The 288,358-nt window shown below is 30.2% G+C and overlaps 8 protein-coding genes across 14 annotated transcripts; 3 read left to right on the plus strand and 5 right to left on the minus strand.

Moving 5' to 3' along the window:
• Positions 1-41,664: 41,664 nt before the first annotated feature.
• LOC148311974 (dipeptidase 1-like) lies at positions 41,665-163,206 on the minus strand. The gene is made up of 7 exons (XM_088278030.1): positions 162,980-163,206; positions 161,612-161,708; positions 134,194-134,326; positions 61,729-61,952; positions 54,499-54,760; positions 48,054-48,129; positions 41,665-41,902 (listed from the first exon to the last, which is right to left on the minus strand). Exons 1-7 carry the CDS (start codon positions 163,204-163,206, stop codon positions 41,665-41,667), a joined length of 1,257 nt encoding a protein of 418 aa, XP_088134156.1.
• Positions 163,207-204,084: 40,878 nt separating this feature from the next.
• Positions 204,085-206,664, minus strand: LOC148311975 (uncharacterized). 2 transcript variants are annotated; one of them, XM_088278005.1, is made up of 3 exons: positions 206,348-206,664; positions 206,092-206,232; positions 204,085-205,356 (listed from the first exon to the last, which is right to left on the minus strand). In XM_088278005.1, the coding sequence occupies exons 1-3, from the start codon at positions 206,504-206,506 to the stop codon at positions 204,130-204,132; spliced, it is 1,527 nt and encodes a 508-aa protein (XP_088134131.1). In that variant the 5' UTR covers positions 206,507-206,664; the 3' UTR covers positions 204,085-204,129. The 2 variants fall into 2 exon arrangements, with proteins under 2 accessions (XP_088134131.1, XP_088134132.1); XM_088278006.1 differs by having other exon boundaries at positions 204,104-205,356; positions 206,082-206,232; positions 206,348-206,488.
• Positions 206,665-207,766: 1,102 nt separating this feature from the next.
• LOC148311976 (uncharacterized) lies at positions 207,767-210,952 on the plus strand. The gene is made up of 3 exons (XM_088278007.1): positions 207,767-208,058; positions 208,209-208,358; positions 209,343-210,952. The coding sequence occupies exon 3, from the start codon at positions 209,343-209,345 to the stop codon at positions 210,741-210,743; it is 1,401 nt and encodes a 466-aa protein (XP_088134133.1). The 5' UTR covers positions 207,767-208,058; positions 208,209-208,358; the 3' UTR covers positions 210,744-210,952.
• Positions 210,953-216,939: 5,987 nt separating this feature from the next.
• Positions 216,940-230,840, plus strand: EndoB (SH3 domain containing GRB2 like, endophilin-B). 6 transcript variants are annotated; one of them, XM_088278008.1, is made up of 8 exons: positions 216,943-217,107; positions 217,322-217,558; positions 219,280-219,476; positions 219,799-219,862; positions 220,500-220,532; positions 223,286-223,476; positions 229,370-229,514; positions 230,487-230,724. In XM_088278008.1, the coding sequence occupies exons 1-8, from the start codon at positions 217,045-217,047 to the stop codon at positions 230,595-230,597; spliced, it is 1,041 nt and encodes a 346-aa protein (XP_088134134.1). In that variant the 5' UTR covers positions 216,943-217,044; the 3' UTR covers positions 230,598-230,724. The 6 variants fall into 6 exon arrangements, with proteins under 6 accessions (XP_088134137.1, XP_088134134.1, XP_088134136.1 ...); XM_088278010.1 differs by lacking the exons at positions 229,370-229,514; positions 230,487-230,724 and adding exons at positions 226,237-226,268; positions 227,114-227,788; XM_088278011.1 differs by lacking the exons at positions 220,500-220,532; positions 229,370-229,514; positions 230,487-230,724 and adding exons at positions 226,237-226,268; positions 227,114-227,788 and having other exon boundaries at positions 216,940-217,107.
• Positions 230,841-238,073: 7,233 nt separating this feature from the next.
• Positions 238,074-241,906, minus strand: RpS18 (ribosomal protein S18). The gene is made up of 4 exons (XM_088278016.1): positions 241,878-241,906; positions 241,339-241,524; positions 241,152-241,253; positions 238,074-238,291 (listed from the first exon to the last, which is right to left on the minus strand). The coding sequence occupies exons 1-4, from the start codon at positions 241,878-241,880 to the stop codon at positions 238,124-238,126; spliced, it is 459 nt and encodes a 152-aa protein (XP_088134142.1). The 5' UTR covers positions 241,881-241,906; the 3' UTR covers positions 238,074-238,123.
• A 910-nt stretch (positions 241,907-242,816) lies between these two features.
• On the plus strand, positions 242,817-246,043 carry Vps52 (vacuolar protein sorting 52). Its single transcript, XM_088278026.1, has 7 exons — positions 242,817-243,156; positions 243,255-243,400; positions 243,838-244,405; positions 244,553-244,708; positions 244,784-244,902; positions 245,097-245,220; positions 245,303-246,043. Exons 1-7 carry the CDS (start codon positions 242,902-242,904, stop codon positions 245,930-245,932), a joined length of 1,998 nt encoding a protein of 665 aa, XP_088134152.1. The 5' UTR covers positions 242,817-242,901; the 3' UTR covers positions 245,933-246,043.
• A 2,919-nt stretch (positions 246,044-248,962) lies between these two features.
• Positions 248,963-259,232, minus strand: LOC148311980 (uncharacterized). The gene is made up of 9 exons (XM_088278017.1): positions 259,051-259,232; positions 258,776-258,846; positions 258,529-258,667; positions 256,354-256,455; positions 253,053-255,453; positions 252,090-252,608; positions 251,663-251,833; positions 250,776-251,030; positions 248,963-249,895 (listed from the first exon to the last, which is right to left on the minus strand). Exons 1-9 carry the CDS (start codon positions 259,102-259,104, stop codon positions 249,651-249,653), a joined length of 3,957 nt encoding a protein of 1,318 aa, XP_088134143.1. The 5' UTR covers positions 259,105-259,232; the 3' UTR covers positions 248,963-249,650.
• Positions 259,233-260,988: 1,756 nt separating this feature from the next.
• On the minus strand, positions 260,989-283,825 carry LOC148311981 (uncharacterized). Its single transcript, XM_088278027.1, has 6 exons — positions 283,537-283,825; positions 266,001-268,619; positions 265,776-265,913; positions 265,353-265,560; positions 262,237-262,452; positions 260,989-261,394 (listed from the first exon to the last, which is right to left on the minus strand). Exons 1-6 carry the CDS (start codon positions 283,624-283,626, stop codon positions 261,306-261,308), a joined length of 3,360 nt encoding a protein of 1,119 aa, XP_088134153.1. The 5' UTR covers positions 283,627-283,825; the 3' UTR covers positions 260,989-261,305.
• Positions 283,826-288,358: the final 4,533 nt, after the last annotated feature.

The following is a 288,358-nucleotide window of genomic DNA, read 5'->3' on the forward strand; positions in this document are numbered from 1 at the left end:
TTCCCCGAGAATGTTCCTTGTTCGTACTTTGTCGTATATTTAACAAATTTATTATAAACTCTCAAGAACAATAAACTTTTGTAGGCAGTTCATGAAGGAATGTGATATACTAAATACTTTAATGATAAACGTAGGGAAGGGGTGTTTGTGCATACAGCTCGACGAAAGTTTGCGCAATAATATGAATATATTATTACCGTAGACGAGATTCGGCGTATAAGACTATTCCGGTATATTGTTTAAGAAGGACTTAGGCCATTTCATTAACTGGGAACATTTTATAACGTGAAAATATTTTTATTACCGTTCTACTTACACCTGCGAAGTAGTACATTTGTCAAGTAATGTAACACATGGGAGAATTTATATATTTAGTTATCAACATATAAAATAAAATACAATTAACTATTTTGTTACCGTTTCGGCACTCATTTTTAAACCATATCCAACGCGTATATTATACAAATAATAAATAAATTAAAATTCTCGATAACTCAAAATCAAAAATAGATACGTTTGCAAAAAGTGGTATAAATGAAAAATTGTGTGGGGAATGATAAAAATATAAAGGCCAGACCGCGAAAAAATTAAAGATAATAATTTAAAAAAAAAAAAAAAAACATACTAGCAGTCTTAAGTGGTATTTTTTGGAATTTGCAAGTCACAAATCATTCATTCAACTCAAATGAACTCAAATTATACACCAGTACCACACAAAGGCCAAATAAGATATAATTATCAAAATTAAGAAATTATGTACATAGTTTTATCCACATTTTTCGTGCAGACCAACAAAGAGATGGATTGACAGCTGGGAATCGACATCGCAGGAAGCTAATCCCTCTTAAGAACAGACCACAAGGCTTACACTTAGAAGAAGCAGAAAAGACCTATTCCATTTATATATATATATATATATATATATATATATATATATATATATATATATATATATATATATATATATATATATATATATATATATATATATATATATATATATATATATGTATTATCACCTGTCGACAAGTAATGGTTAATTTTCCTGAAAAATGTACAATTTCTTTTCCAATTATGTATCGGAACCAGACAAAGTGGATTTGTTAAACTTAACTTGAACAGATATCATCTAAAGCTATTTCTTCCCTCGATTATTTGATACATTGCCTCATTGAATGGTTTTAACGCTTCGGGGATTTTTATAGCACTTTATAGTCTTAATAGCAGCCTCTGGGGTTTGAAGATTAACTGTAATCCATACAAGTTAAACATTTAGTTAATAGAAAACACATATTTAGAGCTTAAATTACACTGTACCGTCAGGGGTCGATTTTAGATTTTTTCTTTGTATTTATGTTACGATTTGTATAATAATGGTAAATAATTTAGGCTAATATTTTATCAAATAGAATAAAAATTAAATATTGAATGTGGCAATGTATATCATTGGTAAGAAAAGGTTTCTAACTTAGGGAACATTATAAAGGTTACCATGTTTGTTGAATTAATTCAACCAATTTTATAAATTCAAAACCTCGTAACATAACTTTTTCAATATCATATAACACGCCAACATCACTTGAATTAGAATATTTTTTATAAATATTTATAAAATATTCTAATGAACTTTGTTAATGACGTTTTAATATTAAAAAATTAAAACCTCTACAAATAAGGCCACTAATTAAGTTTTATTTCACAGGCGACTAGTTTCGAAAACACTCAGTTAATTATGAAATGAAATCGAATCTATGAAACCAAATAATGTTTTTTGTTTTCATATAATTTAAGTATTATACATCCCTGATTTGTCCACCTCCATAGTGTAATGGTCAGCACGCTCGGCTACCGTTCTGGAAGTCCCGGGTTCGATTCCCAGGAGGGGTCAAATAAATATTAGTGATTTTTTCACTGTAATATTTATTCAATATTACCCTGGACTGGTACCTGAAACGAAGGGCTGATCACCTTTCCTTCATGTGTAAACGATCAAGATAACACTGCGTTTATATGAAACAGTGCCCTATGCACCATTGGGGTGCTAGTAAGGGTTTTATTATTATTATTATATCCCTGATAATGACTTAAAAGATTTAAGAAATGATAGTTACAGGGTGTTGAGTTTTGGCCGGCGATGTGCAGGGGCCGTGAGCGAGTTAGTGCAGTGACGCTGAACCTCCCTGGCTGGAGTCGGACCGCATCCTTAACATAATAAGGGCTCCAGCAATACCGCTGGCAGATTTCCAAAATGAGCTGGACGTCGGAGTGGAATCTGGAGAATACGTTTTACGTAATCATGACTATCTCTGCAAGTGTGTATTTGCATTAAGCAAGGTATTTTCCATCTACAAAGTGGCGGGAAAAATAATACTGTTAAGTTGTTATATTCATTTGTTTTTAACAATAGATTATTTTAATTTTTAAAAAGACTTGGCACGGTCAGATCAATCAGAACCTAAAATCTGGTGGTGTCAAAAGTCTGCGTAATCGAAGGACATGTATGACTAGATGTATGGATGTGAAAGAGGCAAGGAGTGTATGTTAGGACAGAAGAGTGTGGCGTTCCATCCTTTCTGCCTACCCCTGCAGAGAAACGGTGTGATGGTAGTAGTCATTTTTAGTAGTCATTTTTATTCACATACAATAGATTATTCACCACACTACTTATAAGGTATTCCATTATACAATATTAAATGTCATACCTAATATATTTATTTAGAATATTTGTCAACATATATCAACAAGTCGTTTTCATTGCACCCATTATACATGTACACATTTGACGCCAACGCCATAAATAAAACATTAACAAATAATAAAACGGCAGTGTCGTACACCTTTTATGACGTCAAAATTGGATCAAATCCAAGTCCCTGCAATCCTTCGTAAGTAATTAAACCTGAATTACTAACATCATGCACACATCCATTATGAATTTAACGCCCTACGTTCCTGAATATTACATCCCCTGACGCCTTCACTAACGCCCGTTAGCTTGTATATGCCCATGCACACTCACACACTCGCAAGTTCTGAGTATACTTCTAACTACAAACGAAAACACGTAAATAATTTATAAACCTAATTCAGTGAAAATATGCAAATAAAAACTGAAAAAACATACAAACATCTTTAAAAAAATAATATGAAAATAACTCCTGCAATTGGAGATAATCTAGATTTTGTGAACAAGTATTTGGACACACTCAAAATGTTGTAAATAAATTATCTGGTCAAATTAAAAGCTTAATAATAAAAATGAAAATGGTATTTTCTGGCGTTTCTCATGTGTGTGATTATAATCCAGGATTCGGATCTCACATACTAATATAAGAGTTTCTGCTTAATATAAAGCTTCTTTACATCTCACCAATAGATGTCTCTAGTAAAGTTCTGGTGATTCAAGAACAAGGTTTCTAAATTGGTTCATATATATAGAACTTCTAAGAATTTGAGTAGTGTGGTTGTCAACAATGGGTAGAATTGGTGAATGTTACACGTGTGTAAAGTGATCACTTAAACCAGCCTATGACGGTCGTCAGCCCCGTAAATGCCCAGACTTCCATATTCTTCTTCATCTTTGATGAGATGTCAAAAAATAAACATCTTTAAAACAATGCGTAACATTATAGATAAAACATAATTAAATCTGTACTTTCTCAGCATTTCTTCTCCATGTTATACGATCTCCATATAATGGATAAATTTAACGTTGTGTTTCACTCTCTCTCGCTGCTAGCTGAAAGTGTGTGAAGGAGACGTGTATTTACCAGTGCGAACTATTTGTTATTTTATTATTATTTTATGTTTAAGGCTTTTTGTTTCTCTATTAGTATATTCATTAGTGTATTTTTATAGAAGATACTGTAAATATGTATTATGTTAAAGGCATAAGTCGTTTAATAATTTAACTATGAGTTAAAAAATACTACACTTATGTCAGTCTATTCCAAGTACGGAATTATTGCTTCGGGTTGTTCAAGAAATGCATTATTGAGTAGTGTTATCGTTGCCCAAAAATCAAAAAGAAAAATAATACTTTAACTTACGAGACTCTCACAGAGAACATATTCAACAATTCACAACTTATGACAGTCAAATAACTACACACTAAAACAACCCTTACATAAGGAATTAAAATTACTCTCACATATTACAAGAAACATCTAACGAAAAAGCACACAAATCACAATCGACGTATTTTACGGACACTGAACGTACATAGAACCAACCATAAGATCCACAACATAGAACACTTCAAACAAAACCAACATAAAACTCTTTTGGTCAGTAGAGCTTTAATTATTATGCAATAACGTTGTACAACCTGCTTCCATCATCCATAGAATCATTAAATAACAGAAGCAAGTATATAAATAAAATGGAAGTCGGCAGATCTGAAAGAGATTATTTGATTGCATGTCAAAAACAATATATTTTTCGTATAATTAAAAATTGGAAAACCATGGTACGTCATAAAATTGATATTATAGCTCATTCCTTTCAACGTCATAAATAAATTTAAAAAAACTTGATTTTTCAGGAGATCGTTTTTAAAGTTTAAAAATATTATAAAATGTTTTAAAAATAATATCAAGCCACTTATTGAAATTTTTACTATGCAACATATCTTGTTAGGTAAAACTTTAATGTTTTTTCTCCATTTGAAAAATATTTAGTTTATTAAAAAAAAAAGAAATTACAATACGTTTTGTTCAAAATGCAAAAACAACACTTCTGCCCTGTAGCAGGTAAATATTGAGTTTAAAATATGCCACTTTTGCTGAGATATAGTACATTTTTTGGCCATACCGAAAATATGTACAACTGAAAATTGACGATTTTTTAATTTATAAGAGGTTGTTGAAAGGAGTGAGCGTTGTACGAGTTTGTATGCTTTCCAAAATTTGAGTAGTGTAGTAGGTAGTCAATCATGGGTAGAATGGTGAATTTTACACATGTGTAAAGTAATCATTTACCCAGTCTATTACAGGTTAAAAGCCCAGTAAATACCCAGATTTCCATATTCATATTAATTTTTGTTGAAAGATATCAAAAAGTAAAAAGTTGGGATTATTGGTATAAACAATATTTCCCAACTGATCAAAAACGGATTGATGTGAATAAAACGAGTAAGAAAGAAAAAAAATACTCACCAAAATATCCATGCTATATTTTACTTTATTTTATTAATTTTGGCAAGATAATCAAATTAAAAGCAGTAAAAAAATAAACATTGTTGAGTAGCTAGACTCATAAAAGGTGATTGGTACCAGGAGAAAATGATTGATTACGGTGTATTTTCAGGAAAATGTTTTAATATTCTTTACAAACAATAAACTTGGGTATCATCTCATGTTTCTAAATTGGATGTCGATCGATCGTTTCCGCGTTTTTCCATTCAGTGTATTAATCTTCGGAGTTTCTTATTTTTACTCCTGTTATGGCATTACAAATCCTTTCAAATCGCCATTCGGTCAGCCTCAAAACAACTTCTACCAATCAATCATTTTTTATGTAATTCAAGCGATGAATCGTGTTTTGGCTTCTGAATTCACCTTTATGTAGCAGGCATTGTTAAATTTATATTTGAATAAGGTAGTATTTTTATTTATTAAAAAAATACAAATTAATATTTTTCTTGAATGTTTTTCACAGATACTTTGTGGCACATTTTATTAACTTTATTAAATAAAATAACTTTGTTTTAACCACTTAATGTTACAAATTAATATCGCCAAATCAGACTTTTTATTTTTTTATACATCGAAAGCTTTGTTAAAGTGGTATTACATAAAGTGAATGATAAGGAGAGTGTAAGACTTATTATACTTGGGATTCTGAAACGTCTAACTTAGGTTTTTGACATTTGTTTATCTTTCATCCTTCTTTTGCCAAATCTATTGAAATTCATCAGAACTCAAAATCAATTATACTTTTACCTTACTTATTTAGATCACAAATAGTTACCATATTAAAGATACCATTAGATAAATTTACTATAAAAATTGGAAAGAAAACCGAATTTATAATTTTTTATTGATATCTCAACAAAAAAAAGAGTATGGAAGTCTAGGCATTTTCAGGGCGTACGACCTATCATAATCTGGTTTAAGTGATCACTTTATACACGTGTAACATTCACTATTCTACCCATGATTTACACTTTATATGATAACACTTCTCAAATTTCGAAAACTGTATTTTTTTCTTGTCTAAAATAATAACATTTAACTTCATACCATATTATAAATTCTAATTCATAACATAAATCCACATGCAGGTTTTTTTATGAGAAAATTTGTATAAATAATGTGTTGATACATTATTATTTAATAATTCCAAACCAAATACTTCAATAAACTTGCATCGGATATTAAAAAATAAGAGCATTATAATGTTTAAAAAAATCAGTAATTTGAATACAATTCATGTTTATCCGAGAAGAAAAATATAAAAAAAAATTATAATATACAAAATAAAATTAATCACCGCAAATATAAATAACAAATAATAACTGTAAGTCACCAAACACAAGAGCTTATTTTTTTTGGAAAGAACAGCGTAATTAATATTAATATCGTAAAGTAGAAATGTCTAGAAAATTAATTCAATTATGAAAAAACTCTTGAAACGATATTAAACAAATGAAAAATGTTGTTGATATACCGATATATATATATATATATATATATATATATATATATATATATATATATATATATATATATATATATATATATATATATATATATATATATATATATATATATATATATATATATATATATATATATATATATATATATATATATATATATATATATATATATATATATATATATATATATATATATATATATATATATATATATATATATATATATATATATATATATATATATTTATATACAAGCTGTATCTGAAAATAAGTTAGAAATTCAAGTTAGTTTCATGTCCAGAAATATATGGTTAACACAATACCTATCCTATATGTATCCTGTATAAGCTTTATCTGTTTTCTCCAATTTAGATGAGCTTATCATAGGATACTATAGGTACAGAGAAGGCGGGCATAGTTACTGATACCTCAAGACAAGTTTTATCTCGGTGACAGCGTACAAATGTGTTGAACCCACGCTCAGCTGTCGCGGAATGATAAAACTTCGCCAGTATCGTCGCAGTGTCATTAAGTACCGCAATGTTTGCTGACATATCTGCTTTATGTCGCCACAAATCGCTTGGCCCAACACTTTATTGTCCAACAACACGTAGCGTAAAACAAAAACTGTTTTGGTTACAATCTTGGGTTTTAAGGCCAGCTTCCACTTCCCTTATTTCAATTCCCGTTACAATTTTTCCTGTTACTTATTTTAGTTTTCTTTTATGTTGATTTCATATTTTCTTTAATTTCATTACTTTTAACAGTTTTAATGTTTTCTATTTCCTCTTATTTTCCTGTTACACTTAAATATTTTGTTCACTGTTTTTTTATCGATTTTTCAGCTATTTTTTTGAGCAAAAGGAGACTTAGTATTTTGTTCAAACGAACAAAAAAATTTTTTATTGATATCTCAACATAGATAAAGAAGTACTTATGAATAAACTCTATTGATTGAAAATTAATTCCTTAAAGTATAAAGCAGTCATACAAATAATAAACTAACTAACTTACCGACACTAAACTTTCAAGAACTGGCGCTGAGAGGCCACCAATGGGCTCTGGGCTCAGATGCGGACTAACAAGATCCCATGAGTTCATCTTCGTCATGCCGCAGGAGTAGACAGAAAGAATAGAACGCCACACCAATCAATCTTAGCAAGCAATCTTTGCCTATTCTATTTCATGCATCTCCTCGTACATACCCGCCGGTTATTACGACCAAACTTTCAAGTATTCAGAGTACTTGATCATGTTTACAAACATTTCATGAAGGTTTTTGCTAATATAAGTTACTTATTTCAACCTTAGATCAACCAACCAATATTGTTAACCGAACTAAATCAATTAAGAGCATTGTTAATGAAAAGCGAATTATTTATATCATGTAACTAAATAATATATAAACAAACGATGTGATCAATTTCAGATCTATCTAATGACATTATCCAATGATAAATACCTCTTTCATACATAGTAACATTATTAAATTACTTGATGAATATTTGAAGCAGGTTATGCAACTTTATTGCGCAATATTTAAAGTTCCTTTAACCAAACCAAGTACCTATCCTTGATGTGTTTATATGTTTTGGATCTTGTGATCCTATGTATGTTTCCATAAAATGGTCAATTATTTGCTTTGCTGGGAGGTGCTTTCTTATCATAGAAAGCAATAAAATGTTCATCAAATACCGTTATAAATATTAAATGATTCAATAATTTTTGAAATAGGTTTAAAATATTCAGTTTTTTTTTAAATTATTTACTAAATAATCGTTTTTAACGAGAACCAAAATAAATAGGAAAATTGCTTAAATCATGCATGTTGTATTGCAAAACATGATTCGATTAAAAAAAGTAATAAAAATCCGTGATTTTCAAATTTTCTTACAATAAAATTGTCGTCAAATTAATGGGCAAAGTTGATCCAGACCTTTAGAATGTATTTTCGGGTTACCGCTTGAATAAAGCGGTATAAATTACGAAGCTAAATTTTCATTTCATTCCACAAGTTTCCAACGTAACGATTGTGCGACGTAAATAAAACACCCCATATTGTCCCTTATCTCAGTCTGCCATCTTGTTTCAAGAGTTTAACGTTCTGCTGGTCTGATAATAAAATGATTGTCGGTATGGTAGGTAATCAAAAGGAATTTATTAAGTGAGGAAGGGTTGAAAATGGGAGGAAATTATATGATGTTCCGTATTACACCTTGCTTGGTCGCATTTTTGCCTCAAGGGTTCCACACACATATCGCTCACTCCTTTCAACAAGGCCACGTAGCAAAAATCATCAATTTTCAGTTATGCATGTTTTCGGAATGCCTAAAAATGTACTATATCCCAGAAAAAGCGGCATATTTTTAACCTAATATCTACCCGCTACAGGGCAGAATGTGTTGTTTTTGCATTTCGAAGAAAAGGTATCTTTTAATTATTTTTTTAATTATACTAAATATTTTTCAAATGGAGAAAAAACATTCAGGTTTTACCTAAAAAGATCTATTGCACAGTAAAAAGTTCATATCGGCTTTATATTTATTTTAAATACATTTTATTATATTTTTAAACATTAAAAACGATCTATTGAAATATCAAGTTTTTTGAAATATGACGTTGTTGAAAGGAGTGAACGATATGTACTATGAGCAGACGTATGCAACCAAGAATGATTTAGCAACTTCTGTTATTCTCTTTTTTGTCTACTTTTATTTACCTCCTTTTTTATGAATTTTTATTTCTATTTAGCAGTAATGTCTCGCAGTAAGATTTATTACTTACTTGCTCCATCCATATTTCATCAATTAACCTTAAACATAAAAAAAACAATATTTATTTTACTAATGATAATAAAAGTCATATATGATGTAAATATGGAAGTCTGGACATTGTAGACTGCTAATTGGCGGGTTTAAGCAATCATTTTATCCACTATTTTGTACTCAAAATATAAAAATATATATATTCTGCTTACTGATTTCTAGAAACATTGTTATTTACCGAGTAAAACTTTAATTTAAAAGGTTAATACTCGTATAACTCTGAACCAATAATACGTTCGATAATAATACGATCAATTTACCCTTGCATAATTACGAATCAAAAGAAAACTTCGTCTTGGTAAAATGATTTCCTCTGCACCTTTGGGCAAGAATAAGGTTAAAATAAGAAAAATTGTTGAGAATTTTGAAGGATACATAATATTGATTTTTTTAAAAGAAATAACCCGCAAAGCATATATTTTACGAGCCTTGTCTGCAGGTAGGACAGTAAAAATAGGTAATGCAAATGTGAAAAAAACATCACAAACACCCAGACCAATTGAAAATAAATCTTTCTTGAACTATTAAATATTTCATTTATTAAATATTTTATGAATTTATAAAAAACTTAAGACAACATTTGGATAATTTTTTGAAACTTAGATTTAAGGAAAAAAATTAATCTCAAGCATTTTTCCATTCTTTTTTTCCAATAAAAAAATTACTTGTTAAATAACAAGAGGGATTTCTATTAAAAATGTAAGAAAGTTATAAAAATACATCACGAATACCCAAACTCAAAATTATTTTTTCTTGAACTTATTTTGCAATTGGCGGAAATCGAACCCGCAACGCCAGTTTCGTAGTCAATCGTCTACCCAACTACGCCTGACATGTTTATAGTTGATAAATGTTTATTGTAAGGAGGTCAAGTTATGATCTCACATATTATATTTTCAGTAACTACCTACTTCAAGCCTTAGGACCTTTGAATAAACGAAGGTTTAGAGAATGGCCAAGACTCTGACCCCGGCCGGCGGGTCATGGCGTAATTAATGAGGGAAACTTTGATACGCAGATTATTTATGGCGTTTGGTTCGAGAAATGTTCGGTTACGGGTAATTTGGCCATCCGATCTCCTGCAAAATGTTTGCGAAACCTTTTTTGGTGTCCGTCGTTTGTTATTCAGCCGTTTGTGCTACGGTCTCGCTCGACCCGCATGCGGCGAATTTGCGTTGTAATGTTTTCCAGACTGTGTTCTCCGGTGAGGTGGTCTTTTTATATCAAGGACATTGTATTTTATAATTGCAAAATTATAAAAAAAATATTTGAAATAATATATAAAATATTGATAAAAATAGAGTTGGCTATATGAACTCATCCCTAAACTCGAGAGGTTACCCGTTATTTAAAAAACGCGTCTAATATTATATTGCATGTGTCATACATTCAATAAATTTATCTTTTTTTAAGTGGAAGCATTGGTTTTGTGACTTACTTTCATATAATATATCGGCATAGTACGTAATAAGTGATTTACTGATGAATGTTGACAAATACAAAACCAAGGTTTTTGAAAGAGATGAATATAGATCCAGGTGTAAAATAGTAGTGAATGGTAAAATAATGGAACAGGTAGACAATTCGTCAATTTGGGAAGTATATTTTAAGAAATGAAAAGATTGATAAAGATATAGACAACAGTATGAATGCTAAGAATGTAGTAAATAGTGAACTGAAATCAGTTAAAGCAAATAAAAGTCTGACAGCTGAAGCTAAACTGGCAGTCCACAACGGAGTTCTGATATCAACCTTACTGCATAAAAGTGAAGCATTGTCATAGTTTGCTATCTCAAATATAAAGATGAGAGTAGACTGAACACTGACGAATATGTGTCAAAACGATGTATGGAAGAATGATTAAAGAAAACACATGTTTTTTACCACTTGAGTTTTATTATTGACTACATGTTTCGGAAGTTAAACTTCCATCATTCAGGTCTGTATAATTTCAGTTATTATACAGACCTGAATGATAAAAGTTTAACTTCTGAAACATGTAGTCTATAATAAAACTCAAGTGGTAAAAAACAAGTGTTTTCTTTAATCATTGTTACATGTCTTACCACAAAGTTAATGCCGAAACAACAAATAAAAAAAGTGAAATCTAGAAAAATTTCAGGGGTGAGATAAGCATTACTGATAAAATTAGGTAAGGTGTGTTGATATGGTTTGGATATGTATAACGAGTCAAAAAAACAGTAAAGATGGGATCGAAAACAAAAGAAGACAGAAGAAAACTTGACATGATCAAGAATTTCAAATATGTTATTAATGGTCATGTGAGGAGTATGCATGAGGATATTAATGAGGAAAGGTAAACACTGTTAAAAAAAAGGATGTAGCGTTATAGTCCTTCTGTCTTCTCCAATGAGGAAGCGTCGTGTTAGTTGGTTAGTAAGTTAGTTACGTGAGAAAAACTTTTACGTCGAACTTCATTCCTTATTTATTTTCAGCAGATAAGCAAGACATTGAAATTTATTAGTTTTAGGTTTGAAAACAAAAACTAAAAATCCACAAATCAGGGTAGGTACCTAATCTATAGGTTAACGATAAATATGGAAGTTGAACACTTCAACATAAATATTTCCTTTCATTTTTATTTGAAGGTGGTGGAGGTAAAAGGGGAAACTAAAATATAGAACAAAGAAAAAGTAAAGGAATTGATTAGCGATCAATAACTGAAATATAAATTATTGGAATATAGATTTTTCCATTCTGTTGTATTTACCATAAATGTTTTATTTTTATTGTAGTTTTACAAATAAGATCATAATTTAAAGCCTTCTTCCTTCGAGAATTTTTCGTCCTTCCTTTTTATTTATATAATGTGATATTTTGTGAAAATGGCACTATATTAATTAGTCAAATATTATTTAAATCATTGGTGGATCTTTTTAAAAAATCTTTTAATATTTAAAACAAAAGCGTTAAAACTAAACATAAAAAAAAATTCAGTCCGACAATCATTTTAACAATAAATCCACCATGTGAAGATTTTTTTATGGATGTAGGTACTCTTTTTTTTTCTTAAATGCTTTTGCAATCTTAAAAAAAATATATGTACTTAATTATTTTCTCCTTTTGAAATATTTTGTTACCTACTCAATTATTACTCAAAAAATTGTAAAATTGTTAAAAAAACCTTACAAATTTACCTTAAAAATTTTACAAGAAAATTATTATTAGTATTTTCCGTTTCTAAAATGCTAGATACATTAAAAAAATATGATTTATTATTTAATTAGTTAATCCATACTTTATAAACTACTTGCAATTTAATTATATAATTTCAGCGATAATAGGATAACCTATGGGTCCTTTAACATTTAAAAACAGGCGTCAAGTTTCAAATAAATTCTGATAAAATATATGTATATGCATTTAATAAATTTTTTATGTCTCAGCCTACCTACTGCAGTTATGTGCAAACAAGTACATTTACCCTCTTGTACTCGTACTATATTGAAATGTCAGAGTTTCATGCAGGTGTAATAAAAAAAGAATTTTATTGTTGTTCGCTGAACGAAAATTTTACGGTTCAAATATACAATACATTACCTGCATACATACAAACATTATTTTGTACAATTCATATGTATACCTACACATACTGTTTTGGAAACAAATAAGATGTACTGATACATTTTATGCTCGCCACGTAGAAACGTCGTTAGCTAGAAAAAAGTCAGAGTTTTCAAACTGGGTAACTTAAATAAATACTTCTAAAAATTCTCAACTGGTGGCACCACAATCAGCCATTCTTTCAAACCCATTGAAAATTGTGCCAGCATATGGAAGGTAATCAAGACCTTTGCATATATACAGGTTTCAAAAATTAATGCAATATGGACGTTCAATAATGTGTACAATGGTGAACGTTTCACAAATGTATGAACTGATCGCATATGCCAAGTCGTAAAACCTGGGATGCTCAAACTTCCATATTCTTTCATATAAAAGAGAGATAGATATTTCATATCAAGTTGCGACACCTATGTATAATATACAATAAGAATAAGTCATTTATTTTCTGAAATTATTTATTATATGTAAGTTTTCTTTGTAGTGTCACAAAAGAGCGTGTATTTGTAACTAACAATAATGTAAATATTACAACGAGGAACAAATGTGTCACCTACTTTCAAAATCCGCCAGATCCATGTAAGTCGATTTTACAAAAAAAATTCGAAATTCTCCGGATAACATTTATGTTTCAAAGATTTGTCTATCTTTAGATAAAATATTATGAAATAGAGGATTCTCGCATTTTTTTAGAATTTTTTTCGGTATTGAAAAAAACCACGAGACACAAGGCGATGATGACGTCATCTTAATGTTCGACCTATCCTCGCTCTCTGATTGGCCGATATGGGTCAGAATGCAAGTTTCATGAATATAGCGGAATTTGAAATACAAAGCTGTTTTTAAGTATTTTTTAGCAGGGTTTTTTTCAAGTACCTACATAAATATTTTAAGCAATAAAACCCACATTGGCATTTCGATAGAGTATTTATTTTAAAATCTTATAAAATTGGATGGCGAATTTTGAAAGCAGGCGATACAAATATTTTTCATTAGCTGTACGTAAACGGTTATAACTCGACTTCCAGTGATAGCAATCTTTCGGACATCACGGATAAACTAAATATTTTGAATCCCATAAAAAATATAGAGATTCAAAATTTTCAACTTTGTTTTACTCGAAAAAGCCTCATTAGAAATTGACTTACCATATTAAGTGTTCTATTTTACATAACACGTACTACAATAATGTCAATATTGGTATAATGTTGACGTCTTTTATTCATATTTCACTTTTTGCGTATTTACTGGTCTAACTGAACCGTGGTTCATCAGTATACGAGATATAAGAATAAAAAAGCATTCTTCGTCATTTATCGTTCACTTAAAAATGCTTATATCCAAAAGATAACTTTAATATAATTTGTAAATTTAAAAAAAACTAAATATGTAGTCGTACTGTAATTGATGACTATGTTATTTAAAAAAAAAACCTTCATCAAGTTTTAAGTAATTTACACAAACTTTCAAAACGTGGATATACTCGTATAAGTGGAAGTCATAAGAATGGATATAACACATGTATAGTAATCGGCTCGCAACAGGTGCGCTATGGAACCAATCAACAACACTGAAGCGGCGAGATGGTTAGTTATAACATTTTATACTTGTCCATCATGATTTTAGGGAACTTGGCTTATTAAAATAATTATTAAATTGATCACAAATATTAATCATATGTGTTAATTTCATTCTTTCCCATCAATATTATGCGTCTGCTTCTGATTCCAAGTATTGCGACTATCGATTGCCACAGAGTAGAGTAAAATCACTTTGATCCTTGCACTTCTGAAGTTAGTCCAGGTTGTATGTTTGCTGAAATTCTACGGTCTGTACTTGGCCAACTAAAACAATTTTCCTTTTACGTGATGCGACTTACGAAAGTCCAGTAACTTCACTTAAGGTTCTAGTTTACATACAATATGTAGCCTCGAAAGCCGGCGGGATAGCAATGCTCTTACGTGATAAAATATATTTAATACGATTCTGTTATACGTCTTTTGTGACCTGAAGCTTTTTCACGTAAACTTAGACAAGAGACCAATATTAGAATTCATGTGTCGCTCACTCCATTCAAGAACGCCATAAATAAAAAAAAATAAAAAAATAAAGAACATTTTTAAAGTTTAAAAATATATATCAAGCCACTTATTAAACTTTTTACTATGCAACAGATCTTTTTAGGTAAAACCTGAATGTTTTTTCTCCATTTGAAAAATATTAAGGATATTTGAAAATATAATTCAACAATACCTTTTCTTCAAAATGTAAATACAACACTTTCAGCCCTGTAGCGGGTAAATATGAAGTTAAAAATATGACTTTTTTGCTAAGATATAGTACATTTTCTGGGCATTCCGAAAACGTGCATGACTGAAAATTTACGATTTTTCATTTATGACGTTCGTGAAAGGAGTGAGCGATGTATCAAAATCAAATCAAAAATATAATTTGAGTAAAGGTTGTGCGTATTATTCCAAAGTAGTTACAGTTTTTTGGTTTGATTACCAGGTAGCCACAAAAATGTGATTTTTTATTCCAGTGTTCGTTGAGTAGACGTTCAACGGTGAAAATAGGGTCGCGGGTTCGATTCCCGCCAGTTGCAAAATGAATTAAAAAATATATTTGTATTTTCAGGTAGTCTGGCTGTTTATGGTGTATTTTTATTTCCAGTTATTTTATCCTTATTATATTATACATACACTACGTAAACAAACATTTTTGTTCTTAAAAATAAAACGTATCGTCCTCTATTCAAACATTTATCGAAATTATTTTTGCTAAAGAGACTTACATGGGGAATAAAACTTTTTCTTAAAATATTTTGTGACATGTGTTTCGATGTATTCCGCGTTATTTTAGTTTTATTTTAATCTTCAAATCAAAATGTTATTCTACAATGATAATGCCTAATCGATAAATAATATAAGTTATACCGTACAGTGTTTTTACGGTGTATTTACCAAGTACCGAAAACCTAAATTAAATATCGATGATTTTACCAAAACTTAACTGTTGAATCATTTAATAAAATCAAAAATGGATAGATATTACCTTCGTAGCCGTCTGGCCACGCCATTTGGTGTTGTCAGGTTGACAACACTGAATTATACTGCTACTGCCAAGTTGGCAACCCGGGCGGATTGAACAAAAACAGCCAACCGGAGCGCGCCAGCGAGAATCGCCTGCTATCGCTTAGTGACTAAAGGACGTATATTTAAGCTTCATATCTAATTCAAAATTCAATAATCAATTAGATAATTTATAATAAGTTAATATCAAATCGTAATCAAAGTGTAAGAATTTATTTCAATAAACAAACTGTAAGTACGCATTTCTTTTAAATATCCTGCTCTGGCATACCGACACCACCTACACGGGGTCCTCCAAACCTTAAAGTGACTTTTATTAAATTATTAAAGTTATCCAAGACGATAACAGAACATCTTTTAAAAAGTTTTTTTTTATTGGGAGTATAATGTTTTAAGTCTTTTTACATTGATGAAGAAAAAAAACACGATAAGTGAGATAAAGTAGTACATCCGGTTTGAAAAGTATTATATTTATGGTGTTTTTACAAAATTCAATTTCTCGTTTCCAATATTTGACATTAATCCGCCAAGCAATCTCCTGTGGGAGGTGTTCCCGAGGTGATACGGCGACGCCGACGCGTGACGTCTTCATACGCGACGCCGGAAGGCACGTGATGAGCTCTGTTTGATTACGCTTCGTAAAACACCATACGTGTACAGAAGGGTGACGTCACAAAAAGTGAGGATTTTCAATAAAGACACGGTATTACCTAATGTGTCATGAAATTGTGAATGTATAATGTGCTTTACGGCTGTAAGTGCACGGAAGGAAATGCTGTTATTATGTTTTGACAGATTTTGATACTTTATTCGCAATTTTTCGACAGGTTTAAAAAGAAGAAAACATTTACTGATATTAAGAAAATAAAAAAAAAATATGCATGGAAAAATGAACCATAAGAATTCATGTATGTACCATATTTTATATATGCATACGAGTATATTTTCATGGTTTACTTTTTTCTATATGTATACCTTTCTAGGCACAACCCGAATCATTTCATTTGATTTTTATGTCGTCATATATATAATTACAAATAATAATTAATATCGTTTTTTTTATTTAAATGGGATTTACGATTTATTTTTTAAAGTTGAAAAATGTTTTCCTTTTTTGTGGTAAAACAACCATCATGTGGATGTCTGTTTTTCTTTCGAATAATCGTATTTTTTCAAATAAAATATGTGCATACTATACAACGTAACCACATTTCACAGTTTATTTGGGTAGCTTTTATCGTAGGACGACGAGCAGAGATTTCTTTTTACATATTTTATATGGACGAAGCCAAATAAAGCTTTTTCGAGTAGTTTCACAGTATTCACTTGACACCCACGATATGCAGTCATTAAACCTCTCTCATAAATGTCCGCCTAGAATAGTCGAGAATGATTCTTTTAATTTATATTTGGAATAAATACATGTATTTGGTCAGTGTGTACATAATATCATTCAATATTAGTACTTTCTTTAGTTAATCTATTGGTAATGAATGATCTGAAAATAAACGAGCATGTTTCAAACATCGATCTCACTTTAGAAGAAAATGGCACTTATTCAATACAATAATTGATTCCTGCCAACCATTCTCTTATTCAAAATTTTATTCTGTAGAAATGAGTATATAGTACATCTAAAACATTTGATATCAAAGAAGGATTTTTTAAAATTTATCATTGTCAGTTATCAGGTAGTAAAAATAAATAATTTTACATAAATAATTTTAATAAAATTATTTTCTTCCGCCTTTTTTGTGTATTGGTTATAGAGTTCGTCTTTTGTGTTGAAGATCCCTAATTCGATTCGACTTTAGGTTAACCTTTTAAACGCGTTAACTTTTTTCCTAAGAGACGCTCGTGCGCGGCTGTATTTCGCCGTTTTTTAAATGATTACTTTTATCATGTATTTAGTTATGAAACGATTTATTTTCCTAAGCAAAAACGTTCAATGGGATTCATTGTGCCTTTTTGGTACTCTAAAAATAGACGTTAGTGATTTTTTACTCGAATATTTACCTTAAATGTACTACCGTAGAGTGACATATATCGCACAGAACAGATTACCTTCACTGATTTAACAAACGTACTTACCATCACGCCGCTTACCCGAAGGGGTAGGCAGAGAGAATTGGACGCCACACCATGTCTTTGCAAACCTCTTCCACATTCATGCATCTCCTCATACATACCTGACGATTTTGTCTTCTGTCTTCCAAATACATTCACCTCATACATTTGTTTAACCGTTCTTTCCTCACTCATACGTTCCACATGTACAAACCATCTCAACACACCTTTCTTAATTTTATCGATAATGCTTATCTCAGCCTTGCATTCATTCCTTATTTCATCATTCGAACATTTAACAAACATCGTTTTGCAACACATTCGTCTGAGGGATCGCATTTCAACTGCATTCAGTCTGCTTTCATCCTCATAAGCAGTGGATTTACGAAAAGGTTAAATAATACGCATGAAAAAATATTTTTATACAAAAACGTTTTATTTTCGTATTTCGCACAAATTGTACACAAATAACTTTAACAGACATTTATGACAAATACGTATATATAATATATTCTCTACACATTTAATTCCAGTTGCAATAACGTTATTTTATATAATTAAAATGTACTTTTCTATGATAAAGATAGCATCACATCTATTTAACTAGTTAAAAATAAAATGTAAAGCTTTGGCATAAATTATTTACACGATTCTTAATTTAAAGAAACCTAACGTAAAAATTGACACAATTTTACATACTTAAATATAATATTTCTAGTTTCACGATATAGTATTACATCAAACACATATATATTATTTCAAAGTACAGTACACTACATGTGCATGTAGTTAATTACAATAAAAATATCTTATTTATTCGATATAATATCTATAATAGTAATAGTATCATGAAATAATAAATAAATAGTCGTGACATAACTAAATTTTCATACCTTCCGAAATATTATACATATCAGTAATGACTAAATATGTATTTTTTTATCAGAAAAGGAATTAGCAAAACATATATTTATATTCATAGAAATGATGAAATTTTACAGGAAGCAAAAATAGAACAAAATATCATTCGAAACTATTTGTCACAAAACAAATTATTTACAAATGTAACGCTTATAACAGATAAAATAACATTGAATTATTTAGCACATTTCACAGTTTATAATTATTTTATGGTTTTATAAATTCTACATTTATGCCACACCAAGTTTTTGATACGTAAAATTAACCCTTATATTTACGTAACGAGTACACTGCGTCTTTCAGAAATCGATGTACCTATTTTTCTCTGTTTTCTGCCATATTTGAAAATAAGATTTTATCAAGAACGTTATTTTTTAATTTGGCAGAAAATGTGACGAATGTATGCAGTGTTTAAATAATAACGTAATAAATAATTCGTTATTTTTTATAACGGAATTACGTTTAAACCAATTAAGGAAACACGTTAATAATTCAAACAAAAAACATCTTTAAAATTTTACTAGTAGCTTCAAACCAGTCAACACATAATAAAATACTATGTTAATTTAACACTTCAATTTATTTTTATTTATCTATATTTATTAGTTACTATAAGTAAGTCGTACGAACCCCCATTAAGTGTAAGAAATGTAATTTTATCATACCTTTTTTTTTACACATATTCTTTAAACAAATATTTAATATTCTGAAGCGACACTTCGCGCATTGAAATGTACTTTGGTCCCATTTCCCTTCCTCTTGCTTTTCTTAAACATGCTTTTCGCCTTTCCTTCATTTATTATTTCGAATAATAATAATATGTTTTATTGAACCGGTTCTATACATTTTTTAATATTCACACTACAGCAAATTTTCCCGTAATAATGTACATTTATTTCATCTACATTTAATGTAAGCTCGGTATATATTTTTGCCTATACATTTTTCAAATTTAGTAAATTTTTTGTATTCAAAGTTATAATATTTATTTTTAGATTATTTGTTGAAAAAAGCTAAATTAATAAAATACATTAATGCAAATAATAATGAAACAACATTTTATGTTGAAAATATCGTCGGTGTTTAGTATTAAGGGTGAACACATATAATTATATTTCAGAATATAAGCGTTCTGAATTTACTCAAAATACTTTCAATAAATCTTTTAAGGACTACTATTTGCGTTTATCCTATGAAACTATTTGTTTTTAATAAATCGTGTCTTTTTTTAAAATCATCCTGTAAAAATTAATTTGTTATAAAATCCTTATAACAAAACACCCACGATAGATTTAATCCATTTACAACAGTAATATATGAAGAAAAAAAAGCTTTACAAAATATGATAGAAAAACTTCTATAATATCTCGGATATTATTTGTAAACAAGTATCATTATATTTATTCTACAATATTTTAGAACGTGAATTACGCCATTCTCAAACCATAATGTACACATAATTCTAGGAATAATTTTACATATATACATATAAGTATATACATTTTACTAATTTTATCGATTTTAAGTATTGTAAAATATATTTTGGAATACCATACTGTTAACTTTATTTAAAAGATACCGTACTGATATGTGATCTCGATATTAAATTCACAACGATTTTTAAGGATTCAATCCATAGCGTTTGCGAGCGGGTGACGCTCCGATACGAACGTTACTACGGAGCTCTCTGCTGTTGGAAACACGTCCGAGATATTGCAGATCGATGTTCGCAAGCAGTGGATGCAAAGCTTAAATCACATATTATTTCAATAAACTTATTTGTGAACCAGAAAAATATGAATTACCTTTATGTAATTGCGTTAACATAATTGATTGCATTTGAAATAATTTTTTAAATGTTTGAACTTCTTTTTTGTTAAATTTATTAATTTAATTTATGGTTATTAAGTATTTATTTATGACGGTCTCTGCTTCATAAAAAAAACTTACTCAACTTTTTCATAGATGGTGCCAAAAACTCGAATGTGAAATGAAACATCAATTGAATGATAAATGCAACTTTCGAAATCTGAGTAGTGTGGTTGTCAATCGTGGTTAGAACGGTTAATATTACACGTGTTTAAAGTGATCACTTTTATTAGCCTATGACAGATATTATATAGATAGAAATAATCGAATTTTACAGGAAGAAAAAATAGACATAAGAAACAAAATATCTATCGAAACTATTTTTTACACAAAATAAATTATTGACAAATATTATATTACGCTTATAACAGATAAAATAATATTGAATCATTTAGCACATTTTACACTTTATTATTAGTTTATAGTTTTATAAATTCTATATATATGACTCACCAAGTTTTTGATAGTGTGGTTGTCAATCATGGATAGAATGGTAAATGTTACACGTGTTTAAAGATCACATTTCGCTCACTCCTTTCAAGAACGTCATAAATCAAAAATTGCCAATTTTCAGTTGTGCATGTTTTCGGAATGCCAAGAAAATGTACTATATCCCAGCAAAAGCGGTATATTTTTGACTTAATATTTGCCTGCTACAGGGCAGAAAGAGTTGTTTTTGCATTTTGAAGAAAAGGTATTGTTTCATTTTTTTAAATAAATTAGTTATTTTTTAAATGGAGAAAAAACCTTCAGGTTTAACCTGAAAAGATCTGTTGCACAGTAAAAAGTTCAATAAGTGGCTTGATATTTATTTTTAATAAATTGTATTATATTTTTCAACTTTAAAAACGTTCTCCTGAAAAATCAAGTTTTTTTATTTATGACGTTCTTGAAAGGAGTGAGCGATTTATCAGCCTACAGACGTAAGCCCTGTAAATACTCAGACTTCAATATTATTAATCTGTTGAGATATCAATGTAAAAAATAAAAATGTAGCCTCTCATTGAATTTATACAATAATGTATACTTTGCACCATATACTCGTACATATAGCTTTTAGTTGTCCGTCTCCGTAGTGTAATGGTCAGCACGCTCAGCTACCGTTTTGGAGGTCCTGGGTTCGATTTTTTCACTTTTATATGTATTCAATATTACCCTGGACTGAAGCGGAGGGCTGATCATCTTTCCTTCGATGTTATCTATCAAGATACCACTGCGTTTATATAATGCAGTGCTCTATGCACCATAGGGGTGCGGATAAGGGTTTGAATTGAAATTGATTAGTTTTTATATATTTATATATAAATCCCATTTATGCATACGATTTAATTGCGTTTGTACTTTTAATATATATTTTTTTGCATGTAACGAAATATAAGAAACCAAAATTACAACAATATATTTCATTTATTGTGGTTGTTTATCGAAAATTTCCATTAGGAAAGCGATTTAGAAAGAAAATAATAAATATTATTACAGTGTAACATTTTTCCTGGGAAATCCATTATTCCGGTTCGGTTTTCTCTGTTATGGAAGGTCAATAAATAAGTCCGACTCTCTCAGCGACAGACGATATATCAGGACCCAGGTTTGTGTCCAATCATCGGACCCTCTTATCCCATCCAAAGCCAATACTTTTATTATTTATACTGCAATTTATTGAACAGTTCTAGTGCCAAATACGATAGGAAATGAAATGAAGTTTTGCAGGAGTCGATGTATCTTCAACTACCTTTAACTTTTGTCCGCCTGGTCAGCACGCTCGGCTACCGTTCTGGAGGTCCTGGGTTCGATTCCCAGGGGGGGGGGATAAATAAATATAAGTGTTTTTTTAACTATAATATTTTTACATTATTACCCTAGGCTGGTACCTGAAGCGGATAGCTGATCACCTTTCCTTCATGTGTTAAAGATGAAGATAATACTGCGTTTATATGATGCAGTGCCCTTTGCAACTTTGGGGTGCGGATAAGGGTTTGAAGAAGCGTAAGGAAAAAATAAAATTTAGAAAAACATTATATTAAAACAAATAACATTTTTTTATCTCACGCAATAAAAATTAAATATACATTTTTTTAATTATATTAAAACATAAAAATGAAAAGGAGAATAATGGCGTACTGATACTACTGTTTTTAAGAACAAAAAACTGGACGTTTTTCATCATTTTGTTTCCATGACATCAAAACGTTTTTCATCATTTTATTTTATTTTTTCCGCAAAGTCCGGTAGATCTTCTTCTGCCATTGTAACTGTTAATTACCAGCAATTTTGCAATAATGAGCAATCTGACGTCACAGAATATGACTCATCTAAAAGCCATTCAAAATTGTTATAAAACATCTAAGTATGTTTAATGTTAAAGATCACTTATGTACTTAAAGTAAGGATAAGAAGAAAAAAATACACAAAAAGAACAATGAATCAAAACAACAACAAAAATATTGTAAAAAGTTCAAAATAATACATTAAATTGAAATTAAGCTAGATAACACATACTTAGTCACCAAATCACTAATGTAACAAACTTATTTTACAAATCAGGTAAAAGTCTTCTCGTGTTCCTGTTTCGTTTTGATTTTTTTGAAAAATTGTCTTTTTTAAAAATCTCTAATGATATATTGCAGGTAAATGGAGATTCAATAATCTTATAAACTCACTAAATAAATGCTTCCATAAAAAAAAAACATTAAGAGCATATGTAATTATAATTGTTTACCTAAATATACAGCTCACATATCGCTCACTCCTTTCAAGAACGTCATAAATCAAAAATCGTCAATTTTCAGTTGAGCATATTTTCGGAATGCCCAAAAAATGTACTATATCCCAAAAAAGGAAGCATATTTTTAACTTAATATTTACCCGCTACAGGGCAGAAAGTGTTGTTTTTGCATTTTGAAGAAAAGGTATTGTTTAATTAGTTTTTTAAATATACTTAATATTTTTAAATGGAGAAAAAACCTTTAGGTTTCACCTAAAAAGATCTGTTTCACAGTAAAAAGTTCGATGAGGGCTTGATATTTATTTTTAATACATTGTATTATATTTTTAAACTTTAAAATCGTTCTCCTGGAAAATCAAGTTTTTTGATTTATGACGTTCTTGAAAGGAGTGAGCGATATGTGATTATATGAAATTTCCGGTACATATTAATTATTAACGTTCTTGCTTACATGTGATGGAACATTAATGGTTTAGATACTATAATCATCCCAGTCAATATCCTAACAGATTTTCCACATAGCAACCACGAATAATACTATAATTCCAATCAATTAATTTACCGATGGAATATGTTACCATATTGGAAGTTGTAATTATTTAAGGATATCGACAAGAATGTATTACAAAATTTAAAATAATTGCAGTGTTTTATTTTTTAACAAAGTTTATAATCCCTCCCTTTCAGGGAAATAATGTGCTATTAAATTTTTCATAACCTATATTTCCGATGTAATTATTACCTTTTTCCAACTGTATTTAAATATTACTTTGTGTGGAATTGTATGGTATTACGTGTATCATATCATGTATCATATACATCCCCCGCCCTTGAAATGGCATGACAGTGAGACAAAACAAATTCGAATAGAGAAAAATGAGCTTTTTATTTTTTCCGCTGGTATGTAATAAAAATTTCGGTTAAGCTATATATATAATAGTTACTTCTAGAACTGTAGTAATAAGTCGAAGGTAGACTGTTCATTTGCAAATAATAAAACAAAAGCGCCTTTTACCTTTAAAAATATTACAGCACAAAGACTTTTATGAGCATTCTTTTGTTGTAAAATATATATTTTAATATCAAAGGTTTTTTCATCTACTTTTTTATTGAAGTCATTCTTTGAATAAATTAATCGTGTAAATGTCGCCAACCAATTTGTAAATCTCCATTTGTCTATGGTGTAAGAATTGTTAAATGTTTTGTTATAATAATTACGTTTTTAATTTAAACGTATTAGTAGAATTCGTAAATCTCTTGTTTACATCCAATTAAGTTTTAATTACAACATTTGGAGTGTGTCCAAATACTTGTTCACAAAATCTGGATTATCTCCAATTACAGGAGTTATTTTCATATTATCTTTTGACATCTCATCAAAGATGAAGAAGAATATGGAAGTCTGGGCATTTACGGGGCTGACGACCGTCATAGGCTGGATCTCACATACTAATATAAAAGTTTCTGCTTACTAAAAAGCTTCGTTACATCTCACCAATAGATGTCTCTGGTGAAGTTCTGGTGATTCAAGAACAAGGTTTCTAAATTGGTTGATATATATAAAACTTCCAAGAATTTGAGTGGTGTGGTTGTCAATAATGGGTAGAATTGGTGAATGTTACACGTGTGTAAAGTGATCATTTAAACCAGCCTATGACGATCGTCAGCCCCGTAAATGCCCAGACTTCCATATTTTTCTTCATCTTTGATGAGATGTCAAAAGATAAGTTTTAATTATAAAAAAAACATGATTTGCTGTGTAGATTTTTACCTTCCGACTTAATATCAAATTGGAAAATATATCATATCAATCTTAAGTTTACTCCCCCCCCTTTGGAATCGAACCCGGGACCTCCAGAACGGTGGCCAAGCGTACTGACCTTTACACTACGGAGGCGAACAAAACCTTATACGAATCATAAAAGACACCTCCAAAGTGTAGTGTAACTATATAGCACATGAGGTTGCCATGCTGATGTCCCCGGTTCGATTCACAGAGATGTCAAAAAAATATAATTTTAGCTCTTTTATTTATTTAAATCCCAGGTTAAACCTTGTTTACAGCCAAATAAAACATTAACTACTCAATAAATTTTTTTTCAATCCAACAACGATAGCTGTTGTGAACTCATATGTACTGTGTCATGAAATTAATAATATTTCTAAAAGTTCCAAAAAATAGTAGTGGGGCTGTGCATCATGCGTAGAATAGAAAAGTTGCACGTATATATGTAAGTGATCACTTAACCAGCCAACGACAGGTTTTAAGCCCTGCAAATATCCAAACATCCACCTGAACTTCTGTATTCTTCTTAATCTATGAGTATATTGAGATGTCAACATCAAAAAACGGTTGTTTTTATTGACTGGTCAAAAATTGAAATACGCGGATTTAAACCGCTTTTAATTATAAATAATCTTTCTTTCTCAATGAATTCCCGAATATTAGACATTTTTTTGTTGACAATCTTCAAGAAACGTCTGAAATACTACTGTCCATCATATAGTCCTCAACATTTGAAGTATCCTTTTGGATAATATTCACATGATAGATTAATAAGTTTACTCATACCTAGATAATGTTTGAATGAAAAGAAAACAACAAAAAAATAAGGAAATTCTGCTTGACGAGATTTCTTTCCATTGTCTATGATTATCCGAGTTTAACCATTAAGCGGACTCCATATTTTCCCAAAGTACATAGCACAAGGCTACACACAATCTGTCCTAATCCCCATCACGTCTCAACCGAACACACATTATGTAGTTAGTAGTTTGGGCCCAACGAAGCGTACACTAAACGAAAGATTAGCGGTTAAGTGGTTCCACCACACAAAAAAGGTTCCAATAAAACACACTCCTATTCAACCAGATTCTACTTCTAAATGAAGCCTTTTTTCACTGGGCCCACCTAAGCCGGCGATTAAAAAAGTAAGCGCCGTATTTTTATTTATCCCAGCAAATTGACTGTTTCTTCCATCATTAATCTAGAACAAGGGATTATTTATTAATTGGGCGAAGAAGTAAACAAATTTGATTTTCACAATTTTTCGAGTGTCCGATTTTTTTTACAAATTAAGTACCTATTTTTTTCACATAGGAGTTATTTATATCAAGATTTTTTATCAATACATCAATACATAAAACAATGTTTTATACAGCACCCAAAGAGAAATACTTTTCTCTCTCTTTTAAAATTATGTTTTTGTGTAAATGTTAGACCGTAACAATCTACATTTGACCTGATGATGGAATGATTATTCCAAAACCGGTAGTCACGAGGTAGTGTTTTTTAAAGTGGTATTACGAAATGTGAATTATGAATAATACGGAAAGTGTTATATTACCATACTACAATGTTGATAATGCTCTTAATATACAAAAAAATGTTTTAAACACACTCAAAATATTGAGAATTAAAAAAACGGTCAAAAAAAGAACAAAAAGGTTCAGATTGTCGTTTAGTTAGTTAATAATTAGCGTGTTTAGCTTTTGTACTGGAGGTCCCAGGTTCGAATTCCAAGTGGGATGAAAAAAAATATATTTTAAAATAAAGTAATTTAAGACTCTAATATTTATTTAATATGTCTTTGACTCCAATGACTGGTCCCTGGAGTGCAGGAGTGATCCCCTTGGCTTTATGTAAGTAACGATCAAAATAAGACTGCTTCAATTCGATGCAGTGAATTATGCACAATTTAGTGCGGATAAGGGTTAGAAAAAGGAGTAAGTATATGGTAATATATTAAAGATAAGAGAAAAATATTATAATTATAACCGACAAATAATATGTGAAAATTCATGTTGATTTTATTTTACATGATTTCCTTATTGGTACAACACAAATTAAGCAATTATAACCCCTGCACGATATGGTCACACGAGTGGGCATATTGTCTGCCGTCCTGCATCAATTCGACAATATGTCCCTAACCCTGTACTAATTGATTTAACGTAACGGCCGTGGAAACATCAGCCGACTAGGGTTAAAAATTTGCACAGTGCTGGGAAAATTAACAAGGAAATATTTAGCAAGGGGTAGTTTGATTGGGACCTCAGAATCCCACATGCTTTCATTAAATGGGTGTAATAGGGGTTGCGTCATGTTAGTACAAGTAAATTATGTAAAACGATTATTAAACCTACCACCCGTCGCACAAAATTGTATCGTTCGAGAGATAGAAAACTGGAAATGGGGAAAACTTAATAGGGTAAAGATTAAAAAATTAAATCCTTTTTTTTACTGTTTTAGGAAAAAGGAATAAATGTAGAAACCTAGATTTGTGAACAAGAAAATACCCAAAAAACCTTGTTAAAATATTAAAATAATCTGGTCATATTTTACTCAGCATGAAAAATGAAAATCATGTTTCCATGGGACTCCCAGTAAGTAAAATAATCTTGTTAGGAGTTAGGAGCATACAATTTAATAAAAGGATCTCTGCTTAATAAAAGCTTTCTTAAACCTCCCATAAATTGATTCAGTGAACTCACGCATTAAGCGTTATGAGATTAATTATTTATGTAGGAGTTCCAAACATTTTAATGGTGTGGTTGTCGATCATGGGTAGAATGGTGAAGGTTTCATTAATGTAAAGTGATTACTTAACCAGTATATGACAGGTCATTGGCCCTGTTTATAACTAGACTTTTAATCTTTAACTGTGGTGAGATGTCACGATTTAAAATTAAGTGGAGACACCCAGATTGTGAACAGTAAATGTAAATAACATATTGATTTTTTGTTTATATACAATATTATAGCATGAGGGGTCAAAAGTCAAAAAAAAAATATTCGATGTTTGAAACATTTCATGAAAATTACTGATTATTTTTTTAAATATAAAAGTAAATTAACTCAACTCTACAATAGATGGTGCCGAGAACTCGCATGTGAAGGAAAATGTCAATCGAAGGATAAATACAGCTTTTGAATTTTGAGCACTATGTTGTCAATCAAGGTTAGAATGCTCAATGTCACACATGTATAAAGTGATCATTTAAACTAGCTTATGACAAATTGTAAGCCGTGTAAATATAAATACCAAGACTTGAATACACTTCATAATATTTGTTGAGCTATCTATAATACATATAAGAAAATAATTTGTCGTATGTAAAAACTTCGTATCAAATAAAGACGTAAACCAACATCGTATTTATGAAGAGAAGTTCATGACGTCCTGAAAGTAATGAAAATTCTATTAAATTCCATCAAAATTTTCTTTCGAGTTCTGTTTTTTCTTTCTGAGGAATCTGAAAATTAAATTACGTTGATTTCGTGTATGTAAATTTGATTAGGTTGTTGAACAAATATTTTCTTTAAAAATCATTTTGTTGAACATTTTACTGTTAATATTGAGAGAATCAAAGATAGAAATCACTCAGCCATGAGAACCTATTTAATCGAGTTTTACAATTGAAAGATGTAAATTATTTTGTAGAAATGATTTAGTAAATCTTTTTATCGGGATGGAAAGATACGAAAATACATACTGATATTTCAAATAAGGTGAAGAAGAATATGGAAGTCTAGGTATGTTCAGGGCTTACAACTTGACATTGGCTGGTTTAATGGATAACTTTGCACACATGTAATATTCACTTTTATTTCTATCATTGACAACCACACTTTTCAAATTTTATTATATTTACGCTTCAATAGACACAACTCCAGGGATTACTTGAGTGACGTGGCATTTGGCTGGCTTGAGTGATCACTTTATACACTTGTGTAACGTTCATAATTTACATTAATTGAAATATCGTCCGTTAGGTAAATATGGTAAATTGATAAAAAATGCTGATAAATAAAAATAATCCTGTGAACAAACTTCTTTGTATTTCAACCCAATACCACGTAAAGAATTTCTTTGAAACCTTTTTTGGGATTTTCGTTGTTTGAAAAAATCGTTGTGTAAAAATCGGATGTATTTTTTTTAATCGAGACCGTAAAAGAACCCTTGAATGGACTCTGATATAAATCTTCGGACCCCTACGTGACTGTAAATAGATTTTCCTAATTATGGTCCAGCTCGAACGCACGCTGATCGAAGGTGGTGTGTATTTTAAGGGAAAAAACCGGTAATAAACGTAAACACATATCAGTGGGTGATTATTGTATACCAAAAGCAGTTACTTTACCCACCATAGGTAAAAATTGTGAAATATTTCACAATTAAAATATTTTTTAAATAAGATAACCATCAAAATAAGATAAGATATTTGAAATATAAAAATAAAACAGTACTAAAATACCACTTTTGAATTTATTTACGTAAGCACGACTAGCTTTGAGAATTACACTCTATCGCATCGACAGGTTAAAATACCAACTATTTGTAAACAAACAGTTTATTTTAATATTTTTTACATTGAGTATGAATTTATGTTTGGATACAAACAATTTATTTTTATGTTTTAATTTTTTAAGAAGATGTCTTAAAGTTCTCAAAACTAGTCATGTTTACATAAATTAACTCAATAGTGGGCCATTGTAATTCTTTTATTCTTTATTGTATTTAAAACATTTTGCGTTTTTTTAATACTCCATTCCAATATTTATTTTATTCTCTGAATTTGAAATAAAAAAATATTACACGATTCCTATCTGTGGTGGATAGATGAGATTAATATTAATATCGAATAAATTATTAGAAGTGATATAGGTTTCTATTTACAATAATACTTTCAACTCATTCAGATTTATTTCTCTTAAATTATATAACTTGTAATAGTCAACTTGTATGTATAAGACTTTGACAATTTTATTTTATTTTATGTACGAGAGCTTTAAATTTATCCACAAAATTCAATTCCAAGTTTAATTTCACATTATTATGTTCAAAGCCAAGGCTTTTCACAATAATTTATTTTAGGATTTCAACAACGCCCTAAAGTTTTTAAACAACAACAAAAAAAGCTACAGGTGCGAATGCTGTCATGTTTTATTTTTTCGCTTGACAATTTCGCCGAAAGAATAATTAATGTTTTTTTAGTTGTTTTAAAGGAAAACCGTCCCAAAATATTACTTGATGATGACAAATTAAAATTTGCGCCTCGATAACAAATAACTGATTTTCAATAATCCCTTAAACGTAACAAAAATATTTTTATTTTGTCAAACTTATTGATCATAACATTATTTCGGATGTCTTATCAAATCATTTTTAATTTAAACCTTCGAACAGCAAAATTAGAGAATTAGAAATGTGTGGTTTAATATATTTTGAATATTATATTTTTTCAAAAACTAAGTCTACCAAGAACATTATGTAAACAAAGAACCACAAGATCTAAAGCATTGAAAAAATAACAAATATCACAAAAGGTTAAAGAAATTTCGAAAATGACGCAATATTTAATCTACTTCCATTTTCCATAAAGTCATTAAAAAATAAAATTTAAATGTAAAAGAGCTTTTAATAATTAAAAATATTATGATAGAGGTGGGAATCTATTCGTTTAACATGTCTAAAACATCTCAAAAATAATATTTTTAATTGATTTAGCATTAACTTTGTGGAATGACATGTCGAATATTCAAAATTAATCACTTGTATAAGACCACTTATTAATTTTATTGCACACGACTTATTAGAAAAACTACAGGTGTTTTCATCGGCCGGTGATTAAAAATACTAACGACAAAAAAACATCCAGGTATTGGTAGAGGTGGGTGGGGTCATACCCAGAGGGAAGGTAGGGGGGGTCAATAGTTCACCTGTCAATAAAAACATAAGTGATCTTCGCAACTAGTCGAGTGAAATGAAACAAAACAATACATGGTCTAATACACGTCTTGTTTTTTTTTAACTCAACAAAAGTTTACCAAGATCTGTAAAACATTTGTGAAATCTTTTTGAGAATTTTCATTTGTGATTAGATATATCGATATAATCGCGTCTATCGCTTTTAACTATCGGCAATAATTCTCCAGCATATGATAACTACGCAATATCAGTTAGAAAGTTAAATCAGGCCCTAGTGATAATTGGTTTTAGAACTCGAAACTTTTCTCTGCTCTAGATGTGGCTGATTAGATTTTACCCCTCGCTTCAATAAAATAAATTGCTTTTCTGTCTGATACGAACAATGTTTCGAGTACTTTTATCAAGAGTTTAGGTAGAAATTTAGATATACAATACATAAACTGGGATAATTTATTTGTCTAATTAATGTTAAACACAGGAGTGAATAAGAATTTAGTCACCAGATTGTTAGTATTTTTATAACAGAGCATTATATATAAAGTGATTGAAAAATTAATTTTTAATATTAAAAAATATATATAATAAATTCCGATGCATTATTTGAATAAACACTCAAAAATTCATTTCTAAAATAGAATCATACTTTGAATATCTTTACCATAACTTATTTTTTTTTATAATACACTACTTTAATTTATTCCATTTAATTTCATTAATTTTGTCAGAATTTTTTTTATAAAATCATGGTTTTCAACCCCTGCCTTGTCGTGTTTTTAATTTTTTTGTCTAGCTTCCCACCAGTTTAATAATGTCGGTAACGATAAAATCTGGTCACTGGTTAATTATATGTATGTAGAAAAAACTACGTAGTTGTTATTTAATTTTATATTTAAAAAAAAAGTTTTCAAAGATTACTTTATATTGAAGTTTTCAAAGCGAGATAAAGCCGTGGTCTAAATTACTTACGATACAATGGTCTTGCATTCATTTCATATGTAGGTATTTAATCCATAGATTTGGAAACATGGTTGATCGTAGCTGTGATAAATGCTAGATTGAGATGCTCAGACGATACATAGATGTTCATCTCAAGAGACGCGTATAATACCCATACATATACAAACTTTGAATTGAGAAGGTAGGCAATTTTGTATACTTATATTTTGTTCTTGTTTTTGTTGTTTTGTACACTTATATTTTATTCTTTTTTGTTGTTTTGTTTTTGTACAATCATATTTTGTTTTTGTTTTTAATTTTTTGTTTTTGTTCAGACGTAGCTGTGATAAATGCTAGGTTGAGATACTCACACGATAGATGTTCATCTCAAGAGACACGTAAAATACCCATAAATATACAAACGTTGAATTGAGAAAGTACGCATTTTTGTTTAATTATATTTTGTTCTTCCATTAGAACTGGACAAATAGTCACAAAATTTAAAACACCTTGAAATTAAAAGTTAAACAGGACCCAGGGAATCCTGAATATCTCTTTTTAAATTATTTTTGCGAGTCAGCTACCTCTTTAAACTTTTGTAAAACATTTCATTTCGAAATGAATTCCTTTGACAATTTACTCACACCTGGGAATTGATATTGTTTAAGAATTGCTTTGTATTTTGTTGAAAAATTGAGGACTTAAGTATTCGTTATCATTCAGATACAACCAGCAAATTAGTTATTTAGATCTTCACTCAGCTGTGCCTCCTTTCAAACCCTGTTGTTAGCGAAAATTAATATTTAATTTTGACTGAAATATCAATATTAAAGACATCTTAGTATTTCCATATTGAAATGTTTTAAACAAACTTCTGTTGATAAAAATTGAAAAAATCACGATATTTTATGTGACAGTTTTTTTTGTTTTTCTAACACTGGAAGCGGTACATTTTGACTTTATTTACATTTTTTTATAAATATATGAAGTAGTAATAAGTAAGTTGAGATAGAAATATGGAATTCTGAACATTAACAGGACTTTTTAATTTACAGGGCTACAGCCGGCTGGTTTAAGTGATCACTTTATTCACTGTGTAACTTTTACTATTCTGGTTAAAATAAGAGTTCTTAAGTTCATATTCGGATGAACGTTTTAAAAGCTATCTTATTCTTCTAAACTTTATCCACACCCAATGGTGCATAGGGCACTGCATCGCAATGACGCAGTGTCATCTTTATTAGTACTAAAATGAAAGCAAGGTGATCACTATTACGCTTCAGGGTCCAGGGTAATATTAAATAAATATTATAATGTAAGCATTTACCAATATTTATTTTCAACTTCCCCTGGAAATCGAACCCGAGACACTGAACCCGGGAACGGGATTACACCACGAAGGCAGACAAAATAGAAGCTCAACATGTGTATTAAATATTGTTGTATTTGTAACATGTATACAACAAATTCACCCTTTTAAAATTACGTTAATTGTAAATTTAATATTGTTGTTCAATGGTGTACTGGACAGTACGTTAAAATGCCAATTATAACAACACCCAAAATGCAGTTACATTTGAATTCTAGCACAATGCCCATTCATATTAAACCTCATGTGCATTCCTGTTTAACACTCCGGATAACATGAATGTGAAAAGGTATTTGCTTTGTATAGAAATGGCTAACAAGGAGTCAGTATTGTGTTAAAATACATCCTCCCTCTATACCGAATTTTGAATAAACAGGTAAATTCGTATACTTATATAATTTAACAAAATTAACTACCCATATTAATAATTAATATATTTAATAAAAAAGGGATATATATAATTGATTTTCGTACACACATACCAAAAAACAATATTTGAATTTATTATTTTATGACATCTCATCAAAGATGAAAAAGAATATGGAAGTCTGGGCATTTACGGGGCTGACGACCGTCATAGGCTGTTTTAAGTGATTACTATACACACGTGTAACATAAATTTATAACTATATTAGAAAATAGTAAAATAAAAATAAACAAAAATCAGGAATTAATAAAAAATGTACCGCATAAAATAAGATTGAGATTGTTAGTATGGTACACAACCTTCTCTAAAAAAAGATTGTCATATTTTAGAAACATAGTACATGTATTCGTCAAAATCAAATCACCCTTGATATAAAAATATTGACGTTTTTATTTGCGGGCTGGATTAATTAACAAAAAAGAATGGGTTTCGCTTTAGCACATCGTCACCCAATATTTATTATTTCCTCCCTCGTAAACAAGGCAAACTTATCGAAAACGCTCCGACATATTGCGAAAGCGTTATTTCCTTTGTCATAAATTCCCTTCCTAACTGAGAATATTTTACTCACGAAACATATTTTATATTTAATAATGAACGAAAGATGCAGTATATTGCTTGCATTATGTTAAACGTTAAAGAAAATTTTCGTGTAAAATCATGTTTTCACTTGCCTGATTTCAAGGTACTCTTACATCATAATGCTTATGAATGCACGCATACCTTTTCATACCATCCTTTTATGAATATATATATATATATATATATATATATATATATATATATATATATATATATATATATATATATATATATATATATATATATATATATATATAAATATATGTTTATATATATATATATATATATATATATATATATATATATATATATATATATATATATATATATATATATATATATATATATATATTTATATATATAGGGTCCGCCATCTAAAGTTTTTTTTTTAACTAGTGCTTATTTCGTGAATGGTAACATTTAGCTCATGTCTGATTTAACAGATAATTAGTTTTATCCTTCCGCTAAGCGAATATGGTTGTGTTTACGCTTGAACAACGCTGGGAAATATTGCGACATTACTTTGAAAATCAAGGGTCCGCCAAATAACTTTTTTTTTTTGAAAATGCTATAAAAAACATCGAGTGTAGCTTCGGCTGTGTGGCACGTAGCGCCGTCCTGTTGAAACCAAATGTTGCCAATATTTTCCTCTTCAATTTTTGTGAACAAAAATCCGTTCAACATATTTTATTGGTGCGGATTTTGGTCCAGAGGCATAATTGGGCCATTTTTCTTTGAAAATGAGCAAGGAGTGGCCGTTACAGTCAATGGCGATCGTTATCGGGCCATGTTGAACGGATTTTTGTTCACAAAAATTGAAGAGGAGGATATTGGCAACATTTGGTTTTAACAAGACGGCGCTACGTGCCACACAGCCGAAGCTACACTCGATGTTTTTTATAGCATTTTCAAAAAAAAAAAGTTATTTGGCGGACCCTTTATACATATATATATATATATATATATATATATATATATATATATATATATATATATATATATATATATATATATATATATATACATATATATATGTATATAGAAATCTACTATATCCCAGCAAAAGAGGCATATTTTTAACTTAATATTTACCCGTTATAGGGCAGAAAGTGTTATTTTTGCATTTTGAAGAAAATGTATTGTTTAATTATTTTTTTTAAATATACTTAAACATTAAAAACGTTCTCCTGAAAAATCAAGTTTTTTTATTTATGACGTTCTTGAAAGGAGTGAGCGATATAAAACTCGGTTATTACGAGCACGGTTATATCGATATCTTGGTTATAACGAGGAAACATCCGTTTACATTTTGGTTTCTGATTTTCTCCGTACATTTATTCACGGTTACAACGAGCTACATTTCGGCTAAAATCCGACCGGGCAACCAACTTGACCGATGCCGCCGGAATTAGATTAAGTTTACCTAATTGGTAGTTATTAAAAAAAAACATTTTCTAGGATATAACGAGTAATGGTTATTACGAGCAAATTCAGCCATTCCCTTTATCCTCGTTTTAACCGAGTTCGACTGTAAATATAAAATCATGTATATTTTTAATCATCTCTGTAACATCAACAAAAATGATTCTGTGGCACTCTCAGTATATTATCAGAATGAAAGGAAAGATGTATTTCGGTATTATCTTAAGTAGGGATATATAATATGATAGTGATAGGAACGGTTAAGGGTGAGTAAACAAAAGGATGGTCTCTTTCAATATGAGGATACCAAATATGTATTATATATGTATGGTATTTTATTTTGTAAATTAAAGGCCTTGTTAACTTTGTAGAATGGTAATATAACACTCTCCTTATCATTCAGCGTTCACTTTTGTGCATTTGTCATATTCGTATTAAAATATTTATTTTTGTATAAATGAGAGTAATATTTTTTATGACCTGATGATTGAATGATTATTTCGAAACCGGTAGTCACCAATTAGTGTTTATAAAAGTGGTATTACACAATGTGAATGATGAATGATAATGAGAGTGTGTTCAATGGTATTCCTTATCTGTATTCTTAGATACTCGGACTTTTCCATCTTCGTTCATATAAAACGTTTTGTCTCGGTTGAAATATCCATGATAAAAATTAAATTGTCAAATATTTATATTAAAATTGTATTCAACAGAAAAGATATAATGTAAAATATCATAATACGTGACAAGGTCCCATTAAAATTCTTATTTTTCCATAACGGCGTGACGTTATCCTATGCTACACGGAATATAAAGTACGTTCATCAATTTCCTCTTACGCTCTCAATATGGAAATTCAATATTCTTGTCCCCGCATTTTTATAATTTTCTTTTGACGACAGAATCACGAATGCTTCAGCAAACTTGCTCGCAATTACTTCACCTGATCGTCGTATTTGTAATCTGATCGTGTTTTTCTCCGAAGAAACCAATTCATTATGCTGTGTTGACGATTCGAGCCTTTGATATAACAGGCGTAATAATTGAAGGATTCAGAGGTCAATCAGTTTGGATTGAACTCAGAAAAAAAAACTCGATATTTATTCAGTGCAAGTTATCCGAAGCGGTAAATTGACAATATTCTTCTAGGCTTGGTTACCCCCCTCCCTTCCAAAATATCATAAGTTATTAAGTTCAAACTTTAAATCGGAGAAAATAAATTATTCGTTAGAAGTGATTGAAGTAAAAAATATCTTTCATAACATTGGAAGATGAAAGAAAAATTTACAGAAGTACATATAAAAAAAAAAATTGTATATATTTGTTTTATTGTATACTAGAAAAAAGACTAAATAATATTTTTTATAAAAAAAATAAATGACACGTTACGTGTGTGACTTTTTAATATTGCATTTAATTTCAGTTATTGTGCTTAATTCTCATTTAACCATATAATTAAATATGTTTTTTTTTATTTACTTTTTCAAACTCTTTAAATTGTTTAATTACTAAGACACATATATATATATATATATATATATATATATATATATATATATATATATATATATATATATATATATATATATATATATATATATATATATATATATATATATATATATATATATATATATATATATATATATATATATATATATATATATATATATATATATATATATATATATATATATATATATATATATATATATATATATATATATATATATATATATATATATATATATATATATATATAAGCAAAAGTCTAGTTACTTCTGTTTAGTCCTTTACGGACTTACACCGATTGATCGTTGTAGCCTTCGAATAGCACTTGCGGCATTTGACAAAAGATATAACCCAAATGTGACACAATAAAACAGTCTATGCAAAAGGGCTTTGTATTTTAATGTAGCATTGTAACGTTCTATACTAATAATTATAGCATTTTTAAGCAGTCAAAGCTTCCATCGACCCTGAGATGCCAAGTATTTTTTCTGAACACGTACCTTAAGTTGACTCTTTAAATATTCCCTCTCTGTATTATCAACAACTTTCTTTTGTAAGTCCGAGATTAAAAGACTACCTCGAAAGTGTAGTTCTTCTATACTTTTTCTCTTTTGTCAACCCTGTCACGATTCGTAAGTATTCTTTAACTTTGCTTTTTTATTTATTTATTTTTTATCAATATAAGAGTTGTTTCTTACAAAATAAAAGAAGCATAAAATCTTTTGCTTTTCATTCAATTCTTACCTAACTATTTTATAGTTCTTACGGAAAAAAGCGTATATTTCTGAATATAAAATTGACTTAAAGAATATATTACAAACGCTTATTTTATGTTTTCATTATTTAATGATAATATCATATAAATATCATTTCCCAATATTGTTCTAAAGTTAGTTAATTTTTAATTTAAAGTGTAACTTTGTTTTAAAATCACTATAAATATTTGTTAAAAAAAGTGATTTTACATGGTAATATTTATTTAATTATTGTTATTGAAGCGCAAGAGTGATCACTTTGCCTTCATGTAAGTAATGATCAAGATAACACCATTGCACCATATGCACCATTGGGTGTGGATAAGGGTTATAAGTAAGTAAATATAAATATTTTATTAAAACTTAATTATAATGTCAACCGGTTTCGAAGCTAACCGCTTCTTTATCAAGACTGATTAATACTAAAACACTATCTCCTTAACAAAATTCAAAATATTTTGACCGCTAGGCAAAGGAGCTTGGGTGAATCTCAAATGGCTTTATTTTTTTTCCTCCAAGCAGGCTCCTTTGCCTAGCCGTCAAAATATTTTTAGTTTTGTTTAGTATATAGTGTTTTAGTATTAATTAGTCTTGATAAAGAAGCGGTTAGCTTTGAAACTGGTAGACATTATAATTAAGTTCAAATAAAATATTTATAGTGATTTTAAAACAAAGTTACATTTTAATTATAAAATGGAAAATCACAAAGTAAGCGCTTCAAATATAAATTAGTTTTTTGCTTATCAACATATATTTTTATTACAATAGATTAGATTGTCATATGTGTAACAAAATGTACATAATTACATAAACTTCATTATTGATTTGCTAAATATGAGTTATTTACGTTCTAATACTATTCAACTATACATATTTACAATTTAAATTTTAATATTTATAATTCCAATAACACGATATATTTATAAAATTCACAAGAACACAAATGGTGCCTTATTCTAAAATATAATGTTATTTTTAGCATTTAGAACACCTGATTATCAACAAATCTATTTAAAATCAAACGTAATTTTTTAGACTCTGTTAATTAATTTCAATAATTTTTTCATAGTCACTGACAAGAAAATTTGCCAAAATAATTAATTTAAAAGTAATAAAAAAAATAAAATACGTGTAAATATTATTTTAGATATTTTTAATGATTTGACATTTAAAAAAAATATAATCCAGCCATGTTTCTTTATCGAAACAATAAGCTCTAGTATTTTATGTAACTGTATTTTTTTCAGATTGATAAACTAAAAACGACTCCATCAAGTGTTTTGTTATTAAGTTTCAATATCGGATAATATTCACAACACACGTCTTACATTGCATGGTGTATTTTATCCGTGTAATATTTTAAAGGAAATATTCAATTTATATGAAGGATTGAAGGAATATGCATTTATGTATCTTACTTAATATTGCTACATCAAGTATTCCTGTATTAAATCTCAATATTGAATATTATTCACAACAGACTTTCGATACTGCATGGTGTGATTTATTCGTGAAGTATTTTTAAAGAAATATGGAAGTAACATGATAGATTGAAAGAATAATAAAACAGTTTTCAATGTTTTATGATAATTATCGACTGTAATGATTCGCGAAACTATAAAAGGTTTAGTGAAAATAAAATACAGATAGCGAAAAAAAATTGAAAACCCCCTATCCAAGCACAAAAACTCAGTTACTTATTTGGAGAGGCTCAGAGCAAATAAAATGATAAGATTGTATTAAGCAGAAACGTATAGAAGTTGTATTCAATTTTATAAATATGTAATCGTATTTAATAAAAATAAAAATAAAATAAAACTTAACTCTTGCGTTTATTCGAACCTGTATATTTTCAATGAATTACCAGATCATTCCAATGAACAAGGAAGATTTTTTGTGAAACTTCAATTATTGCCAATACATGAGTTTATGCTTTAAAAAATATGATGTAGACCATTTACTGCTATGAAAACAGTTTAGCATCAGCCAATGTCAAAAGATGTACGTATTTTTGCACAATTGTATCACTGGAAGTCTTTGGGTTTTGTTTCTCATGTATTTCTTTATCGAACAAATAATGGTAGTTTTTTACACACCACTCTTATCAGCCACTTTCAAGGGATCGCATCTTTGTCCAAGGAACTATCGAACAAAAGCTGGAATAATTCTTTAATCGTGCAACCTCTAGTAGTCCCGAAGTTTCCAATGGCTGGCATTAAAGAAAGTTTTCGACTTATAAAAAAACTGATTTTAGTGAAACAAAAGTTTCAGCAAAATATTTCTTTTCAAATTGATCGGGTGCTTTAAATAACATTTAAGTCATGGTTTTTAGAACAATATAAACCTGGGTTAAGAAGTTATTCGGATTACAACCACATACCCCTGTCAGAACCTTAAGGGACTCGTTCAAATTAGCAGTGCATAAGATATTCAAGCTTTAAGGATGCGATAGTCCCTAGTCATAACTGTTTCTTTGTTCTTTATGGGAATAACCCTCAAAGCCTCTAATATAAGAGGCTTATCTGCAGATAAGGATAGTAAGAATACGAAAAATTTTATTGAAAAATAATTCACAGAAAAATTTGAAATAAATAGTTTTTTTTTATTAATTCTGAATTAGTGGGAATCTAATCATTGGCGTCAGTTTTATGGTCAAGCGTATACCCATCTTTTCAATGTCGCTTGCATATTCCTGTTTTATTAATTACTATTTTTTCTCCATATATCATTTATTTTAATCATTCTTATCTTTGCATTAATCACCAGTATTAGAAAGAAAAAAAATATATTCCTAAATTGAAAAAAAAAACATGAGCCAAAGATTGATCACCTGTCATTTATGTAATTAATGAACAAAACAATACATTGACTATCGATGCGGTACCCTATGTACCATCGTTTACTAGAGAAACAGTAAAAGAAATGATCACAATACTAAATCAACTACCCATAATGCATATTTTCCTACTAAAAAATATACACAAAAGTCAAAAATTGAACTGGAAGTACGAAGGAGAAAATTATTTGATTCTTCGTAATAAATATTATAAAACAACGTTATATTTTCTTCTACATTATTTATTTTATTTGGCCAGTTGACAACTGGTCAAATAAAATAAAAGTGGAAAATCTACAAGTTTGTTGGTTTACTATAATTAAGATATCTCAGTACAAAACTCAAATCTTAGTCAAAATAATACTTTAGAACAAATCTTGACTAGTGCAGTTGTAGCCGAGCCCTGGCCAGGGCTGCATGCTCTCCTCGTAGGGCGGCACGCCCGCCCCCGCCTGCTCGTCCCTCACCCTTTCTACCTCTTCGAATACCCTGAGGAAGTTCAGTCCAGCCAGCTTCTTCAGCTCCTCGGTAGACCAACCCGCTGCCAGGAGCTCAGCGAACAAAAGGGGATAGGTAGACACGTCTTCCAACCCCTTCGGTGTACTGAAACAAATGAGAAAAAAAGCAATTAAAACTCATTGATGGAATATATTTGAACAGAAGCAACTTGTATTAACAGTAACAGTTGAAAAAAACGAGTATGATTACGTATGATCTTTTATAAGATGGACTGAGTTAATGGGTCTTATTTATCACTGTTTAATATAGCTAAGCTTTTAATGGAAATGAATAAAGGTATTTTGTACATCTAGTATCTGGCATCCCACAACACCATAACAAGTTTTGAATAAAACAATAAAATAGTATTAAAAAAAACTTTTTTCTTTAAGAAACAAAAGTTCTTTTTCTAGAAAATCCTAATGTTTTAATAAATATTTAAAATATGAAGTATTTTCGTAACTATATGGTATTTTTTAATGTGTTTTGATGGCTTTGTGACCCTTTGTGACCCGAGCTTAATTAGCCAAATACGACAAATTTGACTAGGCAATCTGACGCTGTACCCAAAGAAAAGTTAACATTAAGCTTAACTTTTTTTAAACTTTATAAAATAAAACAACTTTTTTTAACCACTTTTTTTTATTGGTACACTTCTTCTTTAACCGGTTTCGACAAAAACCTTGTCATCATCAGGGGTTATGTACTAATTCTAAAACATTGAAATACTCATAGTTAGGTGAGTGGACGGGTTAAACCCTCCCCTTGAGTTTATAAAATGTGCCACAAAGTATCTGCGAAAAACATTCAAGAATTTTTTTATTTTATTTTATGTTCGTGAATAATCAATGCTTTATATAATATCACAACAAAGTGCCTTCAAGGTATTATTTTATGAAAATTTCGGTTTGTAAATTTACCCGGAATCATTTTATTTTTTTATAATTATTCATACGTAAGAATAAAGACAAAAAAGCTCCTTAATTGCCAATTTTTGGTTTAAATTTTTCATTATAAAAGGTCGCTGGCGTGTATTCAAATACAAATCTAAAAGCATATGTTATCAAATGTGAAAAGTAATTTAGCATACGAGCGGTATTCATTTTTCATTCTAGTCGAGAAAAGCCCAAAGCAGTTTTATATACACGAGGGATAAATTAACTACAAAGCGTTTGCTGATTAGAGAAATTGTTAGCAATAAACCAGCCAATCTGCATATTAATTACATATACACATATATGGTATGGTACAAAACAAACAACACAGCTTCAATTAGCAAAACATTTCATAAAATGCACCTAGGGCATTTGCGCGGAAACATTTCTGTGTACAATTCACGAAAGAGTAATCTAATTTTTCTCTCCGCCTCGTGTACGGATGTTAAAAGTGTTATCCAGAGAGAAACTTTTTGGAAAACAGATTCTTACTTATCGAAAACTTCGGGTAAAATCAAAAGTTTTATAAACTGATTTTATTTCTCTCCAATGGCATTTTTTAACTTAATTGTCTGTTTCATCGTTGCTGTTAGCTTGCTTTAAAATAAATAATTTTAATTTCCTTATCTGTATACAAAGTGACGACAGCTTATTTCAACGTGTGCTAAACATTTAGCTGAAACTGTTTTCTGTCTTTTTCACACGAATCATTTAGTTTTTTTTTTAAAGTAAAACATTGATGACGATACAGAATTATTTTCATGAAGATATAAACTATGAATCTTATTTAACATAAATTCATGTACTCCTGGAAACTATCACCATTTCTTACTACCTTTTTTTAACCCTCACAAGACATAAATCCACTATTCTTGTCATTATAATACACCTGTATTGATTATTTTATTAAAATTTAACAATTGAATATACCACTTTAATGAGTTTTATTTATATATACGACTAGTTTCGAAAACTTACAAATGTTTTCATCTTCTATTTTCAGGTTTAATTTGTACCAGAAGATGAAAACATCTGTAAGTTTACGAAACTAGTCGTATATATAAATAGAACTCATTAAAGTGGTGTATTCAAGTGTTTAATTTTAATAAAATAATCAGCATTCCACAAAGTTAATGCCGAGTTGATAAATAATACTCCTGTATTGCATCAATTTAAAAAATATATATATTCTTTTCGATTGTTAGATAAAATTTTGACAGATAGTGCTGCCAGCTAATTGACAGTTATACACATATGATGGACTCCGAAATATACGAGACTGAACGAGGGTTTGAACAGTTGTGTCGCTATTTAAGCTGTCCAAGACAAGGACACAACCTCTTAAGTGATAATCGATGTCAGAGGAATCTGACATGATACATGAAGAAGAAAAAATATTTAAAATAGACGCCCATACAATATACGAGAGTACGTGTTACTGTAAAATTTACGACATCGTAAAAATATTCATTGCATTTCTCGTTCGCTTTTTACGCTCGACAAATGTAAATAAAAAATCTTTTCATTTTATTTTTCATCCTAGATTCACGACACACGTGCCAATTACGCTTGTTCTGTTTGAAACAAAATCCAATTTTCCAAGAAAATTACTTCTGATGGTGATCTTCTCTTGGATATCAAAATAAACTTGAATTATTCTGAGTATTATGGAAATCGTCTCATTGGGTAAATGTTAGTAAAATAGACCACTTAGCGAAGTAACGTTGGTTATTAATTATCCGTTGGAGAGGTTTTTCGTGGGCGAGGGGCGGTTAAGATTGTACGAAGACGAGAATAAGACTCTCCTAATGTAGGGATAATTTATCAGATTGACCAAAAAACCTTAAGTCTTTGAAAAGTAAGTCTTAAGTCTTAAGAAACCATTTTTTTGCAAAACACCTCATTAATATTATTATCATTAATCTCCTGGAATTGCATACTAAAGCTTACTATGGTGGATCTTCATTTTTTAAACAATAATAAATATGCAGTTTTTTTATATCAACTCATTAATGACTATACATTATACGCAAATAATAATATTGCTACAATTTAATAACTGACAATGACAAAATAGTATTTTTGTTGTCTACGGTGATGTAGGTTGTAGGTTGACTTTTAGGTTAAAATACTATTATTAATACGTCAATAATCCCATATTTCAATGTTTCAGACGAAGGAAAAAAATATTGAGAAATTCATGGGTTAACCTTTTGTTATTCCCTAAATAATTACTGATAATTTTTTTTTTTTCAAAATTACATAGTTCTTTCAACAAAATGTACCCGGCCACGGATTACTGTGACTGATTCTGGTCAAATAGAAATAAAATAAAATAGAAACACATTTCTAATGTTTTATTTCACAATTACGCTTCTCGCAATTACTACAACAATGCAAGTGACACCAGCTGTCAGAAAGTACGCTATCCACCATGAGCAATGTTTAGTATAGCATGTGTTGTTTTTGCGTTCAAAAGATGTCACTGCCATTGCGGTCAAAAAACTTTTTTAAAACAAAGCATGTTTTTACCAGTGACACAAAAAGGTGCGAATTCGAAAATAAGGTTGTGCCAAAATTTCAAAGTAATCGGGAAAAATGTAGGAGATTTAAGATTTTGAACAAATAAACACTTTCATTTTATCAAACGTATTTCGCAGAATTATATCCGAGTGGGTACCCTAACTTTGCTGAAATATATCGCGTGGATAACACGCAAAAAAGCTTCATTTCTGTCGTACCCGATATTAAAAAATCTAATTAGCGACATTTTAATTTGGGTAGTAAAATGTTAAAATTAAACGAGTTTCATGACATCTTAGAATGGGGTAACACCCCCTAATTTAATCCGTAACCTCTTTATATTGCTACCCTGTTTGTTAGTTCAACCGCAGAGCAGTCATAAACCCGAAGGTTTATATATTGCGTAATCTGGAAGATTAACTCGCCTTTAAAAACATGTTAGCTTTAAGAAGGACGTTTTAATTGCATTTCTCCCTCATTAGGGGTAGTAAAGCATAGAACGTTTCAGTTATTAAATTAAGTTCGTCTTATTCGTTTAGTTAAAATTAAATTTCAAAATGCAATATGCGTGTAGTTTTTTTAAAACACACATCGCTCACTCCTTTCAAGAACGTCATAAATCAAAAAACTTGATTTTTCAGGAGAACGTTTTTAAAGTTACTAGTTTATTTTTAAAAAAATAATCAAACAATACCTTTTCTTCAAAATGCAAAAACAACACTTTCTGCCCTGTAGCGGGTAAATATTAGGCTAAAAATATGCCGCTTTTTCTGGGATACAGTAAATTTTCTGGGCATCCCGAAAATATGCACAACTGAAAATTGACGATTTTTGATTTGTGACGTTCTTGAAAGGAGTGAGCTACATTTACCTGGATGGGAAATTCAATATCAAAATTTCATGCAAAACATTTAATTTTGTATAAGATATTATTTACACTTGGCCACGCGTTGCTGTAGCTCAGTCTAATTAAAAAGAAAAGAAAGAAAAAAGAATACAGGCACTTTTTTGTGTAAAATTTCGACATGTTTGTTTTTCAAACACTTATCCGTACTCCAATGGTGCGTAGGGTACAGCATCGTATATACACAGTATAATCTTGATCGCTAACACATGAAAGAAAGGTGATCAGCCCTCCGCTTCGGGTACCAGTCCAGGGTAATATTGAATAAATATTAGAGTGAAAAAATCACTTATATTTATTTGACCCTCCCTGGGAATCGAACCCGGAACCTCCAGAACGGTAGCCGAGCGTACTTACCATTACAATACGGAGGCGGACATGCTTGTTAACCCATGAAAATATTAAAAATCTTTTAAATAACAGAGTAATCGAAAATATTGAAAATACCAAGTGACAGCAGGTGTCAAAAATCACGCTCTCCGTTATGAATAATGTTTAGTGCTGCTTGTGTTGATATTAAGATCAACAGAGGGCGTTGCTACTGCGGTAAATAAAAACATTTTTTCGTCTGTTACAGGTAAATATACAAGTCACAGGAGTAAAATTTGAAAGGAATTCGGGAGTTCCTTGAGGCGATTTATAATTTTGTCAAATGTAGGTACACTTAAAATTATTTAAACAGATGAGTAAAAACGTCTTTGAAAACATTGAATTTAGATGAAAATTACCGGAAATCAACTAATTTTACTAAAAACGTCTGTTTCATATGCGGGACCTATTCACAAACTGAAACAATGCAAAAAATAAGATCTTTTTTTTGTGGAAAGTCCGTTGAAAAGTGAATAGAGCGTTGTACAAGAGATGTGGGAGTATTCTTGAGGAGGGGGGAATTGCTTTATGAGAAGTGATATTACTTTCTGCAATTAGAGTCCATTGTTGTCCCTAATGATTCCTGTTTAATTTAGTTCTCCGCGTGAGTTGGACCATTGCGGTATCCTTCAGGACTCTAGTGGAAGTTTATTATTCCGTCTACGAGATGTAACAATAACGCAAATTACAAAATAATTTAAAAAATAACATTCAAATCTAATATTTAAAAAAATCTGTTTCCTAATTAAGTTGTGCTTACATGATTTTTATTTATATTTCAAAATATGCTAAAAAAGAAAAAAAAAAATAAATCTCAAAATAGATGAAAAAGAATAATAGTTAATTTTACAGTGTATAAAGCGATCGTTTAAGCCGGCCTATGGCAGGTCGTAGCGCTCTGTAAATACCGAGACTTCCATATTCTACTTCATCATTTTAAAATGGCAAAAAAACTGTTTTTAAATGTTTAAGCTAAATTTGTCATATCAGCATATGCATATGAGAATATTTTTATGGCAGCTGAATTAGCAGAATATAATGGAGTGCTAGTACCAATATCGATGTAAGGAAGTGAAACGTAGAATTGAAAAATAAGCCGGAAGCTTGTAGAAAACGATACCTTTGGTCAAATGGAATGAAAAATATTAATAAGGCTCTTTAAAGTTTTTGAACGTGTGGAGTGAATGATTGATGAGAATATGACTAAGAAAGATTATTTGGTAAATATAAATGAAAGGACACAACTCTAAAATTTACAATTAGCTTTACAAACGGTGTCTGAAAATTATGCGGAATGCATCGAAACACGTGTCACAACAGATTTAAAGAAATATGTAGAAGTATTTACAAAGTAAAACTTAGATTAAAAATTTATATAAAATTAGACAGTTAACGATAGCAATCTACAATTGAAATACATATTTTTCTATCTAATTTATTCTTCGGATTAATGTACGCGTTATTTGTATGTAGGTACGTTATTTTTTGTACGGCGCGTCGGTCCATAATACAGTGGTGTACTCACAAATTGATTCCGTCGTATCCCGCCCCGAGGCCGACGCTCTCGATGCCAGCTACATCCCTGATGTGATTGATGTGTGCTGCAGCCGGAACATGAAAACATAAACAAACGTCAAAAATTAGGCGGGAAATGGAAAAACAAGCAAACGTCGCAATTGGCGCCAAACGGTAGTTGTTTATAATCCACGTGATTAACGCTCCGGGAATATGTAATGAGTTGAACAAGTAGTATACATCACACGGATTGCCATAAAGTGAGTCGTAAAATTTTGTATTCATTCAACTATGAATATTGTAGCATTATTTACCAGTGTACAATTTGATGGAGTGCTGTGATGATTGCCTAGGTGGGTTTAAAAGTTTTATAACAACTAGCAATAACACACTTGTGAATTTGTGTACAATAATTTCCATTAATACTGTGATTCAAACGAGAGCCAAAGTTGACACAATCTGTGTATGAATATCGTAGGGAAAATGTGGGATGTAGTTTTTTTTGCTGTTGCATAAATGTGGCCTACACAGGTGCCTATTCGGTAGCTGTTACTTTTTCAGTTACTCGATTGGAATGACTTTCGTTACTTTTTCTGTTTTTTTTTAAAGTCGAATTGGCGAGATAGAAATACCCGATACGCAATCGAATTTTCGCACTGATAAGCATTGAATAAATAACCGATTCCTAAAACCGAATAATATAAAGATTTAATTGCTCTGAGAGTGGTTTATAAAGTAAGATATTTATCAGTATTTGAAACAAGAAATTGTTAGATGTGTGATTTTCCATTAAAAATTTATAAAATAACCTTAACATTAAAATCGTTATAAAGTGATTTTATAAAAACGCAATTTTTTTGAGTTACATTTTTTATAAATAAAATTGACGTTTTTCATTTGAGTTTTAATTAGTAAAAACTATTTTTTTTGAAAATCTATTATGATACGTATTTCGATGCATTCTGCATCATTTTTAAACACCGTACGGTGTTTGAATATGATCCAGAATGCATCAAAACATGTGTCACAAAAGATTTTTAGAAAAAGTTTTACTTACTGAGTAAAATTAAATTAAAAATGAATTAATTTTACCACAAAGTGATTGCCGAATCAATTTGAAAATAATATATATATTTTTTAAAGAGACGTATTTGTGTTTTAATTATTTGAAAAAACACTGGGTTCGTAAATAAATAGTGGGTTCGAGCCGGGAAAGCCTGATTTAAGAGTCCGCGACACTAACTACGGGACCACATGTCTCCAAATATCCAATAATCCACTAAAACAATCCAGATTTATGTTAAATTGGTAGTGATTTTGATTGTTTACATTTATTTTATTCAATTAAATAGCAAGCGAGTAAAAAAATTGCTTTTCAAATATTTTTCACGCCTTTTATTAGTTTAGGTAATATCTCCAAGTATTATTTTTAAGCCGTCATTCCCAAACAGATGCCATAAAAACGAATACTGAAGAAGAAAATAGAAAGCAAAAGAATGGTTTCAAATATAATGGAAACTTTATCTAAACACACAATAAATGTTCATTGGAATATAGTTGAATGATAATATTTTGTAAGCTGACCTCACCAACACGTACAATGCTTATCTGGGCTATTTTCCTGTTCCGCGTATCACTAAGGATCCAGCAAATCCTGAAGGGGTGTTATTGTTACAGTGTGTGTTCACCCTTTTGTATTTCTCTTGGTGTGATCTTAGAGATTACTATAAAAGCTGCCTGAATCCGGCAGGTGCTCACGTCAACTCGTCACTAACAAATTTAACTCCACGACTATCTTGCGTTTGTGATATATTTCATTTAAGACTAACTTTTGCTCAGTCTGATTAAAAAAATTAAAAAAATAAATAAGAAAGAACTTTGATGAATGTGAAATTTCACAATATTTATAAAACAATGAAATTATTTAAAAAAAAAAAAACAATAAAATAACAATACAATCGATAAATGTTACAGCTGCAGTTAAGAAGCACGCTGTCCCCCATGAAAAATGCCTATTGTCATTATTACTATCATTAACTATCGTTCCTGTTTCGCAGGCGGCGCTGGCATTGCTACCTACAAGAAGAAATTAAAAAAAAAAAAAAACTAGTTTTACCTGTCCGAAGTAAGAATACCTATCACAGGTATAAAGAAAAAATACGCACGTAATCGAATGCTCCGTTGTTAAAATTTCAAAAAAAATAAGTTTATAACTCAAGGAGATTCAATACTTTAAACAAAAGAAAATTTACATATACGCATATAAATATTTACAAACATACGCGTATTCAAATCCAACGTATTGTTAAATTTCAAAGCAATTGGTGAATAAATTTAAGAGATATAATATTTCGAAGAAATTCACATTCACATTTTTATATGACTAAATAGTCTAAATTAGCAAGTAATGAACCTTTTTCAAAAATATTAATTAAAATAACTAAACCCATAAGAAAATTACAAGAAATTTGAGTTTATTTTTTTATGATGCTTTTTAATGCCTCATAAAATTTTATGAATTATTTAATACGATGTTCGTACAAAGCAGTGAATCAGATAAAATCTTTTTAAAATATCGGATTAAAATTATTTCCCAGATAAGTGATTCCCCCATTTTTTAGGACCAATTTCACAAACCAAGGTCAGTTCCGCTAAATTATTATTCATTTCATTTATTTTATTTACCCGTATTTTAGTGAAATAAAATACTGAGGCGCTAAAATCCCAAAGGTAAAAGCTTCATACGTACATATAATATGCCTCAGGGGTTACTTAACGTCACGATGTGTTCTATGAAGCTCTTCAATTCTAGAGACCACTTTAGGTCGTATCACGAGGGAGATTTAACGTCTGGTTTGCAGCTTTCACAGAAATAGAATAGGAAATAGTACGATTCGAAAAAGCTTTACACATCATGTTCCGTTGGAAAAAAAAACATCAAGTTTCTCTTTTTGTAATATGCATATTTTAACTAATTTAAAATAAATCTATACCAACAAATCGTTTAATTTTTATTTTGCATATACAAATGACAACAGTGAATATTCCTTGTTTAAGCGGTCAATATCTTTTCTCCGTTTTTTGTTTTTTATTGTATTTTATTTTAGAATTTTAAGTATGAATCTAAAAATAATAGTTGAGATAAGCAACTTTCAGATATTATATTTAGCCATTCAAACAAAGTTTGAACTCGAACGAATAAGTCACGTTTTTATTACACGTGAGTAACATTTTCTTGTAATCAAAAAAATTGAACATTTTGAATTTCAAGGACCTTATCCATTGATTTAGGATTAAATTTGCAAAATAACATAATGATTTAAATATAAAATGAGACACTTGTATCAAACTAGGTAATTGAATGTTTATTATATTTATACTAAAAGACGATAGTTTATTTAAACATATGCATCTATGTATTAAGCTAAAACTATTATATTTTGCTACGTTTTTCACACGGGGTTTTTATAGTCTTTTTAACATTTATTTATTTACTTGCATTTATCTTGTGAAATAATATGATGATAAAAGTATAAAAGTTTATTAAAGTAGACACAACTAGTTTTGAGAACTACAGATGTTCTCATCAGTAAGTAAAATACAAATTGTTGTTGAAGGACCTTATAAATATCTTTATCACCGTTTTGTTTAAATATGGTATAATGCGTCGAATTTATTTTTTTATTTAATCACACACGCATAATTTTCTAACTAATTTTATTATTTTTGCACGAATAAAATAAGGAAAAATGGTTGATTATATCATCCGAGAACTTTCTAGCTTGTGGCTTTTTTAAGTCTTTCCAGCACCACTTGTCACTCTAGGGGCAGAAGACAATAACCCTCCGAAAGACCAAATTCCCTACCGCAGCGGTTCTCAATTAATGGGTAGCCAAATTGTCTAAAAAGCTAACGAGGACTTTCATTTTGGTGTTTTTATTTTGCGGAAAGCTCTAAAATAGGCGTAAGTAATATCTCATTGTGAACAACGAATAATTGTTCCTTGAATGTTTTTCGCAGATACTTTGTGGCACATTTTGTAAACTTTACTTGCATTTAAAGTTGTTTTTTTATAAAGTTAAACAAATAATTGATTGTCATTAAATGGATATTAAGAAGTCTGGGGTAACGAACTGTCCTCAACTAGTTTTGGTGATTATTGGATACACTGTTTAAACCCACAACTAACAAGTCAAAGTACTTGAGGTCACTACGAACTATTTCACATATAAGAAACGCCTAATAAACAATAAAAAAAAATGGTACAAATTAATTATGAAACAATGAATAAATGATTTGTTGTGTTATCAAAAGACATATAACTTCAAAGCACAATATAATTGGCTAGCTTAATTTTTTTTAAAAAAACTCGAAATCAATTGCAAACTCAACAGGATTCGTGATTTAAATTCTTAATTTCTTCTCAAAATTTTTAATTATTTTTTGACATGAAATTAACGTAAATCGCATAACCAATTTATTTTGGTTTTTGTAATCATTTATTTATTTATTACATAAAATCTGGGGTTACACTACAAGTAAGTAACCACCCCACACATCAAACCTTAAAATTTGATCTTTTTTACCTATATACCAATATATATATTTTTTGTGTATAATTGTTTGATATATTATGTTTTAATAATATAATATATGGATCCAAATTTTCAAAAAAGACATGTGGTGAAAAATACAGTTTGGGAAAACCTGCTCTAGCATTTCGAATACAAAGAAGAGAAAACAATTCATCATAACAGAAGAGATTTTATTAAAGGAAGCCCGGAAATCCTTTATTTCAGATGCTTGTCTGGAGATAGGATACTCTCTAAAGATAGAAAAAGTATATATGAAAAATACATCGCAAACACCTAGACCAATTGAAAATAAATATTGAGATTTGCAAAAGGCACCATTGTGCTGCTATGCCTGTTTTACAATCGATCGTCTACTATATACTATAGTGCCTGTCATGTTACATTACAAACCTTATAAATCAAAGAAACTTATCAAAAACAAAGAAAAAAATTGAGAACTAAACTAAAAATAGACTTACTAATAATAATATGGTAGAGGCGAAAATTGTTTGCAAAGACAGAGTGGTGTGGCGTTCTATTCTCATTAACTACTTCTACGGGGTAGCGGCGTGATGGTTAGTTAGTAAGTTAATTAACATTTGAATCATTTCATTATAAGGGTTTTTTTATTAATTCCATATATTTTTATTCCATTTTTTTAATTATTAATTCAATATTTTAGACACTGTTTAACCAACAATTTTTTTTTGTATTTGTCGATTTGAAATAAATATAAAAAATAAACATAAAATAAATATGATAAATGAAAAAAATGGGAAAGTTTTATTTCAAATTATTTTTAAGATTTCAAGCAATAAAAATATGGAGTAAATAGCTCTTATAATACTCGCTAAAAGTCGTTATCAAATTAAATAAATAAATGGGGAATTTGAATCCCCTAGGACTTCAATCGGCTGGGTTTAATAAGGTTTTGAATGGATGGCTCCGAATGGAAACCAAGAGATTCTATACCGGATCTAGGAATGTGGTTAGAGCTTTTAGAGATATTATTTTTTGACATCTCATCAAAGATGAAGAAGAATATAAAAGTCTGGGCATTTACGGGGTTGACGACCGTCATAGGCTGGTTTAAGTGATCACTTTACACATGTGTAACATTCACCAATTCTACCCATTATTGACAACCACCCTACTCAAAATCTTGAAGGTTCTATATATATGAACCAATTCAGAAACCTTGCTCTTGAATCACTAGAACTTCACTAGAGACATCTATTGGTGAGATGTAAAGAAGCTTTTATCAAGCAGAAACTCTTATATTAGTATGTGAGGTCCGAATCATGTGTGTAATTGTAATCCATCATGTGTGTGGTTGTAATCCAGGATTCGGACCTCACATACTAATATAAGAGCTTCTGCTTAGTAAAAAACTTCTTTAAATCTCACCAATAGATGTCTCTAGTGAAATTCTAGTGATTCAAGTACAAGGTTTCTATATTGGTTCATATACATATATATATATTTATATATATATATATATATATATATATATATATATATATATATATATATATATATATATATATATATGTATATATATATATATATATATATATGTATATATATATATATGTATATATATATATAGAACTTCCAAGAAATTGAGTGGGGTGGTTGTCAATAATGGGTAGAATTGGTGAATGTTACACAACCAGTCTATGACGGTCGTCAGCCCCGTAAATGCCCAGACTTCCATATTCTTCTTCATCTTTGATGAGATGTCAAAAAAATAATATGAAAATAACTCATGTAAATGGAAATAATCCAGATTTTGTGAACAAGTATTTGGACACACTCAAAATGTTGCTTTTAGAGATGTTTGATCTAATTTGGAGACATCTATAATTTTAAATATGTCACCTATGGCATCCGCCACCCCCGCCGTGTTCCTGCAGGCCAGGAACTGCGAGTAGAAGTTGACCATGACGAGCCCCCTGTTGGCGGCCACCATCCTGAGGATCTCGTCAGGCACGTTCCGGGAGGAGTTGCAGAGGGCGCGCGCCGAGGAGTGCGAGAACAGGACCGGCGCGGCCGTCACGTTGAGGGCGGCCCGCATCGTGCTCTGCGACACGTGGGACAGGTCCACCATCATACCGAGACGGTTCATCTCCTTGATTATCAACTGCAACAAAAACAAATAATCATTTTTAAAAAAATACTTTTATTATTCACCTCTAGATGAAAATATCTGTCATAAATTAAACCCTGAAGAGGGCAACAGGTTGTTGCCGAAACTGTTGGTTAATAAAAATGTGAGTGAATAAAAAAACAGTATTTTTATTTCTGAAAATAATATATCAATATGATCCACAAAGTTGATGCTTTCAATATTCAAAACAGAAAACATCTGTAGTTTTCAAAACTGGTCGTGTGTAATGAAATAAAATTCATTTAATGGTATTTAACAAGCATTTTTTTTAAATAATTAAAAGACAACAACTAAATCCTTTTTTTAATATATGAACGTCAATTATTTTAAATTAAAATAAATATAAATACGTGCATAAAAAATGTATACGTATAAATTTTTGAGGTTTCAACATAGATAAAGAAGAATACGGAGGATTGGGTATTTACAAGGCTTATGATCTGTTATAGACTAGAAAGATTTATTTTCAATTATTAGCAATAACTATTAACTTCCTTATCTATTCTACCTGCAGACAAGTCTTTAAAAGTAGAGGCTTGGCAGGTTATTCCTTTAAAAAATACAAATAATGTGATGATTCTACATGAAAAAAAAAGTTTAAAAAATAATTTATATCTCAACACAGATGAAGAATATAGATATCTGGGTATTTACAGAGCTTATGACCTGTCATAGGCTGGTTAAGTGATCACTGTACACACGTGTAACATTTACTATTCTACCTATGATTGACAACCACGCTTCTCAAAATTTTGGTTCTCCTACATGTATTTGAAATCTCATGTCGCTTTACATTGACACCCAAGCCATCTATGTATGGTTGGATTGGGACAGTTTTTATTTAGCTAAACCCTTTTATTTGGGTGTACCCAAAATAAAAACTGAATATTTTTTACATACTGGAAAATGCCTGATTTTTTTTTTTTCATTTTATGGAGCTTTTAATTTAACAAGTTATTATTACAACATTTTGAGTTTGTCCTAATATTTGGTCATAAATCTAGGTGTTCTCAACTTAATTGTTATTTTTACATTTTTTTTGCATCTTAACATAGATGAAGAAGACTATTGAAGAATAAACAAGATTAAAATTTTAAGAATATACAATAGAAGAATATAGAATATAGAACTTTATATTATTTGAGGATAAACGATAAAATCTACAGACATTCGGTCAAAACAATAAAAGAATTAAGAAACCGTAAAATATTCATTTGGAATTTTAAGAATATTATAAAATTAAGTCCATGGCACTGAAATACACTGAAAATATTAATCCGCAGACAAAAAAAAACTTTTCGAAGTTAATTGTAATGGAAAAACAATAATTTACTCAGAGAATGTAATCTCCCTTCTGCTTTTTTTTTCGTTTCACGAACCTTTTTATCTATCTACCTATTAAGGGTGGAAACGTCAGCTAAAAAAGAATATAAAGTTTTTCTGCCATGAACATTTCAATCAGGCTTTTTCATGACCATTTTTATTATTCTTTTCATATTACTCATAAAATTTCTTTGTCAATTTTTGTTTTCGAAAAAATAATCCGAATGAAAAAATAGTTGAGCTTTAATATATTCCAAAGAGCTCTTTAAAATTGTAAAAGTTTATTTTTGGATTTTGTTTACTATTTCTGTCGCGATAGTGCAACGGCGCATTTATTTTCTTTAAGAAAAGACTTGAGTTTTCAAGTTTGTTAAAAAATACGTTAAAAGTATTTTTAAATTTTATTTTTCCTTTTTTATATAAAAAAAAAATCGGATGTTATTTTCAGATTTTTTAACGTATTTTTTTTTAAACTGTTGAAAAAAATTATTGAAATTTTCTTTTTATTTTATCTAAATATTCTCGTGTATCTTACTTTTATGTATTCCACAGTTTTTAACAATATTTAAAATTATATTTTGTTTTCATCATTGTTTTATTCTTCGTACCTAATAATCAACATAAAAAATCGCAAATTAAAGCAATAAATACTTTTACAATTTTTACATCTTTTTCAACCAACCCTAAAATTAATACATGTTGAGGTCATCTAAATATTTTTTTTTTCTTCGTGGTTCAAGTAATATGCATAAACATTCTTCATCGAACCTTGTAGCGCACTAAATGGTGTATAGGGTACTGCTTAGTTTAGAAACAGTGTTCTCTTAATTAATTTTAAAAAGGAAAGGTTATTTTATATAAATATTACAGTAAAAAATCATTTTTTTCTATTCTCCTGGGATTTCAATTAAGGACGAATATCACATTGCTGGATCAAACAATTAAATAACTTTAAAAAAAATATATAGCAAACCTTAGGGTAATGTGCTAGCCCCTTATAGTATGTCGATTATTTAAAACAAATATAAAAGTAATGAGATCACGATATAAATTGAACATAAATAATAACAGATGTTCAGTATTTTTTAGGTGATATTACAATATTAAAATGAAAGCGATATTTTACATTTTTATGGCCATATTACCAAATTATCTATAATTTGTCATCAATACCGCCGAGTGACGAAAACAGCCATTAATCCAAAAATAATCCTAAATTTCACCTAAATCACGTTCATCAATTTTCATCACATTATCATCAATAAAACTTGATTTATCTCTACACTTCACCTGGGATTGAAAATTCGCATTTCGAGCAATTGAATAATGGGTGAACCCTTTCAAATGATATAATATGTATTTGCTGCCTGATTTGTACATACATTTCACCTTCCATCAAATCAATCTTTAAAGATAAACTCTGGGGATTTGTAGAATAAAATAAATTGTTAAAAATATCAAGTCTTTTAAATATATAATCACAGAACCGATTTCAAACACTGAAAACTGTGAAAGACGTATCCTGAAATATTAAAATGGTATTGGACAATGATCTTAGAGGTAAAAACACATATTCAGGAGTAGGTAACCAACATAAAAATGGTTTTCTTCGAAATGTGAAAAAGTCTCGTAAATGATTATCAAACCACGGGTTGGTATTTCTTCCCCAATCATATTTATGAGTCCTGATGGAATTTTGAGCTATAAGTAATATTATTATAATAAAACTGGTAAAAAAAAACGAAAGCAAGAAAGCAAAAAAGCACGAAAAAAATATATGAAAAAAAAAATACAGATGCAGAGAAAATTCTTTAAAATATAAAAATAAAGAGAAGTAATGAAAATATTTTTTTTACCTACGGATACCAAACGATATATTTAATTTCGACTTTTTATATTCTATACATAATATTTGACAAAAACATATATATTTTTTCAAAGATTTTTTTACCTAATAAAACTAGCTGTGTCCGGCCTCACTTTCGTACGGCTTAGTCTTTTTTATTTTTTTTTTAATTAAACACTAACCACTTAATGAATTAAGTGGTTTATTACAAGTGTTTCATTTTTTTTGAAATAATCAACAAGTCATTCCACAAAGTGATCCAATAAATAATAGGGGGTTGAATTAATTCTCGCCGTTTTTGTAGTATTTTGAATTGAAAATATATATTTTTTTTAAAGTAAGAATTTATTCAAAGTATTGCCCTTCTTTCTCGACTACTTTGGCCCATCTTTCAGGAAGAAGTCGTATTCCTCTATAAAAGAAAACCTTGTCTTATGAGGCAATTCAATTTTCAACCCATAACTCGACTTCTCGATAACTTTTGAAAATTTATCCCGATAATCCATGCTGCATGGTCCAAAACAGATGATAATCGGATGGTCCGATGCCAGAAGAGTAGGGCGGGTGTGACAGAACCTCCCAGCCGAAGGAGTTTATCTGTTCTTTTACCACTTTGGCAACATGAGGGCGCGCGTTGTCGTGCAGAATGAGAATCGACTCGTGCCTGGCTGCGTATTCTGGACGTTTTTCTTCAATTGCTGTTTTCAGTTTGATCATTTGCTGCTTGTAAACCTCTGCTGTGACTGTTTGGCCTGCTTTGAGAAGCTCGAAAAAAATTACTCCTTGCTGATCCCACCAAATGCAAAGCATCGTTTTTGAGCCGTGAATGTTGCGTTTTGCAATGCTGGCTTCAGCAGGGAGTGGCTGACCTGGCTGGCAGATGACGAAGAAGATTCACTTCTCATCGCTGGTGATGACGCGATGCAAAAAAACCTTTTCTGTGATGCCGTTGCAAGAGTGAATCACACATGCAATGTCGCCTTTCCATATCTCTCTCCTTCAGAGCATACGGGACCCAGTTTCCCTGCCGATGAACAAGGCCCATAACCTTAATTTTGAGGTGGTTTGAGGCGGTTGAAAGTGCCACGTGGGTGTTCGAGGCAGCGGGGGACAGGAAAACAAAATAAAACGAAAGGAATCAATTTAAATCACAGAGAAATATTAGATTTTTATAAACGGCGAGAACTAATTCAACCCCCTAATAATATGGCTTAGTCTTGTTACATGGAAAATTATAAAAAACAGAAACCATACAAAAAAATAGAAGTCGATAAGGCGATTTTCAGTTTGATTTTGAAATGGTTCATGCTTCAAAAAGATTTTTACATGAATAGGTTCTGGGCCGCACTTAAAAAGTCAAAAAGCCGCACGCGGCACCCAAGCCATACTTTGAAGACCTATGGCCTAACTTAAATATCAGCATAAAGTGAAAACAACTTCTTTCCTAATAATGTCGATTTTCGAGATTTTAACAAGACTAGAACATTTAGAAAAACTGCGAACTTGCTACGTCAGAAAACATACTATGGGCTTTTCTACCGTTCGGTCCATAGGACGTGGACGTAGAGATTTGGACAAAGTAAACTTGTGAAGTGGTCAATCACTAGCCGATTAGAGGGTCGATTTCTATTTTGACAAGTCAGCTTATCTGAGTGCGGTGTTATTTTAAAAATGAACACCGAAAGTCTGAGAGAGATTCTTTTATATTTTAGTTCGAAAAAGAAATTATCACCGAAGTTCTTTCAGAGAATATAATTACACGGAAGTGATAAAAGTTTTCCGAAATGAAATATTACATCCCTGCATTCAATTTTGTTCTTCAAAACAAAGGTCAAATGAGAAAATAATAATTAGATTATTTGTGTTTTTGTTAGAACTTTTAATCGTCGTTTTTCGGACAAAATTTATTCCTCTTTAGTGATACACGAAAATGGCAAATATTATATAAAAACAAAAATAAATTCTCATAAAATCACGGTTATCTATACCAGTGTTCCGCAATTTTTTTCTGTTCATGGTTCACCTGCTAAATCAAGAAATTTCAGAAGTACACCAATGAAAAAAAGCTAATTTAATATTGATTAATTATCAGAATAAATATAATGCGCAAACAAATTTAGCATGTGATGTTTAATGCGGAATGTGAGCTTGCTTAACTGACCACAAGCGATCAAAATTTGAAGCAATTGTGTTATCTTCACAAAACTAGACTTTTTTCCACGGCAAAAAAAACTAATCACCACGGTACTGCAGTATGCCGCGGCATACACTTTACGGAACAATGATTCATACAAAAAAGTCATAAATCTCTACGTCATTTTATTCATTTAAAAAAATACAAATAAGTCTCGATTAACAGATAATGAAGCAGTTTGTCATCGAGTTCATAAAGTAATCGTTCTATCAACGTATGTATACTCGTATACAACGTAATCAAAAAATATGTTACATTATACACATCGACATTGACATATATAAATACATCATACACATATACACACAGACACTTGGGATTTATTTGTAACGAGATGTTATCTAAACACAGATGAAGAAAAATATGGATTTCTGCATATTTACGAGTCTTACGACCTGTCATAGAATAACGATCAATATAATACTGCGTCGATGTGATGAAGTACTTTATGTATAAAAAACGATTTATCAATGTTTCAATAAACAAATAATAAAGAATTGATATGTCAACATAGATGAAGAAGAATATGGGAGTCTGGGCATTTACGGGGCTTACGACCGTAAGGCTGGTTTAAGTGACTTTACACACTTGTAACATTCACCAATTCTACCTATGATTGACAATCACACTACTCAAGTTCTTTGAACTTCTAAAAAGAGATAATCCAGATTTGTGAACAAGTATTTGGACACTCAAAATGTTGTTAATATAAAAAAAAACTTGTTGTTTTGACATTGATAGTTTCTGTAAACGTAACCGAGACGTCAAAAAATACAACAATAACACGGCACAAAACCTCTTTAAGTAATTAAATAATAGTCCATAAACTTCAGTGCAATTCTCGAGAAATACAATTAACGTTAATCCATTAAAGTTTATAAAGTTTTTGAATTTATTTCGAAGAGTTCGTAAAGTTATTTAAGTTGCTACAGAGTGATATATTTTTGTTCATGTCGAGTGATGGTCGCGTCATGATGTTGCCGCCTTTAAACTAGTGGGGAAGAGATTATAGGGGACTGTACGGTGATACAGACTAGAATAATTGATGACCCTTGACTCCGCTGGAAGCTCGCCAAACGACGTTACATTCTTTGCAACATTACGAATGGTAGTATTCTAATATTGGAAGGGATGAAAAAATAACAAATATCTATTCGTATAATATTACGGAAACTGAAAAAAATTGGGGCTCAAAGGACTCATATAGGACAGGCTAGTACGAATATGGTAATGCGTCCCCGAGTACCCAATACATCAGAAGTCTACAAAATAATATATTTGATAATATTATAACTTTCTTTTAGACTTTCGAAGTATTTTATTATCATATCCAGGTATTGAAGCAGGAAATTTATAGACTTGGTATTTTAAAAATAAATAGAAATGAGCCTCATCAGAAAAAAGGGATATTGTCAAAAGCGAGGGTTGTGGATTAAATTTACAAAAAGCCTATTTTCAAAAAGGTGCTTTAACCCTTTGTGGTAAGCGTAAGTTAATGGACTAAAGAGTCAAATAAATGGGTTTTAGAAATAACGGAAATGAAGTGACGATTCGTCAATTGAAATGATGAATAGTCACCTTTCCGAAGGGCGCCAGGCCCTCGTGGTCGGGGTCCGAGGCGCCCATGGCGTCCGCCAGCGCGCACTGCGCCCACGGCGTGTCGCACGTGGACGTGAGCGTGAGGTAGCGCACGCCCATCACGTGCAGCGCGCGCAGCACGCCCAGCGAGCCGCCCAGCGCGTGCCCACCCTCTACGCCCACGAGCGAGCACACGCGCCCCAACGCGTGCGACTTCTTGATATCTGTAATTAAAAATATATACCTCTTGAAAATGGATATTCTCGATTCGGAATCAATAGATACTTGGGTAAGGGCCATGAATTAAACCATTATTTTGTAGTATTGAAATACATTTTTTTGTTACATAGTTTTGTGTACATTTTCGATATTTATTTCGTGGTGTGTCCCAATTTAAAAATAATTTGTCTTGGACTTGGCTTTGATCTTTCCCTTTTCCCCTTTTCCTTCCTCCCGCCCCTCTTCCAGGTATTTATATTTAATGACATAATATGTGAAATTGTGTAAATGGAATGTTACAAATACCTTTTTTTTGTTACTCATTATTGTAAATTGTTCTGTTAAATTTCAAAGTATTTTTTTAAAAATTAAATTGAAATAAAATTACGAAATACAATTGCCATGATTAAAAATTAAATTGAAATAAAATTACGAAATACTTGTTTTTATACCACTTGAGTTTTATTAAAGACTACTTGTTTCAGAAACTAAACTTCCATCATTCAGGTCTGAATAATAACTGTGTTTCCTTTAATCATTGTAACATGTCTTACCACGAAGTTAATGCCGAAACAATGAATAAAATACAATTGCCATAATCATTGATTGTCTATTTCCATCTGTTTTTCAATTTTTCAATACCCCTTTCATAAAAATCTTGTGGTTTTGAGTTAAAACGTCGGATTAGGTTTTTTTTAAATAAAGCATATTTTAAAATTTCCTATCCACGCACACGCACATGCATATGTACACGCACATATAAATGCAGTAGTTGCTCCGTATAACAATATCCAAGGGACTGGGTATGGTGATTGATTGATATAGAAATAATTATAAAGAGGGACAACAATATATGGTGAAACAAAGGTATAAAAAAGTCAAATATGATATATCAGTTGCCTTTTACAATATACGCTTATAATGTCAAAAGAGAAAAAAAAGAGGAGCAAGTTCGGTAATTTCTTAATTTGAACCATGCGAACATTTTTTTAATATACAATAATATGTAATTACACAAGGACGAACTGAAAAAAATGTCTTACATGGCGTTGTTGTTTTCGTGTATAGCGAAGTATATTTTACATACAATGAAAACAGTCTAAGAAACCTTGCTAAGAAATTCATAAAGCTGTACGTTTTCTATTTCGCAAGTTTTTTCAAAAGCACAAATAGCTCACACTTTGTTATTCCGTTCCTTTAGTACACAGGAGAATTCCATCGTATTATTCCGTGTGATGGAAAAAGACGATTCTTTTTCAATTGTTAATGTCGTTTTTCTGTAGAGAGAAAAATATCGTGTTTCACAATATAGTCAATTCTCTCGGCTCAAAGTTGGGAAATGCAATTTCTTTACCAATGCAATCAGGAAAGGAACCGTGATGTGAAATGGTGGGAACTTACAAGATTGTGATTCTATGCTTAAGTTGAGAGAATTGATATACAAAATCAACGTGAAACTATAATTGTAATTTCTAAGTTTATTTTGTACGTTAAAAGCATTGATAACTTGAAATTGATATTTTTGGAAAAAGCATAGCTACAATAAAAAAAGAGGTTATTAGAAAGTTGTCATACTCTGTTTACTCTCCACCAATAACCTAGTTATGTTATGGGGGGGGGGGGTGAATGGTGCATGACAATTTTTTTTCTGTATATGTAAATGTATGTATATGTGTATATGTATGTATGTGTGTATGTATGTGTATGTATATATATATGTATGTATATTTATAAATATATTCTTATTTTTAAACTTCTTACCTAGAAAAAAAAATCCTTTAACCACCCTCATTAATTCCTCTCCTTTCCTTCTCCTTCCTGCTTAATCTATTTTTTATACCATACCCTTTATTTTAATCACTGAATGTTTTTTAATAGTTTTATAACATAAATGTGGAATTGTTTAATTAGCTTTTTTTAACGTAACCATTTTTGTTAATGTAATGTAATGTTTTTATTAATGTAACTATTGTTTACTATATTTTTTTATGTAAGCTGTATAGTTCCTGAACAAATAAAATGAAAATTAACTTTGTGTTATGGTAATAAATGAAATGCACTTTCAATAGTCCCAAATCAATGTTTTTTAAAGTGGTATTACACAAAGTAAACAATGGATGATAAGGAGAGTGTTTTATTTCTAAGTTTCTTTAACGAATACATTTAATTTATAGATGCAGTAAAACTTGTACCAACATTTAGTTATTGTTATTATGAGCTCTATCCGGTTACACATGGCTGATTCTGATCAAATACTAGAGAAAGAGAACAGAAAGCACATTTTTAATGTGTTAAATTTCACACTGCTTGTGATGCAATAAAAATCTGTGAAACTGCAATGAAATGTTTATTTTCAATTATTAAGTGTCAATAGCCGTCCACTCAGGAAATCTTTATTATTGTTACTGTTACGTTCAACAGTTGGCGTTGCCATAAAGGTCAAATAATGTGTTTTTTCAACAAAACGTGTTTTTACCTGTCACAGGTAAAAATATCTGTTAACACCCAGACATTCCTTTTCTTCTTCGTCTTCGTTAAGATATCAATATAAATAACTCTCAAGTGGACAAACTCAGATTTGTAAATTTTGGACACACTAAAAACGCAGTAAAAATATGTATGTAATTTATGTTTTAACTACTTGTGCTCATAATTAAAATTGAAGTGTTATTAAAATAAAATTTGACATATTTATTGATTGTAATGAAATGGAATTGCAATTTTTGGAAAAATTCATGTAAACACAGTTTTAAAATTTAAAAAAATCCTGGCTCATACATACTCATTGATAATTACAGAAGAAATATGTAGGACTTAAATTATTAAATTAAAACAGAAAAATAACGATATTTTCTAGAATAAATATTTTGATATAATATGTATCAAAATAATATAAATTGTAACTGAAAGGGATACCTACTAAATCCAACATTTACGACTCAAGACTCCAAAAAGAACAAAAATAGTGTAAAAAGTTGAAAGAGTATAAAAATAATAATCATTTGCTCTCGGGGAATACTTTCGCGTGCGTTGAAAGGAGGAGTTCGAAGCAGTAAAAATACAGTAAAATTTAATTTCAGGCACCTGAAGAAATACAGAAAAAAGATTAAATCCACCCGCGCCAAGATTAGTTTATAAGGCGGTGAGATGAAAGTTCTTAGATACAATAAGCTTCCCATATCTCCCAATTTGTGAATGTTCTCAGAGAAATTTAATATATATATTTCGTTCTTGGATATAAATGAACACGTTGAAATTACATTTCCTGCCCTCACGTTTTTTGGTTATTATTTTACGGAAAAATTTAACCGAGATTGTACGAATATGTAATATATTTTTTTTTGCTTTTAGTTTCTAATTTATGTGTTTTACGTAAATGTGAATTTTACATTCGGTACATATATTTTTGCACAATAATGCTACAATATGGTTGTGAGGAAATCACAATTACCTTTAATCCTGATTTTTGAAAAAATATTTTTCTTTTTACTCTCATTCGCACTCAATGTTGCATGAGGCACTGCGTCAAATATATGCAATATTTGGTTGATCGTTGATTATAGTTGATATTATATCTGTGTGTATATAAATTTCTCTAGTCTCATTGTATTTTGTTTTGAATATTGAAAGCATTAACTTTGTGGATCATATTGATATATTATTTCGAGAAATAAAAATACTTTGTGTTCTGATCCACTCACATTTTTATTTAACCAACTAGTTTCGGCAACAACCTGTTGCCCTCTTCAGGGTTGCATTTATTACTAGTAATAAAATAAAAATGTGAGTGGATCAGAACACAAAGTATTTTTTTTTCTCGAAATAATATATAATTGCATTTTGTTTTTAACTTTTTTTATTATTTCTCTTAATCTTTTCACACTACGCTATATAATGTATACCTTAACTTTAACCCTTATTCGCACCTAATGGTGCAAAGGGCATTACATCGTATATAAGTAGTATCATAGTATCGTTTTGAAGGAAATATATTAAACTTTGCGCTTGGAATACTATCCAAGGGTTATATTAAATAAATATAAGGTAAAAAAACCATTGAATAATAATAATAAATATATCATACACACGCCATGTAAATCTTAGAACCCTTTATTTCAATGTTTGAAATAAATAAAATAATCAATTATGGTACCCTATATCCAAGGCTGATCAACTAGTCATCTATAAAGATAACACAGCCTTAATCTGATGCCAATACACCATTATTTGCAATATGGCTAGAAGAAGAAAAGCATCACAGCATTTCATAAATGTATTTAGAAAACTCGATTGCTTTAAGTAAACCCTTCACCCATTCTAATCTTCTGAAAAGAAAATTGAGAGCTTATACGGTTTAGTTGGTATAGTAAAAATGACAATCCAGATATTATTAAATCTCTTGAACCAATATAAACTCAGAATGAAAATAATATTTATCCCATCTTGAGATGGTAGAAAACTACTTGGAAACGTTTCTGAACAATTCGGTATCCTTGCTCAGGCAGTTTATTGAAAGTTGGACGGGATCTTCAAACTAGAATGAGAATGTTTAAGAAAAGAAAAGATCTTAGAATATTTTACTAGTTTCGATACTTGAAACTTGAATATCGCTTTTCTAATGTATGCAAATTTATATAAAGTAAAAATAGGTCTTTAGAAAATACGTTTTCCGATATACTTAATGTGCTATGTTTATCCGTATTTTAAATTTAAAACAAAACTCATCAGTTTTATCTTTTCTCCAATACAGAGGAAGAATACATTGGCGGAGAAAAACTGAGGAACGGTTGGCATGATCAAGTGTTTCAAATACTTGAATGTTCTCAGGTCAGGAGTCGGTATAATTGACGGGTATATATAAAGACAAGTTTTGGAATACTTAGACTAAATTATTTATGTTCGAATAATTGCATAAAGAAATAATGCACGGCTGAGATAAGCATTATCAAAAAAATTGAGAAAGGTGTTATTGAGATGGTTTGAGCATGTGAATCGAATGAGAGAAAGAAGAACAGAAAATCAAATTTATGAGGCAAATGTAGTTGGCAATAGAAGTAGAGGAAGTCCGAGGAAAACTTGGCCTGATCAAGTATTTCAAATACTCAATCAATCAATCAATCAATGTTCAAGTAAAAAATATTTTTAATGTATTAAACACTTAGTTATAAATTCCATTTTGTTTTAAAATGATTATATTTTTTAATGGATTTTTCAGTTTCAGCCTTGCTGAATGATTTCGATTGAAAGCAGTTGATTTGAATGGTAAAAAATATAAAACATCCGAAAAAGTGGATGAAAATGGGAATCCGGAAATCTTACCTGTTGCTCAAATGAATAAGGAATGCCTCAAGGCATCAAAATATGAATAAAACATTAAAAGAGACGAAAAATATACTTTTTTCTCTTATATTTAAATTTCGAGGATTAGAAAATATTTTATTTTGTCATTTAATGTGAGGTATATTTGAGAAACAGAAGCACTAAACAATGTTAAAGCTCTGGTGAGATATCATGGGAAAACATTGGTGCTAGATAAGTTACATATTCACTCAAATTAATTTGCTATTTCAGTTGCAGCTAACCTCACGCAATTATACAGTACAACAACTCAAATAATTACATTCAAAGTATACATTATTATTTGGTCGCAAGTCATGAAACAGCGATTTAAGGAGGTTTCGCAACAATATAATTAGACACAATACAATATAATTAGGTTCTATTTTACCTTACTAATTAAATTTTCTCGTACACTCATTATTTAACATTGATGTAATTAAGGCAAAAAGATTACGCATTTGAAGTGTCTCCAAATTTTTTAAACATGCTGGATTTTCCACATAGGGTTTTTACTAAGGTTTTTTTATTGATATATAAATAAAAAGTAAGAAGTCATTGAAATACAAAATGGAAGTCGATGTATTAACAAGGTTTTGATTTAGACAGCCGATGACAGATCGTAAGCCAAGTAAAGACCCAGTCTTATAGAGACTGGGTATTAGACACATTCCCAACTTAATAATTTGAGATGAGAATTAAAGTAAAGGTTTTACTTTACGTGTATTTTTATAATATTGTCAGCGTTATAAAGAAACAGCAAATAAATATTTGTAATTATAATAACTGTAACCCTGCTTTAATAATCATATACATATACATATCAGATACTTGTATGTAGTACCTTAAAAATTAACATTATATTTAATTATAAAATAAAGTGATAATTTAGATATAAAAATAAACTACTTGTGTAAGACCACTTTTTAGTTTATAAATTAAACTTTTAGTTTCAAGAATTACAAATGGTATCGAAACTAGTCATGATTACATTAATAAACTCAAAAGTAGTTTTATATACGAATTTTTAATTTAATTTTGTGTTTAAAAATATACAATTTTCAGATTTGTAAAAGAGTGGCATTAAAAGACAAGCTTTAAGCATCAACATAAACCAATAAAATAAATTAATCGAACGGTAATATGATCCAATCCTTTTAGTGCAAATTTCGTGAACGATCACTTTTTTTTTTTAATTCACGATCCCTCTCAATTATTTAGACCCCTTACACGATGGGGGTGATGTTTACTTCCTGTTATCCCATATAAAATGCGAAAAACATAAAGAACTATAAAGCTTATTTACAAACAATATTCTTGAAGGTACCGTTTTCAGGTTTCTTTGTCCGTGAAGGATCATTACTGCAAGATATCTAGAAGGTAATAAAGATACAGAACTCTTCTGGCCTTGAGAACAAAAGACAGGATATATAAATATTTTAGAGAGCTTTGAAAAAATCAAGTGGGTTAGCTCTTCATGCGTGTATTGAAATGAATCACAAATGTAGTGATCAGTATTTTCCACATGAACAATTCAGAAAAAGTTACTTTTTACAAAATAATCATAAGATTAAATGAACTTTTATATTTTTTACATAGTAAAAATACATTTTTGAATATCTCAACATAGATGAAGTCTGGGTTGATACCTAGATAACCCAAAGTGTAATACCAAGGTGTAAATACAGGACTGACGACCTGTTAATCTGGTTAAGAATTCCATTCTTCATCTATGTTGAGAAAAAATGTAATTCATCTCTTACGGGAGAAACTATTGTGGAAAAAATATTTGTAGAAGTATTTGGACACTGTCAATGTTGTTGAAAAAACTCATTTCACCATTTAAACTTATGACGGTCTAGTGACTATACGCTTAAACAATTACACGTGCATTTAAAAATTACTCACTTAAATCACCAAATTCATCTCCTATCAAAACAATACACGATTCATCCTTAATAACTGAAACATACCTTATGAAAATATACAAAGACCCAAAAGATAAAAGCACAGAAACACATCAAACAAAATCAAACGTATACCTTGTTTGGTTACAAGAATTTTAAATACTACACAATAAAACTGTATAACCTACTTCCATTATCCATAAAGTCATGAAAAAAGTTTAAAAATGCTTTTTATAATTGGATAATGGAGGTGATTGAATTTTAAAATGATTGTATTATTCAGCTTTGTCGTCCATAATCTCATGAGAGACGAATTACTGATCAAATACCTTAATAAAAAGCACTCTAAAATGCTCCCTTGGCATGGAAAAACCCAGTTAGCACACATTTTTGTATATTTTAAATTAAATATTTGCTTGATTAAATACAAATAAATAATAAATGAATAAATAAAAATATTAATGACCTTACTTCCATATTCTTCTTCATCTATGTTGAGATGTCAATTTTTTAAATAACTCCTAATTGAAGATAATCCAAAAGTATTTGAACACACTCAGAATGTCGTAAATAAACTTACTGGTGAAATTATAAGCTAAAATTAAAAATCAAAAGGGTATTTTCTAGCGTTTCTTGAGTATGTGAATATAATCCTGGATTCGGACCTCACATACAAATTAAAGAGTTTCTGCTTTATAAAAACCTACTCTCATCTCATCATAGTTGTCCCCAGTAAAATTCTAGTTAATTCAAACAGTTCAAAATTGATCAGTATAATTAGTTAGTTTAATTCCAAGAATTTGAGTAGTGTGGTTAACTATCATGGGTAGAATTGATGAATGTTACTCGTGTGTAATGTGATCACTTAAACCAACCTATGACGGTCATAAGCCCCGTAAATGCCCAGATTTCCATGTTCGTCTTCATCTATGTTGTGATTTTAAAAAAAATAGCATCGGAGATTGCTTCACGTCCATCTTTATAACATTACTTTAACGTAATAAATTAATATATAATATTGTTTTCGAGATAACTTCACAAGGAAGATCGATTAGTTTCTAGGGATTGCTTTAAGAATAATATATTTAATAATAATGGAAAGTGATATATTAATACAGATTATTTTATTCAAAGGTTCAAATGATCAATACCCTGTTTATATGTTTATATACATATTAGGTTTGCTTTTATATCAATATCATCAATTACATGAGTTCTATATCGTAACTCATTTAAGCGTGCTGTTTATTTCGATTCATTCAATATATAATAATTTATTTTCATTAATCGCGGGGGAAATGATTAATATTACGCGTGTATAAAGTGATCACTTAAACCAGCCTATGGTAGGTCGTAAGATTTACGAATACCCAAACTTCCATTGTTTACTTCATCTTCTTTTAAGGCTGAAATCTCGACGAATTGAATCGAATGAATTAGACCCTTTTTTTAATTATATTGAAAAAATATATATTTATATTTTTTAATTCCTTGCTAATTAATATCTCTTTTTTCAAAAACATTATTTTATTTAAAGAAAAACTTATGCTTACAATTAAAAACGGTATTTTAAGAAAAATATCAATTACGTCACATGTTACCTGGGTTAAATAATATCAACTGCGCGGTGGCGTAGTTGGGTAGACGCTCGACTGCGAAACTGGCGTCGCGGGTTCGATTTCCGCCTATTGTAAAATGAATTCAAGAAAAAAAAAATTCGATTGGTCTTTGTGTTGGTCATTTTTCATATTTACCTTCCCCATCCTTACGTTCCTATCTGCAGACAAGCGTCTAAAAATAGAGGCTTTGCTGGTTATTCCTTTATTTTTAAAAATATATTAAGAAAGTATCGTTTATTGGGCCTTAAGATGTGAATATAATAACAATTTTATAAAAACAACTAAGTGGAGAAACCCAGATTTGTAAACAAGAATTTGGACACTCTTAAAATGTTGAAGTTAAATATTCTTTAAAAGTAATAAATAAAAATATGAAAAATTAATAAAACTGCTTCACGCTCGTAGAAATTTTTAAAGGGAGAAAATTGTTCAGTTTTTTATCAAGGCGAAATACCTTCCCCTATAAATACATGTACACAGTCGTATGTACCGATAAAGGAATTCAAAACATCCCCTAAGAAAATGTTAGAAATTCAATATAATCTTCTTATTCATGATCCCTTTCCTCCGACCTTTAAACCCCGTATTTTATTACCTATTACGTTACGTCATGCGTCAGTCCAATCGTTTATGGGAATTCGGGCATATCACCGAATTGGATTTTTTCCTAACCACGACCTTATTTCATCGATATATTTATTTGCATGCTCACAGCATATTCGAATATTTCAATTTTTATTATACTCTCTAATAAGAATAAATGTCTCGTGCCTTTAAAAATGTGTCATTATGGGCAATCGATCATAAGGGGATTACCACAAAGGAGAAATATTGGATATAACAAACTCTATATATACGGGTTTTTAAAAGATTCTCCTCCGCATTATAAAGAATCCAAAAAATAAATTACTTCATTCATCATTTTTGTTTTGAAAAAGACCATCAAAAAATAGCATTTTACAACATTGGTTACATATTATATTACATCACTACGCAATAAAGTGTTTTTTTTCTTATAACTTTGTACTAATGGTATTAAAATTAATGTATTTAATTTATGTTTAACATGTTAAATACCATTTTTGGTCAGGTCAGGAGTCGAAATAATTGGCGTGTCTGTATAAAAAAGTCTATGAATGTGGATGAAGAGAATATTGTGTTCAAAAACAGATTGGTGTGGCGTTCAATTCTCTCTGTTTACCCCTGCGGGGAAACGGCGTGATGGTTTTTAGTTAGGTAGTTAGATATTTGCCACGTAAAACTTAAATTAAAAATTGACAAAAATATCACGAAATGTCTGCCAAATCAATTGATAAAACCAATGAATTTATTTATTTTTCATCGTAAATATATCAACATTTTGATCTACTTTAACTGTATTTTCCCACGCTGAGGGTACATTTGCAATACTTATTTATAAAACTATATGAAAAGAAACGGGTTTATGACATGCAATCAAATACGACATGGCATGATGCGATCTATTTCAGATCTTCTTGCCTCCATTATCCATTTATGAATAGCTCTTTTATACTTTTTTAAACGACTTTGTGGATAATGGAAGCAGGTTGTACGACGTTTTTTCCATAATAATCAAAATTATTTTTACTAAAAGAGGTAGTGTAAAAAAGTTTTAATATGTTTCTGTTTCTATTGTACGTTTCCATAAAGTGTGTTAATTGTGATTCGTGTGCTTTGCTGGAAAGTGCCTTCTTGTATTACATGAGAATAATTCTGAAATGCAAAAGTCAGATTTGTTTTAGCATTTAGTTATTTGTGTGTTATGAATTGTAATTTGTTTAGTATTGGAGTCCATCTCGGAATGAAAGTTTAAAAGATTTCGACAGTTCCTCGCTCCCAGTTTGAAATACTTGAAACAGGGTCCACAATCTCCACTGTAAAGTTTTAAAGGCAACCACACAAGGTGAGTGGTTGTAGCTAGATTTGTACTAACGTCACATTTAGTTATGATAAAATGGTGGGAGTTTAAATGACAGAGAAATAATTGTTTTCAACGTTTCTTGTTAATTCTTCTTCACATAGTTAACTATCAATTTAACACAGCATCAATTTGCTATAGTCTAATTGCTAATTTGCCTAGACACCATTGAGCGAAAAGGGTCTACAGTCACAAAATAAATTAACACACCTCATTTTTTAGTTCCTACGGAATCTAAACAACATAAAGGTTTTTTTATTCACAAATAAAAATACCTTGAATTCCAACAATTTTTGCAGAGAAGAATTTTATACTGAGCCATATTCTTTACATGCAAATTCCATTGTGCAAAAAACTGACCGTGTGGGGTTCCCATAAAAACCGTTGTCGGCCTTCCTTTGTGTGAATTATACTCTTTATATCATTTTGTAGTTATGTTTCTCTGTTATAACCCAAATTAATTACCTTTATACATGAGTATGTATATTTATTTTGTCAAAAAAATAACTTGAATACAATATTTACATCGTCATTTTATAACATAGCCATACTCATAATTAGTTTTTTTTTAATGTTTTTTAAATGTAATTACATCTTTGTAGAACAGTTGGGAATTGTTATTTGAGAGTGATGTCAAACGACTATATTTTTGTTACTTTTTTTAATATTGGTAATTATTTGAGACTAAATAAAATACGAATATTTCAAGTACATTAAAAAATTCAAAATCTTTTTACAATACAAACGTTTAAAACTAAATACATTATTAAAAATTTCATTGGAGCAAATCCAATAATATTGCATCTTTAAAACGGTTTTTTTAACACATCCGTATAAATAAAAATAAAAATATTCGTATTATTTTTTGACATCTCATCAAAGACGAAGAGGAATATGGAGGTCTGGGTTACGGGGCTGACGACCGTCATAGGCTAGATTAAATGATCACTTTGCACACGTGTAACATTCAAAAAATAATATGTCAAAAAATAATATGAAAATAACTCTTAACTTGTAATTGGAAGATAATCCAGATTTTGTGAACAAATATTTGGACCCATTCAAAATGTTGTAAATAAAAATATTCGTTTATTAAAAACCATAAATCTCTTATAGTTATTCAATGATTGTTTTTTTCATTTTAACTCCTTCATGTGCCATGTCAGGTCCCCTCGACGTCGACCATCACTTGAGAGTAATTGTCACTGTAGTAGGCAGCTCTAAATAGCACCGCAATGATACTAATACCCGTCCAATCTCGCATATTCTGGAGCCTTGAGATCTATCTTCTGGCCACGCAAAATTTTGACACAACGTTTAATTCGAATACCTACGCGCTTATCTGACAGGTAAAATATTTTTAAAAACCTTTTTTATCACAATGGCAGCACCATCTGTGGAACGTAACAATAGCACATGCAAAATAAAATATTGCTCATAGTAGAAAGCGTGCTTTTTAATAGTGCTGTCATTTATCATTTTCAATGATTAGATTTTTTGTATTTTTATTGCTTCACAAGCGATTTGAAATGAAATTTGATAGAATTTTGTGTTACCTTTTTTATTTCTATTTACCCATACAAAGCCATAGCGTGGCTGGGTACCGCTATTTTAAATTAAAAATGTTGTTGTCAATCATAGGTATAAAGGTAAATTTTAAGTGTTAAAAGATCACTAAAACCAACCTTTGACAGGTTGTAAGCCCAGACTACCATATTCATCTTTATCTAGATTTAGATGTCAATAAGTATAACTTCTCAGTGGATAAACCAAGATTTATGAGCAAAGATATGGACAAATTCGAAATATTGTAAATAAAATATTCGTCTTAAATCTAAAAAAATGTTTATTTAAATGAAATGCCGAAGCCAGAAACCAATGAAAGCAAACAATAAAGCATAAGTTGAAATTTTTTTAAAATTTGTTATAAAAACACAACCAACAATGTTGCTAGAAGAAATATTCATATTCTCAGTACCCAATCCTCGTAAATATTAAGAATAATATACAACATTTTGAGTGTGTCCAAATACTTGTTCACAAAATCTGGATTATCTCCAATTACAGGAGTTATTTTCATATATTTTTTTTTGACATCTCATCAAAGATGAAGAAGAATATGGAAGTCTGGGCATTTACGGGGCTTTACACACGTGTAACATTCACCAATTCTACCCATTATTGACAACCACACTACTCAAATTCTTGGAAGTTCTATATATATGAACCAATTTAGAAACCTTGTTCATGAATCACTAGAACTTCACTAGAGACATCTATTGGTGAGATGTAAAAAAAATAATAATAATAATAAGAATAATATATCTTGTTATTTTTTTAAACATCGAGAAATAAGTTACAGAATAGCACCAGATGTCGGTAGGTCATTAAAATATCTACTTTTCATCATTTGTATCATCAAAAACAAATATCTTTTTTCGAAACAAACTTTTCAACAAGCCGTGGTGAAAAACCTGTCAACTTTGAAAATTTATAAGATGCCGGCAATAAATTTGAATAAATATTGACTTTAAATTGGAGAACTGATTTGATTACTCCATGGCTGAAGTTTATATTGATGTAAAATAAATTTTCCTTCTCACGAAAATCGAGATACAAATATCTGGTTTTAATTTTTAAAACAAACAAAATAAAATATTGAAAATCCATAATATCGTTATTTCACAAATGACATGTAGTATTTTACAAAGAACGCATAAATTTACCCATGAAACCATTTGAAGGTTTTTATGTTTACTGTTTTGCATATGGACAAATCTCCCGACTCCGTATTGTAATGGTTAGCACAATTGGCTACCATGCTAGAGGTCCCGGGTTCGATCCCCCGGGGGTTCAAAAATAGCATTAGTCTTTTCTCTCTTTAATATTTATTTGATACTACAAGGGACTGGTACCTGAAGCGCAAGAATGATCACGATATATTCAATAAACGATCAATGTAATTATGCTTCAATACGATGCAGTGTGTAGTTTTAGTTGGTTGGAAGATATTACTTTTTGTCAATAAGCCAGCCAATTAACTTATTTCCTTTCTGTACATGAAGTTAAAATAAATAAATAATATTGTATGTAGTCAGAAAAACTAATAGTGGTATTAACCGAATAAAACTTTAGTAAAAAATAAATAGATATTACTATAAAGTGACGGACCAATCAATGAATGGAAAAAATGGTCTTAAAAAAGTGTAATGAAAAAATGATGTTTTCAGGCATCTTCTATTATAATATTTGAAATATTTTTTTAACATATATTTCATGAAGGTTTCGGCTAATAAAAAGCTTACTTTTTTCAATCATGTGTGTCGCCGAAGAATTAACATGCGGTTGATATTTGTATGCTTTATACACTGTGTAACATTCACCCTTCTACTGCATTTACATGCAGTAGAAGAATGAATGTTATACAGTGTATAATGCGATCATTTTAACCAGACAATGATAGATCATAAGAGCTGTAAATATCTAGACTTCTATATTCCCACCCAAATTAAACGTGTTCAGTTATCTATGTGGCGAAATCGATTTAAAAAACAGGGTTTTTCGGTTACATGTAATAATAAAAGGGCAAATTTAGATTCAATATTAAAATACAACGTCCTACACAAATTATTGTGACCCTAATTTGAGAATATAGAGATTTTTATCTTTGGATACGAGCAGCTGTTAACTGCAGACATTGTCTAGATGGTTAATTTATGCATACATAGTCGGTGGAGACGAGCATGATTATCATATTTCTGTATTTAGGGAATTCTAGAGTTAATCTTCGCGCAATTCGGTTGAAGAAAACATCATCTTATTCAAAATCTCATTTCCGTAATTCATCCGACATGGAGCTCTTGAATGTAACTATGGACCAAACCTTTATTTTCATTAAGCTATGTAATAAATTATACTATTTATCACTGGTGTTTGTAATATTAGATATTATTTTTGGATTTTATTTTTTAATTTATAAGCATATTTTTTTCTCCTTTAATCTTTTTTTTTAAATCCGTGGGTAGGCTTTTAAATTTTTTAAATATTTATATTCTCTAATAAGAAAATTGTTTTTCTACATACAAACATATTTAAATATGAAATGAGCAGTAGTATAGTTCAGTTTATAAAAAAGAAACTACACAAAGCAAGTGTAGTGAAATTTGAAAAATAAATGTATTACAATTTTATTCCTTTTGATAGATATTACGAAAAAAATGTGAAGCGGATAAGTGAATAAAAAATACAAAAATAAATTTAAAACATAAATGTGGTTAGTAATAGAATCAGAAGACTATATTTAAATTATATTTAAAAATATTAAAAATGATATAAAAGTTACAAGTCGAAAATTTATTATTTTATTTAAAGTAGTATTTTGACTCCGGTTCTGATTATAAGAGTATTCAATATGTTTTATAACCAAAATACGGGTACGTTCATGATAACGTTTTACTTAATGTGAATTTTCACAATATTATAAAGAATTTTGCTATACAACCAGACGAATATAACGTAATAGAAAGACGAAGAGCCGATAAGGGCTTTTGTAAAAAAATCGGAAGGAAGAGAGGAAGAAGAGGTATTTTTATAGATTTCATCTCTAGATTACGGGAATTTGTATTGTCATTTTAGGTTTGACTGTGACGCTATCTCCGATTGACAAAAAGGTAAGAAAAATTCAAAGATGTTTTTTTTATAAATATAGAATAGAAATGAAATGTAATGAAATATTTATGTGTTGATGGATATTCAACGAAAAACGTTAAAGCACAACGTTTTAAATAAAAATATATTAACTCTTTTTGTTTCATTAATGTTTTTTGCAGATACTTTGTGCCACATTATATACAACTGTTTTTTTTTTTAAACTACAACTTTGTTTTTAACCACTTTAATTTTTGGTACTCTTTTCCGAGCGGTTTCGACAAGAACCTTGTTATCTTCATTTATTGAAACCGGTTAGAGAAAAAAAAAGAAAAAGTACCAACAATGAAAGTGATTATTAATTCCTAAGTATTAATTCCTTCTTCAAGATATACGAGTGAACATATGTTTATAATATAAAACATATTACCTGCCTCTTACTAAACGTATGTATTTTATTCCATTTTTATGTTTTCCACCAAACTAATATACTTTTAAATTTAAGTACTTCGAAACATTGAAACAGTTTTCAGTTATATGTCTCTCAGTGCACTCGAGAAAATTGTGGCTGTCTCGTATGAGAAAAACAGTGAAATGATACGCCGGGGAATTCTTTTCAAAGTGTTTTATCTACGTGGGGAAAAGGATTTTAAGGATAAATGGCAGTGTATTATATCACGATAGGTAAAGGAGAAGTTGGTCTTGTTTCTCGTGCATTTCAAAAAGAAATAAACACTTCACGTTATTATTTATGATCGCCAAAATATGAAGCATCGTGCAAGCATTTTCCTATCTTTTATTATAATATTTCACCTGTCAAAAGGTATAAGAAATTGGTGGATTTTGGTACTACATGAAAGTATTTCTTTTGCTTCTTCGCTGTCATTTATCTGCGTAGAGATCTGCATTAGACAGGCCAAATCATGTAACTTAAATCATATACCTAAATAACTTAATTGCTAGCTTAGAATTATTGAACTGTTTTTATTCATGCCTTTAGCGAGATATTTTTCACTAATGAATTACATGAAATTTAAGTTAATTTAAATATAAACAGTGCATCCATTTACGAGTAAATAAATGCTTTTAAATGTTTAAAGTTGAAGCTTTAGTAGAGCTATGATAAGCGGTGTTGCCTAAGTGTGAGGTAATTTTAAAAAAATCTTGAGATTGGTGTGATGATTTTGAAGCCACGTAAGGCCATATACTCTCTTACGGTGAAGAATGTTCTTAAGAGGTTTTTGAGGTTTCTCTTCCTGAGAGTATACGTGCATTATCCATAGCTCTTTCCAACTGAATTTCTCCAGGGAATGCTCAACAAGAAATGTTTATGTGATAAATCATGGTTTGGATTGTTGCGCGTCGTTGATCCTGAAAATAATAAACATAAGTTGTTTTTACGTTTCTTATAATTACCTATGACAACGTCAAAAATACTTTTTCACATTCCAATTATAAATAAACTTGCGGATTGTATTAGATTGGAGTTTTCAAAATTCAATATTTACTTATAAATATTGAAAAAGTAATCTCTTTAAACATTTTCCTTTTGGTATTTGATCGGCATAAAAACGACAATGTCGAATTCTACACCCCTATTTTAAAATGAATTATTAATAACAAATTGACCATTGAAGGATTGAACACTCTACTTATCATTCATCGTTAACTTTGTGTAATACCACTTAAATTTTAGTGAACGATGAATGATAAGGATAATGTTTAATTACCATACCACAAAGTTAACAATGCTTTTAATGTACAAAATATATTGAAGGATTGGTTTACCGTACTTTGTTTTATAAAAACATTATTTCTTTTGCCAGTTTAAAGTAATTTACAATATTTTGAGTGTGTCCAAATACTTATTCATAAAATCTGGATCATCTCCAATTACAGGAGTAATTTTATTATTATTTTTTTTTGATTCAGGAACAACATTTCGAAATTGGTTCATTTAAAATATATAGAACTTCCAAGAATTTTAATAGTTTGATTGTCAATAATGGGTTAAATTGGTGAACGTTATACGTGTGTAAAGTAATCACTTAAACCAGATTATAACGGTCATCAGCCCCGTAAATGCCCAGACTTCCATATTTTTCCTCATCTTTGATGAGATGTCAAAAAAAAATTAAGTAATTTATTTATATTCCAAAATTTCAAGGGTATCATGCAATAATGTAAGCAAAAATTAAACGTGATTTACTTTGATATATTGATATCTCAATATGGATTTCAGGTATCACCCAAAATTGGGTGCTTTGCCAATAAATTTAATCTCAATATGGATAGAGACGTTTATTGACGTCTGCCTCATATTCTAGTCTGAGTGATCACGCACATCCATTTTTACTTTTTATTAATGGCTAAAAATATGCTGTTAATTGAAAAAGTTTATATTTCTTAAATACTTACGTTTGTTTATGAAAGGTAATAAATAACATATTTGAGTCGTAAATTAGAAAGGTTCCTTTTTCTATTACGAGAAGTAATCATTAAGTTTGATAATTAGTTCAAATATTTTTACGGAGCCACGTGTTTAATTAAATACTTTTTTTAACTGCCAAAATTCGGTGAAAGTTTTTTAATTCATTTTCTTCACTTCAAACCGGTTTGTCCTTACGTAAATCACAGCCAGGAAGCAGAAATGATGTTGATTAGTTAGATTTTTTCAAAGAACTAGCCAGTTTGTGAAACCCACCCCAATAGCTTTCAACATTTGAAATTATAGGAAATTTCGATTACGATTTTTTTAAATTGAACAATGAACATTACAAAATTGGAATATACTTATTTTTGTACGCAAATTCCGACCACATCCATCTCATCTATTTATTTAACAGTTGTTTCTTCACTCATTCCATTCAAATTTAAAATTTTAATTAAAAATAAATACTTTTTAAAATAAAATAACTATGTTTTAACCACATTTTATCGATAAAATAAAAAATATGATTTAAAAATATGATTCATAAAAACTGCTAAATGTTGATTTTATTGTGCATTGCGTAAAAAAAAACAAAATTAAAAAATTTTAAATTGTATTTTCATATGGTGTACGGAATGCGTTTTTTTGGTAAGGGAAGGGTAATTAATTATGAGTATTTATATGTTTTAGAATTTAGTACATAAACCCTGATGATGACGAGGTTCTTGTCGAAACCGGTTGGATAAAGTGTACCAATAAAAAGTGCTTAAAACAAAGTTTTTTTTATAAAGTTTATAAAATGTGCCACTAACTACAATATATGCGAAAAACATTCATGAAATAAAAATAAATAAATTGAAAAAAAAACTACCTAACTTACTAACCACCACGCCGCTTCACCACAGGGATAGGCAGATAGAATAGTATGCCAAACCAACTGTCTTTGCACACAATCTTCGCCTCTTCTACATTTATAAATCTTCTCATATATACACGCCGATTATTCCAAATCGTGACCTCCACTTTCAATTTTTTTAAATACTTGATCATGCCTAATTTTCCTCGGTATTCCTCTGCTTCTATTACCAACCATAATTGATTCATATTTTTTTTTAATTATCCTTTCTTCACTCATTCAATTCACTTGCTCAAACCATCTCAAGACACCTTCCTAAATTTTGTCGCTAATGCTTTTCTCAGATTTGTATTTTTCTTTATGGCACCATTCGAACATCTTTGATACGTCTTGCCGCATATTCGTCTAAAAGAACGCATTTATAAAAATAAAAATATAAATTTCCGCCTACGTAGTGTGATGGTTAGCGTGTTAAGCAACCATGCTGAAAGTCCCGGGTTCACATCCCAGGGGGGTGAAAATAAATGTTGAGTGATTTTTACACTCTAATATTTATTTAATATAACACTGAACTGGTTCCTAAAACGGAGTGATAAACCTTGCCTTCACGTCATTAGTGATCAAGATAGCACTGCGTCAATACTATGCAGTGCCCTATGGACCATTGGGTGCAGATAAGGGTGAGAAGAAGAAGAAGAATTATAAATGAAAAAATAATGGTTTTCAAGACAAGAAAATTTAATTTCGCTGAATAATACTAGGTTTCCGGTCTACAAATTTGTTCAGGCATATCCGCTTCTAACTTCTATCTCGAACTAATTTCCGTATGCGCCGAACCGGTAAGTTGAATCGGAATGTAATTTCTGCAAATGGGTGACCATTATGCATTACGGGCGCGAACTGAGACCTATAAAACTAAAACTATAAAATCCGAGTCGCAACATATGCAAGTGGATTCTCCAACACAGCGAAGAATTGCAAAATAAAAGCAGACTGCATTTATGTGAGAGAGGTTTTACGACTTACTTTATAAAATTCAAAACTAAACAAATGGGTTGAGTCATGTTTTAAATTTAAAAAATCACCCTCCTTTATTTCAAACGGATGTACATATCAGCGGTCCAAACTCAAAACACAGTATGGGTCATTTTTTTAGTACGTTTTTTTTTGCATTTTAGGACTAAGTAGATGCTACTCAGTCCAAAAATGCAAAAAAAACTTACTACAAAAAAATGTCCCTTACTGTGTTTTAAATTTGGACAGCCGATATGATCATACATTTATTCTGTAAAGAAGGGTTTTTTTTTTCTTTTTTATAGAATAAAATAAGTATTTAGTGTTTTCCACATGAATTTTATTAGACCAGCGACTGGGTTTCTTCGTAACCGACATCATCACTAGTCTCATGATGTCGGTTACGACGAAACCCGGTCGCTGATCAAATTAATTTTATGTGGAAAAAACCATAAAGTTATTATTTTACTATATGAAATGCAGTTCCACCAACAAATGTCAGTATACAATTTATTTATTTACTATATAAATTAGAAATATCTAACAAAATATAGACTAAAAGTCCCGATAAACTGCCAATGAATATGTCTTTCATTGGGTTCTTGAAGTTATCGTTTAAAGTTCAAACAACGAAAAAAAATATGTCACATAATACTCTCTATTTATATATATATATATATATATATATATATATATATATATATATATATATATATATATATATATATATATATATATATATATATATATATATATATATATATATATATATATATATATATATATATATATATATATATATATATATATATATATATATATATATATATATATATATATATATATATATATATATATATATATATATATATATATATATATATATATATATATATATATATATATATATATATATATATATGTATATATATATTTATATATATATATATATATATATATATATATATATATATATATATATATATATATATATATATGTATATATATATATATATATATATATATATATATATATATATATGTATATATATATATACACATACGTATATATATATATATATATATATATATATATAAATATATATGGTGACTGCAGGGATTCAAATTGCAAAAACTTATGTTCTGTTTTATGTCCAAAAAAAGAAATAAAATATCTAGGTGTAATAATAGACCAACATTTGAAATACCATAGTCACATTAATGAACTAGTAAAACGAATAAGAAAATGCATATATATATTCATTAGAATCCGAAACATACTAACCATCGACAACCTAAAAAGAGTTTACTATGCTATCGTTCACTCACTACTACAGTATGGCATTATTGCATGGGGAGGCTCATACAACAACATACTGAACTCAGTGAAAATAGTACAGAAAACCATAATTAAAGTCATCTTGAAAAAAAAAACATATTTCCAACAAAATTATTATTTAAAAAATTTCAAGTCCCAAATATAGAATCCATTTATAAAAAAACCGCAGTTTTTCAAATACTAAAGGGTGACAACTATTTAAATTTAACAAAGAATTTATCATCGAGATTCTCAAACGATTTTTCTATTCCAAAATGCAACACCAAGCAATTTCAGCAAAACTTCAAATATTTGGCAATCAAACATTTCAATAAACTCCCTAAAGAAATAAAAAAAATAGATGATATAAAAATCCTCAAGAAAAAAATTAAAGCTCTATACATTTAAATCTTTAAAAAAATATATTAAAAAAACTATTATATCTTTTATTATATAACATTAAACCACGAGTGTAAGTCCCTTTCCAAGCACAAGAGCACAGACTCTTTTATGGAGAGGCACAGCGAATCGAAATATAAAAGTTCTACATATGTATAAATGATTCAAATGTTATTATGTTATAAATAAAAATGTAAATATATTAAATGAATAAAAAAAAAATATATATATATATATATATATATATATAATATATATATATATATATATATATATATATATATATATATATATATATATATATATATATATATATATATATATATATATATATATATATATATTCATAGGTCAAATACATACATATACATTTACTCGTATACATACATAATATATCTAATAAATATGAAATAATAATAATAAGAGCAATAAAAATATTAATATGAAAAAATATAATAAACATAAAAATGTAAACAGACTTCCATATTCTTTTCATCTTTGATGAGATGTCAAAAAATAATAAAAAAATAATATGTCATAAACATAAGTAACATATAAATAAATAAAAGTAACATCAATTAGCCCTTTAAATACCCGCACTTCTCTTTTCTTTCTTTACATACGAAATTTTATATTAATATTTTAGTAAAAATCAAATTAATCTGAAATATTTACATACTTAATAGAGGAATGTAATATTTCTATAAGATATAATACTATAACAACGCTTTTCTGCATTCTTTATTCCATTTTTAATATGTGTATGTCAAATTAAGAAAAAAAAGTTACGATTCTTTACGTAAACAGATTGACACTCACTTAACAACCTAAATGAAATCAGAGCTTACACATTACATATACAATCAAACGCCTTATTTTCATGATCCCTGAATGTAATAAAATCTTTCAGCATTTCAGGGGCTGTTTTATTTGTCGGATAATGAAATAACAGAGAATTACATACCCGTAACGAAGAATTGCTTTTTCATGGGGCTGTCAGAATATCGAACATACCCCGGCGCCGCGCGCCACCGGCGTCGGCGTCGCGTCACATTAGGACAGCTAAACGAAACTTTCGTTGAGAAATACAATACATTCGAGATATATTATTGAAACGTGAAACCAAATTTAAGCGTTTTTACTTATATAAAACAATAAGTTTGTTTTCAAAAAATATTTGTAAGAATTACAAAAAATGAGGTAAATGTTCTTATTTTTCTTCTGAGTCGATGTCTTCATTACTGAAGGTTGTGACCATTCTCTCTCCTTATCTTCAAATTTTTTTTACAGTTATCTTTCATATTTTATTATACACTTCCATTCATTTCGCTCCAACTACTGATGAACTTGTGGCAGCCTTGATTTCATCAGTTCATCTAATGGGAATCTTCCTCTTCTTGTACAACCCTTGATCTTTTCCCCCTCATGACGATTATCTTTTTAAAATTCACATTTTTTTTGTGTATTTAAATCTTGGTTAACATATATATATATAACTTAAAAACTTTGCTCCATAAAAAACTAGATGGTTCAATAGAGTACTTGCATATGAAAAAAGGTGTCAATTGAAAGTTAAATACAGCATCCGAAATTTGATTAGTGTGCTGTCAATTTGGCCAGTGCCTGTACACGACGGATTCTTCAGTTCTTTGGGCACGTTGCGCGTGGCAATGAAAATAGCCTGAAATGACTGGTTGTGATTGGTAGCTTAAAAGGTATTGCGTATGTATGCGTATGTATAAAAGATCACATTAACTTTTTTTTATTAACATAAATTGTATACATTTATTTAAATCACAATTAAACAATATTAAAAAAAAGTTGCAGAGACCCACCAAGCCACCTTGTGAGTCTTGTAAAACTTAAACTAGCCTTAGATAGGCCGTGAGCCCTGTAAATTCGCATTCTTCTATTTTCTTCATCTATGTAGCGATACGAATATATTTATAATAAACTATTATCTCGACAAAATCCAAATTTATGGAAAAAGATTTGGACACACTCACAAAATTGTAAAAATGATTAAGGAAACACTTGTTTTCATACCACTTGAGTTGATTAATGACTGCTAGTTTCGGAAGCTAATAATATATTGTTTTAAAATTCTTCACCTTTGCTTTCCATTTTTCGTTTGTTTTCAAACTCCGCCTATTGATTTACCCCCTTTATTTTATTTTATATTTTAGTTATTATTCAGACCTGACAATGGAAGTTTAGCTTTCGAAACTAATGGTCATTAATAAACTCAAGTGGTATAAAAACAAGTATTTCCTTAATCATTGTAACATGTCTTACTACAAAGTAAATGCCGAAACAATTAATAACATATTATAAGAGAATTTAGTCCAATAAATGTACTTCAAATTTCTATGAAATTGTATGATTATTTCTGCTGTCTGACGTGTCAGAAATAAGTTTTTATTAAAAGATCGTTTTTTCGATTTTATCCAATAAACCCATACTTGAAATGAATCGTGTAAAGGTACATCTCAAAATAATAATAAATATATTACATAACACCAGTGTGACGCAAAAGAAACTTATATTAGAGTTATTTCAGTTTACAAACAAAAATGTCACCCTTCACGTTGGATACGTACCAAATACTTTAGAAATCCTCTCATTTTTCCAGGACACATCTGTCAGATATCGAAATAAATAAATGCTGAAAATATGATATAAATTCGTGTTGCTGATTTGCTGAAAAAATATTTAGTTAACGTTTTTTTATTCTTATAAAACCGGATTGTTCACCCTACGGATGATGTGAACACCATTTATATTTACAATTATATAATCACAATTTAAACTTTACGATTTACTTTACGTCTTTACTTTACGATAAACTTTACGTCTTTACTTGTTTTTTTCGGAGCCGAGGGCATAATTAACTAAAAACATTAATATGCGTTTTTTTTTTTTAATCTATGGATATTTAATAATGGGTACAACTGGGACGTCACCCAAATGTAGGTAGTGAACATTTAAGCCAGACAAAAGCCAGGTCGTAAGCTCTGGAATGTTCAGACTTTTCTTTTCCTTCGTATAAAATGATAAACGCTTCATCTAAGTTCACCTATCATACATTTTAAAATTTGTTTTCTGTATGTGATAAATTTCTGTTAAATATTTATATATTTTTTAATATTTCTAGCCTCATCTGTTAAATACTGAACCCATGAAAATCCAATTTTACAAATTATTACATATGGGGCATTATTTCAAACTACCTTGAAACGAGTTATGTATGAAAACCGCAAATGAAATAAATACATTTTAATGGAGTTATGTATGAATTTAAAAATATTTATGCTTTGTGGCAAGAAAAAAAAATTTTTTTCATGATCATCAATTTATGTATGAATTTTCTAAATCTACAATATCTTACAGCAAATCACTTAAAATATTATTATAGAAACGACCAAAGTGCATCACATTTTAACATCTACAGAATATCATACACTAACAAGTTTATTATAAATATTGAGTTACAAAATTTAAAGTAGAAAATACAAAATATTACAAGTTGTATTTTCTTTCAAAATTATTATTTATGAATTTTCAACATCGTCATACTTGAGAGACGTTTATCGTAGCAGGGTTTTTTGTACATTTTGTATTATATTATTTAAACTGTGAGTCTGGATCGTAATCCCTTCGTGGCTGAGTGGGTGCAACACTTTTATTATCGATCCAAAGGTCGAGAGTTCAACACCGTACCAGTAACTTGTGGCTGAAAGGCAATATCTGTTTGTGGGAATGATAATATAATATGAAATTGCTACTGAGAAAATCGAAATACAATGCTCAGAGAATTATTCTTGGATTGGTTGGGTTTTCGTTTATCTGGAATGTTTATCGTGAGGACCACTTTAGTAATACCAATTTGGTTAATGATTTTAATAAACAACAGAAAGAATATTATGCCATAATAATACTAAAAATAATACAAAAAAAATACTACATTATTTTTTTTGAAGTTAAATTTGCTTTAGAAGTGCACAGAAAATGTGATAATAATATTATAGTAGCCTTAACTTGTGACTTAGCTTGGGACGAAGCATATATCATTTTTATACAAAAGAAGATAGATATCTAAATAATCCAAGGTTCATGACCTAGTATTTGACTGGCTTAAGTAATCACTTTATACTTTTGTGTAACGTTCACCATTGTGCCGTTTAAATAAATAAATTATAAATAAATAAATAATCATAAGCATACCTTTGTACTTTTAATGTTAACAGTCAAACATCATTAAACTTTTTCCGTCTTCATATTATTTTGTAAAATAAATCGGAAAGTTTTTTTTCATTTTAATGTTTTGTGTATTATTTCAACAGGTTTTATACCTGATTTTTTTTTTCAAATTTATATATTGTTTTTATTTCCAATACAAATATGATCTATGTAGATTGTGTCATTTTTTAACCTTTGGTTCTATAAACGATAGCCTCCCGGTACAACAAAAGAAAGTATTTCATACCAATAAAGGTCATTCCTTGGGGTAAACAGAATAAGCCCTTTTGCATTTTTTTTTTTTTTAGTTAATTTGGATTTATTAAAATTATTAAATCATTCATAGTTTTATATTTTTGAGTTTTGTTGCTTTTTTATTAAGTATCTACGGATATTTTGACAATAATAGCTCAGAATATGCGATTTTTTTTAAATTGACGTGTGTAGATAATGCGATTTTTAAATAGGTCTCGCAAACTGCCAAAGTTTAGGAAGTACTGATAAATCTAGACCGCTTTTCATATTAACACAACACATGACCAACAAAACATGAGGCCGTTGAAACACGGGAGCCCTAAACCAAATAAAGCCAGTTTCCTTAGAAGCTCCGAGATAATATCTACATCACACACATAAAATACAATGAATAAAGCATCGTGACATTAAGCACTTCTGAGTGTAATTGAGTGTATGATTAAGATACCAAGTTGGAATCAGCTGAACTGCGCTCAAATGTATTATGGTCATATATTATTCCTTTATATCGTGGAAGCCGAATTGTCTAATAATTTAATTGAGAAGAAAGAATACGCTTTATCATACAAGCGACCTGACATACTGTTTCAGATTTCATTCTATATCAAACGTGGTGTTAACTTTTTCACGGGGACTATAAAAAATTTATTTCATTTTATTTATTCAGAACAGTAACAAAAAATATTATAATTAAATTCATTAGCTACATATATTCACTTATAAAAAATCTTATACTTGTTACATTGTGCCTCTCCAAAAAGAGTCCAACCTTTTGTGCTTGAAAGGGCCTAATATTTATTAATTTTACTTAATTAAGGATGCCAAACATTATTTTTTCATTGTTTCAGTGTCATATACACATTTTAATTAGTTAATGTATTTATTGAACTTTTTCCTTCGTTATACAGCTATTTAAAATAAGTGGATGATAGTGATTGTACACATAAAAATACAAACAAATGATATGAGGAGTTACAGATTTCATGAATGAAAAATAAAAACATTATGTTTTGGTGAAATTGTAAATTTATGAATGAAATAAAGGTATGGGGAACAGGAGTTCACTATGAAAAGGAGATATTAATTTTTAAAAAATACTACACACAGACAACAAGGGATCCAAATATACATAGTAATGTCTTGAAAGTTGTAAGAGAAGGTGCATTTTTTACGAAAAAAACCTAATGAATTTCATTGTCTGGTTGTTTGGAGAGTGCAGGAATTACTCAAGAATGATTCATTATGTCGCGGAGTGTATAGTTTTCTCTCTCGAGTAGAGCAAAATACAATCTCAATTTAAAATTATAATTAATTGTAAAAATGGCCTATTTATAAAGCACCATTTGTTAATTTACTTTGTGGAATATTATGATCATTTAAATATTTTTAGAACCACTTATATATTGATGTTGCAACAAATATAAAACAATAAAATGTATTTTCTCTTGGTAGTATGATCCAATTCATTTAGTAAAAACTCAGTGAACGATCACATAATATGTGTTATTCTATAAAAGATATTATCTTTCAATAAACGATCAGGATCGACAGAATAAACGATCGACAAGGAGTAATAGTAAAGAACAAAGCTAACCTCCCGCATTGCACAATATTTTTTTCCTCATAAATAGATGATAGTGTTTTGAACTAACATAAGCAAGCTTTTGTTCATATTTTTATCAAAAAAATCACCTATCTTTTTTTTTTAATACGCGATGTCTCATAACATAAATATATTCAAAACCATTAAGACTTACAATTCTTTCATAAAAAATAATAGTCACCCCGTGTGAAAATCCAACCCATTTCTACCTTCCTGAATGATAATAAAAGCGGCCCCATAAAGGTCCTTTACTCACACTCGTAATGGTCCCGCTGAGGAACTTACCACGGAGTAAACAAATCGTCCCGTGACTTGTAATCGCTGCGTACGTGTTTACTTTTCCCTGCGGAATTGTATATCGTAGTAACACTGAGAATTAATCCGATTTGGTAACAGACCCTATTAACGATCAATGAAACGTCTATACAATCGTGCCTTTCATAAAATTTTCACAATAATTTGAAGCCGTGGGGGAAAAGCTCCACGAATTAGACGTTTAACGTGATGATGGTTATTATTTTTTTAATATTTGAGTTGAAAATATGTTGAAATTTATTATTGGGGAACACACAGAAAAAATTAAAAACCCTATTTTTCAAACTGCCAGGAAAACAGATGTTTTAATTGAAAATCATAATATTTGCAATATTTTGAGTGTGTCTAAATATTAAGTCACAAATTACGGATTGGCTAAGTAGGAATTATTTGTATCTAGATTTTTATTGACATCTCAACATAAATGAAGAAAAATATGGAAGTCCTGGAACTTAATGTAATGTACATTCTTGTAAATGTCCAGACATTCATCTATGTTGATTTATCTATAAAAGAATATATTTTTTTTTATTTTATTTTACATTAAGAGAAGGATTTTTTTACATTAATTGATTCGGCAGTCACTTTGTGGTAAAATCTAAACATTTTTAATTAATTTTTTACTTAGTAAATATCACAATTTCTTAAAATCTACTGTGACTATCTACTGTATGTTTGTGTTTGTTACGGTGTTTGAAAATGATGCGCAATGCATCGAAACACGTGTCACGGTAGATTTTAAGAAAAACGTGGTATTTACTAAGTAAAACATTAATTAAAAATGGAAGGATTTCTTTAACTCTTTATTAAGGAATATATGTTTTGTATAGTATATACTATATCACACCGTCGAATTATATAAACTAAAAGAGGAATGCGATTTGTTTATTAAAATTTAAATTTAATTTTTACGAAGATAAAGTGGTTTGGCATTTTTATCTTAGCTCACAGATGCGGGTTATAAAAATAAGTTTTTTTTTTTTTTTTTTTTTTTTTTTAATTTTATTTTTATAAATCACAATTTTTAACATATATTAAAAATAAAAATAAAAAGTTATTTTGCAGAGACCCACCAAGCCACCTTGTGTGTCTTGTCGGTGGAGTTCTTTTTGCATACATTTTTTTATTGTTTTTTAACCATTTTAACCTAATATATACACACAAAAAAGGAGAAAAATTAACAATATAATCTTTTTTACAATGTTCATAAAATTAACTCTTGATCATTTACCCATTCCTTTATTTTGCCTTTGTTCCATCTTTTATTTTGACCTCTAACATCCGTCGGCAACAAATTAAAAATGTTCGGAACGATATATTGCAGTGTTCGACTTCCATATTTATTGTTGATTCTTGGGACTATCAGACCTTCGTTTTGTGTAAATCGTGTATCATGGTTGTGTACTAGAAGATTTCGATATTTTTGTCTAGTTTGTTGCTCAACGATGATACTCATCCACAATATTCCACGTACCGGCAGTAATTTTAAATGTTTATATAACAAGATTGGATTGTCCCTTTGATTATATATATGACTGGGTACAATTTTTTTGATTATGGAATATTGCAGATTTTGAACCATTTTTAAATTTGTTTTCGTCGAATGTCCCCAAGACTTAATTCCAGTGGGGTGACGATTTGTTATTTTCTTTTAATTTTCAAAAATTGTATACCTGTTCTTGAAATAAGCATATCGAATTCATGCTAAATATGAATATCCAACATGGGGAAACCTTTTATTTAAATAAAATTTGAATACGCAAATTAAAACACGAAAATTCAATTTTAAATCATTAAATAAATTTGCATAATTTCTTGGATTAGTTAACTTTATAAAGTAACCTTAATTAAAATAAAAATGGCTTGAAATTTAAGATCTACATTTTTCAGATCATTATGACAACGTTAATAGGATCAGTTACCTTAAACTCCTTTGAGTTAAGTGAACGATATATGAGTTTCAGTAAGCATATTCTCTTCAGCAAATAAATAGTCTGTTCAATGGATATATACTGTAATATATATTACCTACGTATCTCGTTCGCTCTAGTATGAAGTGTAATATCAGAAGATAATATTCATATAGCAATCCCGCTCTTACTACATAAGATGTAACAATCTCTCGTTATCTTATAGCCATAACAAAACAATATGTTTGATAATATTGTGGCATTCTTTACGACTACCGAGGCATTATATTCTCATATCAGCGTACGTGAATAGGAAATAAATATTATTAAACACACAGGAAAAAGAAAAAAGGGTAATTTTATTTATGCTTGCGATTATTTTTTTATTAATGTACGACTTTACTAGTTTATTAATAAAATATTACTCTAGATATATGTGACTCTAGACTTGACTTTCAATAAAGGTTTAATGTAATGTTTTTTTACACTACCCCTCATTTTTATTTTAAAATTACAAATTAATTTAATCTAACTATACTAGTATTGTTTATTTTCATACCAGCCGCATTATTTTAAACATCAAATATTATAATCAACGAACAGACAAAAACTCAACATTCTAATAAAATTCAGCAAAAATAAATCATTTACATTGCAATATAACTGACGATATGCCGTCTAGTATTGTTTATTTTTGTACAAGCCGTATTATTTTTAATATCGAATGCAATGAATATTACAACTAACGAACAGACAAAAATTCAACATTCCAATGAAATTCAACAAAAATAATTCATTTACTAATGCCCTATAACTGTTCTCTGCTTAATGGTCTAATAATATTTATTTTCATACTAGCTGCATTTTCAATACCAAATGCAATGAATGTTATGATAACAGACAAAAACTCAACATTGTAATGAAATTCAACAAAAATATACCATTTACATTTCCATACTTCTTTTTACTGCATAAATGGGCTAGTATTATTTATTTTCATACTATCCGCATTATTTTGAATTTCAAATGCAATGAATATTATGATCAACGAACAGACAATGGAGTCGATGATCAATTGTGCAGGAAATTTATAATTCTGGTGGCATTTGTAGAGAAATTACTGGCCGATTTCTAAATGTCGCACTTCCATTGTTGGGAATTTCTATGCATTGTTCTATCAGCAGGGTGCACCTTTACAAAATCTACCCCGAGAGGGATAAAGGATTTATAACGTTTTTGCTCCGTTAGGCGTTAGTTTCCAGAACGCAAACACAGTAGCGGCTAGTGAGTTTCATGAATCACGAATCCAATTCATATAAAAGATAATGCCTATTTGTCTCAAAAATAAGGAAAAAATCGTGGTCATACAGGAGAAACTTACCAAGTGCATTGTTTTACAAAAACGTGATCATTGACTATTTGATATCTTACTAGCTTAATATTGCCCTGAAAAAATCCCAAAGGATTTTAAACTTGGAAGTATAATATACTGACTAGTTCGAAATGACTAACTGTATTTGGTGTTTATTTTCTTGCCAAGCAATAGTGACTTAAATGCCCCTCCTGAACATTTTACGTTGGTAGTTGGTCACTTTCTCCTGTACGACTACGAAATATATCTTCCACTGTCGCAGTGAAAAAGAATTTCAAACAAAACTAAGTATCACAAACACAGGTTTATCACTTCAAATAACAAATCAAATTCGATGTTTTAAAAATCAAATTGGACGTTTTACAAAACGAAGTAGTACTCATGATTAAAATCTCTATTGAAAATCTTGTCTGAAAACTTAAGTACACATTGCGCGCACAGACTATGCCAGCGCGCCGCGCAGGCTTACCAACTTGACGACTAACGCACTAGCTAGTCTTAAGACTAAAATATGCTGGCAGGTATTCACACTGACTGTTTATGTAGTACTAATATGAATATATTTTAAAATATTTCATATAAAATACAATTACATATAAAAAGTTCCATTTTATTTTGAGTGAGTAGATTATATTTTTTAAAAAATAGCAATCTTCAAAAGCGCAAACAAAAGTTGATTCCTTTTTGAAAGCAGGATTATCGAAAACAAGCGCGTCGATATCAAACAGAAATATCACTTGTCGACGAGTGTCCGAAGACAATAAATATCTTATTCTATTTATTATATCTTATTGTATTGATTATTATTGATACCTAAATACAGTGTTCATATATTTTTTCAAAAGTTTTTTGATTTATTGAAAACCTCTTTTTATATAATAGACTTTCGGTTACAACGAACCCCCCTCCCTCCAATAAGTTCGTTATATCAAAGTCACAAAAATTTTATGAAATTAATTTAATCAAATCTTTTACAACTGGAAGCAATTTTGACCCACCACTGTGACGTATCCCTAAATCCGTTAAATTTCTCCGGAGATTCGACTTGTAATTCCTGTGAAGCCTTGGCGGGTGAACTGCCCCAATACTGTGTCAGGGGATCTGTCATAAATTATGGACGATTAAGGAATACTGCCCTGCCCGGGGGATGATAACTCATTTGGTTAGATGACCGGCACCAGGAAAGGGTTAAAAGTGACACACGTCAACCGAGTATGAGTTATAAATGCGAATATTATCAATTTTACCCCAGAAAGCGAGGACCGTTAGGGTTTGAAATAAAAAATAGTGATATGTATTTTTCAAATATTTTAACTAAAAAGCACCTTTAATATATTATTAGATTAAAACCAATATTTTTAGCTTTTCCACTTTATTTTTATTTGACCAGCGACCGGGTTTCGTCGTTACCGACATCATCGGACTGGTGGGAGGCTATACAAATTGTTATGTTATATATAAAACAAGGCAGGAGTTGATAACCATGATTTGATTTATATATATATATATATATATATATAAAAAAATATATATATATATATATATATATATATATATATATATATATATATATATAATATATATATATATATATATATATATATATATATATATATATATATATATATATATATATATATATATATATATATGTATATATTTTATTCATTCCTTTTTTTATTTTATTTATTCCTGCCTTGTTTTATATATATCATAACAATTTGTATAGCCTCCCACCAGATATAATTTTATTGAGAAATTAATTTCTCAATAAAATTATATCAAATCATGGTTATCAACTCCTGCCTTGTTTTATATATAACATAACAATTTTTATAGCCTCCCATTAGTCTGATGATGTCGGTAACGATGAAACCCGGTCGCTGGTCAAATAAAAATAAAGTGGAAAAGCTAAAAATATTGGTTTTAATCTAATAATATATTTAAAATGCAATTCCATCACGAAGTGTCAGTGGATAATATAAATCTATTGAAAAACACCTTGTTACGATTTTATTTATTTATTTGGCAGTGACTTTGTATGATATTAAAAAGATATTAAAAAGTCACAAATTTTTCATATCAATATCTGAAATTAAAAATAGTTCTGTGAATCGTATTGTACGAGTTCATTTATATTATAAAATATTTAACTGATTAAAAAATAATCAAATTATGTGGGATGTTGTGAAACTCATTTTTCTGGAATATAATTTTATTTAAAAGTCGCTTTGCGTTTGTGCGAACTTTAAAATCAAATTAAGATCCCGATACAAAACGGGCATATGTTACATATTTATTAAATGTAAAATATTTCATCCCACACCCTTTTATAAATATTGTATCGTATGTCTATTAGACATTGTCTAATATTCCGAAAATTCTAAGTACAAAATATTAATAAAAACGATAAAATGTTATGATTAAAAATTCGTTACTTTCTTGTTCTACAAAAAAAACAATAATAATCAAATTGGTAGTTTTACTGAATTAATTATTAAAGTGAGAATATGTTTATTTTAAAAAAAAACAGCTTTCATGGCTGCAATGGCAGCGTCATCTGTCTCAACAGAAACATTACTCATGGCGGACTGCGTTCTTTTTGACACTGCTGGTCTTTAAATGTTAAATGTTTTCGATCACACTTTTTTTCATAGATTTTTATTTGGTTCACAAGCATTGTGAAATTTAACATAAAAGACACGTGTGCTTTCATTTTTTTTACTTTTTATTGCCAGGCATAGCTAACTGTAGAAACAATTATAATAAATTGATGTTACATTTTGATATTTCAACATAGATGAGGAATGATAAAGATGTCTGGGCATTTACAGGCCTTATGACCTGTTATAGGGTGGTAAGGTTATCACACATGCGTAACATTCACCGTTCTACCCATGATTGACAACCACACTACTCAAGTTTTTAAAACTCATAGTTATAAATGTATATATATATATATATATATATATATATATATATATATATATATATATATATATATATATATATATATATATATATATATATATATATATATATATATATATATATATATATATATATATATATATATATATATATATATATATATATATATATATATATATATATATATATATATATATATATATATATATATATATATATATATATATATATATATATATATATATATATATATATATATATATATATATATATACATTTATAACTATGAGTTTTATATATATATATATATATATATATATATATATATATATATATATATATAATTATATATATATATATATTTATGTACGTTTATATTTATCATAAATCTCATTTCATGTCATGTTTGAGTTCACGGCAACATCTATGATGGATTAGAGAGAGATTTTAGTTATAAGAGTTTTTTATTTTAGATATTTACAATGTGAACAGGGACTTGGACGAAAAAAAATATTTGCAAGAGAACTTCTTTCAGAAAGCCCAGATGCTTCTATATCAGGTCTGGGAATGCGGTGGGATAGCTTTCATTATTTACTCCAAATGTTATCTACATATATTCAAGTTATTTCGCAAATTTAAGCCTATCATAAAATATTTCACAAATTTCTCTCCTGATTTCTCGCTAATTTGTTAAGCTGTCACCTTTCCTCTCACCTATTATTTTTGTTTCACCCGCATTCTACTATTTTTGTCACGTTTCTAATCTTCATCAATCTTGCCACTTCTAAGGGAGAACTGGTCCAAAATCGTTTAGACCTTGTTCGCCCATTTTTGGCGTCATAACAGAAAAAATCACTGAAACGGTAAAACATTTTCTCAGCAACAAATATATTATATTTATGGCTGTTTCATTTGTAATTTTGTTTGATCGGGCCTTTGGGTATATTGATTTAAGAGGAAACGAGCTGTTTCCTTTCGACTGTATGTTTTAAGGGAGCAAAATTTTTGACAGCCTTAATCTTGTTAGCTAATTCAGAAAGGATCGTTTGAAACCTTTCAGTGGTTTTAATTTGCATAATGAGAAGAGAGATCTACCATCTTAATTAGTGAAAACATTTACGGTCAAGTGTGGTATGTATTTTCAGACACGAGAAAGACCAATTATATGATTTTGTGGGTTGGTTAATAGTCAATTAGAATACGTTTATCATATCAGTTTTGTCTCTATTCATTATTAATAAAGTCAGTAAATAAAGAAATTCATTATAAAACTTTTCTTGTTTGATTGCATGCCATAAACAATCTTTCATTTAATTAAATAAGCTTTGCAAAATGTGCCCTAGGAATGGGAAAACTATGTAGGTGTATGTTCATTGACGTAATTTGTAATTATGTGTATGATGACAAATTAGATATCAGATAAATAAATCAGATTAAAAAATACATCCGAAATATGTGTATGTAAAGTTGTTTATAGGTACAGATCAGGGTTAAGAAAAAAATTAACACAAGTATTTTTTCAATAAAAAATTAAAAGAGAACATTATTTCCAAAGACAATATTATAACACTCTACTTATCATTCATCGTTAACTTAGTTATTATACCACTTAATTTCAAGTTGTATAACACAAAGTAACGATGAATGATAAGGAGAGTATCAATAAAATGCAATCGAACACTGTAATATATCGTTCCGAACATTTTTAATATGTTGCCGACAGATGTTAGAGGTCAAAATAAAATATGGAACAAAGGCAAAATTAAGGAATAGGTAAATGATCAAGAGTTAATTTTAAGAAAATTGTAAAATTTATATATTCTTATTTTTTCTCTCTTTTTTGTGTATATATAGATTAAAATGGTTAAAAAATAAAAATTAAAATTAAAATTTATTCAAAAATAATTCCATTTCTCTTTATATTAGTATATGAGGTCCGAATAATGTTCGGACCTCACATACTAATATAAGAGTTTCTGCTTAGTAAAAAGCTTCTTTACATCTCACCTATAGATGTTTCTAGTGAAGTTCTAGTGATTCAAGAACAAGGTTTTTAAATTGGTTCATACATACAGAACTTCCAAGAATTTGAGTAGTGTGTCAATAATGGGTAGAATTGGTGAATGTTACACGTGTGCAAAGTGATCACTTAAACCAGCCTATGACGGTCGTCAGCCCCGTAAATGCCCAGACTTCCATATTCTTCTTCATCTTTGGTGAGATGTCAAAAAATAATATGAAAATAACTCCTGTAATTGGAGATAATCCAGATTTTGTGAACAAGTATTTGGACACACTCAAAATGTTGTAGAGTGATTTGATAATAACCCACAGTAAAACATTGTGATTATTCCATTAAGAATTGAACTAAATAAAGATCACGAATAGCTTTCCTCTAGAATAATTGATAATACAGTATTATTATATGGCTCGCTTATTCAAATATTTGAATGAAAAATTGGGGTAACGCTACTAGCCATGTTTGTTTTGATTCAGTGCCAAGTTTTTGTTGGAGCAGATGTGCTGAACCGAATAGTATTTTGACCTTTTCATCTCAATAAAAATTACGTTATTATTATTACGTAAGGCAGATTTTGTGGCTCTAGAGAGACTTTTATGAACTCGTTACGACAAAAAATGTATCCAATAAATGGTGCTTTTATGAAATCGTAAGGAGTATAATAAGAAGCAAAACACATGAAAAACAATATACATGTATAATATCCCGCAAGGATTGGCAGAGATAATATAACGCCACACTACTCTATCTTTTTAAGCATTATTCACCTCTTCCACATTCATGTATCTCCTCATACATAACCACCGAATATTTCGACTCTTGACCTGACCGCTTTCAAATAATTGACATACCTGATCATGCCAAGTTTTTTTCGGTCCTTGTCTGCTCTTTTTTCCAATTACATTCGCCTCATATATTTCGTTTGTCGTTATTTCCTCACTCATTCGTTCCACATATCCAAACTATCTCAACACACCTTTAATTTTATTAATTGCTTATCTCAGCTTTGCTAACTAATTCAGTTGTTTACAACATACAAAATCCCACAAAATGTCTGTAACATTTCAATATAATGGGGGGTATCGGAACAACAAATATATGTTAACCTTTCCTTTACGGTGCTAAAAACTTCCGCGTGCACCGTTGATATATATTTCATATGTATTTTATGTACCTTATGAAGATGTGATTTAAAAACGGGAAAATTTAAATATTCCTAAACGTCGCTTTTATTGAGCATAGTTGAAGTTGAAATCTGTCAATTTTGTAATGTTAGCTCTCATAAATATCTATAAAAAAAAAGAAAAAATACATAGCAAATAGCCGCCGTAGCGGCTAGCGCCCTAGCGTAGCGACACGATCACCCTGAACGACTACTTGTGCATAACTAAAATGAGATTGTCGGAAACAATATAAAGCCGCGTGCGCGTGTACGTAAAGTGAAGCACGCACGCATACTCTGAGAAACGTTTGTGTATTGGTGATTCTTTCCCCGATTTTTATTACAATTTATTTATTTCCATCGCTGCAAATGATTAACTTTATATTATAATACTTGTATGTAACACGTAAAGGTATTACGGAGGAATAAAAAAATTCTGAACACGTATCGATTAAATTTTATTTATTGATTTGGCGTTTAATTTGTAAAACTCCGTTTCAATTTATGTATTAATTTTAAATCAAATACAGATTTTTTAAGTCTACAAAGTTTTTTTTATTAACAAAAAACACATAAAAAATTATATTGTGACAATGTTTTCGCACTGTTGAAACAATTGTCACAATATAATTTTATATGTGTTTTTTGTTAATAAAATATAACTTAGTAGACTCAAAAAATCTGTTTTTGATTTAAAATTAATACATAGATTATATTTTATATTGATATTCTCATTTTAAAGTCAAGTTGTAGTAAATACATATAAACATATACACCGGGAGGGGAAGGTTAAATATGTTGTTCATCCCAATTTTAACAAAACTTCAGCGTCGTATTAATATTGATATAAAAATTTAATTTTCCAAACTTTCGCTTGTGGCGCGGACCTTTAGCAAGGGCTGAAAATTCCAGAGATCCGACTAACATTGTGTTTTCTCTATGAGCCAATTAAGGCCCAGGAGTATCGGGTACCTGGCCGGTTTAAAGGGGAATACATTTCAACTCTGCACTGGGCAGACGTCAAACATAGTTTGATCCAATTTATTCTGTCGATCTGGGAGGCCCAAATCCAATTTCAATGTTGGACGGACCGCCACTGTTTATTTTTTATCACGACCCTTTTTCGGGAGGTGTTCCAGATATATGAGACCATTCCAGTGAATTGAGGAAATCTATTTTGATTATCATGGCTTATTATTGGTCGTAGAATTAATGAGACCTAGATGATGACACTTGTGATAAAAATATATTACTGTACCTTCTCATACAGGAAAAATTATATGTTAAATGTATGTTAATAAAAATGTCCGCCTCTGTAGTGTAATGGTCATCACGCTCGTCTGCCGTTCTGGAGGTCCCAGGTTCGATGTCCAGGGGGGGGGGGGTTAAATATGTATCAGTTAGTTTTTCACTCCAATATTTATTGAGTTTTACCCTGGACTGGTTATCTTTACCTTTCCTTCATGTGGTATGCAGTACCCAATGCACCATTGGGGTGCAGATAAGAGGGTTGAAGGATGCACCATTGAGTGCGGATAAGAGTTGAAGAAAAAATAAAAATGTTAAAGTTTATTTGCTTAAAATCTTAAATCTTCAAAAACTATTTACACAGATTTAAAAAAAAATTATAGCGTTGCATCCAAATACAAGTGTGTTTTTATCAATATACAATACATAAATATAAAATGTAACTGTTTGTTCGCTCAAAATCAATCAGTCTTCCAGCGATTCCAACGATGCATTTTAATACGTGCGTTTTTAACAGGTAAAATAATATTTATTTAAACTTTTTTATCAATGACATCGCCATCTGTTGATCATAACAACAAAACACGCAATATTAAACATTGATCATAGCGTACAGCGAGCTTGTTGAAGGCTGATGTAACTTTAAAATGTTTTCGATAGAAGTGTTGTCTTATTGATTTTTAATAATTTTATCGCTTAAGTAACATTGTTAAATTAATATTAGTCATTTGTCCTTTTTTTCTTCATTTTTCATTTGACTTATTTAACTTAATTTAAAGTTATTCACCGATTGCAATTTTGACAAAAAGTTAAATGTAAAAACATATGTATGGATATTTTTAAATGAAAAAATACATGTTTGCTATTTATGTTAAATTTCTTTATATTTTTCATCTTTATTCGGGTAAACCAGTAAAAGATCATTCCAAAATCAGAGCATAAAAATAAATGAATATCTGATTTTTCTGTGGTTATAAATGATGTTAATTTTATGCTAAAAGCCAGAAAAAAACATGGAACTTCCATTAAAAAAATTGAGCTATGTATTTACATAAACATATGCATATTTTTTCAATATGGTTTATGCATATATTTAGTTATATAAAGTCTGTGCTCTTTTGTGACAACGCTGAAAGGGTGGCAGTTTTTTTTCTTCAGCACTTAGCACAAGTAAAGTTTCAGCAAAGAAAACCGTTTGATTTCCTAGTTATCACATAATAATATATTGGAGAATTTATTAAATCAATCTAATGAATATTCAGCTATTTTTACAACAACTTCATTTTTAATAATAAATAATAATAATAAAGCCCTTATCCGCACCCCAATGGTGCATAAGGCACTGCGTCATATAAACGCAGTGTTTTATCTTGATCGTTACACATGAAGGAAAGGTGATCAGCCCTCCGCTTCAGGTACCAGTCCAGGGTAATATTGAATAAATATGACAGTGAAAAAATCACTAATTTTTATTTTATCCCCCTTGGGAATCGAACCCGGGACCTCCAGAACGGTAGCCGAGCATGCTGACCATTACACTACGGAGGCGGACAAAAGTCTGCCACTTCATTTTTATATGAATTATATTTGTAACATCGGGGTAAGTTGATCAGTTTATTTTGTTCAGTTTGTTGTTTGGAAAATTTATCATTATTTACAAAGAGGGGTATAAAGTAACATGTAAATGTAAAATATATACTTTTTCGAATGAAAAATCGGCAAGGGAGTATAAATTTCAAGAAATAAACAGCGAACCCTCTATTTCAGAGGCTTTTCAGCAGGTAGAATGGGAAAGAAGATATGAAAAATACATTACAAACCCCTATATCAATTGATAATAATATTTCATAATTCCTTTTCCACTGGCTAAAATCGAAACCGTGAAACCCGTCTCGCAGTTAAAACTCTAGCTATGCAAATGTGTCTTTTAAAAGGTTATTTTATTCCACTTTTCATGTATTTTAATACCTGTTTATATTTTATTTTAATCATCAGTATTCCTTTGAGGTAGAATTTTACGAAATTGGCGCTATATAAATTGTCTAATTTTGATATTAGTATTGTGAAATTATCAAATCCGATTTTTTATAGGGTATGAATTTAGGAGCATGTTTATTATATTAAAAAAACTCTTAATGTATGTGAAAATCTAAAACATGGTGTGTTTTTTTTATGTTAAAGATGCCATTAAATTATGCACGTACTTTTAAATATGTATACCTTTTTTACCATCGCATATTTTTGCTAACGCTGACCCTTATCCTAATGTATTTAAGGCAGAGAGAACCCAATATCTCGGGTATTGTTTGGAAAACAATTAACAATCATTACTCCTAAAAGCAAGATGGGAAATCAAAACCACACAAATAAGGTGCTGGTAATCGGATCATGGGACAAATAGAAGCTGTGTATTGTATTCTCAATCGAATCGTAAATACAATAGAATAGAGAGAACGGAATCGGTAATAGGAGCTTCTGTGTCAACTATTGTACAAATACACATGTATTGTAAACAGTTATGAATTTTCAGTCACCAATACCTAGTATTATCATGTGTCTCAGTTTGACTTAGATTATGACGATTTATTTTATTTACCATTAAGGAAAACATTGAAAATAATTATTAAAATTATTATAAATAAATATTTATACATATTTATGTAAAGAAATGTATTCCTTTTATTATTATTTTTTATTTGAAAAGCGTTTCGAGAAAAAGTAGAATGGTGACGTTACGTACGTTTTTAGAATGATTTGATACACTGATGTGTCGTTTTTTTTCTTTTACAGAGCAATTCGAGTGACACTAGTCTTGAGTCTTGTATTATAAAACATTTTTTTAACCTTTTTTTTCTTGTAATATGAAACTAGGAAATAAAAGTAAAACTTCGATATAAGCCTGTGACTAAATTTCTAAACATGTGGTCCACAAGTAAAATTTGTAATTAACGATGTAAAACTGTTAACGATGAGGTTTTACTATGAGAGAATTAGTTTGGTAAATTTTGGCGCGGTAATTTACATAAAAAAGTGAAAAATAAAACTACTGAAACAAAATTGTAATAAACGACATTTAGGTTTTTCAAGTCTTTCTCAAAACCGACGTCACGTTGCCATCTTTGTTTTTCTCTGCCACACAACTGTTCTACTAATTTTTTAAAGTAAAAAATAAAGAATACATTTTTTTACAAAAATATTATTTCGCAGTTGAACCAACATAACGTTTAACGTACGGCAACTGTTCGTCAAGGAAGTACTGATTCACTTCTGGAATAAAATGGAAAAGGTTAGAACGCAACAAACTATTCGAACCCGGGCAGCATTAAATAAAAACTACATTGGCCCAGCCGTTAAAACAAGTTTTGCCCAAAAAAATTGTTCATTCCTTGCTCCAAAAATATTTAATTTGCTGCCCGAAACCATTAAGATTTCCAGGAGTGATCAGGTCTTTAAGAACAGTGTCCGTCGATGGTTACTTAACATTGGAAGGGACAAGGTGGAAAGTGAATTAATTAAAGTCCAGGTGTAATTATCACATTGAAAAACCTTAAAACATAAATTATTTTTGTATCTCCTGTATGTTATGTTTATAATCTAATCATTAAAAAAATATATATATTAAAAATTTTAAAAATATATATATATAAACTCTGTATTACTATGTAAGTATTTGGCTCAACACAGGCCATGCCTAAAGAGCCGTAATACGTATAATAAATGTGTATATGAAATGAATATGTATATTGAATGTATCTATGTATTATGAAAATAAATAAATAAATAAAAAAAATAAAAATAAAAATTTTTAGGTTTAATGCAGGGTCGTCTCAAAAAATGCCAATAAGAAGGCAGAAATATAGTTTTAAAATTTTAATCTCACTTCATAAAATAACACAGCGATATTTATTTTCATATGATATTTTATTTATTTATCGTGCATTCGTTTTCTTTAAAATCTATCACCTTTATAAAATATTTAAAATGAATATTGATAATGGTACGGATTTTCTACAAAACCATTACATCTGAGCATATTTTATTTCCATAATGTACAATAGAAATATTGTCTATACAACAAATAAAAAAAATCTTTGTATTTTCTGAAAAAAATGGTGGAGGCAAAATAAAGCAATCTGAATTTATGGTTACGAAAAAACGAAAACATACAGTTAAAAAGTAAGATTTATGTAGTAAGAGAAAATGAAGCAACGGAAATGAAACATAAGAATCACATGAATACATTGATTACATACTTTTTTTACTCAATATTCTTCTCCAAAAACAACGTAAAGTTACAAAATTTTACAAAAACAGTGAATCTTTAAGGAATATATTGAAGTATATTCCATTAAATAAGAAGAAATTATCTTTTTAAAAGAATGAAAGTTTTTTATTATAATCTTTACAAAATAATTCTATGAAATTTTTTATCCGAGAGCACGAATATTTTTATTAAAAACATATTACTTTCGGGTGAACAAAGTTTTTTCTTACAAAATAAATTTACCCCAATTACGTAAGGTTTACAATAAAAATGAAATTTATAAAATAAATAGAATACAGCAATATAATAAGACTAAGGTATAAGGATTGATTTGAATGAACGGAAAAAAGACGACAGATTAACATAATACATCATAATAATGAAATTAAAGTATAATAAAACTTTAAAAATAACCTATTTGTCCAGCTTCGTAGTGTGATGGCACATTTAACCACCTCTCTGGAAGCTCCAGGTTATATTCCCAGGGGGAGTCAAAATAAATATTAGTGATTTTTCGCTGTAATATTAATTATACAATATATTATCGTCTTTACTTAGACTATTGGTTTTAATGGTGATTTTAAGGAATTCTTATAAAAATATATTGCAAAACATAACCTATCTACCATTCAAAAATAAATAAACAAATAATAAACAGCTGACATGAAGTGTGGAAAAATATTTTTTTTTTACGAAAATGCTGTTAAAATCATACTTATTTTTCATCATTATTTTGATTAGACAATACTTGTATAAAAATAACATTTTTGTATGATTTAAACACCGTTTTTGTAAAAAAACGACTTTCAGTACATGTCAGCTGTGTTAATTACATTTGAGTTTAATGAATACTTAAAAACTTTTAATTACACTTTTAATTATAAAACCTACATTGAAATGAATTTTATTTTCACTTTTACATGCATTCCGGCGGATTCATGTATAAAATGCTACAAAATAGCTTCGTTGCGATTTATAAAGAAAAAAAGATTACTAAGTCACCTCCTGTACTCACGAGCGTCCCAATTCAGTCAGGGAAATAAAGCAACCCTACCAATATAGCATACGGATTTATAGCTATAATATAAGTTCGTATGTGTGTACGTGTATGCAACAGTTTGGGGGCAAACGTGTACGTATTAAATCAAAATTAACCCTTAGCTGATAGTCTCTAAACAAGAGTTATAAACGGAATAAAATAGCTTAAATGCTCTATAAATCTTAAATGTGCATGGATGCATGTTGCCGACTCCATGTTAATTTGATCATAATTATATGAAGTCCATATGATTAGTCCTTCGCTCTAGGTACTAGTCTAGGATGATAGTCAAAATTATTACGTTTTCTTTTCTTGAATGTTTTTCGCAGATACTTTGTAGCACATTTTATAAACTTTATAAAATTAGACAACTTTGTCTTAACCACTTTTTTATTATAAGTACACTTTAACCTACTGGTTTCGACAAGAACCTTGTCATCATCGGAGTTTATTAAATTTTAAAACATTAAAATCTTTAAAATACTCATAATTAATTACATTCCCTTACCAAAAACTTACACACTGGTGTGTAATAAACCCTGAAGATGACAAGGTTCTAGTCGACACCGGTAGGTTAAAGTGTACTTATATATTTTTTTAAATGGTTTCAACAAAGTTGTTTAATTTTATAAAGTTTATTATGTTTTATATTATTACTCCTTTATTTATTTTTAAATCAGACACTAGATTATTCACCCTACAAATGACATATCAATATAAATAGGTGTCCTTGAGATAAAGGATCTATCGTTTTTATATGAAAGAAGATGAATGTCAGCGTCCCAGGGGTTATGACCTTGTATTTTGTTCAAATTTCCATCTTCTTTCGTATAAAAAACAAAAGGTGCTTCACCTTACATTGACATATCTAATAAAATTATCATATTTATATAAACCCCCTATAGTGTTGTGGTTAGCGCGCTGGGCTACCATGCTGGAGGTCCCGGGTTCGATTCACAAGAGGGTCAAAATAAATATTAGTGATTTTTTAGTCTAAAATTTATTTAATATGACCCTGGACTGGTACCTGAAGCGGAAGATTGATCACCTTTCCTTAGTATATTTAACGATCAAGATAACACTGCTGCTATAGATGCAACTCTCTATGCACCATTGGGGTGCGATGAGGGTTAGAAGCGTACAAACCCCCTTTGAAATACAAACAGGGATACTTTTATTTTTTTATTTTTTTTATAAAATATTAGTAATTTTAGTATATAACCACTCACCGGTGAGTGCTTATATACGAACATTACTTATATTGTTGTTAAAATAAATATAAATGTGAAAATGACTTACCACAAATAAAATTCTATAAAAAATAAGAACATTGAGATTATAGGGACGCTTTAACTAAATTATGCATTTTTATATATTTTTATGGGTTTTATTCGCATTTGAAAGTATTAAATATATTATCCATATTAATTGTGAAATAACAGACGCAAAAAATTGTATCGTGATACATAATTTGTTTGTAACAATCTCCTAATCGAGGATTACCATCCAATTATCCTAATGGTAATACATGCTCAAACCAATTCCCTAATTTGCTTATGTTGTGTTGTACATACGGTGGATAAATTACATTATATGTGTGTTTAATTAATGAACGATGGTAACTTGTCACTCAAAATGGCACCTGATTCCCATAAACAATAATTCAATTATGTGTTCTAGTAAATGTTCATAAACAATTAGAAAATCTGTGAAAACGTGTTTGATATGAACGTACTCAATTGATCACACGGTATATGATTCGTTGAATATTCACAGTGTTTACTGTGTTTCGTAATACAAATCTTTGACCTGGCCAACAACTCCATTGCTCTAATGAGATACGATTGTTTTTACCTCTAGAAATTTTAACATCCGATATAAAGAGCATACAAGATGCCTTAATAATAATCATTATTCTAAATTTGCCAATCACTGAATAGAAAATAATCACTCATTTGATAAAAATAAAAGTCTAAATATATTACATACATGCAATGGATGACTTAAATTAGATTACTTAAAAATATTACATATTAAAAAGGCAATTAATCATAATAATAACTAATAAATACACAAGTAAATGATTTTGCTAAAAGTCCGTTATTAAATATGTTTCCAATCACTTATCATCCCAGATCCCTTTTGACTGTGACTGTCAATCAACAAAAAAATAAAGCCACATGAGATCTACCTAAGTTTCGTTCCCTAACTGTCAAAATATGTATTTTGAGTATTGTTTTAGATAGTGTTTTAGTGTTAATCAGTCTCGATAAAAAAGCGGTTAGCTTCGAAACCGGTAGACATTATAATTAAGTCACTATAAAATATTTAAAGTGATTTTAAAACAAAGTTACATATTATTTTTTGACATCTCATCAAAGATGAAGAAGAATATGGAAGTCTGGGCATTTACGGGGCTAACGACCGTCATAGGCTGGTTTAAGTGATCACTTTACACACGTGTAACATTCACCAATTCTACCCATTTTTGACAAACACACTACTCAAATTCTTGGAAGTTCTGTATATATGAACCGATTTAGAAACCTTGTTCTTGAATCACTAGAACTTCACTAGATTGGTGAGATGTAAAGAAGCTTTTTACTAAGCAGAAACTCTTATATAGTATGTGAGGTCCGAATCCTGGATTATAATCAAACACATGAGAAACGCCAGAAAATACCATTTTCCATTTCCATTTCCAAAATGATATGAAAATTACTCCTGTAATTGGAGATAATTCAGATTTTGTGAACAAGTATTTGGACACACTCAAAATGTTGTAAACAAAGTTACATTTTAATTATAAATTGTTTCTGCATTTGGATAAGTTTTACAGGAGAGTTTATTTGTTTGTAATCTCTGTTTTACTCATAAATTTCATCTTAAATGCAAATTAGGCACTCGTTTTTTTTCTTTAATTAGGTTATAGCATTTGTCTAGCATGCTGGGAGTTTCGATTTTCCGGATAAATCAAAATAAATAAAAGTAAATTTTCACTCTTATATTTATATAATATTTCCCTGGACTGGTATCTGAAGCGCGGGACTGATCACCTTGCCTTCGTGTAATTAACGATCAATGTAACATCAGTCGATGCAATGCAGTGCCCTTTAAACCATTTTGTGAGAGTAAAGGGAAAAAAGAGAGATATATAGATTACTATGTACCTGCTTGAAAATTTCCATTTTACTAAAAATATTTCTATAAAAATTGTTAATTTTCTACAAAAGTTATTAAAAATTCATTTGAAGGATTAATAAATATTTAAATATATATAAATTTGACATGATCAAGTCTTTCAAATACTTGATAGTAGTCAGGTCAGGAGTTGGAATAATGGGTGGGTATGATTAAGGAAATGCATGAATGTAGAAAAGGCGAAGATTATTTGCAAAATCAAATTGGTATGGCATTCTATTATCTCTGCCTACCCCTGCTTGAAGCGGCGAAATGGTTAGTTAGTAATGTAAAATTAGAAATTAAATGAATAAAATAATAATAAATATATGATTAGCAAAAAAAACTAATAATAAGATAAGTTTGTTTGCTTTTAATTTCCCATTTTACGGTTGAGGTTTTTCCAAAGCCGATTACTTTCACCAATATCGAAAATGAGATAATTAATTGATTATATCCTTGACCGATTTTATCACTGATCGAACATATCCATTACCCATTATTCGCATCACTAGTGTGTAATATTGAATTTCTTGATGTCGGCTAAATTTATTGGATTCGAGCAAAACCTAACTTATGATTTTGCTACACATTTTGATTTAAAAAAGAGTTACCAGATATTTAACTATGTAAAGTCAAATTATACAATTGGAACAAATACTTTTAATAGTATAATTTTTTTGTAAATAATAATAACTATTCTACACGGAGTATCCATAAATTTCATAAATTAAACATATTTAATTTGTTTGTACTAAAATCTATAATAAAATAATATGTTAATTTTGGTTTGATTAAAAATGTTTTTATACCAAAAATGGTTCATCATTTGCTTTGAAATTTGACACAACGTTGCACAATACATGTTAAAATATTGATAAAATTAAAGAGATTTTTTTAACGGTAATGGCAGCGTCATCTGTTGTCCTACCCTATCTTTATCCACAACTCACACAACTTTTAAATTTAAAATTAGCTTCACATATGGTGGATGCATCGAAACACGTGTTACAATAGATTTTCAGAAATAGTAGTATTTACCAAGTGAAATTTAAATGAATAAATATTACCATAAAAGTGACTGTCGAATCAATTAATTAACTCCTGTGTATTGGGAAGAATTCTACAAATGACAATCACATGGACAATATTGTATTTTACTAGGAGTCTCATACATTTTTTTGTCTTTTTATTTTTTAATTATGTTTTAATATTAGACTGTTTTTTTTATCTTTTAATTTTTTAATTATATTTTTATCATTAGACTGTCGGACTATGTACAGTCTAATGAACTTACTTTAGTTAGTTCATTATACTGTACATAGTCCGACGACATAGTCGCTGTGGGGGGTAAAAACTGTCTGCAAGCAGCAATCAAACGGAGAAAATGGAAAGAAGGTGAAGAGGCCTATATCCAGCAGTGAGGTCAGAGGGCTCATGAAAAAGAAGTAGAAGAAGAAGAAGAAGAATATTGTATTTTGACCAAATACCGAATTTTATATTTTTAAACTAACTAACTCGAACTATTATATTTTTAATTAATTTTGATTGCAAGTTTCCGTACATAATTCTAACATTGTACACGGGCTTACCATATGTAGCATTGTTTTACGTGTGTATGTATAACGAAAGCATAACTCATGTCGAGTAATGTTATTCTGCGTGCCTTTACATAGAATTTAATATGGGACTGACAAACGGCATCATAAAGCAGGCCCGTAATTATAGAGTACAGGTCAGAAGACTCAACAATTTACCCCTAATTTAACTAAATGTGTACATACGAACATTTCCACTTAAGTTTTACTTAAATACGTTTCTGTGGCTGTCAAAACCAACTATCCCTGTTTTGTTATTTGCTCACGCGAATAATTATGACATTCAAATATGGTACTTGATATTTCATTGAAAGTAATACATGAAGGTAACCAAGTTTTGAGTATTATAAATCTTGTTTTAATATTCAATATTAATATGGTGTGCTATATACTGAACAATTTGAAAAATATAAAAGTTTGCGTTAAAATGGAATCTATTTGATTAGTTTTGGGAAACTACACTTTATGACAGATATTTCCTTATGAAATCATCACTCAAATCCCATTTTCGGTATCAAAAGAAAATTACACACAATGAATATTTGGTATTAAAATAAACACCAATACATATCGCTCACTCCTTTCAAGAACGTCATAAATCAAAAAACTTGATTTTTCAGGAGAACGTTTTTAAAGTTTAAAAATATAATACAATGCATTAAAAATAAATATCAAGCCACTTATTGAAGTTTTTACTGTACAACATATCTTTTCAGATAAAACCTGAAGGTTTTTCCTCCATTTGAAAAATATTTAGTATATTTAAAAAAATAATTAAACAAAACCTTTTCTTCTAAATGCAAAAACAACACTTTCTGCCCTGTAGCGGGTAAATATTAAGTTTAAAATATGCCTCTTTTTCTGGGATATAGTACATTTTCTGGGCATTCCGAAAACATGCACAACTGAATATTGACGATTTTTGATTTATGACGTTCTTGAAAGGAGTGAGCGATATCAACTTGTGCTAAATTTAGTGTGGTATAAATAATTCTCATAATTTGTACTTCAAAAATATGCTCATTGTTTGAATGATAAACAATTTACCTCTTAAGTTATAATAAAAAAATATTATATTTTGAAATTATCATTCAATTTCCCCTTGCATAGTGTATCGGTAAGCACGTTTGGCTACCGTGTTGGAGGTCCCGGGCTCAGTACCCAGGGGGTGTAAATAAATTCAAATGATTTTCACTCTCATTTTTATTTTATAATACCCAAGACTGCTACAAGAAGCGCAAGATTGATCACATTTTCTTCATGCAATTAAAGAGTAAGAGAATACTGCGTAGGCATATATGATACGATGCATCATCAGATGAGGATAAGGGTTAGAAGGAGAAGAAGAATCATCATTAAAAAGCAAAAAGTAGATTTGTATAATGTGTGTCGGGTTGCAGTTCCGTAGTTAGTGTCGCGGACTCTTGAGTCAGAGTTTCTCGGTTCGAATCCACTCTACCACACTTTGATACCTATTTCTAATAATGAGTCGCTTAGGTCACATAAATAGTATGAAATTGAAGAATTTTCGTATATAATTAAAACACAAATATTTATTTTTTACAAAAAAAATATTTGTAAAAAGAACAACAAGCAAAACATATATTCCTTTTTTTGGTTAAAAGAAAGTAAATTTTTATGCAATAAAGTTGTACAATGTGCTTGTATTGTCTATAAAATATTTTAAAAACTAAGCAAATAAGAGCTATTTTTTAATGGATAAGATGAAGGTAGGATTAAGATTTCATTCGTTTATGTCGTATTTAATTGCCCGTCATAAACAAATTTCTTTTCATATAGTTTTATACATAAGTATTAAGAAACCTCAGTAAGGGAAAATTATTACAAAAGTTAATTTTTAATTACATGTGTGATGAAAAAAACATGTACGATTCAGATTGCGAGGTACATAAATTACTTAATATTCATTTATGTAGGTACGAATACGTTAAACTCACATTAAGTTTTTTAATCTCACATTATTTAAAACTAATGGTTTTTGCAGAGTAATTATTATTTTGTTTTTTTTTTACGTTTTCAAACAAGGCGTTGTTGTTGTATTTAAAAAAAAAAAGCGATTAAATAAACCCGCAATAAATAGTAGCTTCAGAGAGGAAGTGAATTGAAAGCGGGACGTATAAAATTTATCACAAGAGATGCCAGCCCAAATGTGATGATAAGGGGATGAAGGAGATATCTAACTAATTCAATTATGGTAAGAATTTGCATAACGGTCTGCCTAAGTGAAATTTTGTCTCCGAAAAAACACGAAATAAATATTAAGTTCCGCTGATCTTCTCGAAAATGCTGATAGTAATAAATTTTGATTTCTCGACATAACAAACGTAATTGAGTTTGCCTCTCGCAGTGATAAACTATGTAAATTTACGATTTTCCAACTACCTGGGGTGGGGGATGTTTCCTAAGTGTTATTCTGGAAAAGTGTCACGTGGCGTAAAACTTCGCGTCGTTAAATCTGAAAGAAAGCGTGAGTGACGTTTTTACAGCCGTCAAAGGACGCCATAAAGCACACGCTATGAATTCATTTGACGTATAACACGCGAGTTGAAGCGAATTGGATTAGGCGCCGACCATATTATAAAGTGTCATACTTGTATCATCATCCTGAATTGAGTATTTATAACATACAACAACGTATTTATTGTAACTGCAGACAGATGGTAGAATTCCATACTCTAGAGTGTTACCTTAATAAGACGAAATGCGCCACATATCATGTATGTAAATAAAGTAGAACTCAATCCAATAACCGTGTTTAATTTTGGATATATTACCCAGCAATAAAATAACGTGATAACTTTTCGGAATATCAATAAAAATATACACATTTTTGGAATCTCAAAAAAGACAAAGAAAAATATGGAAGTCTGGGTATTTACAGGGCTCACGACCGTCATGGCCTAGTTTAAATGATCACTTTAAACACGTGTAACATTCACCATTCTACCCATGATTGACAACCACACTACTAAATTTTTTGGAGCTCATACATATAGCAAAAACTTCATGTCACTTCATATTTGAGTTTGCGGCAGCATCTATAATTGATTTGAGAAAGCTTTTAATTATCAGAAACCCTTTTGTTCAAATGTATGCAAGATCCTAACCGAGTTATTATACATACATATTGGTTGTCAATCATGGGTAGAATGTTGAATGTTTCAAGTGTATAAAGTGATCACTTAACCAGTCTATGATAGATTAATAGCCCTCTAACAATCAAGATTTTCATATATGATTCATCTTTGTTAAGATGATAAAATGAAAAATGAAACTTTTTTTAAAGTTTCTTGGTGGAACTGTATTTTATTTACAATAATTAAAGAAAACACTTCGTTTTTTACCACTTGAGTTTTATTATAGACTACATGTTTCAGAAGCTAAACTTCCATCATTCAGGTCTGTATAATAACAAAAATATAAAATATAAAATTGTTCTATAAATAAGGAGAGGGGAAAGTAAGGGGAAGGGGTTAGTCAAGGAACGGAGTTTGAAAACAGAGGAAAAATTGAAAGCAATGGCGAAGAATTTTGAAACAATATATTATTTAATAAATTATTATTAGAATTCAGGTTTTTTTGTATTTCTAAATTTTCAAGATAATTCATAATTTGGCCTTTATATGGAACAAGGTGTAATAATTTTAATTTATGGGAGTGAAATGAGTGATTGTGTATTTTATTTAATAAAATTAAAACTATGTAATTTTTCCCACATAAATTTTATTCGACCAGTGACTTGGTGATGATGACGGTAACGACAAAACCCGCTCACAGGTGGAATTAAATTTATGTTGAAAAAACTACATACATAGGTTTATTTTTTATATAAAATTCAGTTCTACCAAGAAATGTCAGAATAAAAATTAGTACAATAATCACGATATCATCTCAATGAAAGTGAAAAAACTAAAAAACTGGGTATTTACAGGGCTTATGACCTATCAAAGGCAACTTCATAGTTATTTTTTTATTATGTAAAATTAAACGGTTTCTTTTAAATGCTCATTTCAAAATACATATATTTAAATATTTTAGGCACTATGAAAATATAAGCCGAATTTAAACTAGAGTGTTCGTATGCATGCTCATAAGGTATATTGTTAGTCTGGTCTGTGTTAGTCGAGTGTACTAGATTCGACCAACACTTGTTAATAATAGCATGAGCCACTTGTAAATAATAGCATGCATCCCCATTATTCTCATTCGTTCAAAGCTAAAGGGAAAAGCATTGTTTATTAAATATTCCACTTTCTACCCGTTGAGCGAGCACCAGCCCGGTCTCAAATTTTAATAACGGGACTCATATTCTAGAATATAAGGAGTATTTTAGTATTCCTGTATATTAAATAAAATCCACGTTTCCATTAAACATGTCGGATAAAATAACAGAATATCATTTCAGTTCCCTTTTTTCAAAATGAGGAAAAATGTCTAGGGGTGAGAAATTTATGTTTATTGCGTGTGCTTTTTACAATTTACCGTCTTCATACTGTGGTTACGGTGTTTAACTACTATGTTGTAAGTCCTGAGGTCGATTCCCTGGGGGGGGTAATTTTTTTTTGACTTCCCAACATTGGTAAAGAAGAATAGGGATGTCTGGGCACTTACAGGGCTTACGACCTACCATGGGCTAGTTAAGTGATTACTTTATATACATGTAATATTATAAAACTCTCACCGAGATTTTTGTGTACCCGTTTCATCGTCAGGACAACCACTACACCTGTCGCCACCCACTCCTTATAATATCCCGACATATTTTGACTAAGATGAAGAAACTGATACGTATCGAAACCGGTAGTCAAAAATCTGTGTGAGTGGTTACATACTTACATTTATGTAAAAAAAAAAGTAAAAATATAATAATAATTTACTTGTATATTTATTTTCTCCGGTTGGACTTCATATTCTTTGAAATATATTTTTCCTCATATACAGCCACATTACAATTACATACATACCTACATATAAACAGATATGTAAGTGTATTGTATATACAATGTACACGAGCGTGTCATATAAATTATTACCTTACTTATAAATTTGTGAAGGTACATAACGTTGTTTTCACCTGGGTACTTTAACTTTTAGCCACCAGAAGTTTAACTAAATCCAAAAGCTTCCTTGAGTCATACGAAACTTTACTTTTCAATTAACGTTATGAATATTTTTTCACATTACTCATCCGTTTTGAAACTGTAGTCAAGGAATTTATTCATCTGTCACACAATTATAGAATGAAATAACAACTATGTAATTTTTCCCACATGAATTTTATTTGACTAGCATTGATTTTCGTCGTAACCAACGTCGAACAATTGAAAATGATTACAAATACCAAGCTTGGTTAGTAAAATAATTTGTTTTCTGTTAAGATTATTATCGACGTCTCAACATAGATGAAGAAGAATATGAGAATCTGGAAGTTTGTAGGACTGACTACGGTCTGATGCTTTGAAGTATGTACCATCCGGGCGAGGATAGGCGGTAAACAAAGAAAAAACTATAATTGTTGAAATTTGACAGGCGCCGTGGTGCAGTTGGGGAGACACACATTTGCGAAACTGGTATCGTGGATTCGATTCTCCTCAATTGCAAACTAAATTATGAACAACTTTGTTTTAACCACTTTTTTATTATTAGTACACTTCACCTTTATACCTACCGGTTTCGACAAGAACCTTGCATCATCAGGGTTTATTAAATTTTAAAACATTAAAATACTCATAATTAATATCATTCCGTTACCAAAACCTTAATTCTAAAATTTGGAAGGGAACGTAATTAATTATGAGTATTTTAATGTTTTTAATGTTTAAGACTTTAGTAAACCCTGATTATGACAAGGTTCTTGTCGAAACCGTTAGGTCAAAGTGTACTTATAATAAAAAAGTGGTTACAACAAAGTTGTTTAGTTTTATAAAGTTCATAAAATGTGCCACAAAGTATCTGCGAAAAACATTCAAGAAATACTTATGTTTCTTTACATATAATATATACATAGATGATGAGGAATATTGAAGCTTGGGCATTTATAGGGCTTACATGATCACTTTGTACACTGCGTTACATTCACCATTCAACCCATAATTGACTACTACACTACTAAAACTTCGGAAGTTATATTTATGCTTCAATTGAAAAGATCTACCATATGTTACATCATTGGCAACAACTATTATTGAAATCAGTAAGTTTTTATTAACAGAATCCTTCATTACTGTGCTTAATTTCAAAAACCATTCACCAATTGATATTAAAACACCTTGCTGAAGTACCTCAAGTTTCATATTCTTCTTTTTCTTTGTTGAAATATCAATAAAATATAAATTACTTCTAAGTGGAGCAAATCCAAAGATTGTGTATAAAAATTTGGACATACTGAAAATATTATGAACGTAATCTTTAACCCCTTATATGTCGGGTTGTAATCCTGTGGTTAGGTGTCTGCTAAGTAGTTTTTTTCATATTTCTCTGCTAATAGGGTGCACGATGATAGTTACAGCCCGATTTTCTCGATATTGTCGCTACAACTTCTCCAATGGAAGGGTTTAGCATAAAACAATCTCAAAAACACGTATTCTGCAGTGTAGATTGCATTGTTCACATGTGTTTGCAGTCAGATTCAATTAGAATGGGTAACTGTTGATGGATCGCAAACCGTTACACCCTCGGATCATCCAGTAGGAGAAATCGTAGCGAGTGTTTTTGCCTAGCGTTATACATGAAGTTTTAGTAACTTTAAACATAAAGAGTAAATCCACTCACAAGTAGGTCTAGGCTATAAAACTTATAAAGTAGAAGCCTAAGTAGGGCCATGATAAGTGATGTTGCAAAAGCCGTAGCTAGATTTCTTGTTCGTAAAGCAGAACTTTCTCGCGAGCATAGTGGATAAGCAACTTTAAGCCAATCTCCATACTTGCATTTAACTTATAAAAATATAAATAAAAATTTCGGGTCATGGAGCATTTCGAGAATACCTCTTCCGTTTAAAATTAGACAACACTCTTTTTGTGAATGTGATGATTTTAGGATATGTCTAATTTTTAAAAAAGAAATATTTAAATGGGAAACAGAATGTGCGAAAAATGTTTGCAATTGACAAAAATTGATGAGGCAATAGGGAATAAAAATCTATCAGATTTAATCGTGCCTTATTTAGAAAATATGATAAGATGAATAAGACGAGTAAATGAACTATGTGGCAAATCTTGATTGATATAAGATGTTGAATCCATTGTATCTATCGTATTGTATTGTATCAATTGTATTGTTTTTGAGGATCAACCTGATTCATGTATTATTTACTATAAACTTAATTATTTTTAAGACATAACTGAATATGCTATAAATCCTTAGCAAGGAGAATTTTCTTAGGCACCTAATAATTTAAACTTTATAAAATAAAACAACTTTGTTATAACCACTTTTTACTGGTGCACTTTTTCCAACCGGTATCAACAAGAACTTTGTCATCATCAGGGTTTATGTACTAATTCTAAAACATTGAAATAATCATAGTAAGGTTATAGTTAATTAAAAAGTAATAACTATAAATAAAATAACTTTATTTTCCAACTTAAGCTTATAACTGCAAATAGTTATAAGCTTAAGTTGATATAAGTGTACCAATTAAAAGTGGTTAAAACAAAGTTGTTTTATTTAACAAAGTTTATAAAATGTGCCACAAAGTATCTGCGAAAAATATTCAAGAAACTTAATATTTTTTTTTAACTTACAGTCAAGAAAATGCCGAATTCTTCGGATAAAATGTACTTTGCACCAAGGATATATTAAAAGGTATTTTTACGATAAGTATTAGTCTTGAAGCACGATTACCATTTGAAAGGAATGAAGCCAAGCTTTGATCAGCAGATATTGGGTGGTGCGGCCTGAGTAGGTTAATATGACGACCGGCGACGGACGTCAAAAGCCGGTGCATTTAATTGAAATAGCATCAAAGGGTTGATGCACACTGCATACTGCGCACAATGGAAAACCCTTTAAAGCTAAATTTCCAGATCCGAGGCGAGATGGAAAATCGGAGCACAATTTGCTTTGTGGATTTTTTGCACTTTACATTCAAATCCAGATGTAGTCGATTCCCAATCAGTCCCATTCAATCAGTTTTTTTTTATCTCTGAATTATCATTCTATCAACCCCATGCCGTTTAACATCCGTTTCAGTATTTTTTTTTTGATAAACAATTATTTAAATATTCAAATTAAAGATTTCAGATACTGGGGTCAATATTTTTAATGCAAAACTTTTAAAATTGTAAATGAGAACACTTGTTTTTTATCACTTGAGTTAAATTTATTTTAACGACTAATCTGTCAGGAATTTGAGGGTCTGCCAGGAAGCCTAGATGCATCTGTATCAGATATATCTATATCAATCTGTATCTATATCTGTATCTATCTGTATCTATATCAATGCGGTTGGGAACTTTCAATAGAAAAAATACCTTACGATCGAAAATATATTTATGCTGGGACATTTTCCTCATCCTGATGGCAGATCTACGCCCTGATAATATCAGATGCCAAAAATGTACGTTATGCTTTTTAATGTTGGCCATACTGACGAGCTCAAAACGCCATGATAATATCAGATGTCAAAAGAATACGTTATGCTCTTTAATGTTGGCCATACTGACGACCTCAAAATACGCATTTGTGTTACGGGTTAACTACGACAATTAACATGTGTGTTCAGTCTTGATAGCTATATAGAGCTTCGTTATCTTCCTCTTTTCTTGTGACAGGAAAAGATGGAGAGAAATTACATACTCGAGATTGTAACGAGGTCGTAAGCCTCTGTTATGAGAAATACGAGTAAGAAAAATAAGAATATTCATATGAGAAACTAAACTGGTTTTAATTTTATCATAAATAAATAAGGTCGCGCGGTTCAGGACAACCACCGCTGACAGTATTTGTCGGTAGCTCTCGTCTGAACTTCGGGACGCGGACCTGAATTGGGAGGATGTAAGGGAGCTGGCAGCCGACTGAAGAGCCTAGAGACAATTTGTGGACTCCATATACTCCACATAAGAAGCGGATATGGTTAAAAAGAAGTTTTATTAATATAACATTCCATACACCTATTGCAAAACTATTCCCTTTTTAGCATACATATGTACTATGATAACGATTTACTGTTCGGAGTTCAAAACCTCTTTGTTTTCATTAATCAGGAAAACGTGTCAATGTTAGTTTGGGGAGAATAGAGATTAGGAACGAATCATCCAAACAAAGCCAGTCTCCAACCAAAGATTCCAATACAGCTGATGATACGCTTTCGTATTACCTACTTTTACATTAATCCTAACTCTATACTAACCCGGAGGTCGTCAAACTGCGGCTCGCCCCCCGCATGCGGCTCTTTGGCCCCTTGTGTGCGGCTCAGCCACAAATGTGTACGTCCGATAGCCTGTGCTGATATGGAAACATTGACGAAAAAGGCACGTGAGCTTTGTTTACAGCTCAAATGACCTGCTTTGTAAGATCTATGGAGGAAGACTTGATGACATGATGAATATCTAGAAAAGTATTCCTGATTCTTTTGATCAATATAAACATATAAGCAAACGCTTGATTTTTATCTTAGTTTTACATATTTATGCGAACATTTTTAAAGAACATGATCCTTCTCAAGAGTGGCTTGAAATTCTTTTTTTTTTATTTCATCGTACAAATTATTATAAATTACAATAATGTGTCCTCACTAGTATTCCCGTGGCGAGGGCACATTTTACGATATTAATTTATAATATTTTCATGAAAGATTATAAATTGTTTTATGACATGCAATCAAATACGATACGGCCGAATGTTGCGATCTGGTAATACCTTATGTAAAAAATCAGAGTAAAATTTCAAATCTACCCACTTCTTTTTTCTATTTACGAATAGCTCTTTTATTTAACATTTCTATTTTTAATGACTTTACAGTTAAATAAAGCAGGTTGTATAACTTTGTTGCAAGATTATCAAAGTTTTTTGACCCTAAGAGGTATGTCTTAACCTTTCCGGGAGTATGAAAATTGTTGTCGGACTTTCTCTGGGGAGTAGGTTCTTTTTACAAGAAAAAAATTTTTTTTTCATTAAATCGACTATAGTAAATATTATGAAGATACGATATACTTATGTTTTAAAAAAAAAAATTAAAAACATCTATTCGAAATTTCCTTACGTTCATTTACGTCCATACTCCCGGACAGGCGTAGTTTGTTTGATATGTTTTTTGTTTTTGTTTTTGTATCTTGTATTTCTATATAGGTTACCAAAGAGCATATCATTGTTAAAAATCTGGAAACGTATTTAAAAATAAAAACTACCACATTAAAACTTCACATTTTTTGTAGGAGATGCAAAGCATTATCTCGAATTAATTTTATAGATACCTTACGCACAATGTATTTATACCAATAAATTTATTTTTAATTAAAGTTTATTTTCAAGCATGATATCGGGTTTATTTAATGTATCCATAGGTAAATAAAAGGATTAAACTTTTATTAATTTAATTAACAGTATACCTACCGATATCGTTTTAAGTGTGAAAAAAACTGGTACTCAAAAAAAAACTCAATCGTTGTACTGTGAATGTAATATTTGTCGCTGTTGACTAATAATTTTTCCGACCACTGTTCTTACCTAATAAAAAACGGAAAACGTAAATCAAAAACAAACAACAACAAAATATAAAATTGAATATTCTGTGTATTTGAGTGAAAATAACAAACATGTTAAAATTTACCATTTTCATGGAAATTTCATACCAAAAATACATTTCCATCTAGAGAGCGGATCTTCATTTTGTATACTCTACCGTCAAATTACCGTCGCTCAGTACCTACCAATATACCCATACCATAATACTTCGTATACTACAAAACATAAACGTGTATCCTTTCAGTATGGTGGCTGATAACGATTCGTTTTACAACATATTGAGTGTGTCCACTCAATATATTTTTTAAACCTGTAAATAATATGAAAATAACTCATTGGAGATAATCCAGATTTGTGAACAAGTATTTGGACAAACTCAAAATGTGTAAATAAATTAACTGGTTAAATCATACGGCAAAATAATAAAATGAAAATAATATTTTGTGGCGTTTCTCATGTATGTGATTATAATCTAAGATTCAGAAAAAAAAATTGACATCTCATCAAAGATGAAGAAGAATATGGAAGTCTGGACATTGTATATATATATACATATGTACATATATTTATATACATAAAAAAAAAAAATATATATATATATATATATATATATATATATGTGTATATATATAAATATATATATATATATATATATATATATATATATATATATATATATATTTATATATATATATATATATATATATATATTTATATATATATATATATATATATATATATATATATATATATATATATATATATATATATATATATATATATATGATCCAATTTTGAAACATTGTGCTTGAATCACTAGAACTTCACTAGAGACATCTATGAAAGAAGCATTTTATTCAGCAGAAACACTTTTATTAGTATGTGAGGTCCGAATTTTGGATTATAGTCACATACATGAGAAACCCCAGAAAAAAAACATTTTCATTTTTATTATTTTAATTTATATTCTAATCGGTTAATTTATTTACAACATTTTGAGTGTATCCAAATACTGTGTTATTTTCTACCCAGTAAAGGAAATTCAGTTTTTTTTACCACTTGTGAATGTAAGTTCATTTTGTGAGTGAACCATTCATGGAATTATTGTTATTAATAAACGCTTCGAAAGCAAATGCACGAAACTCATCTAACCAAGCTGCGTTGACTAATAAAGGCTACCTGGGATAAGTTAATTTGAGATCCCAATACAGCCTCTCCCGTGGCTCAAAAGCTCGCGCAATGACCCGCCAAAGCGAGGGAGACTTTATGCCCCAACCCTTGTATGTAAATCATATTTGAAAAAAAAAATCAAACCGAAAAGAAAAAATATCATTTTTATTCACAACGCCTCTCCGTAATAATTTCATATTTAAATTTCAGACATACTTTTCGTACAAATTCAATATCCTTACTTTTATTGCATCTCTTTATAAAATGAAAAATGTAAGATTTAACAAGGATAAAGAAAACTGATTGTTCCTTTTATAAGATCAAAGATTTATATCAAATCTGCGTAATATTACTATGAACGATCGTTACATTTAAGGGAGATTATATGATGAGGGATAAGGGATGGTTTGCAAATTATGCGCGGAACGTGAACATCCATATATTTTTATACGTAAATTATTACACCTTGTTCCATATAAAGGCCAAATTATGAATTATCTTGAAAATTTAGAAATACAAAAAAACCTGAATTCTAATAATAATTTATTAAATAATATATTGTTTCAAAATTCTTCGCCATTGCTTTCAATTTTTCCTTTGTTTTCAAACTCCGTTCCTTGACTAACCCCTTCCCCTTACTTTCCCCCTATCCTTATTTATAGAACAATTTTATATTTTATATTTTAGTTATTATACAGACCTGAATGATGGAAGTTTAGCTTCTGAAACATGTAGTCTATAATTAAACTCAAGTGGTAAAAAACGAAGTGTTTTCTTTAATTATTGTAACATGTCTTACCACAAAGTTAATGCCGAAACAATAAATAAAATAAGTAAAAATATTCCATTACTTCTCGTAAAATATTGATATCTATTAATACAGCCTTTTTCAATAGTACGCCGATAAAATGAAAGGTTTATTTTTATTTTATACTACTTGTTTCCGGCTGCACGTCACTTTTACCCTGTCTGATTAATGGAAAATAAAGAATTTTATTAATTGATTCGGCAGTCACTTTGTGGTAAAATCTATCCATTTTTAATTAATGTTTTACTAATTAAATACCACTATTTCTTAAAATCTACTGTCATTTTCAAACACCGTATACGGTGTTTGAAAATGATGCGAAATGCATCGAAACACATGTCACAGTAGATTTTAAGAAATAGTGGTATTTACTAAGTAAAACATTAATTAAAAATGGAAAAAAAAGAAATGAGATAGCACGCATTTATAAAATGTTTAATTTCACAGCTGAGGGAATGCATTATTTTAGCATCAGTCAAGGTATAAGCTGTCCGTCATGATCAAAATTTGATTTTGCATGTTGCTGTAATTCTCAATAGATGTTTCTGTAATTATTGTAAATAGGGTGTAATTAATATAATATAATTGTTCAAATACCTGTAAGAGATATTTGAATGCAACATTATGTCGAAATTTCAAGGCAATTTCTTATAGTTAAGCAATAATTTTGCTAACTATAAAAAATATAAACAATGGAAGTCTATTTTTTTATTTATTTACCAATAAAAATGTTTAATCGCTACAATTCCAAAATATAATCCGAAATATAACTTTGTGTGATACAAATTATAAATATAATTTGTATTACACAAAGTGAACGATGAATGATAAGGAGAGTGTTACATTACCATACCACAAAGTTAACAATGCTTTAATTATACGAAATAAAATCATTTTAAAAAATTAAATATTTTATATATACAATTTTACATAAACCATTTTAACGTTGATTTAAATGAAGCGTTTGGCAAGAGCTTTACATATATTTTTTAATTATTATAATTCAACTTTTACGCGTATGTTACAAAAAGTCGCAAAAAACTTTTTTCCCTTTATTTTCCTTCTCCACAAACCCTTTTTTAACCCTTATTTAGACACATGGTCATTTTTGTAACCGACCACTGGGGTGAATCACAGCAAATTACAAATGATTCGTTCGACCGTAATTAATGTTAGGATGGGTCGCTCGAATCATTTGATAGCATCATAGATGTACTTCACATTACATTAAGAGCAGGTATTAAAGGGCTTAGCATTCGAGCACTTGAACAAATAACTCAGCTACAAATTTTTGAGACTATTTTTTCTGCCAAAATACCCTAAACTGGAAACCTTCCTTACAAGACGGGGGTTAACCCTTTAAGTGCCGTATGGTATTAGCATGGCTAATCTTGGTAGCCCATCGACTGTCAGCTGTCGTTCGAAGCTTTTAAGTTAATCTTTGTTAAATCCACAACATAGATAAATTGCAATCTTTATTTATTTATTTAAACTTCATGTACAGAAAATAAAAAAGAACATTGGGGGGCTTTTTGCTTAAAAGAAATATCTTCCAACCAACCAATCTTGTTTAAAACATTTTGACTGTGTCCAAATACTTGTTCATAAATCTGGATTATCCCGCTTAGGAGTTATTTTTTCATTTTTGACATCTCAACATAGGTGAAGAAGAATAAAGTCTCCATATTTACATGGCTTACGACCGTCATAAGCTTGGTTATGTGATCACTTTGCACAACCTTAACATTCACCAAATCTACCCATAATTAACAACCACACTACTCAAATTTTCGGTACTCGTTTTTTTTTCATATCTAGATATATTGATCAAACTCGTGACACGGAACATGTGAGACATGAGTTCATAACGGCCATCTATGTTGGAATAGGGAAAGCTTTTATTTGGCGAAGACTCTCACTTTATATCTTACTTTGTTTTAATAATAATAATAAAACCCTTATCCGCACCCCAATGGTGCATAGGGCACTGTGTCATATAAACGCAGTGTTATAATGATCGTTTATACATGAAGGAAGGGTGATCAGCCCTCCGCTTCAGGTACCAGTCCATGGTAATATTGAATAAATATTACAGTGAAAAAATCACTTATATTTATTTTACCCCTATTGGGAATCGAACCCGGGACCTCCAGAACGGTAGCCGAGCGTGCTGACCATTACACTACGGAGGCGGACAAAAGTCTGCCACTTCATTTTTATGTGAATTATATTTGTAACATCGGTTCTTCAAATTCTTCCTAATTTTTTTTTTTTAAAACAGACATAATCTAAAGCGAGTTTACTCGCTGATTTTGTATTTCTTGCCTTTTGAAAACGGCAACAGTGAGCGAGTAAATTCGCCCTAACCACCTAATAGGTTAATATGTTAATTAAATTCTCTCGATCTAACTATATTAAAATTAACAATAGTTGATAGCGTTTAAAATTTGTAAAGATTTAATTAAAATTAAATTAATCGATTATAGGAAAATAAAAAGCAAAAATTAATTGTTATTTTAAATAAAACAAGACCTACCCGGCCACGCGTTGTTTTGGCTCAGTCTGGGTAAATGAAAATGAAATAAAAATTATGTACACATTTCTAATATTTAATTTTACAATACTCGTGAAGCAGTGAAAATATTAAAAATTTATGAAACAACAATCCAATCAAAACATTTCAAACGTCAAGTGATCCGCTATGGGCAATGTTTTGTATTGCGTGAGTCGCTGTCGCTGCTGCAACAGATGACAGTCAAAAAAAGTTTTTTTTATATAAAACATGTCACACGTTAAAACCCCTATCACAGGTGTTTTTACGTAGGACATTTAAAAACACGCTCCTATTTAGATGCAACGTTGTATCAAAATTTCAAAGAAATCGGTGAATAACATAAGGAGATTAAAGACTTTGAACAAACGATTATTTCAAAACAATATTTTGAAAGTATCCAAATACTTGTTCACTAATACAATATATATATATATATATATATATATATATATATATATATATATATATATATATATATATATATATATATATATATATATATATATATATATATATATATATATATATATATATATATATATATATATATATATATATATATATATATATATATATATATATATATATATATATATATATATATATATATATATATATCTAGTGTGGTTGTCAAATGTGGTAGAATGGTAGAATGGTGAATGTTGCACGCGTGATCACTTAACCAGTCTATGACAGGTAAATACTCACACATTTTCTCTTTCATCTATGTAAAAAATCGTGAACATTTATATTTTCACGTATAAACGTAAATATTATTCAATATGCAATAACATAAGTAGTGTGCTTATTATACAACACAATTTCTAAGTTTACTTTTTTTTATTTTTAGTTAAAAGTCAAATCTTTAGTAACATAAATTGTTCGAATAAAAAAATATTTCCGAGTACTTTGAGATGAAAGTTTGCTTTGATACCGTGTTATTATTTCCTTTTTCAAAGTACTGCTTTCTTCTCAAAGCAATAAATAAAGTCCAGCTTTTGCTTTATTTACGGCTTTTACTAAATAATGTCAGCTTTATCCGCGGCAAGCATTACAGAGATTACCTGTATAACGGCCACTATGCTGTTTCTACTCTTCTACTCTTCTAATACCCTGATACCCTGGTCCATCATTTTAATCCAGACATGGCACCAACTCACTTATCGTCCTTTGCTTTGAAAAATTTCTACTAAAAATGTTATTGGAATTCTGCAATTCAGCTGTTTTTTTTGTAGATCACCATATTTTTTACAAAAAAAAATACACCATTTGATTAGAAAAACGTAGTATTTTTTGACATCTCATCAAAGATGAAGAAAAATATGGAAGTCCGGGCATTTACGGGGCTGACAACTGTCATAGGCTGGTTTAAGTGATCACTTTACACACGTATAACATTCATCAATTCTACCCATTATTGACAATCACACTACTCAAATTCTTGCAAGTTCTATATATATGAACCAATTTATAAACCTTGTTCTTAAATCACTAAAACTTCACTAGAGACATCTATTGGTGAGATGTAAAGAAGCTTTTTACTAAGCAGAAACTCTTATATTAGTATGTAATTATCTGGATTATCTCCTGTAATTGGAGATAATCCAGATTTTGTGAACAAGTATTTGGACACACTGAAAATGTTGTAAAAAAAACGTAGCTTTAAAGTCTTTAAGAGGATTTTTTTAAGAAATTCGAAAACCACTAAAATGTATTGAAAAATACAACTTTTATAGTAATGATTTTATAAATTATCGTAATTGAGGCCGGTTCACCATTTTTTATAAATCATTTCGAAAAGATAATGTACCGTACAAATACGCTCACATGTAAGTGTTTGAGCTACTTTGTCGGAGACTCGTTACTAACTGATCCGAAGAGTTTTTTTCTCGGATTCATATTTATTCATTCCGTTGAGAAATGTGTTCTGTCGGATTCTGGATGTGACGGAAATGACTCTTCAACATACATAATGGATTCTTTCAACATTTCCGTAAAGCGAGGGGGGTTCGGGACGCTTAGATACGCCCACAAAGGAAAAATGTCAATCCCTCTACACCACTTGCAGTGGCAACCCTTAAATAAATAACTATCTTACATTTAGCACATTATCTTCGTACTTCATTTCAGTTACGTACGTTTTATCTCATTTCTCTTATTTTGTGTACCAGCTCTTTCACAACCTACTTCACGTTGAATTTGTGAACTCAAATCACAAATCGCTCACTCCTTTCAAGAGCGTCATAAACCAAAAAACTTGATTTTTCAGGAGAACGTTTTTAAAGTTCAAAAATATAATAAAATGTATTAAAAATAAATATCAAGCCACTTATTGAACTTTTTACTGTGCAACAGATCTTTATAGGTAAAAACTGAAGGTTTTTTCTTCATTTGAAAAATAAACCTTTTCTTCAAAATGCAAAAAACAATACTTTCTGCCCTGTGACGAGTAAATATTAAGTTAAAAATATGCCGCTTTTGTTAAGATATAGTACATTTTCTGGGCATTCCGAAAACATGCACAACTGAAAATTTACGATTTTTTGTTTATGTTGATTTGTTCTTGAAAGCAGTGAGCAAAATGTAATGGGGCTTCTATGTACATACTATATCCTGTTGAGACATTTATAACTTGATAAGTCGACAACCCTTACATAAATTACTGTTTTATATTAAGCACATTATCGTTATTGCATATATTCATTATTGCGTTAATATACATACTTATGGCGTAAAAAAGACGTAAATATTTATAACAAAATTAAATTTCATGCGTTTTTTAACAATAAAATACAATTTAGTAGACACAAAAAAACATTGGTTGATTTTAAACATTTTATATATTTTTAAAAAATACACTCTTATAATTGCGTTAAAACGCATACTCGTAATTGCGTCGAAAAACATTATTCTGAATGTGTTGAAATGGGTATCCAAAATTACACACAAACATGTAATAAAATATAAAATAATAATAATAAAACATCGTATTTGCTTTAAAATAATAATATCTTAATACAGTACATATTTTGCATTTTTCAAACCCTTATCTGCACCCCAATGGTGCATAGGGGACCGCATGAACGAAGAGTTATCTTGATTGTTAACACACGAAGGAACGGCGATCAGCCCTCCGCTTCAGGTACCAGTCCAGGGTTATATTCAATAAATATTAGAGTGAAAAAATCACTTATATTTATTTGACTTATATTAATTTTATATTATCAGGGGTGATAATTGAACATGGGACCTCTAGAACGGTAGTCAAGCGTGCTGACCGTTACACTACGGAGGCGGACTATGCATTAAATATTGGTAATACATAATACATACTATATTGAGAACTCGTTCCATTCGGACAAAATGAAACATGAAGTGTAAAAAAATAATCACAAGGTCCGTAACTCTATAAGTCGATTTCTGTTCATGATTTGTTTTTCTTTCTTTTTTATAATTCAAGATGTTAAAATTCTGAAATTGCAAATATCGCACAATGAAGGTTATTTGAGCACGCAAATGGGTTTTCAGGATAAATAATAAAGAACCGTTGTAGGGTAGCTTGGACGTGAATAATAAATAACATCAATTAAAGCCAGTGTTATCATTGAGTACGGGGGATAGTGTGCATCCCAATTATACTGGCGGAAAATTGTGTTCCAATTTTTCAGGTAAAAAAAGAAACTAAATAAACTCTATTTTTTTCGCCAAAAAATCTGAAAACTTTGATTTAGACTCTCGAACATTCATAGTTGATTTTTATCTATATTTTTAATGATCTAATATTTATAAACCCACATTAACTGAAAACCTTACTTGGGAAAAGAGTTTAAAAATTTATTACAAATTTATTATTTATTAATTTGGGATTTACTTGCAACATTTTGAGTGTGTCCAATATATACATATATAGAACTTCCAAGAATTTGAGTAGTGTGGTTGTCAATAATGGGTAGAATTGGTGAATGTTACACTTGTGGTAAGTGATCACTTAAACCAGCCGTCAGCGTCATCAGATGCTCAGATGCCCAGACTTTTATATTCTTCTTCATCTTTGATGAGATGTCAAAAAATAATGTGGCATCAACTTTGTGGAATGACATGTTGATTATTTAAAATTGTAAGCAAATCACTTGTTTTTTTCCACTTGAGTTATATTTATTTTAATTACTTGTTTCAGAAGCTACAGATGCTTCCGAAATAAGTCGTTAAAATAAATATAGCTCGAGTGGTAAAAAACAAGTGTTTTCATTTACAATTTCATCATGTCTTACCACAAACTGAATGCCGAAACAATATTTTTTTTAATTGAAAACTTGTATTAGACCACTAATTGAGTTTTATTTCACACAACTAGTTTTAAAAAACACAGATGTTTTCATCGACAGGTATTTAAAAAAAACTAGATTTTAATTAGTGGTCTAGTCAAACAAGTGTTTAATTTTTTAATAATTATCAAAATTAGTTATAATGTGGATTTTGGTTTGTCTCACAATTCAGACGATTTTGTTATCTCCCCCTGACGTACTATATAAAACATTAAAATTAATGTGAAACGAGTATCATACCTTTAATCAAAAATAGTTTTTTTTTTAAAACTGCATTGAAAAAAATATAATACATAAAATTAGGTCGCAAAATATATCAAAAATCATCGTCATTGTTTTTGCGTAATTAGGGAAACACAAATTCAACAAATAATTAATGGGTATAGTTCTGTTGTCTCACCCTTACCTAACCACCGGGGGTTTCAAAGTTCTTATTGTCTTACACAAACCAACCCCTACTAGACCGATATAAATCTTAAACACAACTTTGGCTTTGAAGCCTACACACAGAAAATAATTATTCGATTAATCCATCCTCTCGAGATTTCTAAAAATCACATTTCAAAGTTTTTTGATGACGCCAGATATTATTTTCAATTCAGACTGTCAAATTGAAAAAAAATTACAAAAACCTCCATTTTTACTGTGAGTTTTATATGTTTTTTTATCCTTTTATTTCTAGCAAGTAATACTTAGTCCAGGAATATAAAGATTGGGTTATTATCTTTTGATTCGGCATTAACTTTGTGGAATGACATGTTGATTATTTTTTAACAATTAAACACTTAAATATACCCTTTATTTAATATATATATACGACTAGTTTCGAAAACTTACAGATGTTTTCATCTTCTGGTAAAAATTAAAACTCATTAAGTGGTATATTCAAGTGTTCAATGTTTAAAAAATAATGAAGATTTTGATCTTAAAAATAATTTCATTTGTTATTTTATAAGTTATTTGATTATTTATTCAAATGCTTGCAAATGCATTATAATTATGGCCTTTTAGTAAAACTACTAAAAATATCATTCTTTATAAGATTGAAATATTTCAGAAACCTCTCGTATCTATAAACGCAAATATATGTATAACCACCTCCATAGAGTAGTGGTAAATCCGTTGCCCATCAAGATGGAGGCCCCGGGTTCAATTCATAGGGAAGTCAAAATAAATATGGGTTATTTTCACACTCATATTTATTTAATATAATATACCCTAGACTTGTACAACGAGAGCAGGACTGATCACACTGCTTTCATGCAATTTATAATCAAGATAACACTTCATCGATACGATGCAGTGCCTTACTCGCCATTGGGTGCAAATAAGGAAAGAAAGAAGTGTAAGAAATTTACTAACACAATATTTTACTTAATACTATGTTTGGCTTTAAATCTAAATTGTCTTGCAGCTTTAAAGATAAATTTGAATCATTTCAAATTCCCTTTGAATCCTGTAACCATTTATATAACAGCCCCTTAATTTATTAGGGTGACTATTTTCTCAAATGAAATATAAATAAAACTGTTTAAGTTAATCCTTCACCTAATTGTCTCTTCAACCGCCCTTATCTTTATCTATTTGCATTTAAGCAAGCTACGCTTTGTTGATATAAGGTATTAATTTTGCCAGTGAAAACAGCCCTTTTAATTGTCTTGTTAATTAATAAAATTAATATCCATGGCTTAGCTCTTACATTAAGATAAAGAGATATAAGTGTTTCGTTAACTTTAAAATCCGTAAAATTATTATTTAAATGAAATTTAAACAGTACATGTATTCAAAAGATTAATTCTATGGGTCATAAAACTACTCTTGTAGTTATAATATGCGGTATTTTTTTAAAATAAAAAACACAAAAAACTTCTGATTTTTTTATTAGTGAATTAGCGATTCTTTAAAATAGCAACGTATTAATGTATTATTAAGATATGTACATTTATTATAGATATTGTTGATACCAAAAATACTAATGACCATACATAAATCGTGTGTGGTGGGAGGGTCCATTCATTTATTAATTTTTGCGAAATTTACTTATTTGTTTATTTTTATGAACATCGATAATTTTGAAAATTGTTCTTACATATTGATGGCAGTAAATAGGGACTCCACACATTTTTAAGAAAAATTGGCAATATTATAAGGACGTGTCATAAAAAGACCCGCCATTTATTATAGAAATAAATATTAAAAATGAGTAACTGTATATAAAATGAATATCTGGAACGAATCCAAATCCTTCGAGTTTTTTTTTAACACTGAATCGTTAATTTCTTTCAAATATATACGTGTATAGTACCTACGTTATTCCAGTTAAAAACTAACTAACTAACTTACCATCACGCCGCTTCTCCGCAGGGGTAGGCAGAGATAATAGAAGGCCACACCACTCTGTCCTTGCAAACATTCTTCGCCTCTTTCACGTTCATGCATCTCCTCATACATACCCGCCGATTGTTACGACGACTAACCTGTTAACTCCTAACCTGACCACTTTCAAGTATTTGGCATACCTGATCGTGCCATGTTTTTCTCGGTCTTTTTCTGCTTTTTTTCCCAATTACATTCACCTCATAAATTTGTTTTACCGTTCTTTCATCACTCAGTCGTTCTACATGTCCAAACCATCTCAACACACCTCTTGATTTTATCGATAATGCTTTTTTTCCGGTTTTTATGTGTTATTGTTCATCTTTAGAATATTTATTGATGTTATATCTTGTTGTGTACTAGCGTTTGACAGCAAATTAGTATTATTTGTCAAATGAAAAAAATAAACGAATTCTGTGCCAAGAGATCATCATTCATTCGAATTAAATTTCCGGAGCATATTCAAATGAAACTTGTAATGGAAAAGTTCAGTAACATTAAAAATAATGTAATAGTCTGTTAAAAAATATGATGTCTCGTAAAAAATAAACGAAAAGATCGTGATGAAAAATCATGTTGAAGATCTGTTGCTGACAGAGTTAAGATTTATAGCTTCCGGCTAACAAGTAATTGTTGAGCATTTGTATCTGAGATATTAAAGTAAGTTTAAACACAAATTATTTTTCTTTATTTCCATATATCAACGTACGAATAGTTAATTTACTACGACAAAAAATACGGAAAAACTTTCCATTTTTATTATATTTATTTCTCATTTTCTTTAGTTCATTATCTACTCGTACATTGTAAGATTGGCCATTGTTTTTCATATGAGGCATATAAATCATTAATAAATATAATAATAAAACCCTTACCGCATCCCAATGGTGCATAGGGCACTGCTTCATATAAACGCAGTGTTATCTCGATCGTTTACACATGAAGGAAAGGTGATCAGCCCTCCACTCCAGGTACCAGTCCAGTGTAATATTGAATAAATATTAGAGAGAGAAAAATCACTTTTATTTATTAAACCCCCCTGGGAATCGAACCCGGGACCTCTAGAACGGTAGCCGAGCATGCATATAAATCATTAACAAGTATAAACCGTGAACTTTTCTTTCAGACATTTTTGCTATCCGATTTCGTAATAACATCGTGAAAAAAAAATGAAAAAATCGACCAATATTCATTTAACTACGTTTAAGAACAATTCACAATAATCTATTGTACCTACATCCCTCGCAAATAATTACCACTCAGTATGCGCAGTGAGTTAAGCGGAAGGGGGTAAGGTGATTTTTTTAATGGATTTAATTTATAATGAGTGAAAATGAATTTTATTTTTAGATAATCTGATTTTTTCATAATGCAAGGAAACCCATTTACCCTACTTTTTATGCTAAATAGTACACCTTTTTTACGCATTTTTTACACGGTATCGCATAGAACGTATCAACCATGTAAATGAGGAGTTCAGTATATTTGATATTTAGCAAGGGATAAAAAAAATCGTTTTACTATATTTCAAATAAATATTAAAGACTATTGTATTAATATGATCAATAAACCGATATATTTGAAAAATTCTTCTAAAAAAACATTCTTTCATTTATTATTTCGCTACAAATTAAAAGAAATATCGTGTTTTTTTTTATTTCGAAATACTATAAACGAAATGAGAACAGAAAGCAACATATTTTTACCTTTCGGAGATGTACACAGGACCAATTCTGGGTGGTACCTCTCCGTCAGTCTTCTGATGACGTCAATCTGCTCCAACACCAGTTGCACAGCATCTCTATGCTGAGCAGCACATGGAACGTAGGCAGCCCAGAACTAAAAAAAATATGTTTTCATTATTACAGCTTTCAATATAAACAACTACTACTACCGTCACGCCGTTACCCGCAGGGGTAGGCAGAGAGGATGTAACGCCAGACTCTTCTGTCCTGACATACACTCCTCGCCTCCTTCACATCCATACATCTAGTCATACATGCCCTCCGATTACGCAAACTTTTGACACCGCCAGATTTTAGGTTCTGATTGATCTGATCGTGCCAAGTCTTTTTCGGTCGTCCTCGTTCTGTTTTCCCTCTCACATTTGCCACATATATTTTCTTAATCCTTCTCTCGTTATCCATTCGCTCCACATGTCCATACCACCGTAAAGAAGTCTTCCTTATCTTTTCAATTATTCCTCGTTCAATATAGGTATAACTGCATTTAAATTAACATTTTGATATCTCAACATACAAAGATGAAGAAGTCTGGGTATTTACAGGGCTTATGACAACTCTTTGTCCGCCTCCGTAGTGTAATGGTCAGCACGCTCGGCTACCGTTCTGGAGGTCCCGGGTTCGATTCCCAGGGGGGTCAAATAAATATAAGTGATTTTTTCACTGCAATATTTATTCAATATTACCCTGGACTGGTACCTGAAGCGGAGGGCTGATCACCTTTCCTTCGTGTGTAAACGATCAAGATAACACTGTGTTCATATGAAGCAGTGCCCTATGCATCATTGGGATGCGAATAAGGGTTTTATTATTATTATTATTATGACAACTCTTAGGCTGGTAAAGTATAATCATTTAACACATGTGTAACATTTACTATTCTACCCATGATGGACAACCACACTACCGTAGAATGGGGCTACTTGAACTTTGATGTGTTACTTGAGCCCAGTACAAAAAATATTAAGATCGTGGTATCGATCGAAGTATCGTGACAATAAGTGTCACCAGTCAGGGAAACAATGAATCGTGTCTATACGTTCATTATTGTAGACCAAATACAAATTTATTTATTTCTTTGTACTGGGCTCAAGTAACATATCAAAGTTCAAGTAGCCACGGTCTACGGTACTTTTTTGTATTTTAAGAGCTCATATATCGCTTTAAATGTAGAAACCCATATTTTTAAACAAGGATTTACTTACCCAAAATGTATTTTAATAAATTTAATTTGAATATTTCAGGTCAAAATTATTGAAGAGTACGTACATATTTTAAAAACTTTTTTCAAAAAACAATTTATAAATAAATCAAATGTTCTCAATTCAAGCTATTTTTTTTCCATATTAATGCCCAAATATATTAATTAAATAGGTACTTTAAAATGTAAGCGTTCAAAATACATTTCCATACATCAATATACAAACCAGAATAACCCTTTTCATTATAATCATCAAAAAGTTATGACAAGTCTTTCTCGGACTTCTTCTACTCCTATTTCCATTCACATCCGCCTCATAAATTTGGTAACCGTTCTTTCCTCACTCTTTCGTTCCACATATCCAATCTCAACAACACATTTTTTTTCGATAATCTCAAACTTGCATTCTTTCCTTTTTCACCATTCAATCTATCTAGCATTCATCGTTTAGCTACACATTTGTTTGAGGGATCGCATTCAGTCGACTTTTGTCCTTCTTTCGCCAACCCTATATTTCACTTCCATACATAAGAATTACCAGGTACCAGGACTCCGTTATGCGCTGCTAGTTTAGCTTTCGCCAATATGATTTCATTTGCTTGAATTGATTTGAGATCTTTTATTATTTATTTATTTTTTAAAACATATTATAAACACAAGTCACATATATATATATATATATATATATATATATATATATATATATATATATATATATATATATATATATATATATATATATATATATATATATATATATATATATATATATATATATATATATATATATATATATATATATATATATATATATATATATATATATATATATATATATATATATATATATATATATATATATATATATATATATATATATATATATATATATATATATATATATATATATATATATATATATATATATATATATATATATATATATATATATATATATATATATATATATATTTATATATATATAATATTCCCGATGAGTAATTTCTATTTCTCATTTTGGGACATAGGATTAAGGTTAACAAGACTGGAACACAAATAATAAAGTTATTTTTTCCTAAATAACCAAAACTAATACATGGAAAATAAGAAAACAATAAACAGGTATAAGAAGCATATTTAAAATAAACAAATGACAAATATAACAAATGAGAAAATATAAAAAAAACATAAGGTAAAAATAAAATAAGAAAATATGACTAAACACTACATTTGTATATTTGCATAAAGTATTTTTGTAGATCGTTTATTTATTTTATATTTTCAAAATTTCCAATCCCTAGAAAACATACAAAATTCAATGATATAATAAATAATTAATGATTTATCATGGAAAATAGTTTTGGATTTGGGTCCATTCATTTTCACTTTGGTTCGTTTATTCTATCTAAAATCACGCACCCAAAATGAATCCATTGAACCTTTTCCCCATCCATTATATTACTGATATCATTGTCCACAATTAATTCCACTATAATTTGTATTGTGTTTGTCCACACGAATTGCTTTGTATTGAGGGTGTTCCTTCAATATTGAGAACTTTCTGTTTTAATCAATTTGTACGATAACGGCATACAATATGTGTCCCATACAAATACACTTCCATTTCACAGTTATATCATGTATAAAATTCGTTAGGACATCTCTAATCGATATCGAATATCTTCCATTTAAAATATTAGATTCTTAAACTTGAGAAAAATAAACTTTTTTTGATAAAATATTGATATTAAGGTTACCAGGACCATTTGAGGGTATATAAATATATATACAGTGAAAACCCCTATAGCGTTAAGATATGTATGTCCCGCTCAAATAGGAGCGATTGTTATAGAGGGTAAATGTTATTGAATTGTATTTTATACTCACTCATTTTACTCATTTTCGCTGTTTGAAATCTAAAAAAAATTTTTAATGGTCCCGGGTTCACTCCGAGGGGGGGGAGTGCAAATAAAAATGAGTGATTTTGCAGTCTAATATTTATTTAGTATTACCCTGGACTGATCCATGAAGCGCAAGAGTGATTGCATCGCCTTTATGTAAGTAACGATCAAGATAACACTGCGTCAATATAACACAGTGCCCTATGCACCATTGGGTGCAGATAAGGGTTGGACGAAGAAATAAATAATATATTTTTATAGCAGTTCTATTATTTTACAGTTTTAACGAAATAGTTGAAAAGATGTATATTTTTTTACACTTTTTCATTAGGTGTTGTTTTATCGACAGAAAATTTGTATTTGTGGCAGCAGATTAGAGTTACAAAAATAGTTTCTTTACTAATTAGAATTTAATGATCTTTAATGTATTATACCTTATGCATACTTAATCAGAAACAAATATCATTTTATTAATTGATTCGGCAGTCACTTTGTTTTAAAATCTATCCATTTTTAATTATTTTTTTAATTAGTAAATACCACTATTTCTTAAAATCTACTGTGACACGTGTTTCGATGCATTCCGCATCATTTTCAAACACTGTATGTGAAAATGTGTTTGAAAATGATGCGGAATGCATCGAAACACATGTCATAGTAGATTTTAAGAAATAGTGGTATTTTCTAAGTAAAACATTGATTAAAAACAAATTATTATTTAAAGATTGTAGAGAATGACTTAAAATTTGATACAGTATTGCGAATTTTATAATTATTTCTGGGTTGTAATACTGAGTATTATAACCAGTCAAAATCACATTTTCGATGAAATGTTTTCTTTTTGCGAACCTTGTAACATATTTTCTGTTCTCCTTGAATATTATGAGAAGATAAAAGATTTTCCAGGATAAAGACCTTTTCTCTCCAACTGTGACTATTCTGCTATCCCACGACCGACTTTCTTTATTTAATATTTAACCTTTAATACTTTGTACCACCAGTCAGTGCTTAAAGGTCGTGAATTACACGAACGGAAACTCTTAGTTAAAATGACCCTTATAAAGTTACAATATATTTAAATTTAAAGGGATCGAGCGATAATCCTTTATAATTAAAGTTTAATAAACGTTTAACCTTTTGTTTATCGAAAACAAAAAAAATATTTTGAATTATTTAACAATCAAATTAATTGAAATATATTAGTTATGTATGTTGAATTAAGGAAATATTCATATCGATTTGAAAATATTACAATTATAGATTTAAAATAAAAAAAATTAAACGAAAATAGAAAAATTACTTTGAATTTTCTAACATTCAAATTAATTAAAAAATGTACTTGTATGTATTTTCGATTTGAAAATATAACAATTAAAGATTTAAAAGAGATTTATGGAAAATAAAATAGAAAAAAAGGTCGTGAATAACACGAACGTAAACATTTAGTTAAAACGACCCTTGTAAAGTTTAAATATATTTAAATTTAAAAGAGAACGAGTGATAATTCTTTGTAATCAAATATTTATGATTAACCCTTTGTTTTTCGGAAACAAAAAATAACTTTGAATTATTTAACATTAAAATTAATTGAATAATACAAAGTATGTTTATTTAAGGAAATATTTATATCGATTTGAAATAATCACATTCATTTAGATATGTCCGAGAAATTTTAAACGAAAATAGAATATTGCTTGTTTTATTTTTCAACATTAAAATTAAGTAGGAAGCACAAGAATTAAATTGACACGATATTCAAATAGGCTTAATTTTTCATAATAATATTATTTTAATAACTGAATAACTTTTTTATATTACATTTAAAAAATGGACAGTTGATATAAACATGTATTTTTTTCTATATCCAAGTATATTTTCATTTTGAACATTTATTAAAAGTATTTCATAAGTAAAACGTAAGTAACTAACTAACTAGCTAATCACACCACTTCCCACGCCACACCAATCTGTCTATGCAACAATCTTTGCTTCGTCCACATTCAGGCAATCTCATACAAACCCGTCGATTATTCCGAGTCCCGACCACGCCAAGTATTTGAAATACTTGAACATGCCAAAATCTCCTCGGTCTTCGTACTCTTCTATTACCAACTAAATTCAACTCATAAATTTGTTTAACTTTACTTTTCTCACATTTTTATATTTGAGTTAACAACAGCAACACATGTAAAACAAAACAGTTAAAAGATTTACATTAAACAAGCCAATTATAGTTAACCACAGAAACATGAAGATTAGTACCAAACATTTAGTGTAGATCTAGCAAATTAATGAATGCGTGTATGTGTGTTTGTGTGTTTGTGTGTATGTGTGTGTATGTGTATATGTGTGTAAGTGTGTGTGTGTGTGTGTGTGTGTGTGTGTGTGTGTGTGTGTGTGTGTGTGTGTGTGTGTGTGTGTGTGTGTGTGTGTGTGTGTGTGTGTGTGATGTTGATTCTAGTAGGGACATACATACAATGCAGAGAAGCATAGTTTTTAAAGATCCTGAAAAGACAATATGCTCACCATTCGACTTTTCAACACAGATTTTCCGCAAAACATGACTTGTACTCACTAGACATTCGAAACATAGGTGAACTCAACGCATAATTAGTTTGAAGGACAGGTACTCTGAATAAACATTGTTCTTATTCAATTGTGCTTATTCAATTCACATGTCCAAAACATCTCAACACAACTTTATCGATAAAACTTGCCATGTATTTATTCCTTATATCACCATTCAAACGTCTATCATATATCGTTTCCCCGCATATTTGTCTGAGAGATCGCATTTTGACTGCACTCAGTCTACTTTCATCCTTATTTTCCCAACTCCATGCTTTCTTTCCTCACATTAAGGTTGGAACCAGGACTCCACTGTCACTTCTAATTCAGGTTTTTTTAAAGGTTTTTATTTGTTCTAACTCATTTCAGTTCTACATTCACTTTATTTCCAGCATATTCCGTTTTTGAAGATGTAGTAATGTAATGTAAATATTATACAATTTACATTGAAAGCTTCCATTACAATCAGGCTATGCATTGTCTTAGAAAGCCAAACACATTTCTCTTCAATAATGTATTGAATTATGTCTGCAAAAGATAAATTTAAATTTATTCCATTTCTTATTCCTCCATTTTCTTTTTCTCTAAAGAGCCTCATAACAAGTTTATTCGAGACATCCTCTGTCTCGAAGTATTTGGTATATTACGATCAGGATATATTCGACATCCGACATACTTCTAAAAAACGGGAATCATAATGCGACCGTTGGTGTTCATATCTTATTCCCGCGTAATGCGAAAGAATTGAAATATAAGACCGAGTTCGTCCCTCAGCTCCGTGATCGAGAATACAAAACAAGTATGAGAGATCCTTCACCTGCAGTTTATGTCGGAGAAAGAGGGATGATATAATCCTCCCTAAAAGCTTTTAAGGCGGACGTGTTCGGGTGGTGAGCCTCTTATGATTGGGAGAAATTTCGCCCATCGCGGGCAATAAATTCTTGCAATCCGAACTGAGCGCGGATCATCTATTCCACTTGAACTATCAGGGTGGCCACCCGACACCAAATTGTGAAACAATTCGGTGCAATATTTACCCTATATTGTAATATTTTATTTATCTTTTAACCCTTATTCACATCGAAAAAACCCGATTTTTCACACAAATTTCAGTATTATCGTTTTTGCGCACATCTTCGTTTATATGTATATCATTGCAAACAAATGCCATCATACTTTGTAAAAAAAACACTGCTTATTTCTTATCAATTTCAGCAAGGTGGCTATTATGCCCTTCTATTATTATTCAATAAAACGCCTCAGCAACGGTAAATAAAATTGACACTTAAAATTTTCATCGTTCCATGTAAATCAAGTCACAAATGTTAATTGCTTCAATCGACTTAATAAACGATCAATTATTCACATGTTTGGCATAAGTAATGTAAAAAATTTAATTTTATAAGTTTGTTTCAACCTGAATTTTATTTCAAACTTTATAAAACCCCTTTTTAAGGTCAATTTTCTTTTTTTTTATTTATATGTTTGATAAAAATCTTTATTACCATATAATTCACAAAACGTAAAATTTTTATTACTGCCATACTATTTTTTTATTCAAAGAAACTTTTAAAATTAGATACACTTTTTTCTTTCTAAATGCACGTGGCAGATAAGAAATTTACTAAAATTAAAAAATACATGAATATTAACTTTTTTTCAACTTCAACATAAATTATTACATACTCGTATATGTTTATTCTATCAAAATGATATGAATCACAAACGTCACAATTCACAACATGTAAAATCGAATATTTCAAACTCAACCATTACAATGGACTGTTTAAAGCTATTATGAAAAAGATGTGCAAAAAATTATTGGATAAAAGAAAAAAATGTGTCCCACATTTAATTTTTTCACCGAGGAATTTATAATTCGTGTCAACCATCTAAGAATCCACTCTTAAGAATAAAATAAACTATACAACATATTTATAAGTATAAACATACTATACAAGGTCATTTAAGATAGGATTTATTTTAATTTAATTTTAAAAATTATGTACATATGAATATTTTAAAATATTAATATTGTCAGACTTAGGATGGAGACCTCCTAGGTTAGTCAAACAGTGCAATAAAAAAATATTTGTATCAAAAATCTACTCAAACTAGTAAAAGTATTTATGTGATTCATTGTTTATTTATTTAAAGTAAAAAAATAACTCCAAGAAAAAAATGCATATTAGCGATATTAAAATTCAGAAAAAACACAAAATACGTTCTTAAAAAAAAACCCTCTCAATAATAAAGATAAATCTATACTATAAAAATACAGAGATAATTTAATTAAAATCTGTGAAAATAGAAAAAAAACAAGGATTGTAAAAACTTTTGGTACTAAAAAATATATGTTAATAGTAAAAATAATAATACTTTCAGTTTTAATTTTCAATATTTTAATGAAGCTAAAACTTACAACAAAGATCTCATAAAGTAACATTTTACATTATTGATTCTTATTTTGAGAGTAAATTTAAATATCGATGTGCCTAAATTTATCTTTTGCCTCACGCAAATTTTACGTAATTACGAAATTCCAAGAAAATCGATTTACATTTGATGCGAAAAGTTTCAATTCACCCCGAGCAAACAGTATTTTCGTACGAATATATTCCACATTAGCAAATTACGCATCCACGAACTGAAAACCACCCTTAGTCTTACACGGAATAATATTATGATAATGTTATCACCATTTAACATTGTTACCCAGCCGATAACTCTAGGTAATGCAATATTAACAGTGCGTGGGGAAATGAGGATGGTAAAGGGTAATGGGCGATATCGAACCTGTTAATCTTTGTTTATTATGTGTTCAAATGAAATCGTAGTGCGGAAGTCTTATTATTTCAAGTTTAGTTCAACCAAGAGCATAGAAGTCTTATTATTTCAAGTTTAGTTCAACCAAGAGCATGGAAGTACTATTATTTTAAGTTTAGTTCTACTAAGAACATGGAGGTGTTATTACTTCAAGTTTAGTAATAAGCAAATTGAAAACATTACAAATGACAATCTCGTTTTAGTTTAAAATTCAAATGTCATAGTTTTTTATTTTTTTATTTCCACGTTATATTCATTTTCAAATAAACATTTTTTTAGTATTATTGAGTATTTTTTTTAAATTAAAATGTCAAATTTTCTAATGGCAATGGGAATGTTACAAAGTCAAAATTTACCAAAAAATTAAATTATTGGGAACAATCCAAAATTTATGTATGAACCGAATCGTGCGAAATCTTTTATTATATCAGTAACGACTTAAACATTAATTATTTAAATTAAATTATTTTAAAATTTAATAAATATTATGATTTTTATTTGAAGCATTAACTTTGTGATTTTCCATTTTATAATTAAAATGTTACTATGTTTTTAAATCACTCTTAATATTTTATTATAACTTAATTATAATGTCTACCGGTTTCGAAGCTAACCGCTTGTTTATCAAGACTGATTAATACTATAAGTATTAATCAGTCTTGATAAAGAAGCGGTTAGCTTCGAAACCTGTAGACATTATAATTAAGTTATAATAAAATATTTATAGCGATTTTAAAACAAAGTTACATTTTAATTATAAATAATTATTCTACATTTAAAAAAAATATCTTTCTTTTTCAAAATTGACAAAACAATAAGGAATTAAATCTTAAAAGAACTAGAACTATTAATATTCAATCTAATTATATTCAAGTGATACAAGATTATTGATGGTTCAGACGTGTGGATCGAATGAGTGAAGAAAGAACAGTAAAACCAAATTTATGGAGCAAATGTGGTTTAAAATAAGAGCAGAGGAAGACCGAGGAAAACTTGACCAAGTACATGTATCAAATAGTTGAAAGCAGTAAGAAAAACTTGGTATGATTAAGTATTTCCAATACTTAAACGTGATCAGGTCAGGAGTCTTAATAATTGGCGAGTATGCATAGGAGATGTATGAATATGGAAGGGGCGAAGATTGCTTTGCAAAGACAGAGTGGTGTGGCATTCTATTCTCTCTGCCTACCCCTGCAGTGTGATAGTTAGTAAGTAAGTAAAAAAAATTTAACATTTTGATAACATTAATGTATGATAAAATAGAAATTACCATATATTATAATAAGGATAGTACTATTATATTTGGCCTATCGGTATTATTTCTTCCCGATACTTATGTACTTTTACCTGTTTCTAGATCTTCCCTTAAAATCGGAAGATTTTGATTCGGGAACCCATTGAAACGGAACGCATTCATGGAGTAACTACAGAAAATGTAGCGGGAAGACTTGGAGTAGTCGTAAAAAAACATCCCTTTGTCCAGTTTCAGCTGTTGATCACAGAAGTGAGACGATTCCGGGAGTTATATTGTAACTTTACTCTCAAAATGTTAGAGACTTTTATCTGCCTTTTACTTAGTCGTCAACGCTCGGATGCTTTTAGAAGAATGAAGCTTTTCCCCCTTTTTTCTGGCTGCATTTGCTTACAAACGACTAAACGTGCGAATATAAACTAAGATTTTTCGTTTAAAGAAACTGCGTCGTTGAAAAAAAGATCGTTTTAAAATTACGAGATATAACTTACTAAGTAACCACCACTTCCCCGAAGGGGTATGCAGAGAGAATAGAACGCCACACCACTCTGTATTTGCTAACATTCTTCGCCTCTTCCGCGTTCACGTATGTTCTCATACATACCCGCCGATTATTTCAACTCCTAACCTGACCGCTTTCAATTATTTGACTTTGCCTGATAGTGCCAAGTTTTTCTCGGTCTTTCTCTGCTCCCTTTTCCAAAAACATTCCCCTCATAAATTCATTTTATTTTTTATAAGATATCAATATAAATTCATTTATTTTTAATTTCTCTAAGAAAATCTAACAATCACAGACCCTTGCATTTGGTAATACTATGAGGTCGTAATGTAAAGGGTGGGGATTGACCGGAGTCATTTTGTCGTAACGTAACACGTTACGATGCGAGCATTCGTATAGTCAGTACAGCGAGCCGAGTGCTCCATCAGAAGTCGGATGCTCGCCGCGAATGTTATGTTACGACGAAATGTGGAGGTCAGACCCAACCTTAAGGGTTGAACTGCACACCTCTGAAATAACTTATGCATAAAATCAAATACTTTGTTTTTACCTTATGTTTTTTATATTTTCTCATTTGTTATATTTTCTCATTTGTTATATTTTCTCATTTTTTATATTTCCTCATTTGTTTATTTTAAATATGCTTCTAACCTTATGTTTTTCTCATTTATTTATTTTAAATATCTTGTGCCTATTTATTATACCTGTTTATTGTTTTTATATTTTGTCAAGTTTTTGTTCCAAAATCAAATTTTATAAAAATGTGTCCTGTTTTATTAATATGAATATGCGTAGGTACCTATACCCCTTTACCTAGGTAGGTATAATGTATTGATTCGTTCATCAAACAAAACCATATATTGTTTTTTGAATTAGTATTAGTTTTGGTTAGTTAAAAAAATCTTTTTTGTTACTTTATTATTTGTATTCCAGTCTTGTTAACCTTAATCCCATGTCCCAAAATGAGAAATAGAAATTACTCATCGGGAATATTATATGTATATATGACTTATGTATGTTGTATGTTTTGAAATAATAATAAAAAATTCAAAAACCATTATGACAACATTAATATCATTTATTATATCAGATACTGGATTATTCACCTTACGGATGAGACGTTTTAAAAGCTTCGCTCAAGCCAGCCGATTGCCAGGTCGTAAGCTCTGGGATGCTTTATTTATTCATAAAAAAAGGAAGAATGATACATGTTGATCATTTTTCATATCAAGTTGAGACACCTTTAAAATTGACAATCATTTTGATTTTACTGATATCGTAAATCAATTTTATATATCATATTCCTGTTGTTATATATTTAATTTTATGATGTATTTAAATACAAAACTAATTGTTTTATCAAAAATTCATGTATACGAGTACATACAATAAAATAGATTTATGTATATTTGTATTATATGTTTATTTATATTCTATACTTTTTAGCTTAATGAAACTTACAAGAGTTATTGTGGTAACCACCCGTGGTGGTTTCGGTATAAAAATGTGTTCAAAAACGGGAACGGTTACAGATAAATGCGAAAAACTATTTTTCACATTATCACAGTTTTTTTACTCCATTTTACTATTTAGAAAAACTGAAAAATCTCAGAAGTTTTTTTTTTCCAAATTGATATTTTATAATTATGAGTCCTATTTCATAGATTTGATATGCGTATGGTACACCTATACCGCTAAACCTAGGTAGGTTTAAAAACAAACAGAATAAAATTGAATTTAACTGAAGTGAGATTCCACTGTTTTTTCAACTGTCAGTTTTCAATGGCAAATTAATAAAGTGGGCAAAATACTTTAGAAATGTGTGCTTTACATATTTTTTCTTTTCCGTTTAACCAGACTGATCCATGGCGATGCGTGGCCGGGTAGAGCTTGTGTGTAATGAAAATAACACGCTCCCATGCCTTATAATTTAGGCACACCAAAAAAGCTTATAAAAATCGTGATAAAATACCTTTGTACGGAAATGATAAAAGGAATTCAGCTGTTATTGCTAACCATTTTATAATAATAACCGAAATGTGACACAAAAAGGAAAAAAATTTTGAGATAATTCAAGCATTGTTTTATGCCTATTGTAGAACAAAGCTGGAAAATGCAATATCTACGTTTTGTATACACGCGTAGAATTGCTAATTCAGACCGATATAACTTCAAACGTTAATTATATTTTCGTTAGGTTAAAATGGAAAATGACACATGTTGTTCAATTAATACTTGACTTATCCATTTCATCTTTCCACCTCCGTGGTGAAATGGTTACTGTATTAAGCTACCGTACTAGAGATCCCGGGTTCAATTCTCAGGGGGGGTTGAAAATAAATGAGGCATTTACACCCTAATATGTATTTTATATTTCCCTGGACTGGTTCCTGAAACGCAAGAGTGATTACCTTGCGTTCACGTAAGTAACAATCAAGATAACACTGCGTTAATACTATGTAGTGCCCATCGAATGCGGATAAGGGTTAGAATATCCATCACGTCCAGCATCACAGCTTTATGTGATGGATATTCTGGTTTTGCAATTTTATTCATAATTTTTATTCAATTTTAATTTTGCAGTATCACACGACTTGCTGACATATACACTTCCACGGGGTTTTTAACACGGGATTTAGTAGGATAAATAGTTTGTATTATAAATATTTATGTATATATATATATATATATATATATATATATATATATATATATATATATATATATATATATATATAATAATATATTATAAATATTTATGTATGTATATATATATATATATATATATATATATATATATATATATATATATATATATATATATATATATATATATATATATATATATATATATATATATATATATATATATATATATATATATATATATATATATATATATATATATATATATATATATATATATATATATATTTATATATATATATATATAAATATATATATAAACAATATATTTATATATATATACTATATATATATATATATATACGTGCGGGTGCTATTTGAATAATTTTTAAATATATTGTCTGAGAAAATGTGTTCAAATCTGAAACCTTTATTTTACTTTTAAGAGTATAATAATATTTCTTATTCGTTTTTAAAAGTTTGTTTTTAAAACCATGTAAATTGACTGCCTTAAATACGGGATTAATCTGGAGCGGATAAAAAGGGACAACAAAGAGAATATTCCCGGCTTACGAAGAATTCCAACTCATTTGTCAGTTGGAAAATTTTAATCAAGTTTAAAAATTCATTCCGAAAATATGCATTAACATTAGCAAAAGCTGCCTTCTATAATAACAAACTTAATGAACTTTTTCAGCTTTGCGCTTATTTTTTCTCAGATTCTGAACAATAATATCAAGGTAAATTTAAACCTTTGCTTTGCAAATACCATAACGCAATTAAAAAAAGTTTGATTTTATTTTCTAACAAACATCTCTTCAAATACTTAGGCGGCATATTAAATTATTAACTTCGTTTTCAGCGGTAAGAGCTAAAATTTAGCATGAAAAGGTTTTAAATCTTCTTATTTTAATGGCAGCCTCGATTTTAACAACATTTTTTGCGTAGATTATCAAAATTTGTGTTTCATAAAACTCTGTTGGTTTGTTCACTGACGCGTGAAAATAAGAGTATTACGAAAAATTATTTTAGAGCTTTTTTCAACCAAAAAGTGACTTTTAAGAATATTGTATTATTGTTATATAAAATGTTTTTGTTTACAAGTTTAGAATTTCTACTTCTTTAGAAAATAATTGAAAGGACGTTACGGGAAGGATGATAGGTAGTACTGCTATTCACTGTTAAGAGTAACCTTTTATTATCCACGTTTCTCTCCCTATTTTACGCTGTCTTGGCTAAGAAAATTCCTCGGTGATAGCCTCACTCCAGTAGAGGCGATCATTCATCTAAAAATGAAGATTGCGCATTCATTTATTCTATGAGTTACTCTTTCAATTTCTACGACCTTTTCTCTTCCATGTTTCCCGGATACTGCTTTGTATTATTATGTCAATAGCTATATTATTCCAGTTCTTACGATCCCAGTTATGCCAGTAAATTCACTGAATCCAAATGAAAAGAAAAAATATTTTGAAATTCCCAATAATTCTTTTTCAGGTTTTTATAGCTTGGTGGGGGAGTAAGCTTGTTATTTATATTCAATATTGCTGAAAGCGTTCAAGGGTGATTAAAATTGAAACCGCTAACTTGGTCTTCCATTAATATTTTAGAGCACCTTTATTTTATTACGAAATATAAAACGCGCAAAGGGGAAGCTTCTAAGTGTGAGAAAGTTTTTTTGTCACAACGTTTAGTTTAAGCTGGCAAACGACAAGGCTTTGAGTGACTGGTGTATTATCGTTTGTAGCCTATTATCGGGCGTACGGTTTAGTGTTTGAATTTTCATTCAAAATTTCTATGTAAGGTTCGTTTTACTTCGGTCTTATCGGGCTACAATGGAGGATCAAAATGGATCAGTTTTACGAGGGTATGTGTAGAACTATGACAAAGCACATAAGACGTAATTCAATAACATAGGTATGTTGGCTTCTCGTAGACGCTTTGGAGATAAAGTAAATTATTTTTGTACGATACGAAAAACTTTTTTTTTATAGAATATACTAACAAAAAGTACAAAAATTCAATTAAGGTACTTAATATGTATTTCTACTTATGACATATCTTATACTAGGTACCCTATGCCTCTCCAAAAAAGAGACGAAGATCTTGTGCTTGGAGAGGGACTTACACTTTATGAATTGTACTTATGTTTATGGATTGTACTTAATTAATGATATAATAGACATATTTCTTTGTATATGATTAAGTTCTGTCATATATCCAGTATATTTTTAAATTCTGTCAAAATTTAACCTTGTAACAATAACCTTATATGTTATCTGCACCTCATTATTCAATTAAAACAGGAAATAATTTCCGCCACAAAATGTCAGTACAAAACTTAAATTTTGTATGCAAATCATATTGACGGAGAAACTCAAAAGGTGTGAAGCGACACTTAAAAATTAAAAACCCTAAAAAGTTTGAACACGCACACGAAAAATGCTCTTTGTCGAGTAATCATTTTAAAGAACTTGGTAGCAGAACACGGTTAGTTGGTTAACACCAACAGATGCGCACGCCATAATCAGAGGTGGAATTACTGTAAAAAAAAAAAGTAACAACTGAACTACGTAGCACAGACAATTTTAGTTTTGTTCTGGACTTTTATCCCTAGCAATTTTGTATTTTGAAGCAAATTGTCGATTAGTGTAGCTAGGAAGTTAATTATATAGAAAGGAAAATTAATAAATATTCATTATTACAAAATACAAGAAAAATGTTAACTTCCGCATATAATCCATGTGCAAGTGTATGAAAGTGCGAAAATATCTTATTCTTATTATTATATTTCTTCTAACCCTTATCTGCACCCAATTATGCATAGGGCATGTCATCGTTATAAGCAGTGTTATATGAATCGTAAAATACATGAAAGAAAATGTGATCCCATGTGAGCCCAGCGGTTAAGCTACTAGTAGGTACTGGATAATATTAAGGTAAAAAATAACTTAAAAATGTACCGAAAGATCCGTTTTTTTCTAAGTTCTAACTTTGCACCATACTGGTCATTAGTGAATACCTGAGTAACGTCTATTTCTCAACGTTGTTAATAATGAATAATATGAAATTCAGATAATTTATGAAGATAACGACATGTCATTGTGTTACGTTTACCATTACGCCTACTGTTGGAAATCCATAGTGCTTCGAATTTTGGAAGTTTTATATGTTATATTCATGTGATAGTTGAAACGTCATCTGCTGAAAACTTTATGAAGTGAATAGGTTTACTTTTTTTAAGCGAAAACTCTTTAAATTAATTTAGTTAATATTAATACTGAACAATGTTTTTAAAAAATCTGCATTAGCTAATCAAAAGTACCTTAGCTACATTCGATGCAATCATTTTGTAAAATATTTATTAGAAACTTAAAGTTTTTAAGTTGATTCTCAGCTTACTGTGTCAAGATGAAATCTGAACACCTAATATTCATGAAATTTGAATTTCTTATTCTCTCTCTCTAAAAAGTTTATTATATTTGCTAGGAAATACAAACCTCATGCAAAGGATTTCTCCTGAAAAGAGAATATAAAACTATTGGTTACCAAAATCAGAATTATTTCTTATAGTTCCATTTCATTTAAAAATTTCTAAAAAATAATTAAGATAAGATTTAGATAATTTTTTGAAACTTATAGATAAAGAAAAAAATTGAATCTCAAGCATTTTACCATTCTATTTTTCCAATAAATAAAATACTTGTTCAATGACAAGAGGGTTTTCTATTATAAATGTATGAAAGTGATAAAAATACATCACAAATACCCAAACACAAAATAAATATTTCTTGAATTTATTTTGTACTTGGCGGGAATCAAGCCCGCGACGTCAGTTTCGCAGTCGAGCATCTACCCAACTACGCCACGGCACCTGTCCGTGATATTTTTTTTTTATATTCGTTGATATTAGATATTAGTTTATATTTTATTTAATACATAAATATGAATAGTAAAAATAAATCAACAACCTTTTTTTTTATAAGAATAAAAGCATTTCTTAACGTTACTCATTTATATTTTTTCAATTTATTGCATTTAATAATATCTAGTAATTTTTAAGGTTGTATTCATTCGTTTTTCCAAAAATGTTGTATATGCAGTTTACTGAAAACGCGTTTATTGTTCCGCTGTTATTATGTAAATAAAATTTGATTTATCGACGCGAATTTATTTTAAAACGAGCAATTAAGAACGCTAATTGCCTTCTGCACACCTTCTCGTTCATGAAATAAGCTCTCGGTCCTCCCTTACGAGTAAAAGTTCCCCGCTAATCCTGTACAATGTTCACAGGTGAGGAGGGCGCTCGGGGAATCCTGGAGGTAATAAAAACCTCGGAATATATTAAACACCCCGCTGCAGGGCGCTCTCTTATCGGTTGAGCGTTACTACTACCCAGAGCCGAAGCGTTTGACCTTAATTTACGGATATTGTAGAAAGCGGTACTAACAAGTGGGGGAATGAGGAGGTAACCTGCATCTTTTAATTAAAACATTGTAATTAAAAAAAATCTTCGCAGAACTTTACTGTACTGTTATTTTATTAGAAGTAATAAAAGCGTGGTTATTAAAAATTAACGTTTGTATTTAACTACTAATTGAGTTTTATTTCACCTGACTAGTTTCAAAAACTACAGATGTTTGCGAACCTAATCCTGTGAAAAAAAAAACTCAAGTAGGGGTTTTATACAAGTTTTTATAATCAAAATATTATTACACAAAGTGATTGCAAAATCAAAAATAATATAACAGTAGGAATCACTTGATATAATAATATGCATTTTTACCTACATTAAAACTACTAAAGGCTACTAATATCAACGTTTATTTGCTCTAAGTACTAATGGAAAAATTTAAACCTATTTTTTTAATTTAATTTAAGCGTTCCCTACCATTATAATTTCAATTTATTTTACTATCTCACTCTGTAAAAGCTTTATGAAATATTTACTAATATTTTTAACGATTTTTGTTAGACTCACCCAGGCTGTCCCTAAGGCTGACTAGAGACAAGTCTCTAGTCAGCCTTGGGCCATGCCAAAGTGACGTCATTCAAACAACAACAAAAAAACTAAAATTTTAAAAGATGTTATCCTCAGGGTATTTATTTATTTACTTTTAAGCACTTTTTTAGGATTTTTGTTTGTTTGGAGAAAATTGAATATTTTTAAATATTCATAAAAAAGGAATGCCTTAAAAATATATATTAATTTAAATATCTAAGCACACTTTTATACACAGAAGATAATTAAAAATATTAAAAACAGCGAATGTTATTTTTAAAATTTTTAAAATATGTTATTTTTAGCACAGCATGGTCTTTCTTAAGCTAAATAACCTTAAATTGCCTATGCATAGCACACTCACTAAGTAAATTTAATTTAATACGCACTAAATTCTATTTTATTATTTTTGATTAATTTAAAACATAAATATTTATGAATACAAATAGTTGAATTTCACATTATTTTGGTGAGCCTAACGCCTAAATAGGTATCAAATTATAGAAGAGCAGGTTCGAACCCAGAAACTTTGACTCAGAATCTACGACACTAACCACGGAACCATAACCCTACACGAAAGTGAAGGTAATAATAATTAAATAAGACTATTAGTACGTAGGTAAGTAAGTGATTCATTGAGTATCAATTACTTCTATGAAATCATTAAACAAATTTATCTTATTTAAAATTCTTGTTTTATTGATATTACGCATCTAAATATGTACCTATTTTAAATAAAAATTATACCTTTGCTTTTTGTTATTTTTAAAACAGCTAATGTGAAATTGAGTTTAATTTTATTTACGAGTGTTTTTATACCATCCATAAAATTTTAAAATATGATAACCTTTCATTTTTTCAATTCATGTACACAACTTTAGTCGTAAGAGATATCTCAAACTTTTTATCTGGGAACTTTTGATGGATAAAAGGGTAGTCGTGTTTTTTATGATGTTAAAAATTCACAATTCACCTTAAAATATTTCAAAAGAACGCCACTTGATTTAATATTGCAACAAAAAAAATTCAACACTCAATTTAAAAAAAATATTTTACATCCTTATCTGATTCTTTTCGTGTGCAAGTTATTATTTTGATACATGGTGAATTTTGACTGAAGGTGCTGTCCTCAATTGAGAATCTGTGGGGTCAATAGCTTTTTCTAATTGGATATAGGGTCATAGGTGTGATTCATACAGATTTTCAACACATAAATTTTTTAAAGGAAAAAAAAACCTAAAATACCACTTTTATTTTAGATGCCTCTACAATATTTTGATATTGATTCCGATTCACTTTTTTCACTCTATGAACGATATATCTGTAAATTTATTACTCATTATGTAACGTAGTAGCAAATGAATGTGAGAGAAAATTGATTAGTTTATTTAGAAAAAAAGAAATATGTTATGTAAATTTATAATTTGAATTCTGTCGAATAAAACTTTGTTCACGTAATTGAAAGCAATCAAAAAACATCACCCTTAAAATTAATTAACTCCTTTCATTGAATGGGCCAATTGGCTAGAGCATTCGTGAAGGGTGAAAAACCATTAAATAAGACGAAGAAGAAGAAATAAACGAAAGCGTTTGTTAGATTCAAACCTCAAAATATAACCGGAAATTTGATTCCGGTGCAGAATTTGCGAAAGCTCTTCATCAACCACCTTTGAAAACCTGCATAAAATTACCCGCAAAGATTTTGTTTGCAAAGGAAGATCTCGAGTGGGGGACATCTCCCTAAAGTTAATCAAAAGCAAGTTTCAAATATAGAGAGGTTCGTAAAGGGAAATTCAGTATGCATTTCTGTCTGATCTGAACCGCCTCAGATATGCAAATGACGTTTTCATTATCGTTGGAGACCATAGAAAAATTCAAAGTCAGAAATAAGGGCTGACAACGGCAAAAAATAAGAATAGAACTATGCATCTCGAAAACGTACGAAATCACAATTATGAAAAATCACTTATATAAACAGATTTATATTGAAATAAAAAAAATATATACATTACTGTTATGTTATTTTTCTAGGGTAAAAAAGATCTTGACCTTTCGATAACCAAAATCCGATATATCGGCTTTTAGTACTCTAGCAAGAAATACAGGAACCCTCGAGTCTAACTTGATGATTTATAAAAGTATAAGATACATTTTGGACAGTATGTTAGGGATTCCTTCAAGGTTGTGAAAAATTTTTGATTCGCATTTGTTATTTATTTTCTTCAATAAGTTATTCATAAATATTAAGAATTAAATTATCATTTATAGCTTACAATTAAGGTTAATATGGATACCAAAAATTTAAGTTATAAAAATACTTTAATAAAGAGAAACACGAAAAACAAAGTAATGCAATAAACCTATTTTATTTCCACATAAAGTAAGATATGTAAAGCTGTGATATTCTTTAATTAGATACATTTGTACGTGTCAGCATTAATCAACAATATGTAATTATTTGATACAAGTATAACTAAAAAAAATATTCGTTTAATCTGATACCCCTAATTTTTTTGTCCGGTAAACCAGACAAACTTGACTTGCAGTGTTGCACGCATGGCGTACAAAGAAGGTGGACATTAAATGAGCAGCATTTAATTGTAAGTCGATTTTGTATAAGGTCGCATACATTTCGTAATTCCGTATCATAATTCCGGCTGTGAATTTTCCGTCTCGGCAGATGACGAATCTTAAAAATATATTTATTTCAACGATGGTACAGAATGTTTACAACTTATCGAACACATTTTTCTTCTGAATTATTTATGTTGAAATCGCAATATTTCTGGCAAAGTTACCCCAAAAATCTGGGAAGCCAAAGGACTAAGAGATTTTTTTTAAAAAACAAGTAACTTATTTTTTAAATAAGAACGTTTTTAACATAAACTCATCATATAATTGGATTCTTGACATAATAGCTTGTATTTCTTATGGAAAAAATCTATTTAGACGTATGTATTTTTTATCTTTTACAATTTGATTCCGGGGGTTGATATAACAAAAGAAAAATTCCATCTTTGCGCTCGTTAAAAATAATTAGCTTCTGAAAGGTTTTTTAGAGCTTTAAAGAGCCTCTCATAATACTCATAAGACTCACCTCTTCTGAATTATTCAGTAATATTAATGATAATAAAAAAATATTTATAAAATTCCAGGTAATGCTTAAAAATATCCAATATTATTTAGAATTTATTTGAAACACATTTCTAAGCTTCCATGTACAAGTATAATATTTTTAGTATTCACAAATTTATTTTGATGAAGTATAATATTTTTAGTATTCACAAATTTATTTTGACGCAAAACAGGATCAAAATTTATTTTGACATAAATATAGGATCAAGTCTTAAAGGGAATGTTTACATATACATATATATTTTTATGGATATCTCAACAGATCCAAAAAGTTTTTGGGAGGAGATGACGGATTTATTAGGAATGGAGTTACGACCGATAATTGACTGGTTTAAGTAAAGTAAAGTTAAGTCTAGTCTATTCATCATTTGACATTGATACTACATTGGTTTTTTAGCAACATGTATTTTTGGTTGCAAATAAAAAAAAGAGCCACATGCGATTATAAAGGACCAAGTCTTTTGAATTATTTCGCTTACTGGATACTTACTAAATAACCGCTTTTTCCTTAGTTTTGAGAAATATTTTCAGATATTTTATTAATTATTAAATAACTTCTATTTATTTATTTATTGAAAATCTTAAATTCCCTATAGTTATTCGCTGATTGATTTAAAATTTGACACAACGTTGCATTCAAATATGCGCAGATACAACAGTTTTTACCTATGACGGATACTTTTCGGAGAAATCTTTTCTTGACCATAATTAGAAACATTGCTCACAGCCGACGGCGTGTTTTTTTTTTAAATACGCTAAAATATTGCATACCCACCAACATTGTGAAATGAAATAAATAAAAAATGTTTGTTTTCTCTTTTCCACTTAACAAAGCTGCACCATAATAAAACTGGGTACAGCTAGTATACAAATATAAATATTGAAGGTTCAATAAGAAATATTACGAAAATCTCATTATTCGTTTAATATAAATATTTTCCTCCCCTCACACTAGATAAAATAATAAATCTGCGGACTAAAGAGAGGGTTGGCGACAGAAGGGGTTGATATTAGCCCCGTGTTGACGGATGGCTGAACACACAAGCCTGTTTTCCACGTCATGTTTTCAAAATCCGGGCTTTCCTTTTTGTCGGTGGAAAATTTAGTCGGATTTCGCTCGGAATCACACAACATATTGGCGGCCGCTAGTGGTAAGTGCAATTATTATTGTTCCGACGATTTTGATTCTGCGAACACGATTAATCCAGCGCTGGTCAATTATTTAAAGTACTTTCATTGATATTATTTGATTTAAATATTAGCTAAAATATCCAGCGTTGCTAGGTTTTTACTACTTTTTCCATACAAAAGAGGAGTATTTTTTGTTTGGGAAAAAATAAAACTAAAAAATGATTTTTTATTATTACTAATGATCAAACGACCCCGGCCTTAATAATCCGTAAAAATCCAAAATTATTTCATTGGGTACCTTAAAATAGGTAGGTATCTTATAATAAGTGGTTAGTTTTTATAACAGGTAGGTATTTTATAAAAGATAGGTACTTTATAATAAGTAAGTACTTTAACAATAGTGCTTCTATTTTTTTTTTTAATTCTACGACTTTATCATGACAGCAGAAATTTAAATGGCGAATGTACATAGAGAAACATCTTTGTAAAATTTTGCTTTGAGTAATGGAACAAGTTTTTAAAAATTTTCAAGTACACAGCTATTTTTTTTCGAGTTAGGGTCAAGTTGCAGATTTTCACTGCTTCTAGGTGAGTGATATAGTATCCTATATAGAACATATGTACGTACATACAAACAAAATTTAATTGGAAAAAACATATATATTTATTTATATATATATATATATATATATATATATATATATATATATATATATATATATATATATATATATATATATATATATATATATATATATATATATATATATATATATATATATATATATATATATATATATATATATATATATATATATATATATATATATATATATATATATATATATATATATATATATATATATATATATATATATATATGATAAACATACAATGTTTAATTGGTTGTTTAGTGTGGCATTTTGAATGGTTGACATTCTCTGGTTTTGTTTCAGTTGCAAACTAACTGTCGACTAGTGAAACAGATGAATAGCTCCGGGAATGAATGGGGCTATATTGGACCCCTATTGAAGCGATCAGTGTTTCCCCGTGAAACTCTATCATGTGCCATTTATTTGTGCTCTATTCGTGCGAGGCACCAATTATTATTACCCACCTCCCCCCTCCCCCTCCCCCAATGAATTCATCCCGTAATGCCTTCAATGTATGTAGATGTATTATAATTTTGGAACTGATATAAGAGGTCCTTTGATCGAAAGCTCGTTTATTATGTTTTCAATACATCAATTAAAACTCGATGTTTTAGTCGATGATGATTTATAACACAACACGATTATATAATTTATATCAAAACAAAAATTAATTGTAAAACGAACTCCCTCTCTGAACACAAGTATCTACTTTACTAGAGAAACGTCACATTTGAAATGTTTTGTATATTTACCAACTATTTTGTATAATTTAAATATGTATTTTGTAAAAAAAAAATCAATATATCGTAGTCGTACATGAGAAAGTGACCAACTAACAAATCCTAAAATGTTCAGGGGGGCCATTTGAGTCACCTTTGCTTGGCAAAGAAAATAAACATCAATGCAGGTCATTTTCAACAAGTCAATATATTATACTTCAAAGTTTAAAATTTTTTGGGATTTTAAGCGAGTAAGATATCAAATAATCAATGATCATGATTTTGTAAAAAATGCACTTGGTCACTTTCTCCTGTATGACTACAATATTAACGTCTCAACGTTTATGAAAATAATAAGGAAGTCTGGGTATTTTCAAGGCTAAAGACCTGTCGTAAGCTGGTTTTATTAATTAATTTATACATGTGTAACATTCACCATTCTGCATTTTCAATTCTGGATAGTTGTATATAGATACTTTAATAGACGCCTTCTTCCGCATATGCGTTCTCGAAACCTTCTATAGTTGAGTTCAGATATTTTTATTTAACAGAGATTATCCCAGAATTATTAATTCTATAATATTAATCTCCTAATATCAATTCATACTAGAAGATGCCTAAAACATGGTTTTCAATTTTTACCAAATTTATACTTTATCTATTTATTTTAATTACAATAGCAGTACACAATGGAGTTCTGGTTCCAACCCTTATGTATGGAAGCGAAGCATGGAGTTGGCAAAAGAAGGATGAAAGCAGACTGAATGCAGTCGAAATGCGATCCCTCAGACGAATGTGTGGCAAAACGATGTTTGATAGATGTTCAAATGATGAAATAAGGAAAGAATGTAAGGCTGAGATAAGCACTATCGATAAAATTAAGAAAGGTGTGTTGAGATGGTTTGGACATGTGGGGCGTATGAGTGAAGAAAGAACGGCTAAACAAATTTATGGAGCGAATGTAGTTGGAAAAAGAAGCAGAGGACGACCGAGGAAAACTTGGCACAATCAGGTATGTCAAATACTTGAAAGCGGCCGGGTCAGGAGTCGTAATAATCGTCGGGTATGTATGAGGAGATGCATGAATGTAGAAGAGGCAAAGAATGTTTGCAAAGACAGAGTGGTGTGGCGTTCGATTCTCTCTGCCTACCCCTGCGGGGAAGCGGCATGATGGTTAGTTAGTTTTTTTAGTTAGTTAATAGGCTGATTTAAATGATTACTTTATACGCGTGAAACATCCAATATTCTACACATGATTCATAACCATACTCAAAGTTGTATTTATGTTCCAAAATAATACATTCCTTCACTTCCAAGTTTTTGAAGGCATCTGTGTTTGAGTTCAATATTTTCTTTGATTAGCAGCGACCTTTATGAAATGTGGTTTGAAAGAAAGATTTTTCCCGAAATGTTTTACATTCTAGGAGACGCTTCAAAACATATTTTTTTACTACCCAGACTTCCATGTTTTTCATCTATGCAAATATGTCTTGTTTTTTTTAAAACTCCTTAGTGGACTAAACCCTGATTTGTGAACATACTCAAAATATTTTACAAAATTAAATGTTTTATTTATTACATATTTTGGTAGATTTTACAAACAAATCCCACTTTATAACAATTGACACATTTATTTTTATTTACTTGTAAATATTTTGATGGAATAGGTTTTTCAAATTATTTCATTTATTAATTTTGAGATAGAAAGATTAAGATAAAGAGATAGAAATGGACTCTTTTTTTTTAATTTTAATTTATAACATTATTCACTGTTTACCTTCATAATTATACTCATAAAAGAGAACTTTTGAAATAATACGTAAAAAAAATAATAAAAATTGACCTTTACTGTCAGTAGAGGGTTATTAAAAGCTCCTGAGTTCGGTATCAGATTTCAAATCTACCACAACTTTATTCCTATTTCGGAAAATAGAATTAAGCTTAAGGCGTCTTCAGCCAAGGTAAACTTGGTAAATTAATTTTTAATTTAGTGAAAATACGATATTTTTCATACTGTCGGGAATTCAAAGTGTAATTAAGTAGAGTTTTTTAACCTTGCATATACGTATAACATTTCTAATTAAAGTAGATGTTTTGAATTGAGCCACGATCTTATTTATTTACCAGGTTTCCTGATTAATTATACCAAGCGTGTTTATCTAATTCCGCTCTCATATTGTTAAATTTCTAAATATAATTCATTTATCTTTTTTAAGCGATGATATGAAAAATATTAAGTATAGCCCATACAGGCGAGCTTTTTGGTAATAAATATCATTGTTAATTTTGGACATATTTATTTTTGTACTAACACCTTTTCATTGTTTCATTATTTCACCATTCGAACATCTATCATTCATATTTTTTTTATATGTTTAATTAAAATGAATTTGGGATTAACTTGAAGTAATAATATATTATGCTATGACGGAGTACTCTGATAATCATTAAAATAATGCTTGTATATTCACACAAATGCATATGACTGACCAGTAGGTATTTTCAGAATTGCAACTTGGCGACCGTGGGCATAGTGAGAACTGCCGACCTGGCGACGTTACAAAAAGGCTGCTTCACCTTGAGCCGCCTCCATGACTTTTTAACCACAATAGCAAAAACATTAAGACATATAACAAAGAGACTGACATCCACCATATTAATTTAGGACTGGACACCCACATTGAACGGACGGCCGCAAAATCCATGGCTGACAGACAACACAATTGACAATGCCAAAAGTTAGAGACAAAACGGATCCTGCGCCATATGTTTTTGTGAAAATATTCACATGTCTATATGAGCTGTAACGTATCGATATATATCTAACTATCAATGTGTATGCTGCGTCCATTGTCATCATCCAATCACAAGTGAGTTGTCGAATCCAATGTTTATTGTACTTTTTATGCTTAAAACATATACATATATGCGACTGTGTATGTGTGTGTGTATGTGTGTGAGTGTGTGTGTGTGTATGTGTGTGTGTGTGTGTGTGTGTGTGTGTGTGTGTGTGTGTGTAGTGTGTGTGTGTGTGTGTGTGTGTGTGTGTGTGTGTGTGTGTGTGTGTGTGTGTGTGTGTGTGTGTGTGTGTGTGTGTGTGTGTGTGTGTGTGTGTCTGAGAGAGAGAGAGAAAAAGAGAGTATGTAATGTGGGTAAAATTAACATTTGATTTGAGAAAAAAACTTAAACTTCAATATAAATATATGTTTTGTAGGTACTGACATTTCTTTGTGGAACTGCATTTTTAGAATAAAATAACAACTAATTAGTTTTTCCATATTAATTTTATTTGGCCAGTAACCGGGTTTCGTCTTAACCGATATTATCAGACTGATGATGTCGATTACGACGCTGGTCAAATAAAATTTATATGAAAAAAACAACACAGTTGTTCTTTTATTTTATTCAATATAAATGCCTGACAAAATTAACGAACAAGTGGTTTTCGAAGAGATATTGTAACATATGATGTTAAACTGTTTTCGTGTGAGGTTTTACGCCGGGTGTATTCGTTATATATATATATGTGTGTGTGTGTGTGTGTGTGTGTGTGTGTGTGTGTGTGTGTGTGTGTGTGTGTGTGTGTGTGTGTGTTGTGTGTTGTGTGTGTGTGTGTGTGTGTGTGTGTGTGTATGTGTGTGTGTGTGTGTTTGTGTGTGGGTGTATTTTTTTAGTGAAAAATCATTAAAAATATAAAACATTAATTATTAAAATAAATCAATAATGACCTTTTAAGTTTTGCATGAATTCTCACAAATAAGCTCGATCTTAATCAATGAAATTTGGCTACTAAATACGGCTGCTAGCCAGTGCCGGCTCGTGAGAAATGGGCTGCAGGGTACCTACCTGAGCTGATACGAGACCCTTCTTAAGCCGAGGCAGATCTGTGTGACTCCAGGGACTTGTAGCCCACGGTGGTATATTGCGGAGGTCCTCGCTAAATCTGGAATAAATCATAAGATTATGGAATTACGCTCTCAAATAAATAGCATTTCCTGCTACACAATTTGCGATTTATTCGTATTGGCCGTATTACTCAAACCCTTTGACGGCGAACGGCGATGTCATTTTTGAAGCATGACACACTCAAACTAGTTTTATTCCATACAATAAAATAACAACCGTACAATTAAATAACCTTTACAATTCTAAGTCACAAAGAATTGTATAGCTACATAAGGACCGTCAGTTCATTTGATCTTCACATTCGTTTGAATACGCTATAATTGTTTTTGTTAATGAAATACAACTTAGTAGACTCAAAAAATCTATGTTTGATTTTAAAATTACTACATAAATTAAATTGGAGTTCTACAAATTAAACGCCAAATCAATAAATTATTTTTTTTCTTCATTTTTTACCGATTTAGTCCCGAAACATGATTGAAATAATATGGAAATGAAAGAAATAAGATGACACACATTTTAAATATATGTTTAATTTCACAAAACTTGTGGGTACACAATATTTTACATAGATATCGGTAAAAAACATGCTGTCCTCATAAGAAATGTTTAGTATTGCGTATGTTGCTGTTACGTTCAAAAGATGGCACTGCCAATGCGATCAAAAACATGATTATAATTTTCACAGGTAAAAAAAAACTAGCCCGCCTCCGTAGTGTAATGGTCAACACTTTCGGCTTCAGTTCTGGATGTTCCGGGTATCGAACCCGGAACTTGGAATCCGGGATCCCAGGGGGGGTCAAATAAATAAATGATTTTTTTCAATATTTTTTTTGTCCAAATACTTGTGTGGATTATCTCCAATCATAGGAGTTATTTTTCATAATATTTTTTAACATCTCAACAAAGATAAAGAAGAATATGGAAGTCAGAGCATTTATGGGGCTTACCACCGTCATAGGTTGGTTTAAGTAATAGCTTTACACACGTGTAACATTCACCAATTCGACTCATGATTGACAACCACCCTACTCAAATTCTCGGAAGTTCTTTATATATATATATGATCCAATTTCGAAACATTGTACAAGAATCACCAGATTTTTTACGAGAGACATCTATTGATGAAATGAAGATGCTTTTTTATTGAGCAGAAACTCTTATATTTGTATGTGTATTTGGTCGCAAGCTCCATAAATTCCCAGACCTGCATATCCTTCTTCATCTTTGCTGAGATGTTATAAAATAATAAAATAAAAAATAAAAAATAAAATTATATTTATACTTATTTTTATCTGTAAGTCTTACCTAAAATCTTTCAATTTATTGTGTAAGAATTTTCTAATATTCCACGGCAGGTCGTTGTGGCCGTCGACCAGCGGCGAGTCGGCGAGCAGCGCGGCCGCCAGCTCGAGGCGCTCGTCCAGCGAGGCGCCCGCGGAGACGCGTAGGGCCAGCGGCACCGCGACGCCGGCCGCCCCGGCTACCAACAGCACAGTGGCTATGGCGTACCAGTGCTTCTGGGCCAAGTCCATCTCTGTAACAATATGAAAAGAAGAGGATTTTATTCAGTGTAATTTGAATGCGTGATGTCATGTAGGAAATAGGGAGTTCGATAAAAATAATCAAAATTTTAAAATATATACAAATAAATCAATGTATGCACGGTGGTGCAGTATAAAAAAAACAGCTGCAGTGTAAAAACAAATTGATGAAACGGGTACCAACGTGTATCAAGGCTGGCGGCAGCCACTTGACACATATATATATATATATATATATATATATATATATATATATATATATATATATATATATATATATATATATATATATATATATATATATATATATATATATATATATATTATATATATATATACATATATATATATATATATATATATATTTATATATATATATATATATATATATATATATATATATATATATATATATATATATATATATATATATATATATATATATATATATATATATATATATATATATATATATATATATATATATATATATATATATATATATATATATATATATATATATATATATATATATATATATATATATATATATAAACAGGGTTGCACGAAATTAATCATCCAATTTTATTTTTAAATAACTTGGGGTGTATTATTTCGAGAAATAAAAATACTTTGTGTTCTGATCCACTCACATGTGAGTGGATCAGAACACAAAGTATTTTTATTTCTCGAAATAATATATCAATATGATCCACAAAGTTAATGCTTTCAATATTCAAAACTTTGGGTGTGTTCAAATACTTGTTCCCAAATCTGGATTATTTCCACTTAGGTTACTAGGAGCTCCAAGTGAGCAAGGAGATACTATTCTAGAATGCCGTTTGCCAGTCTGAGCAGGTATCAAGATGATAGCGGAATATTTTTCTCACCGCTATGCCGCAAAACATACCCACATTCATTACAAAGATGATTATCGAAGTCTGTTTATTTACAGCGCTTGCGACCTATTACGGGCTGGTTATGTGATCACTTTACACACGTCACCTTACCAATTCTACGCATGATTGACAACCGCACTACTTAAAATTTTGGAACTCCTAGATATATTGATGAATCTCGTGACACAGTACATATGAGTTCACTACAGCCATCTTTGTTAGAATGATGAAAGCTTTTATTAAGCAGAGATTATTTTTATTTGTTTGCAAGGTCCGAATCCCGGAATATATTCACATTCTTAAGACCCGCCTGAAGACGTGATTTTAAATTTTCATGTAGCTTTTAATTCGAACAGTTATTTTCAGAAAAATAATAAGTTTTAAATATTACAAGCTTCTTTATAAATAGTCTTCAAAAATTGGATATGGAGCTTATTCATATCGTAAATCAATTATTTTTCATAAACCTCGGAAACTCCAATTTCATAATATCTTTTTTCAAATTCTAAGAAAAAGATAAAAAGAAGTAATATTCTATAAAATATTTATAATTTACATTCAATTATGAGTTCCAAAATAATATACGTCAGATATATCCTGCCTTAGATCAACCTCAAAGTGGATTGAGATAAAATTATTTACCTTATATCTATAAAAACCCGAGACATCCAAATATCAAAAACAGCTATATAAAGGATTCAATGGTCAATCAGTGTAAGTCACTCTTCATATGTATATGTTGAGATGTCAAAAAATTTAGAAATAATTACATTGTTTTTTTTTTGATACAGGTGTGTTGTTACAAGATGTTAGTTTTCTTTTGCTGTAGTTATATTGAAAAATAGCACAATATGTTAAAATACGTATTTTTAACAAAATAAATATATTAAATGGTTTCAGAATTATTTATGCATTAATTCATTAGTACTCACGGTTTTCTTTGTCAATATTTATTTAAAATATAATGATTGAACTTTAAATTATATGAAATTTAGTTTTTTGTATAGTTCGTATATAGCATCTGATTACGATTCGTTGCGTTTAACGAAAATAATAAAGATACTTTTTAACAGTATTTACCATATTTATTTTTTTCAGTTATAACTCAATTTATTACAGTATTTAGTCTTCTTGGTTTTATGTAAATATTATCGTTACAGAGGTTTCAATTTATTTTTAAATTGACATTTATTCAAGAAACCGTCTCGTTCTAGAATTTAACTTTGCAAATGAGGTAATTGCTCTATGGTAAATAAATAAGATTAAAAAAAATCTTTCTAGCATTACACTGATTGAGCTCTGAGTCCTCGATACATAAATTAAATTGATTCCGGGATATAATATTATTGAAACGTATCCTTTGAAGGCGAATATTTTATTCGGCTTTGGTATGCTTTTTACTTCCTTTATAAAAAGTAATAGGAAAATCAGGAGAAAAACGATTTCTCTCATTGGCTTCTGTATATTTCCACTTGTATAAATGGCTTTATTTCTTGGCCAATATTTGCCATCTGGAACGCCACTATTTCGGGTAAAGCTACAAAATTTTTCACTTATTTAATTATTTTCTTACTTAGAACTCACGTAACTCAAAATGTCTAGTTAATAAATTGATCATCAAACCCTTTTCCGCACCCAATGCTCCATAGGGCACTGTTTCATATAAACGCAGTTGTTATCTTGATCGTTAACATATGAAGGAAAGGTGATTAGCCCTCCGCTTCAGGTACCAGTCCAGGGTAAGATTGAATAAATATTATAATGAAAAAAATAATTTGTATTTATTTGACCCCCCCTGGGAATCGAACCCGGGACCTCCAGTACGGTAGCCGAGCGTGCTGATCATTACTTTATAAATTGACTTAATAAATTAAGTGTAACAATTTTTGTTAAAAATGTTAAAACAATAAAAAATAAATATTATTGTTTCTTGCATTTACTTAGACATTTTTAAACTTACATCTTTATGCTTCCAGTTATTAACATCGTTTTTTATTTATTTTGTGTATCAATTTACTGCCATATAACAGTCAGCACTTGTTGACTTTATGAGGTACTAGGTGTCTATAGTTACATATGTGTGTTCCCACTAGGCATTACCGAGAGCTCTTTTAGCCTTTTAGTACATTTTTTTATTTTTTTTTAATATATGGTCTTTAGGTAAATTATTATTTTATAATAATCAACCCTTTTCAACCATTTATTTTTAATTATGTATCAATACAAAAAACAAAATGATGTCTTATAAGTTGCAAAGTATTATTTGTGTCTGTCAATTTTGAGATATAAATAATTCATAATATGTATATAGACCAAAGATAATAAACGAATCAAAGTGACAGTGGGATGCAGGTAACAAATATGACCAAAATTGGAAAAAATTAACAGTGTCACAATGGCACAGGGATTAATGTGACCATAGTAGTGATCATAGTGATCAAAGTTAGCGATAACACCAGTGACCAAAGTAAACCGTGTAACCAAAGTGACCAAACAAAACAAAGAGATTACAGTAATCATAGTGAACAAAATAACCAATGAGACTAAAGAGAACAATTCAACCAATATGACCATAGTGAACAATGTAACCAAAGTGAGAAAACATGACCAAAATAACCAAAGTGACTGTAGTAATCATAGTGAATAAAGTAACCAATGAGACCAAAGAGAAAAATTCAACCAAAGTGACCATAGTGAACAATGAAACCAAAGTGAGAAAACATGACCAAAATAACCAAAGTGACTATAGTAATCATAGTGAATAAAGTAACCAATGAGACCAAAGAGAATAATTCAACCAAAGTGACCATAGTGAAAATGAAACCAAAGTGAGAAAACATGACCAAAAAACCAAAGTGACTGTAGTAAGCATAGTGATTAAAGTAACCAATGAGACCAAAGATAACAATTCAACCAAAGTTTCCATAGTGACCATAGTGAACAATGTAACCAAAGTGAGAAAACATGACCAAAATAACCAAAGTGACCATAGTAATCATAGTGAATAAAGTAACCAATGAGACCAAAGATAACAATTCAACCAATGTGTCCATAGTGATGATAGTAAACGAAGTAACCCAAGAGACCAAAGAGAACTATTCAACCAACGTGACCATAGTGACCATACTGAACAATGTTATCAAAGATACCAATATGACAAAATGATCAAAGTGACCATAGTGGACAATAAGATGAAAATCAGCAAAGATATAAAAGTTAAGAATTTGACTGAGCTGGCCATAATGATCAGAATGTTTGAAAGACAAAAAATATAATAACTATGAAATTGTAAAACCTTTCTTGCTCATTTCAATCAGATTCTATTCTCTTATGTCAGTATTCCTCGTAAAGTTCCCGGATGAATTCATTGACCATTTATAAAAGTGAGTAAACTGAATCAAAAATACTCCAAGAATATTGTTTGTATAACACAGATCTTATTCATAAAAAACATTTTCATTCCATCTGTTATGCCCAGAAAAGAAATCTGAATATTTTTCATAAAGCGCGAACTAAACGCTATTTTCTTCTGTCTAAAGCGGAGATTTTCTACTTAATTATGTAAATTAGATTGAAGGGGGTGGAAACACCATATTTCTTGAGAAAAAATATTTTAAATACGTAAGTAGCTCTAGAACAGCTAAAGTATTTTGTTGTTTGTAACGAATATTTAATATCAATGTTTAGGAATATTTTAATAATAAAAATGCAAACAAAAATATGTACCTAATAAAGACTGCGTACATAGGAATGTATATTTGTGTAATAAATAAGATATTTCCTTCCGGGATCCTTCCTTTTTTCTGAATCCTTTCTAAATTACACTTTCATTAAATTTTTCCATATTCATCCTGAAATTTACAAGTGCTTTTCAATTTTTAATATAACACGTTAATCATTTCAAATTGGATGTTTTACAAATCGAATTGAACGTAAGATTGTATTTTATTTTAAAGTAATTACATTCAAAGTAGTACTCATGATTCGAAACAGTATTGAAAATTGTGTCTAAAAACATAAAAACGACTATGACAGCGCGCCCACAAACTATGGCAGCGCGCCGCTCAGGCTTACCAACATGACAGCTAACGTACTTGCCAGACTTAATAATAAAATATTTATCCTGGTATTCACACTGACAGTATTTGTAGCACTAACATGAATACATTTTTTTAAATTCTTACTTTTTATAAAATGCAATATAGCGCCCAATTTGTTTTGTAAAACGTCCAATTTGATTTGTAAGGCATTCATTTTGGTTTGCTAAAAATCAAATTTTAAGTGAAAAACCTGTTTTAGTGTTTTATACATTATATTTTTATTCTTTTATTTCATATTTTAGTTTGATTTATATTTTAAAGTAGTTTTTCATCTTTTGTTATGATATTACCTCTTTATGCTATAACAAAGTGATCATTAAAAATATCATTAATACCAAAAGAAATGTTCATATTTTTCAAGACGTCCTTTTTTTCCCTAATCTCTCTTCATCATATATAATTTCAGCACACAGTAGTATAAATATATGATACTTATTAAAAGTCATGTAAATTTTGTCCGCCTCCGTAGTGTAATGGTCAGCACGCTCTGCTACCGTTCTGTAGGTCCCGGGTTCGATTCCCAAGGGGGGTAAAACAAATATAAGTGATTTTTTCACTGTTTTATTTATTCAATATTACCCTGGACTGGTACCTGAAGCGGAGGGCTGATCACCTTTCCTGCATGCGTAAACGATAAAGATTACACTGCGTTTATATGACGCAGTGCCCTATGCACCATTGGGGTGCGGATAAGGGTTTTATTATTTTTATTAAATTATTGAATTTCGCTTATACCATAGATTTAACGCTCGTTGATTCATTCCTGATAAAAAATGCTTTACGGTTCAGTCAAATCGCTTGTTTATGTATGTAGTTTTTGCAAAAAGAAATCAGAATAAAAAATATAGATCAATGTGATAAGGGTAGTTTTGGAATAAATTTCCCGGTAAAATATTTTCTCTCGGAGGGATTTTTATGTTATGCGGAAATTTTAGAAAATACAACGGGAAAAAACGGATTTTTAAATAAGGGTGTTTGGATTTTATCGCATCGAAAACAATTTAATATTTTGAAAAAACATACATACCTTTCATAACGTGCAATATATATATATATATATATATATATATATATATATATATATATATATATATATATATATATATATATATATATATATATATATATATATATATATATATATATATATATATATATATATATATATATAATATATATATATGTATATATATATATATATATATATATATATATATATATATATATATATATATATATATATATATATATATATATATATATATATATATATGTATATATATATATATATAGATATATGTATATATATATATTTATATATATATATATATATATATATATATATATATATATATATATATATATATATATATATAGATATATATATGTATATATATATATATATATATATATATATATATATATATATATATATATATATATATATATATATATATATATATATATATATATATATATATATATATATATATATATATATATATATATATATATATATATATATGTATGTATGTATCTATATTTTTATTTTTATTTTATTATTATTATTTTTTCAAAACCTTATCCGCACTCCAATGGTACATAGGGCACTGCATCATATAAACGCAGTGTTGTCTTAATCGTTATTTACACATGAAGAAAGGTGATCAGCCCTCCGCTTCAGGTACCAGTCCAGGGTAAAAAATAATAAATATTAAAGTTAAAAAATCACTTTTATTAGTTTGACCCCCCCACCCCCCTGGGAATCGAACCCGTGACCTCCAGAACGGTGGCCGAGTGTGCTGACTATAACACTACGAAGGCGGAAAGTTTTTTTATACTATAAGATTTTCATTTCACCTATTTTCTTGACAGCTGCTGTCGTGCAGCATTTTTATTTGTTTTAGATTGCGTTATTGTTCTTTTTTTTTATCAATTTAAATACTTTATGGGCATTGTAAAATTTAACACGAAACGAAATATTTGCTTCTATTTTCTTTCTTTTCAATTTAACCATACAGAGCCAGAGCTAGTAGTAAATAAAATTCAAGACGCATCATGTGACAATTTCAATTAACTTTATATTTTTATTTTCTTCAATATATGTCTGTAAATTTTTTTTTAAGTATTTCAATTTTTGCCAGAGGTTATGTTTCAATATAAAAATACTTTAAGAATAGCATTTCCGTACAATACAAGTCAGTTCTAGACCAAAATTTCAAGAAAATATAATAAATTACTTTATTATTCAAGTTTCAAAGAATAGAGCCTTCCGTTTTATCATTTTTTCACCCTTATTTTCGAGAAATACCTAATACGGTGTCCTCAGAGTCCATACTACCGTTTTCAAAGGAGTTTTCCATTTATTTTCGTCATATTAAAATATACTTATATGTATAATGTGTACAAAACACGAATAATGCCCATTAATATTTCAAAATATTTAAAAAAGATTTACTGAAATAATTTATTTAAAAGAATTAATCATAATTGTGCTACCGTAATATTTGTGTCACCTACTTTTAAAATCCGCCAGATCCAGATTTACAAAAAATGCAAAATTCTCCGTCAATATTTATGTTTGAAAGAAATGTCTATTTTTAGATAAAATAGTGTGAAATAGAGAATTTTAACATTTTTTTAAGTAAACTTTTCAGTTATTAAAAAAAATACACCAGACACAAACCGATAATGACGTCATTTTAATTGTTGACCTATCCCCGCTCTCTGATTGGCATATGGGTCAGAGGGGAAGTTCCATGAATATAGCAGAATTTGAAATACAACGCTGTTTTTAAGTATTTTTAGCAGGTTTTTCAAGTATTTAAATACATATTTTAAACAATAAAACCCACATAAGCATTCCGATAGAGTATTAATTTTAAAATCTTATAAAATTGGATCTGGTGGATTTTGAAAGTACGCGACACATTTATCAGTTGATTTTCGGGTTGAGCTTTTCCCTTTGATAATATTTTATTGACTCTAAACATCTCTCACATAAACTGAAGTATTTGAACATCTGCGCGTTGACGTAAATCAATTTTATTGCGTTTTATTACCTAGCGAGTCCGTCTTAAATCTTCACGTAATTTATTAACGCCTTAGAGGCCTTAAATTCGAATGCGTTTAATGTAGGGCCTTCCTTATTTAGGGGTAAGTACGTACTAAAAGTGTAAGCTCTTTACCTGAAAGTGTAAGGCTTATCCATCCGAGTGTTACCTTAGTTAAACAGGACGCCCCGAAAGCAGAAAGGAAAATTTTAGATACATTAATAATACTTTGCACACATGTACTTTACAAACTACTTACTTAAGTATTTTAGTAAACAGCAAACTTTTCTTGATAAATTATACTTTATTTCTCTACCTTTGTATTTTCCTTTCTTTTTTCGGATTTTCAACAAATTTAAACTCTATCTAACCATATGTCTGTGCATTTACGGAGCTGATGACTTCATATTCTTCTTCACCTATTTTGAGATGTCAAAAAGTAATACAAAAAAATAACTTCTAATTGGAGATAATCCAGATTTGTAAACAAGTATTTGGACACACTCAAAATATTGTAAACTTTCTAACCGTGTTTCTGAAATCCAATTTTACTATATTTAAAAACATGTACCATTATATTTTTATAAATTATATTTAGCACCGACTCATGACAAAAAAGAAACCAAGTAAAATTTTCAAAAAACAATTTAAAATAAGTGCATTTGTTTATGTTTTTGATATAATTTTAATAAATACGTTAAGTAAAATAAGTAAAAATTTCAAACAGCAATTTTAAATAAGTGATTTTGTGTATGTTTGGGATATAATTCAAAATAAATACGTTTTGCTCAGTGTTACCGAGGTTATAAAATACGTACAAATAAACAGTGAAACGAATTTTACTCTTGACTCGTCGAAATGAGTGACTGAGATTGAATTCGAATCTTTGAGATGTTGAAAATCAATACGGTGTGCTTAGATGTTTATCAATGAAACGATTCCAATTACGTTTTTGATAGAGAATCTTTTACTCATTAAAGTTCGAAATTATAAATATATATATATATATATATATATATATATATATATATATATATATATATATATATATATATATATATATATATATATATATATATATATATATATATATATATATATATATATATATATATATATATATATATATATATATATATATATATATATATATATATATATATATATATATATATATATATATATATATATATATATATATATATATATATATATATATGCAAGTACTTAATTCTGTAGTATTTTACAAAAATTAATCATACTATCGTAGAAAATATTCATCAACTTATGATTAAGTGACGAAAAAAAAAACAGGATCCCATAACAGAAATTTGGTTTACTTTTGTCGTATATAAATTCTTTTGGATCTGGATATAAAAATAAAATACTTTTCAAACCACTCTTAAGTTTATAAACGTAATAAATAATAAACTCAATATATTTATGGTACTACCGACTACTTTTGACACTTTTTACTGCTGCAGATATTCTCCTCAACGGGTGAAAATACAAATTTAATTCAACTGATTTTTTTTATTTGTACCTACTGATAAGAACATGTGTAGTTACGTTTATATTCATAAATTCATAACTCGTCTTTTACAAGCGTTTTATTTCAAATACTGTTTTATAGTTAAATCATCAGTTTGTTCCACAAAGTAAATGCCAAATCAATAAAAAAAATAATTTGGATATATTCATTATCATACATATTATATAATAAATTTATCATTTAAATTACACAAAGGATGACCTATGGGAATTTGAATTGATTTCATAATCCTTAATCCTTTCCTTTGAATATGCCTACCTAAAGAAATAAAATCTAACTAAGAATATACATAAGAAAATTCTATATAGGGATTCTTGAATCTTGGACGTTTTTAGAACTTTTGGTCGCTTTGAAATTAGAAGTCTTTAATCCTGGAATCATTCAGGTTAGAATGAAATTTCTCATCCTTGTATCACAAATATTCAATTAAAATAATAAACAGTATGAAGATACAGTCACGATGAAGAAAGATATTTATGAAATAAGATATTCATCAATGAGAATATGTCATTTATGGAAATTAACACACTCCAAAAAAGAAAAAGTATTTGAATATTGTTTGTGGAAAATAGACCCCGCTTAGCGCTGATACGCTTAGCGCGCTATTTTGCTGACGCGGATTACCTGCGCTACGCAAGGTTTAACTGCATCTCAAATTAAAAATTTGTTTAAGTTTCCTCTCTTAGAAACTATACATGACTTTATTCTAGTTTATAGTTTTTTACCCGATAGTTCTGACTGTCGTGTGGCCTGCATGTTTTAATCGAGATATTTTTTATTTTTTTTATTTTATTTTAAGTAATGTTAAGGTGTATAACCACCCACCAAGACTTTCAAAGGTCCTTGTTAGAATAGGATTTATAATTCCGAATTCCTGGGATCGAAAAACTTCGGGATTGTATTCTCGAAGGACACACACGTCTTGTTCCGACCTCTGCTCACAGTTAATGAAAAATCGAATTATTTTCGAGAAATTAATTGAAAACTAATATTCAAATTCGTATGTCAAGTAACGTTTATTTATTTTTAAATAACAATCTGAATCAATTTACACTGATCAAAATAATCAAAAAGATTTTGAAATTTGTTTTCAGTTACAGCAAATAAAACCTTTCAGCGAAAGCTAAACTAGCAGTGCACAATGGAGTCCTAGTTCTATCCCGATTGCATGAAAGCGAAGCATGGAGTTAGCAAAATGAGGGTAAAAGTACACTGAATGCAGTCGAAATGAGATCTTTTAGATGTACGGCAAGACGTCTATGATAGATATCTAGAGTCAAGTGACTAAGTAGATGTTGGGTAAAAAAGACGCTAAATATCAAATTAAAATTCAGATTTCAATTTCGCTGGATTACATTGGTATGTATAATTTTCTTCTTTTTATTTGATGTTTTTTCACCTCTCAGTTTTCACCTAAGAGTTTTTTTAGGCGAGGAAGATAACGAATTAATTTAAAATAGGCTTAAATAAATCTCATGGATTAAAGTTCGTACGCCTTTTTACGAACAATCCGAACAAGGGAACAAACAACACATAAAAAGTAAAAATACTTTGTACGAAAGGAAATTACTTCCATAACATTAAAGCACTTGCTGTATTTCAAGCGTAATGTTCATTTACTAATATCTAGATATCACGCCAACAATGTATAAAAAAATTGTGTTTATATGTATATATATATATATATATATATATATATATATATATATATATATATATATATATATATACATATATATATATATATATATATATATATATATATATATAGTATATACATATATATATATATATATATATATATATATATATATATATATATATATATATATATATATATATATATATATATATATACATATGTGTGTGTGTGTGTGTAATACATATAACTCATGTTTTCGGGAATGACAACATATGCATTAGGAACTATGTCTCTTACAAAAAGAAATGTAGAAAGATCCATGCTTGGTATAAGCCTAAGAAATTAGGAAATTAGGAGCAGAACCAGAATTAAAGCGTGGATCGCGTAGCAAGACTGGAGTGGCAATGGGCAGGATATGGCGAAAAAAGACCTCAAAAAAAAGTCCGATGACAAAGCCACTTTGAGAGATAAAAATTGCCTGCGAGCAGTAACCCACCGAAAAATATGGAAAGATATCTAGCATTGGAAGACAAAAGGATGAAGAAAAACATATATACATGTGCTAGTATATATTGTTAATAAGGTTTAAGTAATCTTACATCTATATAAACTTACTGGTGAATAGAAGAACAGTATATTCTCATTTATACAACATTTCAGCATTACGCTTTTTCGTACAAATGGGAAATTCTATTGAATAAGTATGTATTGAAAGAAAATTAGTTATTGAATTGAAAAGCTTTCGAGAAAACTCATAAAAATCTTGGAAATATGACATGACAGTTGGTGACATAAATAGAAACGAAGAAAAATACCTTATTTCGTATATTTTTCCTTTACCAATATGTAATGAAAGATATCTGTAGCGCAATGTCGACTTTTAACTCTGTACATGACAGACAAAAATTCCAGATGCATTGTTTGAATTTAATGTAATTTTTAATTAATTTAAAAAGAAAGCTCTTTATTTTACCGCTTATTGATTTAACACACGATATTCATTTTCATTCCACAATGCTAAATCACCAAAATATATTTTTTTAACCCCCGTTGTTTTTGTGTCTTAAAACATTATTCAATTAAATTTTTACTTCGTTAATACAAATGTAAGTTCGTTTGTTTCAAAACCTTAAATCTCTTAAAATAATTGACCGATTGCCTTGAAATTTCGGCACAACGTTGCATTTAATTACGCGCGTTTTATCTTCTCTTCATATAAAAGGTATTTTTACCTTTGAAAAGGAAAGACATCAAATTGAGAATATTGGTCAAAATACTCAAAATTCTGAAACAGACTCCCACAAAGAAGGTATTTTACAAATTAAAATATACGGCAGTCTAACAACTATACTCTAAAACAATTCTTACATATTCATTTAAGCATTACTCTCACGTAACACAAGAAAATACCTTCTAGTAAAGCACACAAATCATAAAAAAAAACACGTTATAGAAATGTACATAGAACTACAAGATCCAAAACACAGAAACACATCTTAATAAAACCTCACCTCATTTGGTCAAAAGAACTTTGACTATCAATCAATGAAATTGTTCAACTTGATTCCATTATCCATAAAGTCAGTAATTAATGAAACTGATTATAAAAGATCTATTCACCAATTTATAATGGAGGTGGGTAGATCTGAAACAGATCGCATCATACGGGCATGTCGTAATTAATTGCATGTCATAAACAATTTTCTCTTATATAAATGAGTATTGATAAAATGTGCCCTCGGCACAGGAAAACTCGGTGAAGGTCCATTGACGTACGTAAAAAAATATACATATGTACAAAAAAAGTAATTATAAGGAAATGATTTTTTTCCCGCTAAATAATATTACAAGTAATTTCAAGTAATATGTACACATATGTTCTTGACATTAATACACAAATCATGTTTTCTCGTCTCGTCCCCATTTACTTTATTTGTTCTTGAAAAATATTAGTTATTTCACAAAACAGTCCCCAACAAAAACAATCGTGGACAGTAAAACAAGTTCTATTAATTATGGACACCGTTAAACAATACAAGTCCAAAAGGGATAACTTATTTCAGGAATAAACAAAATTATTTTAAGATCACCCGGTTAGGAGGCAGGTCCTTTTAAATATTCATTCAAACCCTTAACCGCACCCGATGGTGCATAGGGCACTGCATCATATAAACGCAGTGTGTTTTTATCGTTAACACAGAAAGGAAAGATAATCAGCCCTCCGCTTCAGGTACCAGTTTATGATAATATTGAATAAATATTTTATTTAAAAAATTATTTAAAAATTATTTGGGCCCCCTTAGGAATCAAACCCGGGACCTCCAGCACGGTGGCCAAGCGTGCTGACTATAACACCACGGAGGCGGATAAATATATTTTAAATGTAAAATACTGAAATAAAAATGTAAAAGAAAAAATAACATTAATGTTGTATTTGTACACATATATTATAAATGAAGAAGGGGATATGAAAATATATTGGTTGTTAAAAGGTTAATTTTAAATTTTTTTAATCATTATACATATATTTAAATTATTTTGAATTTCTCAGCCTAGCTCAAATAACTAAAATAAGACACGTTTCAGATCATTTTAGTTCCAAAAATTTGCGTTTATTATCATAAATAATACAATATGTTTTGTTAGCAGCACTGAGAAGGGTATCTTATCTAACTAATTAAATTAAAAGCAAACATGTTAGGTATTTTTAATCCTTTACTAACTAAGTATTTTGACTTGATCATATTTAGTCTAAGTAATGTCTAGAGATAATTTTTGTTTAACAATCGATGTTACAAAACATTATAAATATTTTGATTCTTAAAACAATAGAAAAACATGTGAATTGAAAAAAATATCAAAACTATTAAAAAAATAATAGAATTTACTCCAAATAGTATAAACTGATAGAACGAAACAATTTTGTGCAACAAGATAAGAAATTTAACAAAGCAATATTGTTCAATTCGACACAGTGGTAAAAAAATGTTGATTTGAATTTATTCATTCTGAAAAAGTATCGCAGATGTGAAAAAAAAAAATAAACCAAAAAATAAAAAAATCCAAGAGGTATAAATAGATAGAAAAATAGAATCTACTTCAATACTTCGTAAACCATGATAAAATAAAATAAAAATTAATGAGACACCGGCAAAAAAATCACTCAAAACTCTTCATTGCTCCTAATTTTTAATGTTGGCTCACTACTGTTTAACGCTGTCCAGTCCCTTGTTCACAGCTGGGACAAAAGTCCAGCCCAACAAAAAGGAAAATTTTCAATTCAAGCAGTCGCTAGTTCCACAAATTTTAATTCTTCTTACAACACTCAAAAGGAAACGTCCATTTGTCTCTGTCACTGGCGTACGTATCGTGAATTTCATTTCGCAAAATTTAATGTAAACATCGCTTGTTTTGCATTGGGATTAAAATGTATGGCCACTGTACACGTGTTCATTTTTCAAGGTAGCTCACAATTAGTGTAACATATGTTACAACAGATCGCACAGAATGAGAAAACCCAGGATATTTGTGTAAATTATAATATTACATACATTTTCCAAAGGTAATTTATTATTTAATTCAGAGGTTTTGAAAGTGTGCTGCGCAAAGTCCTAGAGCTCTGCAGGGTCTCTGCCGTGACAAACAGCAAAATACTTTATAATGCATTCAACTTTTTTCTATCACACCTGTCATTATACAGTTAAATGAAAAATTTAAAAAAATAAAAATTCCTCCCAACAAATAGAAAAAATTACATTTTTTGAAGAAGTTTATATATAAGTCTGGGAATTCACAGGGCTTACGACCTGTCATAAGCTGGTTAAGTAATCACTTTACATACATGTCACATTCAACTCATGATTAACAACTACACTACTAAAATTTTGGGATATGTTGTGTATCTAAAAATGTCATTCTTAAAACTTAAAAATAACTCCAAAGTGGAGAAAATCCATATTTGTGAAAAATTATTTGAACATACTCAAAATATTGTACATAATTATATCAATTTACAGTAGAATTAATACATTTGATTGTGTGTATTGCATTATTTTGTATACTTTTTTAGACGTCTGTAATGCATAATTACTATTTTTTTACCATTCTTATTACATGTTTTTAATCAAATTATGAAAATAAAACTAGATTTTGCTTATTTTAGAGCTTCTTAAAATAGTTAATTTCACAAATGTGTTATGGCACGAAAAAAGATTGAGAACAAGTAATTTAAACCATTAAGAAATACAGCTCTATATTTTTTTGAAGACTGGGTGTTTCACCCCCTAATCAATCTTTCTCTGAGGTAAGAACTATCTAACTATAGATCTATCGGAAAACCAAAGTTTAAATTTAATCATAGTGATTCACCACGTATTCTCAGATAAAATCTTCAAACATGGCCGCTTTGTAGTAAGCTATTTGTAAAATAAATGTTAAATTTGAATATGTAGCAAATAACTCAACAAGTGGGTACTTAAAGAACATTAGAGAAAATTCTAACCGATACACTAAAAGTAAAGCAGTTTGTGTAGAAATAAATTAAGAAAGTTTTGTTCTTACGCACAAAAGTTTTCTAATTTCCCACACGAAATCTAAATCTCAAGTGTTACACACACATACTTAATTGCATGTTGTTTCCCTATATATTATGCAAAACATACTTAAGTGAAAACATATATTCATTGTGTGATACCCATGTTGATATATTTAATCAATTTATTTTAGAACTGTGTAATAATATATTTCGTATTTTTGTAACCACGTATTTTTACAAACATCGGAAAAAAATTCAAGCTCATAGATTGTCAATATTTTAGCAAGGGTTGAAACATCAAATCCATTAATTTCGTAATCTACAACTTATGGTTATACATGTACATATATTAACGTTTACATGTAATTCGCAAAAACATACACTTGGCACACAGAAATTATGAGTTCACCGTTCTTGTCTACACAGATCAAACCATAATATCTTACGGTTTATCTGAACGTGACAGATTTACACGTTACCTTGTAAACTGAATCTAGAATGACCCCAAACTGATCCCTGACCAATTTCACAATCTACACAGTAAGGGATAATTTTGAGAGAAAATTATTATTTACCTTTACTCAACATCAGGCATAAAGTTATTTACATACATAATACACATGTATTATATATCTACTAGCTGAATTTATTTTTCGCCTACCTTCTGTCTAATGATATTAAAATAATTTCAATAATTGATTCGGCTGTCACTTTGTGGTAAAATCTTTCCATTTTTAATTATTTTTTTACTTTGTAATTACTTTAAATCTACTGTGATACGTGTTTTGATGCATTCCGCGTTTAAAAATGATGCGGAATGCATCGAAACACGTGTCACAGTAGATTTAAAGCAATAGTTGTATTTACTTAGTAAAACATTTAAAAAAATGATATCTAAATAGTTTGAAAAGTGGCGACCCAAGATTTTTTCCAATATTTTAATTTTATTCAATTCTTTTTTCAGAGATTCGTTTCTCACCCTACCGATGAAATATCAATACTATAAGTATCTAAACTAAAGATGAAGCATCTATAGTTTTTAGACGAAAGAAGATATCTGAGCATCCCAGGACTTATCATTTTATACACTTTTGAGCTTCATCTCAAGTAAGGATATCTATAAAAAGTACCGTGAAAAAAAATACCATAAAAAATCCTTTTTTGTCTTGGCAGAAACAATTTTTGTAATTTCCTAAAGATGTTCTTTTTAGGTTTTGGAACGTTACCGTGATACTTTAAAACTCGTAATAATGAATCTCGATATTTATGAAAGCAAATATTTAGAAATACCGTTAAAGTCGAATCAATTCAATTAGAGATAGATATTTAAAATGAGATTTTAATTCATATGAACGTTGTTTGCTGGGCCATATATTTCCAGGGATGTAATTTACTATCATGGGGATTATACTGCAGGTGTATTTACTAATATCTGTGTAATCGATTAAAACGATTTGTAGGCAACCTATGGTTCACAAACACATAAAAACAAAACATTTTTTTTTGAGTTTTAAAATCATCCTTTAAAATTAAATACAGTCTATATACATTTTAAAAATAACAAAATTCATTTTGCGTTACTTTTTTTAATTTGAAATACATAAATGCAACAATCACTGATTTTTTTTCTACTTTTGTAACAACAAAGTGGTAAAATAAAATAAATGATGTAAAAACTCAAAAAATTTGTTATATTATGAGAAATGTACTTCCATCAAGATAAGTCAGTAAAAAATTGAAATGATCAAATTTCTTGATAATATATTGAGCGTTTTAAAATCTTTGTTAATGAAGATCTCTGCTTCAACCAACTCAATTCAACCATATTTGGTGCCGAGAACTCACATGTAAAAGAAGGTGTCGATCAAAGAATATTTTTAACTTCCAAAATTCAATTTATGTGGTTTTCAATCATGGGTAAAATAGTGAATGTTACACGTGTATAAAATGATCGGTTAATCAGCCTTTGACAGATCATAAGGCCTATAAATATCAAAAATTCCATTTTTTTTATTTTTATTATTTTCATGTAATTTCAGAATTGTTTGATGATGGTGTTAAATACATCAAAACACGTGTAACGTTAGATTAATTAATATAAAGTGGTATTGTCGAACCTGGTCATAAGAGACCTGAGCATATGTAAATCCTCTTTAAAAGGTTTTTTTACTCCTCTATAATACAACGTATGAATAAAAGAGATATTTTTTTTATAAAACAAAATGTCCCGGTCTCCCATGAGCTCTCTCTTATATCGAGGTGTATTTAAAAGTGTATATTAAATGGAAAAATATTGCCTCAAAGTAGCTGCCAAATATTTATTTTTTAATTACTTATTCAAAAAAATAAAACATTAACTATTTTTAAAGTTTAAAAAAATGAAGAAGAAAGAATATGAAAACTTACGACCGTTATAGGCTGGATTAAGTGACCACTTTAACCAGCAGCATTATTGGTGAATGTTACGGGTCTAACACATTTCTCCCATTTTCAAAACTTCTAGATATATTGATCAAACTCCTAACCCTCCCATATTCTTTCTCTTCATCTATATTGAGATTTCAAAAAATAGGTCTTAATTGGAGATAATCCAGATTTGTAAGTATTTAGACACACTCAAAATAATAATTATTTAAATCACTCTTCAATGAAAACGTTACTGAAAATGAGTAGACTTTTTTTGTCCAGAAAATGAGTAGACTTTTTTTTTAAATGTCTATTTTATTGATCAAAAAGACATTTTTTATCAGTTCATAAGAGGCATTTCCATGATAATTAAAAAAAATAATTACTGTGTACGTAATTACATGTTGGTGGTGTGATTTTTAAGATTAAATTATTTTTTATTAAACAATATTTGAGAGCCTGTGATCATTCGCTTTAATTCCCATCGGTCCAATTTAAGCAGTGGAATGCATTCATGGGATTAGAGTATGTCCATCTGTCTTGCTGTCAATATTGCATTGAACTGCATCGAACAAAGCCTAATTAATGTTAATTTAGATGTAGAATTTATGTGAGAGGGAAATTGAAGTCTTTAGATATATCAAGTGATCACTTTATACAATTATGTAACGTTAACCATTCTCCCCATGCTTGAACATCCATACCACTTGATGTTTGGAACTTGCATATATTCAATATCCAAGCGCCCATTCACATTTATCAGGGGACATCTAGCGAAATTATCGTGACAACATCGCATACAATTAAAAGGTTTTCATTTTAAACATTTATTAGAGAATTCGGTTAAAAATGAAATTGACTGTAGATGCCCATCCATGCATTAGGGTTTATAAAATTATAAAATTCATAAAACAAAAACCGTTATTCAAACGGTTTCGAAAAGCGCCTTGTCTTCTTATGGAATGGATACGTACTTATCTATCCCTGAAGAAGACAAGGTACTTTTATTCATACCGGTTTGGGTACTATGATTCCAACCGGTTCTAACAAGCACCTTGTATTCTCGCTCCCTTCACATCCATACATCTAGTCATACCTGCCCTCCGATTACGCAGACTTTTGGCACCACCAGATTTTAGGTTCTGATTGATTTTATGTTCTCCTATTCACATTCGTCACATTTAAATTCCGCATTCGTAACATTTAAATGATTTTTAAGTGTTTCCTTACTGGATGATGTTCCGGTGGAGCTGGAAGTAAGGCTCGGGGGGCGCGCGGCGAGGGCGCGGGGCGGCGCCCCCGGCGGGAGGAGCCCCCCCTGTCTGCTCGAGGGTCGCAAGGACTCCTGAAAAATAAACAAAAATAATAATTACCGTTTTATTCATAATTCATTCCTCGCTTTTGATGTTTACTGCCAAACAATTATGTCTATTTTCTTTTAAAATTAATTTCAAACATCGCTCAAATACCAATGATATTTCAGGAATTTCATAAATTGCTGTTTTTATTCATAATCTATTCCTCACTTTAGATGTTTTTTAACGAATAATTATGCATATTTTATTTAAAAAAATTAATTTAAAACATCGCTCAAACACCGACGATTTTTCAGAAATTTCATTGATTCATGTTTTTATTCATAATTTATTCCTCACTTTCGATATTTACATATTGCAAAATAATTATGTATATACTTTTTTTTATTAATTTAAAACATCGCTTAAATGCCGACAATATTTCTGAAAATTCATATTGCTGTTTATATTTGTAATTTATTTCTCACTTTTGATGATTATTGCCAAACAATTATGTTTATTATCTTTGAATAAATTTCAAATATCGCTTCAATTTCAGGATTTTGTTCAGGAATTTCATTAATTGATCACGCACCCAAAATGAATCCATTTAACCTTTTCTCTGTCCATTATATTACTAATATCATTGTCCGCAATTAATTCCACTACAATTTGTATTGTGTATGTTCGCACGAATTGCTTTGTATTGAGAGTATTCCTTCAGTATTAAGAACTTTCAGTTTTAATTAATTTGTATGATTATGGTATACAATATGTATCCCATATAAATAAATTTATATTTCACAGTTATGTCATGTTAAAAAATCATTAGAATATGAATCGATATTAATTTTTTTCCATTTTTTTTATTAATTGATTCGGCAGTTACTTTGTGCTGATAAATATCCATTTTTAATACAATTTTTACTTGGTAAATACCACTATTTCTTAAAATCTATTGTGTCATATGTTTTGATGCATTCCGCATCATTTTCATACGGTGTTTGCAAAGTACTTCAGAGCTTGTGACTCTATCCATCTAATATATAACTTATCATAAACCCTTAAAAAACCCTGAAAAAAACAATCACACAAAACAAAAAAGTGGAAGTTTATAACTACCATATGTGTTCATATTTGCCATAAGCCTTAAGGATTAACTAACTGAAAGAAAGTAAATTCCAAAACTAAATGAGATGGAAAATTAACTCTTTAGAGATTCTGTTCAAAGAAATATCTTTTTTGATGTAATCAATGATTCAACATAATTTTATGAGAAAACTAACGAACCAATTGTTCAGTAAAAACTAGAAAGATTTTTCCTGCCATAATTCTGTATTACGACATGTATTATAACGTTTATGACTGATATACCATCGTAATACTAACTTTAATACGCTCTTTTATAAAATTGTGAAAATCCTAGGCGAAAATAAGATTTTTCTGGATTTCCTAGCGGAATTTTCAGCACCCAGTATCAAAGGATGAATTAAAATTTGCTGACGACTCTGACTGGTGAAGGACATTTAACATTTTAGAAAGGGTCTATTACTACGACACTTTTGGAAACGAACAACACTCTTAGAAATTTAAAATGTCTTTCTACCTGTTTAATCTGTCAAAATAAACATATTTATTTTATTATACAAAAAATAAATTTTAACTTTGCATTTAAGTATCTTTAATGAACACAATTTACATTTTATCATGAGAAAAAGTACTATTTAGAAAGGCAACAGTAAATATATTATCTGTTATGCAAAAATGAGTAAAAGACTTAATGATGTAGTAAAAGTAAGAAAATATTTTAAAACCGATTAATACCACTGTTTTTTTTTTACAAATGGTTTTTCAGGATTCAGTAAGATTTACATTAATAGGTCAGAGTTCTAGCATATAAAAAAAATTTAAAAAACATTACGATTCCTCAACAAACAGCCGAGTTTTCTTGGTTTCTTATAAACTGTGTGTTTAAAACGAACAGTTGAAACATAATAAAGTACATTGGCAGAAGCACCAAATCTCTGTTCCGAGCTGCAGCATCAAAATTGAAGATAGCCATGATGATCGCCGATCTTCGTTAGAAGTGGCACAGAAAGAAGAAGAAGAAAGTACATTTTTAAACTTGTAACAACAACAAAAAAACACAAATGTCTCAATTTTTTTTACGACATGACTTTTGGTATGCCGTAGAACGCTTATAAAAAAATACAAAAGTCCTCAAGAGGCCATTCCCATAAAGGAAAGTTTTCATCCCTGTAGAATTCTTGTGAGCATAAATTCTGACTTATTTAAAGCTGTAATCTACCTATGTATTTTACGTGAAAAATGGAATTTATCATACGAAATATTTTTGGCAGTTGGCACAAATTTCCAACAATTTGATAGGCGTATATTTCAACTTAACCCTTCCATTTTTATTTCTCCACAAACTGGTGTTCATATTATTCCTTGTATAAAGTTGCGGGAAATTTGGCAAAGCTCCTATTACCTACAAAGTTCAGATATCCTCACGCCGGTGTAATATCTAGGCGGTATAATATATCGCCTGTTAAGAACTGGGTTATTCTAACTCCATTTTTTTACTGTTCTGTTTTTTTATGTTAAAATGTATGCTTGTCCAATTACAATGAGTGTTCAATAGCGATCATTTTTAGTCTTAAGTTTTTTTTTTTAACTTTTTTATCATTGTCATTTTATCATTTGTTTTGTTGTAAAGATATCATTTTTGTAAATATATATTCTTATTTAATATTTCTTTAATTTTACTGAAATAAGGAAAGAATGCAAAGCTGAGATAAGCATCATCGATAAAATTAAAAAGGTGAGTTGAGATGGTTTGGACATGTGGAACGAATGAGTGAGGAAACGGTAAAATAAATAGATGAGGCGAATGTAGTTAGAAAAAAAACAGAAGAAGACCGAGGAAAATTTTGCACAATCAGGTATGTCCAATACTTGAAATCGGCCGGGTCAGGAGTCGAAATAATCGGCGGATATGTATGAAGAGATGCATGAATGTGGAAGAGGCGAAGAATGTTTGCAAAGACAGGGTGGTGTGGTATTCTATTCTCTCTGCTTACCCCTGTGGGGAAGCGGTGTGATGGTTAATTAGTTAATTAGGAAGTTAATTTTACCTCCAATAAAAAAATATACTCACTACACTGTAGCAAAATTTATTTTTTAAACTTAAAATTATTACTGGAAATACGAAAAATACATTCAGTAAATGTTTTTGTAATTTCATAATTCAGAAATATTTAATTAACTGAAAATTTTTTTTAATTTATTTTCCAGATAGCGTTTACTGAGTTATTGTCATATATCGTTTACACTACTTACTTACGTTTTGGATCGCATTGCACCGCCCATTTTTAAAACTGAAAAATATCGGTTCACTGCATAATACCCTAAGATAACTTTATATATATTTAAATATATCTCAAGGCCGTAAAAATCTAAAAAAAACTTAAGGACTGGCTTCATTTTGTTTCCATTTTGATAAAGTTCATAAAAAAGTATGATGTATCGCAATCTTTGAATCAAACACACTTACGTAGATTATCTCCGAACATAAAATTGTGTATTATAATAATATGGTTGTAAACAGGTAATATACCTAGACGTACGTTAACCGGGAATACCTTTTGGTTACGTTTCGCAGATAATCCTCATAAATTTGTTTATGACTTGGTTACAAATATTTTTACGTGTCAATAATGAATGCCAAACTTTTGCTTCTTTTTATAAAACCTTGAGTTAAATTGAAAGCCTACCCACGTAAAAAAACGTGTAGAAGTAACTTTGTGTATATTATATTCCTTGCCTCCGTAAAGCGCTTTCCCGCAATATTTTTCGTTCAGTATATTTTTGTCGTAAAATTTTAATATGGGCATTTCTATGGCATAAACTTGGCCCTTAAAAGAATTTACAAATAAACGTAGAAAGGAGAATATTTTCTTACACTCGTACGTGTATTTTTTTTATCCACAGAACAAAAATAAATGGCAAGGAAATCAAAAGAATGCATCTTTACCCTCCATAATATGAAGATATTATATAAATATAATTCTCACTGTTTTTTTTGTAATATAAATTTGATTATCAACAAACGAGGAATCGGATAATTTTACCAAGGCTAGAAGTATGAATTTTGAAACATAATGACTCTAATAAACCTAGAACAAAAAAAACTCTTTTTATGTTTAATATTGCATCAGAATAGTAAAACCTAGGGCAGGCGCACCATTGATGGACAAAGATACAATTATGGACGCACATAGTTTCTAGACCTAAGGTAAGCGCAACATTGGTGATCAAAGAACCAATCATGGACACACAAAGTTTGTAGACCTAGGGTAGGCGCACCATTGATGGTCAAAGAACCAATCGCGAACATTTAAAATTTCTAGCTGGAACTCAAATTATTTTGCTTGATCCGGCAGCGTTTAGAAGCGCCTAATTATGAAAAAGGAAAATATATCATTAATTGCACACTATTTAAAATTCTTAAAGTATAAGAAAAAGTCTTTGAAAATAATTCTTATTTATGACAAACGATCTGATAAAAATAATCATACTAAGGTTTTTCCGTATAACTTCAAACTGAAAAAACTGTTTAGTTAATTACAAAAATGGCGTTGAATAGTAATGCCGATATTAAAAAATGTATTTAATTAGAATAATATTATATTACTTACCTGAAAAAAAAATATGATTATATTAATAATAATTATTATTTACCCATCGATTAACATAAATGGACATTCTTCAACAATATATCATTAAATATGATTTGAAATATTTCCAAGAATTGAAATACAAAATAAATAGTACATCCACAATTATCATTTCAGCTGTACACATCAAGAACATTAATCCACCATATATCCATCACAAGTTATAAATATAAGGATGAATGCGTGTAAAACATATTTATTTTTATTTTAAATCTTCCTCTGACAATCTTAAAACCATAAAATATACAACTTTAGAATGTCAAAGTTCCAAATACTTTTTTTAAAGTTTTATTTAACACGCTCATTAAATATCCAAGAGTGCTAAACTTGCCCTACAAATTGTAGTTATTTAATTATAATTTCGTGCAGCGAAAGACAGCTACAAAAGAATAATATCTAGCGGTTGAAAACTTTGCTAGCGTGACTGCGGTTTCATTGATAACTAAAATGTATTAATTTTTATTCGTATTATTACTGCTTAAAGTTTTATTCTAAAAGTACCATTATTTCAATCCAATTCAATGAAAGAAGGAACTAACGCTTTTTGATGTAAAAGCGGATTGATTCTCCAAAAATAACTTATTTATTATATTCGCCCGGTAAACTATCGAAAATATATTTTTCCATAAAACAGCCTTTCCTCACTTAATATGTGTTCTCCTATCTTGTTCATTGACTTCTCAAATGTTATCCGTACAAGCATTATGATCCCCAGATATACCGATAAAACATCCTCTGCACCTTCAGTAGTGATGAGATCACAAAGTGTGCAATACTACGATGTAGCGCTACGTTATTTATGAAAATAGGCTCTATACATTTTTGTAGGATCAATCATTGCCCTTTACTACATTTATTTTATTTATTGAACACTCTACTGTCTAAAATATTGATTGTCGTTAGTGTTTTTCTTAGCCATTATCTCGGTTCGATAAAATTAACTGTGGTTTTAGTTTATTTTTTGTGGATCGTGTTAAAGTACAAGCAATTCAACATTTTCGTACTTCACACATGCAGGTATACTACAATTATAGTGTACATATATTATTATTTATTCAGATACCGGATAATTCCCCTACGGATGATATATAAATATTATATGTAGGTACCTCAATTTTAGACGAAATATCTATCGTTTTTTATACGAAAGAAGATGAAAAGAATCCAAGAACATTGCATATGTACATCTTTTAAAAATTAATACAATTTGGACGCTCAATAATGGGCGGTATTCTAAACGTTACACAAGTTTATAAGCCAGCCAAATGCTGGTCATAAATCCTGGAATGCATATATTTCCATATTTTTCCGCATTAAAAAACGATATATGTTTCATCTTAAAATGAGACACCGAATGCTACATTTTTTAGTTTGGTAATTTTCATCGCTACTATACAGGAACCATAAATTATCTGCGTCCCATGCATTGTCAGCGAGAAAGACACAATGATATTTACTTATAATCTTGAATACTACTGGTACTTATACTCAAAGTTAATATGTGTCGCGTGCTACATCTCCTATATTTAGTCAAAGGAGTTGTGATAGGACTATGCCAGTTTGCTGATAATGCCAGGGAGATAGAATAGGGTAGGAGTTGGTTTACATACTAATTAACTTTTTGACTGAGTTGTTGATACGGAATCCAGTCACTGATTGGCTTTGATAAAATGATCTAAATAATAAGCTTTGCTTACCTGGTGATGACAGTATCCTCCCGGGAAGCCAGCGTGGTCGCATCGCTCGCATTGGCAGCCACTAACATTGTACATCATGTCGAACGTGTCGTCCTGCTCACACCAATCCGGCACTATCACCCGTCTCCCTCCCAACCTCTCCCAGCTCTTCCTCGGCCTCATCTCTCCGTCTCCTCTGGACTCGGATCTCCTGCCGTCGTCACCGAAGTGAGGGGGCAGCGATCTCGCGCAAGCCTTGCCCACTTCATATTCGTCGAGGAAGTAATCATCGCACGCGCCCTCGCACTTGTTGAACATGTGCTGGGAATCGAAAGTATCTCGATCGAAGCTCGCGGAGAACCCTGTGAACTTGCGACACTGGGGCGCGTGGACTCTAGGCTGGTGCAACCCCCCGGAGTAGATGGAGTGAGCACATCTACTAGGGGAACATGCCTCCCGGTGGTGGATATTTCTGAACTGATAATCTTCCCCATCGAGAGACCGTTCTTTGCTGACGGGTAAAAAGTTCAATTCGAACTTCTGCTGAACTCGTCTGTCCCAAGTGCGCGCAGCTCTACTCTTTCTGTCATTCGACAATTGCGACTTGGATCTTTGTTTTCGATCGAGACTGCGCTGGTTGTTTATCAACTCCTCGCTAGATCTGTTTTCCACTACTCTGGAGGATATATTTTGATCGCTGAAGTAGAACGGGTCGTGGCGCTTCTCTCTGGGAAGAGTGTTGCTACTGTAATAGTAGTTGGGATGCACGCAGTTGCAAACCAGCTCGGGCTGGTGAGGGTAAGGATTGCCGTAAGCCCTCGATATGAGCTGCTCGTCGGAATACTTGGGAGGATCGTATCTATATAGAGGCGCCTCTTGTTCGTCATTTCCGAAGGAACTGTCCAGGGTACAGCTATTAATCAAGTACTCCTCGCTGGTGTTCCTGCTGTGTCCGTCACTGAAGGTCCGGCGCAGCCTGCGGTGGTGGCGCGGCTGGTGGTGGGGGTGGGGCAGAGGGAAGGGGGCGCCCCTGCCCCCGGGCGAGGGCCCCCTCCCCTCCCCGTACCCGCCCGCTAGAGAGACGGAAACTAATTCGGTGTCCACTTGGGTACATTTCGAAACACTTTTCTTGGCTGACATCAGACCAACTGTTATATCAGTTTTGTTTCATTCATTTTCAACATTTTAAAACACACTCTCGGACACTGTACTACATCTTTATTGATACTGAGAACAAGCGTTTTCTAAAAAACAATAAATATGCTAAACTCGTTTCAATTATTTTATACTTTTTAGTGAGTTTTGAATGATTGATGTAAAATAAATTATCAAAATATTGATTAAGTGTATTATATCTTGAGTCAAACATACATATGTTAGGTACGCATTGCATGTATATTTGTATGTAAGTATGTATTTTGTCTTCAATATCTCATTTTATGGTAATTTTATACAAATTATACGCTTTGCCCCGATTTGAATATTTTAAATGTAAGTGTTTTTTTTGTTGTTGAATTACAAGGGTGTGTTTATTCGGTCGTGCGAAACATTTTCCGTTAATCCAGCTGTTAACAATACCAGAAATAAGGGTATTTTCAGATTCTCAAAACAACGCGAAGGAAGCAACGAAACTTTTTAAATCAAGTGGAATATTTTAAATACCTTTGAGTTGTTAAATAAGTGTCTACTTTATTTTATTATTAATGAAATCAGACATCAAAATTATTTTGTTTTCAACCGATTCACCTAAAAAGTCATCCCATATTTTTTGGTACTTGTTATTTAGTTATGTATTGTATTAAGGATAAATTATAAGACAACGTTGAATAAAAAACAATCACTTATGACATGAAAGAATAATGGTTTGAAAATGGTTTTACCTGCTCTTTAAGTGAAAATCTTTGTCTATACTTGATGAGCATTTTTTTCGTTTTTTTTTATAAATATGTTAATTATTAAGATCTTTACTTTTTTCACTTTTTACACCCAAGATACTATTTTCAGTTTTGACAGTTTTCTTTCATTTATTTTCTCCACATAGATGCAGTAAAAAACAGAAGACTGGGTATCATATATTTCACAAGTCGCTTCATGTGGTTGTTTGCAGCACCATTTATGGTTGATTTGAGCATTTTTTTTTAAAGAGACTCATACTTTTAAATGTGTGCAAGATCCTACCCGAATTACATTACATACTGGGAGACACCTGAAAACTTAAAAATATAAATTTAAAAAAATTATCTTATAATTTGACTAATTATTATATTTACAACATTTTGAGTATTTCCATATCCTTGTTCACAAATCTGGGTTTTTCTGTTATTTTTACATTTGAAGGAATTATTTTTACAAATATTTCACTCCAATTCCAGTAAGTCATGACGAAATTGATATTATTGGGTTCGGCCCTGATATAACACATCATTTATCAACATTTTGGAAACTCCTAAGTGAAGAAACCCAGATCTGTGAACAAGGACTTGAACATATTCAAAATGTTGTGAAACTTCTCACTAATTTATTTTTGTTAATGTATAAAGATAGCAGATTTGTCAACAAGTATTCGGACACACTCAAAATGCTTTGATCAAATTAACTGGTTAAATAATAAGCTAAAATAATAAAATGAAAAGGATATTTTCTAGCGTTTCTCATGTGTGTGATTATAATCCAGGATTCGGACTTTACATACAAATGAAAAAGTTTTTACTCAATTAAAAGCTTCTTTTATCTCACCAATAGATGTTTTTAGTGAAATTCTAGTGATTCCAGCACTAAAATTCGAAATTGAACCATATATATAGTAGTTCCAAGAATTTGAGTAAAATGGTTGTCAATCATGGGTAGAATTAGTGAATGTTACACATGTCGCTCACTCCTTTCAAGAACGTCATAAATCAAAAAACTTGATTTTTCAGGAGAACGTTTTTTAAGTTTAAAAAGTTAATACAATGTATTAAAAATAAATATCAAGCCATTTATTGAACTTTTTACTGTGCAACAGATCTTCTTAAGTAAAACCTGAAGGTTTCTTCTCCATTTTAAAAATATTTAGTTTATTGAAAAAAATAATTTAACAATACCTTTTCTTTGAAATGCAAAAACAACACTTTCTGCCCTGTAGCGGGTAAATATTAAGTTAAAACTATGCCGCTTTTGCTGGGATATAATACATTTTCTGGGCATTCCGAAAATATGCGCAACTGAAAATTGACGATTTTTTATGTGTAAAATGATCGCTTAAAACAGCCTATGGCGGCCACGTTAATGTCCAGACTTCCATAATCTTCTTTATCTATGTTGAGATGTCAAAAAATTACATAAAGTTAGCTCAATGTCCTTTATTTACGAGTCACTATAGGTTCAGATATATTTAATGTTTTCTTAACTTTGTTATGCCACCGCCTGGACTATTAAAACATTTATGTGTACAAAATTTATTTCTAAGCAAAACTCTTTTATTGTTTTACTGCCAGAGTAATAATATTGAGCCACTGGCCGCGGCTATAACGGACTGTTAGGATTGGCTATAAGGGACCCGGGTAATATTTCCTTGTTATATGGCCCATTTCCCTATACCTGTATGGGGTAGGCGGTAGGCAGTAGACTGTAAGCTGTGGGCCAGGGATGGCCAACCTTTGATCCTGAGTGCCAATAAAGTTATTTTTTATTGTAAAAATATATTTTTTATTTATTTAAGGAATAACCCGCAAAGCCTCTATTAGAGGCTTGTCTGCTGATAAGAAAGTAAGGATAGGGAATAATACATGTAAATGTATGTGTAAATGTGTATAATACATCACAAATACCCAGACCATTTGAAAATATTATTTTTTAAATTATTTTGCACTTGGCGGGAATCGAATCCGCGACGCCAGTTTCGCTGTCGAGCGTCTACCCATGCCGTGTGCCACATGCCTGGAAATAAAAATGCTTCGAATTTTTGAGTAAATTCTAATTTTGTATATAAACAAGGCATAATTGCATAAAAAATAATTAACTAATTATTAATGGCAAAATGAAAGATATAAAGACTTCAACAACAAAAAAATGTAGAACCCTTAAAACTTCATGATTATTGAGATCTTTGTTGTTGGATGCTAGATGCATTTTTTTTACATCGGGCTCATAGCTGGCAGATTTTAATTTAATACAAGCACTAGTACTTTCATCTGTAAGTGTAAACGTTTTTTTTTATACAATCACTTTTATTTTTTTCTCTTCATTCGCGTGCCATAGGTTCGCCATCCCTGTTGTAGACGGTAGGCAGGGAAGGTAAACACAATACGCTCGTGGGTGTAATAAACGGAGGCAATCAAATGGAAAGGCAATAAGATTGTTATTTTTCTTCGCTGATCATTTGTAATTGAGCCCTTCGCAATGAAAACATTAGTACATCCCTTTGTCTTAAAATAATACTGTTCTAATGTTTCACATACATATACACTTGACATTGAATTAAAGACGTGCGGTTATTGCAGTGGCGTACGTTCCATACAGGCACATAAAAAGTGCCCACCTTTCTTTTAATGGAAAAAAATATGGAAAACTGTGAAGATACGGCATAACAAGGAACCGTGCGTTAGACAATATTTCTTCTATATTTTTCTGAGATAAAACCCACATTATTAAAGTTTTAATACTCGAATGAAGTCGTATATAGTGAGTTAAATATCTGATTTAGTGACGTCTAATTTAAAAAATATGACAAGACGAATAAAACAAATAGATTAGGTATGTGACAAATCTAAATTGATATAAAATATTTAATCCATTGGGTCTTTTGTATTATTGTATTGTTTTTAGGGATCAACCTTATTTATTTATTTTTGACCATACACGTCCACAATTATTTTTTAAAACTATTTTTATTACTTTAAGGGTGTCCAAATTTTTGTTTACAGCACTGGGTTTGTTCACATAGGATATGTTTATGTATTTATGCTACGTATCAATATATTGATACTACGTATCACTATATGAATAGCTACATATCCGTTGCGTATATTTTCTGTTTTATGTGTTTACTGTTTTTTTTTGTTGCTGTTGCCTTATAGCACTTATTTTTACTTTATTGCTCTTCTCAACTTGTACATCTTATAACTGTTTATGTTTTTTTTTACCTAAGCTCTAAATTAAGTCTGCATATTAATCTTCTTAACTTTTGCTTTAGTTAATTCTTGGTGTTTACTTTTAACTAATTTAACATTTGTGAAATTTTGTAATTGGAATATTACAATTAGTTTTTTTTTGTTATTCATTATTGTAAATGTATATATGTTAATGTTCTGTTAAATTTCTAAATAAATAAAAAAATATATAAAAATACATTTAAACTAAATATACCATAAGTCTTTGTACTAATAGGTAAGGAGATTTTTCCAAGGCAACTAATATATATTTTTTTTAATATGTAAATCTTTTCTATCCAAAAATTATGTCGTTAAACTGCACACTATGTAAATAATCTATTCCTCTGAATAAATTGTCGATATTTCAATTATTCCATTCGCGTTGTATTAATTACATTCCAAATTAAACGATTAGCCTACGTAGTTACACAATAATATCCTGGAAGCATTCGTCTTCCCGGGACAACACGGGAGGCCTAATAGTGAATAGTCGTTCCCTCGGGACGCGCTAACAGGCAACTGGTAACAAAGGTGGGAGTCCGATTTCGGGAGGCTTGAAAACAGTCCCAAGTGCTTTTCCACAATAAAACAAATGTATACGAGGGTGATATCAATATTCCCGCCCGATGGTCGTATTTGTAGGCCACGCGCGTACATTACGAAAACATGGCGCTGCCCCCTTTTCCTTTCAATTTTTTAACGGCGAATTCAGGTGAATCGTTTATGTTTATAGCGGTTTAAAATTTACCGGTAACATTTATATGTAATTTCGTATTATTTAACTATTGATAAAAATACACTGCGGAGGCGGACAATATGTCCGTAATCTGTAGTGTTATGGTCAGTAGGTTCGGCTACTGTACTGGAGGTCCCAGGTTCAACTCCTAGGGGGCTCAAATAAATATAAGCAATTTTTTTCATATGTTCATATGTTTCGAGTTTGAACAATATACATATAAAGAAGTTCCAAAAATTTGAGTAGTATTGTTGTCAATCATGGGTAGAGTTTGTGAATGTTACACGTGTGTAAAGTGATCACTCAAACCATCCTATGATGGTCATTAGCCCCGTGAATGCACAGACTGCCATATTTTTCTTCATCCATATTGAAATGTCAAAAAATAACGAAATAAAATAATTATGTAATTTTTTTATTCAATGTTAGTAAGTAGGAAATGGGTACCTACCTACTTATACAATAATTCATTGTTCCGCAAAGTGTGTGCCGCGGCACACTGGTGTACCGTGGTGATTGGTTGGTGTGAAAAAAGTCTAGTTTTGTGAAAATAACACAATTGCTCCAAATTTTGATTGCCTGTGCTCAGTAACGTAGGCTCACATTTCGCATTATACATAATATGGTTAATATGCACCTCTGAAATTTCCTAATTTAGTAGGTGTACCTTGAATATGAAAAGTTTGCGGAACACTGCAATAATGTAAGCAGTGGAAGGGTAAAAGCAATATGTTATACAACAGAATGTAAACAAGTGCCCGTGTTAAAGCACTTGCATAATACATAATACATTTACAAGGGTGGACAGCGTTACCGCAAAGCGAGAGGATTCTTTAATTCAGTGCACTCAGCTGTAATTGAGTCCCAGATTTCCTTAAAACTCTTTAACCCTTACGGCGCTAAAAACTTCCGCGTGCACCGGTGATATGTATTTTGTACACCATATGAAAATGTGATTTAAAAACGGGAAAAATGTAAATATTCCGAAATATTGCTTGTATTGAGCGTAGTTGAAGTTGAAATGTATCAATCTTGTAATGTTAGCTCTCGTAAATACCTAAAAAAGATGTATTTTGTACACCATATGAAAATTTGGTATAAAAACGGTAAAAATATGATTATTCCTAAATTTTGCTTTTATTGACCATAGTTGAAGTTGAAATGTAACAATTTCGCAATGTTAGCTCTGGTAATTATCTAAAAAAGGGGAAAAAACATCGCAAAAAGCCGCAATAGCCAGCGTAGAGACACGACCGCCGCGTAAGACGATCTGCGCACTACACGTTTACGTATTGGTGATTTTATTCCCGATTTTTTCACAAAATTATTTATTTCCGTCGCTGCAAATAAATAACTTCATATTAAAATACTTTCGTGTAAAACGTAATTATATTCAGAGGAATACACTAATTCTAGCCCGTATCTATTATATTTTATAGTGATAATCTCATTTAAAAAGACATAGTAAATACATATCACAGGGAGGGGAAGGTTAAAACCTCCTAACAGGGTCTGCCGAATCATTTCACGCTTATAATGAATTTAAGGTTTTGAATCCATTAAAAGGAAACCAAATGAAATACCGCTTGTTTTAGATGCAGAGTAAAATTTTAATGTAGTGGATGTAAGATGAAGGGTCCATATATAGTAAACCCCCCAATAATGTTGGCATAGGTACCGCGTTATCGGAGGTAACATTATACAGGATTGTTTTTTTTCCAAGCCATCCCGCAGTGGTTATAAAGTCTTGGGGGACTTTTTGGCAGCTACGCATAGAAGAATATTTTTTAGTCATTCTTAAGGAATAAAAACTTAATCAAATTAATGAGGGGGGAAGAGGATGTATGGACAAGGGCCGACACTTCGTCCCCATCCCTCAGGATCCCTATGCCTATTAAAAAAGAATACAGAAGAAGAAATAAAAACAGTATTTATAAAACTTATGAATAAAGATAATGACTTAAAACCAAAGTCACAAAAAACATGTAAGGGTTTGATGTTTTAAATTGTATTTTTACATTTTAACCAGCGGAAATCAATTAAATGAGTCATTTTTATACTCTTATAACGTTTTTTCTGATAACGCGGGATAAAGATAACCTTAATTCAACGTTGAAGGGAGGTTTACTGTAAATTAATGCTTGCAGAATACAAAGGAGGTTAGTATATTAAATTCATCTGAGTTTAACTTGCTGATTTAAGGGTGATTAAAGTGATAAACAAGCTCTTTGAAATGTTTACCCTTATATAAATTAATTATTTAAACAAATAAATAAAATATTCATAACGGAGTGAATGGTGCACTGAAATTACTTATAGCAAATAAACAGCAAACAACGAAAACTAAACTAGCAGAACACAAAGGAATCTTGGTACCAACGGAAGTAAAACATAGAATTAACGAAAGGAGACCGAATGCAATCGAAACGGGATCTCTTAAACAAATGTGTGGCAAAACGATATATGACAGATGTTTAAATGGTGAAATAATCAAAGAATCCACGGCTGCGATAAGCATTATCGGTTAAAATTAAGAATGGAATGTTGCGATGATTTGGACATGTCGCTCCACTCCTTTCAACAACGTCATGTATCAAAAAACTTGATTTTTCAGGAAATCGTATTTAAAGTTTAAGAATATAATGAAACGTATTAAAAGTAAAAATCAAGCCACTTATTGAACTTTTCACTGTGCAACAGATCTTTTTAAGTAAAACCTGAAGGATTTTTCTCCATTTGAAAAATATTTAGTATATTTAAAAAAAAAATATTATACAATGCCTTTTCTTCAAAATGCAAAACCACACTTTTTGCCCTGTAGCGGGTAAATATTAAGTTTAAAATATACCGCTTTTGCTAGGATATAGTACATTTTATGGGCATTCCAAAAACGTGCACAGCTGAAAATTGACGATTTTTGATATATGACGTTGTTGAAAGGAGTGAGCGATGTATAACAAATGATTGAGAATGAACTATTAATCGGGTTCGTTTATCAGGCGAATGTAGCCGAAATCAAGAGCAGAGGAAGACCAAGAAAGATTGGCATGATTAAGTATTTTAAATACTTGAATGCGATCAGGTGCGAGTATGTATGAGGAGATGCATGAATGTGGAGGAAGCGATGAATGTTCGTAAAGACAAAGTGGTGTGGCGTTCTATTCTCTCTGGCTACCCCTGCAGTGAACAGGCGCGATTAAATTTAAATTAGTGAATTTATAAAATATTGAACCGTTTTATTAAATACCAACAGTATTTTGAATAAGGGAAATATTTCAGTAATCAATTTTCTAAAAGCGTTGTTTTTTTTTAATTGTATGTTTTATAATCCTATTCTATTTTTATGAGTATTGAAGGACATATCGTAGTCGTACAGGAGAAAGTGACCAACTAACCATTTAAGTCACTTTTGCTTGGCAAGAAAATAAACATCAATGCAGTTAGTAATTTTTAACGAGTTAATATATTTTACTTCCAAGTTTAAAATCACTCTGGGATTTTTTCAGGGCAATATTAAGCTAGTAATATATCAAATAGTCAATAATCACGTTTTCGTAAAAAATGCACTTGGTCACTTTTTCCTGTATGACTACGATATAGGTATTTATTTTATGGAATATCTCTCTATTTTAATAACTCTTCTACAAATACCAACAAAAAAACGACTGACGTCGAGAGGTTAAAATTACAATAGCAAAAAAACTATTTTAAATATGAACAACATAGATCTCAACAGCGACGAAGTTTTTTTTTAAACAAAGGTAATATATAAGACTGGACATTTACAAGCCCGTTACTTAAATTGTTACCTGTCATTACCTGACTGAAGTGGTCACATTATACACTTTGTAACTTTTACCATTCTTCCATTCAAAAACGTCCATATTACATGGATTCTAGTGTAATTAATAATAGTTTAATGTACTAACTTTTAACAATTTAATTTAAAGTAATTTCATTTGAAAATGCTTTTCAACGGAAACAATATAACAACGTACCTACTCCCAAAACGATTTAAAATAATGACTGCGCAATATTTAAATTTAGCTTACCTGTTTTTAAAATTTCAATTAAACACAAATCGGGTTCTTAAAATTTAATTTCATTTAAATCAAAGCTTAACTTGTTGAATTATATTTGATTTTTTTTTAATTTCGTAGAAATAATAAATCAATTCGTATTCTTGAGGCGTTTCTTTAATCCAGACCTTTTATTTTTTTAAACATATTTACGTTATAAATTGGGTTTATTTTGACCGCTTGAGTAATTTGCCCGAATACAATTCGGGTAGGTATTTTGCTGACACATTGATTTGCCCGAATCCAGTTCGGGCACATCGTACACGAAACTTTTCACAGTGATTTGCCCGAATCCAGCTCGGGTCATTTCCCCACCAGTCTAGATATATCCATTCTTGCTTTGTTTTTTTTCTTTCCTTATATTGTTTATTTATGTTTTATACTGATTTATCATATTTCAAAATATGATTAAAAAAAACATAATAGTGAAAAAAAATGTGTTTTTTACCCACTTTTTTCCAAGAGGTTGACCACAGAATTGTTTAATACATCGCTCACTCCTTTTTAAAGAGATCGTTTTTAAAATTTAAAAATATAATGAAATGTATTAAAAATAAATATCAAGCCACTTATTGAACTTTTTACTGTGCAAAAGATCTTTTTAGGTAAAACCTGAAGGTTCTTTCTCCATTTGAAAAATATTTAGTATATTTAAAAAAATAATTAAACAACACATTTTCTTCAAAATGCAAAAACAACACTTTCTGCCCTGTAGCGGGTGAATATTGAGTTTAAAATATGCCGCTTTTGCTTGGGATATAGTACATTTTGCGGGCATTCTGAAAACATGCACAACTGAAAATTGACGATTTTTGATATGTGACGTTGTTGAATGGAGTGAGCGATATGTGAAAAGGGCTTGCATCAAAAGCATAAGAATTGTGTGGACAGCATCGTAAATATTTTTTTTTATCATGATCGCCATATTATCTTGAGGATTTACAAAATAAAAGCTTGCAGAGAACATCTTTATTTTTATATTATTACTATCAAGTAATTAAATCCGCCGCCGATTTCTGGTGTTCATTTCGTGATTAAATTGGGTTTTTTCTTGTCCTGTTCTTTTATGTCATTCATCTTATCTTTTGAATGTGAAGTAATTGAGTGAGGTATTTCGGAATGTAAAGCTAAGAATTTCTGAGAAAGTCTTTTTGTCTAGCGAAATCAATCAAATGGAGGAGATTAATGAGAAAAAGACAGTTTCGTGACAAATAACTTCCATTTCTAATTAAGTAGCAATTTGAGAGATAGAAATTTTAGAAAAAAGTACTTTATGTACATATATATAAACGTATAAGTTTACATTTTAAGTAAAGCAACGCGCTTGTACAACTCTGTTCACAGTTATTTTACCTGTATTTTTTTCCAGTTATTTGTCCACCTCCGTAGCACAGTGGTCAGCGCGCTTAGCTACCGTGCTGGAAGTCCCGGGGTTCGATTCCCAGGAGGGTCAAAATGAATATGGCCGATTTTCATTCTCATATTTATTTAATATCACCCTGGACTGGTACAAGAAGCGCAGGGCTGATCACCTTGCCTTTATGCAACTTACGATCAAGATAACACTGCGTCGCTACGATGCAGTGCCCTATGCACCATTGGGTGCGGATAAGGGTAAGAAGAAGAATATTTTTTAAAATAATGAAATTAATTAAAGTATAAATAAATTAATTAAAATTGAAAAAAAAGAAGTAAAGTATCTGTGAACGGAGTTGTAATTGTTGTTTAACTTATAAAAATAAGGTAAAAACATTTTTTTTTTAATTATGCATTAATTTGCTCGTGTACGGGTATGCAGCATCGAGCACCATAACCATTGCTGCTGTTCCCCTTTTCCTCTCCTCATTTATTGCTTCTATTATTTCTCCTCTATTTTCTTTTGTAGAAGTCATCTCTTCACATTATTTTCCAAAATCATGTCTATTTGTATTCGAAAATGATTAAAGAGTAACATATTATTTCAATCCAATTACTAACACTCATTTGGAAAGGAAGAAAATTATTAGATGTCACAACCACATTACCAATTGAAAATATTTCTTGCAATTGGCGAGAATCGATTTGCAGTCGAACGTCTATCCAACTGCGCCATAACGCCTATCCCATACAATATATTCCACTCCTTTATCTGAAATTTAGGAGTTTATGAATGATCTTGCCATCATGTACTTAATGTTCAAGTTTGCGCCGCGTCGATTCCATAAGTGCCCTATGCACCGTTTATTGCGGATATGGGTAAAAGAAGAAATAAAATTATTATTGAATTAAAAAGTAGATATTCATCAAAGCGGTTGGAATGTACTCGTCGCAACATTTAAAAAAATATGTATTAAAAAACCATCCTAACCTACTTTCCAAAAAAATGTATTTGCTTACGATTCAATATTTTATGATAAACCCTTCTACACCTAATGGTGCATAAGGCATTGAATCATATCTATGCAGTGTTATCTTGGTGATCAGTTTTACGCTTCTTGTACCAGTCCAGGGTGATATTAAAGAAATACAACAGTGAATATTAACAAATTTTTATTTTAACCCCCCTCGGAATCAAACCGGGAACATGCAATGGTCACTGACCATTTATGAAATTGGGTATAACTGTAATCATAATTTGTCATTATAAGTGCGATCAGAATAATAAATCTGATTCATCTTTGACTTTTCTGTTTCATTATATTATTTATGTTCATTTAAAGTATTGCCGACAAATGTTTGTTGATTAAAACATTTTAACGAGAGACATAGACTCTTTAGATCTTACGTTTATGATAACTACTAAGCCTTTTAATTAAGTAGCGTTAAATTATCACCCTCGTGTGTTAACTATATTTAAATTACGAAGCGATAAATGACATTTATTACAAATAAAGAAAACCTTTTTTTAAAATTGAAATGCGCTTTTTCTGTATGAAGTATTTTTAAAGGAACAACAATAAAACATAAATATCTATTGATTTATTAGTTAAAGAACATTTCAGAATAAAAGTTCACGGATGTATGTATTAGAAAACCACTATAATTTATTCGTAACATTATTATATCCATTTGTAGATATCTTTAAATTGAATAAATAAGGGATTCAAAATTTACCAGTATTTTATTTTAATTCATCCTTTACTTGATATTATTTTAGTAGAATAAAGTAAAAAAAAATCTTTTTTTAAATTTGTTTAAATCATTTTCATTCGAAATAATTATTTATGCAAGTATATATAAGTATTTTAGCTAAAACGAATTTTCATGAATCGAAAAATATTTTAGCCTGAAAATTGACTTATTAATTTTATTAACCGCGTTTTTCTGGAGCCCTTTTGTAGTTTAAAAACTAGTACTTTTCCTTAATAAAATATTTATACTTTGTAGAAATACAATGGTAAAAAATATTTAAAAAACGAAAAAAAACTTCTAAACTAGTTTATCAAAAAGTTATTCAACGATAAATATAAATTTAGTTGAAATGACAAAATTTTCTCAAACTCATCAAAAAACTGATTTTTTAAAAGGAATTTAATTTTGAAACCATCGAATCACTAAGCTTTTTTGCGTATATCGTTAAAAAGTATTTTAGCGTATTTCTTTGTCATATATATTTTTATTATTATACAAAAATACAAACATACCTTACTAACACTTACATGTTATTCTTATAAAATTCAAAACGTTACGATCACAAATTTATCATTCCCAAACTTCTTAACTATCTGCTTTTAGTCCGAGAAAACAGACGAGTTTGAGACTTTACGTAAAACTTTTCCCCAGAACGGGATCTCGCGACGCGCGGCGCGACGTCCTACCCCTACGAGGCTCCGTTGTACACTGCACTGGTCGGGAAAACCACGTAAATCCAGGGCTACCTACACAAACACAGATTCCAACTTTTCTCCGAAACCAGGTTTGAATATAAAACTTGATTTATAAACTGGGAAGTACGCATTCTGCATTATAATTCATTCATTTTAAATGTGCTGTCGTGGACCAACTTTCTTACCTAAATCTTGTCGACAGGCCGGCTTAATTTATGTAATACAAAATACATGGCTTAGGCTTAAACATACGTGATACAGACGCTGAAAAGCGAGAGAGATTAAGGTATAAAATGGTGTACTGTGTATACGTACAGATATTTACTACATTATTTTTTTACGACAAATGCACGTGATTCTTTGTAATTCTGGTATGTGGAATTGGCTATGTATTGCTTTATGAATATATGTAACTATGCCAAACAAGTAAATACAAAGAATAAATATTTTACTGTAAACTAAGTCGGTGCCATAATAATGGAATTTGAACTTGCTTAATAAACTTTTGAAATATATTTAATACTATCATATTTTAAAATTAGTATTTTGAATAAAAATTATCAAAACCCCCATAGCAAAACTGAGTTTGAGTGAAAACTGAAAGAACCTCTAAAATAAAAACTATTTCATTTGAAATTTACTTATCTAGATAGTAATTTTTTACTTTGGATTGTGATTTTTTTACAATGATTTACAAAACACGTCATAATTTTTTTCCAAATATTTTAATAAATATTTTCAATTTTTCTCAAAACTACCAATACCATTTGACGGGTTTAGAAATAAGCAGATAATTACAAATATTCATTTTTTATACATTTGTGTGTGTGTGTGTGTGTGTGTGTGTGTGTGTGTGTGTGTGTGTGTGTGTGTGTGTGTGTGTGTGTGTGTGTATATATATATATATATATATAATGCAGATAACAAAAAATTAAACTTTTATTTTTCTCTTTTTCATCCATTGTCCTTCCGAAAACATGGTTTGAGTTAAGTTATGAGCCAAGCTTAAAAAATTGTTACCTAAATATGATGTGTCACTACAAAAACATCAATTTTGTTACAAGAAAACTAAATTCTTTCCTGCAACATTACATATTTTATGGCTGTACATTTAAGCCAATAGGCGAAATGGATATTTAGCAAAATTAACTTTTGGCTAATAGACATTTGAGGGTATGAAATTCAAAATCAATAAAAACTGAGCCCTAAAAAAAAACAAATTTATTTTTTTATAATTTATTTGGAAAAATATATATAAATTGACATTATTTAAGATTAGAGTTATGATTTCTCTTATGATGTCTCCGTAAAGATGAAGTAAAAGCACACTTAAAATCACAAACGGTACAATTGAATGGTTTCTCTCCAGTATGAGTTCGTTTGTGAGTTGTTAGTTTGGATTTGGTATGACACATGTAGCCGCACTCATCGCAAGAAAACATTTTCACCGACTGATGTGACTTCGAGTGACTCTTGAGGTGGGTAATACTAGCTCCGCGATAGGAGCATTGGTCACATTGGAAAGGTCTCTCGCCGGTATGCACCATGCGTTTATGGTTCTCCAAAGTGATGAGTTGTATGGACCTGTAAGAGCAAATATCGCAAGCAAATCTCTTGTCTCCAGTGTGTGTTTTAATGTGAGAGATCAAAGTGCTTTTACTTTTTGCTCGGAAGTCGCATAAATCGCACGAGAATTTTTTTTCTATCACGTGTTTATTCCTCTTGTGGGTTTTAAGACTAGACTTGGAACTGCAGGTGTAATGGCATTGATCGCATAAAAATGGTTTTTCACCGGTGTGTGTCCGTTTGTGCTCCTCTAAGTACGTGGATTGCACGCACCGATAAGGGCAGATATCGCAACAATACGGCTTATCTCCAGTATGCCTCCGCATGTGCCTCTTCAGATTTGAAGAATTAGTAGATCTGTATTCGCAAAATGTACAAATGTAAGGCTTCACATTGCTGTGCACGAGTTTATGGTTGTTGAGAGATGATGACTGAACACATCTGAAATCGCAAAGATCACAAGCCAAAGGTTTCTCACCAGAATGTATAAACATGTGTTTAACCAACTGAGAAGGAAATCTGGTTTTAAATGTGCAATAGTCGCAATATTGAAACAAAATATTTTTATTTTGTTTAGATCCATGGGAAAATGGCGCTGGAGATTTAGATTTCTTCTTTTTAGTTTGTTTGAAATGCTTTATTTTAATTTTAAGTCTTTTAGTGAGGTTTTCAAAATCATCATTTGGGATTGAGTATTCTTCGTCTGTTTTGATCAAACATGAAACCATCGCATCCGGGTCTTCCTGTTTTATTTTGACCATATTGAGCTCGTGAAATATGCCTATATCTTTTAATTCATCATCAATAATATTTCTACTAGTATCTAGTTTACTCTCAATGTTACTTTTGTCATATTTCATTGTACTATCATTGCTTTTTCCACTGAAATCGGAAAAAGAAGAATGATTTGATTCTTCCTTAAGTACCTGAAAAAAAATTAAAAATTTTAAAAACTTTATACAATTTTTTTAACAAATTTAAGAGTAACAAAATGTATTAAATGCATGATTAAAATTTTAAAGGCAAGTTAATTTTATATAATAAGAAATAAATCTTATAATAATGAAAATAATAAGGACACACGGGATAAAATTATGTTTAAACAATTATTAGTAAAATAAAAAACATGCCAAAAATGTTGAATCATTCTATAATATTTGTTCATTAATAGCAGTATATATTAAAACAATTTGTCATATAAATTTTTATGTAACAAATAATCTTGAAATCCAAACAAAAACTGGCTGGCGTTATGCAAAAAGAAACAAGTTCACAAATTTGAAGAAGAAAAAAAAACAGTTGAGTACAAGAATCATTATTTTTAATTAGTGTTTTACTTAGTAAATACCACTATTTCCTAAAATCTACTGTGACACGTGTTTCGATGCATTCCGCATCATTTTCAAACACCGTATGAAAATGATGCGGAATGCATCGAAACACGTGTCACAGTAGATTTTAGGAAATAGTGGTATTTACTGAGTAAAACATGAATTAAAAGTGGATAGATTTTACCACAAAGTGACTGCCGAATCAATTAATGAAAGAATCATTATCTCTGTTAGAATTGAATGTGGATTGGTTTCTGTCTGAATAATCTTAGCACATTTATAATTACATCTACAAACCAGCTAATAATGTGTTTTTATACTTTACTATACCTGTCCCATTTGAAGCAACTTTTGGTATTGCTGCAATGTAGTTTGTGTGGTTTCACATTTAGATTTAAAGGAAAATGCATTTTTTGCTTCAATTATACAAGGAATACAAATTCTATCTGATAATCCATCATCGTCTTTGATCTGAAATTAAAGAATCAACCACAAAATCTGATCAATTGTTTTCATTTTACCTTATTGGATTTTTTATCATTAGCAATGTATAAAAGTTATTATTGAAATCAAACTGATAAATTACCATTACAGAGCAGACTTGCATTATAATTTCGTGGACATTCAACGAATCATCTTTATATCTCTGAAAAACGCAAAACATTTCGGCGTCTCTAGATAAACATGTCCTGCACACCTTTTGATGTTTTCTTTCATCAGGAAGAGACTCAAATTTAAAATCCATTTTACAGAAACAATCGGTTTTTTTTTAACAAAACATGTAAATGAATATTATTAAGATTTTTATACAAGACTAAATGTTTTTGATTTTCTTACTGAAAACACTAACAAGCCACATCATACTCATGACAGACAGATGACATCTGTCAAGTATAATGTAATAAACAAAAAACTGGGTTGCCTGCAACCTATTATATTTTTCTATGGGACTGCTATCAGGTAATTTTTCTTAGAAAGGTAGGTACTTGATTTTTTTAAAGCCTCCACTCGTTTACGAGAGATTTTGTTTTTGAATATTTAACTAACTAACCACCACACCGCTTCACCGCAGGAGTAGGCAGAGAGTATTGAACGCCACACCACTCTATCTTTTGATATATTCCATATCCCCAGCAAGCATTTGATATTTCCCATAACCTGGGGGTTTAAAATATTTCATTAAAAATCGTTTTCTTCCTTTTTAAATTTTTCACTTCTAGGCACACAGACCGTTTGTTTGTTATCACAAGAAAATAACGGCGGGTTTCTTCAAAGTCTAAAAATTCTTGGAAAAAGATATTCGGACTTTTCGAATTGTGAAAGAATTCCTTCGGAACAATGATAACAGGCCATCAATGTTTATGACATGCCCAGCAATTAGGAATTTTTGGCTATTAGCAAGAATGCATTTCGGCGTTCGCATCCAAGGTCGTTAAAAACGGGACGGACCACGGAAACAATGGCTTCGACCATAAATCATGCTTTCTTTCCCTCACACCCTCACGCTGCTTCACCGCAGGGGAAGGCAGAGAGAGGATAGAACGCCAGGCTATCTTTGCCTAATTTCCGCCATCTTTCCTTATACGTGTCCATAAGGCACTCCCATATGTACTACCAATACATATTTTTCGCCTCTTCTACATTCATGCATCTCCTCATACACACCCAACGATTATTACGACTATTATATTGAATCTTTATCAGGCTTAAATTTTCCGATTTGAATTCACGAAACTGTAACAAATTAGATTTTTGTATGGGTCCCACGCATTCGGAATTCCGAACGTGGAAAACGACTATACTCAACCTATCCGCGTGCATGATTTTCCACCAGCGTTTTCCTCTTTCAAAATTTTGAAATGAATCGCTTAGAAAAACTGTTTATAAAGCACACGGTTGTTTTTATTCGGAAGGAAAGTATTCCGTATTCGGAAAACGTCGACAAAAATGACGTGTACTTGCGCCTTATTGTCTATGTAAATCATTGATTTGTGCTAACATCTCTGTCATCTATGGAAGCTAAAAAAAATTATCGGATGAAATTCGTAAAAATGATAAAAAGTGGAGACGCGAATTAATCTGAGTGATTTCGCGGGTCTGATAAATTTTATTTAATATTTATAAAAATCTCACTTGATTTTACGTGTGAACATCCAGCTGCAATACAATAAATAGTTCTAAAAATTGAAACGCGCAATAAATTCTTAAAAACTTTATATTTTACTTTTTTTTTTTTATATTGCCATTTTGTCTTTGAGCGCCGGATTGATTAATGTGTTCGTCGTATAATAATAGAGGTCAGTTTTTTGCACCGTTTTTTTCCTTACTGATATAATATATTTACCAAACTTTCCGTTTCGACAGTCTCGGTTGTTTAATTTGTTTGATTTTTCTGTAATAACTTGTCATGTTAATCGTAGTCAATTTTGTTATCATTACCTTTTCAGAAATGTAAACAAACGAACTGGTTTTATTATTGTGTAATCGCTGGAGGCTCCCATGCATATATAATTTCAAGATCACGGCTTCATCTCAACTCGTTTTCGAATCTCGCAAACAAAGCATCCGTCAATTTGAAAACAAACAGGATATTCAAGGTAAACAATTAATCAATAAATATGCACCCGCGCTCTTAAACACATTTGTCAGTTGTTTGCGATTATAAATAATCATTCAACCTTATTAAATAACAATAATTTATTTTGCAGTCCGACTAAAAATATTTTCATTGTGGTCTGTATATTTTTTTACCGATTTAGTAGATACTTCAAACCAGTACCAGTTTTTGTGCAATATATTTTTATTTCAAGTTCAATAACCCATACTTCTTTCTATCACTGCTCTTAGTGTTTCATTATTATATGTTTCATCGTAATATGTATCCGACATTCAAAAGATGTCCTTCAGTAATTTTCATAATAATTCAAATAAATCTTTTCGTAATTTTTTTGCACTAAAAAATGTGGTATTAATTTTCTTGCTATTTTTCCAAATATAAAAAGTTACAAAGCGTGAGATTATTCATAAATGTAGGCATTGTACTGCAAATTATGCTTCTATAGCATTTCTTGTGATGATAATAATAGTCATTTATTAATAACACCACCTAAATTGTGTTAATATTGAACACCATCCTAAACCATAAAGGAAGACATAATAAGGATATTTTAATCAATAATTTTCTCAATTCTCACTCATTTTTACCTTAACCAATATTTAACAAAGCAGAAATTATTTTTAAAAAAAAGTAAACAATACCATATTAAAAACGAGTAATCTGACAACTGACGTTTTTGGTGAGAATTTTTTTTTTTTAATATAGTGGGTTAGTCTTTTTTAAAGTTAAATAAAAATGTATCTTGTTCATGTATCAGTTCTAAAGGGGAAAAAAATTCCAAACAAAATATTTTGGTTAAGTTCAATGTTACCCTAGTGGAATGTATTTATTTCGTTTATTGATATCTGACAGTAACCTTATAATAAATAGTTTTTACCTAAGCAGATTATATTAGAGGTTAAACTCACTCCTGTAAATAACTTATTTTGTTATAAAATTTACTTTGTTTTCATTCCCGCTATAGATGGACGCAATGTGTGTACCTGTCAGCTGCCGCCAGCTTACTCTATATGATCGGATCAGCAAACTACAGGAGTCCTTCGAGTGGAGCGATTGTACTTTCTTAGTTGGCGACCAAACAATACGGGCACATAAACTAATCCTAGCTATTAGTAGTCCCGTATTCAAAGTTATGCTCTATGGTCCCATGGCCGAAGTGACGGAAATATCGATATCTGATATCGAACCAGATGTCTTTCAGCTGTTATTGGATTTTATATACAAAGATAAAGTCGTGATCAACTCGTTGGAAAATGCCTGCGGGCTACTCTACGCAGCGAAAAAATATATGCTTCCTTATCTCGGCGAAACCTGTCTCAAGTATATTGAAGAAGCCACGAGCATCAACAACGTTCTATCCATTTTCAATTACTCAGATTGGATTCAAGAGGAAAATTTACTCTCCCACTGTTTAAAACTTATTTGTAAGCATTCGGAAGTCGTGCTGTCTAAGGATTTCGAACATATATCAGTGTCGTGCCTAAAAAGGGTCGTGCAGGAGCCTTCTATTAATTTATCAGAGAAAGAATTGATAAAATTTTCCCTTCAGTGGGCTCACTCTGAATGCGAGGAAAGAGGTATAGATCCGTCGGATGACAATAAGCGCCAACTGCTAACGGATACCAATATACTCGGTAACTTGAGATTTCTCTCGCTGCCTATCAGCGAGATGACTTGGTTGATGAGTTTAAACTTACTTTCGGAAGAAGAACTATTATTTATAAAGCCTATTTTGTCAGGTAATTACAAATCCAAAGAAGATGTCGAATTATATTTAAAAAACCAAGCGGAAAAGGTTTTGCCAATGTCACAATCTAACAAAGATAATTTTACATTTTGTTCAATCACCACACCGCGCACTTCTCTCAAGATCGATTGGTCATATTGTTGTCGACCAATAATCAGAACCGCAAATCCCCTTCATATCAATGATGCTGTTCAAGATATCAGTATCAGAATAAAATGTCAGAAAACTGTCTTTATCAATACCTTTGTCGTTCCTTCTCGCCAATCTCTCGATTACAAGACATCTCTTTTCCATACGTACGCCGAACATATGGTCGTTGGTGTTTCTAGTACTCTAAATACGGGAGAAGAGTGCTCCGTGGTTTACAATAGGAATGTTGAATATAATGGAACCATCTACATCAATTTGCCTAAACCTTACATTCTCAATGAAGGAGAATGGTATACTGTATCGTTTTCCTGGCCTGGACGGAATTCTCAGACGTATAGATATCCCCTGTGCTATCGACCTACGACAACATTTACCTCGGTATATGAAGCGATCTTTACTTTTGACGATAACTTTGATAATTATCAGTCGTGTGGAAGCTTTGTTGAAGGGGTTAAATTTTGTGTTTAATCTCAAATATCATCTGATCTGTGCAATTTTATATATTTACAAGTTTATATTAAAAAAGAGTATGCATTTAAATATTTTTTTGGGAATTACAATGTGAAAAATTACAAACTTATTTGCATATAATATTACATTATAGTACGCATTTGCAATCTATCATTAGCATTTCTATCTGAATATTTAAGTAAATGAAAAATAATAATCAAAAAAAATATTAATTAATTAGTTGACAATCTCAAATTTAGCACATTTTATACACTTTGACGAATATGTAACACAAATAGAAAATCATGCTTACTAATTGCAGTTTGCCCTTTAAGAAGGCGTCATTTATATATGGAAGTCAACATTTTAACTACGTAGTGAAGATATCTTTGACATTACTCGTATTCAGTAAAAATCAAATGTCAATTACTTTTTTTAGCAACTTTTACTACCAGACAATATGGATAATTTGGTTTTAAATCACCAAAGTCATTCCAAATTAAAAACCTTAAGCAATTTAAATGTTGTCTGCACTATGTAGTTAACATTTTAACTTCTGTATGTAATCCCGAAGTATTTAATGTACTCGCATCATTTAAATTTGCAAAGACATCAACAAATTTGATACAGAAAACTTTCCCATAAAATGCAGTTTTTTGCTAATGTATATTTCTTTCAGTCACAAATCTTTCTAAAAACTAATGTAATTACTTTGTATATGGATAATATTTATCCGTTCATTAAAATAATGCAACAAAGACATGTATAAATTAAGGGTTTTTTGTTGTTTTTACTATTGCCATTGTAATTCCTCCCCACTTTTATTTAAAAAATGAAAGGCCTGAGGGAAAAGAGTAAACCCTCATTCGGTAGACACTGACTAAAATGTACACGCATACCATCTATGAGAGTAATTAAAACATTTTTTATTTGGGCGATTTATGTTGTCGGAAAAATATATTGTGTGTTTACAATATTTATATTTGTTTCCTCTGTCTATTATTTATTTTAAACTTTATAACAATGAATACATTAGCGAGCTTATCCAAATGCCAAAAAGTATTTTAACATTTTTTTTTAAATACCACATGGCATCATAACGCAATGGCGCACAGAAAAGTTTTGAATCTCGAAACCGAGGAGAAACATAGTGCTCCGAGTCCTTAAAATGTGTGTACAAAAGATGCCATATAATGTACTATCCCTTCAGTTAAGTAATGTTTAAGGTATTAATAGTTAGGTATGTGTTAAATATAGGTCCTAATCTGTTTTTCTCTCATTGAGTGTATTGTAACCTTTCTTATAACTTAACTAAGTCAGTAGGCTTCTTCAATGTGCCATTGATAATGATTATGTATATAAAAGTAGATGTTTTTTTTGTCAAGATTTGCTGTCAGATATTTCTGATTTGGTGTTGCGAGTTGCTAAGAATAGTCTCTGATATACAAGTCAGTTCTGTCACTTTACTACTTTTTCTTATCGCCAAATGGATGCTCTAGATTTCCTCAATATTTGATACATTAATCCTCTAATCTGTTCATCATCATCATCATATCAGCCCGTTGAGGTCCACTGCTGGACAAAGGCCTCCCCCTTCCGCCTCCACTCCTCCCGATCCTGCGCCGTCCCCATCCACTGTCTTCTAGCTAATCTGTTATTATTTGTAATTTGACTAGCAAATTTATACAATACTCCGTGATCACCATTCGAATTTATTTAAACATTAACTTGTTATATTTCTTTCTTGTGTATTGAACAAATGATGGACAATTTCATTCAATCATTATTTTCACCACAGTTTACTTATTAATTGCTTGCGCTCCAGTCCAAGCTCTCGAGAATGAAAAATATAGGAGAGGCGTACAGAACAACAACCATTTAAGATTTTTCTTCAAATCTAGAAAGCAATATGCTTTTTTGGTGTGATTATGAAGAGTAGTTTTTCATTGATATGACCGCAACAGTCAGCTAAAATAATAATAATAATTTTAATAACCTCAAGGTCACTTAAGCTATAACAATATCTGTCATTTTGCTTCTATATTTAGCAGTATGGGTTAAGACTGCACCTAAAATTGGTAGGAGGTCTTAACTTTTCCAAGACTGGTCGCTTAAATTGCTTTTTATAATTTTATTTGAACCATTTCTTGTTTTTTTTTTTAAATATCCTGTAAACATACATTGCAGAGAGGTTTGAATTTCAATCAATGTTTTTAATAAGTCAAATAAATGAAGTAAAAATAATTATATTTTTTAATATCGAAGTGTTATAAACTTTATTGGGTGATAAAGAGAGCATTAAAAAATAAATTTATAAACTCTCAGATCTGTGAGGATATTTTCCCTAAATATATGGTCTTATAATGTTTAATCTCATCCTTTTTGGTACAGAATGACTAATAACTAGATTCTATCAAGTAATGTATTTTAATCTCATTTATGTAAATTAAATAAATGTTTTAGTGGTACTAAAATTGCTAATCCCTTAATTCTAGAAGGCTCTAGAGGTATTTTTTAAAAGTTCATTGTATTAATTTTGTTTGCGGCCATATAATTTGATGAAAGCTCGGAAAAACTAATCTTATATGTTTAATACTATAAGAATATATAATAATAAAAATATATACTAGTGACTGGATATTGGTCTGAAATATTTTGTTTTGTATTAAGGATATTAAAAAATCTGATTTATTTTCATGCTATTACTAACATCTTACCTTGTGCTGTGTGATAATTTCTCGTAATCAGGATTTACCTTAAGGTACACATTGTCGGCTATGGCGGCCCTAACTGATAATATTTTTTCCATTATTAATAAAATGGCTGTCAGAGCTATTCAGAAAAATGAGCTCTTTAGAATAAAGACTGTTGTAGCAGTCGTAATATGCTAAGGATTTTATGGAATATTGATGTATTTTTTCCCCTATATGTAATGCACTCAAATGAAAATGTCCTTTACTACGGATCAATTTATCATTGATCCTAATATTTGTATATTTTTAGTATTATGTGAAGTATTCCAAGAAATATGAAACTTCATACATATGTATGTCTATTACAGTGATACCATAAAATCAAAAAATATTAGCCACCATACAAATTGCTTTATAACATAAATAAGTAAAACTTGTTTTAAGTAGATTTTTAAGTAAATGTTTTTTAAAAAATAAAATCTAAATGTCTAACATTTAAAAAAATATATGTAAGTAGATCAATTTCATTACTCTGTAGTGAATATAAAATCAATTGATGTTTATAATGTAATACTTTCTCTGTGTAGAGTTACGGTCCATTCACATTTATGAGACTAATCACTTGTCAAGTTGCATGATGATCTTCAAATCATGCCCTTGCTAAAACCACACTGACATTGAAATAATTTTATGTTTAACTCTTATGTTTTTGTTCAAATAAACACCTTTATAACTACTTTATTTGCCATTATTATAAAAATTCCATTGTTTATATTAATAGTCTCATTGTTTGGTAATTATTTTTTCACAATGATGTCATTTTATATCTCAAATTGAAATAAATATGACACTACAAGAAAAGGACCATTTGCATTATGCCACGGTTTTATTGAATACATTACTTTGTAAAAGTTTGTATGAATCGTTTCGATTGTATTATATTCACATTACAAAATTTGGAACCTCCAGTAAACCGAATTTCACATAAATGTAACCTTAATGATTTATTTATAATTGTGTAAAAAATCTAATATTTAAAATTTATATATCACAGCTAGAACACATTTATGTACTTCAAATAAAAATTTATTTTAATAGATTAAAAAATATTTTATTTTTATGAGGAAGTTAATTCCCACATGATTAGAATTTATAATTTGAATCATAACTAATTTCTGTCAAATTTAATTTGTAACATCACTAATTACAGCCAAATTTAAATGACCGTGTTTTTTGGGTATATTATTTTCCTACAACAACCGAAATATATGTAATCCTTATTTTATTTCTTTATTTATTGATGTGATAAAAATAAAATGATCGTTTTTCAATAAGCTCTCCCTATTCATTCCACTTTGAACATAACATATATTAAAACTACGCAACCCATTTTTTTTTAATATTGTGTATTTTTACCAAAGTTTTTAATACATTGTTTGTGTTAATGTACAATTATTATTTATTTATTGTTGGATTTGTTTAAATATATTATAAAACAAATATTTTCCATAAAATAAATACATACGTATTTTACTCCATTTTAATAGTGAATTATTATTCTCCTTTACATTGTATGTGAGAACTGCTTTAGAAAACCTTGTATTACTTTATACTTATATTTGCCCTTTCTCATGGACAACTGGTTACATAATACGTTGACAAGTACCTATTAACAGAATAAATCATACCATATACCTCTTTTGCGAACAATTAGAGTAAATAACAATAATAATTTAATGATTTTAGATCCCTAAAGTAATAAAAAAAATACTTCCTAAATCTACGTACAAAAGTATTATGCATTTTTTGTTTATTTTTTTTCTACACATTTTTGCCTGCAGTCTACAGCTAAGCAGAATATATATTTTTGTTCTTTGTCCCCTATCCGCACTTCAATGGTGCATAGGGCACCGCATCAAATCAACACGGTGTTAATTGCTAATTACATATAGGTAAGGTCTAATTGTGAGCTTAAGAAACAATTTTTTTTTGGATTAGAATTACCTACCACTGTTGAAACAATGGTTTTGATCTTGGAAGGTCACATTTCAACTTTTAGGTGTTCAAAATAAAACTATACACATAGAGGACAGTGACTAATTATTGTTCATTCCCAAGTTTTTCGTGCGAGGTTTACAGGAAATTTTCTACCACTCCCATTTTCAGAATGCATTTTTTTGTACAGTGGAGATAAAGATTTTACTTAAAAAAAATTAATATATGAATTTTTGGGCTTCAAAGACATTCTGTCTACTCGACTGAGAGGGGGGATTGTAAGGGCCTCATAGTAGCGTGATTTTAAGCAGGCTTACCTGCCACACTGCAAACTCCCTGCTCTTATTTTTTTTTTATGTTTACGGTCCATAATTTTTTTTTGTACATAAAATTTACCCTATCAATGTTAAAATTTATAACATTTCCAACGAGCCTTCAAACACAAGTAAGTAAATAAATACCCTTTCAATGTGGGGTATCTTAAAATTATTTCATGTAAAATTTTTTTATGTAAAGTGAATCTATAGTTATTTTACCTCTAGTTGTTATGTTGGCTAACTAATTAAATCAAAGGTAAAATAAATATGAATGGACAGTAGTTACAAATTGCAGAAATTATGACTATATACTGGATAAATTCTAAGCGTACGAGTTCATAGAAAGAAAAAAAATGGAAAACGATTGGGAATATTATTTATGTACTTATAGATAATGACTATGAAATCTGAGTAGAATCGTGGCTTCAACGTAATTTTTTCATACTGATTATTGTGTACACTGATTTTACATCAGGTGAGGCGTCTTAATAAATAGGTAAATACCTATTAAAAAGTTATTTATTTTAAATGTTTTTGTCTATGACAAGTAAGGTACGTTCAATATTACTTACCAACGGGCACACATATTTTTTACTTGTGCCTAGAGGACCTTATATGGATATTACCTTATAGTGCAAACTAATAACTTAGACACACAAAACGATAATATTGAGGTGTAAATTAAATTTTTGCCGATATTTTCAACACCAAAAAATCTTCATTTACAATGACTTATGCGCCATCATTCATACGAGAAATGTAACACATTAAAGCAATTGTTTACAATCTAAGAGAAAGTCACATTAATCATAAAAAATAATATTCTGCTAAAAGCGAAGATACATTTCTAAAATCTTATCAGTTAAGCGTTTTTGTGACAGTTGAAAGGTTGTAAAACAGTTGTGTATTTTTTTGGAATATTAAAATCAACTTGTATTAATTATGAGAATGTGGCTTGTAATTAATAAAGTGTAATTCTTTAAATAAGTTGTTTGACCTGTGTGTACCAAATACTCGTATTTTAGGGGTAACTTAAAAAAATTAAACTGGGTTTGATTTTTCTCAATTTATTATCTTAATGAGGCATTGGAAAGTTTCCTTTATTAATTTTCATCATTGTGACAGTTTTCTTTTGGAATTATTTTTCTTTTAATCATATTTTTTAATTTTTCATAATTTTACCTACTCCAATTGAATCGCCAACTTCACATCAGTCCGTGTACGACGATCATCTATTGAGCAGTGTCGTTAAGTGAACAATCTCTAAAATCAATACACGGTCCTGCGGAATTTTGACAGGTGTCAAATATAATAATGGATTTTAACGTGAAAAAGTTAGTAAAAGAGGCTGGCACTGCTCTGAGCAGAGTAGTTCAGGTAAAATAAACGATAAAAAATTGTCATACCCATGCAGAATATATATTTTGAATCAACTTGTTAACGTATAAGCGCAATATTAGGCGTGTTGAATGACTCACATCGAAGTCTTATCATTTTAATGATTCTGTTTGTACGGTTAATGAACAGCGAATATGTTATTATTGAAATATATTTTTATTCTTATGTAAGACTACAATACTTTTACTTACAGCTCACAGAAGAAAAATTGGGTACATCGGAAAAAACTGAGCTTGACGCTCAGTTTGAAAATTTGGCTGAGAAATCCGATTTGACAAGGCAATGGACGGAAAAATTGGTCCGGGATACGGTGTCGGTTTTAACCCCGAATCCTGGGAACAGGGTTGAAGACTTCATATTTGAAAAAATTGAGAAAAAGAAACCTAACAGACTTAGCAACCTGGAATACCTTGGCTTGGACATGATTGAGGTAAATAAGTACTCAGTAAATTTAACAAAAGTATCTCACATTCTAAAAATGACGAAATTAGCAATCATTAATCGTGTTTCATATTCGAATCATTATTTTTTTGTTGGATTAGATGTCTTACAAATACTAACTTAACACGAAATTATGTAAAAACATAATTCCATGCTCTTAAATTGTTTGTAAAAATTTTCATTATATACCAACTAGCATATAACTCGACCCTCGGCCGCATAATAATCAATTTGTGGTCGGATGTCTTTGGAGGTACAATTTATATATATGATTTTTTTATCAAATATATTTTTAAGGAAGGTGATATTGCTTAATTTTAATTTGATACAATTTGAAATACCACTACAATATTTAAAAGCATTAAATGTTTTTTGATTTCACCTTTGTATTTCAATAAATGACAAAAAAATGGAGATGTTGATCAATTAAATGATGACGGTACTCAATTAAATTCTTGAAATGGTTATATAGTATCATAATAGTAAAAAATAATGTTTATGTTATATTTTAAAATGAAATTTCATGCCTTGATTTCTGATTATTCAATTCGAAAAATCATTCCATAAATCCCATTGTTACTCCATGCCATCTTATTCATAATATAAATGTTTGGGTTAAACTTTTTTGGAAGAATATTACTATGCGTTGTTGAAGATCTTTATTATTTTATTTGCAATATAACATTTTGATTTTAATCCTTTTGCATTATGAAATATACCATTTTTTAATATTGTCTCATTTTCTAATAATTTTATATGACGTACGATTTGTTGTTTACCTATATCAGATAAAATAATAGATTTGTCCTCCCGTTAGCTTCATATGATATGAAAATAAAGCAGATAATTTAGGTTTTCCTCATAAATTGCCTTGCTTTCTACAAATCTGATGAGATATATAATTTTATTTTATATTCAGACGCGGTTTAACTTTTTGACAAGTGAGTTTTTGTGAAATAAATTTACATTATATCGTGGGTATACTGGCAAAAAATGTTAACTCTTAACTACTTGTTTGAATAATCCCTGTTAATTGAAGCTTTCAGCCTGAATAAAATACCCACTTCACCCATCCCTCGCTTTACGGCCTAGATACCTTCCACAAAACTTGGCCACAACGTTTTTAACGTTTAAAAATATAACACAATGTATTCAAAATAAATATCCAGCCACTTATTGAACTATTTACTATGCAACGGATCTTTTTAGGTTAAACCTGAAGGTTCTTTCTCCATTTGAAAAATATTTAGTTTATTTAAAAAAATAATTAAACAATACCTTTTCTTCAAAATGTAAAAACAACATTTTCTGCCCTGTAGCGGGTAAATATAAAGTTAAAAATATGCCTCTTTTGCTGGGATAAAGTACATTTTCTGGGCATTCCGAAAACATGCACAGCTGAAAATTGACGATTTTTCATTTATGACGTTCTTGAAAGGAGTGAGCGAAGTGTTAAATCAAACACGGATTTTTCGAGTCTACTAAGTTATATTTTATTGTTGAAAAAACACATAAAAGTCAATTTTGTGACAATTGTTTTGCCTTATTATTCGCCAATTAGTTATGGCATTTTCAAACGAATGTTGACATTTTAAAAAATCTCTGTTTGATTTAACATTAAATACATAAATTAAAATGGAGTTCTACAAATTGAACGCCAAATCTATAAATAACATGTTATTATTCATTATTTGTGTTTATTTTTTTTAGGCTGGGAATGAATTTGGATCCGGAACTCCATATGGAAGTGCCCTTATCAAAGTAGGCGCTTATCAACAAAAGCTAGGACAGTGTGAGAGGGATATGATTGGTACAGCCGGACTGTGTTACATTCAACCGTTACGCAAATTCTTGGATGGGGAAATGAAAACTGTAACTAAAGAAAGAGGCATTCTAGAAAGCAAACGGTATTTATCAACTTTTCTTGTATGTCTTTTTGTCTTATACATTTGAAAAATCCATAGATTTTTTCACTGTAATATTTATTTAATATTACACTGGACTGGTACCTGAAGCGGAGGGGTGATCACCTTTCCTTCATGTGTTAACAATCAAGATCACACTGCGTTTATATGATGCAGACCCTATGCACCATTGGGGTGCGGATAAGGGTTTGATGATGATGATTGTCTTCAGCTTCGTGGTCTCTTAGACCACCAAGCACTAAGTCAATCATATGTCTCTATGCCTATTTTCTTGTTTTTATTATATTTCTGTTGTTTTTTCTAGGCTAGATCTTGATGCTTGCAAAAACAGAGTGCGAAAAGCTCGCAGCATGATTGGGCAACAGTCAGTAAGTATTCCTTTTCATAATAAAAAAAATCATTATAAGATTTTTAAAAAAACTAACAATTCCGTAGTTTGTAATAATTATCACTGCACTATCTTTGTGCGGTGTCTATCATTGCAGTATTTCAAATAAATGTTTCAGTCTTTTTAATATTACCGAAATAAAATAACCAAAATCGATTGACAAAAATTTGTCTCAAATGAATATAAAATGTTATAATCGGTTCATACTTTCGTACTTATAAATAGCTAATTAATTTCCATAATTATTCCTGTACCATGTCATAAGCATAATGAAACTGTATTATATATGTAAATTAACTTAAACAATAATGAATTTACTTAGAAAATTGTATCTGTAAGGAATGTGGGTATGTTGGTGATGCACTGGCGATGACAAAATGGCCGCAACCGTATGCATACCCGCATAGTCTGGCAACCAGATTCTAGATTTGTCTTTCCTGGAAACCAGTCACTTACTTAAAGCTACCTAGTATTACTTATTTATAGTAATCCAAAGTACTAGCGAGTAATTTACTGATCATCTTCCACCACATAACAATTATGTTTTTATGATCCTCAATTTTTTGTCTAAATTAACAATCTAATGTATTTTTATTTTATTTTAATGCTACGTCAAGGATGGTATCACACCAGAGCTAATGTTAGAGCAGGTAATATATTGATCTCGGATTTTCTATGTGTTATTCTACAGACTGTATTTATACTGCTTATATTAAAAAAGGCTTTATGTACATATTACATATTCTGCCCTTAATAAAATAAAATAAAACACTTGTTTTTTTTTATTTGTAAAAAAAAATCTTATGCTAGGATTTTTTTATATGGACATTATTTTATGTAATTAGTAACTTTGTGATAGTGAATATTTCCCATTTTATAAGGTTATTGTGAATTGCACATTATGTATTCCAAAGTTTTTCTTGAGAAATTATCATTTATAAATTTCTGTACGCTACATAAATACATACTTCTTACAGAATTATAATGACTGATAATACCATTTAAGTTGTATAAAATATTAAAAATAAAAATAATGTAGTATTTTTTGTAAATTAAAGCAAATGAATATTACAACAGCTTATAACATCATATATAATATTATTAATTAACTACAACAACAGTTTGAAAAGATAATAGATATTGTCATAAATATATTTAAATTAAACACTTTGCAAACATATTTTAATGACGGTATTGTTCATATAAACTTTTACTAGATTGTTTTAAAATAATGTCTAGCATTTTATGTTTTTATTTAATATTCAATTTAACTAAAATTAATACAATAATTTTTTTACATATCGCTCACTCCTTTCAAGAACGTCCTAAATCAAAAATCGACAATTTTCAGTTGTGCATGTTTTCGGAATGCCCAGAAAATGTACTATATCCCAGTAAAATCGGTATATTTTTAACTTAATATTTACCCGCTACAGGGCAAAAAGTGTTGTTTTTGAATTTTGAAGGAAAGGTATGGTTTAATTTCTTTTTTTAATAAACTAAATATTTTTCAAATGGAGAAAAATCCTTCAGGTTTTATCTAAAAAGATCTGTTGCACAGTAAAAAGTTCAATAAGTGGCTTGATATTGATTTATAATACATTGTAATATATTTTTAAACTTTAAAAACGTTCTCCTGAAAAATCAAGTTTTTTGATTTATGACATTCTTGAAAGGAGTGAGCGATGTGTAAAATGAATATGTTTTTACACTCATTATTTTGATTTTGTCTCAATCATTATTTATTACACATTAAAGTTTAGTATGAAAACTGATACTATTATGGAATATAATGCATGATATTTAAGGGAAAAAATGTTCAAGGCGCAGTAAATACTAACTAAATGTCCGCCTCCGTAGTGTAATGGTCAGCACGCTCGGCTACCGTTCTGGAGGTCCCGGGTTCGATTCCCAGGGGGGGTCAAATAAATATAAGTGATTTTTTCACTGTTATATTTATTCAATATTACCCTGGACTGGTACCTGAAGCGGAGGGTTGATCACCTTTCCTTCATGTGTAAACGATCAAAATAACTCTGCGTTTATATGACGCAGTGCTCTATGCACCATTGGGGTGCGGATAAGGGTTTTATTATTATTATTATTAAATGTCTTATATTATCTTTTTCTCGAGCATTCCCCGTCTCAGACTGCTATTGCTGCACACCTCTGCTTAATTTAAAGTGTATTTGTACTTTCATGATTGTTTTATTTTTTGTTTTTATGAAAATATTGAATGATAACCTATCTTTTACAGCAAATACATCCTTTTCATATCGACATTATTTATATATTTTTTAAAGGTTTTTTAAGATTTTTTTTCTCTTTTCAAATACACAGAAATGAAGGTTGACCAATTAGATAAAAACAATTTCTAAAACTTTCACTCTAATATAAATATTTCAGTTTGTAAGCTCTGTAAATACCCAGACTTCCATATTCTTCTTCATTTATGTTAAGATATCAATATGTATAAATAACTAAGTGGAGAAACACAGATTTGTATGCAATGAATTCAACACTCTCAAAATATTGCAAATATAACAAGGTGTCAAATCATAAGCTCAATAAAAATTGAAAATCATGTTTTCAGGCATCTCTTAGTGTGTAAAGTAATTTAGGAACAATCTTACATACATTTCGTAGGGGTTTCTACTAAATTAAAAGCATACTCAACTCAATCATAGATACTGTCTAGAACTCACATGCGAAAGAACATGTCAATTAAAGGATATATTATATATACAAGTTCTGAAAATTTTAATAGTGTGGTTGTCAATTTTGGGAAGAATGGTGAATGTTTCACGTGTATAAAGTGATCATTTAGACCAGCCTATGATAAGCCGTATTTCCTGTAAATACCCAGACTTCCATATTCTTCATCATCTATTTTGAGATGTCAATATTTCTCTTTTCTTAATTACAATTTAGTATGTCACTACATACCGTTTAAACTATTTTCGTAATCTGTACATAGTTAATTGAAAATTATCTTCCATTGTTAAAAGAATAAATATTCTATAGTTGTAATCCGGGTCAGATGAAAAAAAAGTGAAGGACATTAGTACCATTAACCAAGCTAGAAAACAAAATGCCCGTCACCAAAAGGCCTGTTGACATAGTTTATCCTTCCTGTTCCCAACACAGATTAAAATAAAACACATTTTAGTTAGAAGAAACAAAAATCCACTAATTGATATATAAACCTTGTACTTAAAAGCAAGGTAAATGATAAATGCAACTCCCATCTAAAAAAATCCGGGTCAGATATATAATACCTCCCGCAAACCTTTTTTGTCATTCCTGTAATTTCAGTTATTGTTAATATGTTCAATATTATGCAATTTATGTCAAAGATTTAAATGAAATATTCGATTGAAGCGTCTGATGGTAAAATTTCCAGGCTGAGCGAGATCTGAGGGTAGCCCAGTCGGAGTTTGACCGCCAGGCCGAGATCACCAAGCTGCTCCTGGAAGGGATTGCAGGCTCCGGCGCCGCCCACCTCCGTCATCTTCACGAACTCGTGGCGACACAGGTGCGGCACTATGCGCAGTGCCATCACATACTGCAGGAACTGCAAAAGGATCTGGTTGCGTAAGTACTGAATTTCTCATTTTTACTACATATATTACAACCACTTTCTAATTTCCATTTAAACAATATGAAATTTACTGTCACATTTTTTAGTATATAATCCTATACACATGACATTTAACTATCGCGCGTCTGTCACACGCCTTAAGGTGGAGACTGACCGGAGCATTTCATCTTAACGTAACACGTTACGATGCGAGCATTCAGGCAGTCAGTACACTGAGCCGGGCGCTCCATCCATAGTTTTGGATGCTCGGTGATGCTCGCCGCGAGCGATGTTACAACGTTTTGTTACGACGAAATGCTGTGGTCAGTCTCCACCTTTATGTTAATGCCTAATGGCAAACCCACGCATTATAAAACCCAAAATTGAAATCCTTTTTTTTAATACCTGCATGGACTTGTTCATGGAAAGTCATTATATGTAAAATAATATAGTATATTATTGAAAGCGTGAAATAACACATTACTTAAGTATTATGAAGTACATAATTGGATAGATGCTTGACTGCAAAACTCATAGTAGGGTTTGATTCCCATAAATTTCAAAAATGTGTATTCATACATAAGATTTGTTGTGTTGTATGTTTCACTTTGTCTATTTTTCCTACTAAATATTTTAATACTCTTTGTGAGTGCAAACATAATAAATCACTTTTAGTGTATAAATTTTTTAATTCACAAAAATATTTTTTCTAAAGGCCGTTAGGAAAATAATGATCTCATAAAATAAATTAGTTTCTAATTTGGTAATATATGTATCATCATCATCTTCTAAAGGCAGCGCCTTGTAGTGTCAGCCACTTGTCTCTGTCAGTCGCCATCCTCTTGAGCTGCGAATAGGAGGAGACGTCCATGAGCCGCTTCAAATCCTGGAAGTATGAAGTTCTTGGGCGGCCTCTTGTTCGTTTTCCCAAGATTCTTCCTTCGAAGATGTTGCTAAGAAAGGTGCTATTTCTAATTGAGTGCCCTATTAGCTTGGCCTTCCTCTTCAAAATATGATTTAAAAGCTCTCTTCTTTCTTTTACGTCCTGCAACACCTTTTCGTTGGACTTCCTTACAACCCATGATGTCTTGGTCATCTTCCTCCAAACCCACATCTCAAATGCTTCAAGCCGGTCTTTTTTGTACTTTTGGATGGTCCAGGTTTCACACCCATACAACAAAACACTCCAAACAAAAGCCTTTATGAATCCTTTTCTTACTTCAATTTTTAAATGTTTGTTTGATAGGAGGCTGTACTTTTTCATAAAAGTTTGCTTGGCTAGCGTTATCCTCTTTTTTATGTCTAGGGTACATTTATTGTTATATGTTAGCGTGCTACCCAGATAACAGAATTGATCCAACTGTTGAATTACTCTATTTCCGAGAAGTATTGTTGGATGGAGGTCAGATTGCTCTTTTTCAACGATCATTGATTTTGTTTTGGCGGCATTAATTTTCAAATGGAACTTATCCAGAGCATTAGAGAGAGTGTTTAACATGTGGTTCATGTCACTCTCGTCCTCTGCTATCAGGGCGATGTCATCAGCGAATCTTATACAATGTATTTGTTGACCGTTTATTTTTACTCCATTTGTTTTTTCCTTCAACTCTTCAATGGCCTCCTCTATGAACAAATTGAATAGATAGGGTGACAGCGGACAACCCTGTCTCACACCTTTTCTTATCTTGGCTTCTTTTGAGGAACCATTAATATCTATGAGAGTGGATTGGTCCTTGTACAATTTGAGGATGATTCTTCTGTCCTTCCAATCAATTCCTCTTTTCTTCATGACTTTAAACAAGAGGTACCAATCCACTCTATCAAAAGCCTTCTCTAAGTCTATAAAGGTCGTGTATGTTATAAGATTCACATCCAGTCGTCTTTCCAGTACATGTATATGTAATTATAATACATTTTTCAATTTGATGCATAAAAATATTCTGCACATATTCTACTTTATAGTACACGCTTTTTATTTTTGCATCTTATTTGCGTGTTAGAATTTATATATATAATACAAAAATCTTATAATTACAGAACTACTATATTCTATGCTTTCGATGTATATTTATTGTGTGGGGAATATGAAGTAAAACTCTATGGTGGTCTTGCTTTTGTATCGGTGCATGTAGTTTGACTTTCCAGGTGTTTACACCTCATTCCATCCAAAAAAAATGGTGACAAACACTCCTTACTTCCCTCATTCAGTTTGTACCAACAATTAAATCATAAATTTCCATAAAACTGCATAAATTTTTTCAATGGTATGTACAAGTTATGTTTACAAGTTAGCTATGGAATGATGCCATACGAATATTTCTTTATGATAATTATTGTTATTGGATTGAATGAGGTAACGCAAAATGTAAACACACACATACACACACACACATATATATATATATATATATATATATATATATATATATATATATATATATATATATATATATATATATATATATATAAAAGGCCCTACGTCGCTAGGTCCTTTAAAGAATGCTATAGCTTATTTATCTGTGTTTAGAGTAAGAACAAAAACCACCATAAAAATCGCTCCTTAAAAATAATTGGTTAATTATGTTTGACGTTTGACTTGCCATTGCAGTATACTATCCTATTCTCAATATTAATTAAGCCACAATAGCTTTTCATGATCTATCTCTATAATAAACATTTATCACTTACAATTCTTCATTTACATTCATATTTCACCCAAAGAACCATTTAATTTATGTATTTTCACAAAAGTAAAAATAAAACATGCTTTGCAGTGAGGTAGATGCACCTCGTCTCAGAATCAACAGTGAGGATTTAGAGTTGGAAGTGCCTCCACAACCTTCTAACAACATCAACTAACAACCATTAATATTGTACTTACTGCATGTTAAAAATATGTATTGATCCTTCAAATGTGTAATCCTATTTACTATGTATAGTTACCGCTAGTCTTTCTTGGTGGTGTGCCAGTCCTATATGTAATTGTAAAAAAATAATACTTATATGAGTATTTAAACTTCAATAATCTTTCTCTTAGAATACATTTATGCTGCCTTATTTAAAAAAGTGAATGTGTTATGATTGTTAGTATGGTATGTATACATATATAAATGTTACATGTGTGCATGTCTAGTTGCATTTCGGGATTAAATATCTAGTGGGTATTGTGTACTGTATTGTAATTAATAGGTAAACACAGACATTGAAAACTTATTTCAACAACATAATTACAGTTTTCAAAATCATTAATTAGAAAATAAAATAATTCACACATATCGCTCACTCCTTTCAAGAACGTCATAAATCAAAAAACTTGATTTTTCAGCAGAACATTTTTAAAGTATAAAAATATAACACAATGTATTCAAAATAAATATCAAGCCACTTATTGAACTTTTTACTGTGCAACATATCTTTTTAGGTGAAATTTGAAGGTTTTTTCTCAATTTGAAAAATATTTAGTAAATTTAAAAAAAATAATCAAACAATACCTTTTCTTCGAAATGCAAAAAGAACATTTTCTGCCCTGTAGCGGGTAAATATTAAGTTAAAAATTTGCCTCTTTCGCTGGGATATAGTACATTTTCTGGGCATTCCGAAAACGTGCACAACTGAAAATTGAAGATTTTTGATTTATGACGTTCTTGAAAGGAGTGAGCGATATGTGTCTTCTTAATGAAATGAAACCTTCCAGTCCATGCTTAGAATCTCTTTTTAATATTAATGATCTGATTTAAAATGGTATTGATTATGCAATTTAATTATAAATAAATATTATCTACCCAAAATAATATCTTTGGCTCCTCTCTTTTAATTTTTTATTGCCGTATTTTCATTTTTAATCTCTCTTTCTGTGTTTATATTATGTACATCCAAAGACTTTAAATTTGTGCAGCCTCCAGTTAAACTCTTAGCGCTTCTCAAGGCAATGCAGCTTACAGAATAGGATAACTATATAGACAAAGATTCATTTTTCAACTTTCGGTTACCAATTGAAAAAAAAATGTGATGCAATATTTTAAACAATTAAGGTATTATTGGAAAATTTTATTGAATCCACACTGTATTTACTGAAATACTGAAAGCTTAATTACCCTTTTCATACAATTCCTTGAGAAGTACTATTTGGATATGGGGGTGCAGTAATTTCAATGACTTAGGGTGCATTTATTTAATCAAAACTTTCATTGGTTATTAATACTAATTCTCAATACTAATTCTCATTATTTACTCTATACATTTTTTTAACAATTCTACTTACTATTATACTATATTCAAAATATTATTGTACTCAATGATTCAATAAATATTTTAACATTGTTGAAATTAATGCATTTTTATTGCTTTTATTTAAATTTATTTTTATTTTCGTTCAACCTCTACCTTTACATAATCCTTTCAGAACTTATTACTTTAAAGTTCACATTCAATCTACAAAACATACACATTGAAAATGACTTTATATTTTTTAAAGTAAACCTTCTACATCATTCAATAATTTGGATAATCGTATTTATTTACATACTTAACATATTTTTTGCAATTTAATCACTAAAAAGCATAGTCGTTTGGAATAATAAAGACTGATAACTGACAGAAATCTTTATAATACATATCAATGTACAGCCATTTCCATCTAGTGAACCCAATCATAGTACTAAGACAAACGCTTGTGTGCGGATTGTAAAACTTGGGTTATGTTGTGTAAAAGTATCAGTCCTTACACCTATATAGATACTTAAGTATGTGTTTGTTAAGTTAACTCAGATAGAAACGCCTGTACCAACATTTATCTAACTTACTATCATTCTATTCAGGTTTGTACTTACAAACAAGCACTTGCTAAAACATGATTTTGTCTAGTTATTTTGGAATCCATTTCTTTTCCCAAGGAAGTTATAAAATAAAAAAATCAATACTTCTCTACTATGGAACGTAATTTTCGCTTTCTTCACATTCATACATCTTATCGCATTTCGATTGGAAAGTCTTAAAAATAATAAAGATTTTTCTTTGTAATTTCTAATAGCTTTTGGGATTATTAGTATTTATTATAAATTTCAAACACAAATTTGTCTTGTGATACAACACAGAAAACAAATTAATGGTAAAACCTTCTTGTGAATAGTCTAGTTGTTGATGCGTAAATATTGTTATTTCTTTTATTAGTTTTGTTTTCTTTTATTATTATTGTCTGTTTTATAAAATATATGCTCTAAGAGATCTGCATACTTTAACTGAAGGTTTGGAATAAATTAAAAATTGTGACCCGCATACGAAAGTTATATAGGAAACTTTATATTATTACTAGACATGACAAAACATTGAAACCCTTTTAAAAATAAAAATCTTCTTATTAAATTATGGAAATTTATATAATTTCAAATATATTATTAACTTTCTTTCTATCTTTCTAACATTTTTCAATTAGATTATTTAGAATTTTTAAAATATAAAATAATAATTTACTACGAACAAAATACTTAGTTAAATTATCAAAAGTCTGTCAAATTTAAGAATATTTCCACTTTTTGACCATCTCTCATTCCTTCCCCTGTAACTGCTAATAAACACACAAAAAATAACCACTTGAGATTACAACCCAAGTCCTGCTAACTGGCAAATATTTTAATTTGTGTAAAGTAAAACTTTAATAAAGTTATATTAAGACATAAAGCGGTTAACATAACTTTTAATTAGGTTATACGTAATAAAACATTATGCCAATTGCATCAAAGCTAAAATGTATCTAATATGTCTAAAATTTAGATTGAATGATTCAGCAATATATGGTATTATAATCTCTAGTTTTTATTTAAATATGGTGTTGGATATTAGATTGATGATGTGCAGGTTTAGTCAACAGATAAGTGTGACTTGTATTAGAGCGATTGGTGGTTGCTACAGGTTGGGAGGGCCGTCACCGTACACGGCCGTCAATGTGTCCGAGATGCCGGACAGCCCACCCGGTTCCCCGAGGTCACAAAAGGCGAGAGTTATCTATGACTATGATGCTAAAGATTCCACAGAGCTAACTCTCTTTGCAAATGAGGTAATTATCAACAATGCAACATATACGTAATACATATCAACGTATCCCACATATTAGACATGGGCGATAAAAAAAAACTAAATTATAAAAAGACGTTATCAAAAAAGATTTTACTTAACACATTGTTTGCGGGCAGCTTTTTCATCAACCCCGACCTTAATTTATTTACTAATTAGGGTCATATATGAATCTCTACCAACAGTATGTTAAAGACGCTTTTAAGTGTTTGCCACAAACAATGTGTTAATTGCTTGGTGCAGCGTACGAGCCATGCACTTACATCTAATAATTCCTCTGGTGCAGAATTGCTCATAACAGTGATAAAACAAAATAACAACTATATAGTTTTTTCCCTATATTTTATTTTACTAATGACCGGGTTTCGTCGCCACTGACATAATCAGACTGGTCTCATGATGTCGGTTACAACAAAACGCAGTCACTAATCAAATCGAATATATGTAGAAAAAACTACATAGTTTTTATTTTATTTTGTAAAATGCAGTTACACCACGAAACGCCAGTAAAAAACTGAAATCTGATAACAATGAGTCAAATGACTTGAAAGTTTCATTGCGTAATTGAAAGTATACCCCTACAGTCTTGACGCAATATTTTATGTCAGTTTGTACTGAATAAAAAAAAATACAAAAATAATTCAATTTCTCGCATGAATGTATAAATTCGGAGTGTAAACTCAGCTTTAGACTCTTCGATGACTCATCTTTATCATACTCGAAAGTGGGTATAAATGTGCACCACACGTGAATGCTACACACAAAGATAATAGTGTGTACTAGTATCTATAAAAAGAAATTTCGTATTTTTAATATAGTATTAGCATTTCGAAAATTACTATTTTGTCAGCATCCCGTGACTGTTTGCGATATAGTAAACGTAGTGAACGTTTTACTACAGTTCTTAAATTCAATCATTCAAAGCCAATCACAAAACATATACGTTGTGTTTCAGATCATTTCCGTATGGGAATGCATGGTCCCGGATGCCGATTATATGGTGGGAGAAAGAGGATTACAAAGGGGAAGAGTCCCTAAGTCATTTCTTGAATTACTTCAGCAATAGTTTTAGTAAAACTACTAGTGAATCTCAAATCTCTCTTGTGTTCTTATATTTTACTCAATTAATCTCAAAGAATTCCACGAGGTTGTAGGGTCCTGTTTTAAATGGTAACAAATGATAACTGGATATTTATTGATTAATTTGTATTATAAAATGTATTTTTACTTTGAAAACAATTTTCATACAAATTTATTTTATATTAATGTAATATCGAATCTGAATACCTGAATTAAATGACTTATTAAATTAATGTTTGCAATAATCTTCTAATCAATGAATCTCTTGGTTTTCTCAGTAAAAGATCTGATAGTATCTTTCAATTAGTTATTATTGTAAAAACATATCAATGGATATTTAAAATTTTAAGCTATATAATTATTTTATTAATACTATTAAATTTTCTAAAAACAATAATTCTTAATTGGTTTTGTTTTGTAAGATAATTTATTGGTCTTCCAGGATTATATAAACAATGTTACTTTTAGTATGTTTGTGTTCTACAATTGTGCAAATTTAAAAATTATGTAGCTGTCCCCTTAAATAAAAATGCACTTTAGCCCTTAAAGTATGTCCTGTTGTCCTCCACTTATTAGAGTAATGCTGCAATCATGTATGTATTTAGAAAAATGCAATGATTCTCGAAATAATGTTAGTTGTAAATATAATTTTAATTTAATTTCTAAAATGAATTCACACCTATGTATGTTTAAAGTAACTTTGATTTTTTTTATAATAGTTGATGTGAGAAGGCTATCAATTTTGCATTGAATAACAAAGTGGCGTATAATACCAATTGTAAAATGAATAATTTTACCTAAAAATTGGCCTTAATAATATCTAAAAAGGTTCCCGGACATTTGGTTGATGGACATTTCTAAACATACTTTTACAAAATTACATGTCGAATATTAACCTCATAAATATATAGGGTGATTCAATAAATAGTAAACGATTAGTTGAATATTAAAAACCTCTTTTAGTGACATTATTACAATTTGTTTTGTTTAGGTATGAAAATTTTCATCTAGGACACAGCCATGTCTAGCATTATTGCAAGCTTCAGCTTGTCTTCGGGCACTTTTAATGACGTGACGCAATATTCTTGTCGAAATATCAGAATGTTGATGGCCAGACTGAACGATTAATGGACACCTTGTTTTTCAGATAACACAGATCAAAAGTCTGGTGGTGTCAAATCAGGTGAACCGCTTTGCCAAGTGACTATGTGATATTGACGAAATTAAGATGACACGTTCATGAAAAATTCAACTGAAAATGGTCACAAAATAATAAGTATTTTTATGACCAATTTATAATTTTATGGATATATTTCTCCATAACAAATGTTATTATTACTAAAAATTAAACAGGAAATGTATCAAAATATTAATATGTAATTTTTAAATGTACACTTAACTATTGTTCAACCTGTATAAAGAGAAAAATGCAACTTAAGCAATTTAAAAAACAATATTCAAAGTTGATAAAACCAAATGTCCGGCGACGTTTAAAAATTAAAACACAAAATAGGTGGAATCTTATATACGATTCCAAAAGTCACTATCTATGAATTAAATCACGGTAATAGGTAATTATTATACTGTTAGCCTAAATCTGAAACCTCGTTTAAAAAGGCTTACTTGTGTCCCTTGCACTGTTTTAACATGTTTATGTTTCATACGTAGGGAGATAGATATAAATATATATACATATAATAGAGCACTGTAATGACTTATGTGATGGGTGTTTGCTTTATTCAATGTAGTCAATTGATTAAAAAATATTAATATTAGAAGTAAAGCAATAATAATGCGTATTATGAAATGGTGACAATATAATCAACCTTTAAGCCTTATTTTTATTTTAAGCTTTAAGAGTTTGATGTGCTTATATTGATATATTAAAATGTTAACTTTTTTTGTTAGTGGTAAAAAAAAGCAATATAAATTTAAATCAGGTTGTTGCATATCATTTTTGTGCAATGTTAAATTATATTTAAGAATAGACAATATGTTGGATTCAAAATTGTTATATCAAATATTTAAGTATTTACATAAATCTGTGGAAAATCATTGATAACAGATTCAAAGATGCATAGAAAAATACTGTTAATAATGGCCATTTAGGGTCAGTTACCAATATAATGTTAACTCACAACTCCGGGGAATCAATATCACTAAAAATAGATTGTATTATGAATATACCACCTACATACTATGTACTTCTCACCTGACTTTTTTGAAGATAGTTAAAATTTATTAAATATTCTTTTATTATGCTTTTACTAATGTGGAATGGAAAAAAAGCTAAGCTGGCTAGTAATGACCACTCAAACACACAAATGTCATACGCCTACTAATGCTAAATCAAATTCATCATATTAAATCTCTGGATCCCATGGTTATCAGTATAGAAGAGACACTTAATGTTGTAAGGTGTCGCATTATTTTCCTTACTGGCAGGATTTGGTAGTAATAAATCTGGGGACCAATCATGGTGACGCGGAAGCATTTGTTTACGCACTAGTTATTTTTTCAGGTATACAACGTACTAAACATTATACTAGCTTCTTTATACAAGTATCTGAAGGGCACCTTTATCTTTTCTTCATATAGAGTTTTATGTTGTTTAGTGGAGAAATTGAAAAAACCCTTATTGCACATGAAAATTGATCAAAATTGGTTGGTCCTAAAGAAAGGTTAATAGGTATCTTTAAGCTTTTGTGTAAGTTCATTTAGTGTCTAACAACATGTATGATGATTAGTACATCGTATACCTTAAAAAATATCCAGTGCGGAAGTAAATGCGTTCGCATCGTATTTATTGAGACCTACAGAATCAGAATAAGAAATAGAATGATCTCTGTCAAAAGCTTTTGTGGAATGAGAAATCGGCCAATAATATTAAGTTAAATTAAACTCATGTTTATTTTAAAAGGGTTACATTTTCTTAAATTGTGAAGGGTATAACATCAATGTTATTGCATCACAAGAATAGGCAATTCAACGGGAGTGCAAAAAAATGTGAACACTTTTTGAGTATTTTTAAGGGTGAAGACTGACCGGAGCATTTCGTCACATTATGACGTTACGGCATTGCTGACTGACCGCGATCAGTGCTCGTTTGTGGCCTTGTGTTCAGTGTTGCCATATATCACACTAAAAATCTGAATTACAGTCTAGAAATCTGTATTAAATTAGTATAGAATCAATAACCCAAAATCTGTATGAATCTTTGCAACTTTGCATCCGTAGTTAAAATATCGGACTACAAAGACGTGATTCTTGGTTCTGTGATTTTAATAAATTACAGCTTACTCCAGATGGAGAAAAAAAAAAGATTCCCCGCAGTTTGGGTAATTTCCCACAGATTGGCAACCCCTGTACTGACCTAAAATTGCATCCGACTTCGGATGGAGCATTCGGAACGAGCGGCGAGCAGTTTGGCTCACTGTCCTGACTGCCTGAATGCTCGCATCGTAACATGTTACGTTACGATGAAATGCTCCGGTCAGTCTTCACCCTAACAGTACTTGAGTATTTTTTTTTATTTATTATTCTGAGGTGAAATTGGATGTTCTTGGGATAGCTCATATAGAAATATCGGATTTTGGTAGTCAAAAGGTTAACTAAAAATGTAATTAATATTCGACAGAATCACAAAATATGCATTTTTCAATTCATATTCCTTATATTTGTACCTAATTATAGCGTTCATATGAATTAGAGGTACATATTATAAACTTCACTTATGGATCTCATTTAACTATCAATTATAATAAATAGTGGAATTTAATGATATAGTTATTAAATAATAAATTTGTTTTTTGTTCACAATATGTATTTTGAATGTGTCCAAATCTTTGTTCACAAAATCTGGATTTACTCTCGCTTTAGAAGTTATTTATTTAGAGATTTATTGATACACCAACATAGAAAGAAGAATACGGAATTCTGGACATTTACAGGACTTACGACCTGTCATTGGCTGATTTCAGTGATCACTTTATAAACTGTGTAACATTAACCATCCATCAACTGAAGAGATCTAGCTTTTTGGCGACATCTATGGTTTAAATATAAATTAGTGAGATTTTATTACCATAAAATTGAAGCATAAGTATAACTTCCGAAATTCTAATAGCGTGGTTGTCAACCATGGGTTGAGTTATGAATGTTAAAGTGTATACATTTAAACCAGCCAATGACAGGTTGTATGCCCTGTAAATGCTCAGACTTCTATATTCTTCTATGTCAATAAATAAAAAACCATGAAATAAATTTATGGGTTGTAAAATTTTAAAACAAAATAGTTAAAATAAAATTTGGTAATATTTTGTCAGGACCAAAATGTTATCTACGCATCAAACGATTTCTACTGCGTATCTGTTTATTTTAAACTGTAATCTATTTATGATATGCTTAAAAAATATATTTATACATATACCAATAACTCACATTCCAGAATGCCTATAATAAGAATTAATGTTGGGAATATTTGTTTATATCATCGACATAAATAATTTAACGATTACTCAGGTTTGTGTACCAACAATACTCCATTATATATACTAAATCATTTTTTAAATGCAGAAATGTAGTTTGATTCACATCCTTTTTCTTACTAAGAGATGTCTATAAACGTAAAAACTTTTAAGGAAATTATGAAAATGTTATAACATTTATGCTACATTTTATTATTATTGTTTATGTATCTATAGAGTGAGGCAGATCATGTGTAACCTAAACGTCTTAACTTTCTTATTTGGGTGGATTTTTACAAATGTTTATCCTCATTATATGACATTATAATTATTTGTACCAATAAAAGTATTTATGTATTGCATGTTTGCTTGCAAAGTTTTTTTGAATTTCAATCTATCGCAAAATGGTTTTCATAGCTCGTATGAGCTATGGTCCATACAATAAATTAAAGTAACAATGTAGACCACTCCATCTAAAGTGGTTTGCCAGATAAATATATTGTAAACTTACACAAACCATGTGACACTTGATTCGTCTCACCCTGTATTTGTGGATATATTTTCAAATATTAACAAATTATTTATCTCATTTATTGTTATAATTTTACTATTTAATAATAACAAATATGATATAGTATACTCTACCTGAATATGATGTCAATTATGTATTTGATTTAATCTCAATCTCTGACTAAATCCAATTTACCACTGCATATCATATCAAGAACACATGTATTTATGAAATAGCTATTTCAATATTTTGTAATAATTATGTCCATTTAATAATTAACAACATGAGATAGTAAATATATATAGAATGCCGACTGCAAGTGGCGATTTCTTCGAACAGCATTTTGTCAGATTAGTGAGCAAATTGAAGATTGTAAATCTTAAGACCAAATAATTTCGCTTTTTTTTAGCTTTTGAGGCTGATGTGCTGACAATTAAATCTGTCAATTATCACGAGTTGTGTATTGAAAACTAATGTAGAATATTTTTAATTACATTTTCACCTTTTTTGTCCGCCTCCGTAGTGTAATGGTCAGCACGCTCGGCTACCGTTCTGATGGTCCCGGGTCCGATTCCCAAGGGGGGTAAAATAAATATAAGTGATTTTTTCACTGTAATATTTATTCAATATTACCATGGACTGGTACCTGAAGCGGAGGGCTGATCACCTTTCCTTCATGTGTAAACGATCAAGATAACACTGCGTTTATATGACACAGTGCCCTATGCACCATTAGGGTGCGGATAAGGGTTTATTATTTTTTCACCTTATATAAATTAAAAAAACACTGGCTTCTTTGTCGGGCTTAGTGACGCATCCAATGAATGAAGTTAAATTTGCAGAAATGAAATACATATGTTTGTATTTTATTTTTTTATTTCATTGTTTACATGCAATAGCAAATACTCACCTAGTAATTTCAAATTTGATAATAATTTTAAGAATTTTGGGTAAAACAGAATAGTTTTCACAGAATCATTTATTAGTTAATGTAGAATCAATCTCTGTCCGCCTCCGTAGTGTAATGGTCAGCACGCTCGGCTACCGTTCTGGAGGTCCCGGGTTCGATTCCCAAGGGGGGTAAAATAAAATATAAGTGATATTTTCACTGTAATATTTATTCAATATTACCATGGACTGGTACCTGAAGCGGAGGGCTGATCATCTTTCCTTCATGTGTAAACGTTCAAGATAACACTGCGTTTATATGACACAGTGCCCTATGCACCATTGGGGTGCGGATAAGGGTTTTATTATTATTTATTATTAGAATCAACTATTCATTTTTGCACTATCTCAATTTATTCATTGGACATGCAGTTATAATTTTTTATTAGTAATGTTGTGTAATTGATTAGTTATGTAGCAGTTTATAAAACTAGAATGAAAATAGTGTCAATTTGATTTCAAACTTTTTGAAACCAAACTAGCAGCTTGGATTATGCATTATATACAATTTGATGCAGTCAAATCGGAATCATATAGCTGAGATCTGAACATTAGTGCACAATATGTATTGCCGTTATAAAATAATATTAACAAGAACACTAAATAGTTGTAAAAAATGTACCACAATTGTGAAAACTGACAATAAATAAATTGTTGGACTGTTTATTGTCTTTTATTTTTCTCTACTTTGCCCATGCTGAGTTGTTAAAACACCTTTAATCCGATGGTTGCCAGGCGAGATATCTTGGTAAATGGCGGAATGTCAATATTGCCAGACGAGATATCTCAGAAGCAATAAAAACATGCATGTGACAACCCTGTCTGACAATGAAAATTTGAAACTAGTTTTAACTTTAAGAATAAAACTGTTATAATCGATGCAGGACATAATATTTGGTAAAACACCTTCAATTTTTTCAAAAAATACTTGGCCTGATGAGCACTGCGACATAATTTATTTGCGGCTGTAAAAAGGTTAAGAATGCATTGCCTGATAGATTGTTGCCGCTTCATGAGGACATTTTCTTAAAGAGGTTTGAAATATCGTAGTCTTATCTTTCAAAGAGCCGTACGTTGATTTGAAAATTCAGTGACTTATGGTCAGACGTATTTATTATTCAAGAAGGAAAAAAATCAATTTGTATCGAAATGTTCAATACTTTTTACTTCTGGCTCAGAGAATTCCATCTTCACTCAAGATGTAATTCTTATAAGTACAAAAGTGGGGATATAAGTCTCCGCCTCCGTAGTGTAATGGTCAGCATGCTCGGCTACCGTTCTGGAGGTCCCGGGTTCGATTCCCAAGGGGGGTAAAATAAATAGAAGAAATTTTTTCACTGTAATATTTATTCAATATTACCCTGAACTGGTACCTGAAGCGGAGGGCTGATCACCTTTCCTTCATGTGTAAAAGATCATGATAACACTGCATTTATATAACGCAGTGCCCTATGCACCATTGGGGTGCGGATAAGGGTTTAAAGAAAAAAAGAAAATATAAATGTGTAGGAGGGAGAGGGGATAAATGAAAAATATATGCCGTTATTTTTTTGTATTTTCCTTAATTTATTGTACAAATAATGCAGTTTACTTCTTCTTGGAGACACCGACGGTTCTTCCTCTCCTGCCGGTGGTCTTGGTGTGCTGTCCCCGGACTCTCAGGCCCCAGTAGTGACGGATGCCCCTGTGAGCTCGGATCTTCTTCAGCCTTTCCAGATCTTCACGCATCTTTGAGTCTAACGCGGCAGAAGTGAGCTGTAAAAATAATTTATCGAAGATTCAAATATAAATTATTTAATATAAAAATTGCAATCACCGTAAAAGCTTGTTAGTTTAATGATAATTGGAATTCTGCCATTATTGAAAATATACAGTACACCCCTATAACATTAAGATAGTTACTGGATTATCGGAGGGAAATTTATATGGGGCTAATGTTTTTTAATTGTATTTGAATTTTAAATGACTCATTTCAGTCATTTCCGCTGGTTAAAATGTAAAAATTCTATTTAAAACATTAACCCCATATAAAGTTCTCTCCGATAATGCAGAACTTATATCAACGCTATAGGGCGGTTTACTATATATAAGTTGAATTGTTTGCTTATGGTAGTATGGGTAGGTGGACTTAATATAAAAAAAGGAAATTAAAAAGATATGAATTATAATATTTATATAGGAAACATAATTATCCAGTTCTTAAATACTAATAAAATATTACTTGGGGATAATATTGGTTAGTAGATTAGTTAATTATATAGTTATATATACATTGTACATATAATAGACATTGTAGAGAATTAGTTTCACATCACACACTGACTCCTTTGCTCCATGGCCAGACTAATCGCCTGCCCTTCAAGAAGAAGGAACCCCAAGATAACCACTTCACACAAAAGTAGGAGCGTTGCGCAACACTAAAAAACTAACTCTCGTTAATTTAGTGCAAGCTAACCAGTCTATTGGACAAGAGTACATCCAACAGGCCACATACCGCACATATTTTGTTAGTAATATAAAACAATTTGATTTTAATATGTAGATTAAAATAATCCACTTTTTTATTCATTTAAAAAATAGAAATACTTGTGTTTCAACAAATATTTCAATTTCATACTATTTCTGTGAGCCTAAGCAGCTCATTATTAGAAATAGGTATCAAATTGTGGTAGAGTGGGTTTGAACCGAGAAACTCAAGAGAAACTTAAGAGTCCGCTACACTAACCATGGGACCACAACCCGATACAATTTATACTATAGAAAGAAAAAAATGCCAACGGATATTTTTTTTTTAGGTGGGAGTTGCATTTACTATTTACCTTGCTTATTATGTACAAGGTTTACAGATTAATTAGTGGATTTTGATTACATCTAGCTCAAAATATTTTTTTTATTTATTCTGTGTTGGGAAAAGGGGATAATCTAGTGTGGACCAATCAGCAACTTCTCAGCATTTGTTCATTGCTCCAAACCACTCAAATCTCTTCAGAAGAAGCCGGACTGGTGACTGTTGTAAACAGGCTTTCTGTTGCACTAGAAGGAGCACCATTTTGTGTCGTAGCTTAGTTTATAGTACCAATGTCCTTCACTATTTTCGTCATGTATAATGTCAACAGACACTGTATTTAACCCCCCAAGGGATCATTATCACAATTTTATGTTTATCTCAAAAGAGATGAAGAATGAAAAGGGAGTATGAAAGCTTGATTTATACTACTACTACTACCATCACGCCATTTCTCCGCAGGGGTAGGCAGAGAGGATGGAACGCCACACTTTTCTGTCCTGAAATACACTCCTCGCCTCCTTCACATCCATACATCTAGTCATACATGCCCTCCGATTACGCAGACTTTTGACACTGCCAGATTTTAGGTTCTCACTTGATTTATAAATGTTTCAAAAATCAAGTAGAGATGAAAGTTTAAAAAATTGAAAGAAAAAAATAATGAGTACAGTTTTGAATGTTAATATGTACGTTTGATCACACTAATCCATGTAAATGTGTAATGGCTTGCATATTGAGCTACCATGCTGGAGGTCCCGGGTATTACTCCAAGGGGGGGGGGAAAATAAATAATTGTGATTTCAAACTCTAATATTTATTTGAATGCCCGGACTGGTCCATAAAGCGAGGAGTGATCACCTTGCCTTCATGTAAGTAACGTTCAAGATAACACTGCGTCATTACAATACAGTGACCTATCCACCATTGGGTGCAGATAAGGGTTAATATATAATGCGCGTAAATACTACGACACCCAAATTTACGCCATATCTTAGCCAAAATGAAAATAAATGGCAGAAATATGATTATAAAAACTTTTTAGGTAAATTGAAATGGAAATATTTCAATTAAGATTTTTGTCAACATTTTAATTGCCGCAGGGAGTACTTTTTAACCTGTACAGCAGTATCATAGGTACGTTGATACATATAGCTTATGGTAGCACATTTAAGAAATTTTACATAAAAGTACAGACTATTTGATTCCAATTCAGAGACCGGTCCCTACGCAGATAATGAAGAAATATTTATTTTCGGTTATGAGATTAAAATAAAATAACAAAATATTATATGCTCTTTTGGTACAAACATCACTATTAATCTTATTCTATGACTTTTCACCCCTTGGGAGTGTCCTTTCTAACATAAAATTGGTTTGAAAACATTTTTATAAGCATATTTAATATTGTATTTAAAAATATTATCCAATGGTACCAATTTCTACCGTTAGATTCAAAATAATTCAAAATTTTGGAACTTAGACTATAAAAGCAATACTAAAAAGTATACAACCAAAAAATCATATACATATTAACAACAAAAAATGGCTCAGAATATTTTTATCATTTTTAAACGCCTTCTGCAGTTTTAAGCACATTATATTTTGAAATAAAATACAACACCCAAACGTATATAAAATATTAAATTACTGTTTTTGGAATTAATAAGAGGGTTTTTTTGGCATTTTCTTCCTATAACTATATATTTTTTTATAAAATGTTGATTATGATTCAAAGGTATAACAATAACTGTGTAGTTATAGCTTTTGACGAATATGTCAAGAAGTTATGACTTTGTGTAAGAAATGTGGATATTAAATAATATTTACCTGGGTGTATTTTCCATCAACAATATCCTTTTGTCTATTCAAGAACCAATCGGGAATCTTGTAGATACGAGGGTTTGACATAACGGTGATGATCTTCTCAACCTAAAATGAAAGTTAAAGGTGAGAAATGTGAGGTGAGAAACATGTATAGAATATTTTATCTCGCAAAATACGTATTAGTATTAACCTCTTCCTCGGTACATTCTCCAGCCCTCTTATCCAGGTCTACATCGGCTTTCTTCAGCACGACATTAGCGTACCGACGACCGATACCCTTGATGGCAGTCATGGCGAACATCACCTTGATCTTGCCATCGATATTCGTGCTGAGAACACGAAGAATGTGTTGGAACTTCTCCGGAATGACGAGCGACTGGAAGAAAACATTTGAGGTTAAGTCGTGTTTTCACTAGTAAACCAAACACTACCGCTAAAACTACTGCACAATTACACCAAATGCGAGTTCAACTTCGAATCACGATATTAAAATATACACATAAACAAGGAAAACAAAATTAACACAGAGACCGACAACTCGATGAAATCTATACAAACGGCATGATAAACTTTTGACGTTTAACAATATAATTTTACGATCCGACCAAAATAGGCCCTCCATGTTAATTTAAAAGTAATTTGAGAGTATTATTAATATAAGACATCCGTAAATGACAATCGATGACCAGGATAACAAGAAATATTTAAGAAAATAATACTAAAACTAACCATCGTCGGACGAGCAACGAAAGAAAAGGAATCAAAGGAAACGGAAACTGTTCGTTCTCTCTTTGGAAACTGCACAAATTCTCGACGCTGATTGGTCGAAATTCGTGACCTTTTTTAAAAATGATTATAGACAATACTAGAAGAATCTCTATATGAATAGAAATTTAAAATTTATGTTTTACGTAATAAACAAAATATTCCAAAAAAATGCCTACGACGATTTTTTCGTAAAAAACGTAAATAAAATATGTTTGATTAGGAAATTGTTAAAACCACATGATTACTTTTTTGTCTAGATTTTTTTAACCTAAGAAATATATATGACAGCAAACGAATAGTTTTGTCCACTTTTATTTTATTTGACCAATGACCGAGGTTTTTCATTACTGATACCACTTGTTTGATGATGTTACAAATTGAATACCTTAGAATTTTATAAAAAAAATCATATTCAATAAATATAAACCGATTCACATTTAGGAATAGGCTGTAAAACTTACTAAGTTGAGATCTTACTTAGGACATGATAGGCGGCGTTGCACAAGCCGTATATAGAATTCAGAGTTACTTGGACATTAAGTAAATCCAAAAAAACTGATTCAAGAAACCAGGTCTTAATTCCTATATCTCTTTCATAAGTATTGCCTTTTGGCCCTAAGTATATTGACTAAGCTTTTTTGTAGTTTAGAATGTGTTGAATATTTAATATCTTGTTGATTAAATACCTTCTTTATAACATTTTTATGATCATCATGTAATTAAAAAATATGCCTAGCTCGAATTTGAACAGGAGTTGATAAAAATTTAAAAAAATAAAATATTGGATTATTTTTTTCCAGCCGCCGGATTCATTTTAATTCACGGGTTTTTGGAGGAGTTGGCTATCTGTATTTATGTAGTATGTGGTCTGTAATTGTCTATGAATGTCAAAATGACAGCCCTTTGGTGACAGCGAGAATGAATTTACAGTGACGTATATTTTGGTTTACAAAATACAGTCGAGTTATTTCAGAAAACTACAAATATGTTTGAAAATAGTGATGTCATGGAAGACGATCTACATAAAAACTTAGAAGACGATGAAGTTCAAGAGGTTTTAAGAACTGGAACAGATCTAAGAGAGTATGCACAACAGATTGATTCAGAATTAAAGGTGGCTGAACAGAAATCCATACAAGACTATCTAAAGGAAAGCGAGAACATTGCCTCTTTACATGTACAAATCGAAAGCTGTGATAATATTCTCGAACGAATGGAAACAATGTTGTTATCATTCCAAGTAAGTTTTCATTTTCAGTATATCTATAACCAATAATAATATAAATTTATATTAATGGTTTATTTGAATTTATTCGTACTATTCTCTTTTTCATTTAGAATGATCTGGGAAGTATAAGTTCTGAAATAATGACTCTCCAAAAAAAGTCTGTAAATATGTCTGTCCAGCTAGCTAATCGACAAGCATTAAAGGGACCTCTCTCGTCTTTTATTGAAGATATGGCAGTATCAGAAGCACTGATTATGTAAGTTTATCTGAACTTTATGTCAATCAAATGAAAATATACATAAAAATATTGAGTGAATATTGAAATGTTTTTATATTGTATTTTGTTAATACAAATCACAGTACAATTTATGATTCTACTGAATTAATTTTTATGACCTTATTGTTGTTTCGCCTTGCAAGCGCGTTGTAAAACTGTGTCTTTAAAAACAGTAACATATATTTAAGTGCAAATGAATTGGATTAATTTGTTATGTACAGAGTGCATTTTTCTAAGAAGAGCGTTTGGAACATGTGTACAAAATCCTCATGAAATTCTACAAAGTAAATGATAATTCAATACATAATGGATTTACATTGTCGTACATCAACCTGTAAATCATCATAACTTAGTTGTGCTGTAAATACATTGTTGTTATTTTAATGCAGTCAATATTATAAGGGTTTCTTTTGCAGTGGTATTATGGACATTCCTGTGACTGATAAAGAATTTATGATTCAATTGCTAAGCCTGAATCAAAAAATCAATTTTGTAAAAGAACAGAGCTTTAAAGAGACAAGATCTGCAAACGACGTCAAAGATATTTTAGAAAAGCTTAAAATCAAAGCAATGGCTAAGATACGTACTTACCTTTTAGAGCAAATTTACAAATTCCGTAAACCGATGACTAATTACCAAGTGCCCCAAAATGCGATGCTGAAATACAAATTTTTCTTCGAGTTTATATTAGCAAATGAAAGAAATGTTGCTCAAGAAATTTGCAATGAATATATAGATACCATGAGTAAAGTGTACTTATCATACTTTAAAACTTACACGTCGAGGTTGAATAAACTACAATTCGAAGAAGCGGCAACAAAAGATGACTTGATGGGAGTTGAAGATACAGCAGCAAAAGGATTTTTTCATAAAACAACTCTGAAGAATAAAAGCACTGTTTTTACTATTGGTAATCGAGGGGATGTATTAGCCCAGCAGTTAGAAGCACCAATTATAGTCCCTCATGCACAACTAAAAAACAAGGTAGCAATTGCAAAAGTTAATTCATTTGTTCAAACATTACATATCGAAGATTAGAGTTAAGTTAATCTAAAACATATGTACATAATTGAGCTCACAAGTGTTAACTATTATTTTCTATGCATATTTAATAAATATTTTATTTTCCAGTATGCATATGAATCTTTATTCAGAAGTCTCCAATATGCATTAGTAGATAATGGATGCCGTGAATATCTATTCCTTACAGAATTATTTCACGTAAAAGGATCACAAGCTCAGGAACTTTTTGACCGAATTTTAGGAAGAACGTTGTCTTTGATGGTGGTAAGTATTAATAATTACATTATAAAAAAAAGTTTTACTGTTTTTATACTTTTTCTAATCCCTATTATTTTCCAGAAAAGCATTGAATCTTATGCGATGGAATGCTACGACAGTATATCTCTTTTTCTGTGCATCCAATTAATTTTACGTTACCAATTGATGTGTCATAAAAGAGCCGTGCCGGCTTTAGACAGGTATGAATAGTGTTTAAATCTGACTTCTTGTGAATTTCTTGAAACAGTATGGTGAAATGGGCTTCTCATATTATTTGTAGAACTTCATTATGTCATTAATTAGTGCCACAATACAAATTCAAAGAATTCTTATTAACCAATTTTCAGTTTATTGATATCAATTTGTAATGAAGAAAGCGCATGTTTTGTTTCAGATATTGGGATTCTTTACAGTCAATTATTTGGCCTAGATTAGAATTTGTTTTCAAATTAAACATTCAAAGTGTTAGAGATTGTGACCCTACAAAATTTGTTAACAAAGAAATGGGACCACATTACGTAAGTATTTCTTCATTTTTCTGTCACGTTTGAAATATATACAGGTTAAAATAATTTTACGAATACTTATCTTGTTCTATAGATTACCAGACGCTATGCGGAATTTTCAGCAGCCTTGGTTGGATTGAGTGAACAGTTTCCTTCGGAGATATTGAGCTCATTATTGCTGGCGCTCCAAGACGAAGTGCATTGCTTTATTTTGCGAATGGCTGCAATATTTCCGCAAAGAGCACATCAGCTTATATTTCTTATAAATAATTATGACATGGTATTAGGAGTCCTGATGGAACGGACAAGAGACAATTCTAAGGAGGCAGAGAGTTTCAGGGAACAGTTGCAAGCGAGAAGTAACGAATACGTAGAGGAAATTCTAAGTCCCCACTTCGGTGGCATGATGCAGTTTGTTAAGGAAGGAGAACAATTAATAGAAAGGGGACAAGTTGAACAACTCAAGGCACAAGAAAGAAAGAGTCTCGCTCTTGTGACTTCTTTCTCCGCAGAGTGGAAAAAACGGTTGGAAGTAATTAACCGAGAAGTATTATTATCATTCCCTAACCTCGTCACAGGATCAGGTTTGCTACAATTAGCTTTGACCTCCTTGGTACAATACTATCACCGTTTTCATAAACTCTTAACACCCAACGCTAGAACCCAATTAGTCAATATTCATGTCATAATGGTAGAACTGAAGAAATATAAAACTAATTATTAGAACTTTTATTTTAAGAACTGTCCGTAAACTTTATTGTAACAGTAATTTTTATTATGTATGTACGTTTATTTGAATTTTGGTAATAATGAAAATAAAATATTTATTAAAGTATTAGAAGACTATTATTTGAATGTCACTTGAGCTAAATTTTGAACTTATTTGAAGGAAAAAATATTAAAAGTTTTTGGAACCGAAATTATATACACATTACGTACAGTGGAATTTTTTTAACATAAAATTTAAATAATAATCTATATAATATAATCTAGCCCTGACAAAATACCACCTAATTTTATTGCACTTATTTTCTTTATCTTAAAACAAGAATTCATTGACACAGTAAGATTTTCTTTTGGACGGGCAAAGAAATGTTTTTCCATCACAAAGTCTTTTGAGATATGTTTTTCTAAAAAGACTTTGTATTTTAAGTTGATTTTTCAATTTTATTAAGCTGACCAACAGAATAAATAATGGGTAAGGTTAGGTTGATACCTGGAGTAAAAAAGAAAGCGTCATAATTGAATTACTAATCGTCAGAAAAAACATTCCAATGTATGATCAATCAAAACAATTAATTTTTATTTAGACTTTTTTTTTACAAAGTACAATAAGTAATATGTATTTTTATTTCTTAGATATGTAAAAACTTCAATAGTATCTCTGGATAGCCACACCTAAACGACACAATTTAATTTATAACATGACACCAACCATTGCGAGGAGTGCTACTTCACCAGCTGTCAAATTGCTGAGCGTGTCCTTAGATTCTGATCTCTCCCTTTAGACTCAAATCAGCAAAACAACAAATACATATTTTTATCAGCTAAGGCAAATTAAGAGCATTTGCAAGAATCTGCCAGTTGATGCTGCCCGTCAATTGATAAATGTGTTTATTGTAACGATATATACACTGAAAACGGAATATAATGGTCTACCAAACAACAAAATAACTTGCAATCAGTGTTAAACGCTACGAGACTAATTTTTGGAATTTCTAAATTCAGTCACATAGCCTCACTACTTCACCGTTCACACTTTCCACTTCAAGTATAAACTCTGTCTACTCATGTATAAATGAAAACATAATATGGCTTCAGAGTATATATCTTCCACCAGTAGTTAGAAGTAGTGAGAGTAAGATGATCTTTAGAAATTTACTTAAAACGCACTTGTTTGCAAAATAATTTACAAAATCTTTCCCCAACACAGTGAAGCACGCTTGGGATAGTATTTTACAAAAATGACGCCATATAAATTATCATTTTTTCAATTATTATTAAACATCCTTAATTTTTTTGTTGTTGCAATTTTGTTCATCATGGTCTTATATTACTATTCCCACTATTAATTTTAAATTATAGTTAATAAAATATAATTTAGATTTTTACCGCATTGTTACTCAAGAATATTATTTTAAACATATACTACATGGTCCTACCCACAGAAATGAGAGTCGATATATTTCATAATTTATTTTATTACAATAATTGTCACACATTAAAAAATAACCAACATCAAAAGGAAAAAAATCCTGCAAGGTGAATATAATTTTATTAAATATTTATGTGTTTACATATGACAAACATTTTTTTTTATAACGCTTAATTATATCCGAATATTGAAATGTAGTAGACATTTCAAAGGATTATTTTTTTTGAAAGCCTGTTTTTGAACAAATGTTTACTGCAAACCTTGTCTGTACTTGATGGTACGTATGGCACTGCATCTGAATAATGCCGTGTTTTCTTGATTGTGAATTACGAGAGAGCGAGGTGTTCAGTCTTACACTTCATGATATCAATTGTAACTGAGTAAAATCCATGAATATTAATGTTGATCACAACGGGAATGGAACCCGTGTATGATAGAGAATATCCCAAACGCTTCACCATAGAGGAAGAAATAATCTTCAATTGCTTAGAGTGACATTGCCTCTGTAAATATTTTACATATTACTCCATGTTTAATGTTTCAGTATGTATTTAATTTTAAACTTGGAAATTGAAAAATTAAAATTCTATTGTTAACAAATATTAAATATTATATTTAATGCATGCTGTTTCAAATTTATAATGTGGAATTCCTTACATCATTAAAGTTAAGAGACGACATTCAATACAATACTATAAAAAGTGTACCAAAATTGTATGCTGGTGTGATGCGAGTTTAAGCCAGAAAGCATAAAAACACTAAAAAATAGAGTAGCCTGTGATATACATATCAGGCGAATTTTTAGCATTTTGTTTAAAGTTTATATATTTTTTTAAAATTAAAAGATGAATATTTGTGTTTTTATTATTTACAAAAATACTTCAATTTCATACTATGTATTTCTGTGAGCCTAAGCAGCTCATTATTAGAAATAGATATCAAATTGTGGTAGAGTGGGTTCAAACTAAGAAACTCTGACTCAAGAGTCCGCGACACTAACCACAGGACCACAACCCGACATTTCTATTCATAAACTAATGTAGATTTTTATAATACTGGAAGATTTGAATCTGACACTGATCAAATTAATCAAAAGGATAAGTATATAAAAATATATAATTTTAAAATAAAGACTTAATAAAATCACATTCAGAGGTTATTTATATTTATTATATACATATTATATATTAACAACAGTGGCTTATGTAATTATTGAACAATGCTGTAAACAAAACTTAAATTAATGAATTATACATATTTATATATTTACATGTACACACACTTAGTCGAATAATTTCATTGAAACGTAACATATAAATACTATACAAGAGAAAGACTAGACCAGCTTAGTTATCATTGAATTACTCAAAACGCGGTGGTGGCTATGTAATTAAGGTCACTTTGCATTTTGGATACATCGCTTCAGTTTTTTTTACTTGTGATAAAAATGATTTTAGAAAGATTCATTTATGCTAAAGGATAGCGAAGTATATGTATAAGAAATATAAAAAATATAATAATTAAATATTACAAATGAAAAATATGAGGTGACATATCCAGGAATGTAGTGTATCCTTAATTATCCGCTCATCACTACACTTTTTTTTTATTGGTAAAGCACCCAAAATTGAGTGATACATATTTAAATGAATATAATACAACATACATAAAGAGTAAGGCTAGGTTGTGACAAAGCTATACTGCATGTTATTTGACATATATATTTGGTGCTAACCGAATTGCACTCTAGTTATTCTCACATGCCATTTCAATACCTTAAAACCAAAAGAAACCATTGTAATGTAATTCGGTTGACTCCAAATACTACAAATAAGCAGTACAGCTACATCTGAATGTAGTTTCAGGGGTTTTGTTTTACAGTACAGCGTGTTCGAAAACCAGTTAATTCATTGTAAAGCTTAGTAAAAAAAAAATACTACCATCCAGTCCCAGTTATCACACAGAGAAGGTAGATTAATTGTTCATGAAAGATTACTTTAGTCTTTTATAATCTATTAAAAATATCCATGTACCTATTTTCATCACACTGGACTATAATAAAACTGCATGTACATTTAGTACTACTAGTGGATGCAGTATACAATAATAATATGGCATTACTTCAATTTATTTCTTTTTTAAACAAGTAAGCTTCAAAAGTTTACAAAATAAAACACTAAAAAATCTTTGACAGTTTAACTGACGAGTTTAAAACGCTAAGAAGAATGCATCAAAGCTTTTATTTTTCAATTTACAACAGCCTGAATCGAAATTTGAGGATTTAATTTTATTGAAATATGTCTATATCATGATTAGATTCCATTAAATGGGCAAGTAAGTTGTATTTCTTGAGGAACTCCAACCAAAATTTGGCAGATCTTTTTGCTACTAATCCTCGGAGGCTGGCCTCCGTATGGTTCGACAGGGGAGTAACAGGCCTCCACTTAAGTAATATGTGCGTAATGGTGTTGAAATTATACTTCTCTATAAATGTGAGTGAGTGAACTATAGCATCTTCAACAAGTGGGTCATCTGGAATCAAAATGTACACTATGTATAGCCTGTATAAAAAATTTAAAACAAGAAAAATGCATCATTTTATATTAAACTATAATTATAGTAGTGTTGGCAGTGTGGTGAACGCCCCGCGCATTTATGAACATAGCAGTGTGACGTCACCAAGCCCTTATAAGCGAGAGCGAGCAGAGTACATTCTCTCTTTCGTCACCGAAGCTGCAATGGAACTGTCGATATATCTTACACCTGTGTCTCGTTGCGACAAAAATTTTGTAATATTTGAATAATATTTTTGTGAATATCAGTTTAGAATAAAAAGCTGTAAAGTTTAAGTTAATTGTAAACCAAAATCTTTTGTGCAAAAATAAACGCGGATTCTCAAGTAAGTTCGATTATTCATTCCTTTTCTTATGTTTTTATTTAGTAGTAAATTGCAACCTCTGAGATAGTGGACGTGTGGGCCGTGTTCAGTGCCATCGGGCTAACTACGTACCCACAGCAGTTTTCACTTGAATTTCGGAACACAGACACGACTTGGAAGAATGTAAAGGAGCTCGCAACCGACAGAAGGACTTGAAGGATAGGGATTAAGTAAATATAGTATATATAAAATGTATTTTTGTCTACAGAACGCAATATGAACAGAATTATCCAATCTTCCATTCGGGTTATAAATAAATTTATTTAAAATATACTAATACTCGTCTCGTAGTGAGAGATAAGTGGACTAACAAACTTTGTTAAGACTCCTTTTAAAATAATCATTTTTACTATTAATTTAAATCTTAAACTTCATTCCCTGCTTTCATTATTTCATAGTGTTTTTTGGACTCCGATTATATAAATAATTTTATTGGCGGCCTATGGATATGTATATACAAATATATATGCTCACCTCCGGTCCTTATCATATTGCCAAGTGTTTTCACAATAACTCCGCACTCTATTAGCATTTCTTTTGGGAATGGTCGTACTAACGGGCCGATCAAATATGCCGCCATGGTTCTTGCAGTGGGAGCAGCCTTAAGATCAGTAACAATTGGCATCAAAGACTTCAATATTATATTCTTATGGCACCACTCAACTCCGCATCTCTTGGCCATCAGTAAAAAAGCTGCTGTCAAATTGTCACTAAACAAATTTGATTTTTCTGTAAAATAGTAAACATTTCTTAAAATGGTACATTTTTATATATCTACAGTCGTAACTACGTTCCTTAAAAAGGTCACGAATACTGAGACCTCTCTCAGCCAATGAGTAACCATTTTTTAACACAAATCGCTTCCCGATAGCTACCAAAGTGCAGTAATAGGTATTTGAGAGAGGCATGCGAATTCGTTTTTGCACTCTTAGAATAAATTCAATATTCTGATAATTCGTCCTTGAAAACCATATATGTACTGTTACTGCACCTAACACATTGTTTGCGGGAAATGCTTAAAAGCGGATTTTATATACTGTTGGCAGAGAACGGGAAACGCTTTTAAGCGTTCTATTTGCTTTCTTTTGGTACAGCGCAAGACGCCAAAAAAACTGTACAGATCGGAATTGGGTTTGCGGTTACTTGTAATTAGTACACGACCCTAATTAGGGTCGGGGATAATGAAAAATCCGATTGACAACAATGTGTTAAGAAATGAGGTTTGCAAAACAATTTATCTTATCGGTTTGACTGTATTTTATCATTGAAAGAATAAAGGAAAATAATATCATCCGAGAATACGAAAAATTGCAATAAATCTGCAGATACTAAGGGACTCATTGAAAAAAAATTATACATACGTTTTATAAGTTCTAGAAGTAACTTGAGAAGCTCATCATCTGTAATAGTACCCGTATTATATCCATATTTTTTTTGAAGCAGTAATTGAAATTTTTCTGAATTGTATTCAGCCACAGTGCTAAATTTGCTTAAAAGGTAATGTACAATAACAATCATCAGAGGGTCTCGAGCTGAAATGAAAAAATGCATTTAATATGTTAATTCAATCAATGCGTATTTTGATTTTGACAAAAGTTGAAAATATGCAGAAGTTGTAGCACCTCCAATTATTTTTCATATAAAAAAAATACAAGAGCAGAGAAAAAAAAAATTAAAAAGAAAAAAATATCAAAATTGCTCCCCAAATACTGGCATTTCATGGAAAATGAGTGAAATTTTGATACTTTCATTTAGATTTATTGAGATTTTAATGCAGTTACAACTTACCAGCAGGTGTATTAGAATGAGGAATAACACACGGCCAGACCATCAGTACACTGTGCACTGCCGGAATAGCCTTATAAGACAGAACATACAAGGCATCCATACAAAACAGCTTTAGTCTGTCTTTCAGCTTCCGGAATTTACAAAGAACTGCGTAAAACTGCGCCATATATTTCAATGGTTGCAAACGTGGAACATTTTTTAAATTGAAAACTTTAAACTCTATACCCCTCATCACCAACTCGAATAAATCGGCTTTGTAATGCGGAGGTGGTGATGACTGCAATTTGTTCATGAACATGAAGATGTATCGTTGATGGCTTGTCATGGGCGGTGTTAAACAAATCTGTTTGTACTGTTCTCCTTGCCTTTCTTCGCTGTTTAAGAATTCTACTACAGCGCAAGCCATGTCTTTTTCAGTTTCCGCATATATGCTCTTGATAAACTCGTCCAGGCTCTCCGCTGTATATTCGCGCAATATATAATTTTCTAATTGTTTGCAGAGTTTTGTTGGTTTAACAACTGAAATCACATATAAAATACATATATATATATTAACAGGCTAATATTAAGAGGTTTCTATTTTTATTATGTATTGGGTTATAAAGTAGGTACATATTAATATCATTGTGTTTAGTAAGTTATGGATTTTTAATTTGTCTCAGATATAATTTTTTAAGTAGTCAAATAAGTCATCCTGAAATCCAGTGTAGCATTTTTGACTGGCCTGTCACAAAACAAACGGCGCATATATATTGAGAAGGCCCCATGCCTTATAGGGAATCCGCTGCCACAGAGCGGACTTAAAGTGAACACCTGATAATGCTTAGCTTTTCCATGAAATGGTAATAATAAATCTAGTTGTAGTGCAACATAAACTTATGTTTATGATAAATAATACATATGCGGCGATATTTCGATTACAAAGCGAGTGTTAGTAAATAAAATATGTATTGGCAAACTTACAAACAGGATCCTTTTTACGTTTATATTGTCTTGTTTGCTCAATAATCATGGATTGAAATATCTCCCTCGTATCTGCAAGGGAAGATATTTCAGGAGTTAAAATTCCCTTCCATATATCAAATTTCCTTTTTTCTTCTTTACTTTCTTCTGTTGAGGTTTCAAGAGTAGATTGCTTTATTTCAGTCACATTACAAATATTAATAGGGTTTTTATCTTCCTCTATCTCGGAAGGAATTTGTATCGGCGCATTCTCCGATATTCTCTTAACTCTCGGTGCTACCACTTTTCTTATATACGATCTTTCCGGTGTTGATTTCTGTGAATTTGTCAATTTAAGATTTGCAACAACATTGATGGCTTTAATAATTTTCTTTTGATTCTCCATATCTTTGGCGCGATGAATATCTTCGCACGAGTCAGTCTTCAACCGTTTGGAAGCGGGAGCGTGCTCATCGAGAGGGCGCTCATTGTTTTGGATATGATTCTGGTGCGAAGGTGGTTCAGATTTCAGTAATTTATTGTTATTTGCTCTTCTGGGAGTCGTTTGTCTCGTGACTCTTCGAAAAGGTTCATTCACCGCGGGTGTCGCTGGAGGTGCATCTTTATTTAATTTAACATTTATGTGTTGAAATTTTGTCGATTTATTGTCCGTGGTACGATTAAGATCCTCACTATTGCGAGTAGCGACACGACTGGTTCTTGTCGAAGTAGTGACATCACTGACACCGCATAATTGTGGCAATTTATTAGACATACTTGGCTTATTAGGATTAATATTTACATTATTTTTTAACTTCACACGGGTGCTATCACTATCGGTATGTAGCCTATCTGATGTAATATCATGTTGCGCCTGTTTTGTGTCTTTTTCCTGGTGACACGGAGGAGTGAATGAATCTGATTGTTTTCTTTTTCTCTTGTTTCTATTTGAATCGCAAACATCCTCAGTTGCATCTGTGTCGATTATCTCAGAGTCAAAATCAGTATTACTACTAAAATTACAATTTTTCGTTTTCTCATTTTGAGATACATTTATTTCACAATTTTCAAGTTCATCCTCAGATTCAAAAAGATTTTTGTAACTTCGAGAAGATTTATTTTTAGGCTTTGATTTAAATTTGTTTTTTGGAGAATTCGAGACAGCCACATTTATGGATTCAGAACTGGTAGATTGTATATCATTAGAATCCTTCGTAGAGTTTATAGGAGTTTTTTCAGATGACAATGGTGCTGTCATATGGTACACAGCTCCGGGTGCGGTATTGATAAAATACATCCCACCTCGGTTTGGTAATGTTAATTTACTACAATCGTCATTACCGCTATTATTTAAAATTAAAACACTTTGGTTTTTGCTTATTTCTTGTTCTTCTCGGCTATCTTTTGGAATACTCGATGCATTGTCAAGCTTGTTATTAGAGATAGTTGTACGCGTTTTAGATTTCAATACTTGACACAATTCCTTTTGAACGAGCTGTCTCGTCATACGAGAAAAATATTTCAAAACATTATAAAAGCCTGTGAGTTTATTCTTGCCTTTTTTCTTTTTTAATGCTGATTTTTTGGCGTTGATAATACGAACTTTAGATTTTTTTTTACATGCAGCACCTATTTTGGGGTCATCAGATTGAAGTGTATCCATTTTTCTATTAAAGGGAATTGGTGAAATTATTTTGAAAGTTTTATATTTCTCCAAAATATCTTGTACTAAAGAGTCATCTACATCATTTATCACATTTGATTGTTTTCCAGTAATGGCTTTAAATTCTCTAACAGGGCTAGTCGCAATTGAAACATATTTTCTTTCATTTTGATCATGTTTCATTGGACTGGTGGCAACTGAACACGTGGTAACTTTGCGAGGGCTTGTGGCGGAATCAGTGTGTCGCACGAGTAACGAATGTATATTTGGAGATGGCAAGTTGAACATGAAAGAAGATCCTTGTGGACTGGGGCACGAATCTCTGGTGGGAGTTGTAGCGGTGCTGGGGTACTTCTCTTCATCCGAAGTGTAGATAGAAGAGCCCAGACCGGCATCGACAGAGGAGGCGCAACTCATCGGACCGTGTGTTTCATCCACACCGAGGTCATCGAAAACAGACTCTTCCTTAGCCGGTGGTACAGTTTTCATTTTTAGGAGTTTGAATTGCACTTTGAAGTTCTTATAGGTTTTTTTTTCACTCGGAGACAGCTCATTGCAAATTTTTTCTCCCAGCAAAATTATAAAATCGTACAGTTGATACATTTTCTTGTCATTAACAGCAGCCAGGCGGCTAATAGACTTCTGAGCTGTTTGGTATTCTGTTTTTAATTTGAAAATATCCTGTTTATGTTCGCTTTTTAGTAATTCCATATTGAGCGAACTCCCTTCATATTTTGTTTCAATTTCTTTGCAGTGACTCTGAAATGAAAGCAATTAGTAAGATTATTCTATTCTAACCCTTATCCGCACCCAATGGTGCATAGGGCACTGCATCGTATTGACCCAGTGTTATATTGATCGTTACTTACAAGAAGGCAAGGGGATTGATCATTCCTGCGCTTCAGGGTAATATCAAATAAATATTAGAGCATAAAATCACTAATATTTATTTTCACCCCCCCCCTGGGAATCGAACCCGGGACCTTCAGCACAGTAGCTAAACATGCTAAAAATTACAACACGGAGGCAGACAATAGTAAGAGCTTATGTAAAATAGCAAACATCGCCATGCAATATCCAATTCATACTATAACCATGCAGGCTTAAATAAAGTGTACTTTTAGCAGGAGAGTCCATCATTAAATGTTAGAAGAAGTTAAGTCTCATACCATAATACAACAGCAAGAAAGTGTTTTTTATACATATTTTTTGCACAATAATCATTAAGTATAAAATTCATATTTGTGTGATGCATAGTTGTATAATAATACAAGACCTATTTCACTAAATAATTCTATATAATATATATATAGAATTATTTAAGTGAAAATGAAAGTTTACAAATTCCAAGATTTTTTTAAATGTTAATTTGTTTGGAATTTAGATTTAATAATCTTACCATTACTACTTTAATAATCTTAATGATACCTATAAAACATATCCGCTATCTGCACTGTAATAAGTACAGACAGCAGATATCTTTTATAGGTAACATATATATGTCTTGGTATTATAATAAATAAAGTAAATAAGTAATAATGATGATGAATAATGAATGAGTTAATTATAATTGCTTCTAGGACGGTCCCTGTGCGGTCACTCTCCCGTTACATAAAGGCAATCTTGATTCAGTAACCTGTACTAGTAAAATTTTCTAACCTTGTACTGTTTAATGAGGGAATCTTGCGCATCAGCTTTCAATTTGAAGATATCATATTGTTCATTTACATAAGCATACTTCTCACTGATATCATGGTAATTCTGAAATAAAAGAAAAAACTCTAATTAATGACAACACTAAAAGATATTTTGGTTACAACACGGTGATTGAGATCGGTATCAGTAAGAATCAGGGAACATGAATATGTTTAAGAAATAATAATTTTTCAGAGTTCGCTAACCATTTAACCTTTTAACCGCGTTCACTTTGTTCCTGAGAGACGCCCGTACGCGGCGGTATTTCGCCGTTTTTTAAATGATTACTTTTATCATGTATTTAGTTAAGAAACGATTTATTTTCCCAAGCAAAAACGTTCAATGGGATTCATTGTGCTTTTTTGGTACTCTATAATACACTCGTGTCACATTATTCTTGAAATATATCGTAATATAAACAAATAAGATCGTAACATAAATAAATCAAAGCACGCATCGTGTGTCACTCTTACCCACTGGCGATGCGTAGCGTCGAGAGTGAGACAGATATAGGGCATGATTATGGCGCGGACTAATTACCGACCACGAGAAAAATGAGGGACCTGTTCTTTTATTTATCCTTGTGATGTTACAAATTATTAGTCAGATATTTCAACAGATGTCATAAGGCCAAGGATTGATGTATTATTTTATCCAAAGTTCCACACCATGAAAAAATCCCTCCAAGTTGAACTGAGGTTCGAAACTTGGAGTAAAGTAAAAACACAAACGGTTATGTCAGCCGCGTACAGGGAATGTTTTGTGAAAACACATACGGTTATGCGAGCCGCGTGGATCCGGTTAATAGATAATGATCGCACATATAACAAAAATAATGTAGAAATATTAAAGTATTAATACGAAAAGTTATAAACTGCAACATTTGGAAACAATAGAAATTCATAAAAATATAAATAATAATAAAACCCATAATTAACAATATGACAAAGCCCCTATTGTCTATGTTCCCACTGACAATAAATAAATAAAAATAAGAAACAGCTCCTTCCCTCTCTTCATCCTTCAGTGTCCCAAGGAGACAATGCTAAAATTTAGACTTAACACATATTTGTGTTTTTATTTATACAGAAATATTTCAATTTCATACTATTTTTGTGAGCCTAAGCGGCGCGTTATATAAAATAGGCATTGAGTTGTGGCCGAGTATGTTAGAACCCAGAAACTTTAAATCAGTCTGCGACAGTAATGTTAGATTCGAAATTAACCTTAAATGCAAATATTGAACAAGTTTATAAAAAATATTATTACTAGATAAAGGAATAAATTACTGATCAAAAGTATTATTTTTGGCAAATGAAGGAAATTGAAATAAATTAGAAATTATACAAAATAAAGCTATGAGAATAGTACTTAAGAAAAATAGATATAATAATATAGAAAAAATGAGAGAAGAACTCAATTGGTTATCTATAAAAAAGAAACTAAAATATAATATGCTGATCTTTATATATAATATTTTAACGATAAATTACCCAAATATTTAACGGATAAAAAAGTTTTAAAAGAAATTGTCATGAACATAGTACTAGAAATATGGATAAAAATAAGACTGCCATTGTTGAAAAAAAACCGAGTCGCAAAATTGTTCAATGTATAAGGGTTTTTGAAATGTATGAGATGCCTGAATGTATGAAGAATGAAAAGAGTCTGAACGAATTTTAAAATAAATGTTTTGTTTACTGTAAGAAGATGTAAATATATATGTATGATGTAAATTAAGTGTAAATAATAGTTTGTATTACTTGTAATATAAGCTAACTAAGGAAATACATAATTTTTAAAAAAGTAATCACGGAACCACTATCGACACTTATCAACGTATTGGAAACCCTTTTATTTCGATAATTTAAATATTTCAATTAACTCGCAACCATCTGTCAAAAAATAAAAACTAAACATTTATACACTTCGCGTGATTTGTCAGATTCAACACCAATCACAAACGCAGCGTTTTAGTCGGAAACTAAACTAATGTGACAACAATAACAACAACAACAAAAAACATTCTTTGACGCTACATCCTCTGATTAACTATGATAGATGAGTGAAATAGAAGGTTAGAAAAATAGATTATCATGAGTGTAAAAATACTCTTTGATTCTTTTGATAAATACTCACTTTATTTAAGTTCCAGTGTTCGATCAAAAGATTCTTGTGATCAGATTGAAGAGTCGTATGTTCAGATTTTAGCCGATTTACTTCAGCCTCCAACATTTCGCATTTCTTATTCGTTCCTTCTTGGAGCAGTATTGTTGGCCTGCAAAAATTAAGTTACCTTAAAATAAAATACAGATACCTACATCCTTAAAGAAATGTATTGAATGATAATGTTTATTAATATATTTAATTAAACCGTCCAACTCACAATAAATCCATCATTTTCTTTTTCATAATCATGATGTTCACGTCCCTCAAGTTCATTTGATGTCGAAGATTCTGCAAAAAAAATATGTACATACACTTTTCAATACACACATTAGGCTCGGAAAGTAAATAAAAAAAAACCTTATTTTAACCATGCTGATTTTTGTTTTGGTTCATTAATAGATGTAAGAAATTTGAGGTAGGTAAGTTTCATAAATAATAAAAAAACGAAAATAAACGTTGGTACAAATTAACCTAAAACACACCGGTACTTACATTAACGGTTTCGACGGCCGAACACTCGGAAAAAATAGCTTCGTCCAGCTCCATTTTTATTTATAATTAATTATCAACGGTGCATAACACGACAATTTTTCATAAAAATAAGAAAAGTCCTCATTATAAGTAAACCGCCGAAAAATTAAACAAGCACACACAGCCATTAATTTCTACCATAGAAAAAAAAAATATTTTGACAGAGCTAAAGACAATTCTTGAGTTTGTACTGGTTTGTACCAAAGATTATATAGGTAGGTACTAGTAGTTTGTACTATCTTTACCATAGACAAATATTACAAATAGATAGGTAGGTACTGTATGGTAGAGAGGAAGAACAGCCAAACTTGAAAAATATTAAAATAATGATATTCGGTTATAGATTACTAAAAATTGAGGGAATGAATACTGAACATTACAAAAATTGTTGATCCAGGAGAGAATAAAATTCATTTATAGTCCACAGGCTGACTGATTTGCAGTGAATTGAGTCGTTTAATAGTTAAAATATTACAATCATTAGTTTTTGACCTTTGCATTAGTGAACAAAAATCTTAAGAAACTCATATGAGTTCTTAAATACTACGTTCTATTCAAAATGTTCAATGACTAATTGTGTATTTTAATATTATTTTCACAGAATCTCGTCTGCTTCAACTGATATCACAAACGTTCAAATTCAAAACGCGAACGACCGCAGCCGGGGCCAGACGTATAGTCCGCGCGCTATTTTTTTGGAAAATGTACATATATATTGGAATTTTACTTTTTTAACACGTTGACTGCCATGGCAATTTTCAGAATTCCTTAAAAATATTCTCGTACTTCTTGATTTTTAATAAAAAAAAATATTAAATTTTATTTTCATTAGTTAATAAATTTTCTATTCATGTAAGCCAACATTGATTTTTTGTTCTATTGCCTGAAGCCATATATTCATATTAGCACTGATAAACTAGGAATTTTATCGTAGCTGCACGAATACAGCAAATAAACATAGTACGAGATAACTCGTAGTCGGCGTCCTAGCAAATAACGCAATCTACGAGTTATCTCGTAGTTAGCAGTCAACGTGTTAAATAATATAAATATCGTTTTTTTTCAACTCCTTACCTTTCAATAACTCTTTTCTTTTCAAAACCATATATTTTCAATACAAAAACGGAATTTTTAACAAAAAAATTAATTACGTCAAATGTTACCTGGGATTTAAAAAAAAAAGTGATTTATCGTATATTAGGCCTCAAAAAAAGTAATCCGATAACTGATCGTAAGTTTTGTAACTGGTCAGAATTTTAAATCCCCTTCTCATAAAAAGTTGATTTGTCTGTTGAAATATTTATTACTGTACTCGTATATATCTTGATAACATTTCCTCGGTGGTTAAATCTTGTAGTTTTTTTACTTACACATATTTGGACGCTTCCTTTTTTTTTTTAATGTAAATTCACTGAACAAAATATGAAAATATGAAAAGTCGTCTAAGCAGAATTTCAGGTCTGTGCTGAATTTGCGAAAACCGGAATAGAAAGTACAATATTTTTTTTTGGAAGTCCACAGGAAATTATATTAATTATTAGCTCAAGTTATTTTATAAGTTCACCTTTTCGTCTTCTTCTAATCCTTACCTGGACCAAATGGTGCATTGGCCACTACATAGCATCGACTCGTTAGTTAATTACTTGGAAGTAAGATGGTCACTCCTGCGCTTCAGGTACCAGTCCAGGATAGTACTGTAGATTAACTACAATAATATTAGAGTGAAAATCACTTATATTTATTTTGATCACCCTTGGAATTGAACCCGAGACCTCTAGCATGGTGGCTAAACGCGATAACAACCACTCTGTGGAGACGACTATGTTTTTTACCTTTATTGTTTGGATTAAATGGGATATAAATGAAAAAAAAACTGATATATATTAGGTACACATTTTTACTTTTATTTCAATAAAAAAATAACAACATTCATTGGCTCTTAATATATACATTCTTAATCACTACGTACTTTTTTAATTATATTTATTTACAACATTAAAATTAAATTCTTATATATAATATTATAGTACAACTAATCGGAAATTATGGTTAAAATGGCTTCATGTTCTCGTTGATTTATATGGATTATTAATTTAAAATACTGCTTCGCCTATATAATTTACAAATGAGATGAGTTTGAAATGATTTCCCAGCATATTCGCAAAGCTTCACTGAAGCCAGATAAATTAGTAAAATAGGGTTTTAGGACATTTATTTTAGAGAAGTGTGTCTACTGCGTGGATAACTCCATTTGTGGCTGGAATGTTATGGGTGATGACGTGACCGGCGTTTACCTTTATTCGTCCTGAAAACACAAAATAAAAAACACACTACATTACATGAAAAATAAACAAATGTACATTATTAAAATAAAACTAAGAAATTGCATGCGAAAGTAATAAGACGTCTTTCCAAACTTTTTGATCCTGTGCGCCTTTAGAGTTAGTAGTGGATTACAACTTCCTTTTGATCCCCTCGGCATTCGAGTCAATAACCGAATGATCATTCAAATAAATATTCGATGGTATTGTATTGAGAAATCCCCCCACTAAATTTGATGCCACCAGTTCTCAAACTTTTCCCTCCCTAGAACCGCTCCCCATTTTTAATGATTAAGTAATAAAAAGGCTAAAAAACGCAATGCGTGTGATTTTAAGTAGTTCTTTATTTAAAATACCTATTGAATGCCGTCTATACAATGCCTGCATTGCTCCTGTTCTCTTATACGGCTGTGAAACATGTCACCTTACAAGGGCCCAGAGCAGCCGTGTATTTAGCTTTGAAAATAGGTGTCTGCGAAGAATTTTAGACATGTGGTGGTTTGGCTTTGTGAGGAATGAAAAAATAAGGCATAGGACGCAGCAAATCTTAGTCACAACCGTCATCAAGAAAAGGCTATTCAGCTGGCCCAGGACGACAACTGCTGATAATTCGTCTTCAGTTCTCGCCCGAACTTCGAAACGTGGACCTGACTTGGAAGGATGCAAGAGAGCTGGCGGCCGACAGAAAATCCTATGCTCCACATAGGAAGCGAATATGTTTTAATAATAATAGTTGAAGAAAGATTTTTTATATCCGCATGTCTTGTGAGATTTTTTTTATCTAACTACATTTATGTTAACGTAAACGTTACGTTGTAATACATACCTGCAGTCTTCTGTAAGGTGATGGGTTTTCCCTCGACAATGCTATCCTTGACCTGGTAGTACCTCATGCCGGCACTGAACAGAGTCCCTGAGCTGACGTGCTTCATGACAAGGTCCTTGGCTCTCTCCCTGTCTCCGATCACACTCTTCAGCTCGTCTGACGTCAGACTGGAGAACGCCTTGTCGGTAGGGGCGAACACGGTAAAAGTTTTAGTTTCTGTGGAAGAAAAATGAATAAGTAATGAATAAAAATGGATATTATATATATATATATATATATATATATATATATATATATATATATATATATATATATATATATATATATATATATATATATATATATATATATATATATATATATATATATATATATATATATATATATATATATATATATATATATATATATATGTTGATGCAAAAGTTTTGACCGTTTTTTACACATTTTTTACTTTTTATTTATTTTTTTGTATATTATTTATTTAATAAATTATATAATTTCCATCAGTGCTTATAACCTTCTCCCATCTTTTTATCAACTTATTTATACCAGTAGCATAAAATTCCGTGGATTTTGATGCGAAAAATGAAGTAAGGGATGTTTTTACCTGCTCTATTGAATATTTTTTTTCATCATTTAAATTTTTTTGCAGTGATCGGAATAAATAAAAATCAGAAAGAGCAAGATCTGGAGAATACAGTGGATGCTTGATAACATCCCATTTTAACTCATTTAGCTTGTGTTGGGTCATCATAGCCAGATGTGGTCGCGCGTTGTCGTGATGAAACACTGCCCCTTTTCTGTTTACCAATTCTGGTCTATCCTTTTGAAGGTCCATGTTCAATTTGGATAATTGCTGACAATATCGTTCTGCTGTACTTGTCTTATCATGTTCCAAGAGTTCAAAATACACAATACCCTCATTATTCCACCAAACACAAAGTATAACTTTTTTTTATGGATTTTGGCCTTCGAAGTTGTTAATGGGGCTTGTCCAGGTATAGTCCAATGTCTTTTTCTTGTCACGTTGTATTACACGACCCATTTTTCATCTTCCGTCACCAAACAATGCAAAAAGGTTCATTTTTTTGTCTCGCACTCAAAGCAACGCGCGTTGAAACACGATCCAATAAATTGGCAGCCGACAATTGATGAGGTATCCAAACGTCGTACCGCGAAACCATTTCCATACGCTTCAAATGTCTTAATACGATTATTTGGTTGACTCCCATCATTAACACAATCTCCCTGATGGTTAGACGTGGATTGGAGTCAATTATGACTTTTAACTTGTCGTCATCAGACTTCAATGGCCGCCCAGTACGGGTTTATCAGTGAGTGAAAAATCTCCTGATCGGAATTTTGTAAAACATCTTCGTACCTGTCGAACTTTGATGACATCTGCTCCATACACTTCATAAATGTTTTTGGTTGCCACACTCGCGGTATTGTCTTTACGGAATTCATAAAGTAAACAATGACGTAAATGCACTTTATCGAACGACATTTTGAAAAAATACAAGGGGCCATTACTGAACTCTGGCTAGGCCAAAACTAAATAGAAAGTAGAAAGAAAGCATCTTTTATACAATGGAATCATAAAAAAGAAGATACTATTCATAATTTATGAAAAAAAACATTTTTACCTGGGATCATAAAAAACGGTCATTACTTTTGCATCAACCCAATATATATATATATATATATATATATATATATATATATATATATATATATATATATATATATATATATATATATTCACGATTTTTTTTTAATATCAGAGCTCTTTACATCACTTGACATTAAATAGTTCGATTTTTATTTCAAAATAAAATAAAATAGTTACTCGCACTGGTCAACGAAAATCTATTGTGAATTTAATCATCCAATAAGTAACTCTTAAAATTGAGCAAAGATCAAAATATATAAAATTACTGCGAAAAAATATACTTCTACCACAAAGACATAATATTGTATATTAGATATTATATAACAAATCAGGTTTTATTCACACTCTAATTTGATTTGTTTTTAAGAAAGAAGTATGTCGTGTTCGGCTGTCAATGTTTTATAGCATTATTTTAGATTTTATAGGTTGCTTATAATGATATCTCAGAGCTACTGGGGCGTTACTTATAACGTTGTTTTTTAACACGAAATAATTTTTTGGGTAAATAGACGGAACTCCCTATTTACGCGGTAGATTCGATCTACGCGATACCATATAAAAAAGTATACTAAAATACAAATATATACTTAATATAAATAAATTGTTGAATAGGTTTCCTTATAAAAAAATCAATTCAGGATATCGAGAAATGATATTAATTTTTTGCTTATTTTTTATGTTTTACTTTTAAAAACATTAACACAATCGAAGGTAACAACAATTATCCACCTAGCTCCTTACGCATACTTCTGCGCATAGTACTGAGTAAGTGCATGCAAGGGATGTAGGAAATTCCAAATTACTATCACCCATTGTTAAATGAATACTCGATTTTTTTCAGTCTTTTTTTTGTACCTTTTACACGATGTCGAAATACGACATCGTGTAAAAGGGAGATCAGTGTATAATTGAGCGCCATAGAGAAATTTATTGAAATTTTGCGAATAAATATTTTTCTTACTAAAACTCCTTACCTTCCAACAACTCTTTTCCTTTCAAAACCATATATTTATTTCGAAGAAAAACTTTTTTTAATACAAAAACGGCGTTTTAAGCAAAAAATGCAATTACATTAAATTTTACATAGATTTTTTTAAAAATTAAGGGCAACATACGATAAATCGCCACTTAATTTTCTTTAAACCCAGGTAACATTTGACGTAATTGAATTTTTTGCTTAAAATACCGTTTTTGTATTGAAAAAAAATCTTCGAAATAATTAGATACATTTATGGTTTTGAAAAGAAAATAATTATTGAAAGGTTAAAAAAATATATATTAGCTAAAAAAATATATATTTATTCGTAAAAAAGGCGATTTCCAATTCTAAAAAAAATGCGTGCAGTCCACACGTGCGGATTATCCCACCATATGTTAATTATTTTTGGCGAAGTACCCAAAATTGAGTGTTACAAAGTCAAATTGAATTGTGTAGATTTACCGCTTCCCGAAAGCGAGTCGGCCATCCCGCTGGTGAAGAGCGCCTTGAGGAAGTTGGAGAACCGGCGCTCCCGGTCGGCCTGCAGCGTCTGCACGATGTCGCCCACGGGCAGCGGGAACATCACCCGGTCCACGGCGTGCGCCACCCCCTGCGGGATGCGGATGTCCTGCTTGTCCGCTATCACGCGAGCTCCGTTTACAGTCGTCACCTGCCGGTGTCGCAAAAATAGATTTAGTGTGTTGACTTACCCACTTAATCAATCAGAATGAGCAAAGTAGGTACCTCTCTAAGCGTGTTGCACATTTAGCAAAAGCAACTCGTATATTAAGCAAATTGCCTACAAACAGGCGTTTATCGTAAGACGAGTAAAAATCATTAAGTAAGAAAAAAAATATCCATAAAAAATTATTGTTAGAAGATTACCTTAATTTCATTCCATTCCACATCATGCATATCGTACTGATTGACCCTCAGCTGGGTTCCAGCCAGTGATACTCCAGTCATCTCATCTTGAAGGGTTGCAATTTCGAATGAGCCAGGAATCACGTGATGTAATAAAAGCTACAAAATAAAGAAAACATTCAAGATCTCCTCATAAAAAAAATTATCAGAAATTTTTATGATAACAATATTTAAGTTAACACTTACACCGCTCAAGAGTCTAGGATTTTCTTTGAACTTTTCTTCCGCCTTATCCGGTCCTCCTAACTGAATTAGCAAGGTACGGAAAGCTTTATCTGTTGGTGCGAAAATGGTATATGGACCAGTTTCATTCAATATTGTATCTAATCCAGACTGTTTCAAGTATTTAGCTGTTGCAAACAGACCGTTCTCTTTAAATATTTCGATCAGTCCTGGGTTAGAAGTACTTGTATAGGCTACCTGGGAGCCCGCCGTTTCCGGAATTGATTTGGGGGTAGTAGATCGTGCCACCAAATTAGTACTAGGGTAATAAGTACTCGAACTGGGATAAATAGACAAATCGTCGTTACTGTAACTTTGAGAAGATGGAGACGTTAAACTAGGTGTCTGCGAATATAAAGCTGAATGTTCCGTCTTGTGATTGTTCTGCTGCGACGATCCAGACGAAAGGTCGTACTGAGAAGCATACATTTGATGGCTATTCACAGTAGTAGGGGGAAGAGTTGTGGAACTTGCTCCATTTCTATCAAATTCAGCGCGAGAAAGTTTATAACTGTTTGTAGTTGGAGAAGTTGTTGTATAATAATCCTCCGGCAAGCTCGTCGATGGGCTTCCATTATGATTGATAGAAAGGGAAGATGGTGTTGCTGAACTATATAATTTTGGCGTAGTTGTAACTTGTGAATGAAGTTTAGTTGCCTCGAAACGATCAAATGTGTTTTGTGGTCTTCTCGATGTAGGTTTAACGTTAACATTAGCTGTCCTACTAGAATATGAAGGATTTCTCCTTGTAGTATGAATTATATCTGCATCATTTGATGACGGAGCTTTTGTTGACCATGATGTTTTTGGTCGCTTTGTGACGGGGGGTAACTGAATCTCCCCATCCTTTATTTTAGTTAAGATGCTATCGACGTCGGGAATAGAATCTTTAGAATCTTCGTTTCCCTTAACACCTTTAACTTTGTATGTTCCGTCATTTTGCTCTTCTATGAAAACGAAAGTTACCTTCTTTTGGTCCGATATAGTAGGTGGAATTTTATCAACTTCTTCAAGTTTTCCATTTCCTCCTTGTTTAATTATTTCATAATCAGCTCCTGGTGGTAAAACATCCTTCGTCAGCTCTTCAAATGATAATTTGGTTTGTTTGGGTGGCTGAGCTACTCTTATTTGATTGAGTGTTTGGGAGAGTGATGAACTATCGCCAGAGAGTGGAGTGGCTCCAGCAATAAGATTAGGATCGGTCGTTTTGATTACCTCAAACTTTTCACCGTTAGGCAAAGAAATTTCTCTGGAGGTAAAGTTTTTGCCGTTAATTTCATCAGAATTTTCAGCAATGGCAAGCTTTAGTTGCTTAAGTATGTCTTGTTTTTGAATGTACTGAAGTTTATTAGGAACTACGTCACCTGTATCCGTATTACCATTGTCTTGTTCTCCGTTTTCATTAAGAACTGATTTCAGTTGTTTGTATATTTTTTGCCTATTAGCTTGAATGTACAACTCTTCATTATCATTATTTTCTGAGCGCGATTTCGCCCTTTGGCGAGATCTTATTTTGTTTGTGGGTTTTCTACCGGTTGATTTTGCCGTCGTTGTAGGAACTGTCGTCGTAGGGTTCAATTGTTGATGTTGTTTTATGGCTTTTTGAAACAAATCAATTTCGTGATCTAAAATTTCTCTCGGTTTCGATTTCAGCGTATAGTCATATGTAGGCCTGGCAGTGGCATTAATTTCATCTTGTTTTTTCTTTTGTTTTGTAGTAAAATCTTCGTGTAGTTTCTGTACTTTCTGATGTTGTTTTTGTTGTTGTCTTTCTATAAAATGCTTGTGCTTCTGTATGATCTTTTGTCGTTCTTGAAGATCCCTGAGTCTCTCTAAATCTTGTTTTCTTTCTTCTTCTAATAAACTTTGAATTTGCGTACCTTGATTTGACGAAAATAATGGATTCGTTCCCAAATTACTTTGGAAAGCAATATGTGCGTCGTTTTGTATCGAAGGTGGATTGACAATATGTAACGGCTCCGGAATATTTGTCGATATTAATTGAGTATTTTGCGGGAACTGTTCTAAGTTGAAATTAGGTTGTTGGATATCTTGGGCTGGAATTGTAGGTAAAAATGTATGCAGAGTTGGCAACTGAGGAGGAAGCTGCTGATTCGTCCTTATTGATTGCAAATCGATGGAATTTCGCTGCTGATGCCCGTTGGTTTGAAACGGTTGCTGGAAATAATTGTCTTTTATTTGCGGTACCGGTTGATACTGTATATTGTTAGGTGGCTGCTGCTGTAAAATAGGTTGAGGTAAAAATCCTTGGTTATTTTCAATCAATGGTTGCCCAAATTGTATTTGCGGTTGTGCATTTGCTTGGGACGCTTGTGGAATTGGCCGGAATGGTAAAGTCTGCTGAACATTAAATTGTTGTTGATTCGGCGCAAATGGAATCGGTTCGTTTATTTGCACGGAGGGCTGGTGGGGGAAATTGTTCTGTATGAAGGGTTGCCTGATAAAATCATTCGAAGCACTCTGTTGAAGGCCAAATCGTTGATGGTTCTGCTGAACGTCACTCAGTATTTGACCTTGTTGATTGAAGCTTATCTGTCTTCTTGGGTCAGCTCCTTGATCATTCTAAAACAAAATATAAAACAATTAGTTTTAATTTAAATTAAATTAATATCAATAAAATATGATAATTTTTTTATAATACTGCTGTTGAAACTAAAAAGACCGAAATACGCCAAACTATTAAAATAATGTGTGTAATTGATATTATTCCGCTTTTATAGAGATCATTGCATTTAAGAGAGTTGCAGTTTCTCTTATTTATTAAACATGAAGAGTTTTTGTCTCCACCAAAATTGAATTGTCAATTAGATGAAAACAGAACAAAGTACCTATCTAGACAAATGATTGCGAAATTTTCACCAATTGACGCTTAGTGACAGTTGCTTCATAATTATGCACAGTAAACTACATTGATGTATTCCGTCACTGGTGCATTTTTTTGTATCTACTGCTACTACTCTCGCGATGTTTCTATGCAGAGATAGGTAGAGAGGATGGAACGCCACACTATCATGTGGTCACCTCTACATCTAGTCTCATATGGAAATGATGTGTTGCGTAAATAGCTTTTCAGCAAATATGCACATTTTTTTGACGATATACATTTTTATTTTAATTATATTTTAGTTCTTTACATTATTTTATTTTATTTTTTTCTCTGATCGTTTCATTTTAAGATGTATTTTGTTCAGTTTTTGATTTTACTACTAGGCCCTAAAAAAAGGCCAAAGCGTTCCCAGTAATATGTAAATAATTTTCAACGATGTTTAAATCCGGATTTAAGCACATATAACTGAAAATTGACGATTTTTGATTTATGACGTTGTTGAAAGGAGTGAGCGATATGTCACAAGATATTACCAGATAAAAAAACGCATGCTATGTTTTTAATAGTCGTATTGTTTTAATAAGTTGGAAGTAACTGATGGATCTTTATATTAATGGTGAAAAAAGGTTTTGCTTAGTAAAATTTGTGTTTAGCTATTTTTTATTGGACAGTATAGGCGCATAATTTGCGTAGCGAATGATCTGTCTCAATTGTATTATTTGTGAGTTAAGTATTGGTAATGCGTTTATTTCAAGTGATGCAACAGTTAATCCAAGAAATGAATAACAGTCTTTGCGGTAAAAGACCGATAGCATAATACGGTCAGGGCTGTATTTTGACATTTTAAAAGCTAGTGCTTTTAAAAACAAACCACACGATTTTTTTAAAGATTCGTAAAATGTACATACTTATTGATAATGAAAATACTAAAAGTTTTTCGCCTAATTATTTTGATAGTATATTTAATTTTTGTTCCGTGTAAAAAAACTGTAGAAGTTTCTATAAACTTATAAATCAATAGGTGCAAGAAAAAATATAAATATATATGTATATAATAATTATTTTATAAAAATATAAAATATAAATATATTCTATAAACGATACGACAAATAATATGACTATCTCAAGGACTGTGATCGGTACTAATTAAAGTAACAAATTTTCTATAGGTATAGCAGTTTCGCGAAACATGTTTAAAATAATATACATACATATGTTACTGTTTGAAATTACGTAATAGGCGCAGTAAAACCCAAACAGTATTATATTAAAATAATAATAAAAAATATGCGATCATGCAATGAAATTGCATTTTTAATAATGTGTTATAAATATCATAGTTTCAATAAAAAAGGGATTTTTCAATTTTTCAATTAATATGTTATAAATATCATAGTTTCAATAAAAAAGGGATTTTTCAATTAGTCGTTACTGATATCCTGATACACAGATTTAATGTTTTTGAAAAAATTGATGATTATTTCCAGAATGATGTAAGTATATATAATTGTATAAATAAAACCTATAGCCGTATTATCCGGAATTCAATCCCTAGTCCGGACCTAGCCGCTGACTGCAGACGAATTGACGGCCCAGTGCTAGTGAAACGAGAGAGAGCACCCGTTTAGCCCAGTCGTAGTTAACAGTAAAAAAATAACTTATTTTGACATAATTAACAGTAAAAATATGAAAATCTGAAGGTGATTTTTTATCGTTTGGTTAAATTTTTCTTTATAATCGGTAATTTTTGGATATATTTTTTTCGGAATTATAGCTTACATAATCAAAAATGTTAATTATCACTTATAATTATGAATTCAATTTTAGGGAATCAAACTTTTTCAAGTTCATTATTAGTCAAAATTTGATTATAGGGATAATTCAAGATAACAGGGATAAAATTCCGTTTATCTAGATTTAGTTTACCGGTGACATCTTACGATCATTATATTTTTATACATATTTATACAAGTGTGGGAAGGCACTTGGGTATAGCTGAATTAACTACCCACTAAACACTAAAATTGCTTGAACTGTGAAACTTCTCGGAGCTCGGTGATCGTTTAAAAAAAATGTTGTATTTTTGAAAGATTATCAGTGACAGGCAAATTGGAAGATTTTAAGAGTAAATTTATAAAAAAAAATCAAGTGACAATTAGACATTATTTAAAAAAAAAATTCTCTAAACGCTTTGTGAAGTTTTCTTTGCAAGTATGGGTCGGATAAAGAGTCTAGAGCTTCAGTATCAAATTCGGGAATGTTGCAGGAAGGTTTTGATGGTTTTCTAAGGCATTTTCAAATGTGTGTACCTACTTAGCGACTGGCCCATACTAATTAAGAGTGCTGTACCGACAACCGAAACTCCGCAACACGATTACCATTAGCATTGCCTATCCAAGTTTCATTTGTTTTATTCTGACCTTCGTTCTCTTTCGAAATGTTTACCTGCGCCCGACTGGATGTGAAATTACATTTTTTCAAATTAATCGTTTCTCTGACTTTTGACTCGCGAGTTTCTCCGTTGACGGCTTTCGAGATTATTTTTTGTGCTAAACGAGTTTCAAAATGATTGCTTTATCGCGGGTAGTGTAATGCCATTAATAATGTAAATCTCTTCGGTTCAATTGTAAGTCTTAATTATTTATTAAAGAATGTGTCGTAAAGCATAAGTCACCTTCAATTACTATTGTACGTGAAATAGTATCAGTTTTCTAACTAACTAACGAAATTAACTAACCATAATTGAAAACGATAGGTATATGTATTTAAAAAAAACTAACTAACTAATCATCACGCCGCTTCCCCGCAGGGGTAGGCAGAGAGAATAGAACGCCACACCAATCTGTTTTTGCAAACAATCTTCGCCGGTTTCACATGCATTCATCTCGTGATATATAATGCCGTTTATTCCAACTTCTGACCTGACCACTATCAAGCATTTCAATTACTTGATCATGCCAATTTTCCTCGGTCTTCCTCTGCTTCTATTACCAACCACATTCGCCTCATAAATTTGTTTAACTATCCTTTTTTCACACGTAGGATTCACTCACTGTAGGAAGAGCTACCGCCATGCTGAACAATATCACGCCGGATATTGATTTGTTCCGTGTGTTTGAATACCGTCAGACACATAGAACAGATCCTGTCAGGATATCGAACTAGATCGGCTAAGTGTTATTGTTTATAATATCAGCCCATAATTTCAGATTCTTGGATCTATGAGTGAATCTGGTATAAAAAATGGCATTTAATTTTTTTAATGTTCATTATTTTTTATTAACAATTCAGTTTTCTATTTGAATAAAATGATCAACTTTCTTTTGTTTGTAATGATATTTACCATAAAAAATATAAATCGATGTTAAATTATCATTCATCATGCTATTATAAAATTATGAATGAAATTGTGATGGCTTAAATGTCTTATGATATTGACAAATTTGAATGATTTTCGTAACAAAGTAACTTAGTATAAAAACTATCATTATCGAATCACCCGATTTCCCACAGAGCGACTCATCTCGCGTCACATTATATTTTATGAAGACTAGTTTTTAAGTTTTAGCTTTCTTGTTTAGGAATAATTTTTTTAATGGATTTTATGAATTTTAATAATTTATTTGGGATTCGCAAATTTCTGCCTATAAGCGATTTAGAATTATAATTTAACCTAAGGTATTATCAATAATACGAGTACTTATTAAAATTATATTTTGTCATCTGACAGATAAGAAATACATATGGTTTATTATATGTAAATACACGCGGATAAATATTATTTTATTTGAGTCAGAATCCCTTGGTTTATCTTAAAAATAACATATACCCTATTTATTATTACATTTATAAGTAATACAAACACTAATACTTACTTATATATATGAAAAAAACATTTTCAAGTTTACCATTTCGCCTGGTCATTTTGCATTTCACGTTAATACAAAATTGTTATTTATAACAAAACATTACGCAAGGTAAAATGCCTATTTTTTTAGTAAAATATCCTTGATGTAACTTGAAAAACTAAAAAATAACATTTTTAAATATAATTTATAAGTAAGTCAAAATTACAATCACACAGATTTTTAGTTTTTTTGATCATGTTAGGCACTTAAAAATTCTACCAGAACCAAATTTATTAAAATATGAAAATACAAAAGACACATTGGGTGGGGAGAATAATAAAAAATAATTGAGCGTGAATAAAAAAATATAATTTCCAATTAATATCATAAAACCTAATTGAAAAACCATATCGGAGAAAATGACGGACTCGTCATGATACACCGCGTCTCGCGCATTTATAATATTTTAAAGCGAAGATGCATTGTGGGCAGCCTGTAACAATGGAGATGCTTCAGAAATGCTATTATTTTCACGAATGACGGGGGAAAGTCGTGTTTATTGTCTGACTTTGCACGTACGTAAGAGATAATGTGAAACTCCATACAGAGACAAGACGGAGGCGCAGATGAAAGTGAACTGCAAACATCGCGCGTAATTTGTTCCGTGGAATTCATGACTGCAATCTGCGATATTTTGCTCTTCAAGCGTGGGTCGTGTACATGTAAATTGATATTATTCAACCCTATTATTCTTTATACAATATGTTATTTAAAATGTCATAAACCTCGCGCATTATATAAAGTATTATTTAACATTCTTATAAAAGGCAATACATATTGTTGTATCAACGCCTCTGTAACTATTGTAAAGATGATTTTTACAATCTCTCCAGTTGTGTGGGTAGTATTATTATGTTAGAATATGTTGTCCATCATATTATTTTATACTTTTTAGAATTTCCAACTTCCAATCATTATTCAACTATCGTGTAGCCTCCTTTTAAAGTAAGCACAACATTGAAACATGTTGCACGAAGTCTATTGAGGTGTTTAATTTTTTACACGTTTTTAATATATTGTAATACTTATTTTTTTAGATATGTAAATATTTAATTATTTACATACATTTGTTTAAAAAAATATATTTTACTTTCTCTCGGAGATGTAAAAAATGTAATATACCTTTTTCGACGAGTAATTTAATCGTTTTACTTAATATTTTAATGAAATTATTTGAAAAGTTCTTATTATCAGATTCTGGTTTATCTACCCTACTGATGACATATTAATATTGTAGGTATCTCAACTTGAGATACAACTTTTTATATGAAGGATAATGGAAGCCTAAGCATCTCAGGTCTTATGACTTGGCATATATTAAGTGATCACTTAAGCTCGCCAACTGTTTCGAAGGTGTTTCATCTCAAGCTGAGACACCTATGAAATGATTGATGGTTTATATTTAGATCATTATTGACATATTTCCAACTACATATTTGAATAGCAATATTATTTATTGATTTGGCATTAACTTCGTGGAAAAAAATATGAAATAAACTTAATAATACACTTAGGTAAAAACACTTTTTGAGTTTTAATAATGTAAATACAACTAATTTCGAGAACTACAGATGTTCTCATCAACACCAGTATATATATGCATATATTGATAAAACAAAAATATATTCATATACCTATTGATAAAAACACTGGTCTGTATATTCATATATTAAAGTCTGCGTAATCGGATGGCATGTATGACTAGATGAATGGATGTGAAGGAGGCGAGGAGTGTATGTCAGGACAGAAGAGTGTGGCGTTCCATCCTCTCTGCCTACCCCTGCGGAAAAACGGCGTGATGGTAGTAGTAGTAGTAGTAGTAGTAGATAAAAACATCTGTTGTTCTCGAAACAAGACGTGTTTCTATTAATAAACTCAAAAAGTAGTCTAATACAATTGTTTAATTTTTTTTTGAATTTTTTGAATTGTTAATCAAGATACAAGCTTATTTGTAAGTTTTATAAAGATGATTTTATATTTTCGAGTGTTGTATAACTAACCTGTCAATTGTTTGTGTGTAAGTAAGCGGAAATAAAGCGAGAAGATGAGATGGGTGTCGGATAATTATTTTTGTGTCAAAGCCATTTTTCGTTTTAATCTCCGAGATCGGATGACGACAACTCGTAATTCGTCACGCTCTAGACGCCCAAGAGGAAAGTATAATGGATCAGGAAATTGTAGAAAGTTCCGCATGAAAAGGTCCACGAACTTTGAAGGTCATATAATAAGAGAGCCAGATCACTAAAATAAGTTCATTGATTAATCTCGGATCATTAATTATGTTGGACATCACGTTAAACCGCCGTGGCGTAGTTGGGTAGACGTTCGTCTGCAACTGGCGTCGCGGGTTCGATTCCCGCCAAGTGCAAAATAAATTCAGGAAAGGTTTATTTGCAATGTTTTATATTCGGGATGTATTTTTCACATTTGCTTTCTTTATCCTTACTATTCTACCTGCATACAAGCCTCCAATAAAGGCTTTGCGGGATTTTCTTTTTTTTTAAAGACACATTTTTTAAGACACATTTATTTTTCATCATACACATAATTACAACTTACATAATGTAAACCTAAATCTTTTTTACTTGGAGTTTAATGGAATTTTGATATCTTAAGAAACAGTCGTTAAATTTGATTCAATAATACAAGTAATAATTACATCTGATTTTCGCTTAGGAACATATCAATAATGCGAATTGTTTTATTATTTTCCTTTATCATCTCAAATATGTGTTTTTTTATGAAATAAAACACACTCGTATAAGTTTCATATAAGTATATTGAAATTTAAAAAATAATAAAAGTAAAAGATTCACTTATATCAGCATTATATTAGTGAGTAGAGTTGGTTTTTATTTCAGATACGAGTATTAATAATATGTAATGCGATTTTGTTCTGTTGATTTGATACCATTGATAATATTCAATGCTTATATTAATTTCTTCTAAATACGACACTGCCTGTAACATTTAAAAACTGGTATAATTTTAGATTCAAGACCAGTAGTTGGTTTCCAATGAAATAACAAAACCCCATACAGCATCCGAGAGACAAAACTTTTCTCACATAAAAGGGCGCATTAAAAAAATTTGCATTTTATGAATAACATTAAAATTACTTGATGATTTAAATATAAATTTAAAATAATTATTCGGATAAGACCGCTGTTCTGTTTATTTATATAAATATGACTAGTTTCGAGAACTGCAGATGTTCTTATTCATAGGTAACAATACAAACTGTTTACTAATGTAAACCAGAGTAGTTTCCAGAACCACGGATGTTCTCATCAGCCGGTGAAATATGTACAATTTTTATTTTCACATGTTGATGTGAACATCTGCAATTCTCGAAACAAGTCGTATTTACATTAGTAAAAATGGTTATATAAAAGAGTTTTTTATTTATATCTGAGACACTACATATATTATTCCACAAAGTTAATACCAAATTAAACAGTTACAATAAACCATTCTTAAATTTAGTATGTTTTACTTTATAACACCCACCCTCCCATATTTACCCTTTCTCCCTAAATAAGCAAGAAAGTATTAATATATGTGGAATTATTTAATTGGCTTTTATTATTGTTAATCAAACTATTTTGATTTTTTTATGTTTAAGCTGTGTGATTTCTAAATCAAATAAATAAATAACTTATCTGATAATTTTATGCATATTTTTTAATATAAAATACACTAAGTTGCAGCAAGGTAAATTTAATATTTATATCAGGAAGTACCTACGCAAAGTTCTACAAATAAATAAAAAGTTGTAATATCGAAATTATTTTCCGAGTTTCGTATTCTACCTTAAAGGAACAAGCACCTTTTACATGGCCTCATTGCGTAAAATGTATCTCACAGGTTGATCAGTAAGATCATCTTATGTATTCATCGAATTTGTATGGACCATTATGCAAAGATGACATTTGACGACGCATCATTTCATAATAAATCTTCATACACATTGCAAAAGGTCGCTAGGTGTTCAAATTGTGACAGAGTTATTTTGTTGAGAGGAGGTATGCAACGTATGCAGTTTTAGAACGTATGTAATTAACTTTATTACACACGTATGATGCAACTTAATATAATATCTATTCATGGAGTAATGTACCCACATAACTTTTTCTTGTAATGATGTTACGCTCAAAAGATTTAAACCAGCACGTCTAAATTCAGATTTCATTTTTCTGTGTAATAGTTTTTTAAGTGCCGTTCTACATTCCGACTCACTAAAAAATCTTACATCAAAATATTTCAATCAACAACAATATATAAATGTCTGCTTTTTTGACAAAAACGGATATTAAACAATAAGATAAATATCTCAACTTTTGTCACTGTAACTTTAATAACTTAAAAAAACAACCCTAGCTTTTCAATGAAATATTAGAAGAAAATCCCTAATACTACAAATCTTTTTTTTTCTAATTAATTCTCCGTGAATATTGTCCGCTTTTGTCTAACAAGCTGGAGGTCCTGAATTAGATTTTCTTCAGGGTTGGACAAAATAAATATTAATATTTTAAACTGCAATATTTTTAGAAATATTACATTGGACTCTCCTTCATGTATTGTTAATCAAGATAAAACTGTTTATGTACGATGCAGTGCCCTAAGCACCTTATGCGTAGGGATAAGGATAAGACAGAATAAAAACTTGTAATATTTTGTGTGTTCTGAAGTCGAATGTAACATAAATCCTTTTTTATTTATTTTGAGTAAGTGAAACAGGCCATTAAATTGAAAATAAAAAGAGAGGTCATAATTATCACTCTCACGTCTGCATATTATTTAAATTCAAATGATAATGATCAGAAATTGTAAAAATATGATTATTCAAATGATCTGTTCATTGATCTGCAAAATTCCATCACGATACAAAGGTAAATATCAAGTGTGTAACAATGCCTCGTAATGCATGCAAATATATAGATGCATAATTATTTGGCGCTCTTATCAGCACGGTTTATGTATGCAGAATGCGTGCAATATAAAAAAACTTACCTTATTACGTTTTTCTTGCATTTGCAAAAATCTTCAGTAATTGATATCGTATGAGAAGGTGAGTGGGTACAAGAAAGTAAAAATGAAAAGCAAGCCATGCAAAAACAGACAATCGTAAACAACTCTGTTATTAGATGTTGACATCTCAACATAGATGAAGAAGAATATGGAAGTCGTAGAATATTGCTAAGGCTTACGACCTGCATAAGCTGGTTTAAGTGATCGATGTATACACGTGTAACATGCATCATTCTACCCATGATTGACAACCGCATTACTCAAATTTTGTAAGGCAAATATTCGATATATCCTGTGATTGACACCATCTTACATATGTGAGTTTTCGGCAGCATCTATAGTTGAGTTGAGTGAGTTTTTTTTAGTTAGCAGGTACCCTTATTTAAATGTATACAAGATTCTTCCCGAATTATTTCACATACAAGGAGACACTTGTAATATTTGTGACCAAGAATTTGGACACACTCAAAATGTTGTGAAGGAAATATTTACAGGCCTAACGACTTGTCGTATCCTAGTTTAAACACACACACACATGTGTGTGTATTTATAAATATATATATATATATATATATATATATATATATATATATATATATATATATATATATATATATATATATATATATATATATATATATATATATATATATATAAATATATATATATATACATATATATATATATGTATATATATATATATATATATATATATATATATATATATATATATATATATATATATATATATATATATATATATATGTATATATATATATATATATATATATATATATATATATATATATATATATATATATATATATATATATATATATATATATATATACATACACTCCTCGCTTCCTTCGCATCCATACATGTAGTCATACATGCCCTCCGATTATGCAGACTTTTGGCACCACCAGATTTTAGGTTTTGACTGATCTGATTGTGCCAAGTCTTTTTCGGCCGTCCTCTGTCTGTTTTCTCGCTCACATTCGCCACATATATTTTCTTCCATTCTTCCACACCACCTTTGACACGTGTTCACACGTTTTACATAATTCACAAGTAGCTTGATGTGTGAGATGGGCAGTATTTATGGTTGATTTATCAGAGACCCACTTTTTTATTTGATATGTACGCCTTAAATGTAACTCCGTTGTTGTCTGTTGATAAATTATTCGAGACACAAATAAAAGTCTGACGGTAACCGCAACGAATTGATTCGCCAACGTAATCGACACATTTTCACCCAATCGGTATTATAAAAACGTCCCATTGATGAAATAACCGAATAATGGGTTCTCGTGTAATAATCGTAATGCGTGATTGGTAAATTAAATTGTTGTTACGAACCAAATCATTTCGATTGTTTCATATTGACATGCGTTGCGTAAATTGTTTTTCGGGTGCATTTCTGAACGTACATATCGCTCACTCCTTTCAACAACGTCATATTTAAAAAAATAGATTTTTCAGGATATCGTTTTTAAAGTTTAAAAACATAATAAAAAGTATTGAAAATAAATATCAAGCCACTTATTGAACTTTTTACTGTGCAACAGATCTTTTTAGGTGAAACCTGGATTTTTTTTCTCCATTAATATATTCTTCAAAATATAGCACTATATGTTCTTTTTGGTGAATAAAAGAGTTCGATTCTCTCTGCCTACCAATTCGGAGAAACGGTGTGATGGTTTGTTAGTTAATTAGTATGAAATGTTTTAATGTAAATATGCTTTAATATGCATTGTCCATTCATAAAAGAAACTAACTATACGTTTTTCATCTCTCCGTTTTTTTTGGTATATACTCTTTTGATCTAGTGGTGCGATATGTATTATTATATATCTAGACCTGAAAGTGTATTTAATGTATATTTCCTTGTATTATTAAGATTTTAATTATGATTTCTATGGCATGTACTTTGAGGTTAATCATTTTCATTTATTTTCTAACAAAAATGCTAGTTTATGTATAACCATTCGCCAAGATTTTTGTCTACCGGTTTCGAGACGTACCCGTCTCTTCGTCGGGACAACAACTACACCAGGATGCAAATAATACTACTCGTCAATAGAACTAATCACACAATAACAGCTACACAAAATATTAATCACATGCTTTTTTGGTCGACCCGAGGACCAACATGCACTAACTATTACAGACCAACACGCACTTAAGGCCGAGATCTAACATGTTCTAATGCTTGTTAGGTTCTCGGTTTTATAAACCAAAAACGCATGTGATTAATATTTTATGTAGTTGACAGTGTGTGAACAGTGGTAATGACGTGTAGTATTGTTTTCATGTGGCTTAGTGATTGTCCTGCCAAAGAGATGGGTACGTCTCGAAACCGGTTAAGTAAAATATCGGTGATTGGTTATACACTAACCTTACATTTTATTTTCAGGATCCATAATAATGCATATAAAACAACTGTTGAATAATATTAAATTACACATTGCAATTTCATTTCTAATTATTATTTCAATTAAAAAGTAAATGCTATCACAGTTGATTGCCTACTGCACTTTTTATGAGTTGAACTGTATTTACGTATATTACTGAGTCGATTGTAAATATGTAAGCTGTTTCATGTTTCATGTTCTAACTGACCATTTTATTTTAAAAATGGCCATTATATAAATTGAATTTGAGCAAACATAATTATCAAATCTACCTATTAAATATGAAAAATGAGTACAGCAAAGGATTATTATACCTACAATATTTAATATACTTTATACATACTTACCTAAGAGAACATTATTTAATGTTGTAGCTATAATGCGCACATTTAGATTTTAGTAGTGGTCTTTATTGCAAATATGGTTTATTATTATCACTTTTTTTTTAAGTCTTGTGTTTTAAGTATTGCATAAGTCTTGTTTATGGTTGAATATAGTAATGGAAGTCGCTTTAGTCAGAATATTACAGAAACTTCAATTACTACCAGATATATCTTTGAAATACCATAAATCGTAAGGGAATGTCCACTTTTCTCATACTCAATTAACAGGCGCCATTGCGTAGTTGAGAATAAGGTCGACTGTAAAAACAGGCGTCGCGGGTTTGATTCCCACCAATAGTAAAACGAATTCAATAAATATATATTTTTAATGAGTCTAGGTGTTTGTTATGTATTTTTCATATCCACCTTCCACATCCCTATTATCCTATCTGCAGACAATCCTGTACAATACGGACTTTGAGGGTTCCAAGTAAGAATTTATTTTTTCACAATTTTATTTCAATAATATAATATATTATATTATAAATATATATTATATTTATATTATAAATAGAGAAGAATTTAAATAGATATTTTCACAACATTTGGAGTGTGTCCAAATACTTGTTCACAAAATCTGGATTATCTCCAATTACAGGAGTTATTTTCATATTATTTTTTGACATCTCATCAAAGATGAAGAAGAATATGGAAGTCTGGGCATTTACGGGGCTTACGACCGTCATAGGCTGGTTTAAGTGATCACTTTACACACGTGTAACATTCACCAATTCTACCCATTATTGACAACGACACTACTCAAATTCTTGGAAGTTCTATATATATGAACCAATTTAGAAACCTTGTTCATGAATCACTAGAACTTCACTAGAGACATCTATTGGTGAGATGTAAAGAAGCTTTTTACTAAGCAGAAACTCTTATATTAGTATGTGAGATCCGAATCCTGAATATTTTCAATTGAAGTATAAATATAACATCTGAAATTTTAGTAGTATGGTTGTCAAACATGGGTACAATGATGAATATTACTTATACTTATAACCCTTATCCGCACCCAATGGTGCATAGGGCACTGCATCGAATTGACGCAGTGTTATCTTGATCATTACTTACATGATCACTCTTGCGCTTTAGGAACCAGTCCAGTATTAAGTAAGTATTACAGTGTAAAATCACTAATGTTTATTTTCACCCCCCCTGGGAATCGAACCCGGGACCTCCAGCACGGTAGCTAAACACGCTGAACATTACACCACGAAGGCGGACGATGAATATTACGCGTGTATAAAGTGATCACTTGAACCAGCATATGATAGGATGTAAGACCAGTAAATGCCCAGACTTCTATACTATCTATGTTGAGATATCAATAAAAAAATTAATGTTATAACTCGTAAGTGGAGCAAAATTCAGAAATTGTGAACAAACACAGCCAAAACATTGTGAATGAAAAATGGATTAAAAATTTATTTATTTTTAATCGCTGTTAATAATAATTTATCTATTGGTTAAGTAGGTACTAACGTATGAATTTATTAACGAATTTAGGGTGTAAATTTTATTCATAGTCACAGAAATATTTATAAAAGTTCTGATGTAACTAAAACAATTTTTTTGTCATTTTATAATGCATTTTTTGTATATATATTTTTTGCATTCAAACGTGCCGATATTGACAGTAGATAAAAGAATCGAAAGTTTCTCGTCCCATTAGTAAGTTTCTTTAGTAATTTGTGTGGTCGAGAAACGTAACAAGACTACTTTAAAATTCAATATGAAAACATTGAATAAAAACAATAGACGTTTAAGTTTTTAAAACTGACGAAAAAGTAAGAGTAAATTGGCTGACTCCACAGAGAATTGAGAATGTATCTTGTCTGTTAGTGATGGGCATTCATAGCTATATAAAAGATTATGATTTCTCTATGAAAGCGTAACACAGACAATCCGATCATTGTTTTACAGATTATTAAGTACCCATTTGGTATTTTAATAATATCTTCCTTCACTGCCAAAACAAACAAATCTAATTTGTACTACCAGTAGTGTGTAAACTTACTTTACCCCATTGTGTGATGATCACCGGAATCTTTCCGATTAAGAAACACTTTCCAAATAATATTTTGTGAAAATGACAACAAGAAAAATCATTTGATTATAATATCTACGTTTCCAAAAAAAATTATAAAATTTCAGTGATTGAGAAAATTTATTAATAACTTTAAGCTAGATAGAACATTTAAAATGAAAAGGGGAATATCGAATTAATCATACATATAAAGCCAAGTATTAACGAATTAATTAATAATTAATTGCACCACTTTGAAAAAAAAAAAAAAAAAAAAAAATAAATAAATAAAAAAAAAAAATATATATATATATATATATATATATATATATATATATATATATATATATATATATATATATATATATATATATATATATATATATATATATATATATGTATATATATATATATATATATATATATATATATATATATATATATATATATTTAATTTTTAACTATTTTTTGTTAAAAAGTAGTCATCTATAAATTATTTTTAATTGACATAAATTTTGTTGTTTTGTCTTTTTTGATTTTTTAATATTAATCGTACATTTAAATTTTTTTTTTTTTTTTAATTTTTAATAATTATTTCAAATAATAATTTTTATCGCACATAATATTTACACGTTGTTAAAATATCACACATATTTTTTGTGCAATATTTTTCAACATTTTTTTTTGTTTTAAATCAAATAAAAAATATATATTTAGTATTTTCTTACTATTCTGATTTCAAAGATACAATTTTATTTTATATTTAAATCAATTTCATTTTTCAGTTTTATATTTGTATCTACAAAAGTATTAAGTGTTAATAGGTATTTTATTAAATTCTTATAAAGTATACATTTTATTTTTATTTTATGTAAACTCACCCTGAATCCTGTAATCCCGAAGACGGGCACAGCACAACTCAGGTAAAATAACGCCACAAAAAGTTCACTAAATTTTCGCGTATTCGCCATTTTGTCTCCCCGTACAAAAAGCGATTCGAAAACCAAAAACAAGAAATCTTTATTCCATCACAAACACAACTGCAGAAAAGTTCTTAAACAGAACCATACGAAACGAAGAAATGTTCGTTTTTCGAATTCGCGCGGGCGCCTATTCTTTTTTAGGCTACTTCGTGAGGCGTGTTGTCGCAGCACCAGCTTTCCGGTGAATGTCGGCGCTCACCACCACCGTTTGGTTAAGAACTTTTCTTCGGTATGATGATGTCTTTCTCCGCGGACCTACCACCTGCGCCGCTACCGAGAGAACGTCCCGCTTACCGGGGACAGTAGATCGTCAGGGGTCCGCGAGGACGAGACAGAGTTCAACGCGATATTATGAAAGCGAGTCGCACGCAAAATTAGCATCTCAACGCACAAAATGACTTCAATGTACAGCTTTAGTAATATTTCACTGTTCTCTATTCAACTATTTCAACTAACAAACACGTGTTAGTATTCCTGATAATTTATTGTTTGATTGTTACGGATTCGGTTCAATAAACCTCATTTCTTAAAAGGGATTTAATATATGTACACGTATTCGTATATATTACATTCTGCAATACGCGGAAAACTTCACATGTCGCAATAAATAATACTCATTGTTTAGTGACGATAAAAAATTATAAATTATGCTACTCTAATGTGACGTCAAATAAAACACATCAAAAAACTTATTTTCTTATACGGAACACTATTACGAAAATGAGAACATTGGATTTTCACTGATTTAATAATCAAAATAAAACTGAATTTGGAATAAATATTGCAGTACAATGGCATTACAATAAGTATTATTTTTAGTCAAAATAATCATCATATTTTTTTGGGTTTCGCGCTTATCTTACCAAACAAAAAATTAAATATACTATGTAAAGGAACATTTATGCATCCATTTATATATTCAATGATTAACCAGGGATGCAAACCTTCTTTGTTTTAAGAAGTAGATAATGATTCAATTTATTATCCAACTTTGATGATAACTTATTTCTGGAGAGTTATTTGGCTAATCTTGACTAAAATGTACAGTTACTGCAACCAAACTCATATAAATACGTATACGTATATACGTTCTTATAGTGATATTGGTTTTAACACATTTTCGGGATATGACTTGATATTTTTATACAATTAATTTTTTTCTTATTTTCAAGAACAAACTTTTTAAACCTATATGAAAATCGGTTAAAAACAGGTTAGCTGAATATTTAAGAACTTTTTTTACTAATTTGGCGGGTTCTTTATTTATTTATTTCATGCCCCTATTGTCTATAAATCAAAATGTATATTTTAATGTACATATCGCTCACTCCTTTCAAGAACGTCATAAATCAAAAAACTTGATTTTTCAGGAGAACGTTTTTAAAGTTTAAAAAGAAATCACAATGTATTAAAAATAAACATCAAGCCACTTATTGATTTTTTTACTGTGCAACAGATCTTTTTAGGTAAAACCTGAAGGTTTTTTCTCCATTTGAAAAATATTTAGTATATTTAAAAAAATCATTAAACAATACCTTTTCTTCAAAATGCAAAAACAACATTTTCTGCCCTGTAGCGGGTAAATATTAAGTTTAAAATATGCCACTTTTGCTGGTATATAGTACATTTTCTGGGCATTCCGAAAACATGCACAACTCAAAATTCACGATTTTTGATTTATGACGTTCTTGAAAGGAGTGAGCGATATGTGGAACATTCGAATGTTTGAAATATACACAAGTAGAAACATTCACATTATAAATACACAGGTATATGTGTATCGTGTATTTTTGTACGTATTCCTACATAGTTATTAAATTAGTGTTGACGTGCAGTTTTGGCACCTTGCGAGCAAAAGTAAGTATCATCAATACACGTGAAGTTAATGAGGTATAAAATTCCTGCAAGTTTAAGTAGGTCAGTATAGAATTGAAACTTTTCACAGTAAATAAATATAAAATGTATATTTATTGAATATATACGTACCTTGTTTAATAAAAATACAATTTTAATAGTAGAATTATCTACTCGGGAATTCTATGAGTTGTGTCATTTTTATTTTATGCATTTTGTAGGTTAATAATGCTAGCCTCAAATATTTTAGTAGTTGAACGGAATATTTAAATAAGTCCATCATTACATATTTATCAGCAGTATATATCAGCTGTAGTTTTTTGTTATTTTTTTTTAAATATAGAAGGCACTTGATTAAATCAGTTAAAGTAATTAATTAACGCAAAGATAAATAAGTGTCAATAAAATAAATATTAAATTTTGAAAACTTTTTATAATAGAGTTATAAAGAGCTTTATAGAATAATGGAGCTAGATAATTTATACAATAATTTTTTATAGAGTAATGGAAACTGATATTATTGAGGGATTATAGTTAATTCAAATAATATCGTGTCAATCGGCCATGTCATCTATAGCTACATGACTCATGATGAACATGTATTATTGAATGTGCCCTCGACATGAGAAACTCTAATGAGGACACATAATTGTAAATTAAAAATATAAATTATATAAAAATATAAATGAAATAAATAAATATTTTTTTTTAGCGCAAACAGCATTTGTTGATATTTATTTGTAACCGATGCATATTAGAGCTTGTATAAATTTTTCTACCCCATATATCGAAATAATTACCATATATCATATATTTATGATAAAAAACGAATATTTGTGGTTAATCTATACAAAAATTATTGGTTAATAGTGTTCTTTTTTTCTATATCACGAAATAGCATTGAATTTGTAGCAATTAAAATATTAAAATAAAGCACAAAAATGCATTTGTTCACCCAAATTATTATCGTAATGGTTAAACTACGCCGAATTACAGTTTCGCAAAGAAGGTAGACATTATATTTTATCCATTCAAGTAAATGCAATAAAAAAATTGAAGCAAAAGAATGATGGAGAAAACTTACTAGAGTGTAAAATTGGCGCCTTGGATAATAAACAATAAAATGAAACAAAAATATAATATAGAAGAAATTGCAACGAACACCCAGATAAGTGATGCAGAAATGTTATTTAACTCGGTAATATTGTAGAGATTAGATCGGCATTATTGACTATTTTTTATAAATGTAGCAAGCCTAGATCAATGGCGTATTAGCAGAATACATTTTTTCACTTTTAATTTTACAGATATTATCCAAATGAAATCATTTACATTTTAAAACGTTCAAATAAAAACTGACATAATACTCTTAGAACACGTTTTCATTTTCGTTTTGGATAATGAATACTGCAATTGACATTTACTATGTGAATATAACATAAGTTACAGTACTCAAAATACTTATCACGAATAATATATTAAATAAAACCCTTATCCGCACTCCAATGGTGCATAGGGCACTGCGTCATATAAACGATCGTTTACACATGAAGGAAAGGTGATCAGCCCTCCGCTTCAGGTACCAGTCCAGGGTAATATTGAATAAATATTACAGTGAAAAAATCACTTATATTTATTTGACCCCCCCTGCCAATCGAACCCGGGACCTCCAGAACGGTAGCCGAGCGTGCTGACCATTACACTACGGAGGCGGACAATACACTACGGAGGCGGACAATAGATGAATAATATATACGAATAAAAATTTAAATGTTCGTTTATTCAAAATCTTAAAATTACTAATGTTACTTCCTGATTGCTTTGTTATTTTGACTCAATGTTACATTTGATTTTTAATACAGTTTAGTTTTTAGATACACCCGTGACAGGATTTTTTGCCTGTGGTAGTTAAAAACGTGCCTTTTTGACATTTTTTATAGCAATGTTTAACGTAACAGCAACACATATAATATAAACAAAACTTTTGGCGGACAGCGTGCTTTCTGAAAGCTGCTGTCATATAGCATTCTCAATGTTTCAGAAATTAAGGAAATACATGTATTTTTAATCTTACCATCCTTATGATCGTTCACAATTTTACGTTTTAAGTATTTAGAAGACGATCAAATTAAACCCAATCGTTAAACATGAAATGAAGAATTATTGTATTGTTTTTTTCTTTCAAATATGTACGTACAATCTATAAAGAATTAAAAACGTATTAGAAGGCGAACGAAAAATACACATTGATCTCAAATAATGAAGTGATTCAGCTGAATTAATTTATTTTATTTTTATTAGGAGGCTATCATTAGGTGAATTACTAAGAATCAGACAATTACTTTTTAGTATATTTAGAGTACTTGTATATCGCGTGTCTACATCGTCAAATCATATAATTAGATATCTTAATCTAAAAGAGAGAGCCGGTTACTTACGTAAATGATGAAACGTACCTGATATGTACTGAAAACAATTTTGTCACTAAACCACAAATTCTTATAGAGTGTTACATTTCAATGAGTAGAAAGGGCTACTTCGACATATTTTGAGTGTTCTACATTATTCTTCGCTTAGCATAATTATATTACGATTTTTAAAGTCGTCTTTCGAAATGGCTCTGTTGAAATTATATATGAGTACATAAAAACAACACCAACAATAGCACATAGTAAAATTTGTCACATTTACGAAATTATGAAGTAGAAAAAAACGAGAGTTATCATTATTTAGCGATAATTGTACATCATACTATATTTTTTAGTAAAATACCACAGTAAGCAGTAAATTATCATTGATTCTTTACCTACATATAGCTTCAAAGAAAGTTATATAAAAAAGGTAAATAATTATTTTTATGAAGCAA

This window comes from Brachycentrus maculatus, unplaced genomic scaffold, assembly GCF_059751285.1.
Source record: "Brachycentrus maculatus isolate JH-2025_06_01 unplaced genomic scaffold, ASM5975128v1 h1tg000054l, whole genome shotgun sequence".
In the NCBI taxonomy this organism is placed as follows: Eukaryota; Metazoa; Arthropoda; class Insecta; order Trichoptera; family Brachycentridae; genus Brachycentrus; species Brachycentrus maculatus.

What these genes read in the sequence shown, in the direction of transcription:
- LOC148311974 (XM_088278030.1), bottom strand. Translation starts at nt 163,206, where the DNA reads ATGGACTTGGCCCAGAAGCACTGGTACGCCATAGCCACTGTGCTGTTG. An exon ending in GCCTGGCGCCCTTCGGAAAG is followed by an intron (nt 54,761 to 61,728) that starts GTGACTATTCAT and finishes TTTTTGTTGCAG; the next exon opens with TTGATAATCAAGGAGATGAA. An exon ending in GGATACGACGGAATCAATTT is followed by an intron (nt 41,903 to 48,053) that starts GTGAGTACACCA and finishes CATTTGTTTCAG; the next exon opens with TACACCGAAGGGGTTGGAAG.
- LOC148311975 (XM_088278005.1), bottom strand. Translation starts at nt 206,506, where the DNA reads ATGGATTTTAAATTTGAGTCTCTTCCTGATGAAAGAAAACATCAAAAG. An exon ending in TGCAAGTCTGCTCTGTAATG is followed by an intron (nt 206,233 to 206,347) that starts GTAATTTATCAG and finishes CTTTAATTTCAG; the next exon opens with ATCAAAGACGATGATGGATT. An exon ending in AGTTGCTTCAAATGGGACAG is followed by an intron (nt 205,357 to 206,091) that starts GTATAGTAAAGT and finishes ATTTTTTTTCAG; the next exon opens with GTACTTAAGGAAGAATCAAA.
- LOC148311976 (XM_088278007.1), top strand. Translation starts at nt 209,343, where the DNA reads ATGGACGCAATGTGTGTACCTGTCAGCTGCCGCCAGCTTACTCTATAT.
- EndoB (XM_088278008.1), top strand. Translation starts at nt 217,045, where the DNA reads ATGGATTTTAACGTGAAAAAGTTAGTAAAAGAGGCTGGCACTGCTCTG. An exon ending in TTGGCTTGGACATGATTGAG is followed by an intron (nt 217,559 to 219,279) that starts GTAAATAAGTAC and finishes TATTTTTTTTAG; the next exon opens with GCTGGGAATGAATTTGGATC. An exon ending in GGCATTCTAGAAAGCAAACG is followed by an intron (nt 219,477 to 219,798) that starts GTATTTATCAAC and finishes TGTTTTTTCTAG; the next exon opens with GCTAGATCTTGATGCTTGCA.
- RpS18 (XM_088278016.1), bottom strand. An exon ending in GAGAATGTACCGAGGAAGAG is followed by an intron (nt 241,254 to 241,338) that starts GTTAATACTAAT and finishes CTTTCATTTTAG; the next exon opens with GTTGAGAAGATCATCACCGT. An exon ending in TTGATGGAAAATACACCCAG is followed by an intron (nt 238,292 to 241,151) that starts GTAAATATTATT and finishes TTATTTTTACAG; the next exon opens with CTCACTTCTGCCGCGTTAGA.
- Vps52 (XM_088278026.1), top strand. Translation starts at nt 242,902, where the DNA reads ATGTTTGAAAATAGTGATGTCATGGAAGACGATCTACATAAAAACTTA. An exon ending in ATGCACAACTAAAAAACAAG is followed by an intron (nt 244,406 to 244,552) that starts GTAGCAATTGCA and finishes TTTATTTTCCAG; the next exon opens with TATGCATATGAATCTTTATT. An exon ending in AAGAAATGGGACCACATTAC is followed by an intron (nt 245,221 to 245,302) that starts GTAAGTATTTCT and finishes CTTGTTCTATAG; the next exon opens with ATTACCAGACGCTATGCGGA.
- LOC148311980 (XM_088278017.1), bottom strand. Translation starts at nt 259,104, where the DNA reads ATGGAGCTGGACGAAGCTATTTTTTCCGAGTGTTCGGCCGTCGAAACC. An exon ending in AACACTGGAACTTAAATAAA is followed by an intron (nt 256,456 to 258,528) that starts GTGAGTATTTAT and finishes CTTTTATTTCAG; the next exon opens with AATTACCATGATATCAGTGA. An exon ending in ACTTCTAGAACTTATAAAAC is followed by an intron (nt 251,031 to 251,662) that starts GTATGTATAATT and finishes ACTATTTTACAG; the next exon opens with AAAAATCAAATTTGTTTAGT.
- LOC148311981 (XM_088278027.1), bottom strand. Translation starts at nt 283,626, where the DNA reads ATGGCGAATACGCGAAAATTTAGTGAACTTTTTGTGGCGTTATTTTAC. An exon ending in TCGGGATTACAGGATTCAGG is followed by an intron (nt 268,620 to 283,536) that starts GTGAGTTTACAT and finishes ATTTTGTTTTAG; the next exon opens with AATGATCAAGGAGCTGACCC. An exon ending in CACCTTACAGAAGACTGCAG is followed by an intron (nt 261,395 to 262,236) that starts GTATGTATTACA and finishes TTGTGTTTTCAG; the next exon opens with GACGAATAAAGGTAAACGCC.